Source organism: Anolis carolinensis, chromosome 3, assembly GCF_035594765.1.
Source record: "Anolis carolinensis isolate JA03-04 chromosome 3, rAnoCar3.1.pri, whole genome shotgun sequence".
NCBI lineage: Eukaryota > Metazoa > Chordata > Lepidosauria > Squamata > Dactyloidae > Anolis > Anolis carolinensis.
In genome coordinates, this window is record NC_085843.1 from 207,343,907 (window position 1) to 207,559,289 (window position 215,383).

The following is a 215,383-nucleotide window of genomic DNA, read 5'->3' on the forward strand; positions in this document are numbered from 1 at the left end:
TTTTCCTTGTATCATGAAACACAGTTTCTGCAGCAGGGTAAAATTTCCAACAGAAAATGATTATAAAGAATTAGCAACCATTTAACCTTCCCCCCTCAGACTTCTCTGCTGACATTCTGTTTTTTGTTTTGTTTTTGTTTTTAGAAAAAAAGGGGAAATTGGACAAAACAGACACTTAACAGACTGCTTAACATGCAATCTGTTCAATTCATGGGTTCGCTTAGGTCAAGTTAACTTTGTATACCTTTGTGAATTAATCCTATACCTGCAATATAACGTTGCCCAGAATTAGTGGGCCTTTTTTCTTGTATAGCTTTCTTTTTCTTGCAAAAGTGGGCAAAATGAAAGCAGACAAAGGGGAAGGAATAAGAAGTGAGAAAGCAAGTAAGTAAAGTTATGAAGTTTAGGGACTACATAGGAATTCTAATACGCAATAATCATGATGCATACCTCTAGGTCAGTAGTTCTCAACCTTTTTTTGACCAGGGACCACTTTGACCAGGGACCACTCTAAAACTTTAGTACTAAAGGGTTACAAATCAGTTTTTGGTCAACTTTAGATTCAGTTTGGTTATTTGGGGTGCTGGTTCAGAAAAGTGCATTGAATAGACCACATCAGCTCTAGTTTCTGATGTAGAGCATATGCCATGCAGTAGTCGCCATCTGCTCATCCACGGAAAATCATATTTAATAATCTTGAGCTGATGTGGTCTATCCAATGCAATTTTCTGAATTAGCACCCCAAATAACCCCAGGAACAGACCTAAAAACAAAGACACCAAGAAAAAAAATTTTTTGGGTTAGGCTGCGTTATTATCCGTAGTAGTAACGGTGAAGTTGCAGACCATATTTTAGTTCTTGCAGACCACTGGCCGTCCGTGGACCACAGGTTGGAAACTACTGCTCTAGGTTATTCATTCGTAAATGTCATAGAGGATTCCACCCATTCTTCTCAATGAGAACACAGGAAGCCTCCCACGTTCTCCTTGCTCCCTCTTACAACACTTTCCCCTCATTTCAGGGATGGAACCCTACCGGAAGTAGATCTACATTGTCTGATGGGTTCTGGAGAGCTGCGTCGCTGAACTGAGGGGAAAACATCCTAGGACGGGTAATTTTGCCCATGTGGTGAGGTCGTCGAAGTGGGCTTCACTGGGTAATATTAAAACTACCATACCTACACTTTACAAGTTCAATACATTCCATCCCATACATGTGCCAGCTTGTGTTTATCAGAGAGAAAAAAATGATTTGGTCTGGTGGAAAAACACGTCTGTTCTGCCATATTAAAAGGTTTACCCATTTTCTGTGACATGAGAACTCTTTTACACAGCAAGTCTGTCTATAAAAGAGGTTGCTTATGAACCATGTGATAAGCTATTGCTAAACCATGAACCTTTTTGGAAATAAGACTCCCAGAAATCCTCAGGTAGCCCAGCCTGAATGAAAGATTCTGGAAGGAATAATCTGAAATAGTAACTTCCTCAAGTTGAGCTGCACAGAGCTCTTCATTCCCACCTGCATGTGCCCTGTCCATTGTGGTTGATACTTGCTGCATCTAAAGTAACCTCATGGACCTTTATTTTGTGTTTAAGTGGCACAAAACCCTTTGTTGTTTTTCACCTGATACCCTTGAACTGGAGATGGCACACATAGAATCCGGGGCTCTTCTGCATGTAAAGCATGTGGTTTACCACTGACCTATAGCTAGGTGACAAAGCTAACAACCTCAACCATCAGAAACACAACAAGAGGCCAAAAGAGCCCTTTGGTGCACTTCCTACATCAAAAACCACAGCATTCTTATCATCTACTGTAGAAAGGCTCTTTCTGCAGCAGGGTTAGTGATATTTTTTTTTAGCAAGACTTCAACAATGGATTTGTTTCTGTAGGCATCAAGTTGTGGTGCAAGAGGCACTTCATGATCAGCATGGGATGAGTACTTTTGCCCTGTTCCATATAGTATCTTTGGAGCAGGGTTGCTTTTACTATTGTAGAAACCAAGAAGCAGTTCCGAGTTATGTCAAGACAAGCCATCATCATAAGCTATCCCTCATGGCTGAGTATGATTGCCGTCTAAGTGTAAACACCCTTACAAGGTTGCTAATACTGCCAAGCGTTTTCAATGTTCATAATAAAAACACTAGGTGTATTTTTCTCCCATTTTTCATTACAGGAACATCTAGGAGTGAGCACAATACACCTATCCTAATGTCACTTCACTGGTTGCCAATTAGTTTCCAGGCAAAGGTGTTGGTTTTGATATCTAAAACCCTACATGGTTTGGGTCCAGGTTACCTTCTCCCATACCATCCGTCCCGAACACTTAGGTCCTCTGGGGAGCATCTGTTCCAGCCTTCCAGAACCCGACTGGTGACCACCAGCAAGAGGACCTTTTCATTGGCCACCCCAAGATTGTGGAATGACCTGCCGGAAAAGCTCCGACAGCTAAATGAGCGGTCAGAATTTAAAAATCGTCTAAAGACACATCTCTTCCGGCAGACCTACACAGACAGTTTTGAACTATGAATCTTAAACTCATTTCCGTTGTTTGATGTCTGCTTTGTGTATTTTAATATGTATTTTATAGAAATGCAATTCTAATGTGGATCATATATATATATATATATATATATATATATATATATATATTTGTATTGTAACCCACCTTGAGGCACAGGGAGAGGTGGGCAAGAAATAATACAACAACAGGAAATAATAAAACAACAGGAAAAACTCAGCTGCTATCAGGACCTCAAGATTGAACTTCAAAGACAGTGCAGAAACCAGTGCAGGTGGTCCCGGTGGTGATTGGCACATTGGGTGCCGTGCCAAAAGATCTCAGCCGGCATTTGGAAATAATAGACATTGACAAAATTACGATCTGCCAACTGCAAAAGGCCACCCTACTGGGATCTGCGCGCATCATCCGAAGATACATCACACAGTCCTAGACACTTGGGAAGTGTTCGACTTGTGATTTTGTGATACGAAATCCAGCATATCTATCTTGTTTGCTGTGTCATAAAATAATAATAATAATAATAATAATAATAATAATAATAATAATAGTGATGATGATGATGATGCATCTGTTGTCAATGGGGTATGTCGGTGCACCTCTCTCGCTACTACCTTTTCTGGGTGTTTTCATTCCTTAATATAGTGGAGGGACAGTTTTAGAAAAAGTTGGAATCTACTCTACAGATGGTAAGCACTTTCTGTCTCTGTGACAATTTTGAAAAATTTGGCTTGTTGTGGATGCAAGGTCTAACTAGCATTTCCATTTCATTTTCCTCCTGTTCTCCCTCCCATTGTGAAAACAACAGTCATGTCAATACGAATCATTGAGCACCTAGAGCTAAGTTTCCATATAACATCTTCCTCTATTATAAGTATGCATCCAGATGTAAAGTGCCTGGAGAAGAGCTCATATACTGGCTGCATTAGAAGACTAGCTGTATTTGCTTCTCCTCCTTCAATTGACATATGTATGCATCAGAAGGAGACCCCTTCCACACAACTGAATAAATCCCACATTATCTGCTTTGAACTGGAATATATGGCAGTGTGGACTCAGATAACCCAGTTCAAAGCAGATGTTGTGAGATTTTCTGGTTTGATATTCTGGGTTATATGACTGTGTGGAAGGGCCCAGAGAAATGATTTCCATTCAGTCTAATATGATGTCTAGCTCCATTTGACACTTAACTGTGTCCTTTCAAGTCAGTCATTGGAAGAACTTCCTAACTTGAAGAACTTATACCCTTTTTTCTCCTGTTTTGTGCCAGGTATCTTAGCATTGAACTAGGATTCTGGAGACCCGGGTTTGAACCCCTCGCTCAGTTATGAAAGCTTCTAGGTGACCTTTGACAAGTCGCACTTTCAGCATCAGAAGAAGGTCAATGAACAAATCTTGCAAAGAAAACTCCTTGATAGGGTTGCCTTAAGGCCATAGGTTGGAAATGACTTCAAGGATACAACATCAAGGTTGCAGGCTAAGGTTGGTTTTATTCATCTCAATTATGCTGGTCTGAAGAACATGGCAAAATCTCTTAAAGAAATGTTTTTCACCCTAGCTCTCAGGATGAACCTTATAACATGTCAGAGTAGAACAGCTCTAGCTTTGCCAAATCTTCAAATACGTGGTCTCGGGTTTTTGCAATCACCACGTGAAAAAGAAAAGGTCACTTATTAAGAGCAAAATGAGTTCCCTTTTAGTTCTGTTGCAATTTCTGTCTTGCTTTTCTTTTTTTTTCTCCTCTCCCCCCCAGTCCATGGAAAGTGTTATCTCAGGCAGTTTTGTGCAGGAAGTTCTCTTTATCACTTCCTCTCAGTTGCAGTTTGCCTAGGACTTCAATATGAGATCAGATTACATCAAAATGTGGGCCTTTGTGTGCTTCGATCATCAAAGGAGTGGACCCTCCTGGCTTTGTATCACTTCACTGCATACGCAGCTCATGTAGCAAAACAAATTATATCTAAACAGGACAGGACTATTTCTGTGGGTCAGGCACCAATACTAACCGTAGACAGTGGGGTAGTTAATTGGTAAGGCTGTAAGTATCTGTGCTGTTTCACTTCTTGTTTTTACATTTATCACCCCTCTTTTTTTAAAAAAAGAAAAAGGAACGCGGTTTGCCTGTTTTAACTATGCAAACCAAATACTTAAACGATATGGCTTAATATGAAATTGGGTTTCACTTTGAATGGGCTTGCTCCTACTATTCGTTCTTTTAAAACAAAAAAAATTATTATTCATTTCGATTATTCATTTAGTTGCAAACCCCCAGAAACGTAGATTTATTAATAACTCAGATAGTCTAAGCAATCTGCATATTCCAAGGTCAAGCAAAACATGGTCGCCAATATAGGAAGGTTTAGAAAATTGCTCTTCTGTGTTTGTGGTTATTTCTATTTTCTTTCCTTCTATCAGAGAAGTTCTCTCTTCCTATCGTAGGCTTGCATTGCCAGATGGTAGCTTATATTGCCAGCCACAGGAAACCCATTCAGTTGTGTAGTGGAGCAATACTTCTGCTTCAAGTGAGAGGCCCATCTCCTGCTCTGCTGATTTTGTTATTTTGATGTTGTTGCTGTCTCTGCAGACCTACTCTTAGCTCTGCATTTCAAAACAACAGTCCGGTTACTCAAGACAGCTGCTTACCAATGATAAGTGCAGTCATAATCCTCATGGTATATATGTGATTGGCCATTGTAAGAGAACGATTTATGACCGGGCACTTCTTCAACTCAATGTATTCATGCTTTTTTCATCTGATGACCTTGTGGATTTCACTGTGTTTTCTTAGCCAAGGGAAAATCAGAAGTAGTTTTGCTAGTTCCTTCCTCTGAAATATAGCCTACAACATTTGATACTGGTTGGTAGTCACCTATCCAAATATTAAGCAGGGCTAACCTGGCCTAGCTTCCAAAGATATGTAGGTTCCCAAATGTTCTCATCAGTTTACATGATATTGTATTACAATTAAATATATGCTGCTATCTAGTCCATATATAACTTTAATCAAATATAACTTTAATCAAATATAACTTTGATCAAATGGCCTAATTGAAACATGTGGAATGGTAGCAACATTTCCATGGCACTCTCCTATTTCAGAATAGGCAAAGAGATCCCCGTTCTTAGCTTCTTATGGATTTAAGAAGAACCATGAAGAATAAGTCTAAGAGGATATCACCAACTGCCATAAAAAACTTTTATCACATGGAGATGGCAAAGTGATATAGAATCAGGACTATCATCTTTGATCCCTATCACATAAATGTGTGATATTAATTTCCGGTTTGCCTCCTTCCCTTGATGACGTTCTGAAGCTATTGACGGGAAAAAACCCACCAATAGCCCCTGATTGTGCCACATTGCCATAACCTACCTGATGCAATAATCCCAGGCACTTTGGTGGTGGCATGTTGGTGATGTCGGAAGAGCGGTATTATGCTCCTTTCCTACAGAAAGAGAAATATTTCTTCTATTTATTTATTTATTTTTCATGTAATTGCAAAGTTTCTTTTAAAAAATTAGAAGTGGGGGAAGCAGGACAGAGTTACACTGCTCATCCAGAATTGTGACCACAGGACCTCACACTGCCAAGGCGTTGCAGTTGCACAAGGGTCATTATGCTGGTAAGTTGCCACTATCCCTGGTTGCAGGAATGCTGGGAGAGAGCAGCTTCATGAAGTAATCTCCCAATTGTCAAGCAAGACATGAATATGGCAACACCTTTGTATTCATGTTCCTAGCAATGGTATTGAGAATCCAGAGTCATATTGATAGTGAAGGTAACATGTAGCAACAATTGCTGCTAATGATAGTCTTCGAACTGCTGGTGTGAAAACTAAAGAGGGCTCCTGTACTTTTAAAAATTGTGTAGAAGAGGAAATGTCAATAGATGTTGCATGCTACCTGGATGTGTGACAATCAACACCTGCTGAAATTCAGTCTTTACACAACCATTAAAGGTATAGAAATCTTTCCCAGTACTGACTCTGGAAGCCCTACATATACTCCAAGAATTTGTCCACTGTCTATTTAAAGTTGCCATTGACACATGTTATGGTAGTGAATCTTATGTGCTGATTAATAATAATAATAATAATAATAATAATAATAATAATAATAATACTTTATTTATACCCCGCCACCATCTCCCCAATGGGGACTCGGGGCGGCTTACATGCCCAAAACAATACAATATAAACAGCATATAAAAGGACAACACATCACAACACAATAAGCAATACAATAAATAATAATATCCATTACAAAATAAATCAAGTAAACAATGAAAAACAAGGCGGACCACATGAACATTAAGTTAAAACTCAGGGTGAGAGAGACATAAGAATAAAAAACCACAGTGATTGAGAAACACCGACTTTTATCTGAATTTCCCAGCATTCATCTTCAGTGTGTAGCCTGGATTCTAATATTGCATGTGTGTGTGTTTGTGTGTGTGTGTTGTGGGGGGGGGGGGGGGGCTGTCTTGCAGGTTTTGAATTTTTCTCACTCGTATGTTTGGTGAAAGGAAAAATCTCCCCCAAATACCCATGTAGCTGTTCAAAGCAGACAATGTTTGATTTTATTCAGCTGTCTGGAGGGGGTCTAAGACTGCAGGGTAGATCATCACTTTGTCTTTGATTACTAAAGAAATTAACATGAAAGAAAGCCATGGAAAAAAACTACTTTATTTCTAAAGGTGAGGATGGTGCTTTGGAGGTGCTGTTGGGGCCAATAAAGAATGGTGAAAAGGGTGAAGTGTGCTTTTCTGCCACATGATGCTCGTGTTGCTGCCATCTTCAGGCAAGATAATGCTGGGATGTGCTCCGGCACATGAGGGTTGAAAAGAGGATAGCCCTAAATTATAGAGTTGCCTCTCTTGTTCAGCGGATGGACAGTTCCAGTTGTGTGCTCCTTTGCCTGCAGCCCTTTTGGCACTACTGATCTGGGAATGTCCCGTTCAAGGTAGAAGCAGTTGTACATCCAGTAGTAAAAGGACAAGGGGCAGGATGTGAAGGCAGAAAAGGGAGGCATGGTCAGCCAAGGGAAGGCAACAGGAGAGGCTGAAAACTCATGATGAGATGCCAGTGTTGAAGAATGGCCTACTCCCATCCACTAAAGCCATCAAGTGTCAAGACTCCTGGCAAGAAAAGTCCCTAATAGTAAGTGTAAAGTGGGTTGGGTCTATTGCAGTGGTTCCCAACCTTTGGGCCTCCAGGTGTTTTGGACTTCAACTCCCATAAATCCCAGCCAGCTTACCAGCTGTTAGGAAGTTTGGGATCTGAAGTCCAAAACACCTAGAGGCCCAAAGGTTGGGAACCACTGGTCTACTGGGAGAGGGGAGAGGCTTTAGTTTTACCATCTCCAGCAACCCTGAATCAGCCAGTATAGCTATGTTGGTGCTATCTAAGGAGTAGTGGTAGTCTTGACCCTTGCCTTGAAGCAGTCTTCCAGCACACCAACAATGGTCAAGGTCAAAGTCCTGCTTCCATGAATTTGAATCTTCTTTCACCCACACATGTCTGTGTGCATGAAAGCGCTTCCTGACAACCCCAAGGGCTGAACATTTGCAGATTTTTCTTGTAATACTCATGGATTGTGGAAAACCACAATTGAGCTAAACAAGAAATGCTGAGGAACATTTCTATGTAGCCAGATAAATCAGAGAAGAAGAGGAAGAAGAAGAAGAAGAGGAAGAAGAAAAGGAAGAGGATGATGATGATAATAATAATAATAATAATAATAATAATAATAATAATAATAATTTATTTCTAGACTTCCCTCTCTCCCCAGAGGGACTCAGGGCGGTTAACATGCATATAAACAGCAAACATTCAATGCCACAACTACTTCATTTAATATCAAAAGTATAAAATGACAATAACGTACTTATTATAATAAAAAATTCAAATTAGAAAAAACAATAAATTTAAACATGACACTCAGTAAAAACATTATTTCACAGAGCGAGCGTATATCTGGACCGAATTAAATAACCAAGTTGCAGAAAATGTTCAGTATTTGTAGTAGTTTCACTTAGACCATAGCTGCTATGGGGTGACAATTATGTTAATTCTCCTCCTCTCTGTATGCTAAGGTGCACAGATGTGTCTTTAACTGTTTCTTAAAGGAGAGGGGGGTGGGGGCCATTTTTATTTCTTTAGGAAGGGAGTTCCAGAGGTGGGAGATGATCATGGAGATGGCCGCACTTGTGACGGGGTGGGACCGAGAGCAGGGCCTCCTCCGCTGATCGAAGTGCCTGAGATGGTCTATACAGGGAGATGCAATTTGACAAATAGCCTGGACCTGAGCCGTTTAGGTCTGTCTTTCTTTAATGATACTTTTGAGAAATGATTGTTTAGGTGGGATGGTTCTTACCTTGTTTCCCCCAAAATAAGACTTACCCTGAAAATAAGACCTATCATGATTTTTTAGCATTTCTGAGGATACTCGAAATATAAGCCCTATTTCAAAAATAAGCCCTAGACATAGTTCATTTAAAAAGTCAATTTGGAAAAATAAGACTGCCCCTGAAAAACAAGCTCTAAAGCATCTTTTGGAGCAAAAATTAACATAAGACCCTGTTTTATTTTAGGGGAAACAGGGTTTTCTATATCTCAATACAGTAGAGTCTCACTTATCCAAGCCTCTGGATAATCCAAGCCATTTTTGTAGTCAATGTAGTCAATATATCGTGATATTTTGGTGCTAAATTAGTAAATACAGTAATTACAATATAACATTACTGTGTATTGAATTACCCTTTCTGTCAAATTTGTTGTATAACATGATGTTTTGGTGCTTAATTTGTAACATCATAACCTAATTTGATGTTTAATAGGCTTTTCCTTAATCCCTCCTTATTATCCAAGATATTCGCTTATCCAAGGTTCTGCCGGCCCATTTAGCTTGGATAAGTGAGATTCTACTGTATATTGCGTTGTGGAATTTTTATGTTTTCAACTGGTTTTAATTTCTTTTTATAGCCCAATTTCTCCACTTTTGTGTTTTGTGAAGTTTAACTATCCAAGTTGTCACGAAGTCCTGAACTGAGGAAAATGCAGGAAATAATAGCAGCAGCAGCAACCACAACTTACATGTACATTTTCTTATGCAAATAAATGTTGACACTGAGGCCCCTTCCACACTGCCATATAATCCATATTAGCAAAGTTGATTATCCATATTATCTGCTTTGAACTGGATTATGTGAGTCTACACAATCCAGTTCAAAGCGGATAATCTGGATTTGATATGAAAGTGTAGAAGGGGCCTACGATTAATTTCAAAGACATCTCCTTCTACAGGCATTCTGCGATGGAAAGGTTAATGCCAGGATATGAATGTAAAAGGCATAGAAATTGAAATGGCAGGTTACACTAGCTTCCTGCTGAAGACCTCAGAGAGAAGTTATGTAGAGATTATGGTTTGCTGCTGAACACCAAGTGTGATAGAAACCACACGGTTCGAAGGTCTATCCACAAAGTGTTTCCTTTCGCAGTTTGGTAAATGTGGCCTTCCTATCTACAAAAGCTGTGATGCTCCTCTTGTGTGGCTGTCTCCTAGGTAATTGAACTCTTTTGTTGTTACTGTTGTTGTGCCACAAGTGTTGACAAGCCATAGTATCACTTCTGTGTTGTGGGTTTTGAGAAAGACATCCCAGTAACTATTGTGTTAGCGGTTTCTTTATCTCCTCACCCCTAGTATCATCTCGCTTCTCAAAAGAACAACTGGAATGGACAGACAGATAAATGGATAGACAGACATCTAGGTAGTTACTTTCTTTTTTTAGTCTGACCTACAAGATTTGTTGGGATGATGAAAGTAGGGAAGAGGAAAATCATATACACTAACTTGAGTTAATTAGGGGATTAAAAATATTGCAGAATTATTTTAATCATTTAGTGGCATTTATAGATATTTTGATTCCATCCTATGGATAATATTTTTAAAATGTAAGTACTGTAAATGTCCATTAAAATTAATGTTTATTTAATGGGTCTAAAATACTCATTAAAAAGTAACTTTTAAAAGTAAGCTACATCGTTCTCTTTACGTCAGTAATGGAAATTAGATCCCACTTTCTTTTGTCACGTTTGAAATGTAACCTTTTAACAATAATAACAACAACACTTTATTTATATTCTGCCCTTCTCCCCGAGGGGACTCAGATTGGATTACAGCATATAAACAGACACAGGCAAACATTCAATGCCTTGTTAAAATGAAATACAATGAGACAAAGGCTTCTCCTTTCATTTCTGGCTCTGGAGGTGTGCTCATCTCTGGCTCTGGGTGTGTGTGTGTGTTCTTCTCCATTTCCAAGCCGAGGAGGCTGCATTATCCGTAGACACTTCCTGGTCGTGTGGCCGGTATGCCTGCTCGGAGTGTCTTTTTGCCTTTTCCCACAGAAGCGGTACCTATTGATCTACTCACATTCACATGATTTCAAACTGCTAGGTTGGCAGGAGCAAGGGCTAACAGCGGGAGCTCACTCTGTGCTGTGGAATCGAACTGCCAACTTTCAGGTCAGCAGTTCAGCAACACAAGGGTCATTATTAGAAAAAAGGACCATAATTGTGCCCACTGCTTGCAACTATTTCTTTCAAGTTGTCTGTTGACTTACGGTGAGCCCAAGAATTTCACTGGATTTTCATAAGCAAGAGATACTCAGAAATGGTTGGGCCATGGCCTTCCACTCAAATATATTCCACACCACTTGCTATTTGTTGGTGGTCTCTCACCAGAGTTGATCCTGCTTAGCTTCTAAGATTAGGTGGGATATAGTGCCATTAGGCCAGTTAAGCTTAGACTAATATTGTATTAGTCATTACCGTTTTCTGTCGTTTATCTGTCCTTCCCCTAAACCAGTGCCTGTCATCAGTGATGGACTGGATGAGGGCTAATATGTTGAAATTGAATCCAGACAATACAGAGGTACTCCTAGTCAGTCAGAAGGCGGATCAGGGTGTGGAATTACAGCCTGTGTTTGATGGAGTCACACTACCCCTGAAGATGCAGGTTTGCAATCTGGGGGTGCTCCTGGACTCACCAATGACCCTGGAACCCGAGGTGTTGGTGTCGACCAGGAGCACCTTTGCACAATTAAAACTTGTGTGACAGCTGCGCCCATACTTTGATATGCCAGATCTGGCTATGGCAGTCCATGCCTCAGTGACATCCCATTTAGACTACTGCAGTGCTATCCACATGGGGCTGCCTTTGAAGATAATTCAGAAGCTTCAACTGGTTCAGAGATCGGCTGCCAGATTTCTAATAGGAACTCCATAAACGGAGAGATCCACTCCCATGTTGCGGCTCCACTGGCTTAAGGTCTGCGTCCAGGTTAAATACAAAATGCTTTTTTTTTTTACCTTTAAAGCCCTGAGACCCCTTGGGGAGATAGAATGGAATACAAATAAAGTTTATTATTATTTATTATTATCCTGCCTTTGCACTGCAAAAGAGTGCTTAGTCCCGATGCTTTGATCTTCTGCTGAAATGAAGAGATCTTCCAGATGGAGGACTTTGAGTGCTACTCAGCTTTTCCGCAATTGACTTTCCACACTTCGGTGATGATGAGGAACCACAGTTTCCTTGTGTACACCTTGCTACGTTCCATGCACATCAGAGAGATGTAACATCAAGTGTTGTGGAGGGGGAAGGAGAAAATCCATGTCATAAGATCTTTTTAAAACTTTTGTCCTCCAAACTATCTTTAAAAAATTATTTGGTTCACTTGTAAAGCTATTTCCAGAAGGGCAGCTTAGGCCCCTTCCACACAGCTGTATAAAATCCACATTGAACTGGGTTATATGGCAGTGCGGACTCAGATAACCCAGTTCAAAAGAGATATTGTGGAATTTTCTGCCTTGATATTCTGGGTTATATGGCTGCGTGGAAGGGCCCTAAGTCAGTTCTGTTGTAGCAAAACCAACAAAGACAGATCTTCTGCAATATCAAACTCAATGGTCTTTAATGAATTACAAATCTCTGTATTGTTATCTATTTCTCTATGATTGTCCAATTACTATGATATCATATTATGTCAACAATTAAAGTGTTTTATATTTGTTTAAGACCAGAAATGTGGATCAGATGTGTTTCCTAGGAGGAAGACGCATAGCTAACATGCCAATGACCAGAAAGCCAAAGGATTATTAAAAGAATTACTGTTACCCTTCTTATCCTTAAGTAATCATTCATGTGATCATTTGATCTATTTAAATGGAGGAGGTACTTGAATGTGCAACTTTTATCATCCACAATAAGAATGAGAAATGGTTTGGGGAACTGTAGTTAAAAACATATTGGAGGGAGGGAAACTGAAATGTTGCTGCATTCCTGCGTGAGTAGTATCCTGCATTAAAACTAACCAAGAAGCAATAGGAAAGTGGTTGGGTTTGTCTTTCTGTTTTAATGGAAAGTGTAAAATGTTTCAGTGGGCATTGGCCAGGCATACCTTTTGTCTCTTAAAATTAAAGAGTCCCTTTTGGATTTGCCCCAACGGCTTTCAACAAAGGTCTGTCTCTCTCCCACTGCCTCCAACATAAACCACCAGGAACAAGACAAACTTGGCATCCAATCAAAAAGTGTGTTTAACTAGTGATTCATTAGTGTGTACAAAAATCGCTAACTTTCCTTGGAACCACTACCTGAACACAAAAGAGACGCCTTCCATTACCATAACTCATGTAAAGTGAAGATTAAACATTTTAACACAGACAGAGCCTTAATCCCGTGAACCTTATTTATGCCTAGATGTAGTGTGATTGGCAATAAACAGCCATTTGAGAAGTCGTATCCCAAGAAAATCATTGTCAAGTGGTTTTAGAGTTGCCTATAAAATTTTCCTTGATGGCCTGAAAGCTGTGTACAACAGCCCAGTTAAATATTTGTATTAGGGACTTCTGCCTTTAACAGACTAATTAAAAAGAAAGAATTCTTTGATTCTATCTCTGATCATTCCAGTTCTAATCTCTCTCAAGAAAAGTCTACTGTATAAATGGAAATAAAACCATCCCAACAAGAAACCAGGATTTTTACTACATTGCAATAAATCCAGGCACTAAAAACAGTAAATGGAAGTGAAGTGCCTTAATGATGCTGTATGGTTACAATCCCATTAAACAGGGTTGTACACAGAAAGCTACAAATTGTTGAAGAAGATAATATAACAAGGAATGATACCACTGAAAGAAAATGATCAGATTTAAAGAAAGACAGGTGTTTTGAAAAGGACTCAAAATATTTTTTAGGACAATGTTTTGTGACATGATAATGTTTCATCTGTGGTAAAAATAAGCAAAACAAACTGATGACAAAACAAAAAAATGACAGATTTGGGATTTTAGGGAGAAAATTTCTCTTTTTATTTTAATGAAAACTTACCTTTTCCTGTACTTTCTAATGAATGTATAAACCGAAACTCAGTTGTCTTGTTATGTGCATTTTTCGGTCTTCTCATATTTTTTTAAAAATACATACAATAATGCCAATATTACGAGAAAGTCACATACACTACCACATATTGATAAAATGATGTATAAAATGTTTAATCCTAAAAAACACCTGCAAAGCATTGCATTTAAAATGTGTATATTAGGATAAATCTGCACAAAAATGCACTCAAGTATACATATAATTTTTAAAAGATATAATAATAATAGTAAAAATAACAAAACTTTATTTATATATTCCCCCCTTATCTCTTTGAGGGGACTCTGGGCAGTTATTCAATTTTCCAATTAACAAAAAGCTCACAAATGAGAAGTTGAAGGAAAGTGATGTTGGATTTATTCTAGCTAGGTCTAAGAAATTATGGTTCCTCTTCTTTTACCAGCTTCTACTTTCATTATTTCCATTTTGGAAATATAGATCTATGCTTTGTGACATGCTCTTCTCTAATTTCCAGTTTTCTCTGTTTTGCTTTTCATACATGCCAAGGAAGGGATTCAGGAGGCAGCTGCTGCTTACCTCGCCTGTTGTAAGTAGGCACACATGACTATATTTGGATAGGCTACAGAAGAATCTAAGGACTTCATTCCATTATGAGCATAAAGCAAAGGGAATCATCTTCTTATTGTAGCATTTCATGCCCTTCTGGGTTTTTTTTTTAAAAAAATGATAATTCATATGTGATGTACTCTGTCCGTTTCTACAGAAATCCCCAGCTTTCAGAGCTATCACATGAGCACCCGATACCACTTTCTTTCTTTTTTTAATTAAAAAAGGGGAAACCTCAGAATTGTGGAAGTCCAAAATCTAGGTCTGAAAATATAACTACAGCAAATTGGTAATATATTAAAATTGTGCAATTCCTGAAGAATACAGTAAATTATTTTTAAAAATTACCGTAAAAACTTCATGCAAGAAGATTATTGGCAAGAAAAGGAGTATCAAGGCACATTTTGAGACCGCCCATAGGAACAACCACACCCTTACATCGCAACAAGGATCTACAGCAGGGGGATCTGACAGTTCTCATCCCAGGTTAAAATAAGCCCCCTTACCCATTTCTGTGTGAATTGGGAGCCCTGAAGACAATTGCTCCCTGACTCCAAAAACCTCAATTTAAACACGGGTTAAACACATTTTTAAGATGGGGTCCCAGGGGCAACTGATGGAAATATTTTTGCATCATATAATGGTTTTCGTGAGACTCCATTTTTAAAATGTTTTGAAAGTGTGTAGAAATGGAAGGAACCCCCGTGTCTGATGAGGTCCTGTGATGCCTCATGGGCCTTGTAGTCCTGCTCCTAGTGCCATCGTGGCAGATGAAGACGAAAACATGGGGTTTTCGCCGGTTCAACAAGAGCCGGAGTCCTTTCACCTGCCGGATGTTGATGTTTGTCCCCAAGAATTCAGTAAAACAGACCTTGGGCATTCCTCGCCTCCGTTCCCCAGAAGGGTATCTTACTCTAGAGATAGAGGAGTCAGAGAACAAAATCGCAGGAGTTTACGGACTGCTGCCAAACAACAGGCTGATTAGGCCTGCTTCCCTTGGGAAATTCTAAGGAGTCTTGCATCTGGATAGAGTTGGGTTTCGCTTCTCGTTCTCTAGGGAAAGAGATTGTTGGCGGGAAAACGAGACCCCAATATAGGTGCTTGACGCGGGAGAATCTTTGCGGAGTCAACAGAGCAGCTTCAGGAGTAAGATCGTGTGTGGACTTCGTAACCCCAGTTCCTTGTTTCCCGGATTAAATAATCAAGACTTGCCTCGCTTGCCTTTAACCACGGACCTTGTACCAAGAATCATTGTTTGCCTTGTATCCAGCCTTGTTTCCAGCCTTGTTGTCAAGCTACCTAGGACTCCAGAGACTCAGACATTTCCCCACACTATTGCTTGGCAATAGTGTGTGTTTCGGTATTGGATAAAGAACTTTGAACTCTAATATCATTTATTGGACAATACATTTTTGGACTATATTTGACCTCATTTGAAAGGTCTGCTTCTGAACTATATTCTTCACTTGTTTTTATTGCTTTTATATATTTCCTTAATAAAGATATTAGATAGAGATTGGCCTCCGTATATGGTTCTTGGTGCTCTGCTGCCAGAGGTCTGACAGGTCCCGACTATTTACCAGTTCAAGCCTTATCATATTGGTTACTGCAGACATGATGCTCCAACTCAATACCAAGCACCTGTGTTTCTTCAGCTCCCCTTCACTATTTCCCCAATGTCAAAACCACTAAAACCAGCTAGATGCAGGACAAAGGAGAAACAGGGGACTGGATAAGTGTGTAATAAGAAACATATTTGTCCCATGCTTTGTTAAATGTATGTTAGTAATTTATAGGGTTGCCAGATCAGGACAGTTTGAAATTGAATGGGCCAACACCTGAGTGGGCATGTCTTCAAGTTGTCTGTTAACATACATCAACTCTGTGAATTTCATAGGATTTTCTTAGGCAAGGAATATTCACATTTGTTTTTCTAGTTCCTTTCTCTGAATTCAATGGGATTTTTGGTACTGTTCCATTATCTTGGTGGACTCCAAAAGGGGACCTAAACAGAGAAGGATAGTCCATTTTATGGGGGGGGGAGTTTAAGGAGGAAAAACATTTCCCCCATTTTCGCTGGTTATTCCCCTCCCCACTTCCCATATCATAAACAATGGTTGTTTCAACAAGGGGGAGATAGGTTGGGGGGGGGGGGGGACAGGAAAACGGGGAATTTTTAAAAACTCCTTCAACCCCTTCTCTCCCATAAAATTGACTGTCCTTCTTTCTCTAGTGCCACCGCGTGGTCTCTGCCCAGATAATGGAACAGTACTGGATTTTTTCCCCTGAGGATAGATGCATATGAATTGGCTGCACAGCAACTGACTTCTGAGCTCTCCGGGTCCTTCTACATTGGGGCAAGGAACTTGTAGCTCTCCAAATGTTTTGGACTACAACTTTCATAATGGCTTACTCCTCCTAATTACCTTTCTCAATCACATGGAAGTCACCAGGAAATAAAATAAGTGCCAATTTTCTGTCTGGGGTGCTGGGAGTTAGAATCCATCCCATTCCCAGTCTTGTCAAACTGGCCTTGCCACAGCTGGGCTGTGGGGCCGCTGTCCCATTACAGAGATGGTTGACAGCACCCCTGTCTAGCCACAATATCGCCTTGAACTTGCATGTTTCATGCCAGTTGGGGTCACATTTTGTGCCTGCATAGGCCTTGGACCTCAGCTTCTAGAATTTATAGCCAGCTTGGCTAACAATCAGAAATCCTGGGAGCTGATGCTCACAACATCTGGAGGACCAAGCTGTTGACTGTTAGCCAAGCTGGCTATACATTCTAGGAGCTGAGGTCCAAGGCCTATGGGAAATACTGCTCCACATTGAGATACTCCATGATCCATGATCACTAATTCAGAAACACAGGAAAGCCTCTTGCTTAGGCCTTTTTGATGGAGATGCCAAAAGCAGAACCTGGGAAGCATGTCTTCTTCAGCTGAGCTATGGTTAATCACTATATGTTTTTTTTAAAAGTGGGAACAGTAAATTATAGAGTTGGTAACCTCAACTTCCTTACCGGCAGAAGACAGCCATTGCTTCAAAATATCTTGCAATGGATAATTCAAGAATTCCGGAGAACATTTGTTCCACAGCTGAAAAGTTTCTATGGCCAATGGAACTGGAATTCACTGGGCCTGTTGGTAACAGAATCAACTATTCCTACTGTGAGCTGAGATTTTGGGCTCAGAAGAACTTTTTAATTCATTCATTAAGGTAATGGTGCCAATGAAGTAGTTGCTGTGGCAGATGGTGTGGACAAATTACTCTTTTACCTAGTGCAAGTTTTATATTCACACTATAAACTGATTTTTAGGGTGAGTGGGGAGTTTGAAACCATACGTGTGAAAACCCCGTAAACTGTTCATTAAATCTGCAGCCCTTCATCATACTGACCTCTACCACTCAAACATCTTTCACAGCTCCATCAATCATAACATAAATGCAAGCCCTATATAAATCTTATCAGGCCTACTAAAATAATGAGATTCATGTTTACAAGGTGTCAAGGGGGTTTAGAAGCTTTGATAGTCAATCCCAGACAGTCAATAAATAGCGAGACTTTTACACTGCCAGTAGGAGCCTAGCTAAACTATCTAATCTTGGAAATGACAGACAACACAATGAACTCTGAACTTAATCTCCTCCAAACACAGCCAACTGTTTAAAGGGCTATTTAGCTCCAGTGTCTATTTTGGAAAGAAAAAAAACCCAGTGACCGGAATCCTGTTACTGCAGTGTGCTGGCCTAGGGCAGGTGCAGCTGCTGGGATGGGAGCCATGCAGGAACTGGAAAGGTAGGCTGCTCTGCGATGAACAGATCATTCCTGGTGTCTTGTGAAGAGATATCCATAGGCATCCCTTACTCTGTGGATGTCCTTCTTTGGATGCTATGCGGGTTGGTCCCCTTTTTCTCCCTTGATCCATTGCCCCCTTATTGAAAAAACCCCAAAGGCATCCCACACAATCATTCTGGCTTTGTAACAAGCAGGACAAACCATCTGGCTATGTCTCCATAACCAAAAGCAAAATGATGCCATCAGCACTGAGATCTCCTAGGGTCCTATAGATCTCCTAGCACTGCTGTAAATATAACTGTGTGGACTTATTTATAAGTTACTACTTCATATTTGCTGGCCTCCCACAAAAATGGAAAAACTGTGAATACCTTTTTACCTGAGAGAACACCTCCCTAGGAATCCCTAGGTCCTCCAGTAAGACTGTTTAGTCATAGGGATTTCTAGTGAGGTGTTAACTCTAGGAATCCTTCACATTGAGAACCTCTGTCAGATATTCCTAGAGGGACCACATTAATCAAATCCACAAATAAAGTAGAGTCTCACTTATCCAACATAAACGGGCCGGCAGAACGTTGGATAAGCGAATATGTTGGATAATAAGGAGGGATTAAGGAAAAGCCTATTACACATCAAATTAGGTTATGATTTTACAAATTAAGCACCAAAATGTCATGTTATACAACAATATGACAGAAAAAGTAGTTCAATATGCAGTAATTTTATGTAGTAATACTGTATTTACGAATTTAACACCAAAATATCATGATGTATTGAAAGCATTGACTACAAAAATGTGTTGGATAATCCAGAATGTTGGATAAGCGAGTGTTGGATAAGTGAGACTCTACTGTAATCAAATTTGCAAATCTCCCATCTGGAAAAAATATTCTTGGAGCTTTGGTGCATGAGGGTGTCCTATGGGGAACACAGAGAATAAAAAGCATTATTCCTCCTACTTCTGCAGCTTTTCATCCTGCTATAGAGGCTGTAATATTGAGAATCTGTAATTTAAAATTTCCCACAGGCTCCACTCAACATAGTCAATAGTAAGGAACTGTACATTTAAAAATGGAAAAAATAGTGACTGTGTGAGTGATGGTCCAAAGCATCTTGAGCTATTGGATTTCCCTAAACCCACTGAAAGCTGAAAGTGAGGAGGATCTGAGGAGCCTTATCACCAAGGTGAAAGAAGAAAGTGCAAAAGCTGGGTTACAGTTAAACATAAAAAAAACCAAGATTATGGCAACCAGACTAATTGATAACTGGCAAATAGAGGGAGAAAACGTGGAGGCCGTGACAGACTTTGTATTTCTAGGTGCGAAGATTACTGCAGATGCAGTCTGCAGCCAGGAAATCAGAAGACTTTTCCTTCTTGGGAGGAGAGCAATGACCAACCTCGATAAAATAGTGAAGAATAGAGACATCACACTGGCAACGAAGGTCCGCATAGTTAAAGCAATGGTATTCCCCGTAGTAACCTATGAATGCGAGAGCTGGACCATAAGGAAGGCTGAGCAAAGGAAGATAGACGCTTTTGAACTGTGGTGTTGGAGGAAAATTCTGAGAGTGCCTTGGACCACAAGAAGATCCAACCAGTCCATCCCCCAGGAAATAATGCCTGGCAGCTCATTCGAGGGAAGGATATTAGAGGCAAAGCTGAAGTACTTTGGCCACATAATGAGAAGACAGGAAAGCTTGGAGAAGAGAATGATGCTGGGGAAAAAGGAAGGAAAAAGGTAGAGGGGTCGACCAAGGGCAAGATGGATGGATGGTATCCTTGAAGGGACTGGTTTAACCTTGAAGGAGCTGGGGGTGGCCACGGCCGACAGGAAGCTCTGGCATGGGCTGGTCCATGGGGTCATGAAGAGTCAGAAGTGACTGAACGAATAAACAGCAAACAACAAACCCACTGTACAGGACTGAATCCTTTTTGAAGAAGAGGCATGATATTTCAGTGCTGAAAACTGTCATCTAGCACAGTGCATCCCAAGCTATCTGATAAAGGGGACCAGCAATTATTTTTTCTAGTATGCCAGGGATTTCTACAATATTTATATCCATTGGTTACAGTCAATGGTTTGAGGAAGGCACTAACTTTTGACCTCATTACATTACCTATGGGATTTGCCATGCATTGTGGCAAATCCAGCATGGGGAACCTTTCACCCCACGCCCTACATTGCCAGCTTTACCGCATTCCACAGCCCCCTGTCTGCTGGCTGGCTTCCCCTAGTTGTTGGCTATGAAACACAAGAAGCCTACCGTATTGCTGTGGTGGGGGCGTACAACATTCCTATTCTCCTTGAGTCATTGACGTCATGGGATTGGAGTTAACGTGCTCCTTGGGGCAAATAGAGTAGGATCATCGTATGGCAGGCAATTGAGCACATTTGATGAGATCCTAGACCTCTAGTGTGAGTAGCCCAGATCTAACCAATTGTCCAAATATAATACAATATGGCAAGGAAACTGTCCTTTTTCAATGAATAGTTATAGATATATTCAATAATGATCTATGTACCTTCCATAATTTATTTATTTATTTACAACATTTCTACCCCGCCTTTCTCAACCCAGGAGGGGACTCAAGGCGGCTTTACACATAGGCAACTATTCTATGCCTTAAAACAAGTACAAGTAAAATAAACATTTAAAATAAACATTTAGAATCTATATATATAAAAGGGTAATGAAATTTCGGCCTAGGACAAAACAACAAAACTACACATTCTAGAAACACTAAACTTGGCAGCACAACCCCTCATCCATGCCTCTACGTTTATACAACAAAAAGAAAAGAAAAATAAAGTCCTAATTAGGGGGAGAGGAATAATTGTTTTTATCAAATTGCTGCCAGTTATAAGGCTAAGCTCTGCCCACTTCCACACTGCCTATAAAATACAGATTATCTGATTTTAACTGGATTATATGGCAGTGTAGACTCCAGGCCCTTCCACACAGCTATATAACCCATTTATAATGGACTTAATGTCAGGGGAAAACCTTTACCCTTTACCTTAACTATCACCAATTCCTCAATACTTTATTTCCCATACCACCATACTTCGCCACAGCAACGCGTGGTCGGGCACAGCTAGTAGAATTATAAAATACATTAAACCAATTTAAAACATTTAAAACATTGCATTCACAATTAATCATGTAATCCACAAGTGCAATCCGGGCCACTTCTATGGTCATTGCACATTATTCCATATCTATCTTTTGCATCAGTTCCCCAAAGGCTTGGTCACAAAGCCACGTTTTCACTCTCTTATGGAAGGTCAGAAGGCAGGGGGCTGATCCAATATCCCTGGCGAGGGAACTCCACAGCTCCATAAGCTCCCTCTTGTTTTTATTTTGACAAATGTGTGTGACAATAGCTATCTCCATAGGGACAATGCTTTTAGAAAGTATTACACAAAACACTTCCTCTTGCAATAATTCATAAGATTCATTTTCACCTTGTCCAAGAGAATGAAAGCATGAGACTCTAAACTACAAGGATAGCGTATATTCCTTCAGTGCCCTCAGTAAACTCTTTTGACTTTTAAGTAATTAGGGATTAGTATTGCTCAATGTTTTGGCGTATATTTGAGGAGAATCGTTGACCATTTCTTTTCCACCACAACATTTATTTGGCAAGCAAATAATTCCATAGTTGTGTAACAGCCCTGAATCAACCAAGAAGGAAGGAAACTGTAGTTTATAATAAAGAGGAACTCAAAACTGCTCTGTAGATGGAGTTCTTCTGAAAAATTCTAGGAAGTTTGTAATGTAAACCTCATGTATTTTGTTGATGAATTTGACAGAAAGCTTGCGCTGTCAGGAAGTTCCTTTGAATGTTTGGTCTATAACTTTGTTTCTTGTTGCTTTAACTAAACACTAGAAAGAGTCTTCTGGTGAAACAAGCTGCTTCAACAGTGAAATATAGAAATGGAAGGTATTATTGCACTTTCCTTTGTCGGAGATTTTAAAGGAGCTGATGAATTGTCATATAGTGAAAGCACAACAATAGTTGTATACCTTTTTAAACAAGCAACTACTTTTTAACATAAAAATCCAGGAACAAAATGAAAGGGGTAGGGATACGTTCCTATACTTTACAAGAGTTGTTGGAATAACTACCAGGAATATTTGACATTACTAAATACACACTGGCCTGAAACTATTTTTCCCCCGATGAGACACTGCAAAAGGCCATTTCACACATTGCGATCAGAGGTATACACAAATGTGACAAATGGTAGGTTTGCAAACAGGGATATCATTCAGTTACTTACAGCTTGGAAGAGTTAAGGTTTTTGGCGAATACTCTCAGAATTCCCCAGATAGAATAGGGATTCAGAGAGCTGTAATCCTCAGAGTTTTCTCAAACTGGTCAAGTATCTGACTGAGATTGCAATTTAGTCTCTGTTGTACACTCTCAAGCTTTCCCCCACAACCTTCTGGCAAACAAACAAGTAAAATGTGGGCTAGACCAAACTATAGTTAGGTGGATCTGTAATTGGCTAAGCGAACAAACCCAAAGGGTACTCACCAGTGCTTCCTCTTCATCCTGGAAAGAAGTGACGAGTGGAGTGCCATAAGCAGGGTTCCGTCCTGGGCCCGGTTCTGTTCAATGTCTTTATTAACAACTTAGACGAAGGGTTAGAAGGCACGATCATCAAGTTTGCAGATGACACCAAACTGGGAGGGATAGCTAACACTCCAGAAGACAGGAGCAGAATTCAAGACGATCTTAAGACTAGAGAGATGGGCTGAAACTAACAAAATGAAGTTCAACAGGAACAAATGCAAGATACTCCACTTCGGCAGAAAAAATGAAATGCAAAAATACAGAATGGGGGACGATGCCTGGCTTGACAGCAGTACGTGTGAAAAAGATCTTGGAGTCCTCGTGGACAACAAGTTAGACATGAGCCAACAATGTGATGTGGCTGCTTAAAAAGCCAACGCGATTCTGGCCTGCATAAATAGGAGTATAGCGTTTAGATCCAGGGAAGTTATGCTACCTATCTATTCTGCCTTGGTCAGGCCACACCTGGAATCACACTATGTCCAATTCTGGGCACCACAATTGAAGGGAGATGTTGACAAGCTGGAATGTGTCCAGAGGAGGGGCCACTAAAATGATCAATGGTCAGGAGCAGCTGAAAGAGCTGGGCATGTTTAGCCTACAGAAGAGAAGGCTGAGAGGAGACATGATAGCCATGTACAAATATGTGAGGGGAAGTCATAGGGAGGAGGGAACAAGCTTGTTTTCTGCTGCCCTGGAGACTAGGACGCGGAACAATGGCTTCAAACTACAGGAAAGGAGATTCTACCTGAACATTAGGAAGAACTTCCTCACTGTGAGAGTTGTTCAGCAGTGGAACGTTGTGTGAAAACTAGACAATGCCAAGGCTAAATATTTTGTTCCAAACCAATGTTGACTCTTCTTCTTTGGGCAATCTGCTCTAACACTATGGCAAATGAACACTCACGAGCTGCTAATAAAGGAGGTTAATAGGCAATGAGTAATACAATTACTGCTGTTTCCCTCGTCTCCTTTGTCACCATCATCGCCTGTTTGAGTCCTGGATTACTCTGAGTAGATTAAATGCAGAGGTCTCTTTACATTGCTCCATAGGCTGGCTCCACATGGCAAGCGGCTGCCAAAAATGAAGAAAGCTTATTTGCTCATTCAGCCATTCCAATTCTAGATGTAGACACACACTATTGCTGGAAATGATGGTGTTCTCAGAAGAAAAGGGGGAAGGCAATGAAATTGGGCACCAGTTTTGATGATACTCTTTGCATAACTTGTGACTTGAAAAGAAACATATTTTAAAAAACAAACAAACTCAGAAACTGCAGTGTGGTTGCTAGACAATATTTTGTTCATGGTACACTTTTCTGTTGGTTTGTAGCTTGTGGACAAAGCAATATTTTTAATGATCCTCAAAACCGAGTGTTTGATGAAGCCTGACCCTGAGAGTCATAACTGACTTGAAGGATCATAGCAACCACAAATTTATGAAGCTACAATCGCTATGTCAGAGTTCACAAGAATGGGGTTTGGACTCCAAAACTTACTTCAAAACCAGCTGTGCCCTTCAAAAAAATTTTGGAATTTTTGGAAAGGCATGACCTTTTAGAGATCATAACCTTTTGGGAAATCAGAAATCTCCATAGTCTTTTGGAAATATGACCTTTCTGGAGATTGGCATTCACACTATTTGAAACAATCATAACCTTTTGTAAAGTATGATCTTCCTGAGAAGAGTTAAATAGTTGTTTGAGTGAATCTTCTCCTTAGTGGTAAATAATATCCACTAGTATTCATGCAAGACAATTTAGATTTCTCAGACTATTATATACCTGGTCATCTCTCTGAACTGGCAGATTGAAAGGTTGCAAGTTCGAATCCGGGGAGCGGAGTGAGCGCCCGCTGTTAGCTCCAGCTTCTGCCAACCTAGCAGTTTGAAAACATGCAAATGTGAGTAGATTAATAGGTACCGCTCCGGCGGGAAGGTAAGGGCACTTCATGCAGTCATGCTGGCCACATGACTTTGGAGGTGTCTACGGACAACGCCGGCTCTTCAGCTTAGAAATGGAGATGAGCACCAACCCCCAGAATTGGACATGACTGGAATTAATGTCAGGAGAAACCTTTACCTTTACTTAAAACATCTACTCTCCCATAAAATATATTATTTTTAAATCATGCTCTCAAAAGACCAGAAATAAGTAGTCTTAATTAAAGGTAACATAGTTGATTTACTTACACACGTCATGTATCAGCATACAGGCACATTTCTTATTGGTTGAGAGTTTAAACAATCTGTTCTCTAAAGCAGTCTGTTTTAGTCTCTTCTTTGTTGCATACAGACTAACACTCTCTTCAGACAAATACATTACTGAACATTGAGCCAATATAGACTGACCACACACTACAGCATACTAACACTACTGACTTCTAAATTGTACTGCTTCTGATGCAACCTGACTTCTAAAATGGAGTCTCAGTCTGAATAGTAACATGGTCTGTAGCCCCTCAAACAACATAGAGTTAAGGGAAAACTGCATATCAGAATATACATACAATATAGTAAGCAACCTGAATTATATACATAACAAATAACTAGTATAGGAAGCTCGTAGAAGGTTGCTATTTCCAACCGGAACAATCTAACTTTCATTCATAAAGTGGTGTCATATTGTATTAATTCTCCACTGTTACTGCACCTTTAGTCTGGGTGTTTAGTGGTGAATAACCGTGATAGGAAGCAATATTGTAAGTCAGGGAATGTTGGTCTGCCAAAAATTGCAATGTTTTTCAAAAAATTATTTTTCTTTTTACTCAAATTATTTACTTTATTTTTATTTAAAAGAACAATGAGCTGCTCTGAAATGCATTTTGTGATGTAATGAAATAGATACATATAAAATCACATGTGTCCATTTGAGGTCTCTTTTGCCCTTTTTTCTCCTCCCTTTTAGCATGTAACTTAGAAAAAATGTGCAGTTTGAAAAATTGTGGAGTTGGAAAAAAATAGAAAATTAGAAAATTTGGAAAAATAAGATCATGCTGTGTGTAAAAAGGTAAAGGTAAAGGTTTTCCCCTGACATTAAGTCCAGTCGTGTCTGACTCTGGGGATTGGTGCTCATCACGATTTCTAAGCTGAAGAGCCGGTATTGTCCGTAGACACTTCCTACATCATGTGGCTGGCACGACTGCATGGAGTGCTGTTACCTTCCCGTCAGAGCGGTACCTATTGATCTACTCACATTTGCATGTTTTCGAACTGCCAGGTTGGCAGAAGCTGGGGCTAACAGCGGGCGCTCACTCTGCTCCCCGGATTTGAACCTGAAACTTTTCGGTCAGCAAGTTCAGCAGCTCAGCGCTTTAACATGCTGTGTCACCGGGGGCTCCATGTTGTGTGTATGTATTCGTTAATATAGTTCACTTTTGGTATCCTCTGCCGTTTTATTCCTGGAACCTCCATGGATACTAAAGTCCATTGATGTTCAGGTCCCATGATATAGTAAAATGTTGCCCCATAGCAAAATCAAGGTTTGCTTTTTGAATTTTTGGGGATGGATGGGAATACTTTCAAGCCGTGGATGAAGAGGGCCAACTGTACTTTAATGATAAGAAATCTCAAGAACAGCCGGCAACACAAATTATGCAATGCTCTATTTAAAATGACTAAAAAGTACATCATTTTTGCCAGTCGTTCCCAACCTTTGGGCTTCCAGGTTTTTTGGACTTCAGCTTCAGTTCCTAACAGCTAGTAAGATGGCTGGGATTTCTGAAAGTTGAAGTCCAAAACATTTGGAGGCCCAAAGGTTGGGAACCACTGCTTTTGGCCAATCATCCTCTCTTTCGTCTTCTGGCAGGCCATGCTTTGTAGCATCATTGTAAATATTCTGGCAGGCAAAAGGGTTGGACACTGCAGGAAGGCCATTGGGCATAGCGCCTTTTTCTAACATGGTCCATGGAAGTGGACAGGCAACTTGGATATGCACACCCATATTCACACCTCAAGCTCGTCTTGCACCCTATGCTTCTTCTTCAGCTTATGCAAAACAACTCGTCTAGGATCCCATCAATAAGTGGGTGTTGGTTGGGGAATAGCAGAAGTCTGAGGCAGAAGGAACCAATTCACGCTGGTGAATGAACAGCACAGATTTGTAAAGGAATTGATCCTGGACAGTAGATAAGATCTCCTGAACAGCAGGGTTGAGGTGGAAACACTATCCACAGAGATCATAAGCAATTAGCACTTTTTAAAGAAGTGTGGGATGTTTGGCGAGGCATTTCTGCTCCTTGAAAATTGCTTTTACAAAGCCCTAAGTAACTGCATCCTCTTTATGTAGGAACCATAATAATAATTAGCTGTGAAATGTATTGTGACAGAAGTGGAGATTTTGTTTTCACTTTTGCTAAATGGGACAGAAATCCAGCACAGATTTCGCACAGCAAGGCCCATGAAATAGCCTCCTGTGTTTTTAAAGAAACTTAGCAAAAGTGCTCTGTGCTTCATATAATTTTATTTTATTTAAGCCATTTATATATTCCCTGAAATGATGTATAACAGATATACAGTAGAGTCTCGCTTATCCAACCTCCATTTATCCAACGTTCTGTATTATCCAGTGCAGTTGGCCTTTTAGTAGTCAATGTTTTTGTAGTTAATGTTTTCAATATATTGTGATATTTTGGTGCTAAATTCGTAAATACAGTAATTACTACATTACGTTATCGTGTATTGAACTACTTTTTCTGTCAATTTGTTGTAAAACATGATGTTTTGGTGCTTAATTTGTAAAATCATAATGTGATTTAATGTTTAATAGGCTTTTCCTTAATCTCTCCTTATTATCCAATATTTTCACTTATCCAACATTCTGCCAGCCCGTTTATGTTGGATAAGTGAGACTCTACTGTAACACTTTAAATCAAAACATACACACATTTTAACCAAATGGCAGTGTGAAAGCTGCCATTGGTTAGTACAATAGAATCAATAGCTAATATCTATTTATTTATAACAACAACAACTTTAGAATGTTTATGACCAGGGATTCATATGACTGTATTTCATTACTCTGGTTATGTAACCATACTTTCTTCCAGATAGTCAAGTTAGTGTAATATTGTCTTTATTCTTCCAACAAACCTTTGAGATTGGTTGGGTCGTAAGAAAAGGACTGGCTCAAAGACACCTTCTGAATTTCATCCTTGCCCCATCTGGGTAGATGAGTGGATTACCGTAGCTTATCTATCACCACTGTTCTGCACCAATAGTTCTTTACAATTGCACAATTTCACCCACCACACATGGAGCCCCCAGTGGTGCAGTGGGTTAAACCCTTGTGCTGGCAGGACTGATGACTTGAAGGTTGGGTAGCTGACCTGAAGGTTGCTGGTTCAAATCCAACCCAGGGAGAGCGCAGATGAGCTCCCTCTATCAGCTCCAGCTCCACACAGGGTCATGAGAGAAGCCTCCCATAAGGATGGTAAAACATCAAAACATCTGGCCATCCCTGGGCAACATCTTTGCAGATGGCCAATTCTCTCACACCAGAAGTGACTTGAAGTTTCTCAAGTCACTCCTGACACAGAAAAAAAACCCCACTCAATACCAATAATGGAATATTACAATGGTGGCAGCTTTGATCACACGGATCGCATTGTGTAACATCCCAGAGCCATGAGCCTGATGGAAAATATATGGAAATCCTCATTAGTGACAGAGTGAGGGTACAAAGGAGGTGAAAGAGTGCCTCAGATAGTTCTCTTTCCACACATATGTAGTAGATAGTAATTACAACTTATTTCCTCAATTTTTAACCAATATTCTTCCTAGGAATTCAGCATATATAGTATGAATGTTATCTGATTTTGCTTTTTAAATTGCTCTGTAAAGTATATTAAATGGCTGGGAGTAGAACTTGGAAAACTCTCAGAATTGTTGATGCAGGATTCTGGGTGGGTTTAGTTCCAAAATGACTTTTCCAAATTCAGACTGGGAATATATCTCACTGTGTGACACTATGTTACACAATTTTCTTCCTGGGTTATAAATATCATTTCCTAATGTGTTCTATCATAACAACACGGAAAACATTTATTAAACTACAAAAACGTTGTTTTTGCCGGACATCCTACAGCACATTTTGTTTGTTTTTCAATGAATATCTCATATAGTCAACCGCTTCAACAAAGTTTGTGGCAGCCACAAAAACAATTTTTTGGGAGTAGAACAACTACAGTAGAGTCTCACTTATCCAAGCCTCTGGATAATCCAAGCCATTTTTGTAGTCAATGTTTTCAATATATTGTGATATTTTGGTGCTAAATTTGTAAATACAGTAATTACAACATAATATTACTGCGTATTAAACTGCTTTTTCTGTCAAATTTGTTGTTTAACATGATGTTTTGGTGCTTAATTTGTAAAACCATAACCTAATTTGATGTTTAATAGGCTTTTCCTTAATCCCTCCTTATTGTCCAAGATATTCGCTTATCCAAGCTTCTGCCGCCCGTTTAGCTTGGATAAGTGAGACTCTACTGTACTTTCAAAGTAAGTCTCGCATAATCAAACAGGAAATAACACTTTCAAGCCAGGAACAGAAAATTTTTCAAATTTTGTTACAAGGAATTTCATGACAAAGCTGAAATTGGAAGCCAGGTCTCCATCCACTGTTTATGTCTGACAGCTGAAACAATTGCTCCACAGGATTTTCCTCTTCATGGCTGAATCAATGGCTCTGCCAATACACATTTAGTTGTATTGTAAATTGCAGTGATGAAGTGCTAATCTCTTTTCAAAAGACTCCTAGCTGGAAGTGTGTGATGCATGCCAGTATGTTGTAACACTTACATTCTAGATTTTACAACAACCTGTGTGTAAATTCCTCTCAAAATAATATTGTCTTGTTGAAAAGCAATCAAAGCATATTGTGCTAACATACAGTGGGAAATAATTACTTGCTGATATTTTCCCCAATCCATCCATGGTCTATACATATTTTTTATCATGTCAGAAGCAACTTCAGGAAATACTGCAAGTCATTTCTGGTGTGTGAGAATTGGCAGTCTACAAAGATATTGCCCGGGGGATGCCTGGATGTGTTAGCTGGGAGGCTTCTCTCACATTCCGGCAAAGTAGAGCTGACAGAGAGGAGCTCACTCTGTCTCATGGATTCGAACTGGCAACCTTCAGGTCAGCAATCCAACTTACAGGTTAACAGTGTGGCTTTTCCAATGTTGATCTACAACCCCCATCATCCCATGCACTATGGATTATGCTGCCTTGTGCTGATGGGAATTGCTATCCAACAAGATGGGAAGGTCATGGCAGAGAGGTCAGACTAAATACGATTCCTGTGGGAGGTAATGGTAACCCACCCCAGTGTTTTTGCCATCCTCCAGGAAATAATGCCCGGCTGCTCACTGGAGGGAAGGATATTAGAGGCAAAGATGAAGTATGTTGGTCACATCATGAGAAGACAGGAAATCTTGGAAAAGATCATGATGCTGGGAAAAATGGAAGGAAAAAGGAAAAGGGACCAACCAAGGGCAAGATGGATAGATGGTATCCTTGGAGGGACTGGCTTGACCTTGAAGGAACTGGGGTCGACGACGGCCGACAGGAAGCTCTGGCGTGGACTGGTTCATGAGGTTACGAAAAGTCAGAAGCAACTGAACAAATAAACAACAAATCCAGCAACACATTCCCCACCCCTGCAGCAAGGGAGAACTAAATGGCTGGAACCTAGGGAAGATTTTGGTTTATTGACTCTAGCTGTGATATCTTCAGCCCCTTCTACACTGCCATATAAAATACAGATTATCTGCTTTGAACTGGATTATATGGCAGTGTAGACACATACAATCCAGTTCAAAGCAGAAAATATGGATTATCTACTTTGATAATCTGGATTATATGGCAGTGTGAAGCGGGCCTTAGTTTAACTGGGCTCCAAAACTATAAAGAAATCTCAGCAACTTTAGACATGTTGTACAAGCCTCTAGCTATACAGAAGTATTGCGTACCTAGATTGGTAGCACACCACCCTTCCAGGATCTGCTTAACTCTGGCCCCTTCTACACTACCATAAAATCCAGATTATCAAAACAGATAATCCACACTATCTGCTTGGAACTGGATTGTATGAGCTTCTGCCCTCCTCTATCCCCTGCTTTTTTATTTTCTGCAAATCAAGTTCCAATTTTAAAGTGGTTTCCATTCTAATAACTCAGCTAGACAGAAAGGATGGGATAGAAACTTGCCTTTCCAGCAGGCCCATTTATTTGTTTTTTTCCAGTTTCCTAAAAATAAATTGCTGGTTCTCCTGCTTAAAATAGCAGTTTTGTATCTTCTTCATTAATAACCTTTGTTCTTTTGTTTCCTGGTCACACCCTTTTGAACACACTCTAATGTCGTTCAACTACACATGTCCCTGTTTTTATCTGGGAAATGTTGGATGGTATGCAACACTGTTATGTTACAACCGCTATCATCCTCAGCCACTATGGCCGGTGGCAGCTTCTACGATCATATGGCCATTGGCTATGCACATAGGGAATTATGGAAGTTTTAGTCCAACATACTTGGTGGGGCCTCAGCCTGTGACACCATCGGCTTCTGTTGCCAATGGCCAGCTCTTACAATCAAAAGACCATAGGCTTTACAGACTGGGAATTATAGTCAATGTATCTGAGGTTGTATTGACTGCCTTGCAAGACTAAAGATCTGGGGATACTGCAGAGGGACATCTTATACACAGACAAATGTTTATTTATACAGATAAGAAAAGACTTTATTGGAGATAGTAAAGAGTAGTGCGGTGCTGAGATCCAGTATGGTAGATTAGATTCCAATTCTAGTAGTAGTAGTAGTAGTAGTAATAGTAATAGTAATAGTAATAGTAATAATAATAATAATAATAATGATGATGATGATGTGTTGTCGAAGACTTTCATGGCTGGAATCACTAGACTGCTGCAGGTTTTTCGGGCTGTATGGCCATGTTCCAGAAGCATTCTCTCCTGACATTTCACCCACATCTATGGCAGGCATCCTCAGAGGTTGTGAGGTCTGTCAGGAAAAAATACTTCTGGAACATGGCCATACAGCCTGGAAAACTCACAGTAACCCAATAACAACAACAACAACAACAACAACAACAACAACAACAAAGGTTTTTGTACAAGGTCTGGTGGATGAATGGCATAAGCACTTTGCACTATTTTAAATTTTTATATTATATATTATAATTGTTTTAACTGTTTTAATGTTTATTTTATTGTATTATGGTGTATTGGCATAAATTGCCAGTCTGTAAGCTGCCCTGAGTCCTTGTGGGTGAGAAGGGCGGGGTAGAAATGATAGAAATAAATAAATAAATAAATAACAACAACAACAACAACAATAATTTTCATACCTCCTCTCCTCATATATTGAAGCATGGAACAACTCATATTAAAATTATACCATTTAATTATATCAATTTAATTAAGAGCAGTTAAAACATGGCAATGGAAAGCAACAAACTGAATATGGAGAGATACTGCTTCTCAGTTCAGCAATGTACTGTATCCTTAAGCAGTCAGTCTGCAAAGGTGACCATGAATGAACTTCTGGGAATGCAAAAGTTGATCACAAAAAATCTATTTTCCCTTTACACACAATTTGCTTCTTCTTACTTTGTTTAAATCGGGAGTTGATTCATAGTTTCAAACAGATTCTCAAGGGGTCTGTGACTCAAGGAAAGTAGGAACCACCGGGTCAGTTAGATCGGCCATGAAATGTCCTTCTGTCCCACACATACAGGACAGAGAACCTAATCTCAGCCTGGTCATGGAAAACCCCTTCAGTGGGACATGTACCTACCCCATAATGTTTTATCCCCAGGGCAAGGACTGGCATTGGGCCAGAGCACAGCTACTTTTCTGTCTGTCAGACTTCCTATGCAATGGATGAATCATGCTTTAGTTATTATTTTGCCATAGTTAATTATTGTATAATCCTTGAACTTTTGTTAGGTGTTTCCAATAGACTGGAAGTTAATATCTAATCTTTTCTATACGCTTCTAATCCCAAGACAGTAATGATTGCTGTCAAGGTGTCGTTTCATCTGTGTTTGTGTGACATCCAGTGGCTAGATGGCTCAGTCACAAGCTTGCTGTCTTGGGTTAATTGATTAAGAGGATGTTCTGTATGCACAGCAATTATTTAAACTCACATTTTCTAATGTAATCTACACACATGGCCAAATCAAAAATTTACAGCAAAGCTAAGATTTTATTCATACACACAGACAGAGTAGAGTCTCACTTATCCAACATTCGCTTATCCAACATTCTGGATTATCCAACGCATTGTTGTAGTCAATGTTTTCAATGCATTGTGATATTTTGGTGCTAAATTTGTAAATACAGTAATTACTACATAGCATTACTGCCTATTGAACTACTTTTTCTGTCAAATTTGTTGTATAACATAATGTTTTGGTGCTTAATTTGTAAAATCATGACCTAATTTGATGTTTAATAGGCTTCTCCTTAATCTCCCCTTGTTATCCAACATATTCTCTTATCCAACGTTCTGCTGACCCATTTATGTTGGATAAGTGAGACTCTACTGTATATTCTAACTGGAGTTTGAAGCTCTATTCAGATTTCAGTTGCAATGAGGAAAATAACAGTTGCAATAGGGAAAATAAGAGAATGAGCAGCAGATAGGGGTGGGTGGGTTAGTTTGAACTATAGATTGAACTATAACATCTATTCAGATCAAGCTAGTTTATGAACCTCCACCTGGATTATTGCTGTCATTATATCCTCCATCATTATATAACTGTCACAGGGCTCCAGCATTTACAAACCTGTCAATCTGGAATCACTACTCATAGGGAGGTAACCTGGTACCCTCCAGTTGTATGGGACTGCAACTTCCATATTCATTCACTATTAACCATGGTAATTGGGATTAATGTGATCTATAGTCAAAAAGACTTGAAAGCTATTTATTTATTGTATCAGAAGCGAAACCGAGAGTACAGTTCTAATGTATTTAGGAACACAAACAAAGTTAAAAACTTGGCATTATACTAAATGTCCTTTGACCAGAAGCAGGCCACTTGGAGTGCCTCTGGTGTTGCTGTGAGAAGGCCTTCCATTGTGCATGTGGCAGGGCTCAGACCACATTGAAGTAAGTGGTCTTGTAGGTCAGAGCACGGTCTCAAGCATTTTGGTGTGCTGCAATGCTCCAGTGGGATTCCTTCCCTTGAAAGCTAACAAATTATGTAACAAAATTTGAAAAATGTTCAGTTCCTTGTTTGAAAGTGTTTTTTCCTGTTTAAAATTGTGCGGTACTTACTTTGAAAGCAGCTGTTACATTCCAAAACTGTGTTTTTGTGGCTGCCACAAACTATATTGAATTGGTTGAGACTGTGTGAGATATTCATTGAAAAACTATAACAAAATGTGCTGCAGGATGTCCCACAAAAGCAAAGTTTTAGCAGTTTAAGAAACTTTCCCCATGTTTTTAGGCTAGAACCAATTAGAAAATGACATTGATAACCCAGGAACAAAAATCATGTTATGTGTTATCTACTGCTAAAAGTTAAATTGCATAAAGCAATACCTCTATATAGTAAGGTAAAGGTAAAGGTTCCCCCCTGATATTAAGCCTAGTCGGGTCCACTCTGGGGATTGGTGCTCATCTCCATTTCTAAGCTGAAGAGCCAGCGTTGTTCGTAGTCACCTCCAAGGTCATGTGGCCTTCATGACTGCATGGAGCATTTTTACCTTCCTGCCGGAGTGGTACCTATTGATCTACTCACATTTGCATGTTTTCAAACTGCTAGGTTGGCAGAAGCTGGGGCTAACAGCAGGCACTCACCCCACTCCCTGGATTCAAACCGCCAACCTTTCGCTCAGCAAGTTCAACAGCTCAGTGATTTTACCCACTGTGCCACTGGGGGCTCCCACCTCTAATTTAAGCTTCAGTAATATCATTGATAGTTCTTATTCAAAATGCTCTCTCTGTAGTCCTGTCAGTGTCTTCCTCAAACCCTATTTAGCTGAAATTATAATTTGTTTCCAATTCTTTAGAGCCCAGCTTTTGCATTTCAAAAACATTACATTTCTAACAGCTTCTCTGAACTGTAATAGGCTGTACCACCTTCACATCGAATATCAAATACCCATATTTTCATTTTGAAATGAAGTTCAAGATGTAGGTTATAAATTCAGCATTTCCTACTAGAAGTTCTATAGCAGTTTGAGTATTTATTAGTGAATGTAATCGTTCAATCTCATTCTGATTTGTTGTTGTTTATTCAGTTGCTTCCGACTCTTCTTTGTTTTGTCAAATTCCGCATTTTTTGGCTTCATAGCATTAGTGCATGTCAAAAACATAAATTGCCCATCACTCCCTGGCAGTTTGGTCATATCCATTTTGATTTCAATAGTATTATGGGGGACATGGCCTTTTGATGGTAAGGTATATTACGTCACTTATACCATATTTGGCTGATGGCTGCATGGTCCCATATCTTTTATTTTAATATAATTCTTACAAAGATGTACATCTAAGATCATCATGATCATCTTAGCTGATCAACATATGTCATGTTGACCTTTATACATTTTGTAGCATTTCTCCCAACACAATCTATTTCCTTGGTTTGTGTGTGGAATTTTCTTAAGGCAACAGGAAAGACCTGAGCATGGAAAATGTGACTTTATTTTAACTGACAGTGGGAAATTCGAATTTGATATCAGAGTGAAGAAAAAATGCAATTTTTAAACCAGCCAAGACTTTTTAAAGCCCAGGAACCCATCTTTCTTTCATTTTTATGCAGACCATGAAAAAGTTATTTTTCTGTACCAGTGGAGAAAAAACTGTTGCGTTTCTGAGCAGAAGAAAATGATCAGCCACCAAAAGGCATATGGCGCCACTATAGACACTGTGAAGAAGGCATCTATATATATAAAAGGATAAAGTTGCGGGCGCAGTGACTATAACAACAAAACTAAACATCCCAGAAATACAAAATTTGGCAACACAATGCAAAAGGCTTGCCTCCAGGTTACAACAACACAACCACACCAAAAAACCACAATCCAGACCCACAACACTCACAACAACGCATCATGTGATAACAACACAACTAAACGCCCCAGAAATACAAAACTTGGCAACACAATGCAAAACCCTTGCCTCCCAGTTGTAACAACACAACCACACCACAAAACCACACAGGACCCACAAAACTCACAACAACGCATCGTGACTATAACAACACAACTAAACGCCCCAGAAATACAAAACTTGGCAACACAACACAAAAGCCTTCCCTCCAGGTTGTAACAACACAATCACACCACAAAACCACAATCCGGACCCATAAAACTCACAACAATGCATCGTGACTATAACAACACAACTAAACGTCCCAGAAATACGAAACTTGGCACACAACTAAACGCCCCAGAAATATAAAACTTGACAACACAACGCAAAAACCTTGCCTCCCGGTTGTAACAACACAACCACACCACAAAACCACAATCCGGACCCACAAAACTCACAACAACGCATCGTGACTATAACACAACAAAACGCCCCAGAAATACAAAATTTGACAACACAACGCAAAAGCCTTGCCTCCCAGTTGTAAGAACACAACCACAACACAAAACCACAATCCGGACCCACAAAACTCACAACAACGCATCATGACTATAACAACACAACTAAACGCCCCAGAAATACAAAACTTGGCAAAACAATGCAAAAGCCTTGCCTCCCGGTTATAACAACACAACCACACCACAAAACCACACCGGACCCACAAAACTCACAACAACGCATTGTGACTATAACAAATAAAAAATTTGACAACACAACTCATCCACCTCCCCAATCCCTATATTCACACTTGGCCTCCAAAAAAACAATTACAATAATAACAATGACAACAACTACAACAATAAGAATCAACACCATCACAGGCAAGAAACAGCCAGGCACTGAGGCTGAGAGGCCAGTCAGTGCTACACTGGGCCTCCAAAAAACAATACAGTAGCATCTAACTTATCCAGCCTTCATGACCACTACAACAACAACAATAATAAACACCTACACAGGCAAAACAAAAAAAACTATTGTACCACAATAAGATGTAAACCGCACTCAGCAGAATCAGACATCACGATTAACAACAAACCAAAGACAACAGGGATCTCAAGCAATTATCAATCAACACAAAAATTGAAGAAGGTAACAGACTTCAAATACTACTACTAATGTGAGTATAAAGAAGGGTGGAGGTCACAGCATAAATACAACCTAATGTAGATGGACCAACACCACCAGACTAAGCCACAGCAACGCGTGGCTGGGCACAGCTAGTTATATTCTATTTCTATTGCGGCTGCTAATGACAGGCCCAGCAAACTTTTCAGAGTGGTGATCGGGCTCTTGAACCTCAGAATGGAAGACCATCAGTTTCACTAATAGTGACTGCGAGGCTTTTGCGAGCTACTTTACATCCAAGATTGGTTGAATCAATGCGGTTTTGGATTCCATGATTAATGTAACTCCCGTGGATGTACCCATCACACTGTCTGTTCTTGTTTGCATGGATTTGTTTCAACTTGTCTCACCTGAGGATGCCGACAGAATCCTTGGAGAAGTGAAAGCCACCACCTGCATCCTAGAACCTTGCCCTTCGTGACTGGTCAAGCAAGCCAAGGGGAATGCGATCGGGATCAGGGAACTGATCAAGGCCTTGCTAGATCAAGGCCTAGTCCCCATTGCTTTGAAGAAAGCAATGGTTAGATCCCTTCCAAAAAAAAAAGTCCCTGGACCCTACAATCTTGGAGAATTATAGGCCAGTATCTAATTTACCATTTATTAATAAGATCCTGGAGATGGTGGTGGCTAAACAACTCCAGGGATTTCTAGATGAGGTTGATTATATGGATCCATTCCAATTTGGCTTCAGGCGTGGAACATAAATAGATTTGGTCACCTTGGTGGATGATCTACGTGGAGAGCTTGACAGGGTGAGTGTGACTCTGTTAACTCTTCTGGACCTCTCAGCGGCTTTTGATACCATCCATCATGTTATCCTTCTGGAATGGCTCAAGGGAATGGGGTTAGGAGGCATTGTTCTACAATGGTTCCAGTCCTTACTTGTGGACCAGTCCTAGAAGGTGGTATTGGGGGAGTCCTGCTCGACCTCTTGGCCTGTGGGATGTGGGGTCTCATAGGGCTCATTTTTATCCCCAATGTTATTCAACATCTACCTGAAACCGCTGAGAGAGATCATTCGGAGTTTTGGAGTTCATCTGTATGCGGATGATGCTCAACTCTAGCACTCCTTTTCATCTGACGCCAAGGAAGCGGTCCTGCCTGTCCTGTTTTGCTCCAGAAACAGCCTTAAAACACAAACAAAGGTATCCAAAAAAGTTTTACTTCAGCAAAATAATAATAATAATAATGCAAACAGCATTAAAGTAAACAGAAGGTAAAGTTCAAAAGCAATGCAAGGTTTTACAGCAGACATGAAACAAAAGTCTTTGGCACAAGTTTTCACAGCAAACAGAAGCAAGAGTCTTTGGCAAAAAAAGGCTTACAAAATACAGGAACAAGAGTCTGTGGCAAGAAGTCTTTTGCAAAGCCAATACTGCAGCTGTAGCATGGAGACCAGAATACAAACACAACAAGTAGGCCAGTTGCAGCCAGCACTGACTACTGGCTTTGCTGCTAATTTATAGCCCTGAGCTCCCAGCACATATATTCCTAGGGCGAGGTCTGATTGCTCAGCATTTTTGTTGTGACTCTAGCTGAACTTCTCCTTTCTTCTTTTGCCTTTCACCGCTCTAAAAATGTAGGGACTTGTAGTATGTCCTCCTCCTTTTCTCCTTCCTCAACACTTGGCCCCAAGTGCCACCTCCTCAGTCTCCTGTTCTACCTCCTCCTCAAAAGCAGAAGAGTAGTCCACAACACTGCCCTTGAACCATTGTCTAAGGGCAGTGATGGACTAGATAAGGGTGAAGAAGTTGAAGCTCAATCCAGACAAGACAGAGGTACTACTGGTGTCATGGAAGATGGACTTGGAACAGCATTTCAACCTGGGCTGGATGGGGTTACACTCCCTCTGAAAACCCATGTGTGCAGTCTGGGGGGGGGGGGGGTCATCCTAGACTCTGCTTTAAACGTGGAAGCCCAGGTGGCGCTAATGAGTAGGTCGCCCTTTGCACAGTTAAAGCTTGTGCGCCAACTGCACCCATTCCTGGACGCATTGGACCTGGCCTCAGTGGTGCATGCATTGGTTACATCCAGACTGGACTATTGCAATGTGCTCTAGGCCAGGCTTCTGATGGGTATGCCTATCCTGAAGCTGCTCATTGGTTGCCTTCCGGTTCTGGGCTCAATTCAAGGTGCTGGTCATCGCCTATAAAGCCCTATACAGCTTTGGTCTAGCTTTCCTGGAGTATTGTGTCCCCCAATGCACCCCAGGGCACGAACTTAGATCTAGCGGGGAAACACCAGTATGTGATTACGCTTAACATGAGAAGGCACCTTCTCGGGTGCTGTTCTAGTACTCTGAAACTTTCTCCCTAAAGAATTAAGAGCTGCTCCATCCCTTCTCAGCTTTAGGAAGGGGGTCAAGACCTTTCTATTTAATAAGGCCTTTAATTGAAGTATGGGAGGATATGTGAATATATATTATTGTTGTTTTAAACTGTTCATTTTAGGATGTTTTATACTTATTATCGATGTATTTGGATTGTTGTTTACATAATTTTAATATGTTGTTTATCATCATCATCATTGGGGATGCTAATGTTGGTACATAGGGGGGCATACACAGGGAGGAGGCTATTGCTTTTATCTTATCTTATGGATTTTATTGATTGATTTTTTATTATCGTTTTACCTTTTTATGTATTTCTGTTTGATGGGTTTTATATGCTGGTATGCTGTAAGCTGCATTGAGGAGAAAGGCAGGGTAGAAATATCCTAAATAAATAAATAAATAAATAAATAAATAAATATGGCAACTCCCAAAATGCCAATCTAACATGATTGATGGCTCTGCCAGCTGGGGGTGGGTGGGAGTTGCTGTATAACTTCCCAACATTTCCAGGCTTTATGGCTATATAGAATAAATATCCAGCATTTTGATTGATTGCTTCTTGGCTACATTAAAATAGGTAGGCATGAAACAGATCTGGCGTCATAATAAGTCTGGGGTCATAAGGAGAAGGCTACTTATAGCAGGCAGGATGACAACAGCTGTGTCACATTTGTGGGCAGAATGTCTTCAGGACGCCCGATGTCAAATCAGGATTTGCTTTCTCCTTTTGCTGGCGAGAGAGCCTTTCATTCCGGTGATATTAAAAGAAGACAGTCCTCCCTTTATGCCTAGAACAGTTTAGTGCTTTACCATGGCTGCCAATGCCAGTCCTAACGCAGATGGATTTTGCGTGGAAGAAAACAAAGATAATGTGTATGAAACAGTCCTTGGTGAGATTAAGTACTTGGAGCTGCCCCTGGGAATCACTTTAGGGTAAGTATCCCCTGCCAAGAATGTACTTTATGCTCCTTCAGTTGGGTTTGTTGTAAAATATTCAGAGCAATTATACTATTTTTTCTTATTTTAGTAAAAACAGACCTAGTTATAAACCAGGTTGACATCCCAAAGCTGAAAATACATTCTTTGTTTTCAATTAATCATATTATTGCCATGAAAAGTGCTTAGGTTCAGGATGTTAAGACTGTTCTTTAAAAAAATGCTTCTCTCATTCCACTCTCTGATCAAAATATGTGATGGAATTATTTGTTTTAGGACTATCTTTGTAGTGGTATGGCTAACAGTTTTTTGCTAACAGCCGAAGTGTTGATTTATGACTATATATTTATATCTCTTATATCTTCTGCTCTTATGTTTGAGAAACAAATAATGTTGTTTTTTGGGGGGATGGGGTTGGACGTCATATATAAATTGCCTATTAAACATATGCATGCTTCTAGAGAAGTCTACATAATTAAATACAGAAATATCTGACATTTGTAATAGATAATCAACTTACCCTGTGTTAATATACAGCAATTAGCAACCAAAAAGAAGGCAAAGCTCTTCATATTTTGTTTGTCATAATGTATATCGAATTACATGGTATCATATTCAAGTTTATTTATAGTAGCTCATGGGAGTATTTTAAAATAACATGGCTGTACTTGCGTGTATCGATTTACGAAGACATTACGCTGCAGAAATGATTAGTATAAGGCTATTAATTTGCCCTGTAATATCTGTGCATCATCATATAATGTAAATAAGGTGGTGAAGCACTTTTTATATCAGGTTTTCATAAAGTTGTCTTAGAAATAAGAAAGGGCTGCAGCAGTCATTGTTGCATTCCTTTTACCTTTGCCAGGGTGGGAGTTTTTTCACTTAACCAAGAAACTCACTATGTGTGGTAGCTCAGCAAGCGACTGAGGATTTCCACCCCTCTTAACAGATTAGAGAGATGAACCAAAACTAACAAAATGAAGTTCAACAGGAACAAATGCAAGATACTCCACTTAGGCAGAAAAAATGAAATACTAAGATACAGAATGGGGGACGCCTGGCTTGACAGCAGTACGTGTGAAAAAGATCTTGGAGTCCTCATGAACAAGTTAAACATGAGCAAACATTGTGATGCGGCGGCAAAAAAAGCCAATGGGATTTTGGCCTGCATAAATAGGAGTATAGTGTCAAGATCCAAGGAAGTCATGCTACCTCTCTATTCTGCCTTTGTCAGACCACACCTGGAATACTGTGTTCAATTCTGGGCACTGCAATTTAAGGGAGATGTTGACAAGCTGGAATGTCTCTAGAGGAGGGCGACTAAAATGATCAAGGGCATGGAGAACAAGCCCTATGAAGAGCGGCTTAAAGAGCTGGGCATGTTTAGCCTGCAGAAGAGAAGGCTGAGAGGAGACATGATGGCCATGTATAAATATGTGAGGGGAAGTCACAGGGAGGAGGGAGCAAGCTTGTTTTCTGCTGCCATAGAGACTAGGATGCGGAACAACGGCTTTAAACTACAGGAAAGGAGATTCCACATGAACATTAGGAAGAACTTCCTGAGAGCTGTTCAGCAGTGGAACTCTCTGCCTCAGAGTGTGGTGGAGGCTCCTTCTTTGGAAACTTTTAAACAGAGGATAGATGGTTGTTGTATGTCTTTCGGGCTGTGTGGCCATGGTCCAGAAGTATTCTCTCCTGATGTTTCGCCCACATCTATGGCAGGCATCCTCAGAGGTTGTGAGGCATGGAGAAACTGGGCAAAGAAGGTAAATATATATCTGTGGAGAGTCCAGGGTGTGACAAGAGTCCTTTGTCAGTTGGAAGCCAGCGTAAATGTTGCAGTTAATCACCCTAATTACTAGCATTGGAAAGGTTTGTCTCTTGCCTGGGGGGCATCTTTGTTCAAAGTCATTAGCCATCCCTGGGGCTCCTCTGCCCTCAGAGTGTTGCTTTCCATCTACTGTTCTGATTTTTGAGTTTTTTAATACTGGTAGCCAGATTTTGTTCATTTTCATGGATGGCCATCTGTTGGGGGTGCTTTGAATGAGATTTTCCTGCTTCTTGGCAGGGTGTTGGACTTGATGGCCCATGAGGTCTCTTCCAACTCTTATTCTGATTTTATTCTATGATTCTATTATTCACTTTCAATGCATTTTTCTGTTTTCTCCATTCCTTTTTCCTGGGAAAAGATAGTTTGGTTAAATGCCAACACTTTGAGAGGGAAGATTATAGAGCTTGTAAAACTACAACTCCCATGATTCCATAGCACTGAGCCATGGATGTTAAAGTGATGTCATCTACAGCATTGATGCACTTTTGGACACAGTTGCATATAAATTACGTCATACAAACATGTTACATTCTGTAGGTTTGTTCTTAAGTTGAATTTGTATATAAATTGAAACAAGTACATTTTTAAAGTGTAACTCCAGCCACACCCAAACACACACATTTATATAAGCTTTTCATAGCATAGGGAAGGGTTAACACCCCTGCGGTGCTTGTTTTCCTGTCTCTGCCCCCTCTATCTGTGCTGGAAATTACAACCTCCTTCAAGACTCCTCTAGTAATTTATATAATCCTGTTGTTTACTTATTGTATGTTTGTTCTGATATGCAGCTTTCTTTCCTTGCTTTCCACCAGTATATTATACTATTAGCATTATATAATATATTGTATTATAGCAGGGGTCCTCAAACTTTTTAAGTGGTGGGCCGATTCACAGTCCCTCAGACTGCTGGGGGGCCGGATGAGGATGAAATAGTCCAAAATTAGGATTGTTGTTGTGTGCCTTCAAGTCATTTCAGACTTAGGTCAACCCTAAGTCTAAAGTTTAGGACAGGGGCCAGGTCAATGACCTTGGAGAGCCGCATCCGGCCCATGGGCCTTAGTTTGGGGACCCCTGATCTAGACGGTGTCATAAGACCATAGGTAAGCAAAGAGACCTCCAAAGGCCATCTAGATAGTCTCATAAGACCATCGGTAAGGAAAGGGACTCTCAAAGGCCATCTAGATGATCTCATCAGGCCATCAGAATACCATAGATAAGGAAAGGGACGCTCAAAGGCCATCCAGATGGTTTCATAAGACCATAGGTAAGAAAAGGGGCCCCCAAAGGCCATTTAGACAATCTCATAAAATCATAGATAAGGAAAGGGACTCTCAAAGACCATTTAGACAGACTCATAGGACCATAGGTAAGGAAAGTGAACTCCAAAAGCCATCTAGATGGTCTCATAAGGCTGTAGCTAAGCAAAGAGACCTTCAAAGACCATCCAGATGATCTCATAAGGCTGTAGCTAAGCAAAGAGACCTCCAAAGACCAGGTAGACTGAGGCTAACCTGAAGTCTGAAGTTTAGGACAGGGGCCAGGTAAATGACCTTGGAGGGCCGCATCCGGCCCACGGGCCTTAGTTTGGGGACCCCTGTATTATAGCATAAGTTATAGTATATATAATCTATACACATAACAAAAGTGAAAATATGTATATGTGTGGCTGGGATGTCCATTTACACAGACAAGCTCCTACCTCCACAAACAGCTATAGCTCCCACTACTCAGGAGCTACCAATGGCCCTCCCTCTAATGACATTGCAAGTTATGGAGAGTGTCGTAAACATGTCCAAAAGCCCTGCCAATGTCCTCCACAAACCCCATACTGCCCACCACTCAAGTGAAGGCTTTCATACGGGGACAATTTCATCCTAGATTTTCTGTTTTTCCTCCACCACAGACATCCCAGTGTTTTGTACTCTCTCCATTTGTGGAATTTGCATGACCCTGGCAACTGCTGCTCGCATAACCCTTTCCTATTTGTTTCTGTGGTACACAGCAAACAGAGGAATTGATCAGCAACTGAACATACTAGAGAGGTTTGGGGAGAATTCACCATGATTTTGAGTTGTAGGTACTGGGATGTATAGTTCACCTGCAATCTAAGAGCACTCTGAACTCCTCCAATGATGGACCTGGAACTAACTTGGCACACAGAACCCCCATGACCAAGAAAAAATACTGGAAGTCTTTGGAGGATTTATAGTTGTAGTGGAGGTTCTGTGCATGCCTGGATAAGAGGAAGCAGTTCCTGACTCTCTGGAGATACAAATGGAAATAAAGTCCAGAGCCTGATATAAGTACTAATTTAGCAGTCAGTTTATAGATAAATCTACATAGGAGGCCCCCACAGCCGACAAACTTTCTCTCTAGAGTAGAAAAACTGGGGGAAAGAGACTTTATCAAGTAAGATAAGCAAGAATAAAACCAGGAAGACAGCCAAAAATGGCGTCCAAACGGGAGCTGCAAAACTTTCAACAAATGATTACAGAGCTATCAGAGTCCTTGAATCCAAAGGTTGACATGCTATTGAAACAAATGAAGACAATACAACAAGATAATAAAATAATTTTAAAAACTCAAACAGACTGAGAAAAGATCGCAGGAAAATCAGGATGCAATTGCAGCTTTAAGACTTAAAGTGGCTGAGTTATCAGACAGACAAAGGAGAAAGAACTTAAGACTGTCAGGTTTCCCAGAACAAATATCTACAGAGAATTTACAAGTGGAATTAATATCATAGTTTCAAGATTTAAACATGGTTTTGAAGTGAATTGGCCTGGACATTTTGGAGTTGTAAGTGCTGGGATGTATAGTTCACCTGCAATCAATGAGAACTCTGAACTCCACCAAAGATGGAATTGGACCAAACTTGGCACACAGAGCCCCCATGATCAGCAAAAAATATAGGAGGTCTTTGGGGGAAATTCACCTTGATTTGGGGGAGTTGTAGTTCACCTACATCCACAGAGCAACATCCCCACCCTCCCTTTACATATTATATGGGGTAGATTGCCTATAGCAGGGGTCCTCAAACTTTTACAGCAGAGGGCCGGTCCACAATCCTTCGGACTGTTGAGGGGCCGAATTATCATTTGGGGGAAAAAACCGAACAAATTCCTATGCACACTGCACATATCTTATTTGTAGTGCAAAACAACAACAATAACAATGAAAGAACAATACAATATTTAAAAATGAAAATAATTTTAACCAACATAAACCTATCAGGGTTTCAATAGGAAGTGTGGGCCTGCTTCTGGCCAATGAGATAGTCAGGTTAATTAGGATTGTTGTTATTGTTGTGTGTCTTCAAGTCATTTCAGACTTTGGGCAAGCTTAAGTCCAGAATTATTTATTTAAGTCCAAAATCATTTACTACATTTATTTACTACATTTATATCCCACCCTTCTCACCCCGAAGGGAACTCAGAACAGCTGTATGTACATACAATATATTATATTATTAGCATAGCACAATATTAGCATTGTACTATATTGAACTATACCACTATACTGTAATATTATATGTAATATATAACATATAATTATTATTATTATATGATATTATTATTAGTTTTGTATTGTATAAAATGATAATATTATTATCAATATTATATGTATATACAATATATTATATTATTAAAACTGATATAAACATATATTATAAATGAGGGCGGGGGCCAGGTAAATTACCTTGGAGGGCCGCATCCGGCCCCCGGGCCTTAGTTTGGGGACCCTTGGCCTATAACTTCAGCCTTGATGGATCTGGATCTAACTTGGCACACATACCTGATATGCCGAAATTTGATTACTGGAGAGGTTTGGAGGGAACTGACCTTCCTTTCTGGGACTTGCAGTTCACACCCACAACCAGAGAAATTGTGACAGCCTCTGATGATGGTCCTGGACCAAACTTGGCACTCAGAACCCCCATGACTAACTCAACCTACTGGAGGCATTTGAGGGGACCAACTCATCATGGTGGGAGTTGTAGTTTACCCTGCAGCAAGAGAGCACACTGAACCCCACCAATGATGCATCTAGAGCAAACTTGCCCAACATAATAAATTTTAAGTACTGATGGAGTTTCTGGGGGGTTACTTGGCATGATGTGAGCTGTAGTTCACCCACAACCTTATGCATTTTGTAAAATTAAAAAATCAACTTTTTCAAACACCGGATACCCAAGTTAGTATTATATATAATATATAATATAATAACAATATTATTATTATATTGTACTATATTATTATACCATAACACGTATACCACCAGTATGTTCTACTATTAGTATTATACAATATATTGTATTATAACATAAGTTGTAGTATATATAATATATAATATATAATATATTACAACATTATTAATATTATATAAAATATATTAGTATTATTATATTACAGTGCTATTATTTCTATATATATATATATTTTTAATTATCATGTTGTAAATGTTTGTGATGTGTTATGTTTACTTGAGTTAAATTTGTGATTATTTTTTTCGGTCAGTTTTTATAATTTTATATTGAGATTGTTTTATCCACTGTTTAGATTTGTTATTTGTTTGTTTTCGGCACTGAACGGTACCTATTGATCCATTCACATTTGCATGTTTTTGAACTGCTAGGTTGGCAGAAGCTGGGGCTAACAGCGGGAGCTCACTCCGCTCCCCGGATTCAAACCGCTGACCTTTCGGTCTGCAAGTTCAGCAGCTCAATGATTTAACCCACTGTGCCACTGAGGAGATAGGGCGGGTTATAAATAAAGTATAATTATTATATTGTATATTATTTTTTATTAGTGTTTTTTCCAAGAAAATGATTCAAGAAAAAAAAGTAGAAATGACATATAAAAACAATAACATAACATAAACCTTGTGCTCCCCAATAGAAATAGTCAATAGAAAAAAAACCCCCAAAAAACAAAGAAAAACAAATAGACAAAAAAAATTAAAAAGGGGGAAAGAAACAAGAAATGACAGGTAACATGGAACCACATATATAGAGCGATGTGTGAATATATATATTATGTGAATGTATATATATATATATGTCAAACCTTTCACCTCTGCCCCCCCCATTACATCCAGCCTCCACATTTATGTATATACTTTAGATTTGTGTTTTAAATATTATTTATTAGGAGTATTAGATATCAAAGAAAACAAAAACAAAGAAAGTTTATTTAAGTATCTGGTTACAGCTGCAAGGATGGTGTATGCTAAGTTATGGAAAGATAAAGACACCCTGAAAATTAGCAGGTGGTACACCAAATTACTCGAAATTATGAATATGGATAGGTTAACATATCTATTATCAAACAATTATGGCAAACCAAAAAAAACAAACAAACTGGGACTCTATCAAGGACAACTTAAAGAGTATGAATGTTAAAATTCTGATATTGTATATTATTAATAATAATATATAATATAATATTATTACAATATATATATATATATATATATATATATATATATATATATATATATAAAACTGTATTGTATAATAATAATAACATATTGTTATTGTATTGTATATACAGAGGGGCTCCAGGCTGATGCTGCAGGAGACACAATGGAGCTGTGTCTTCCTGGCTGCCCCCTGTTCATTCTGTAGCCTCAGCGCTAATTGAATAGTTATTGTATTCTAGTTGGAATTCCGAATAAACTAAGGATGCTGCTGCTCAGTTGTTTAGTCGTTTCCGACTCTTCATGACCTCATGGACCAGTCCACGCCAGAGCTCCCTGTCGGCTATCGCCGCCCCCAGTTCCTTCAAGGTCAAGCCAGTCACTTCAAGGATACCGTCCATCCATCTCGCCCTTGGTCGGCCTCTCTTCCTTTTTCCTTCCATTTTCCCCAACATCATGATCTTTTCCAAGCTTTCCTGTCTTCTCACGATGTGGTCAAAATACTTCAATTTTGCCTCCAATATCCTTCCCTCCAGTGAGCAGCCGGGCATTATTTCCTGGAGGATGGACAGGTTGGATCTTCTTGCGGTCCAAGGCACTCTCAGGATTTTCCTCCAGCACCAGAGTTCAAAAGCATCTATCTTCCTTCGCTCAGCCTTCCTTATGGTTCAGCCCTCACATCCATAGGTTACTATGGGAAATACCATTGCTTTGACTATGCGGACCTTCATGGCTAGTGTGATGTCTCTGCTCTTCACTATTTTGTCAAGGTTGGCCATTGCTCTCCTCCCAAGAAGTAAACGTCTTCTGATTTCCTGGCTGCAGTCTGCATCTGCAGTGATCTTCGCACCTAGAAATATAAAGTCTGTCACTGCCTCCACGTTTTCTCCTTCTATTTGCCAGTTGTCAATAGGTGTGGTTGCCATAATGTTGGTTTTCTTGATGTTTAACTGCAACCCAGCTTTTGCACTTTCTTTTTCCACCTTGGTGATAAGGCTCCTCAGCTCTTCCTCACTTTCAGCCATCGGAGTGGTATCATCTGCATACAGGGCCGTAGCCAGAAAAAAATTTTTGGGAGGGGTTTTGAAAATTTGGGGGGGGGGTGAACCCCTGACCCACCCACCCACCGGGTTCAGACCTGTTAATATCTGCTTGAGATAGTGCCTGGAGTGACTCTTAATGTTTTACGTCTTATAGACTTAGCATGGGGATTTGGTTAACCAGTTAAAATTCATGAGTAAACCAGGTTTTTTTTTAACCTGAAAAATTTCGGGGGGGGGGGGGGTTGAACCCCTACCCCCCCCCCCCCCCCCGCTACAGGCCTGTCTGCATACCTAAGGTTGTTAATGTTTCTTAGAATCATAGAATCATAGAATCGTAGAGAAGCAGGAAAATCTGATTCAAAGCACCCCCGACAGATGGCCATCCAGCCTCTGCTTAAAAGCCTCCAAAGAAGGAGACTCCACCACAGTCTGGGGCAGAGAGTTCCACTGTTATTTCCACCTGATATCTCATGTGACCAGTGTTGGGATGCTCTGCTCAGTTCGCATCTCATTCCCCCAGGTGATCAGGTCTGGATCCTGGATTGCCTGGGAAGGGAATGCCCATCCGGCCTTCCACCTGCAGCAGGGGAGACACACTCCAGGGAGGCTTCCCCGCTCTCTGATTGGCCCTGCTCCTCCAGGCCCCGCCCCCGCCCGCCTTTTTTTACACCTGCAGGAGGGGAGACACGCCCGGGAGGCTTCCCGCTCTCTGATTGGCCGCGTCCCTCCAGGCCCCGCCCCCTCCCCTCCTTGCTCCGCTCCCTCCCCTCCCTCCGCGGCAAAGATGGCGGAGAGCCTGCCAGAGCACGAGCGGATCCTGCAGGAGATTGAGAGCACCGAGACGGCCTGCGTGGGGCCCACCTTGAGGTGAGGCATTGGCCGCGGGGAGGGGAAGCGAGGGAGGGGCCGAGCCGGGCCAGGAAGCGGCCTGGCAGCGGGGAAGGCGCTCCGGCAGAGCCCTTGCCTAGTTTCCCCCCTTCGCCCTCTCTTTGCAAACAGCAATTGCAGTGACAGTTCCTCCCAAGGCAGGCGCGCCTTCACCGCTGCTCCCAAGACCAGGGAAGGAAGGGGCTCTTCTCTTCCCAGACTCCTAGGTTGTGTTTACCTAGACTTTGCCCCTTTCACCTCTGCCCTTTTGCAGGGTTTCCTCTCCAAAGGGCGTGACTGTAGAATGAATACTGTTTTGACACCACTTCCATGCTATGGGGTCCTGGGAGCTGCAGTTTTACAAGGTCCTGACCAAAAAAAGAGGTGATCTTGACTACCTAAAACTCCCAGGATTCCATAGCATAGAGCCACAGCAGGGAAAGTTTTATTTTTTTGAAAAGCCATTTTCATTACGTACATAAGACATAATAGCACGGTCTGTAATAGCAGGGTTTTTACCCTGCATGATCTCCAACCAAAAGGGGACTCAGACCACCTTCCAGTTTCGCAATACTGTTCAATTAGGATTATTCAATAACTCAGTAGGTTTGTTGTATGTCTTTCGGGTTGTGTGGCCATGTTCCAGAAGTATTCTCTCCTGACGTTTCGCCCACATCTATGGCAGGCATCCTCAGAGGTTGTGAGGCATGGATAAACCTCTGAGGATGCCTGCCATAGATGTGGGTGAAACGTCAGGAGAGAATACTTCTGGAACATGGCCACACAGCCCGAAAGACATACAACAACCCTGTGATCCGGGCCATGAAAGCATTCGACAACACAATTCAATAGGGTTTTTTTTCGTGTCAGGAGCGACTTGAGAAACTGCAAGTTGCTTCTGGAGTGAGAAAATTGGCTTTCTGCAAGGACGTTGCCCAGGGGACACCTGGATGTTTTGATGTTTTTACCATCCTTGCTGGAGGCTTCTCTCATGGAGCCTTCCCGCATGGAGCTGGAGCTGATAGAGGGAGCTCATCCGCACTCTCCCCGGGTGGGATTTGAACCTGGCAGCCTTCAGGTCAGCAACCCAACTTTCAAGTCAGAGGCTTCAATAGGTGGCCCAATGGGTTAAACCTTTGTGCCAGCTGGACTGCTGATCTGAAAGTTGCCAGTTCGAATCCACGAGATGGGGTGAGCTCCTGTTTGGCAGCTCTAGCTTGCAGGACATGAGAGAAGCCTCCCAGCAGGATAGTAACACATCCGGGCATTCCCTGGGCAACGTCGCTGTAGACGGCCGAGTCTTTCACACCAGAATGGACTTACAGCATGTTCTCAAGTCGCTTCTGACACAATAAAAAAGTGCAGTGCCACATTGTAGCACAGAAGCATATAAAATACATACGTAACACATTAAGCATTGAAATCCTAAAACAGAGGTCTTCAAACTTTTTAAGCAGAGGGCTGGTCCACGGTCCCTTAGAGTGTTGGGGGCCTGGACTATAGTTTTAAAAAAAATACAAAGAAATTCCTATGTACACTGCACATGTCTTATTTGTAGTGCAAAAAACAAAACAAAAAATGAAAGAACAAAACAATATTTAAATATAAGACCAATTTTAACCGACATAAACCTACCAGGATTTAAATGCAAAGTGTGGACCTGTTTCCTACTGATGAGATAGTCAAGTTAATTAGGATTGCTGTTGTTGTGTGCCTTCAAGTCATTTTAGACTTAGGGCGAGCCTAAGTCTAAAACTGTGGGCGGGGGGCAGATAAATGGACGGCCACACGGGTCACGGGTCTTAGTTTGGGGACCTCTGTCCTAAAACAATCATATAAATACATTTAAATAAACTGTTAAAACATAGCACTTAATCCCATAGTCGTAGTCCAAGTCAAATTTGTTTATATTAACTCCATGGTGGCATATTGCACTGTGATTGAACTACCACCCAAATGCTTGGTTTTACAGCCAAGTTTTAGCTTTCTGAAAACCAGGAAGGAGGAAGCTAATGTAATGTTGTTGGGGAGGTAGTGCCATAGCCGAGGGGCCACCACTGAGAAGGCCCTATCCCTCGTCCGCACCAGTTGCGCCTGTGAAAGGGGAGGGACCAAGACTGAGATCCCCAGAAGCTCTTAATGTCCAAACCATTTCATAGAGGGAGATACGTTCGGACAGGTAAGCTGGGCCAGAACCATTTAGGGCTTTATAGACTAAATCCAACATTTTGAATTGTTCTTGGTAGCAGACTGGCCATAGGTGGGGCTGGAAACAGCAATTTGAATGGCATCCTGCTTCTCATCAAATGTGAGGAACACAACCTTGTCATCAGCAACATGCTCTAGAAAAACAAGCACTGCCATAGAAGCACCCCCAGTTAAAGCATTAGCATTTCTTAGACTATGTAATTACACATGCCAGAGACTGCCACGATGTGCTTTTCACAAGAGCCATGACAGGCTCTGATAACAGCTGGACAGACCACAGGTTAATCTGATCCATGATGGCCATCAAGATCGCCCCCACATGAAAATTCCAAGGAAGAAAGACAAGGTGAAAAATGAACATCCATGCCCTTCAAGAGCCCTCCAGATGAACCCTTCTTCAGACAACACTAAAGGATCTTCTATTTCTAGAGCACCCTGAAAATATTGAGGAACCTTGGAACAAACTGAAGACTTCCATCATCACAGCCTGCGAAGAAACCATTGGATACTAAACTAAGAAACATCAAGACTGGTTTGACGAAAATGACAAAGAGAGAGTTTGGCAGCCAGTGGAGCTGAGGTAGCAGGGGGATTGTATGTTTCCTGTACATCACTCCGGTGAGCAATCTGACTGCCACCTGTTGTTTTATTTGAAGCTTCTGAACAGTCTTCAAAGGCAACCCCACGTAGAGTGTGTTGCAGTAGTCTATTTGAGATGTAAAAAGAGTGTAGACAACTATGGCCTAGTCTGGATTATCTGTATGCTGAACACATCATGTGACATGTGGGGCTTGATGAATCCAAAAACTTAAAAGGTTCGCCTCTGCTTATCAATGTTGCCAATTTGAAAAAAAAGGCAAAATAAATTATAAATAAATAAAGTTGACCCTTTCCCGTTAGAAACCTTGGAAAGTAAGGACAAGACCATCAGGAACCTAATAAGGGCCCTGAAAAAAGCGGTATTAAAAAGGTAGTGGATCTAGTGGAACCCAACTGAGAAATAACAAACTGTGACAAGATAAAAGACAAAGGTAGACAAGGGAACTGGATATTGTGGTTAGACCTGTCCAGTAGAATATATTTCTATAAAAGATACATATTAAAACTTATTTCTGTAAAATACATATTACAAGATATAAAACAGGGATGAAACAAAGGACACGTGTTTAAAATTCATGCTTAAAACACATTTTATATCATAGAAAATTTCTATATTATCTGTTCATCTCTTTAGGATGTTACTCTTTTTGCTTTTTTCCTCTTTTTTTCTACCCCTCACCCCATACCCATACCACATTTCCTCTATATCTTTAACCATGAATACATTTTTCTTAGTCTTTGTACATTATTTGCATTGGCTTCACCGCTTTGTATCCATTCCATGTAGGTCAACCATTTCTCTTTCATTTCTTCTGTCTTGTCCTCCTGGACATCATCTCGAAATATAAGTGCTATCATGTCTGATTGGACTTGATCAAACAAATAATTATTCCAATATTCAATTGTTTTATATCTTTCCTCCATGGTAGTGAAAGTGGTGTCAAACTGTATTAATTCCACAGTGTAGATGCCGAGGGAGGAACAGGCAAAGCAGTCTGTGGTTATGTTGTCCAAACGTGCATCCACGCACGTTGGAGACAACATTGTCTGTCATTTATAATGTGATTGGGGATGGCATTTAATTTTGTTGTACAATGTACAATGACAGTAAAGTCATTCTATTCATGGCTCCTTTGCAACTGAATCCTGGGATTGTAGTTTGGTGAAGCCTTGGCACACTTTGGTAGAGAAAATTTGTAAAAATATGGGTGAGTCTGCACCATAGAATGAATGTAGTTTGGCACCACTTTAACTGCCACTGCTCGATGCTATTGGTGGATTTTACAAGGTCTATCATGTTCTCTATCAAAGAATACTGATGCTTCATCAGACTACAACTCCCAGGATCCCATAGCATTGGGCCATATAAGTGGTGTCAGACCGCATTCATTCTATAGTGCAGATTCACCCCAAGTCACCTGGCCTTCGAAGATATGTAGAAAGTGTCTCAGAAAGTATCTCCTGAGAATTAGAAAACAGAAATAGCTCCAAAACAAGCTTTCCCAGACTCTTTGCTTACACCAGTTGCCTGTGGTTAGAGGCTGTCAAATGACAACTGAAACACCTCTTGCTTTAGAGAAAATGCTGTTCTAAGGCCAAGGGAAATGCCAGAATGGAACAGAACATTTTTATTTGGAAATCTGAAACCACCCAAAATTGTCCACATGTGTATCTGAGATAGTGTCCTTTGCTTTCCGGTTGTTCAGTGTAAACAAACCTTACGTCATACACAAAATTATTAAAAATATGTATAAAATTTCCTTTGGGTTTCATTTATGTTTCATATATACTGATACGGATCGCCTGAAAGTAATTGTATACAAAATATTTTAATTCATTTTGACATGAAACAAAGCTTATGTACATTGAATCACCAGAAAACAAAACTGTCACTACAGGCTGAGCGTCCCTTATCTAATAATGCAAAATCCAAAATACTCAAAAAAATAATAATCTAAAATTGCTTAGCCGGATGGCTGAGCTAGCAACTGCTTTTTGGTGATTTAGTGTAAACAAACTTTATTTCATGCATAAAATAATAATAAAAATAGTAGTATAAAATGACCTTTAGATAGAAGGTGTACAACATAAATGAATTTTGTGTTTAGACTTTAGTCCCATCTGTACAATATCTCATTATGTGCATACAGTATAGGAAAATACAGGTATTCCAAAATCTGAAAAAAAAATGCAGAACACTTCTAGTTGCAAGCATTTTGGATAAGGGATAGCCTCATAGAGACATGATTTCTGGCTTTCCTATTGAATTGTTTTTTGCAGTTGCTACTGGTCAGATCTTTGGGGTAGGATCTATATTATAGGGATATTGTAACAAGTAGAGGGCTTTTGAAGGGAGCCCCATATCTCATTTTCCTTTTCTTTGATGCTGATAGAGCTTCAGCTTAATGATCTCCAATTATCTTCTCCCTCTGGGTGAAGCAATTGTGCAGCGTTATGAAAGACGCATGGAGTACTTTTTATGTAACCTGCATGATGAGGTTGTTTGCATTTGGGTATCTGTCAAAGCTGGTGGGTGTGCCTGGCTATTTGCTAGTCACCAGACTTGTAAATCAGCTTCCTTTGTAAGTGGTTAGTTGATCAAGTTTACATGATTGGCCTGCCTCTTTTTTTAAAAAAACGACTGTGTTCTGATATGAAAGATATCCTTTGTAATGGAACAGGTCTGATATTCTCACTGGTGATTACTTCTTGCCACATTAGTAGTTGGACCTGTCTTTGGAGATATAAGGCGAGCTCTTGGATGGCTGGAATGGTTTTTGCATATATATTGCGTGGTGAATATCTAGCTTGGCGCACGCCTTCTTCTTGGTATCGTATAACAATTTTCCATGAGGATATAATGACAGTTCCTTGTAGATCTGATTCAATACAGTGACATAACATTATCATATGTCATCGGTATGTTTGCTCCAATATTAGTCATGTTAATCTGGAATATTAGTATACAAAGGAATCCTGTAGCACTTTAGAGACTGAGAGAAATAAGTTTATAGCATAAGATTTCATGGACTAAAGGTGCATCTACACTATAGAATGAATGCAGTTTGATGCCACATTAATTGCCAAGGTTTAATGCTGTGGAATCATGGGAGTTGCAGTTTTATAAGGTTTGTAGCCTTCTCTGCCAATGAGTGCTGGTACCTCACCAAATTACAATTCCTGGGATTCCATAGCAATGAGCAATGGCAGTTAAAGCAGTACCAAGCTGCAGTGTAGATGCATCCGGATGCATCTGAAAATTGTTGCATCCCATCTTTAATAATTACTTGTTGACAGGGCTGGTGCTACAATTCAATACTGGCTGACGTCGTTGTCACTGATAGCAGATTTAGGGTGTCATATTTACTTTACTATTGTGTTTTTACAGTTGGAGATCAGGAGAGATTCTTCTGGGAGTTTCTGCCTCATGGGTCAACAACATCAGGCCATGTATCTTAGGTGACAAGACTTTGTGTGTGGGTCGTGATGACATTTTCTGCTCTCTTGCAACTAAGCTAAATGTCTTGGGCCAGCTTTGATTTGGGCTGGTGTAACTTTCTAATATAGGGTATTAAACTTTAATTAGACAAAAGGTATGTTACAGTTTGCCAATGACTGAGAGGGGAAAATCCATTTTTAAAGTGGTCAAAATGGTTGTCCATGAATTAGTACCAGTTTGTGAGCTATTAGTTGCTGGTCTGTGGCAGATACCTAGAAAGGATGAAAAACATCCTGGGTTAATGGACCCAGACATGGTTTGGGTCCTGGGCAAATAGAAGAAGAACCCTTCTGGTCTCCCAAATCAGATAGTTCAAACATAGTACTTCTTAAACTACACTACATAACAACATTTGAAAAATGTTCTGTTCCTGGTTTGAAAGTGTTATTTCCTGTTTAATTGTGCAGTACAGTACTTGCTTTGAAAGTAGTTGTTATACTCCAGAAATCTTGTTTTTGTGGTGGCCACAAACTATGTTGAATTGGTTGTGACTCGGTGAGATATTCCTTGAAAAACTATAGCAAAATGTGCTGCAGGATGTCTTGCAAAAACAAAATTTTTCCATGTTTTTATGATAGAGCCCATTAGGAAATGACATTTATAACCCAGGAACAAAAATAGTGTTACATAGTGCTATTTCTCAAGTCCACCAGTGACAGAGATGATGAAATTATAAAGCATTTTTAACTGTAAATATTTGAAGAGATGCCATGTAATACATGGAATAAGCTTGTTTTCCGCTGTTCCAGAGAGTAGAATGTGGACCAGTGGATTCAAATTACGAGAAAAACAATTCCACCTAAACATTAGAAATAATTTCTTTACTGTAAGAGCTGTTTAAAGTGGAATTGAATGCACTGCAAGAAAGTGGAAACTCCTTCTTTAGAGGGCTTAAAGCCAATGTTGGATAATGATTTCTTGGAAGCAGTTTAATTGTGTATTCCTGCAGGAGATGTTAGACTAGATGGCCCTTGTAGTTCTTTCCAACCCTGTGATTCTTTGACATGCATTATGAAAGAGTACAAAATTGAGGACCGACAGCTAGAAAACTAATTTATTCTTGCCTTAAGGGTCATGATGAAAAGAGTTCAAAGGTAGTAACACAGGTTTACTATAATAAAATAGTAGCTGGGAGCTCAGTTCTCCTGCATGAAATTCTCTAGCGTCAGCCTGAAAAAGTATTATAGTGTAGGAGCTGTGCTGTGAAATCTATTCTTTCTTGCTTATTTTATATTTTACCTTTGTCTCAATATGGGACTCAATACAGCTTAGAAGTGTAAGACAAGATAGAGCTGAAGGATGAGAAATGTAAAATACATTTATATATCGTAAGTAATCATTTTAAAACACACAGAGTATAAAATCATTTAAAAGCATAACAGTGCAGATAAAAATATTGCACTTGCCACAAAAAAAACTTTCCCACAACCAATGAATTGTCAAATGTCTGTTTCAATTAAATGTTTTAGCTGCGAGAGCAGAGAAATCTCTGTCCCCTGTGTAGGTATAATAGCATAATGGCTTACTTGCAGATACCATCGTAGTAATGTATTTTGAAGTAATGTATTTTGACCTTGCTAAAATCAAATGTATTAATAACATCGAATATATTGTATAGCTAGTAGGCTTGATCGATCCACGAAAAATTTGATTCTAAACTCGTTGCAAAAGTAGAGGGGGGCAGCGTTTCGTTTTTGAAGGTATTTCCGAATTTTGCCCCCAAAAAATTTCGAAATTAACGAAAATTCGTTATTTTCTAAATTAATTCGTTAATGGCGGACGCGCATGCGCAATTCCCAAAAACAGCACAGAGGGAGAGGACTTTACAGGACTCTCCCACCCTCAATTTTTGAGTGATCTTCTTCAAACTTGGTACAGTGGTAGAACACATTTAACACTGATAGCTCACCAAAATTTGGAATGTTTCCCTTATCCTCTGATTATATAGCTTTTATAATAAACCATTTTTTAATAATTGCAGAAATCTGTTCCTGGTTTGAAAGTCTTATTTCCTGTTAAATTGGGTTGTCTTTACTGTGAAAGTCATTGTTCTACTTCAGAAACTTTGTTTTTGTGGCTGTAACTTTGTTAAATTGGTGTGTGTGTGATATATACTGTGTATATATATATAGTCCCTGCATATGTGTGTGTGTGTTTGTGTGTGTGTGTGTATAGGTAAAGGTAAAGGTATCCCTTGACGTTAAGTTCAGTCATGTCTGACTCTGGGGGTTGGTGCTCATCTCCATTTCTAAGCCCAAGAGCCAGTGTTGTCCATAGACACCTCCAAGGTCATGTGGCCGGCATGACTACATGGAGTGCCATTACCTTCCCGCCAGAGAGGTACCTATTGATCTACTCACATTGGCATGTTTTCAAGCTGCTAGGTTGGCAGAAGCTGGAGCTAACAGCGGGCACTCACTCTGCTCCCGGGATTTGAACCTGGGACCTTTCGGTCTGCAAGTTCAGCAGCTCAGTGCTTTAACACACTTCGCCATCGGGGCTCATGTATATATATATAATATACATACACATCCACACAATGTGGAGAATATGTGGAAAGGTAGATAGATAGATAAGTTGGGAGCCACAGCGAAGGCACCTTCCTGGGAGCAAGGTCTAATAATAATAATAATAATAATAATAATAATAATAATAATAAAAAATCCCTTACAATATCCAAGATGGGTACCATTATTGGCAGAGAAAGCCAAGCTGTAGGAGTTGAAATCCAATCATTTATCCTCCCTATAGAATCAATTTTATATACATTTTTAGCTACAGAAAAGCTAAAATCAGGACAGTAAAAGAACAACACCCAGAAAATGGGAATTCCAGACAGGAAACAATCAGGGCCAGCTAATACCTCCCAACAAAGGATTCCCCCAGGTAGGAAGCAGCCAGGCTTTGAAGCTGCAAGGCTATTCAATGCTAATCAAGGTGACCAATTGCAACATTCACACTTGCCTCCCACAGACAAGAGTTCTTTCTCCCACCCTGGACCTTCCACAGATATATAAACCCCACTTGCCTAGCTTCGCACAGACGTCAAAACCTCACCGCCGGGCCCCTCTCTGTCTCTCTCGGTCTCTCCATTCCCGGCTCCATCCGCCGCCTTCCCGCCTCAGAGAGACACCAGGCCTGAGCTGAGGCGAGGCGGCGGCGGCGGCCATTTCCCCCCTCCGTCTTCCTCCTCCTCCTCCTCGGCCTCCTTCCCCCTCACCCCCTCCCATTGGCTGAGCCCGTGACGCCCCTTTTGCTGAGGGGCAAAAGGAAAGGGCCTGAATGGTTTGGGTGATTTGCAAAAGCTTTTTTTTCCTAACGAAGAAAACGACGACATAACGAAAAACGGCCTCTCGCGATTCGAAATTGCGATATCCAGACGTGTGGACAACCAATGCTTCAAAATTGCTTCAAAACAAACGAAAATAACGAATTAATAACGGTTAACGGGGAAAACGAATTATTTGAGCAAGCCTAATAGCTAGCATAGGTAAAGGTTTCCCCTGACATTAAGTCCAGTCGTGACTGACTCTGGGCGTTGGTGCTCATCTCCATTTCTAAGCCAAAGAGCCAGTGTTTTCCATAGACATCTCCAAGGTCATGTGGCCGGCATGACTGCATGGAGTGCCGTTACCTTCCCGCTGGAGCGGTACCTATTAATCTACTCACATTTGCATGTTTTCGAACTGCTAGGTTGGCAGGAGCTGGGGCTAACAGCGGGTGCTCATTCTGCTCCCGTGATTTGAACCTGGGACCTTTTGGTCCGCAAGTTCAGCAGCTCAGTGCTTTAACACACTGTGCCACCAGGGCCCCCCATAGCTAGCATACCTAAACATATAAAGTTATCGCTCTTTTTAGATTTTGAATTTTAATTTATACAGCCCTGAATACTACAGTCCCAACAAGAATAAGTCAGCACATATAGAAACCTCTTAATGCATCAAATCTGGTTGGGGCTAAAAAAAGGAATTAGGCCACATTTAATTCATATCAACATTATGGCTGTTCTGATTAATTTTAGCCTTCTTTATAAACCTATTTAAGTCCTTTAAAATAGGTATGACCTTTTCCTTCTGTTGTTTCCCTAATGCTTAATAACATATGTATTTGGTATTGCAGTATGAATAAAAAGTCTTTTAAATTTTTTAAAATATTTTCTGTGCCAGGATAAAGAATGTGTTGGTAATGTGGGCTCAATGTTTCGTACATTCATGCTAGTCTGAGTAGCATTTAGCAAGTTGAGAAAGGTTACTTATTAATGAAAATCCAGCTAATACTGGGTGTAGGCATGTATACATGTTTCCCTAGGAACAACTCCCAATTGAACTCTATGGGACTTATTAGTGAAAAGACTTATATAGGAAGAATATAAGACTTGCATTGGATAGAATGAAATTGTATTGTATGTTCTGTAATAAGATGTTTGTTTCAGTAGTTGAAACACTACCTTCACGAATAATATTAACTTTGCAAAAGGAATACTGATATACACGTTGACTTGCTTCTTTGCAAGAGATCAGATCCCAGAATTTGCATGGATACTTAAAGCCACAGATAATAGCAAATCCTATTGAAATGAAGGGCTTCTCCCCAAAGAATACCATAGAGTGTGCTGGAGGAAAAAGAAAATGTCTAGGGAAACATATATTTTGTCAGACATGAATAAATAAAACTGTAGATACTGCTTCCATGAATAAGGGAATCCTACTACAGTAAAGTCTCGCTTATCCAACATTCTGTATTATAAAACACAGTCTGCCTTTCAGTAGTCAATATTTTTGTAGTCAATGTTTTCAATACATTGCGATGTTTTGGTGCTAAATTCGTAAACACAGCAATTACTACATAACAGTACCATGTGTTGAACTGCTTTTTCTGTCAATTTGTAGTAAAATGCTTTGCGTGCTTAATTTGTAAAATCATAACATAATTTGATGTTTAATAGGCTTTTCCTTAATTCCTCCTTATTATCCAACATTTTTGCTTATCTAACATTCTGCCCGCCCATTTATGTTGGATAAGCGAGACTCTGCTGTATATTGTAAATGGTTGCAATAGGAAGATAGGGAACAAGAGATAGCTACCTTCATTTCATACAGTTCAGTGTTTACTGTGCATCCTCAGAACAATGTTTACTACTTTGCTAGAGAAATAATGTAGGTATCTGATAAAAGTCAACTATGAGAAGCCTAATGTTAGCATGCAAAGCTGTGTGATGACTCATGGGCCATGTAGTCCCGTTCCTAGTGCTGTTGTGACAGATGAAGAGGAAAACTTGGGTTTCCCACCATTTCAGCCAGAAAAGGAACTTTCCCAGCCAGAAATGGAGCCCTTGCACCTGGAGGAGGTTTGTCTTCCAGAAATCTGCCAAACAAGCCCTGAGTCAAAATCTCCCCCTTTTTCTCGCCGTAATTATTATCTCCAGCAAAAAGGAGTGCAGCAGGCTAATCGCAGGAGCTTGAGAATTGCAGCAAAGCATTCAGATGATTAAGCCTGCTCCCATGAGAAATTTTAGGGAGTCATACATCTGGACACAGAGATTGACTTTCGTTTCTGATTCCCCAGAGAAGTGTTCTCTGGTGGGAAAACGAGGCCTATTTAGGTTCCTTGCTCTTGAAGGAATCTTGCGGAGTCAATTCGTCAGCTACCGGAGCAGCGTGTGTGGACAGCTACTCCTGCTCTCAAGCCTTTGTTCCTGTTCCAAGCCTTCGTTCCCAGCCTTGTTTTTCTCCCCGGATCTTGCCTTGTTTCCCGGACCTCGCCAAGTAATTACCACGGATCTTGTTCTTGCTCCTCGTTTCCTTGTTGCCTTGAATCAAGCTTTGTGTTCCAAGAATCAAGTTACCTTCTAGCCTTGCTCAAGTTCATGGACTAAAGGACCTTGTCATCTCCCCTCACTTTGCTTGGCAAAGTGAGTGTTTCGGTTATTGGATTACAACTTTGGACCTTAATATTTCATATTGGACATTGTTTCTTGGGACTAATTTTGACCTTTCCTGAAAGGACTAATTCTGGACTATTTCATACACTTGCTTTTATTAACTTTATATATTCCTTCAATAAAGATATTAGATAGATTCTGGCCTCTGTGTATGGTTATTGGTGCTCTGCAGCCTGGGTTGTGACAAGCTGGGATAATTGTTAGTTCTTTGGAGGGTACTTTCTGTGTTTTCGGGTTTTTGTCTTGTTTATTTCTAGTTAGGTCCTGTAGTTTTCTGTGAGACTAGTTGTGAAAGTTTTGTACATAACACAACCTTGTAACTAAATTCAAAAATATTCCTAGCCTGCTGGAACCAGAGATTTATATACAGGCAGTCCCTGAGTTGCAAACATCTGACTTACAAAAGACTCGGTTAAAAACAGGGGTGAGACAACAGGAGGTGAGAGAAATCTGCCCTCAGAAGGAGAATTTACTCCTGGAAGAGTTATCATGGGGAAGAGATGTCTCAGCTGAAGCCTGTTGATAGACTCTATAAGCTAGCTGGCATTGCCGCCCCCATGTGCGACTGGAAGTTGCTGCCAATTGTGAGAGAAATGGTTGTACACTGTGAAAGCCACCTACTGTATGGCTACCAGCCTCTTCCCAGTAGACTTAAATCGAGAAAAAGTTTTATGAGAACCACCACTCCTTTAAATGTTCCTCCAGCAGCCGCAGGAATATCCCTTTGGGCAGCAAAATCAGACAATTCCAACTGGATGGCCCCCCCACAAGGGTCTTCCTCCAGGGACAAACCAATTTGTGGAAGTCCATGAACAGAAAGAAGTGGAGTTGGCAAAATGGCACTACCTATAAGAATCCTCCACCTTGTGTGACTGTGGAGCAGAACAAACAACTCCGCATTTATGTGCTTGCCCACAATGCCCAGACTCATGCGCAGAGGAAGAACTGTTTAAAGCTACAAACAATGCAGTTGCTTTTGGCTGTTTTAGTCTAAATCTATTTAGCAGCTTTTGATCCCTTAATTTTATCAGTTTGAAACTTATTTATTATGCAATGTTTTTGACATGAAATAAATAAAGCTGAAGCTTTATCTCCAATCCTTGTTTCCACACCAAGCCATTTTTTTTTCAAAATCCCATCACAAGGACAGAATGTAAAGTGAAATCTTCTGAACAGGGACACAGACAGAAAAACAAATACCACAGGGGTGTTCATCTTTCCCTATGCTATCCAAAGCTCTCTCTCTCACTATATATATAGCTAGAGTTGCACTTAAAAATGTAGCTGTTGCAAGTTACATACATATTCAATTTAAGAACAAAGCTGTAGAACCTATCTTGTTTGTAAACTGAACTCCCTGTACTAGGCAAAAAAGTAAAGGACTTCTTTTCTCTAAGAACTATTTGGTTTGGGTGTTAGTGAGAGCCAGCATGTTGCTGTGGTTTGACTGTTGGGCTGTCACTTTAGAGGCCAGGGTTTGACTTCCTACTGGCTCACCTTGGGCAAGTCACACTCTCAGCCTCAGAGGAAGAGCAAATCCTGCTGAAAAAACCTCATGATAGGTTCACCTTAGGGTCAGCATAAGTAGGAAGTGACAGGCAGCAGTCGCAACAGCAACAGCAGAAGCAGGAGAATTGAGTGCTCAGCAGTTTGATCAACCACTTGCAGCGATTGTTGAGATCCTTTCACAGTCTACAATTCTAGCATTACACTATGTAATAAAATTTGGAAAAAAATAATGTTCCTGGTTTAAAATTTTTATTTCCTGTTTAATTGTGCAGTGCTTACTTTGAAAGTAGTTGTTATACTCCAGAAACTTTGTTTTTGTGACTGCCACCAATTATGTTGAATTGTTTGAGACTCTAGTCTAGGAGATATTCAAATGGGTGGAGATATTCACTTTTTCCATGTTTTTAGGATAGAACCAACTATGACATTTATAACTCAGGAACAAAAATTGTGTTACATAGTGTTATGATTGCACTTCAGTTTCCATGGCTGCATCACATGGAACACAGTTTGTAGTTTGGTGAGGCATTAGAACTAATTACAGGATTTCTTCAATTTTAAGACATGCTTTCCCCCCGTTTAAGACATCTCTTAAAATTGAGTTCAGGTGCTTTTTATATACTCCTTTCCCCCCTCTATATATTCTGTATGTGTATACTGTATATTCTTATATGTATATGTATTCGTATATAAACAAAGCTTTTTTCTGTTGGTGGTACTGAAATTAGTGTGTGTCTTACAAACATTGGCATCTTAGAATCAAATAAACTAAACTGAACTAAATCCTAAAGTTCCATAAAGATGAAACTGTGGCAATTGAAGGGGCATCATAGTGCTATACAGGCAGTCCCTGAGTTATAAACAACTCATAGTTAAGAACAGGAGTAAGACAACAGAAAGAGAAATCTACTCCTTGGAAGGGAAATTCACTCTTGAAAGAGTTATTGGAGGAAAAAGGTGTCTCCACTGAAGGTTTATCACCAATCCTTATTTCTACAAGTCAATATTTTCAAAATCCAAGTCTCACGGGGACAGAAAATGAGATGAGATCTTCTGAACTTAGGCACAGATGACAAAACAAACACCATGGGGGTATTAACCTTTCCCTATGTTATTCAAAGCTAATATACAGTATATATGTATATAATTGACTGGAGTTACACTTCAAAAATGTACTTGTTCCAACTTACATATTCAACTTAAGAACAAACCTACAGAACCTATCTTGTCCATAACTTGGGGACTGCCTGTAATTATTAGTGTGAAATAGCCCCTGGTTATTAATGGCTATCAGAATAGAGACTTATTTAAATCTCCATAAAGAATATAAAATCATTTAAGACTATATGTTTGCTGCTGACATATTAATTAACTTTAGTTTACAATACTTTACAATACTTTTCATGCTAAAGTTAAAAAAAAACTGTGTGAACATCCAGCTATGTTGAATCTGGGGCCCCATGTACACTGCTGTATAATGAAGTTTGAAATTGTATTATATTAGTCTGCATTGACCATATAATGCAGTTTCAAACAGCATTATCTCATTGTAGATGGGGCCTAGGTTATCAGAGCATAAAATTATGCCTGTTCTTCTCCTTTGAAGTTATATTGTGAAATGGAATATTACAACTATACAAAATCCCAGAATACTTGTAAAGTATCTACACAAACACAAGATGGTCTATGTACAAAGAAAATATGTCCAAATAGCATATATTGTTATTAAAGTTCCCTGTACAAAGCTCAATTTGGCAGTACCAGACAAAATGAAAAGGAGCAACAGCTCTAACACAAAAGTATCCAAGTCTGATATTTGGTTCCAATGTATATAGGCTTCAGGGATACATAGTCAATGAAAATATCTTCCAAACAAAGCAAACAAATGGTTTGGAACCAAATATCAGACTTGGATACTTCTGTGTTAGAGCTGTTGCTCCTTTTCATTTTGTCTGGTACTGCCAAATTGAGCTTTGTACGGGAAACTTTAATAACAATATATGCTATTTGGACATATTTTCTTTGTACATAGAATATTACAACACATAATTTCTACACACATATTTTGTGATAAGAAAAATCATCAACCCTTACTAGTATCCGTACATTTATGATTCATTTAAAAATGTATTGGGTTCTTCTGATGAAGTTGAATGGTTAGAAAAAAATTGTGCAGTCACCGTTTTTGTCTGTAGTAAAGAAATAGTTGTGCTAAAGGTTGTGCTTGGATTACTTAAATACAGTACTAGATTGGTGTTTCAAGTAGGGCAAACGGTTAGAATAGGCTCCTGGGATGTTACTACTATTCTCTCTTTCTCCATGATTTCATCATTTATGCAGTATACTGTTCCCAATCACTTTGTTGATTGTGTCATCTGAGGTCTGCATTACAAATGGAGTAAACTTCATGGGTGTTCTATGCCTGTGTTGTTCAGAACTGGCTTAATACCACAGAGAACCAACTGTGCGCTCATATTTTTCTTTGAAGCTTATTTGGGTGGACTTAAGCTATGCTAAGCTCTGGAATCTCTTCAAAACTCAGCAGTGTAGCATTGCTTTCTTTAATAAAACTGAGCATTTCATCAGACATGGTGATAGATTCAGAACCTATCAGAAATTCTTTAAAATCTAGAAATGAGAAGACAGAAAGGGCATAATTTATATTCCCTGTCTTCAAGTGACACTAGAATAATATAAAATAATATAAAAATCTTAGATATGCTAGAACTGTATTATAAATGGAAGGGGATTATTTTATTTGACAGTCAGTATTCGGGTGAGACACCATTTTTTCTTTCTCCTTCTAACTGGAACTGAGATTGCAGATATATATATGCTTATATGAGAATACATTCCTTTCCATGACATAAAATTAACATTAATTAAACTTGCACGGCATTGTGCTGCCTGCAAGAAATATCGATACACAGCAGAAACCATCTCTTCTGTTTGTGTTCTTCAACTAATTGGCAGAATGGAAACCTTGGTTACCGATATCCATTTTTGTCTTTATTTGACCCAGTGATGTAATACTCTACATCTGAGCAGATTGCTGTAGCTACTTGAGAACCCAGAATTTTAATATGGAAGAGCAAGGAGTGAACCATCTAGGCTATATGCTATTTCTTTTTATAAAAATTAACAGTAATGTTAGACCTCTGTATCCAGGGATTCTGTACCATGGATTCACCCACCCACAGCTTGAAAACATACAGTAGAGTCTCGCTTATCCAACCTTCACTTATCCAACGTTCTGGATTATCCAACACAGTCTGCCTCCTGCCTAGATCCACAGCTGTTTCTCTAGGCAGCAAAGACTGAACTTTTTATGGATTTAACTTCTAACTGTGCTCTTACTGTATGTTCATTTTATGCAATTCTATCTTTATTTGTAGTCAATTTTTAGTAGTCAATGTTTTTGAAGTCAATGTTTTCAATACATTGCGATGTTTTGGTGATAAATTCGTAAATACAGTAATTACTACCTAATGTTACCATGTATTGAACTGCTTTTTCTGTCTATTTTTTATGTTTTGGTGCATAATTTGTAAAATCATAATGTAATTTGACATTTAATAAGTTTTTCCTTAATCCCTCCTTATTATCCAACATTTTCACTTATCCATCATTCTGCCAGCCCGATTATGTTGGATAAGCGAGACTCTACTGTATACTTCAAAATTCAGAAAGCAAATCTTGATATTGCCATTGTATGTAAGGGACACTATTTTACTATGCCATTATATAGCATGGAATGTGAGCATTCAAACCTAACCCCAAGGGTCCACTTTTATTGTTTCAGATATTTGAAGTAATAATAATAATATATTCTTGTATCCCACCACCATCTCCCCGAAGAGACTCAGGGCAGCTTACACACGACATGAAAGTGCCTAAAAACATAGCATAAAATAAAACATTATAAAATTCAATTAAATAAAACAAATAGGCATCAAAACAACAACTAAAGCTAAATTAAAATGGCGCTGATCTGGTGAGAAGCTACTGTAAACATGGCCAGGCCGTAAACAATGGGCAAGGGAATGGGATAAGTGCAAAGGTGCAGCCATGTGATGAGGGCAAGGGATGTAGTGCAAGACTGCATAACAATTGCGAGGAACAACTAGGGACTAGGCGATCTGAAAAACTTGCTTCAACGTCCAGGTCTTCAGGTCCTTACGAAAGGCAGGCAGTGTGAGGGCTTGCCTAATCTCCCTGGGGAAGTTGTTCCAAAGCCGGGGTACATCACTGAGAAGGCCCTCTCACTCATCCCCACTGACCGCGCTTGTGACGGTAATGGGACCGAAAAGAAGGCCTCCTCTCAGATCTTAGAGCCCGTGCTGGTTCAAAGGGGGGGGGGAGCTGTATCGAAGATAGGCAGGACCTGAACTTTTTAAGGCTTTGTAAGCAATAGCCTGCACTTTAAATTAGGACCAGAAACTTATCAGCAGTCAATGGAACCACTTTAGTAGGGGCGTCGTGAGCTCCCTGTAGTTTGCTTCAGTTCGTAGCCTGGCTGCCGATCTCTGTACCAGTTGCAGTTTCTGAGCCATCTTCAAAAGCAGCACCATGTAGAGTGCATTGCAGTAATCCAGTCTAGATGTAACTAAGGCATAGACCACTGTAGCCAAGTCAGGCTTTAGTATCTTTTATTTGCCCTCATAATCACTGTTATATCTTAAGATATCTTAGAGATGGCATTCATGGCTTGCAAGTTCCAACACAAAAATCTATCTACATTTGATTATGAGACTTCTGGATATGATAGAAATACTTTATTTTATGTAAGAGGCTTCCACTCCAGTTAGAATATGGAAACCAGTGGAAGCTGTAGCCTTTCCTTTGCAAGTGAGAAGTAGGTCTGGTTGTACCCGTTGTTGATGTATGCTTTCAAGTCGCTTCCAGCTCATGGGGACTTCCAGCTCAAAGTGATCCTATCATGGTGTTTTCTGAGGCTGTGAGTGCGTGACTTACTACATGGCTGAGTGAAGAAATTAAACTCTGGTCCTCAGAGCCGTGGTCCAGCATTCAAGCCATTGTCCGTCTTTAAATACCTCTATGGCTTCCTTGACCCAAGTTGCCTGTGCAGACTGAGTCTGTGTTGGCACTCAGAGATTGGGATTTCACCCACACACATAAGATGCTGTGCTAAGATGTCCAGCTTATCAGGTTTCTTCCTCTCTTCTTCTGCCTTATGTAGGGTCTTTCCCCATCCGAATGGAGGCAAATTAATTTATATGACGTGTTGCCGAGAAATGATTCATATGATTCCTATGATTCAGGTTCCTTACTGGAGCAGCATACAGGGAGCACACAACCCCCCTGTTGCATCAGCTCCACTGGCTGCCAGTCTGCTACTGAGCACAATTCAAAGTGCTGGCTTTATCCTATATTTATTTATTTATTTACTACATTTATATTTCGCCCGTCTCACCCCGAAGGGGACTCAGAGGGGCTTACAAATTATATGTACAGTACATACAATATATTATATTATCAGCATAGCACAATATTAGCATTATATATTACTATATTGTACTATACCACTAGACTATAATATCATTAGTAATATTGCATGTAATATATAATATATAATTAATATTATATTATATAATTATTCGTATTATATTCTTTTTATCAATATTATATGTATATACAATACATTATATTATTACATTTTATTGTACTTTATATTGCATATTATATACAATATACTATATACATAAATAATACATATTATATTTAACATAGCATGTTACTGGGGGGAGGGCCCCCCTATGGATGGCACAGTAGACAAGATGGAACTGTCTTCCTGGCTCCCCCTCTTTGCTCTGGCCTCAAGAGCGTCAGTTGGTGATGGAGGAGGGGCCGTCAACTGATTTATAGCTAAATGGTTCAGGTCCAGCTTACCTGTCCAAATGCATCTCCCTTTATGAGCCAGTTAGAGCCCTAAGGTTGGCTGGAGAGCTCCTGCTTTCAGTCCTGCCGCCTTCGCAGCTGCGATTGTTGGGGACGAGATGGGGCCTTCTCAGCGGTGGCCCCTCAGCTGTGGAACTCCCTTCTGTCATTCAGAAAACAGCTTGAAACTTGACTATGCAAGCAGGCATTAGACGAATGATGACAATACTCAAGCAGCTAAAGGAAAACCACGGGACTATTGCAATGTCTAATTATTTTAAATGTTTTAATGTCTAATGTTTTTACGGTTATGTCTGATGGTTTGCATTTTTAATTGATCTTAATTTAATAGTTATATGTTTTGTTGTTTATATATGCAATGTACTGTTTTTTATATGGATGTGAGACATTGAATTTTTGCCATTATTATGAAGTACTTTGCTTTGAGTCCTCCCAGGGGTGAGAAAAGTGATATAGAAATACAATAAATAAACAAACAAATGAACAAATAAATAAATAGTGACTCATAAAGTATCAGAAAATATGTTCTTTTGGACTGCTAGAAGATATGCACCTGAATGCATCCTTAACTGCTATAGTGGGGGATAACACTATGTAACACAATTTTTGTTCCTGGATTATAAATATCATTTCCTAATTGGTTCTATCATAAATACTTGGAAAACGTTGATTAAACTGCAAAAACTTTGTTTTTGAGGGATATCCTGCAGCACATTTTGCTCTAGATTTTCAATGAATTTCTCATAGTGTTGCATCCAATTCAACTTAGTTTGTGGCAGTCACAAAAATGAAGTTTCTGGAGTATAACAACTAGGTAGGAAGTGCACAATTAAATGGGAAATAATACTTTCAAACGAGGAACAGATTTTTTCCAAATTTTGTTGCATAGTGTAGTATATAGGAGACTTTTCTGCCCTTTGCCAAATAGAAAGCTAATGGGTGTGATCAGGAGGACATAAATTTATTTCCTTCTCTAGTATGCTGAATTCATCAGAATACTAACCAGCATATTTAAGGAATTTTCTAAAACTGCCATATAAGAAAGGGTGTTCTCTCATGTTCAGTTATTTTGGTGATTAAGGTTAGGTAACAATTTTGCGGAGTAAACTTTCTAAAAATGTATGAAAGCTGTCTTAGAATGATTGTCAGGGATATAATTTTGCATAGGACTGCAGTTTGAAGGTGAATTGAAATACATTGGTCATAACATACTATTTCATGATCTTATTAAATTGTCTTTTTAATTGCTTGATTCAAAATACATGTTTGCACAAAGCTATAAACCTTTGGGCACATCCAGCTTGAAAAGACCTTGATTTTGTACCTATGCTTTCCAGTTTGTACTGGGTTAAAATAACTGAGCTGAGGAGCTGGTATAGAATCATAGAGTTGGAAGAGACTGGGAGGAGCATCCATTCCAACCTCCTGCTGCACAATCAAACAACTCCTAACAGATAACCACATATTCTCTGTTTTAAAAGCTATATCCTCTATCTGTGCATTTCTTTTTTTCCCCTACATAAGTGTAGTACCTTACATTTCTCTCTCTCTTTTTCTCTTGACTTTAATTTGGTTAGTTTTAGCCCAGCTCTCTAATTTAATAAGGTAATTTTGGATCCAGGTCCTGGCTCCTGTGGTATTAACTATCCTTCCTAATTTGCAAATCTACAAATTTGATAAATAGGGCCACTAATCTGTATCTATTATATTATATCTCTGTTATACTGTTTCAAGCTGCTTAGGGTGAGGCAACGGAGAAATAAATTATTATTATTTTACTATCATTATCATCATCATCATTGTCATCACCGTATAGTCATTTCTAGAGATGTTGAAAGCACTGGGCCTACAAAAAGTCTTTGATTGTACTAACAGCTGACAGAAAATATTTTAGGATAAAAATGCATGTGGATCTCTTAAATAACATCTGAAAGAACAGGAACAAATGTATGACTTTCTGGTCTTTTTAATCAATTTGGATGCACCCTATATTTATGCTGCCAAAGTGTTTGTCTGATAGCATACTGTGACATTTGCAGTTCTTGATGATGTTATATATCTAGCTCCAAATCTTCCCACCTGTTTTAAAACTGGAACAGCTCTGACGATCAAGTATAGCAAGTTCAAGTGAGTGGCTGATAATACTACCCACAAAGTGTTTGAGAATGTGTACTTTACTTAACAAGCTTATTATGTTGCTGTTGTTCCACCAGTTCTGACCAAATCTTCATGGGAGCTGTTATCAGTTAATTCCTATAATTATGCAAGTTATTTTTGATGTCAAAATATAACCTGGTGGAGTTCAGTCCAACTCTTGTTTGACAAATCCTTGTTTGACAAATTAACAACATGGATAGTAGCATCGTGGCCCTCCTAATGTTGGCTCTTCTGTCTCTTCTGTATGAAACCTAAGGCGCGCTTTAGTCTTGTCAGTTATTTACAAAATTGCCCAATGCAATATTTTTGCCTATCTGTATCTGTCTGTCTGTCTTTCTCTCTCCTTTTTTCTCTTTAATATTCCATTTTTCTGACCTAAATCACTGTCCCTTGTTTCTGCTAATAGTTCTGTAATGAAAAACATTCAGGTACAGAGCTAAGAAATTACTTTGTACTTAGACACCTGCATCACGTTTCTGGGACACTAACCATATTCAGTTTTTAGCAGGCCATGCTGATGAAGATTTTGTCTTCCCATGAAATTAAAATACAGCCTTAAGTACACTTACTTTTGATGTCTTGGTATCAGGATTAGTATATTGATGATATCCAAGGAGATGTGCTTCTTATATGAGAAAGTCATATTTATCCCTTTTATTGAATACTAGCTTGGGTACCCAGCATTGCCCGGATTGTTTGAAAAATCAAATTTTAATTGTACAAAATACCTAAGGTTGTGGATTAACTACAACTGTCATAGAATCATAGAATCACAGAATAGTAGAGTTGGAAGAGACCTCATGGGCCATCCAGTCCAACCCCCCGCTAAGGAGCAGGAAATCGCATTCAGAGCACTTCCGACAGATGGCCATCCAGCCTCTGCTTAAAAGCCTCCAAAGAAGGAGCCTCCACCACAGTCCAGGGCAGAGAGTTCCACTGTCGAACAGCTCTCACATTGAGGAAGTTCTTCCTGATGTTCAGGTGGAATCTCCTTTCCTGTAGTTTGAAGCCATTGTTCCGTGTCCTAGTCTGCAGGGCAGCAGAAAACAAGCTTGCTCCCTCTTCCCGATGACTTCTCCTCACATATTTGTACATGGCTATCATGTCTCCTCTCAACCTTCTCTTTTGCAGGCTAAACATGCCCAGCTCTTTAAGCCGCTCCTCATAGGGCTTGTTCTCCAGACCCTTAATCATTTTAGTCGCCCTCCTCTGGACGCTTTCCAGCTTGTCAACATCTCCCTTCAACTGCGGTGCCCAAAATTGGACACAGTATTCCAGATGTGGTCTGACCAAGGCAGAATAGAGGGGGAGCATTACTTCCCTGGATCTAGACGCTATACCCCTATTTATGCAGGCCAGAATCCCGTTGGCTTTTTTAGCTGCCACATCACATTGTTGGCTCATGTTTAACTTGTTGTCCACGAGGACTCCAAGGTCTTTTTCGCACACACTGCTGTCAAGCCAGGCGTCCCCCATTCTGTATCTGTCATCATGTTAGGTTAACCCTGAAAAACTCCATCAGTACCTAAAGTTTGGTCCAAGTTTGTTATGTTGGGCAGGTTTGCTCTAGATGCATTATTGGTGGGGTTCAATGTGCCTTCTGGCTATAGGGTAAACTGCACTATAGTGAGTCAGTCCCCTCAAATCCCTCCAGTAGGTTGAGTTAGTCATGGGGATTCTGTGTGCCAAGTTTGGTCCAGGTCCATCATCATGGAGGTCACAATTTCTCTGGTTATGAGTGTAAACTGCAAGTCCCAGAAAGGAAGTTCAGTTCCCTCCAAACCTCTCCAGTAATCAAATTTTGACACATCAGTATGTGTGCCAAGTTTGGTCCAGATCCATTGGTTTTTGGGTTCACAGTGCTCTCTGGATGTAGGAGAACAATAACTCTCCCAAATCAAGGTGATTTCCACCAAAAAAACCTCCAGTATTTTTTTTTTGCTGATCATGAGGGCTCTGTGTGCCAAGTTTGGTCCAATTCCATCTTTGGTGGAGTTCAGAGTGCTCATTAATTGCAGGTGAACTATAAATCCCAGCTATAGAACCTACAACTCCAAAATGTCAAGGCCAATTCCTCTTAAAACCTACCAGTATTCATATCAGGTATGCATGTTAAGTTTGTTCCAGATCATCATTGTTTGGATACAACTCTTATAAATCCCCCCAAAGACCTCCAATACTTATTTTGGTCATGGGGGTTCTGTGGGTTCTGTGTCCCAAGTTAGTTCCAAATCCATCATTGGTGGAGTTTAGAGTGCTCTTAGATTGCAGGTGAACTATACATCCCAGTCTCTGCAACTCCTATAAATCATGATAAATTCTCTCCAAGCCTCTCTAGTATGTTCAGTTACTGATCAATTCCTGCTGTGTGCCATTAAGAATGGGAAAGGGTTACAGGAGAGGTAGTGGGTCATGTAAATTCCACACCAATGGAGAGAGTACAAAACACTGGGATGTCTGTGGTGGAGAAAAAACCCAGAAAATCTAGGATGAAATTGTCCCCGTATGAAAGTCTTCAGTTGGGTGGTGACCAGTGTGGTGTTTGTGGAGGAAATTAGCAGGGCTCTTGGACATGTTTAAGGCACTCTCTATGACCTGCAATGTCATTAGAGGGAGGGCCATTGGTGGCTCCTGAGTAGTGGGAGCTATAGCTGTTTGTGGAGACAGGAAGTTGTCTGTGTAAGTAGACACCCCAGCCACACACACATGCATACATAATTTCACTTTTATTATATGTATAGATTGATTACAGCAAGATTGGGGAACTTTGGCCTTCCATATGTCACTGCATTCGTGCTTCCATCAACCCAGCCAGCATGGTTATCAATCTGCCTAAAGTCCTTTTGATTCTTTTATAAGTTTACCCTTGAGTATTGAGAATCTATGTTGCAGATAAATTTTAAAGGTGATTTTTTTTTGCTTTGGTATGTCTCTTATAGAACATGATAAATCGAAGGAGGTATACCTGTATATGATTTATATACCACAGTAAGGTCTGCTTTATAGCTGGCAGTGTTGCTTATGATATGTGGGAAAAAATTCATACGTAGAACCCAGTGGAGGAAACATGTCCATAAGCTCAAATTTTCTTCAGTGTTTGTGAGATAGTTGAAAAGCTCCTCAGTTTGTCAAGAACCTAAGATAATACTAAGAGACCTGGAGTGCCTACTAGCTGTATGTTCTAACCCACTTTCTAGGCAGGTTTTAAGTGTTTCTTGAAATGCTCTTTTAAGTGTTTAGTGAAATATCTCTTGCTGTTTTTTTCTTTGTTGGTTCTTTATCATTGCAAGGTAAAAATTTCAGCTGTGTCCGCTTTCTTGATGGAATTGTCACGTAAAGGGGGGGGGGGGAGATGACTTCTAAGGTAGAAGCTGACATACCGTGCATACTTGTGTATTGATTGAAATTCTTTTGAAAAATTCTTTTGACAAAACTTGCTCTCCAAAACCTGAGTTGACTTATACATGGATCAGTGCTGGAAGCAGGACCCAGTGTGAGCACAGTGACAAGAGGCAGAGACAAGAATTGCCCCATTACCCCTCCCTTGCCCAAACTGGAAAAAGAAAAACAACCCTCCCTCCTCTCCACTTTCTTTAACAGCACAAGTTGTGTTCACCACCGATGTCGGTGAACCAGAAGAACCCAACACATTTTCCATGTTGAACACTTGAGCTTCAACGGAGTAGCAGCTGCCATTTTTAATAAGGGCTTCCTGTATACATTTCTCTGCAGAGATGGCAATGACCATTTTTAATAGGGGCTTATTGCGAGAGATACGACCTCTACCGTTGAAACTCATCAGATAAACAGATCATCTCCTGTTCTTGATCTCTTCCTAAATATGTTCCCTTTATGCATTGTGAAAGGAAGGAAAAAGCTTTGTTTGTTACATGCCCCAAATTTCACCCTTGACCATAGATCAAAGCAAAATCCATAATTTTCACCACCTAACATGCCCTTGCCTTACATGAGATCAACACAAGTATATAAGGTGCTTTGAAAAGAAACTTAACGTTAAGTCACCAGAAGTCTCTAACAGGCAATGGAGTGGGCACAAGGCTAAATAACCTGCTATTATTTGATTGTAGCTCCCATCAGCCCTATCCAGCATGTCTAATGATTGAAGATTTTATGCTTAATTGCCCTACAGTCCTTTCAGGTTGGTCATAGATTTTTTGTAGTTGGTTATACAGGTTATTATTTTCCTGAAACAAAAGCATCTTTCTGTCTTCTTACTATGGCCTTCTTCCTAGCTAGCTTATCTCTCCCTGATGCCTACAAGGAGCTGACAATATGGTTTCAGTTCCATTTGGTTCATCTTGCTTGGCTAATGCTAACAGAAGATACCATTGTGCTGAACTATTACTACTATGGCACAATGATGTTCTTGGATACTTGTAATGTTGGCTTTTCCATCTATGGACTACAGCTATCATAAGAAGTGATGTCTAAAGTGGGCAGACTTGTTTTGGATTTATGGTGCTGTATTGGAAAGCAATTTTTTAATTTGTCTCAGGCTCATTCAAAGATTAAATCCTGACAGCATTTGCAATAATTTTTTCATGTAATCACTTTTATATTAGTTATCTACAGTGTTTGCATTGCTGTTCGCAAGGAAGAGAATGAGATATAAGTTTGTACTTACTGAATTGTTATGATTTCTCTGGCCTATCTTTTTTCAACGTTGCCGTTCATTGAATGGCTGAAATGAGAAAACTAGAAGGTTAAAACCAATTTCTAGCAAATCAAGACATGTTAGAGAGTACCGTCTTTCTTTGTGGATTTTGTGGACTGAAGACATTGTTTCGTACTGATGTTGCCAAACTATCCCTTAGGCCTTCTTAAAAGTTGTGGTACAGTTAAAACTATCTCTCTTTAGTCCTACAATTGATTCCTTCCACCCACCTCCCCCTTTGTGCAGAATGAGGCTGGTTTGGCCAGGATTAAAAAATGAACTGACAGAGTTCAGGAGTATATCTTGCAATTTTCATAACATACCGTAGGAGTGATATCAGAAACTAAATGTCTTCTGAACATTTACAGGTTACATGTCTTGCTCAGTCATTTGGCCTAGGGCGCGTGCAGGTGATAGAAATAAAAAATAATAGTAAAATATTAATTATTTATGTGATTTGATATTTGTGTGGAGAGTCTATCCCATGATATGCTGAGATTCCTCCCAGCAATATTCATGTGGCCCACGGGTGGGAGGAACATTGAGAAATGACTAATTGAAGAAGAGTGGGTACTCTGTGTGCATTTGGAGGGATAGTGTGCCATTGTAAATTGGAATGTTTACACCTGAAGCTTTTATTATGAAATCGCATCCCCCCAGTTTTATGAGCAGTCCTGATTACAACATCTTCCACTTACAACACTTACAACTGTCTGTGGGACAGTTTTGGACTTGGAGAAGACATTTAACCTCAAGCCCAATCCATCTTTGTACCGATGTTTGTGCTTCATCCACAACAACCTTTAAAGACTCTGATGCAACACTCTTCAACTAGGACCTAGATGTGCCACATATCTCCATCCTACATTTCATATATAGCTGAAAGAGATGAGTGAAAGAATGGCAAAAGTAGAGATTGATAGGCACCAGCAATCTAGTCCATCCCATAGCTGAACCTCAATGATACTTATACAAGTAGTGTACATGTTGACTTAAGGGAAACCGTACCCCAATGGAATTGGGTTCCATGGATATATCAAGCATGTACTGTTTCATGCTTGAAAAAAGGGCTGTTTTCTGATATTTCAGGAACCCCAGAAAAGATGTGGCTCCTGTGGAGCTCCTGAGCACCTCTCATGGAGCCCTAAGTGTTTCTTGGATCACAGTTTGAGAGCCACTGTCTTATGTGATCCTTAATCAAGGCCTGTACTCAATTTCATAGAAGCTGAATTGTACTTATTTATTGAGATGGAGCCTTCTATTCTTGTGTCCCATCCAAATCTGTTTCAGAGACTTTCCCAAACCTCTCAAATAGATATGGGATTTCCCATACATGTTCTTCCAGTGATGGGTACTAGTTAAAAGGCAGCACTGGGATATAAACCAGATATAAGTTTGAAGGTAAAAGATAATTAAGATTTGAAATATAAATAAAGAATACTTCCTTCTTAATGCAGCAGATTTTTTAATTCCTGTGAAGTTGCAACTGAAACACAACTTTTAAGCCTCACACATAGAATGTGGCTTTTAGTTCAACTGAAAAGAGAAGTAATACCGTAATAAAGATAAAGTGTGTGTGTGTGTAAGAAGCACAAAAGCTTAGCAGGAAGAGACATCTCCTTGCTCAGCCCTGTAAAAACAGGAAGGAGGAAGTCCCTTGCAAATCTGGGTTTACTGATTATCAGTTGAGGTTGCACTACAAAGGATGTCCATTAACAACCATCAGGGTGATGCATTGCTTATCCAGACTGAACAATAATTACTGTAGTGTCACTACTACAGAATATTGACCCTGGTTATAGGAAGCAATGTTAACTAACAAACTGTACTGGGCCCTTTCCTGCTTGTAGAAACAGGATACTATTAGTGAGAACAATTCACAGAAACGGCACATACAGGAAATCATGACGAATCGAGTATAAAAGCAAAGCAAAGACTAATAAATGATCTCCTCCTGTTTGCAGAATTTAGGCAAATGCCATTCTTTTGACATGCTGTAATCTCCTAAATTGAACAGCGGCATATTTTTGAGCAGGGATGGAAGAGTTGATATCACAGATAACGCTTGTGGCATAGAAAGTCAGTTGAGGGTTTAAGTATACGTTCATATTCAATTTGTTGTTGCACTTCAGGAAGCACCTGGTTTTTTGAAGGGAGTGGATTAAAAAACGCCAGGGAATACAGGAAAAGTTGGCATTGGGAACTGATGATTAGCATTAAATATATATCGGTAGACAGAGAGGAAACTGTTAGGAACCTTCCTGAGAAAGTGCTGCAGTAATTTAATGTCTCTTTAGGAATATGTTAATTATCGTTTGGGTAGCATCCCAATGCAAATGCTGCATTCAATTTCAGATTTCTGTTTGGAGATTCAGTGACTTTTCTCTTGACGTTTGTGGAAGGGAAAAACATGCCCTCACTTGCATAATTCACAGTCAGGGTGTGCTGGTGTTGTTATAGAATATTCTCCACACTTTGCTAAGTATTTATTTTTCGTTTTTTGTTCTTGGAGAAGCAGCTGGTTATGCACAAATGAGGCTAATGTGTTAATTTTGGAATGGCTGTGATACCTAGACATTTCTAATTCTGTAATGGTAGGATCTATTTTTCCATTAATCTGAAAAAAAGTTTATTTTATCCTAATCGTTTTAAGGGCATATCATAACACTAGTACTTGAAACTGCAGAGGGGGAATTATTTCATCATAATTAGTCAAATACCAGAAAGTAACTTCCTTTCCCTGTCACTTTTTTCAATCTCTGGTCTTGCTAAATCATTTTTTTCTTCAAGTTTCATCTGTGATCACTATTTTGCTTTGATCTATGCTTTTTAAAACAAATGAGGGCTCAGGTTGTTTTAATAGCTGCCTGTAGCCTTGCTACTCTTAAGTGGGTGCCCTTGAAGAGTTTCCAAGAAAGAAGGAAAATAATTGTAGTCGGGGGACACAAGTATGATACTAGTCCATGCCAAATTTTGGAGAAATTTTGGCGTTGTCACTGTCATAACTTGAGCAACTGTCTTACAATTGCTTTTCAACAAATTGCCTATATAAGTATGTATGCATAAGTATATGTGTATATGCATACATGCAGGGCCATAGTCAGAAAAAAAATTCCGAGAGGTGGTTGAATCTTTTTTTTTTTTTAGCAAGTCATGAAGAGTAGTTCCATAATGCAAAATAATTTAAAATCAGGTTCCATCGATAAACCAGTGGATATTCAAGACAGATCAATTTCAATGGATACTCATGGGGATTTGGTTAATCAGTAATTCATGAGTAAACCAGTTTGTTTTTTTAACCTGAAAATTTTCGGTTTAAAAATTACACACACACACCCCACTACAGCCCTGCATACATGTATATGTACTTTTTATACTCATATATAAATCTAGACATTTTAGTAAAAAAGATCAAGCAAAAAAAAAAAAAGCCTGGGCTTACTTCTTATACCATTGTCACTCAGTGTCCCAAAATAGAAACACTTACATTTTCAATGGCAGCTTCATTGACTGAACAGCAGTTGTGTCCAACCTTGGCCTTCCAAGCATTTTGGACTTCAGTTCCCAGAATTCCTGATCATTGGACAAGCTGGACAGGGCTTTTGAAGGTCTGAGTCCCAAACAATGGAGGATGTGATTTTAATAATTGATGTAATTGTTTTTATATGTTGTAATTTTCTGATTTTAATTTAAATGTTTACCAATTGTATGTTATTTTAATACATTGAATGGTTGCTGTTGTGTGAGGCCACTCTGAGTCCCCTTCGGGGTTGAGAAGGGTGGGGTAAAAATATGGTAAATAATAAATATATGCATCATAATAATCTTGGAAGTTCACAAGCTTCTCTCTCAGACAAAAATTACAAAACAGCATGCAAGTGATGTTATTAATGGCCTGCATAAAACACAGCAAGTTGTATTTTTTCCATTTATATGATATGGGATGGTGCGGGGTGGTGGTGGTGTTATAATATTTCCCTCTCTGAAAAAGCAACTGAATGGTTGGTTGTGGGATACTATATGGACCAGCTAATGTTAACAAGTTAGGCTCCTCTTTTCAAAAATGATCCATGGAAACAGATATGAGTGTCCCTGCAGAATTTGGAATAGAATAAATATAAAATAAATTCTCCAAAGAATTTTAATGACTTTTTCCTTTTTAAAGTATTGGAAGAAAACAAGCCTGGTCCATGAAAACAGACATTATCTGAAAACAACTCTCATTTTTGATGTTGAGACCCTTAACTATTATAATTTCCATATTTCATCCCATAATAGTAGTCATTGCATAATAGTCGCATCCCCACTTTCAGGGTGACAGTATTGAAATTTCCAGTATTCCTTGAATAATAGTCATATTTTTAGTTCACTCAAGTGTCACTATTATGCAAATGGGTCAGATGCACGGGTAGATGAGGCTTCACCGTCTTGCAGTTCTCTTCCCTCTGAGCTATGGAGCTTGCTTTGTAGAGGCAAGCACCTGTAGCTGCGGAGGGAAGAAGCAGGTGGGTGAGCTGTCAGCTGAGAAAAGCCCCATAGTGGCATGTTTCACCACCTAATAGTAGCCACCGCATAATAGTTGCACCCCCACTTTCAGGGTGACAATATTGGTATTTCCAGTATTCGTTGCATAATGGTCATATTTTTAGTTCACTCAAGTGTCAGGCTGAGGAAAGCCCCATAGTGGCATGTTTCACCACCTAATGGTCACCTCCGCATAATAGTTGCACCCCTTTTTAAAACAAAAAAAGGGAAAGTACTATTATGAAGTGAAATATGATATTTGTTGAAATTTGGCTTGGAGTTGGAAAATGTCAGAAAGATGACTTGTATAATTTTTAATTGTCATGAAGGTAAATTGTATCTTGCGCTATACATTGCACAAAGCAATTCTCAACAAGCTAGTAGACTGCGTTATAAACATTTCAGTACATTTTAGTTCTTGTTGTATACATTTATATGCTTTTTCTTTTGTGCACGTTTGTTTTCTAAATTTTTCACCTTTCTGAAATCATAGAATCATAGAATAGTAGAGTTGGAAGAGACCTCATGGGCCATCTAGTCCAACCCCCGCTAAGAAGCAGGAAATCGCATTCAGTTCAGCCATCACTTTGTGAGCCATCACTTTGTCCTTCCCTCCATACATTAAACTGCCTACAGATTTGATGGAGGCTAATGCTGTAAATCTTCAATGATTTTGTCCTTGCATTCAAGGGTGAATGATCAAAAATGAATATTTCTGTGCTATATTCTTACCCTAGTCACCGAGACCAAAATGTTTTAGCAGATTGCTTAAAGAATATATGAAGGCATGAACACTTTTAGCAAAAACACATTGCCTATGCAGAACCCAGATTTTTGCATAGAAAAAAAAAACCATTTGTGTTTCTGCGAGCTTAATTTCCCAGAACAGTTCAGGATGCCATACTCGAAGAAAAATGTGCAAAAGTCTTGATGCTGCATTGTTCTTTCTGATGGGGCTTTCTGATGGGATTTTCCTGGCTTTTTTTTAACCAGGAAATGATTTTTGAAAATCTGTGATGGATGATCTTATCTCTTTGACAATGCAGAAGGAAGCTTCAATTGCCTTTCCAGTTGGCTCTTATACTTGGACTATCCAGTTTGATAGGAATGTGTTATGTTGATATTTTTTTGCTTCAAACATATTGTTTAAAGAAAGGTAATACACAAAGTGATTAATTCCATGCACATGCTTATCCATTCCTCCATGTGTCCATTGAATAGCTCTCTTTTTCTCAGACAAAAATAAGTTTAATTTGTTTGCCCCCAAACAACCTAATCTTCTTAGTAGTATCCTGCTTAGATGACATTGTCTGCTGTTCATAATTGTGGGGTGGTGTATTAATCAGTTATTCCTATGCAATGTGTATTTTGCTACAGAAGGAGTCAGTGTGGTGTAGTTGTTTGAGTGCTGGCCTAAGATTTCAAGAGACATCTTTTCAAATCTCTGGGCCATTCACATTCTCTTGAGCCTTAGAGAAAAGCAATGGAACCCCATTTAATCAATCTTGCTAAGAAAACCCCGTAGTAGGTTCACCTTACAGTCCTATAAGTCATGAATAACTTGAAGGCACAAAACAGCAATTTGTGGTAACACAAATACTGTTATTGTTCGCACTAAACTATTCTTAGTGCTCTAACTTTCCCACTTCGGTCTATTGCAAGGCACAATTGGTTGTTTGCATTTGCTACACTGCTACAAAGATCCCAATAGTTTGCTGTGTTATGCATAAGCTTCTTGTAAGTATGGGTTTATGTTAGAGCTTTAAAATGTTACTTTAAAAACAACCTGTTTCTAATTTTTCATAATTTTCTGATGTTAATATGCTACAGTGGGCCCTTGTGGTTTAGTTCTAGGACACCCCGCATGGATACCAAAACCTTAGGATCCTCAAGTCCCATTGTATGCAATCACATAAAATACTGTCCCTTATATAAAATGCTAAAAACAAGCTTTGCATTTGGGGTTTTTGAATGTTTTTGAAACAGCCCGGACTCCTCGTTCTTTGTCCTTGTCCATTTTGAAAATAGTGAAATAGGTCTAGAGACCGGGTCAGGGCTGAGTCTTCTTGTGGAGAGAAAATGCAGAGTATAAATAAACAACAACAACAACAACAATAATAATGGTGTTTTTGCAGTAAATGATCCAATAAAGTAGGACTGGGAAAGAATGGGATTCTTCGCTAAGTAATCATACTTCAACCATGTGTGTCTACGTACAACTGGCACAGTAAAAAGCAGCTTCCTCCATAATCCCTTAATTTACCACATGTGAATAGCAAAACATATAAAAGGGAAAAAGAGACAAGCCTGCCTCAGCAGCTATTTCCAGCACATTAGATCTATATGTTTGATAATCAAAATAGAAATCAGAAGAAAAGTGAAAGCTGGTGAAATAAAATTAAATCTGGGTGTATTTGGGGGGGGGGGAGCTTTCTTATATATAGTCTTTAGAAGGTTAAAATGTCTTTGTTTACTTTTATGAGGTTAACCTGACTTGATTCTTTAATTTCACTTGTGAAACATGTTGAATTGCTCTTCTTTTTCATGGTGTAGGGATGTATCCCTATACTTTCCATGCATCTATCTTTGTAGCATATGATGAAGGACTTGCCACATAATGTCTTTTTTGTGTCTCTTTCATTTCATCTAGTGAGCAATAATTTTCAAGACAGGATTTTTTTTTAAAAAAAAGAAGGACTATGGGGGGGGGGGAGAATATAGCAACACTTTTAAGAACAACTTAAGAACAGCCGAGCTTTAGCATAGCAGGTTAATCACCAAGCTTCAATAAATCTTGCCAACCAAAAGGTTGATAGTTTGAAGTCCGGGTCAGAGTGAGCTCCTGACCTTTAGCCCAGCTTCTGCCTACCTAGCAGTTTGAAAACAAATGTGAGTAGATAAATAGGAACTGCATTAAAGCGGGGAGTATTTAAGCGTTTAGATCAGAAATAGGAGGAAGTTTACGAACAAAGAAAGCTCTTTGGCAGGGAGATAGAGCGAGAGCACCCCCCAGTGGCTGGAACCGAGCACAGCCTCCAAAGATGCCGAAAGAGGGGGAAATCTATATATACCTCTATCTGTTGTCTGTCTTGTTTAGTCTCTATGATGCTGCTGGATTCTTCTCCACCTCTTTTCTTTGCCCCCTATTTATATTGAAAGAGATTAATATGACTGTATTTGAACATTACAAACAAGAATGGCACCCTTTATTATTGTTTATGTAGTATGTTTGAAAATGAGTAAAACATTAAAAATAGCATAACAGAAATATAGTCAAGCAAGAGATCCCGTTACACACAAAGGACAATATCCAGTATAGGACTATTATCACTAGAGCTGTGGATTTTGGCAAAACTGAACATTGCAATATGTACTAAAAGTGTATCTGAAAGACTGGGAAATCACCCCAAAACATATTTTTGAGGTGATTCCGAAGGCCACAGGGCAAAGGACATGTGAACAAAGTTCCTTGACAGCTGCTAGCAAAAAGCTAGATATAGCCTAAATATTCTGCTGCTTTCTGATATGTGAAATTCTACACATGGTGTACAAAATACAACAAATTGCATAAGCAGGAGTTGTGGTGCTATAAATAACCATGAGCTTTTGCATTCTGAGAATAGAGTATTGTTTACATGGGTGCATCTGCTGTTCTCTCTTTGACTCAAAGACACAGACATCTTAGTCTGGACTATCAGTATGTATCTTTGACTCAATTTCGTACATTGGTAGTGGTTAGAGTTTATTGTGGCCCATCGCTCTGGTGTTGATATATGATGTTGCTTAAACATTTATTTTTTTCTGCTCAGGGTTTCGACCTCAAGAAGCGGAAATTTATATGGATTTTATAATTGTGTGGTTTACTTCTCTGTTGGAAAGGGTTGCTTTAGGCCCCTTCTGCACTGCTAAATAATCCAGTACAAAGAAGATAATCTGGATTTTATAAGGGGCCTTAGAGCAGCCAAGTTTTTCAACCATTTCATGTTTGTAACACACTTTGAGACATGCATAATTTCGCAACACAGTCATTCAGTTTTATTAGCAAACCAGAGGTTAAACCAACCCCTCATAAGAGATAGGGACACATACATAAACTGTAATAATGAAATGTATGAGAACACAATGTATCTCGTGAAAACCTTTCATTTAGATTTTTTTTTTAAAAAAAATCTATGATTTGTAAGATAATAACATACATGGCTAAGATTTCTGTCATTTCTGGTTACGTTCCTGCTACACAACTACGCAATGCAGCCAACCCATTAGTGTTGTGTGACACACAATTTGGAAATCTCAGCTTTAGAGGGACATAGAAAGCTCCAGAATGGGAGGAAGTAGAGAAGCCAAGAATAAGAATGGGAGAAACTTAACCCAGTGTATAAAATACAGTTCCCATATTTCTTTACTAATGGGTCCTATTTTTGGAGCAGCAGTAGAAGTAGTTAATAGCTTGGCTTCTCTTCCAATAAAGAAAACCATTTCTATGACTGTCCTTCCTCGGTATTTCATGTATCTCTAAGATTCTCATAGGTGACAGAAAGGATGTAAATGTGTTTTATCCCACATAGTGGCAGGGACAAGTTTGACTTAATAAAAAATTTAATAATAATTTGCCTTTAGAAAATAATAGTAATTTGCCTTTAGAAAATAATGTATTGCAATTCCCACAAGGTGGTGCTATTTCCATATGTAGACAGAAAAATATAGCTTTGTTTTACATTTCTTGCAGAGTACATGAAGTAGCTTATGAAATGGTATGGGCTCTTTTCCCCTGTATATTGAACATTGCTTAGATCTTTTCAGAGGAACAGAACAATTTGCAGGATGTGCATGCTTCACTTCTATTAAAAATACGGATGATTTTGTTATTATTATTATTATTATTATTATTATTATTATTATTATTATTATTATTTGTACTCCATTTTTCTCTCAGGGCCAAGGCTTGCAGCAGCCTATACCCTTAAAAACAATTCAAGTTAAAAACCTATGAAACATAATTATTAAAATAGAACTAGATATTGCAATTATTCAAACAATTCATTTAAAATCCAATTAAAATGAATAGGTGAATATTAGGCAGCACCCTTGCCCATTCTTAAAAACCTTCTGTTTTAAAAGCCTATGATGCCCCAAATACATATTTTGTGCAAGTGGTTGTGTAGAGTCTTTAAAAAAACACACACACAAACTCACACTATATAAACCTTTTGATAATTCCATGCTTTGATGATATACCGTAGTTCTGCTCCTTTCACTGCCACTACATAAGCATAGTGCAGCTATTCTAGTTTCACTTCCATGGGTCCATCCTATGCAATACAATCCTGGGATTTGCAGTTTACGGAGTGAATAGTACTGTCCTAGAATATTTCAGTGCTTTTATAATCCCACAGGATGGAACTATGGTAGTTAAAGTGGAATAATAGCACTATAATTGTGTGATGTGAATGGTTTCCAGCCTTTGTTACTGAGTGTGTGGCAAAGTAAGAATAAATTGTTTTGGAGAGCAACATGATTTGGCAACTTGCAGCCGACTTCACCAGTGTGTTTAATGGAAAAGAGTGCTGGGAGTTGCAGTTCATCAACACTCATGTTTTAAAGCAGTGTTTGGTCTTTTGTCAAGAAGGAAGAACTTGGATGTTTAATTTATTGAGCAATCTGGGCTACTCTGAGACATACAGTGGGCCTTTGGTATCCACTGAGACGTTGCTCCAGAACTCACATGGATACCAAAATTACTGGATGCTCAAGTGCCATGATATAAATGACCTTGTAAAATTATCCTTTTTAATACAAAATGGCAAAATCAGGGTTTGCATTTTGGATTTTGAGATATTTTAAAGCAGAGCTTTCCATATATTTCATGTTGGTGACACAATGGATCATTATGCGACACAGTAATTCAGTTACTAGCAAACTGCAAGTTAAGCCACCCCCTTATAAGAGATATGGACACCCACATAAATTGTGATAACAAAATATATGGGCACACAGCATATATCATGAAAACCTTTCATTTATATATTTTAAAATATATGATGTATTGCTTATTTCACATGGAATCAGAGGTTTCTCACTATATGCATGCGACACTCCTGCACACTGCAGTTGACACACTAATGTGTCACGATACACAGTTTGGAAAGCTCTGTTCTAAAGCATTGATACAAAATCCATGGATACAGAGGGCTAGCTGTATATTCGTTGAGCAAGGGAATAAACATTACCACGTATATATATTGTTTTGATGCAGTTGTTTTATGGACTGTAACTTTGTGGTCTTCTTGTTTATTTTTTCTTAGTCCAGGAGTCAAGAGTTTATAAAATTTCAAACAGATGCAGCTAAAATTTGTGCTAAATTTAAGAAAGGAATGCTAGCTCTTCCGTGGGTTTGGATTTTAATGTAGTGTTTGTGTCTATGCTAAGACTGGTACTGATGGTTTCCCTTACTACATTTCCCTTGGAAGATATTAGTTTATGAAGTGGAGCTGAAATATTACATTGCTTTGAAAATGAAAACATTTGAACACTGGGCAGTCATTTGCCACTAGGGGGGTTTTGGGGCTATCTATCAGCTGTATTTATTTGCCTAGTTCCTAGAAGGATTTAAAATGCAATGTTATGGTGCTCTATATATGCATTCATCATAGTATTTTGGTATTTATAAATGATTATTTAGGGAATCTGACATGGTAAGAGAAGTGGACTCAAATGTTATACTAATATTTGAGTATTATGGTTCAGATGAAGCATAGAATTGAAATATCTCTGGTTCAATATATAGATCAAGAAAATAGCCAACTCAATTCCTATATAATATTTTTCTTGTCCAAAGGTAGTTTTTCATATGAGTAACTATAGTTAAAATTATTTTCTTCAAATGTAATTTGAGATTTTAAGATCTGTTTACCTTTTGTTTACTTAAGATTCTGAATATTAATTGCTGTTCAAATTTTATATACTTGGCAGGTCTGTCTATGACGATCAACCAAATGCACACCAGAAGTTTATTGAAAAACTAGATGCGTGCATACGCAATCATGACAGGGAGATTGAAAAGATGTGCAATTTTCACCATCAAGGTTTTGTGGATGCTATTACAGAACTGCTTAAAGTGAGGGCTGATGCCGAAAAATTAAAGGTAATTCACTTGTTTTGTTTTTAATGTCAGTTTAAAAACAATGAATGGTTTTGTTTGTGCTGTACAGGACAGGTTCATAATTGTGCATGCCCCTTTAAAGTATTGGCATGTATTTCCTTGTTTATAAGATACACTTTTCCCCCATATAAATGTATCTCAAAATGGGGTGTATATATATATTTTCTATTGGTGATATTGAAATCAGTTGTATGTTTTAGAATTGATGAAATACAGCATTTGAGTGTTTTCCGACTGATACAAAAAATTATTGCAGTGATGCTGACAGGACTATTATTAAATTGTAATTAATTGTAGTTAATAGTGCAGTCATTATATGACAGACTACATAACCCTTTTTTATCAAGTTTGTATTCACCTCCCCCCCCCCAAAGAACTCAAATCTTGATATGACATTTTCCTCTTCAAGCAGACATTTCCCCTGTTTCCTCAAAAACATGGTGGAATTGTTGGGATTCTTTAGAAACTTATTGTGAGAGTTCCTCAGAAGTAAAATATGGAACTAGTCTCCTTAGCTCTCTTTACACATTTGCAAGAAAAAATATGCACACCAGACAGAATGAGCATAGTTCACCAGAGGTTATGATTAGAACAGCATTATATAAAGGATATTCAGATAACAAGAGACCAAATACAGCATCAATGAGGTCATTGAGCATCTTTGTTCAGAAATTAATGAGTTTTTTAATAAACTAGAATGTGCTCCCTTATTATGATGACCTAATGAGTCACTTAATATGTGGGAAAGTCTGAGGTCGAGCTTTGCCTGCACCTGCGGCATTAAAATGTTGCTGTGGCTTGGAGATTTCCACGTTTGATGTTAATCAACCACCCAGTGTTTGCATTCAGCAAAGTATGAATGTTTAATTACCATAAAATGCAATCACCATTTCTTGCAGACAATGAATGGCACATAGAGCTCATTGAGGTTATCAAAAAGGGACCAGTGGTCAATTGGGTCAATGATTTGAATTGTTTGACAGACCTACAGAAACAAATAAAGTTCAAAAATCCCAAGTAAATTTGAGAAGTTTGCCACAGAATCTGTTAGAAAGAACTGTCATAACTAATTGAAGTTAACAAAAAAACCCTTGGTGATCAAAAGTTCAAGTTCAAGCTGTAGAGTTAATTTGGATTTGCATTTCTTTGTTCTGAGTTTCTCACGAAGCATGATCTGATTACAAGGGTGAACAGTTGCATCAGGGCAATATATGCATATTTGTCTAACAAAGGTGAAATTATTTTTAAGGTCCAAGTTACTGATACCAACCGAAGGCTTCAGGATGCTGGGAAAGAGGTGAGAAAAATGGTGCTTCCTCTTTGTTGAATGAGATTTTTTTTTTGAAATAGCTGGCTTCCATAATTTAATTGCAACTTGATTTATTTTTTATTTCTTTAAAAATATTCAAGGTGATAGCTCAAACGGAAGATATCATCCAGTCTAGAATTCAGCAACGAAATATTACAACTGTGGTTGAGAAGCTTCAGTTGTGTCTCCCAGGTGAGTTAGTAGTACCTAAAAAGCATCATTGACATATGAAGGCTGTAAATTTCAGCTAGGTGATGTCAAGATGGTCTGTGGTGTATTTTAAAAAACAATCACCATTGTAGGCCTAATTGGTATTTTTTAGCTGAGAGTCACGGTGGCTAATTCTGACGATGACTGATTTAATGCACGGGGAGATAAATGTCATTACGTGTTTACTACATACTCAAGATTCTTTAGAATTACATTTAGAATTAAAGAATTCTGAACCTAGGAATACAAGACGGCACTCATTCCTTCCATTAAAAAAATATCAATTTTATTGTTAATATCGTTGGAACAGTTGTCATCCAGAAATACAAGCCAATTTACCATGAATCATCCAAAGCTCTACCATTGGATTCCTAGCTAACATGCTCACCCTTTGCCTAAATGATACATAATGTTTTCATGCTGTTAAATGTCAGACTTCATTTGCTTATTGTTGAAACTGACAGTTTCACGGGGAAATTGAATGTTCTCCACTTTACCTTTTCCCCTTCCCAGTATCACAATTTCCACACATTTATTTTGAGTAGCTATTGAGTACCTCTTCCAAAATGTATTTTAATTATTGTTAACTTGCATTGTTTTGCTCTTTGTGGGAGCATGATTATGGTTTCTGTTTGGTATCTTTGGTGCCTGTTGCTCCGTGGGTACTATTTTACGCATGTGGTGCTTTTTTGTCATGGTCTTGGGCTCGTACAATAAACTATTTTGATGATGAAAGCTATTGAAATATCATGCATAGCTCTTTTGAATATGCCAGTGGTTTTCCCACATAGTGTACATTTTATAAGAATTGACCCTGCGTGAACACCGGCAACCACCCTTTGTTGTTGTTTGTTGTAAGTTGCAGGCATTACAGTAGGTGGTACTGTTGGTATATGATGCACCATCCCTAGGAATTAATTATATACAGGAAGCCCTGGAATTTTTAGGGCTGCTCTCAGTAAGGAAATGTTGGCAGGTTTGCATTGAGGTAGGCTTCAACTTGCTGTTTTGATCTCAGCGTTTTTCTTAATGGACCATTGCCCCTTGCTGCCCTCTGCACACATTACATTGCCTTGAAATGACACCACGTGCTTTTATCCTTGTATTGTAAAATCTTTCTCAAAGGGCATATAAGTATGTAAAACTGTACATAAAGGCAAAAGTATATATTTTGTAATCTTTACACAATTTGTGTTAGGATTTATAATTTTTAATATCTTCATTTATGCAGTACTGGAGATGTACAGCAAATTAAAAGAGCAGATGAATGTAAAAAGGTGAGTAGAATTCTTTTCAACCAGACTATAACTTTTTTTTAATGAATGGGTTCATCCACTTGTCTTCTACAATTACTGATGGAATGGTAAAGACTACTCTGGTCAAGACATATAATGAATCTTGGTCCGGTCATTGTAGTCTTTTCATGTCTTTGTTTCATGTCTGTCATTACAAGTGAACAGATGTTATGAGAAAAATGAAGCATTTTCAAGGGCTTAATGATCGTCTTGAGAAAATAAGCTCAATTTTAAGTAGCATGCAATGCAGTGAAATCTTTGAGCTAAATTCATAATGGTATTTATAACCTGGTTTTAGACATTTTAAAACAGGCTGTGTACAAGTGGCAAATCATAACAACGGCAAAACAGACTCTTTGCGTTGTTATTGTTTGCCTTCAGCTGCAATTCAGCATATCTATGTAGTTTTAAATCCTACAAATCGCAGAGGAACTAGTTTTTGGAAAAGCTTGCATGATTGCTCTGTTAAGCTTTCAGAAAAGCCAGTTTTAAACAAATCTATATTCCTTTGGGGAAAAAGTGATTTCTTGCTTGTTATATATATATATTTACTGTCGGTTGTTATATACTGTAGTTTAGTATTTAATGTTGATATTGTAATTGTAAACCTTGTGCAAATAACTTGCAATAAAACCCATTTTACATCTTTATCTCTATAGTTAAATTATTGCCTTTTAAATCTACTCCCAAGAAATTTTAGTAGGTGTTTCAATTCCAAGGGAACTTACCTAATTATGAAGCCTCTTTTGCTTTTTAAAGATGTTCATTTTCTTTGTTTTCATATTTTTTTATAAATATGGCTAACCTAGTGCTGTTCATATTTTTTCCCTTCTGTATTATTCGATTAAAATCTGGAGAACTAATAGAAGCTTCACTAATTCTTAATCTGCAATGCTTTATTGCATTGCTGTAATTCCAATAAACTACACTTAGCTTGAACATCGACCTCATCAACTCCAACATTTCTTGGATTAAAAGGGACACTCTTATGCTTGTGTGGATGGTGTTAGGAGATAGCTTGCCAGACAGTAATGAAATCAATGCTGTCCAAACTCTGATGTTGCAAAAGCATGAAGTAAAAATGCCTTCAAATAAATAATAGCTCTAAATATTGAGAGTAGGTGAGGCAAGTTGTGCATGCCACAAAACAGATATACAGAAGGTAGTGTACACATAGTTATGACCTTGTCCTAGCTTAATTTCCTTCTCTGATTGCGTCCCAAGTTTACTTTGGGAAGATTGTGACCCTAGTCTGGATATATTGTTGGACGTCTCCATTCACCCCGCACTATCTACATACACAACAAAGATTATCAAAATTGAAAAGCATCACCAGCAAATAAAGAATACAATGTTATAGGGAAAGTGACAAATATATCCCCATGTTCACAGAGAAAGTCACAGAAATATTTCCAAGTTGAAAACTTCCCTTTTCCTCTATAAGGTTTTCAGGTCTGTCAGAGTGGGTTTATCGAAGGTCTCATTTGTTGTGTTAATATGCAAAGAAAATAGAAAATAAGTTACTTTTTTAAAAATCTTGATTTTTGCCAATATACTGACCTAACAGACTTCCAAAAGCAATTCCTTATACAAGTGGGAATGTTATGATACATGACCCAGCTAATAGGAAAGGCGGAACATGAACTCAGCTTATAGGGCAGCACAGATAGATCATTGTTTTAGTAAATCAGCAGACACATCAAATACAAACAAACAAATACAATCAGATTGCCAACTACATAAAAAACCTGATTCAATTTCAAAGAAAATGTTTGCATTTTTCATCAGATGTTTTCCCTTTTCTCTAAACTGGCTGCTTTAACTTCAAAAAGGGCAACAATGTATTTCTCTAGTTGATTATAGTCTTGCAGAAGAAAGTTCAGTTTGCCCTCAATCACTCTCACCCCATAGGAATTCTCCCTGATAACATTTTTTATCATCAGTTTTCTAATTTCTAGTATTGTTGTGACTTAAAACCATCCATAAGTGGTCAGAAATGCAGTTTAGGCATCCAGAGAAAAACAGGTAGGTAAAGTTACCAAGGGAATGTGAACACAGCAAATATAAGAGCATTAATTGAATGTTTTTCACTATCTCATTATCCTATTTGGTAGAAATTTGGAGACCGAAGGAAAATTTCAAGGGGGAGGGCAAAGTCTTATGTGAGGGCCTCTCATTGCCCTCATTTTGCAGCTCCTCCCCAGCACATTCCTGCCCATATACCTAAGAAAAAGATATAAATAATGTTCTCTAGACTTTCGATACAACCAGTGTTCTAGTAAATAGGGAAGGCAGATCTTCCACTTCAGCACAGATTATAACATCCCTTCCTGCTTGTGCAGGGTTACTATTTTCAGAGCATATGGTTCCCAAAGAAGAGCCAGCACTGTGACTGTATACTGCATATTTATGGGAATTCAAGATCCGTGGATTCTGTCTTCCTTTCTAAAATTAAGAGCCTCTTAATTTCATAAACTGCAATTATAGCACTATGATTAGACTTTAATATTCATGATTGCATTCAGTGGAATCCTGGGGCTGCTAGTTTCAAAGGGATATTAGACCTCTCTGGCTGAAAATGCTAAATATCCTGTCTTAGCTCCAAATCACAAGTTTCCTTAGGATGGAGATGTTGCCCTTATAGTGGAGTCATAGTGCTATAACACTATATAACACGACTTTTGTTCCTGGATTATAAGTGTCATTTCCTAATTGGTTCTATTATAAAACATGGACAAATTTTATTAAACTGCAAAAACTTTGTTTTTGCGGTCTGCATTTAAAGTTAAAAATGGCACATTGAAAGGTTTCTAGACTATAACAACTACTTTCGATGTAAGTACAGTAGAGTTTCACTTATCCAAGCCTCACTTATCCAAAACTCTGGATAATCCAAGCCATTTTTGTAGTCAATGTTTTCAATAAATCGTGATATTTTGGTGCTAAATTCATAAATACAGTAATTACAACATAACATTACTGTGTATTGAAATACCTTTTCTGTCAAATTTGTTGTATTACATGAAGTTTTGGTGCTTAATTTGTAAAATCATAACCTAATTTGATGTTTAATAGGCTTTTCCTTAATCCCTCCTTATTATCCAAGATATTCGCTTATCCAAGCTTCTTCCGGCCAGTTTAGCTTGGATAAGTGAGTCTCTACTGTACCATGCAATTAAACAGGAAATAACACTTTCAGACCAGGAACAGATTTTTTTTTTCAAATTTTGTTACATAGTGTAACTGTACAGTATGAAGAGGGCCCCAGTATAGTTGATCTAATAATGAAATATATACAGAAGGGTATTAAACTGGACAAAGGGAGATAAATGGAAGGGTATAGATATGCAGCAGAACTCTAGATGGAGCTGTTGATCTACATCAGAATAGCTTTCGACACATCAGAATAAAGTTCTACAAGTTATGTGCAATACCGGACCCATAGCTGAGAAGCAAAGTGACTAACCCAACATTAGCTAATATAATTGTAAGCAGAACAATTAAGCAGAGATCATAGTTAACTCATAATAAAAATACATTTCAGCATCACGTGGTGCTTCTGCTTCACTACATCAGTTCGTTACTTATCATTTTTCAATCCAGCAGGTCTGTGCAAAAGCATTATTTTACCTCCAACTTTCTAGTTTCTAGATTGTCAACTCTGCACTTCTCAATGTATTTTATGCAAAGGCCTATCAGAACAGCTTAGGAGTCTATTTTGGTATTGGGTAATGGCCTGGTATACAAGAAGAGAAGTATCACCAAGAATGTGCAAAAAGTATTGATCTTACTACTGAACAACTTTAGTCTTCTACTTTTTTGGCCATGCTTCACAGCAACTGTGGAGAGGCCAGGAATATAGCTCTGAGATGGGGCAAAATGAGAGTATTGTTATTCCTATTCTATTCCTCCTAATAAAACTTTCATTCTGTCCCCAAATCTGCAGCATGTCAGTAATTTAAAACTTCATTTATGTATTTAGAAATGCACTTCAGGCACCCAAAGAAAAGGAGCAGGCAATGTTCCCAAGGGAATGCAAATACAGCAAATGTAGAAGTTCCAGATATGAACTATTTTCTGCAATGCTAAAAATTTAGAGTCTGAAAGGAATTTAAATTGAAGGGGAAGAATACTTATTCAGTAGATCAAAGCTTCATTTCTCTACTCTGACGTTGAAGGCTCTGATGTTGAGAGAAACAGCTATCATGCATGTGTGTGTTTGTATCAAGATGTCAGTGTTTCTAGTTGGATTCTTGGCTGCCTTTCTAAACATTTTGAGTTTAGGACTGGACTGGTACTGGTGTGTGTATATTATATATATGTAATCATTTGAAGCACAATTAGATAACAAAAAATGTTGTTCTGTTCACTTTTAAAAATTTTAAAAAATCATCATTCTTTCCCCCCCTTTTTTGTCCTAGATATTATTCCGCTTTAAAAACTATGGAACAGCTAGAAAATATATACTTCCCTAGGGTTAGTCAGTACCGGTTTTGTCAGTTAATGATTGAAAACCTTCCAAAACTTCGTGAGGAAATTAAAGAAATTTCCATGTCGGATCTTAAGGACTTTTTGGAAAGTATTCGGAAGCATTCAGATAAAATTGGTGAAACAGCAATGAAACAGGTAAATTTACTGACATCTTAAAAATAACTTAATGTATTATTTCTGAATTGTGTTTTTGGTGATACCAGTCATAACTAAGCCTCAGGCCTTGAATGATGGAGGCATAGCACAGATCCTTTCTCCCCTCATGTGTGTGCATTGTGCAACATTCCAAATTATATAAACTCCCATGTGGATGTGATTGTAATCCCATTCACTTTGTTCTGATCATAGGAATCAAATAGATCACACCTTTGCAGTGTCTTTGTGTTATACTTGTTTTTAGATTTAAAGAGAACCTCTCAACCAATCAAAAACCTGTTGAATGGATGAAATAATTCTGGAAAGCTATAGTGTGTGATTTAGGTATATTTGAAAATAATAACATGATAAACAGAATAAAGAATTGATTTCCCTTTCTCTTTCCTTCCTTCCTTAAGATGAAATTAGGCCTGACTTGAGCAAATCCTAATTTCAAAAAGGTTGTTTGTGCTGAGTGGCTTGAAGAGTGGTTTGTGTGTGTGGGTGTGCATCACATTTACTTGGACAAGAAGTGGGTAGGAGGGCTGCTGACCTTTTCACTTGCCCACTAGTTTTTTGTCCTCCGTTACTTTTCTCTCTGTTGGATTCCAAGATGATAAAGATGCTGACTGGGATGTAGAGGCTCAAGAAGAGCAAAGTAGTGGATGAAAGAAGAGTTCAGCTGCCATCTCTGCAAGTCCTGAAATTGTCCAGCTCACAAATATATATATAGATCTACTTTTGTTTGACGAGTTTGAAGAGAGAAGTCTACCAACATTATACCTAGCTCTTATCTAAGTCTCCTTCTACTCTGCCATATAAGATCCAGATTACCTGCTTTGAACTGGATTATATGGCAGTGTAGATTCATATAATCCAATTCAAATCAGATAATCTGGATTATCTACTTAGATCATCTCAATTATATGCAGTGTAGAAGGGGCCTAAGATACCTCCTTAGTCATTGTTTGGTTCTTAGCACCTTGTGTGGTATTGCTACATCCAGTGTGGTTTTGTTTTTTTGTTTTTTTTGTCATTCAGGCACAGCAGCAAAAAGCTTTTAATACTGTTCTCCAGAAGCAAAACAATGTCCGTTATGGGAAGAATAAGTATATAAATGATGGAATTCCAGAACCAAGGAATGAAATTGTTTCAAAGCAAAACCTTGCTGTGGAGGATGAGGAAGAGGAGGAAGGACATGAAGATGAGGTGTTTTGGTCTCAAATTACTATGCATTTTAATTATTTATTCACTTCCTCCAAATAATTTCAGGACGCAGAAGGTAAAATGCTGGGACTGTAATTGTTGGAAAGCAGATCCCAGATATTACTGGACTGCAACTCTTAGAAATTATTTCACAGGTCCCATTATTCCTTACCACTGACGATGCTACCTTGAGTAACTGAGAATTATACTCTGGTTATATCTGCAATGTCATATGTTAACCCTCAGTGTTTTGGGATAGAATCTGGAATTAGAAATTGCCCAGTAGCTTTTGGAAATAAGCTGGGACTTTAAACAGGTTCATACAGTTTTCTTAGAACCTCTTTCTCCTCACAGAAACTGGTTTTGGAAATCCAGAACCAGATTCAGGAAGCTGCCAAATCATTGAGTGGCCACTGCTGGTAGCACAGAGCTGCCGTTGCTTGTGTCTCCTATTCCTTTGTATGGGCTGGTTGTGGCAGAAACTACCTTCTGGTCAAAGGAAATCTAGTATAATGCCAAGTTTTTAACTTTGTGTTTTTAAATACATTATAACCATATCCTCAATTCGCTTCTGACACGATAAATACATACTCCAAAAAATGTCAATAAGGCAGGTATATGCCCTTCACTCTCATGTCCCTTATAAATAATTACATCCTCATTTATTCCAAATAGCACCAGGTCCTGGAAGAGAGGAACACAATACCCTTACAGACATTTTTTTTAAAATCACCCTTTTAGGTACCTCATTAAAGATTGACCTTGCTTCTTTCCCTGACATATGTATAAGAACCACAACCACCAAATTGCTACTCAGCAATTCACCAGTAGCTGCTGCAATGGTAACCATTTCAAGCTGGTTGGAATGTGCTTTGAGGTTGTATTTGCAGCCCCACAGGGTTAGCTTTGTGTCTAATCCGCAGTACAAATAAATAAAGCAAATATTTTGATCTGATACTAATGCTGCAAATGCTGCCCTGTGGGTGATTGTTACCCCTGAAAAGAGGTCAGAAATATTTTCCTCCTCACAATGGAATTTTAAAAACCTTTCATTCTTTTGAACCCAAATATGACATGTTGTTATAAGTATTCAAAAACAGAATGAAACAAAAATGCCCCCATGTGCATAACCCAGAATCAATAGGAATAGATATAACTGTTCCTAGCATAGAGGTAAACATCTTGCTTTTGCATGTCATGTAAGATTTAAAGATTTTAGAGCCCCTCAAAGAAAGACTGGGGAAAAAAAGATGACATGTCTAAGTCAGCATCTACACCGTTGAATGCATAGGAACTGAAAATCACTTTTTAAAGCCCCAAATGGAGTAATCTCACAGTTCTTCCCACACACTTGTTTTAATCTGAAGTTCTTTCTATCTTAAATATGGTGATATTTCTTAGTTTGTAAGCTTTTACAAATGAACTGAACTGAAATTCTCACTCATTTCTGCTATGAAACTAGTTTATGATTTTGTAGTTCAGTTTACCTTTCTCTGGATTCACAAAGACTTGGAAGTAAATATGAGGAAATATTCAGTTTCCATAACTTTCAAATTCATGATTTCAGATAACGGTGGCCTTATTTTGTTCTTTCAAATGTTTACATGTGCATTTGGACCTTTCTATTGTGTACATTTACCAGTGCTAAATGTGATAGATCCTGTTTAAATCAGTTCATGACATTTCCATGTTTTTCTGATCTTCTGCATAGTCAAAAGGCTTTTATCTGGTATAAGGGCACAGAGAAAATTGTTGCATCAGTTAGCTCATTGATCCTTGCCTTAGACTGAGAATATCTCCCTTCTATCTATTTTGATGAACTAAGTTCATTACACTTGGTTTACTTTGTAATATTATGTCATTGCTTACCAGATTTTGTGTGTCCTGTTTTTTCCCTTCCTACAGGTTTTGACAGCTCATGACCTCGTAGATTTCTCTCCTGTTTATAGGTGCTTGCACATTTATTCAGTACTGGTATGTATATAATTCTCTTTTTCTTTTTGTGCTTCCATCAAACTTGTCTAATCGTGTTTGTGGAGCAACTTGCTGTGAGTTATCTAAAGCTCACCTGTGTATCTACATTTTTAAAATAAATATAAGTGTGCTGTTTTTTTTAAAAGATAAAAATTCTGTAGTTCGCATTATCAATATCTGTCCAACCCCACTAGCCTCATAAGACTGAATCCAAAGATGCTTTCTCTTCCATTTAAGAGATTCTTTCATTGGCACAAGGGCATTGATATGTTGGTAGCTCCCTCAAGGTGGAAGACCATTTTCATTAAACCATACTCTCTAACAAAGTTTAAAAGGGATGCTCCCAGTACTCCACATCAAATCAATTTTTAGTGAAACTCTGGACATGGCTGGTCCAACCATGTTGGCTAGGAAAGATTTACGTCTACATCCGAAGGACACAAAATTGGTGAAGGATGCTAATGGTATTTTACAAATTAAGATTGGTATAATCATATACCAAATGCAGAATTTGTTCTTGCACTGCTGAAAATCAGTGGCGTGGAGTGAGAAACCAAAGAACTACATTTTTTAGTTTGAAACAAGATGTCTAGGGAGTTACTTCTTGGGAGGAGAGCAATGACCAATCTCGATAAAATAGTGAAGAGTAGAGACATCACACTGGCAACGAAGGTCCACATAGTTAAAGCAATGATATTCCCCATAGTAACCTATGGATGTGAGAGCTGGACCATCAGGTAGGCTGAGCAAAGGAAGATAGACGCTTTTGAACTGTGGTGTTAGAGGAAAATTCTGAGAGTCTGGGTCTGAATGGAACCTGGAGTCTCTACTACCTTGTAATTATTATTCTTTTTTCTTGGGTGTCATCCAGGACTCCACTCAATAGATTCCCAGCATTGTTTGTAATAACATTAATTACAGCTTCAAATTAGTTAAAATGTAAGAATATCAGCAGATGTTTTCTGTAGGGTCTGAGAAACCTTTTCTCCTGACTTGTAAGATGTGTGGTATATGTATTTAAAAAAACCTTTTTATTTACATGACGTGTGTATTTTTCCCTTTAGGGTGATGCAGAGACATTTGAAAACTACTATAGAAAACAGAGAAGGAAACAAGCAAGACTAGTGTTACAACCACAGTCAAACATGGTAAATGGCTCAAACAAAAAAAGGGATGGGACAGTTTTATGTATTTATGCGACATTAGAGCTGATTCATTGTTAAATATTTGTGTTCTTTTTTTAAGCATGAAACAGTGGAAGGATACAGGAGATACTTCAGTCAAATTGTAGGGTGAGTTCCAAAATTAGTGATGGTATTGTCCTAAGTTGCATAGCTCTAAGTGTTGTCTCTCATAAAAATGTTTGAGTTGTTCAACATGTATAATGCTAGTTTCAGCAGAGATATCTGTGCACTCTGATGTTATAAGGTGATAGGGAGAAGGAAGTAGGAGGAAAAGCAAATAATGCTCCCCCATCACTTAACAACTTCAGTTTTTTAAAAGTAAATCCTGTGTTTACCAAAGAGCAAAAAAAAGGCTTTTTCATGTGGGATTTTTTCCTAACCCCACTGAGAATTGTCCCTGTTGTCTTGCCTGCTATTATATAGCAGAATGTCCACATTGCAGCTATGTATATCTAGCTGTGCAAAGACTTTTTGAAATTTGGGAAACACATAGAAACTGAAAACCTAGTGGAAGGTCTAAAATTGTACCAAAATACAAACAATTTCCATCAGTCCCTCCAATTTGGAAAAGAACAAGGAGCTTACCACCATAGGGACATATAACAGAGGCTGGAGCTACACTGCCAGGTAATCCAGAATGTCAAAACAAATCATCCACATTGTCTGCTTCGAATTGGATTATATGAGTCTACAATACCATATATTATGACAGTGCAGAAGTGGCCTGAGAAACAAATATTCAGATAATTTGATTTGAATAAAACAACTATGATAGCCATGTTCAGTTCTAAAATTAAAATAGAAATACTTGCTCTTTTCTCCCAGAGCTACAGTTTGAACCAAGCATGTACCATTTCCAATAGCTTCCAAATATATTCAGTTGACTGTTGCTGTGTTACTGTCTTTGTAGTGTCCTGCAATAAACTGGGGTATATAGGCAAGCCTATATTTCTTTTCCATTATACATTAAAAAAAAATTTAAAACATATGCCATACACTGTTTCTGTTTGACCATTCTCTTCTGTGTATATGCTTCGTTTTGCAGCTGAGATACCCTGCTTTCCATTCAATTGATGAATTTTTGCTAGTTTTTTTAAAAAAAACAAAGTAGTGGTAAAAACATTTTACCATTACTTTAAAACTGGAAGTCACTTCTGGTGTGAGAGAATTGGCCGTCTGCAAGAACGTTGCCCAGGGGACGCCCAGATGTTTGATGTTTCACCATCCTGTGGGAGGCTTCTCTCATGTCCCTGCATGGGAAGCTGGAGCTGACAGATGGGATCTCACCCCGCTCCCTGGATTCAAATGACTGATCTTTCGGTCAGCAGTCCTGCCAGCACCAGGGGTTCCTTCAATCCCATTAAAGTCACTCTAGAGAAAATTCTTTTTTGAAAATAGTGAGCATTTTCTGCCTCTCTTTTAGTGTGTTTACAAACAATATTAGCTTAAGACAGTATATGTGTGTGCATTGGGCGGGAGAGAACACATAGAATGTATTGTTAATTACACTTTAAGAGAAACATAAGAAGGCAGTGATTATTTCAGTACTAATTAGTGTCCGTTTGTATTCAGTTTTTTTGTAGTAGAAGATCACATTTTACATGTAACTCAAGGACTGATAACCAGAGCGTACACTGACGAACTTTGGAACATGGCACTTTCAAAGATTATTGCTGTCCTCAGAACTCATTCGGTAAGTGAACAAGTGCTGTGAAAATATCCTTAAAGTTAATTTACTAAACAAACTTTGGAGTGTGTTGAAAAGAAGGATCATGTCAGAGAAGGAAAAAAATTACAGGTCTATCATTGTGAGGTTTTTGTAATTAAACATTTCTCAGATTTGAGGGAGACCCTGCCAAGTTTTTGTTTGTCCCAGCAGTATCAGGCTGTGAGCCACAGCCGTGGGCTATCTGCATAATCCTTCCCTGATTTACAACTCCCTGGGCCCTCCAAACTGTGCCTTTAGTCCGGCAGTTTAGAATATGCAGAGCTAATCTGCTGTTATTATTGCAATCGGTCCTAATTAGTTTCAACCGACCTCTTCATTAGATCAGATCGAATTAGTTTAGAACTGAAAACAGTACCAGGAAATAGTTCCTAATTATCATTCCAAAAACTCTGTTTCCAAAATAAACTTAACCAGCAAAACCCTTAGAGCTGCCCTTTGGTCTTTCCAAGGCATTACGTCTTTGTTGCAATAGATTTGTTTCCAGCTACTTGAAATTGGAACAGTGCTATTCATTTAATCATAGCTATATTTGGGTGAAGGATTACACTATGTAACATGATTTTTTGTTCCTGGGTTATAAATGTCATTTCCTAATTGGTTCTATCATAAAAACATGGGGAAAGTTTATTAAACTGTACAAACTTTGTTTTTGCGAGACATCCTGCAGCACATTTGGCTATAGTTTTTCAATGAATATCTCATCGAGTCTCAACCAATTCAACATAGTTTGTGGTAGCCACAAAAACAAAGTTTCTGAAGTATAACAACTACTTTCAAAGTAAGTACCACACAATTAAACAGGAAATAATACTTTCAAACCAGGAACAGAAAATGTTTCAAAAGTTGTTACATAGTGTTATCAGTTACTATAGTATGTATCTTTTAATAATGTACACTTTTTCTTTGTTTAGTTTGCCCATCTGACTACCCAAGGAACTAGCTAGAGTTGTTTTTATATGATGAAATTTTATTGTGACAATATCATTTCAAACACAAAACGGTAACATGTTGTTCAATCTGTGTGTGTGTGTGTGTGTGTGCAGGGGGGGTACTCTTGTTAGAATTCACTCTCTTGTATGATCAATTGTCAGTGAGATACAAAGTTCACTGGACATGATTGCTGTTTTTTTTTACACTTTGTTAGATTTTTAGGGTTTTTTAAACTTATTATTTTCACTTTCAGTCATATTGCACTGATCCTGATCTTGTTCTTGAACTGAAGAATCTGATAGTTGTGTTTGCTGATACTTTACAGGTTGGTGTTGTGTTAACCAATTAATTTCAATGTTCTTTTCTGAATATACCCTTGCATTTTCCTATGGAATCTTTCTCCTGGCTTATTTCAGTGGGCCCAAATTCCCTGGTTTTATTCTTGAAAGGAGACTGTATGCTTTAAAGGCAGGTATATTCATATATTAGTTTGATTTATGTCCACCTTTTCCTGAAACTGAGATTCCGAGCTGTTTTGCAACAATATGAAAAAGCAGATACAAATAGAAAACACACGAGTTATCATATTAAAATACCATGGTACTAATAAAACAAAATTCATAATTACAAAGTGCAGAATTCACAAGTGAAAATCCTCATCCTCAGTAGTCGGTCAGCTTGCCAAAATCCCACTCCAACACAATGTCTTTTTGGTGATAGGTAAGAGGCCAGCAACAAATTATGCTATTTGCGGAAGGAAGGCAATGCAAAGACAACTCATATATTCGAACACTTGTATCCTAGGATAGGGAAAGAGGAGATAAGGAGAACAGTAAGCTCTAGTTAAAAAGCACACAAGATATGTGTTCTTACTGCATTTTCATCTCAGTGTCTGCTCATATGGAGACAGTCCCCTCTTCTTATGATTTCTTTCTCCATGTAAAGGAAGCAAAGGTAAGCAACCAGGGCCATATGTTCTCTGAAGTGAATGGTGAAGGAAACTAGTGTCCATACTGTCCTTCTGTATGATAATGCCATGGTGCCAGCCTATGAACCAATCCAGAAAAAGGAAGGAAAGAAGTTCCTATGATTCTTTCTTGGGGTGTGTGTGGGGGGGGGGGGGAGGGTAGTTGTAAGTTGGAATGTTTTGGTTGTATGGGCGAAGACTTTAAACTATTACATTTCTATAATAATAATAATTATTATTATTATTATTATTATCATTATTTCCACTCTTCTCCTCGAGTGAACTCAGAGCTGATTACAGTATATAAACAGACACTGGCAAACATTCAGTGCCTTGTTACAATGAAACACAAATATACAGACAAAGGCAAAGGCTTCTCCTTTCATTTCTGGCTTCTGGAGGCAGTGCTCATTTCCGGCATTTGGGGAGGCGCTCATCTCCGTTTCCAAGCCAAGGAGCCTGTGTTGTCCATCAACACCTCCTGGTCGTGTGACCGGTATGACTGCATGAAGGGTCTTTTTGCCTTCCTGCTGAGGGAGTGCCTATTGATCTACTCACATGTTTTCGAACTGCTAGGTTGGCAGGAGCTAGGGCTAACAGCAGGAGCTCGCCCCATTCCGCAGATTCGAACTGCCAACCTTCAGATCAGCAGTTCAGCAGCACAAGGTTTTAACCTATTGCGCCACTGCAGCCCCTATATACTTATTTATAGAGTTTGTGTCGTTTAGCTATGCCCTCTTTCTATGTTTTCTAGGGTTATGGCTTCCCTGTGAACCGACTATTTGATCTTTTATTTGAAATAAGAGACCAATACAATGAGACACTGCTTAAAAAGTGGGCTGTGTTGTTCAGGTTAGTATCACAAAATAATAAGAATCTGTTCCAAAGTTGTTTTACCATGTTCTATTACACTTTTGGTGGCAATATGTTTGAATATTTAATCTCTCAATTTTTGAAATAATATCTAGACCTTTTTGACAATTGTAGTATTAAAAGAATCATATTTTAAAACATCTTATGTCCATCTCTTTGCTTTGACTGAAATACCCTTTATATTCTGGCTCTTAGTAATATGCCAGATAAAATTGAAATTATATGTGGAATGTTTGGTGAAGTCTTATAAATTATTGCAAGAGAAGATTGCAATGAGATATCGTCTTGAGGCTTTTATGACCAACAATTATATAGAATAAATAAAGATTGAAGAGATATATGCATTTATTGAAGGAGGGGAGTTGTACCAATTTAATTTATGCCACTTTTGAAAATTTAGGCCCCATCTGCACCGACTATTGAATGCAGCTTCGGGCTATCTTCAAAATGCAGTGGCTAGCCCATGCATGCCACAAAAGTACGCTGCAGTGTATTTTAAGATCTGTAACCCAACACAAATAAAGTTATGTGAGAGTCTGAAATTAAGCCCTTAATGTGTACCAATGTGCTTTAGTATATACCACATTGCATAGTGAAATTACAGAATCGCTGTGTGGACACCCAAGGCATTCCAGGAGGGTATTTGGGGGAAAAAGAAGCATTCTCCATGGCTATCAAGCTGCAGATAAAGGAACTAGTTTGAGGCCACCCTCTGTGTGTGTAATCACTACCCAGTTCTCAATCTGGTTCCAGGTTTTATTTATTTATTTATTTATTTCCTTCCAACATTTATATTTTGCCCTTCTCACCCGAAGGGACTCAGGGCGGCTTACAGCAATGGCAACAATTCAATGCCAACACATAGTTAAAATCACAACAGTACATAAAATCAATTAAGAACTATTAAACACAGTATAAAAATTTAAAACATATAATTAAGTTTTACAGTCTAATCTCCACCCAGCAGAAACACATTCTTAAATATCTATTTCAAACTGACCTAAGTGTAGATGTCTTAACACTTGATCATTGTTATGATAATGCTACCTCTTTGTTTCCCTTTTCAATAGCGATTTGTGATTGTTTCTACCCTCAGGCCTCTGATAGTGGTTAGGACACCATTTGCTTACTTGGTGTCCTTTGGGTATTTTGTACTATAACTCACATAATTCACGATAATTGTGGCTGGGAATGGTGAGAGTTGAAGACCAAAATATTTGGAGGACACCAGGTTGGAAAAAGTATGAGCATTCAGCATAGGTTTGGCTCTCTCGCTAAAAGATGTAGGACAGAAAAGTGCTTACATTTTGGCTGGATTGAACTTAAATATGTATTTTAGTCAGTGATGGGAGCTGAATATTTGAAATCAATTAAATTAGGACAAAGGTAGACCTTTTCCAGTGAAAAGAGGGAACTTCATTACATTTATTTTTTTAATTTAATTGTGTTGGAATTTCAGCATTAACTACTAGGCTTGAGCAACTCGACTGGAGGATTATCCATTTTTGGTATCCAAATTTCTTGGGTACCCAGATCCATTTTTTGGAGCCTCCCGGAAATCGGGTAATAGAAAAATCTGTTTTTGGCTAGGCAGCTGAAAGAGCCGGGAAGATCCAGCGGCAATGGGGAATTTATGAAGTTCTCCTTTCAGTTCCTGGGATGGGATCCTTTCCTTTCTTCCTTTCAAGGGGGCCTGAGTTTGAGCAACGGGGTTAAGGAAGCACCCTTCCTGGGACCCTTTCCTTTTTTCCTTTTGAGGGAGCCTGAGTTTGAGGAATGGGGTTAAGGAAGCATGCACTGCATGCTCCTGAATAGAAGGGAAGAAATTGCTCCCAGAAGTCACGTGGGCTGTTTCGGGTGAGAAAACATTGCAGCTGAGCCCTTGCCATTATGGCTGTCTGGAGAAGCCAAATAATCCAAAGGAAAACTGCTAAAACGGATCAGTGCACAAGTCTATTAACCATATTCCAGAATTAAAGACTTGATTAAATGAGGGACTGTGCTAAAAACCATCATAGTGTATTTTTTTCAACTTGTTCTTTATGCAAAACCTAGTTCTTTTAGAATTATTGGTGGAAATATTTCTTGCTGATTCTAGTGATCGAAACATTGTAAGAGCAGAAATACATGGTTTAGTTAAAATATCAAACCAATTTCTCAGGATTAGTTCCAGGGGGATAAATTGTGTCAAGGATCTTTGAGCTTCATAATCTCAGTAACTAATTTTCTCTGTGTTAGTGAAACCAGACATTTCTTTTTCTAGATGTATAGCATCTGAAAGATTTTAGAAGGTTGTAGGAACACTTAAAACCCAGCGGAAATCCCAAAAGCAAAAGGGGAAAGTCGATGGAAGTAAAGTCACAGATGCAGTTTTCCAGTTTTATTTTGATACAGCTTTTAGTACAGACTTTGAACTTAAACAGCAATTTAGCATAGCAGTTTACATAATCATTTTCTAACATACATGTAGTTGAACTAGATTTTTTAAGGAGTATTAACCAGTAAATAAATGCATTAATGCACTTATTAAATTTCATATATCTGGTGCGTGTGTATGTTCTTAATGTATTTTTTAATTATACAGGGATATTTTTGAAGCAGATAATTACAGTCCAATTCCTGTAACAAATGAAGAAGAATACAAAAATGTAATAAGCAAATTTCCCTATCAAGATCCAGAACTCGATAAGGTAAGAGAATGTATAGACCATCTAGAAGACATTTCAGCTGCATTCAGACGATTCTCCAAACTGCAGTCTGTGTGTTTAAACTATTTCCCACTATCTGCTTAAGCTGAATCGCTTTAAAATCAGGTATCTGTGTTTTGTTCCCACAGCAGTGTTTTCCAAAGAAACTTCCAATGTCTCAGTCAGTGCCTCAGATCTATATCCAGGTTAAGGAATTCATTTATGCAAGCCTTAAATTTTCAGAGTCACTTCATCGCAGGTAAGCATTTATAATATCTGCCCTGTGTGTTTAAGCTTTTATGCCTGTACAGTATTTCAAGGCGAATAGATATTGAAGAGGTGTTGCCATCTTAGAACACATATTTTGCTAAGATCCCAAGTGCAGCGCTTGACATTAACAAGTAGTAGTGCTAGGATAGACTTATACCTGACTTTCTGGAGCATTGCTGCCAATCATGAGAGCAATACAAAACTAGATGGTCTAATTTGGTATAAGATACTTTTATTTTTTCCTAGGAAACCATACTTGAGGGCAGGAGATGTAGTTCAGCAGTGTGAATTGTGAAACCCCATATTCAGTCCTTGCCATCTCTAAGTAGGGCTGAAACCCTTAGAGATACTGCTATCAGGGCTAACCAGCTTTGGGAAAGTGTTACCTTCCAGTGTTATATGCAATGATTTCCTCCTTTCTGTTGAAATTGTCCAAATGCTTGTGGATTTCAACCAGAGAAGTCAGCCATAGCAGAGCACTTGATGAACCAACCTGGACACACCACATTGTTTGAGAACACAGAAATGCTGGACTACTCTAACAACCACCATGTCAGACTACACAGAGAAGCTATTGAAATCCACAAGCATGTGGACAGTTTCATCAGAAAGGAAGAAACCATGAAAACAAACACAATCTGGCTACCAGTATTTAAAAACTCTAAAATCAAAACCGTAAATAAAGAACAACCTCTGAAAACGGGAATTCCAGACATGAAACAATCATGGCCAGCTAACACCTGCCAACAAAGGATTCCCCCAGGCAGGAATCAGCCAGGCCTTGAAGCTGCAAGGCTTTTCAATGCTAATCAAGGTGATTAATTGCAACATGGTGATTAATTTGCATCCAACAGACAAGAATTCTTTCTCCCAACCTGGACCTTCCACATATATATAAACTTCCCTTACCTAGTTTTCAATATACCTCAAAACCTCTGGGGATGCCTGCCATAGATGTGGGTGAAATGTCAGGAGAGAATGCTTCTGGGACATGGCCATGCAGGCTGGAAAACTCACAGCAACCCAGTGATTCTGGCCATGAAAGCCTTCTCCCAATATGGAAACACATATTTTCCTATCAAGGTTCCCCACTTCTGTTTGAGACTAACAGTATGCTTATTGAGAGCTTTAGAAGTTCCCTGCTTTTTAAAAATGTTTTTCAAAAAGTAGTTTATGTTGAAACACATGGTATACATTTGTAGAGATATCAAATTAATCTTGAATACATTGATTGTCTGTATTTTTGGTCACCACCATGATTGTTTCTCATCTCCATTTAGCATGGGCCTTTTGTTTTTAAAGCGATCTAAAATAGTGAGAAACAGCTTTTTAGCAGGTGGGGCAAAATTCAGTACAATTTTCTTGCTACGATTGTCTTCAAAGTCCTCCATTCTTAGCTGGTTTCAAAAGTATTGGTTGGTTTTAATTGAGTGAAACATATAGGTCCACTTTGCTTGTTGAAATCTGGAAGTGATTTTCATCAAGCTGAGTGCAATGTTGACAAGCGCAAATTACTCTCTTCACACATACCGAACTAATAAGACTTCTTAATCTCCTTCTTTAAACAGTAGCTAATTAATTATGCATATTACCCCTTTTCAGATTATACTCTTTAACAAATAAAAATAAAATTACATCAACACATGTATTTGTCTCAAATGAGTCACAAAATATTTGCTTGGTTGAATTATGTCAGTGAAGGGACAGTTTTTTTGCATCATTATTCAAAAGAGGCAGACATGCGAAATAAATAGAAGTAAATATTATTGTGTAAAGCTATTGTAAAGCTATTGAGAGATTTGCCCAGAGTTACCCATTGGGTTGCCATGCATGAGCGAGAGCTTGAACCCTGGTCTCCAGAGTCACCATTCAGTGAGTGGTCAAACCTCTATAACCACGTTGGCTCTCCACAACATCAGTGAATGTCAAATTATAGTTAAAAGAAAGTAATGTTATTACTGACATTATCAGACTTGATTATGATTTGGCTCTATCAAAGAGGAACATCTCCAAGGGATTCCCATCAACTGCAGACTTGTGGTACATCTTAAATACCCTCCAGTGTAATCCCATTCTTGACTTGTATGGCTAGGCAGGGATAGGATCTTTACCAAATGCAGTTATCATGAAGTTGGTGGAGTAAGTACTGTGCTGGGTAACTCAAGTAGTTTAATGGAAATAAACAGGTAGATGGGAATGGGGAGATTTGGTGGCATGTCCGATTTAGCTTGAATATTATAAATGTGTGAAGGCTGGGTTCAGCCTCTTCTCTTGAGGCAAATTACCAGGCACTCTTTGTTTTGTTTATAGCCTTGTTAGGACAAGGAGTTTGCATTGAGGACTCTACTTTAGTGTCCCCCCCCCCCCCCCCAGCAACTAATCTTCTCACACTTCTGAGAACAACTAGTACATTGTGTCTTCTAGATCCACAGGATATTGATTCACAATTTCCAGCAATTATGGATTGTCATGACCCATATAATGGTGATATGAACACTGACATGCTAAAGCATGTACGTTCATGTCATCACCATCTAATAATATGGGGTGTGATTGTCTGTGTTTTTATATTCTTGGAATCAAATCTCTGCGGATACAGTGGGTCCACTGTAATGAGTTCTGCTAAGTTATTTGGAATCAAAATAGAAACACGTGAACTACCACTATAGTTTTTGCCAAAGTCTAAGACAGATGAGAATCATATGGGTTTTGTATGATTCTGTGTCCTTTTCCACACCTTGCTCTCCCCAAACCCCATAATTCTCTCTCTAAGGGGCCTTCTTTAGGAGAGGTTTCTGTCATTCTAAGGGGCCTTGCTCCTATGTAGGAGCAGTATGCATCATTTTCTACCCAAAAGCTGAAGTTTGAGTCCATTATGGTTTGAATAAGTGCACGAAAGAGGGTGTGCCTGATAGAGAGTTGAATGAACAGAAGAAAGTTGGCTCCAGGACTTTTGGGATCACTGTGATTGTCATCTTCTGGAGCTGGAAATGGAAACGAAAATTGTTCAGTTGGCATTATAATACATTTCACCCAATTCACATTTCATGAACTAATATGGGGTCTACCACAAAATTTTCTTATTCAATTTTCACTTCTCTGAATTTTGTGGCATAGTTCTATTTTTTTTTTAAAAAACCCAAATTCCATCTAATATTTATTTTAATTATAAAATGTATTTAGGGACCTTGCATATAAAAATATGCATGTTATTGAAAACAGCATACAAAGACTCATGTTAATAGGAAATGTTTTAAAATATGTATGATAGGGACAGAACAGCAATAAAATGCATGAAAGCTTTTGTGTGAACTTCTTTTAAACATGGCAAAACAATGCAGAAATGGGATGGAACAAACTTATAATTGCAAGAATACATACTTTTGGAAAGTAAGACAAGGCTTATCCCTCCCTCCCTAGAGTCATCTTTCAGGAATTATGTGCATACTAAAAACCCATATTCAAGAAAAAATCTAAACTTGTGAATATTTATAATAGTAACTTTATTTTTGTATGCCACCACCATCTCCCTAAAGGGACTTGGGGAGGCTTACATGGGGACAAGCTTGGGGTCAGATATAGTTAAAATATAGCACAGTAAAATTTATAAAAGCAACATAAAACAACCATTCACAAACAACCAATAGCATGACATAGTAATCAATACCAAACTCAGGCAGACAGGGGCTGGTGCAATACAGTTGCAAGGACGGGGCTGATGGAGCTAGATGATAAATTAGGGATAGAAAGGCAATGTCAATTAAAACACTATAACTATAGGACAGGGAACAGTGGAAAAGTGCAAGAGCAATACATTGAGTTATGGTTGAGGGGGCCAAGTTATCTTGCGAACTGTTTAATCAAAGGCATAGTGGAATGACCATGTTTTTAGATCTTTATGAAAAGTGGACAGGGTCTAATCACCCTGGGGAGAGAGTTCCAGAGCTGGGGGGACCACCACAGAGAATGCCCTCTCCCTCGTCCCCACCAGCCGTATTTGTGATGGAGGCGGGAGCGAAAGGAGGCCCTCCCCGGAAGATCTTAGAGCTAATGCAGGTTTGTATGGGAAAATGCGATCACATAGAGAGGCAGGTCACGAACCGTTTAGGGCTTTGTAGGTAATAACCTGCACCTTGAATTGAGACCAGAAACTTATGGGCAACCAGTGAAGCTGTTTAAACAGGGAGTTTGACCGCTCCCTGTATTTTGCTCCAGTTAACAACCTGGCCACTGACTTTTGCACCACAATTTCAAGGCCGTCTTCAAAGGCATCCCCACGTAGAGCACATTACAGTAATCTAATCTTGAGGTAACTAAGGGGTGGATCACCATGGTCAAATCAGACTTCTCAGCCGCAGCTGGCGCACAAGCTTTAATTGTGCAAAGGCCCTCCTGGCCACCACCAACACCAGAGCATCAAGTGTCAGCACTGAGTCCAGGAGAATCCCCAGACTGCAGACCTGTATCCTCGGGGGAATGTAACCCCATTGAACACAGGTTGCCACCCTTTACCCTGATTGGCCACATGACTGACTAGGGGGACCTCTGTCTTGTCAGGATTAAGCTTCAGCTTGTTAGTCCTCATCCAGTCCATCACAGTGGCTAGGAACTGACCCAGGATCCGAGGGGCTTCCTTGGAATTTGGTGGAAAAGTGTAGTACAGTTGAGTGTCATCTGCGTAGAGATGGCACCAAGCTCCAGCGGTTTCATGTAGATGTTGAAAAGCATGGGGTATAGAATAGAGCCTCATGGGACCCCACAGGTCAAAAGCCAGGGGTCCAAGCAGGAGTCCCCCAGCTTCATCAATTGGGTGCTGCCTTCCAGGAAGGCGTGGAGTCACTGCAGAGCAGTGCCCCGAAGACACATTCCGTAGAACCTCCCCAGAAGGATACCATGATTGGGGTTGTTGTTTGTCTTTCGGGCTGTGTGGCCATGTTCCAGAAGTATTCTCTACTGACGTTTCGCCAGGAGACAACGTCAGGAGAGAATACTTCTGGAACATGGCCACACAGCCCGAAAGACATACAACAACCCTGTGATCCCAGCCATGAAAGCCTTCGACAACATATTGATACCATTGATTGTTGGTATTGAGATGTCCAAGAGAACCAACAAGGACATACTTCCCCCGTCTAGCTGTCTGCTGAGGTCATCCACCAAGGCGACCAAAGCCATCTCCGTACCATGACCAGGCCTAAAACCAGACTGCGATGGATCCAGATAATCTGTGTCATCCAAGAATCTTTGGAACTGTGAGGCCACCAGAATAAATTAATTCTGTAGCTGTAGGCCTTTAGCAGATGCTTGCTGGGAAATGTTTTTATCCCAGATAGTGATCCTGCATCAACAGTCAACAAGAGACTTGTAGCAAGTTGTAGATTCCTCCAGATTAGTCAGATCACAGATAAGACTCTGAAAGATCAATTACCTTCCTGCTGAGAGGGAAAAAAATCATTCCAGGGAGAATTGTTCAGATTTTACTCCTGCTATTTCCTTATATTGTGTGTGCCATTTTTTGAATTCCCATCTTCTCCTAAGTGTAGTGTTGAACTACAATTCTGAAGGCCATGGAAGCCTACTAGGTGACCTTAGAAGAGTCGCACACTTTAAGTCCCAGAAAACCCCATGATAGGTTCATCTTAGGGTCACCGTACATCAGAAACAACATGAAGGCACTATCATCACCACCACTGCAACAAATTATTTTTGCTCTGTTAGGCTGAATCAATAATTTTGAATACGATGTTACATTGAAATAGATGTTTGGGGGTTTTTTTGTTGCTTTATTTATTTATATCCCATCTTTCCCCTAAGATAAGGGAGGACCTTGTTACAAATCTGATTGGGTGTCTTAAATTTTACCAATAGGTAAACAATAATCTGTTGGCAATGAAAAACAGACAGCCTGCTAGAGACTGTGCTAGAAAACAGATTATATTATCTCTGAGCTGCCTGGACTGCATTGTACACTTCTAAAACGGAAGAGAAATAATCACCAAGTTAAATGCATTAATAAAAAAGATCCCATTCACAGAGTGGATGATCAAGACCACCTTTCCATGCTGAATGTTCCAGGTTGAATCCTTGATATCTGGCAACGATTTCCTCTTAAAGGATCATTAGAACAATGTTGGGGAATGTATGGGTAGTTGCCCTAATGAGGACTTTCCGGGATCCTCTACTCACCTAAATATTTATTTATTTATTTTTTTATTTACAACATTTATACCCCGCCCTTCTCACCCGAGGGGACTCAGGGCGGCTTACAAAAATTGGCAAAATTTAATGCCCAAATTGCAATCATAAAAACAAAACAATATAAACAGATCTGTTAATAACATTGTTAAAACATATTATAAAAACCTTAAAAACGTATATATAATTAATTCCATTCATCCGAGATTCTCATGCTTCATCCTTAAATCAGACCATGTCAACTTTGTCATTTACTCATCAAAAGCTTGGGCACATAACCATATTTTCACGGCCCTTCTGAATTCCAGCAGGGTAGGAGCCTGTCGGATATCTCCAGGGAGGGCGTTCCACAGTTGGGGAGCCACCACCGAGAAGGCCCTGTCCCTCGTTCCCACCAGCCGCACCTGTGAGGCAGGTGGGACCGAGAGCAGGGCCTCTCCAGATGATCTTAGTGATCTTACTGGTTCATAGGAGGAGATACGTTCGGACAAGTAGATTGGGCCAGAACCATTTAGGGCTAAATATGTATATTACATTTTTTTTCCAGCTACATGACTAGTTAAAGCACTGAGCTGGAGACCGAAAGGTCCCAGGTTTAAACCCTGGGAGCGGCGTGAGCGGCCGCTGTTAGCTCCAGCTCCTGCCAACCTAGCAGTTCGAAAACATGTCAATGTGAGTAGATCAATATGTACCGCTCCGGCAGGAAGGCAATGGCTCTCCATGCAGTCATGCTGGCCACATGACCTTGGAGGTGTCTACGGACAATGCCTGCTCTTTGGCTTAGAAATGGAGATGAGCACCAACCCCCAGAGTCAGACATGACTGGACTTAACGTCAGGGGAAACCTTTACCTTTTTTTCACGACTAGTAACATCTTTGAAAGCTATTTTTTTTCTCACTTCTTAAAAGCCCACCAGGTCACTTCTGGAACAGGTGAAGTGGGTATAGAAATGCTCTCATATGCTAAAAGAATCTCCAGATTGTACATAATAGAACTTTTCCTACATTCTTTTAAGACTCCTGTCTTTGAACTAGTGTCTTCAAAAGTGTCGTATATGTTGGGTCAGAGATGCTCTCCTGTCACAGTGAGGATATGCAGCAAGGTGGTAGGGTTCTGGTTTTTTCTGGTGTTTCCCTCCCAATGTTTTGGACTATAATTTATCAGTATAAACTTGCTTGACAAGTGGTGAGGGATAATGAGAGGTTTAATCCTAAAATCTGAAAGTAAGTGTTCAACAAAGGTTGTAAAGTACAATCCTACCTCCTTTATGCCACTCTGTAAACAAAGCAAAGGTTAATTAATTTTTATTGAGAAGGATGTGAGAAAAAAGTCAAAAATTAAACAGTTATTTTTAGGTCTGTTCGAAGATTTGGTTGTTTATTATAGCATCTTTAAATTTTTGTTTTTAGTTCAACAGAAATAGATGACATGCTTCGAAAATCTACAAATTTGCTGCTGACTAGAACTTTAAGCAGTTGTTTACAAAACCTCATCAAAAAGCCACACATAGGTTTGACAGAGGTAAGTGTGGAGATATGGCTTTTAATTTTGTGTTCTGAAGGACAAACTTGTCCAGTTTGGTGTTCAAGTTGTTGAAGGCTTTCATGGCCGGGATCACAGGGTTGTTGTATGTTTTCCGGACTGTATGGCCATGTTCCAGAAGTATTCTCTCCTGATGTTTCGCCCACATCTCTGAAGATGCCTGCCATAGATGTGGGTGAAACGTCAGGAGAGAATACTTCTGGAACATGGCCATACAGCCCGGGAAACATACAACAACCCAATAGCCTTTCCCTTTGGCTCCTGGGAGCTGTTCAGCTCTTATGGAAGCTTCTCAAGGAGAAGATCAGTTATGATGGACAAGCTTCTCTTCAAAGCAACTTGTCCAACATTTTGTAAGTATTATAGATGTGCACGGTATTTTTTTACTTTTGTTTCATTTGTGTTTCCATTTTGTACCATTCATTTGGATGGCACAAAACGGACCCCCCCCCCCCCCAGAACAAAAACCAACATGAAACAAAAGGCAGGCAGAAGCCGATATTGGTTCCAAGCCTGCTTTTGGGCTCGATCGGCTGCAGGCCCTGTGAGGCGCGGGTCCATAGGCCCAAAGCCTGCACTCGTAGGCCCAAAGCTCCCGGGCCTAAGGATGCAGGCTTTGGGCCTACGTCTCGCAAGGCCTGCAGCCGATTGCCGAGTAAGTAGCACTCCTTATTTGGCAATCGGCTGGGCAAGAAACGGGACAAGGTAAGTCCTGAATGCACACCACAAGTAAGTATTACCTCATTGCAAATTATAGTCAAGGTTTGGAAAAGTTCCTTCTTTGAACTGCCGTTCCCCAGGCAGTGTGACTTCTGTGTGCGTTCTTGAATGAACAGTTGTCACTCCACATTTGTGGTTTTGTATTTTGTAGGTTTGATTTTTCACAGATTCATTTTATGATGCCTCCAAACCATTGTTACCTTCCCGCCGGAGCGGGTACCTATTAATCTACTCACATTGGCATGTTTTCGAACTGCTAGGTTGGCAGGAGCTGGAGCTAACAGTGGCCGCTCACGCCGCTCCCGGGGTTTGAACCTGGGACCTTTCAGTCTCCAGCTCAGTACTTTAACGCACTTCGCCACCGGGGCTAACGGCGCTCCATGCAGTCATGCCGGCCACATGACCTTGGAGATGTCTATGGACAACGCCGGCTCTTCGGCTTAGAAATGGAGATGAGCACCAACCCCCAGAGTCAGAAATGACTGGACTTAACGTCAGGGGAAACCTTTACCTTTTACTAAACCATTGTTGCCTGAGCAACTGCCTTCTCTGTCTAATAAAGGGACTGCCATTACAAGGTTTTTTTCCCATATGGACTGAGCAAAACAATATATCGTGCCATGTCCTGTATGACATGTAGATTAGTAGAGAACTTTAGTAGAGAAGCCAATGTGGGCAAAGTTACTTAGTGTGATTATTTGTCACCGTCTGCAGTTTATTTGTATGTTGATATGGCAGAGGAGCATATTATGAATAACTGCGTCTGAAATAGATTTTGGAGTTTTTTTTAAATAAAAAGTATCAGATCTAACAAATTTTACAGAAATCCAAAAGAATGTACTAAGGATATGCATTTTTCGAAGCCTTGTACCGAAGTGATTGAAGACATTTTGATAGTTTTGATTTGTATATAATTTTCTATTCCTAGCCAACAATGTGCAGGTACCTATAACTCATTTTTATTTCTTTTATTTCTTTTTTTGGATTTGGTTTTAGACACTAATGTCACAATTGTCTAGTCCAGTGATTGTCAAATTTTGGTTTTCTCTGTATTCTGAATTTCAGCTCCCAAAAAACCAAAGACTCCTTGGGATTCTGGAGGCTGAACTCCAAAATACATGGAAAACGAGACTGAATACTAGTGATCTATTATCTTACGGTCAAATCAAATTAAATTATATGATGCAAATGTGGTGGGGTGTTGTGTCCTTGGAGAAAATGCTGCTCGAAAACAGCCATACAACACTCCAGTAATTCTGGCTGGGAAAGCCTTCGACAATACAATGTACATGTGTTTTACAAGATTTGCTTTCTTTTTTGTATTAAAGCTGGTGCAAATAATCATAAACACAACACATTTGGAACAGGCATGTAAATACCTTGAAGACTTCATAACTAATATTACAAATATTTCCCAAGAGACTCTTCATACTGCAAGACTATATGGTCTTTCAACATTTAAGGTATGCAAGTTGTTGATTTTTGTACTATAAATTTAATTAAAGATTTATTCTTCTTCTCTAGTTGTATCTTGCTTATTCTTATGCTTGGGGGTGTATGTTATGACTATATTAAAATTATACTATTTAACAAAATTTGGGGGGGGGGGGGGGAATCAGTTCCTGATTTGAAATTGTTATTTCCTGTTTAATTATGTGGTACTTATGGTGGCACAGTGGGTTGAACCCTTGTACTGGCTGAACTGCTGACCTGAAGGTTGGGTTACTGACCTGAATATTGGTGGTTCGAATCTGTGAGACAGGGTGAGCTCCTGTCTGTCAGCTCTAGCTTTTGAGGACATGAGAGAGGCCTCCCAGCAAGATGGTATCACATCCGGGCATCCCCTGGGCAATGTCTCTGAGAACATACTGCAAGTTACTTCTGGTGTTAGAGAATTGGCCGTCTACAGAGATGGGCGTCCATTATTATTACGGGATACATGTAATCACTTCCAGAACATTGCCATAATTTAAAACAGTATAATCCCATTAAAATTAATCCATGGTGAGTGCAGTGCCATGTATGTACTGATGAGATCATGTTTTAAAAGTGTCAAAACTAGAATATGTTTGTGAGTAGTATATTCAGAGACGCACCTACATATTTCTGAAACTTAATCATACATGTTGATGATAATCTAAGAGGTGGGGTATTTAAATGGCAAATGCTTTAATCAGATCCAACATGAATTGTTTTGAGAAATTTCCAAATGAAACACATTTAAGGAATGTTAGGGCTTTTTTAAGTTCTTAATTATGATGTTGGACTCATGGATGAGCAATGAGCTGTATATGGCCCCGAGGGGATTGTTTTGCACCCTGTAGGTGATTTATACTCCTGTTCCTCTCTCTGTACCTCTCTTATACTTTTGCTTTGGTTTATGGCATAAAATGATTTTTTTGCTACTGTAGACAGATACTTGAGTTACCTCTCAGAAATGCCATTCAGAAAAATAACACAGAGAACGAAGGTTCTGAATATCTTCTATCACTCTTGCCCATTGTCATCTCTCAGTACTAATTTTCTTGAGAAATCACAGAAAACAGTTTGAGAAACCATGGAATATAAATAGAAGTCATTGCAATTCTGTAATTTCTCTTTCAAGCATCCAGTTGGGGAAGAAACAACAACACATGATGAGCTAGCAGGGGAAAGAAAGACTTCCATTTAGGAAGGGACATTTGGGATCATGATGAAAAGAAGATGTGCATGATGATGATGATGATGATAATGATAATGATAATAATAATAATAATACACTTTATTTATATTCCGCCCTTCTCCCCTAAGGGACTCAGTGCGGATTATAGTATATATAAAGTAGACAAAGGCAAACATTCAATGCCTTATTTACAATCACATACAATGAAACACACAACATAGACAAAGGCAAAGATTTCTCCTTTCATTTCTGGCTTTAGGGGCAGTGCTCATCTCTGGCTCTGGGGAAGTGCTCTTCTCCATTTTCAAGTCGAGGAGCCTGCGTTGTTACCTCCTGGTCATGTGGCCAGCTTGATCATAGCTAAAATGGATAAATCTCATTGAGGGGAATATTGGAGGTGCAAGATGCATAAAGGCACCTTTATTCATGTTTGGTGGACTTATAGAATGGTCCAAGATTTTTGGGAAAATGTGATTAAAGAAACAAACAAAATGATTACTAATAAGGTTAAGAAAACTCAGAAATGCATCTTTTAGGACTATTTAGGGAGAGAATTAGTAAAGAGGATGAAGACATTTGTCAATATAGCTTGTTGCAGCCAGGTTGACAATAGTGAAATCTTGAAAAGGTGAAAAAAAAACTATCTAAAAAGGATTGGAGAGAAAAGTTATTAGACCATATTCAAATGGCCAAGCTATCTAATGGTATTCGGGTAGGAAATAATGAAGTTTGCCAAAAAAAAAAAAAATGAAGACTGGCATTTGAATAGTTGGAAAGAAAGACAATGTAGACTTTGAAATTGCCGCAAGTGGATTCTACTAAAGTAGTTATACAGGTAGGTTTTATTAGGTGTAAGATTAACAGGGAGTAGTGATGGAAGTCATATGTTGATCTGGCTTTGCCCCATGTGAACCACCCCGAGTCCCCGTGGGGAGATGGTGGCGGGGTATAAATAAAGTTTTATTAGTATTTTATTATTATTATATGTGGTGGATTCATGGGTGAGAGGAAGGAGGGAAAATGTTGTAATGTATCGGTTTTGCTAGGTATTGTATTACAGTAGAGTTTCACTTATCCAAGCTAAATGGGCCGGCAGAAGCGAGTATCTTGGACAATAAGGAGGGATTAAGGAAAAAGCCTATTAAACATCAAATTAGGTTATGATTTTACAAATTAAGCACCAAAACATCATGTTATACAACGAATTTGACAGAAAAAGTAGTTCAGTACGCAGTAATGTTATGTCGTAATTACTGTATTTACGAATTTAGCACCAAAATATCATGATATATTGAAAACATTGACTACAAAAATGGCTTGGATAATCCAGAAGCTTGGATAAGTGAGACTCTACTGTATTTGTTTTTGCTTGCCACTTGTATACAATAAAACTAAAAAATTGTACACACACAAAATTAGTTTAATAATTGTACAGCCAGAACTTGGATTAAAATGCAGTTTCTGGTTCTTTGTCATCTCCTAACATCAGCTACATTTGCAACTCCTTTTTTCTCATCAAGCATTGCTTGATAGATGGATATGTGTGTCTCCAAACATTTATATTTTCCTTTTTTGTGTCAAGAACACATTTGTGAGGTGCCAGAGAAAACATTACACTGAGATAAAATTCTTCACATTTTACACCTATGGAAAACAGTATGACTCACTCTTAAAATAAATTGTCTGGAACATCCGATGTACATCTTAGAGAATATGAGACAGGTTTTTAGAGCTGTAGGCTGTGCAGTTCTGTGCATGCTTACTCAGAAATAAGATTTATTTAGCAGAGTTCTTCACAAATAAGTTTGCATAGGCTTGTGCATCTACAGTGCAGAATCAATGCAGTTTGATACAACTCTGACTGCCACGGCTCAGTGCTATGAAAGGACTTTAGCATGTTCTGCCAAATAATGGTGATGCTTCTCAAACTACAACTCCCGTAACATTGAGCTATGACAGCTAAAGTGGTGTCAGACTGTAGTAATTGTACAGTGTAGAAGCACCTTAAGTATCAGCAAAACACTTAACTGTCACAAAAGAAAGTGTGTGTGTGTATTTCTATATATGGTATATACTAGCATATGTACCTAGGGTTGCATTTTGTGATGGAATGTATTAGTAAAAGTAATTGTTACGTTTTATATTATAGAGACAGTATTAGTCTCCTGGGAAGACCACATATCCCATCAAATTGTTTGCCTATAAATATCTTCTTGGGAACACAAAGGACATTTTAATCATGTCTAGGGGCATTTTAGAACTGAAAATTATTTTCTGTCCCATTTTCACAAAGACTTCTTCAGGATTAAAACTACTAAAGAGTGTCAAAAACATGACAGGATTCCCCAAACATTTCGAAGGTATTTTGGGGAAATGAATGGGATCCCTGGGAGTCCTGAAGGAATGCTTTACAGTCTGTGGGCCACACTTTGTCAGTGCCTCTATATCTTGTCTGTCACATGCTTTTTTCAGTTTTAAAGGCAGCTTACCATTTAGTGTGGCAATGTATTTTGAAGGGAAAATTGGGAGAAGTATTTTTCTGTTTCTTTGGATCCTAACTGTAGTATTTCTAAGAGGCCAGTAGATCTTTACTATTTTAAAGTAATTTTTGGTTGAATGACAATTTAAAATGTGACCCATGTTCCTCATTTTTTAAATTATTTCTGCTGTTTTGCAATGATTGTAATGGAAGTAAAAAAAACTTGGGAAAGAAGTGCTAGTCACTTTAATAATTCTTACATCTTGAATTTGAAGTAATTACTTGATTGTGTATACACCCAAACAAGGCAAGATTTCACATGCTAACAAACTATGGTAAATAGGATTATTCTTACTGCAAGGAGTTCTGTCTTCCATACCTTTATTTTGTAACTAAATCTAAAGGTTAAACTGATCCAACTCCAGCAATAATCTCTATCATCAAGTTTAAAGGAGGACACAGAAAGGATAAAGAGATACTCAAAGGATTTGACACTGTACTCCTGTATTTTTCTCCTGGGAACACTTAATGTTACTGTATGTTTTTAAAAATACTGTACTATTTTTTTAAGGCTAAGACCGTGCTTCTCCGAAAATAAGACAGTGTTTTACATTATTTTTTGCTCCCAAAGATTCACTAGGGCTGAATCATAAGCTATTTCATAGAGTTCACTCTAGATGAGTCCAGCTATTGGATTTAGGCATGGTGTGTACAGTTTACATGTGTAAATAATGTTGTGTGGGCAAAATTATTCATACTCCAGTGGGTTTCATGCCAGGGTTTGGATAGGACTGAGAACAGCTTCCCAATTTTTGTACGAGTAAATTTTTGTTACAAGTAAATTTACTTCAGAGTTAAGTTGAGGCATTTTTAAGATGGACCAACTTCCAAATTTAGCATCTTAGTTTTTGTTTTCTTTGTTATTTTAAAAATTAATTAGGAAGAAGCCATAAAGCATGAAAGACGTCCTCTTTGGACTACTACATGCCTATGGAAATATTTCATGTTTTTGATAAATAATTCTTTGACAGAAAATTGTAGCAATCTAACCAACTTTCTTCCACTTCTAAATGGAAAGGTTACTCATGCAAACGTCAATGGGGAATATATCCACAGACTGAGGCTGAATCTACACTGCTTTGTATCCTAGGATCAGATTCCAGGTTATTTGCTTTGAACTGGATTATATGAGTTTACATTGCCAGATAATCTGGGATAATCAAATAATCTGGGATCAAATCCTGGGATAAAGGGGAGATCCATCTGTAACAGATCTTGCTTACTTTACAGGGTTGGTAAGTGGCCCACCTTGCAGGACTGGTTTGCGGCCATTTTGTGGGTAGGGCTGATTTTTGCAGCCATTTTGGAATTCAGGCAGTTAGGAGTTAGGGTTTGGAATCCAGTCAGCTAGCAATTGGTTTTTGAAATTCAGTCAGTTGGGAACTGTGTTTGAGAAGAAAGCCTCTTTGAGGAATATAGTTAAAGTCTTCAGGAAAGGAAGGGCTGAAAACTATATTGTGAACTCGATAGTCTAGTGTTGCTGTTTAAATCCAAGGAGAAGTGGATTTAAAAGTAAATTTTCCTGTTTGTGTTTCCTGGGTGAAGGAACATGTTTACACAGTTATAAGACCATCCTTCGAAGAGAAAAGCATATACCTTTAATGAAACCACTAAGCATCTTTACGGTTCAATGTTAATGAAACCATCACATATATTTACTGTTCAAACTACAAATAAACAACGATTTCTTGTTTCTCCCCACATAAAGTGTGTTGTGTGTCTCGTTCAATATCCTAACCTAGAAGAGGCTCCTGAATAAAGCTTTGGTGGCAGCATTGGTAGGGGTAGTGAGTTCGAGTCCTCTACATTTTGGTGGCAGAAATAAAAACCTCTGCAATTCTAGTAAATTTGAAAAACGCTTTCCGTTCTATATTGTTGAAATCCCCCAGTCCTCCATACCATCCTGTAAAACAGAGGTTAGCTCTAGGCTTGGATGGGGGAACGGTAGACCTTTGTCAGCTAAGAGGAAGCCAAATACAGTGCAATTTTATTTCTCTGCCAGCACAAAGAGTTGTATCAGCAAAACAGGCCTTTCAGATAAAAAAAAAACTGTTCCCTGTTTTTATCTACATCCATTTTAAAAGTTTCATTCAGGGACACAAGTCTGCTGAGAGCCCCACAGAAATGTTCTAAGGGTCATTTTACCCTTCCACACATGTGTAATTTATTTTTAAAATGTTTGTGTAGAACCATTTTGGAGAGAAAAATCAAAGTGGGCAGAAAGCAGTAAGAATTCCTTTGGTCTGTCTCCTGTTCCATCGTTCTGATCTTTGTAGACTTTATTTCATATTCTGAAACAAATTCTTCAAATTCTTTTCATAGCATGATACAGAGCATACTAAGCAATTTTTTGTACATTGGCTTAACTTTTCTTTAATTCTGGGTTTAAACAGACTTATTAAGAGGTCCTCTATATGCAGTTATATATGCATTATCTAACTGTCTATGATCTCATGCTGTGACTGTCATTTGTGGCATCTAAGCTCCTTGAGATGGGGAATCCAAAATTAATTGCAAACAAAGCCAACCAGGTAGTTTCTTCCCTCCTCCTGCTCTCTATATTACTTAAGCATATTATTTTTGCCACTGAGAACTGTAGCAGTGAATAACGCTCACTTGTGATGAACAATCCTTTTTTTATTAATCCTTATGCACTTTTTATGGAAAGCTGGAGACATATCTTTAATCTAGCGACCCTGCAGTATGTTTGTCTATTGTTAACTGCAGTCTTAAGCTGTAGCCCTGTATACACTTTACCAAGCATTAATCCTACTGGAGCCAATAGGTTTCATGTCCAAATACAGGACTGCTGTTTTAAGACTTGTTCTTTTCCAGTTTCCATTTTTGAAGCTCAAATCTTTCACATTATTTGGATGACTGACGGTGCAATCCATGATCATTGGGATATTCTCTCAAACCAGAAAGAGATCAAAATTGCAAACCACTAATTTATCTAAATCTAGAATTAACTTCTAGAGTGCTTTAATTTTGGACACTTTCCATATATGAACAAAACACCATCTGTAATAATCAATTCCTCTAGAAATGCAAGAGTTCTAGTAGGAATAATATAACTCTGAATACAAGTTCATAAAAATTATCCTCTTTTATGTAATAGGCTGCAGATGAAATCTTGATCAGCCACAACCTATTGTTGGTTTTCCATTAAAGGGAGGATTTAAATTAATGAAGTTACAGCAGATAAGAGTAATGACTTGCTAATATAAGAAGAAAATAGTGCTTTCTATGTGATGAACAAATCAGTGGTAATAAACGGGATATATATTGCAAATAATGGCTTAATTAATTTGATGTTTTCCTGAAATTATCCAGTTAAAGGCTGAATAGCATTTTATTAAACGGTTTGGGACCCACCTACCTTAGAGACCGCATCTCCCCCTATGAACCTGCACGATCTCTTCGCTCTTCGGGGGAGGCCCTCCTCTCGCTCCCACCACCTTCGCAGTTGCGGCTGGTGGGGACGAGAGAGAGGGCCTTCTCCGCTGTGGCCCCCCGCCTCTGGAACTCACTCCCGAGGGAGATTAGACAGGCCCCCACCCTCCTTGCCTTTCGAAAAAGCCTTAAAACCTGGCTTTTCCAGAGGGCCTTCGACTACTAATTTTTGGGGGTTGATTTGTCTGCCCATTTAATTTAATTAGAGAGTGTTCTGCCATGATTATTGATACCTTGCTGAGTACTTATGCCACGAAGCTACAGAAGCCCTCTATTTCGGCTTAGAACTGTTTTATCTCCTTGTTTTTAACATGTGATGTATGTATTGATTGTATGACTGCTTTTCATGTTTGATTTTACAATGTGTAATTTGTCACTGTTTTTATTATTGTTGTGAGCCGCCCCGAGTCCCCTCGGGGAGATGGGGCGGGATATAAGAATAAATTTATTTTTATTATTATTATTATTATTATTATTATTATTATTATTATTATTATTATTACATTATTTTTATGGTAATAGTTGTCTTACCAAAGTCAGAATGGTGTACTGGCTTGATTGTGTTGCACAGTTTAGATTGCAACTCTGAGAGACCAAGTTTCAAATTCTCATTCAGCTTTGGAAATCCCCGTTTTTTTTAATTGTGTCAGAAGTGACTTGAGAACATATTGCAAGTCACTTCTGGTTTGAGAGAATTGGCTGTCTATAGAGATGTTGCCCAGGGAATACCTGGATGTGTTACCATCCTTCGGGGAGGTTACTCTCATGTCCCCGTAAGCTAGAGCTGACAGACAGGAGCTCACTCCATGTCACAAATTCAAACTGGCAACCTTCAGGTCAGCAATTCAACCTTCAGGTCAGCAGTCAAGCCGGCACAAGGGTTTAACCCATTGCGCCACCACGGCTCTTGGTACCTTTGAGTAACTTATTTAAACCTCCTTTTAATAAATCTTGCCCAAAAATAGCCTTGATGATAGGTCTCCATATGTCTGAATTAACATGAAAGCACAAATAACACCATTTACTTTACACCATCTAACTTGCATTACGAAAACAGAGTTGCATAAAAGCCCTTTTGTGATGAAATTGTTTACATTGCTAGTGGTAGCTAATTTGTTTCTAAGCCATGTATTACAGTATGAATTAAAACAGCAATTTGTGTTCTTCCTTCTTGTCCCATCTCTGCTGTGTCACATTTTAAAGAATTAGCTCTACACTAAAATTATGTAACAAAATTTGAAAACTTTTCGGTTCCTAGTTTGAAAGTATTATTTCCTGTTTAATTGTGCAATACTTACTTTGAAAGTAATTGTTATATTGCAATAACTTTGTTTTTGTGGCTGCCACAAACTATGTTGAATTGGTTGAGACTCGGTGAGATGTTTATTGAAAAACCATAGCAAAATGTGCTGCAGGATATCCCTACAAAACAAAGTGTTTGCATTTTAATAAACTTTTTATTTACCATATTTATTTACCATATTTTTACTCTGCCCATCTCACCCCAAAGGGGATTCTGAGCAGCCTTATAAGTAGGCAACAATTTGATGATTTTATGATAGAACCAATTAGGAAATGGCATTTATAACCCAGGAACAAAAGTTGTGTTATATAGTGTAATATAACATCTGCATAATCATAGCATATATCTTTCAGGATGCAAGGCATGCTGCGGAAGGAGAGATTTATACCAAACTTAACCAAAAGATTGATGAATTCATCCAGCTTGCTGATTATGACTGGACCATGGTTGAGCCAGATGGGAGAGCCAGCGGCTATTTAATGGATCTCATTAATTTCTTAAGAAGCACCTTTCAGGTTTTTACTCACTTGCCTGTAAGTATAAAAAGAACAGGCAATCTCTGTCTTGTGTATGTAATTTAAAGATGCTTTGACACCTGTGATGGAAAAAAACAGCAACCCTTGATCTGTATGAGATGCTCCAGTGGTCTTGTGTGAAGAAGATGCTGCATTCAAACCATGGTTAAATATTATAGTTTGAAATTGACGTTTTTCAGTAAATCACGCCTTTCCCTTCTTCTCCTTCACGCCGCACACACCTTCCTCGGCGCCCGAGGAGGGAGCCACCACCGCCGAGGTAGGCGTGTGTGGTGTGAAGAAGGAGGGAAAGGTACTCGCCTTTCCCTCCTCCTCCTTTGCGCCGCACGCACCTTCCTCGACAGTGGCAGCAGCTCCCTCCTCCTAGGTTTTACTTTCTGGGGATGTCTTATATTTGACAATTCACCAAAACCTCTACTAAGTCTTATTTTCAAGGGATGTCTTATTTTTGGGGAAACACTGTAGGATTGACACATCTTGCCTAATTTGTACAATATAGGAACCTACAATTCAAGTGGAATTAAATACTTTCCAGTGTCTCGTGGTTGCACAAAAGGGGAAGAAAGTTGTACGCCTGGGCTTACTGGAGCTTGCTTTCCTAATGTTAAACCGTGGTGTATCATTTCATCTGGTTAGGGGTAAAGTGTGAACACACTCTTCTGTCTACTTAATATCTTTATTTTGTCAATATTGATAACAATTTAATTGTACATTTCTTCGTTCTGGTGATAGACAAGATTTTCTTGAATCCGAGATTTAAAGAACAGATGTTATTCCCTTTTTTAAAATGAACCTTGGTTAAATGTGCCTTGTTACAAGAAAGTATGTTAATTCCATTTTTGGGAAACATGGTATAAAACAATAATCAGGATCATCTTTTGGGAGATCATTTTTCACTTTGCATTAGAATATACTCAAACTATGATTTGTCCTTGATATTTTTTTAAGCTACCAAATCAAATATTTCCTTGTTTTGGTTATATTGTAATTGATATTCTTTACGTTTTATTTATTAATTGGTGCCAGTCTTGTTAAGTTATTTATTTACATAAATATAATTGCCCAATTTGCTGGGTGTTCAGTTACATGTCATTTCTGTCTATAGCAGTGTTTCAAGACAAGAAGTATGTCTTGGTCTGTTATCTATTCCCTCAGGAGCAGCTTGTTTCCATGTCTTATGTGAGAGTGTTTAGACAGTACTATGTTGAAAGACTGAAAGGAGGGAAATATTTGTGATTTATTCTAGTTACATAAGTCTATGCTATTGTGCTCTGGCACAAGGCATATTTGACAGATTTATGCTTTTTCTCATCTGGTAACAACTGTAGGCTCCAAACACTAGATTTGATATAACATCCAATTGTGTTGTCTAAGACCATGTCTATACTAAGAGTCTGTACCTTGTTTGAAATGTACACTGATATGTATTTACGATGTATGTCTAAGGAATCACTTTTGTGTATCACTCTATATTCACAATAAAAGAGTAGTCAATATTTGTGCATTTAAGTAAATTTGCCAAAGATCTAATTTGCCAAATAGTCACTGTTGAATGTTTTTATGTTGAATGTTTTTATATTGTGGAATGATATTTTAAATTGTAAGTTGCTCGGAGCACTCTGGTGGAGAGCGACTAATTAAGAAATAAATTAAATTAAATAAGAAATAAATTAAATAAATTAAGAAATAAAGTGAAGTGAAAGTGAAGAAGTGAATATGCGTTATGCCAAGTGTTAACTGAATACATTGTCCAAGAGAGTGAGTCCCCCTTCTACACTGCCATATAAAATCTAGATTATTTGATTTGAACTGGATTATATGGCAGTGTAAATAATCTGGATTATATGGTTGTCTAGAACGAGCCTGAGTGACAAAGGCGCCAGAGTTGGAATAGAGCTGAAATTGAGGTTGGGCTCAATGTACCTAATTATTTAAGGGAGTATGTTATCTAAGTTGTTGTTACTTCATGATTTAAAGTATTTCATCTCTACTTTTGGTAAATTTAGGAAATACTTTGAAAAATAAAATTATTGAATATACTCAGTCGGTAAAATGGATAAATTTCTTGGGTTTGAGATGTCATGTATAGTTCGTGGAAAAGATTGTTTGAATTCTCTCCTTAAATGTATCTCTAGTCTTTTTGTTTTGTTATCTGGGGGAAAAGTTTGGTCCTTGTGGCTGGTTTTCCACCTAGAGTTTTACCTATGGGAAGGAGAAGATTTGTATTGGATGGTAGATTTCTACAAATCCATTGGTAGATTTTGTCTGGCTCTTCAAGTACAGCCACTTTGAGTTTCCTTGTGGAGTGAAAAAGCGGCTATAAATAATGATAATACAGTAGAATGAAGTGACAGAATGGCCTGTGTGTCACTTCTGTTCTGGAGTGGGCAGTCTTTGCCATTTCTTTTGTGTCTTTCACTAGAATCCCACAATTCACTAGATGGAGGAAGATGGATACAGAATTGTGGAACATGGTCTCTCGAAGGAAAGGCCCAGGAATTTGTTTTCAGGATCAGAATATGGTGATCCCTTCAAATTTAAATCTACACTAGGTTCCCTTAGTGTAGATAATGAGGCAATTACTAGAGGGCATTGTGTAGCTAGAAAGTCTGACTCGGGATGACAAATGGAAGAGGACTAGAACGTCAACAGTGAGACGCTAGGGTCCCTTCCACACTGTTTCTATATTCCAGGATCCAATCCCAGATTATCTTCTTATCCCAGATAATCTGGCAGTGGAGATTCATATAATCCAATTTAAAGCAGATAATCTGGGATCAAATCCTGGGATATAGGACAGTGTAGAAGGGGTCTAGGAGTCCCTCTCAGAGGACCAGAGCTTTGCCATGGAGATGTTCTAAGCCAGGTCTCCAGAATCTGTGGCTCTTCAGGTGTTTGGGACTCCAGTTACCATAAACCTCAATCAGCTTGTCCAGTAGTCAGGAATTCTGGGATCTGAAGTTCAGAACACTTGGGGCGCCACAGATTGTATAAACCTGTTCTAAGGGAAGCCCTCTCAGAGGGACAGGGAAAGATAGAGGCAAGCTGGAAAAGGGAGAAGAGAGTCCTTAAGATGACAAACCTTGAGTAATTCTAATTAGAATCTGGTATTCAGAACAATGTATTTTTTTTTTTGCATGGAGACAAGAATTAATCTCTGAGTTAATATCTGCTGAGAAGTAGAGTACAGAAACCTTTATATGTATATAGGTGCAAATACAGTAGAGTCTCGCTTATCCAACCTTCGCACATCCAACGTTCTGTATTATCCAACGCAGCCTGCCTTTTAGTAGTCAATGTTTTTGTATTTATTTATTTATTATTTATTTACAGCATTTATATTCCGCCCTTCTCACCCCGAAGGGGACTCAGGGCGGATCACATTACACATATTCAATGCCTTTTAACATAAGACAAAGACAACAACATAGTAGTCAATATTTTCAATACATTGTGATGTTTTGGCACTAAATTTGTAAATACGATAATTACTACATAACGTTACCATGTACTAAACTGCTTTTTCTGTCGATTTGATGTAAAACATGATGTTTTGGTGCTTAATTTGTAAAATCATAATGTAATTTGACATTTAATCCCTCATTATCCAACATTTTCGCTTATCCAACATTCTGCCGGCCCGTTTATGTTGGATCAGTGAGACTCTACTATACAGGTATTCTCCTGATGCTAGGTATTTCAAATAAGGGATACTCGTCCTGATGGAAATCCACTTACCAAGTACAGATGAGTGGGGAAAAGTTCTTTTACTGCTAAATATATGTAGAAATGTGAATCTTGTCTTACATTGAACCACACCATTGATCCATCTAGCTTTGTATTGCCTTCTGTGACTGCCAGTGACTCTCCAGAGTCTCAGAGGCCTGTTTGGGATTAACTCTGGCATCTTAATAATAATAATAATAATAATAATAATAATAATAATAATAATAATTTATTTTTCTATCCCGCTTCCATCTCCCCGAAGGGACTCAAGGCGGCTAACATGGTGCCAAGCCCAAAACAGAAACAGAATGTGACAAATTAAAACTAGTATAAATAACTAAAAAAACAGTATCAACACAACAATCAAGTAAAATAAACAAATTAAAACAGAATACAGTATAACACCATAGTAACCAGATAAAAGATAAGGTAATAAAATAGACATCACCATTAATGGATAAGATGTGGGCGGTCAAATCAGAAAGTGCATAGTTTCAAGACCATTTCATAAAGTGCCTCGACAAGTGTTGAAGAGTTGCCTGAGATAGTTTGGAGTAGGATGGCTAGGAAGGAAAATAAAGTGCAAGGAAGCAGTATGTCAATAAGAGGGGTCTGTCATGTCATTGGTTGTTTGAATGCACACTGGAAAAAACATGTTTTTAGCTATTTAATAAAGGCAGACAGGGTTGGGGCCAGTCTAATCTACCTAGGGAGGGAATTCCAAAGCCAAGGGGCCACCACAGAGAAGGCCCTCTCCCTTGTTCCAACAAGCCGGGCCTGTGATAGCGGTGGGAGCGAGAGGAGAGCCTCCCCAGGAGATCGAAGAGATTGTGCAGGCTCATAGGGGGAAAGGCGGTCGCAAAGGTGGACAGGTCCCAAACCGTTCAGGGCTTTGTAGGTGATTACCAGCACCAATTGAGCTCCTTAAACAGGGAGGTTGACCGCTCCCTGTAAGTTGCTCTGGTTAGCAGTCTGGCTGCTGATCTTTGGACTAGTTGTTGTTTCCAGGCCGTCTTCAAGGGCAGTTCCATGTAGAGTGCATTGCAATAATCCATCCTAGAGGTAACTAAGGCATGGACCACCATAGCCAAGTCTGACTTCACGAGATAGGGTCGCAGTTGGTGCACAAGTTTTAATTGTGCAAAGGCTCTCCTGGCCACCGCCAAGACCTGAGCATCAATATGTAAGTCTTTAAGTTAAAGTTCTTTCTTAAGCAAGGCCTGGTGTGTGCAGGAAATTTAATGGGTTCATTTAAGATCTCTGCAATAAGACTTACAGATTTGGTGGTGATGGGCAACCTTTAGCTCATCTCTAGATAGCCTGAAGTGAGCTAACTAGATATAAAATGGGATTTCTCATTCGTTTTGCAATGCAATTTCTACAACAGGGTTGGGAAAAGTGTGGTTCCTCAGATTTTTTACATTGCAAATTTCCAGTATTCTTCACCACTCTGTATGTGTTTGAGGCGAATTGCAGTCGGAACATCTGGAAAGCCACACTTGTCACATCCCAGTCTTAGAGGCTTCTACTCTGATGCAGAAATAGAAGCTGAGATTATACATCATGAGACATATATCTGAAATATGAGCTTTGTCATTGTAGCTACCTCTGCCAATGATCTCCTTTATAAATCTACTTCTTCATCCAGGCAGCATCTCTACTGAAAGGTTTGTGTAGATTGAGGTGTTGGGAAATGATAACTGTAGGCCCCATTGAGACTAGCAGTTCTCATTTCCCAATGTTGTTGATCTGCAGTCATGACTGGATCCATTTCCCAAACCCATGATGATTTGTATTTAATGTCTAATATTAGAATCTTCCATAAAGCAACTCCACTACCACTACATAGTACTTGATGTCCAGCATATGTTTAATACAGTCAAACAAGTCACTTTGAAAATACTGTACAGCTGTGATCTATGAAATGTTGGGTTGTTGTGAGTTTTCTGGGCTGTATGGCCACGTTCCAGAAGCATTCTCTCCTGATGTTTCGCCCACATCTATGGCAGACATCCTCAGAAGTGTGGGATCTGTTGGAAACTAGGAAAGTTGGTTTTATATATCTGTGGAAAGCCCAGGTTGGGGAAGAGAGCTCTTGTCTGTTTAAGGCAACTGTGAATGTTGCAATCAATCACCTTTATTAACATTTAGTGACATTGCAGATTCAAAGCCTGTCTGCTTCCTACCCAAAGGAATCCTTTGCTGGGAGGTGTTAGCTGGCCCTGATTGTTTCATGTCTAGAATTCCTCAGTTTTTAGAGTGTTGTTCTTTATTTACTGTCCTGATTTTAGAGTTTTAAAAAATGTTTAGTGATTAACTGTAAATCCCTACACTGTAAAGAACGTCTTCAGAAATGTGTGCCATTCATGGCAAGTGAAGGAGCTAATTTAGTAGTTTTCTCAGCTACATTCTTCAAACAGCACAGCATGTATAGCTATATTTTCATTTTTTTCTTGTATGTGGCTTCATATATAAGTACAGAATGTGACCATCATAGTCAAGGCACAACGTAAAGTGTTCTTTTTGCACGCCATATTTGAATGGAGAAGTCTTTCCATACCATTATCTATCATTTAAAAATGAGGAGGGAAAGGTAATTTTTAGACTTTTGACTTCAGAGAAATATGTCTGAAATAGAGATGAATATAGAGAAAGAAATGTAAGGTAAATGTCTTTGTTTGGGTTTTTTCCTTCACTGGGATTACATCTGTGCAACTGATTTGGATCGTTTGGTGTTTGTGAGGGTCATACGTACTTAATTTGGGGACATTTTTGCTGTTTAGCTATTTTCAGTATGAATTTAATGTGTCCAACTATAACGCATAGTAACGCTATGTTTTGTGGACATTTTATGGGAAAGACAACTGTCCTTTTGTCTTAAAGCTTTGATGTATAGTTAATGTGTGATGTCACCAGTTCCTTGAATGTGTTTCTGCTTTGTTTTCTTTAAAAAGTCTATTGTACATTCTTTGCCCATGCCATCACTTGATAACAATGGTATTGGTCCTTTTTAGAAATAAATGTAAGAATTACATTTATTTCTAAAAAGAATTACATTTATTGTAAGAAAATGTAAGAAATGCAGTATTTTGCATTTCTACTACAAAGTAAATCATTTTCATATTTTTCTGGTCAGTTTAATGAATGGATATATTCTTTTTTATGTGCTGTTTCTTCCTGTCATTGAACGGTCACAAATTATCCCTTAAGCCATTTCCTTTAGCAATGTGGCTGAGGAACAGATTGATGAGGATGTGTGAGTGGGGAGCGCTTCTGTGTGCGCACATAGCCACGGGGAGAGGCCTCCTTCTGGCAGTCGCTTCCCTCGCTGCCCCATGGGGGGCTGCTCTGGAGGGCACCGAGGTCTGCTGCTAGAAGCAGGGAGCTTGAAAGCCCCCATGCATGAGCAGAAGGCCATCTGCAGGGACCAGGGCCCATCCAAAGAGCACAGAAATTGTCATGCTAATTGAATGTGATCCAAAATCTTTTCAAATCACATTTCCAGATAAATGTTTCCAGATGATCTGCTGGAATATAACAGTTTATGCAGAGTGTGTTCTGATCTTAACTCTTAATTAGCTCTGTGCTTTGGATTAATTTCTCCATATATCAGAATGTCAGTTTAAGGGTCATGTGTCTTTTTGGATGTACAGAGGAACCTCTACTTCAGAGCATCCCAACTTAAGAATGTTTTGAGTTAAGAGCTCGTGTTCGGCCCAGTTTTGCCTTGATATAAGAGCAGCATTTTGAGTTAAGAGCTAGCGCCAGAGTGAGTGCTTAGCACAAATGTAAAAGGCTTTAGGGCTTCAAGGGAGCAGCCTCCATGCCTCAATCTCTTCTCCGCTTTGGGAGATTGCTGTCTGCTTTGCTCCACTTTGAGGAACTTTGGTTTAGTTCATTTTGTGTGGTTTTTATTCCTGATATGTTTGATTTCATGAAGAGGGAGAGGGAGAGAGGACAGGAGGCTAGAATGAGTACAGTATGAAGAATATGATACTCATGCCTCTTCACTTTGTGCTTCTACCATTTTAAAGTTGATCTTTGTCTCTCTTTTTTTTCTTGTTCCGTGTGAATGTGCATTTTATACATTATTTGATATTGATATTTATGAAGTACATTTTCTTATTTTAAAGCACATAACAAAAAATAGGGGGGAGGTTGAGGACCAGAATGGAGGAATTGCATCTCAGTACATTTCAATTGTAAATTAGCTTTGAGATAAGAGCATTTTGAGTTCAGAGCTCGGTCATGGAACAAATTAAACTTTTAAGTCAAGGTATCACTACATCTTAAGCAAAAGGATTCGATGACTTTCTAATCTTCCAGTGTGACCAAGACAGATCATAGAAACTTCAATCTCAGATCTTATTTTTGAACCTCCAGGGAGTAAGACTTATTTGCAGAGCCTTGCTTATTTTCTTAAGAATCTGCTCCCCCTGACTGCTACCAAAGTGCAATTTGATGTTGACCGTGCATTTTAATTTTTGTTTTGTTTTGATTGGCTTACTGGTTTCCTTCTCAGAATAACAACAATGACCATGCTGCCATGTCGGTAAGTAAATGCAAGCTAAAGGGAAAAAAAGCATGCACATGGAAAACATAGAACTATGAACTGCCTGCAGGCTTATTGCTTCAATTCAGAGTGACTTATTAAAAACCCTCTATTTGGTCTAATCTGACTTGCTATTAAGTTGCGTGGCTGCATATGGAATCCAGGTTGAAGACTACCATGGGTCCTTTAGATGTCAAGGCAGAAGGAGCCTTTTAAAGATTCCCAGAAACAGGATAGGGCATGCACTGCATCTCAAATGAGATCATTCAAAGGGAGACCATAAGACTTCTTGGATTTGAGGTCAGGTGTCAAAATGCAGCTATTGGGTGTGCATATGAAATAAGGCCAAAATGGCCAGCTAGTGGTTGAGAATAAAGATGTGGCAAAGGTTTTAGACTCTTTCAAAAACATACTTTTTGAACTAAGTAGAATGTCTGCACCTCAATGTATTCCTTAAAGATGATGGATTGCTTTAACAGACGAATGCCCCAATTGTTTTCAGGTCAGCGCCTTGTTTTAAATCATTTCCTTGTCCCAATACAAATATTTGCATTATAATGAATAATTGCTCCTTTTAAACAGATTTACTTGTTTTGAAAAATGTCCCTTCTTTTTAAAAAAATAATTTTTGTATTTATACGGAATTGTGTCCTACCTAATTCTTTTTATCTGTTTCATGTTTTCCTGTTTGATAGCAATGTTTCTGTATAATATTTTCCAATATTGACAAACAAAAGAAGTCAGTATAATAAATAAAATATTAGGGGCTTGGATTACTACCTTTTATATGACAAAAAGGTATCTATTCACTATTCAATTTTCTCTTTCCATTTTGGCTTTAAGTATACTCGTGACTGTAAATAGGGGAAAACTCTGAAGTATGTTATTGCAAATATACAAGGGACACAAAGCACAAAAAGGAATAGGCTACTGGCCATTACAACAGAAATAAAACAAATTAGGCTTCATGAGAGTAAGGCCATCAAAAATGAGCAATGTATAGACACAATCTTTGTCATTTTTAACAACATTATTTCATCTGATGATGTGGCTTGATTCATTCATTACAGTTATAACATGAGCACATTGAAGGTCTGTGGCATACATACATCTCATACCAACCACTTGGTTAAAAATAGAGACACTATAATTGATTGTTTTTCTTTAAAAGTAATAAATAACCTTACTTTGAAGTCATATGCTTGGATGCTTGAAAGGATACCATTTTGTAATTACATAATGCAGTTCAATCCCTGTGGGATAGAAGAAAACAAATGAAACAACTTGATGTATTAATCTTGCAAAACACAGAGGCTTCAAAATTGCCAAATCCTTTAGTAGTTTACACAAGGTAATTCTAATTTTTTCAGTTACTTGCACAAATATTTTTTCTAACTTCTCAGTTTCAGACTTCATCAGTTTGTAGAACAAGCATGTATATTCTACATTTCTTTCAAAAATTATTCTTGCCCTATAGTATTTGCTTGGTCATCCAGGTTGAAATATGAAGATAGAGCCAGTTGGGTGGAGTTGAAGAAGGATGTCCAGATGTTAGTCACATCTAGTTTTTATCTACATTGCACAGAGTAACCCAGTTAACTTAGATGATATGGAGTTTTACTGAGGAATAAAGAGGAATGAAGTCTCTGGGTTGCTGTGAGTTTTCCGAGCTGTATGGCCATATTCCAGAAGCATTCTTTCCTGATGTTTCGCCCACATCTGTGACAGACATCCTCAGAGGTTGTGAGGTCTGTTGGAAACTAGGCAAGTGGGGTTTATATATCTGTGGAAAGAACTCTTATCTGCTTGAGGCAACTGTGAATGTTGCAATTGGCCAGCTTGATTAGCATTGAATGGCCTTGCAACTTCAAAACCTGGCTGCTCCCTGCCTCAAATGTGAGTAGATCAATAGGTACCACTCTGGCGGGAAGGTAACAGCGTTCCATGCAGTCATGCCAGCCACGTGACCTTGGAGGTGTCTACGGACAACTCCGGTTCTTAGAAATGGAGATGAGCACCAACCCCCAGAGTCTGACACGACTGGACTTAACGTCAGGGGAAACCTTTACCTTACTTATGGATGTGTGGAAGGGCCCTTGGTTAGTGATCTTTACATCCTTTTTAAAAGGCTTGGAAATTTCTAACAAATTCATATAAAATTTGTTTGCACAATATGAAAAGCTGTAGGTTAGGAAAATTAGATTTTGTTAAATGAAAAGAAATAAAAGGGGATCAAAGGCACGTTTTCATTAATCAGAATCTTTTTTCCTATCTACAGCTTTTCCTATTGTGTATGAAGAACGAAATTGAGCCTTTTCAAATTTTTTAAAACCATTCGTAATGTGAATTCATAAGCTATTGTCACTTAATTCAAAAATTTGTTCTTGTAATCACAACCCTGCATCCTGATTGTGAAAGTTGGTTTATAACATTCTTATAGAAGCTAACCTAGTAATTTTATTAACTGGCAATGAAGTTCTTGAAAGTGGGATGATATTAATTGTTTTTAGAGAAGAGAACATCAGCAAAGGTTTCCAGCATGCTTTATGAACTAGCCTCCAACAAATGCAGTTATAAATATGGTCGATCATTATTAAAAACCCCTTTCCTGAGACATGGGATTTAGTTACATTGAACAAATTAAGTTTTAATTCCTCCTTTCACAAAAGTACCCATTTGAGAAAGTTGATAGATAGATGGATAGATGATAGATAGATAGACTTAAATATGTGCATTTGAATGTCCAGTTTGATATATGGGAAGAAAAATTCTACTTTATACATGATTTAATATTGTTAAATTAATTACAAAGCTAGCCTTTCAGAGCTACCAGACACATCTTGTTGTCCCCTGTTTGCTTGGGGGATTGTGGATTGTGTCTTATTGTTTGTATGATTGGCAGCAAAAGCCTTATTTCACAGCTTGCGGCAAAGAACTATTGGATAACGGGTGGTAGTACCCTGCGAGCTATGTTCAGAAACTGTCAATCAGAAGCCCACGTAGGCTACTTAGAGAAAGGGGTCTCTTTCGGATTCTTCCCAATGGCGTCTCATGCTGTCCTTGATTGGCACAGCCTGGCAGGGAGGATGGATGAATCTGTCACCGGCTGGTTAATTGTGTTGCCGGTCTCAGTCTGACATCGGGTCTTTGACTCCTAAGTGGCTCAATACAAAACAAATTAGGAGATTGTAGTCATATTTCTCATTCTGTATGCTTTGACTTTGTTGAATGCAGTCCATAAATCATATTGACTGACACCCTACTGAATGATGAAAGCTGCTTTTGAGACAGCTAGCATGGGTCGAGAAAGCAGCACCGTGAAGGTGCCATGGAAGGATGCATATGGTTGACCCTTGGGGAATTTCTTAGGGGCCGAATACCTCTTTGCGGCCATTGTTCCTAAGAGAAAAGCTTTTGGATAGGACAAAAAGGATATAAAATGTCAGCAGATTCTCTGTTACTGCCTCCTTTGAAATACAAGAAGTTTGTCTAAGAGTTTTCTCTTTTTGCAAACTTGTATTTCAGCAGATGTGTAGGGTGAGTAAAATGTAGGCGCCTAATCTCTTAGCAGGTGTGATTTTTATGTAAGAGAATCCTTATTTTCTTGCTTTCCAGTGGCAAAAAAGAAAAACATGAATGGATGCAGCTGATGCATAAAGGTGAACCTACTATGGTGTAACAGTGCGGTTGTAATAGTTAACACCAAGAAAAAGAAATAAAAACTTTTTTTTCTTTTGTCGAAATGTGTAAGTGAAATAGTAACCTCAAATAATGACCCGGTGCAAACTTATTTCAGATGATTTTGGAAGCAACTGAGCAACTAATTCAAAATAAAGCGTAGGAGTTCATATAAAACTTCCAGTACTTAAAAGTAGCCGAATTCAGTGGTGATCAAAGATCCTCCATATTGAATTATGATATAGCCAGATCTTATCTGCTTAACATGAATTTGAGGAAATACACTACTTTAAAGGAGCATTTTTTTTTCTATAGCCATTTCTGTACATGCCATTTCTGTTCAGCTTGGGACACCTGTATTTTTAAAAATGCACACATATACAAGGGTGGGTCAAAATGTTTTGCCTCTTGTGTCATAAAAACATTACAAATGAACATATAACAGCAGAAGTTGCTACAGATCATAGCCTGAATAATCCTCTTTCAGAGGTCCAAAAAGATAACCTACGTGGTTTCAGATTCAATTACTTGAATGACATTAAAACAGCTTTAAAATCATGGATTACGAATTAAGACCCTGAATTTTTCCAAATTAAGTTTGATGCCTGGGTTAAACGATGTCGCAAATGTGTACAAATTGATGGTGACTATGTTGAACTGTAGTTTTGTGTAGAGAATAGTCCAGGCTATGATCTGTAGCAACTTCAGCTATTATATGTTTGTTTATAACGTTTTATGATGCAGGAGGCAAAACCTTTTGACCCACCTGTGTATAATGTTTCTAGTAAACTGAGCAGTTCAAGCAACATTCAGGATACCTAGTTAAAGCTCAAACCTCAGGACTTTTTGCATTTTCTTGCATCGAAATAAAAACTGAGTGATCTCAAATAGTTTTAACATGTTCCTTTTCCTCCTTCTACTTTTCTTGTACTCTGAACAATAAGCCTGTAGTCCAAGTGCATAGTTGAAAGCAATTTTAGGGTGTTAGCATTGTCTATCACTGTAACAAGCATTTAACGTATGTTTTATACAACCTAAATCTCAAAATGTTGCAGAAATTATCACTCATATCCATGCATTGTAACCATTACTTTCTGCTCCAGTGCTATTAATACTCCCGTTTAAAACAACTGAATTCATTATGTTTGATGAAAATGTGAAATGGTATATTGTATAACAATATAATTCCTAATATTTTTGCAATTATAATTTAATAAGGTATTACTCCTTGTTTTAAATTCACAACATTAAGATGCTTACTGTTATTGCATTATGGTGGCTGCAAATTATATGTAAAACGGAGCTGATTTGATGGAGCACTACATTCAACCAAAATGCAGTTGTTCTGTTAAATCAAAAGAACATTTCCATTGTGTGTCTTTAAATCTGCTGCGTCATAATTAAATTAAACCCATTGATTCTTGGTTTCCTTTCCCCTTCCCTCATTTTCCTCGTTCATATTGATGTTGTTCCATTTAGGAGTAGAACTGCATGTCTCCCAGTGTAATTACTACTAAGTTTGGCAGACATGCAAGCATGCTGTGTGTGTGTGATCATTTGTTTATATAGTTGGTGTTTTTCCCTATGAATATGTGTATAGTCATTTTTCAATTTCCGCCAAATAGGGCATTCATAGAACAGGTCTGCAGAAGGCATTTAAAATACTAGAAATATTAACAACATATACTGTAGCAACTGTATATCAATGCATACAACTCTAAAATAGGCAAATTTTCACACAGGTATCTCTCATATTGTGAGTTTTGGCTCTATCAGTGACTGCATGAATGCTGCCCAGAGCGACTATAGACGTGTTTGCATATATAACAAATTGCTTCATCGATACAGTGTTGGCATAGGATGTAATTTTTTGCTAAGCATGAGTACTTGTCTCCTTTTAAAGCCTGGCAGCTGATATGTCACAAAATATATGGTGTTTCAAAATGTTGGACCCAATTTCAAAGCAGTATATGCTTCAAATTGAGTCCATATTTTGGAAACACCTTCTATAATTGATTCCACTTGCCTAAATAAAACACGCTTAGATTACAATAATGTACATGCTTACTCTGATGTAAATCCTGTTTATTCAATCAGGCGTACATCAAGTCAGTGGATGACAGTCTTTAAGCCAGTATATAGTTATGTATGAGTAAGCCTCATTGAACACTGAGTACTTCTGAGTTAACATGTGCTTGATCCCCTCTGTTAAACTCCAGTATTTAACTTCATAAATTGACTTTGTTTGAAAGAAAAGTGTTTTCTCAAACATGTCAGTTGAGGAATGAGAAACAGCCCAAGCATGTTAGCAATAGATAAAGCTTTCTACAATTTGGAATGCTTGGCAAAACAAAAAAATCATGTTATATTTGATGAGATAGTTGCATAAAGGCTATGATCTGGTCTTTAATCAGAAATAAGTCCTAGTAATTAAACGTAAAGATGCTGTGTTGGAGTTAGCCCCAACCTGATTTCATTAAACAATAGCAGTGGCATTTATGCTATGTGTATAGGAATGAAAATGTGTCTCTTTGAATATATGTTGGGGGGGGGGGCGGTTTCAACAGCAGAGTGCTGCATGTGACTTGGCAAATAATTGATTTTTTGAGTTATTTCCACCTATTTTGTGTGTATATGTTGTAGAAGCTGTATAGATAGAAAGCATCTTAGTGTTCAAGTGGGAAACTTCTAGCATTCCAAGATATCCTTGATGATGATCATAAGCCATGAAAAATAGGGGATTTTCTTTAAAGCATTGGTTCCCAACCTTTGGGCCTCCAGGCATTTTGAAATCCCAGCCATCTTACCAGCTTTTAGGAATTGTGGGAGCTGAAGTCCAAAACACCCAGAGGCCCAAAGGTTGAGAAACACTGCTGCAAAGCCTTTTCCTCAATGTGCAAGACTGAATATGTTCATTTCAGTTGTCTATATTGTAGCTGTAGTATCTGTGTGGTTATATGTGTGAATTGATAATATTAGGGAATTGGTCCTTGTGTAGAAAAGTGCTTTCTCAGAATAGGCATAACTTTTCAAATGGATAATGTGAGCATTAAGCGTTCATTGTCTCCCTTAAGTTGAATAAATGCGGGAAAAGCTACACATTCTCATTAAGGTATCAGCATGTTCTTACAACTTATCTTTTTTTTAAATAGGGGAAAGTAGCCCAGACTGCTTGTATGTCAGCCTGCCAGCACTTGTCAACTACCCTGATGCAGATGCTATTGGATAATGAATTAAAACAAATAAGCATGGGAGCCATCCAGCAGTTTAATCTAGATGTGATACAGTGTGAATGTAAGTATACTGAGTAATATACTAAATATTGCTACTTAGGGGGATTCATTTATGGAAATAAACAAACGTATAAACCTGTTTATCTTGTATATTCAAAGTTTCATGCAGTTATATATCTCACAGGATACTAACAATTTACATTTTGGAGTATGAGAAACTTACTGGAAGAGTTGTAACTATCACCCTGGTGTATATGCACTTGTTTTTCCACTGCCCTGCTGGCTAAACTTTGCAGGCTCTGACAATTTGTAGCTGTTGGCAATGTCTTCTCTAAGCAATTAATTACTAGCTGGGAGCCTGTTGATTACTCCAAGGAATTAAGCAATTGAAGCGTTGCTGTTTATTTGCTACTTATTTCTGATACATTAGCACTTGTCTATCAAAACCTTGTAGGAAGTCTCTCCACTGTCACCACTGTGAAAGAACCAATGGAAAAGTCTTCACTTTTGAAAAGAATATAAATATTCAGAAGATAAATGCCTTTCATGTTGAGCTCAATAAAGTACAGGTTGAGTCATTCTTGTCTAGAAATCCAAAATATTCTAAAAAGAGAAATATTTTGTCACACCCTTCTGCCTCTGGATAAAGGGGGCTATCACACGTCCAATGCATTCTGAGTTTTTCCTGAAGGATCTGCAACGGGAAAGAGAAGATGGGGAAGTGGGAGAAGACTACTTGCACAAGGCCCCATAAAAACAAGAGGTCTCAAACACTTCCACATTCACTTTCCACCCAACCAATAGCAGTGCATGATGTTGCAGGCACCTTTAGGGAAAAAATCAGCAGGTGCTGGACATGTTACTAGCCCCCTTTCCCCCCAATCCCTCATTCACTATGTACATATATGCAAAAACAAGTGTTCCCAAAATCAGCGGGAAATCCCAAATTCCAAAAACTTCTGATCCCAAGAATTTTGGTTAAGGCAAATTCAGCTGGACTTAATTTTCATTGAACTAGCTTTGTGCTGAATTTCTTTTGTCTCCTTCTCTTGATAGTTTAAATAATTGTTATTCTATGAGAACATTGTGACACTTTTGAGAACTCTCAGATTCACAAATGTTTAAAGAAATGAAATAGTCTGATCTGGGAGGTGTTGTTCTGTTGTTCTCATATGATTTAATTTATGAAGAGGGGCTTGCAGAAGTTTTCCATACGTTATGTATTATTGAAAATGACTTATATCTAATGGGGGCATTTGAATCTGACATTCAGTGGAGATAAAATCAAAATCAGTGGGATTTTGTAGTGCTCTTTGAGCTGTGATATATATCAGTGTTTCACCTTGCCCTTCCCTAACAGCATGAGTTAACACTGGTGGCTGCCAAAGATTTGTGACCTACAGTCCTTATCAACCCTAATTAAGATAACAAATGATGAGGGCTAATGGGAGTTGCAGTTCAACAGTGTCTGGAGAGGCACAGATTCCTGCCTTTGCTCCAAGGCATTTTTCCTTAACTGTCCTATAACTTGAATTTTGATGTCTTAGCTACGGTGGACCATTGATGTTTAATTCTGTTTTAATGTTTATATATTTGTAGATTTCCAATTCTATTGAAATGCTTTTAATGTAAGCTGCTTTGAGTCTCCTTGTGGGGAGAAAAAGCAGGGTATATAAAAAGATCATCTTCATCATACTTTACATTTAAGAATGCTAAATATTTATGGAGCCAAGATAAATATTCTGCCATTTAACTGCCTCAAGGGATTTGTGTGTGTGTGTGTGTGTGTGTGTTTTATTTTGCAAGTACAGTGTTTCCTCACTATTTCAGGGTTCACTTTTTGCGGATTTGCTGTTTTGCAGTTTTTCAATAAACTCTAAAAAAATATTATAAATCATAAAAAATTACAATTTACAGCCTAAGGAAGGGAGGAAGGAGAAGCCGAAGGGAGAGAAAAGGAGCCCAAGCAGCAACGAGAGGAGAAGGAGACGATTTATCAACATACGATTGGTTGATAAAGCCTTAAATAGTACAGTAGAGTCTTACTTATCCAACGTAAATGGGCCGGCAGAACGTTGGATAGGCGAATATGTTGGATAATAAGGAGAGATTAAGGAAAAGCCTATTAAACATCAAATTAGGTTATGATTTTACAAATTAAACACCAAAACATCATGTTATGCAACACATTTGACAGAAAAAGTAGTTCACTATACAGTAATGCTATGTAGTAATTACTATATTTACGAATTTAGCACCAAAATATCACGATGTACTGAAAACATTGACTACAAAAATGCATTGGATAATCCAGAACGTTGGATAAGCGAGTGTTGGATAAGTGAGACTCTACTGTATATAACTACTAAAATAATGTATAAATATATAGCGTCCCTACTTCACGGATTTTCACTTATTGCAGGTGGTCCTGGAACCTAACCCCTGTGATAAGTGAGGGAACACTGTAGTATTCTTGAAAATATTGTTGCTTAAGGGTTAACATTGCTTTAGTAAATACGTGTTTTTATCTTGTTTCAGTTCTTACATTGTAACAAATTGTTCAAAGATTTGAATTCTGCAACCCAAATCAAACTAGAATTAATCTGAAATTTATGTAGAATCGAACAGGGGCAAAAGTCTTTGAAAGAAAATAATGTGCACATTACACTTTGTGGTGGGAATTGTGTATTGCTCCAGATATTGTTGAAATACAACATCTCAACTTTGACAGTATTGCCAAAGTATGCTGTGAGTTCTGAAATATTTGGAATAGTACATTATTGCCATCCCTGTTCCAAATCATCATTCTTAAAATGGCAGAATAATTGTACTTAATTAGAACTCACATTCTCTAATTGTTTTCTTACTCTGCAGTATTTGCTGGTTCTGAACCTGTACCTGGATTCCATGGAGAAACCCTACAGTTAGCATTCATTGACCTCAGACAAGTAAGATGTTGTTTATATGCCTATTAATTGTCATGTTTTAATGATGCCATGCCTTTGATTTGTGGTGCAGTCTACAGTATTAGGGGAGGGAAACAAGGTGCAGCAGCAAAAATGAGGGTTGGAAAATACCCAGTGGTAGATCTTATTACGGATTGATGATAAGAAATGGAAGCTCTTACATGTGCCCATGATCCAGAGTCTCCCTCAGAACAATAACATAACAATAACAATAACATTTGCAGAACAAAAATATAAGAACTTTACTAATTCCAAGAGATCAAGAAAAAACAGTAGTATTTACAATGATCCCCCTGATTGTTTACAGAAGTTCGCAGTCAGAAACAGTCCTTTCTCAATCCACAGATCTGCTTCAGAGAAGAATACAGTCCTGGTTCTTCATCCTCTTTTCTCAGCAGCCAACAGGCCTCAAAATAGCAAGGCCTTTCTGAGTACTCTGCTCTCTTTACCAGCAGTACTCAGTCAGCACTGAAAAACTTGTCTAAACTGGTTCTGCAGCAGCAGAGCAGAGACAGTATCAAATCAATCCCCAGGTCTTTGCAGGCTCAGCCAATGGGCTTCATGCACTTTATTTTCCAAATAACACACACAGCACAGTGCCTTTGTAAACCATGACAGATCTGAGCTAACATCTCGTTTACCTGCTGTTAGGATTTCTTGGAGTCGAAGGCCAAAGCATCTGGGGACTCCCAGATTGAGAACCACTGTCCTAAGGCCTATTTTGGAAATACGGGATAACTGATGTCCCGGCCTGGGATGTAATGGGACACGGGACATTTTATATAAATACGGGACTGTCCCTTAAAATCCAGGACGCCTGGCAATCTTGGTCAACATTAAGTTAAAAACAAATGATTCAGCAAGACAATTTAGGTTTGGGCCTTCAGTTTGAACTTCTTCAAAACCTATTCTAGTAATTAGTTAATATTTTTGTAAAATATACTTTGGGCTTTCAAGTTGACTATGATTTTTTTTTTGCTTGTAGCATATTGGCTACATTATACTCAACAAATTCCATTTGACACCATTATTTCTTTCTTGGTACTCTAGTCTTCATTGAATGTAGTTTGTCTGTAATGACTACAACAATCAGAGTTCTCCAGTCCTATCTAGAAATATCATAGTCTGAACCTTGGATATTCTGAATATAAAACATGTGTCACACATAGGCAAACAGAAAATTTGTCTAGCTGTAAAGTTCCGCATTTTTTGCTGGTTGGAGAGGGGATCCCCAATTGTTTTCTCTCTTTATTTCATTTCCTGCTGTTCCTTGAAACTGGTATAGGTTGTAGGTGAACTAGCGCAATGCCCATCAGTAGGGCAATAAAATCAGTCTCCACATGTGGTCTTAGACTCACCAGGTATGCAGAAACATACATATTCAGTTGGAAAAAAAATCCTAAAATAGTACAATAAAGACTGAGTATGACTATTCCTTAACTCATCAGAAGAAACATTGCTCATCCAGCACCAAATTTTTGTTATAAACTATCTAGCATAATTATACTGTTGCACTACATTGTTGAGGTTCGGGACTACACAATCTGAAATGTCAGCCAACTCTGAAGGTCAACTATCTGAACATTGTATTTCTGTTTTAAAAATAGTAAACTATGCAAACACGCTTTTATCCTACTCATAGAACTCATAGAATCTTACGTTCTTGTGATTTCATTATTGTTGTGATATTGTGAGCTTGTGAAAATCTTGGGCTCTTTTCAACCAAGTGAATTATTTTGCTATTGAGTAACATGCACTGGTGCAGCAGGTTAAACAGCTGCAGCGCTTGCTGACCGGAAGAAGGTTGGCGGTTTGAATCCGCTGGATGGGGTGAGCTCCCATTGTTATCCCCAACCTCTGCCAACCTAGCAGTTCAAAAACATGCAAATGTGAATAGATCAATAGGTACTGCTTTGGTGGGAAGGTAGCAGCGCTTCCGGTCACATGACCTTGGAGGCATCTACAGACAACACTGGCTCTTCGGCTTAGAAATGGACATGAGCACCACCACCCAGACTAGACTTAATGTCAAGGGGAAACCTTTACCTTTTTAGCACATATTTCACATTGGTTTCTTCCTAGTAATTTGGTTGTTACAGCACCTTGCAAGCTAACGTCCCATCATATCAAAGATGGGAGTTCTGATGGGCTTGCTTATTTGCTTATTAATGACATAATCGTTCAGTGATTAAAATTCAGATATACCGTATTTATGTGGCTGTAAAGTATAATGAAAATCCTAGTATAATATGCACTGGGGCAGTTGTGAGTAAAATATCAATTCATTTTTCTGTGTGGTATAATGGGAATAAGGTATGTACAAAGAAGGGGAAATGATACATTTGATTTGAGTTTTAAAAATTCTCTAAAGTTGGAGTTAAAGCTGTAGAAAGAAGCCAGTTAAAACCAAACTTTAGTGAAAATCTCCCTAAAGTTTTTAATAATGAATATTATGTGCAAGAATAGTTGTACAAAGATCCAAGAAGGGTTAAGCACCTGGAGCACACCAAGAAATGCTGATATCTGTGGTTGCAAAACAGTTTGTGCTCTAGAATTTTGAAAATTAATCGCATCTACCTATCTAATGCATTAGTTATTTTAAATGTTTGCCTGGATCATTGCCTGGAGTTTTTGGAACAGATTATATCTTTACTGAGTATGATAATATATTCAATATTTTATGTATCTCCTATTCAGGGAGATGGGTAGCAAACATGTAGATAATAATTATTTGCACAGATTTAATTTCATATATTGGGATTTTGCTTCTCCCTGAAAATTTGAATATAAAAGCTATCTCCTTTTATTTTTTTCCCTGTCTACTGAGCACTTTGTTGTGTTGACATAAATCCTTATAGGGAGCGACATTTAGCTCTTAGTAAAGATTTAGCACTCTTTCCCCCTCACTTCTTTATTTATGATTGCGCTTAATAGGGCAGATGACAATTCTTTTCAAGAATACTTAGAAAGGCAACAGAGCCTTTTTCAGAAAGTTCCTATAAGGGGTCATGCTTCTGTTTTTCAGTTTGAATTCGATACTGTTTCATGAATTGCAGGATATGAAAGATAAGGAAGTGGGTCCAGTGGTCAGGTTTTACCTGCCCACCCGGACTGTGCCCTGAGGTCAAACTCCTGATATTTGCTGTTCAGAGCAGAGGAGCTGATGACAGGTAGGGGCAAATACAAGGGGGAAAGCTTGAACCATATCAAAGCTAAAAGGCAAGAGAATTGGGACTCAGTGAGAGACTGTAGCTAAAAGATGGATCAGCAGGATTGCCCTTTTTTTTAAAAAGGAGCTGACCTGTGAGGGAAAAGACTTTATCGCCCTGCCAATCACATGCTTACTAATGGAAGCCAGTTATCTCAACAACAGCTTGCTGCTTCTGTGTGATTCCATGACAGTGTGCAAGATTAGAGAAGGAGGACAGTACATGAATAATTTCTGCAACAGATCATAAATGTGACCCACACATTGTTGGCTGTAAAACTTTATAGTCCTTTGGAGAAGTATTCAGGGCTGCTTCAGAGTGGTGGAAAGTAGGTTGTGCAAGAAATGGCTTGTAACTGAGATGTGCATCAATGTGCACATGACCATCTACATCAGACATGGGCAAACTTTGGCCCTGCGGGTGTTTTGGGCTTCACCTCCCACAATTCCTAATAGCTTGTAAGCTGGCTGGGATTTCTGGGAGTTGAAATCCAAAACACTTGGACTGCCAAAGTTTGCCCATGCCTGGTCTACATGCTGCTGTGAGTTTTATCTTTGTGTAGGAGTTTTGTCAGTTTGCCATAGCCGGGGGTATGTTTGCAAGCAATATAAATTACTCAGGGAAAATTTTCTTTGATTTTTCTTATTTGGGGTGGTAGAGAGGGAACCATTCCAATAGGATATCACCAAGCTGCTGAATGATCAATAAATTAGTCAGTGTGTGTCAGTGTAAAGGAAAAGTCATGCACCCTAAAGCAGAAAGAACTTGTCATCCAAACAGAGAGATCTTGCAAAACTGCACAGTACCACTTGCTGCATCTCAGAAAGGATATTGTGGAGCTGAAAAGATCAAAGAAACTTGCAGCCAAAATTATCAGGACACTTATGAAGAAAGGTCATGATGTCTGGAAATGTTTTAATTCAGAATAATGGTGGAAGGGTATATGATAAGAGCAGTTTATGAAATTATCCATGCCGCGCAATAAGTAAATAGAAAATAATATTTTTCAGTCTCATTGTAGAACCTTGGGTCATAAATTGAGCAAATAGTGCTCAAGGAAGGCAAAAGGAAATATTCCAGTACTGGTTAAATGTAAATATGCTTTGCAGTTTTCATTAATTTATTTGCTGGAAAATGTAGGGTTTTCCCTATTCCAAGAGGATTTCTTCCTCCACTTTTTGTACTTGTTTGCTATGGGCTTCCCTAGTTATGGCCAGCTTCTTCCTTTCCTTTCCTCTCTTATCTTAGAATACTGCTATTTGATATATTTGTTGTTCTGCTTGAGTAGTAATTTCCCATGTGATATCATATGCAATATTTTTTCATCAAAATACAAATAGATAAGATCAACTCCCATTTCTTGTGGCTGTTCTAAAGTTTAGTGAATCTGTTCCAGAATTCTTGCTGGCTTGCGTTTCAGTATTCTTTCCTTCTGAAAACTTCTGGAGGGGGCCTAAATCATACTCCCTACTTTGAAGGGCATTCTAAGTTTAGAATTCATGGGAAATGTTCAATGTAGTTTGACCCACTATCAAGGGAAAGCAATATGTCAGATTAGAAAGACGCAGTTGAAAGAAGTTGAAAGTTCCAATGACATAAGAATTTATTCCTGTTAAGCTTAATTTGACTAAACCAATAATGCACCTTAAACTTCTTTTGAGCTCAAATTTCTTTAATGAAGGTGTTAATTACTAAGGGATTAACACAGCTTCCAAGTGATAATGGATGTAGTCCATCAATAGAGGGTTAGGATAATATGGTGTTAAGGAACACAAGGATTTACGGAAGGATTACTTGCCAGGAATTGCTGTTAAAATAAATGTGGGGTATAAAGTATCTATGTGTTTCTCCTGCAAATCACAGCAGGCTTGAATTACTGTGTTCTCTGTGCCATGAGAACAAAATATTTCTATTTTTGGCAAACTGACAAATTCAACAAGGCCAGACCAAATGAATCCAACAAATCCTATAGCTTAAGTGCCAAGATACTATTGAGAATCTTACACACCAATACACCTCTGAAGATGTGGCTAAAATTAAAATGAACAGTCACCTGTATGCATTTGAACACTATTTCACATTTTCGTAGTGTCCAATATGCAGAAGATATATTAAGATTATAATGGTGGTGCTAATGATATTTATTTATGTCCCATGCTTTCCCTGGTCCAGGACTAAGACAGTTTACAGAAGTAAGCCATTAAAAAGAACAAGAAAAGTAAACAACCTTTGCTATGTTAAGGTTCAAATTATAGTCATTTCATATTTTATATTAGAGTGGTGGGAACTGAGTAAAATTAGTGTCTGTTAGGATTATACACAAGCGAGATTTGGGGGTCTTCACTAGAACACATGGGAGATATGATTTGTAGTTTTTATCTTCATTTTTTCTGCTTGTTCCCAAAAATGGTGGGGAACAACTCCTATGTGAAAGAGATACATCCTGTCACATCTTATATTGGAAATATTCTATGAATCTGTATGAGGATATATGCTAGTAGCACAGTTTTTTCATCCTGTGGTCCTGAGTCCGCAGATATTATACTTTTTATAGGTATAATCTTGGAAAGAAAGAAGTCATGATTCTGGCTAGAGAGAGAGAGGGGGCTAGGATTATTATTATTTTTTATTATTATTATTATTATTATTATTATTATTATTATTATTATTATTATTATTATTGTGTTTATACTCTGCTTCTTTTCTCCACAAAGGAGACTCAATTCAAGTCCCTATTATTATTCTTATATTGGTAATTATTAGTGGGTTTTGTTTTTCTTCTGTATTACTAAACTGGTCCTAGACTAAATAAATGTGAATATTTTAAAAAGGGAATTCCATTGTTCATTTTTTAAAGTCTTGTTAATCTGAAATAAAGTAGACTCTTTGAACTAATGAAAATTTGGTGAATTAATAGTTTTTCAAGTGCTGTTAATTCAACCAGTTTCATCTAGTTAGCACAGGAACTGCGGTGGCGCAATGGGTTAAACCCTTGTGCTGGCTGAACTGCTGATCTGAACATTGGGTTGCTGACCTGAAGATTGCCAGTTCGAATACACAAGACGGGGTGAGCTCCTGTCTGTCAGCTCTAGCTTGCGGGGACATGAGAGAAGCCTCCAGCTAACACATCTGGCCATCCCCTGGGCAATGACTCTGTAGATGGCCAATTTTCTAATACCAGAAGTGATTTGTAGTATGTTCTCAAGTTACTTCTGACACAATAAAAATCTAATTGGCACTAACAATTGCATTGGAATTGGGTGTGATTATCTTACTATGGTGAGGTATGTGTTTCCAGTCCTTTCTTTAAATTCTTAAATCTTAAATTCTTAAATCCAGTTAAAAATATTGAAATAATATAGTAAAAAAAATCTATTCTAACAATACAATCCTACATATACCTACTTGGAAGCAAGTCCCTCTGCATATATGTCCCATATAAATATCTAACTCAGACAAGTTTTAATGGAGAGGTTAGAGGTTTGTATTTTTTATAAGTTTTTGTTTCATTTTCACAGTTTTATAACATAAAAGGAAAGGGAGGGGGGAAAGAGAAGGGGAGATGAAGAAAAATATGGTATATAGGTTATGGAGTTTTGTTTGTACAGGAGTCTATTGTATCACTGGGTATGTGGAAGGTGAGGATATTGTTATACATATACACTAACATATAAAGAAATCCCATTTACAATATCTTCTATTCTAAGAACAAGTAGATTCTTGTCATTTGGTGTTTACATTAATATTCTGTCTTCTTATATTATCCCGTCTTTTTCTTATCTTCTCCTCCAAGCCTGCATAGTTTACTTATACATACTCTTATTTTCCCCTAGTTTTAATAATATCAATCTATTTACATATCCCAGAGTTAATTTCTTTTGTTAATAGGTTGGTAATACATATGTATATGCGCTCCATGCAGTCATGCCGGCCACATGACCTTGGAGGTGTCTACGGACAATGCCGGCTCTTCTCTTCGGCTTAGAAATGGAGATGAGCACCAACCCCCAGAGTCAGACAGACTGGACTTAACGTCAGAGGAAACCTTTACCTTTACCTTTAATACATATGTGGATACTTGTTATATTAGTCAAATTCTCTCTCTGTGTGTGTGTGTATAATATCCACATCATTGAAATTATATACATTTCTATTGTGATTTAAAAGTCTATCCATCCACCCACAGTTATCTTCAATCTTTTGAGTTTTAGAATACAGAATATATTCATACATTATCATGTTATTTTTATTTCACAAATCCTTGTTTGTATTTGTTGATATTTAAGACTTTCTGTACTGCTTGGGAATAAGTCCTAATGAACCACTGGGATTACTTCTAAGGAGATGTGTAAAATATTACACTGTATAAAGCTTTAGGAAAGTAATAGAACGAACTTAAGACCCTTTGGATACACTGGACAGAAACGTTTCTCTGATAACAGCAGAAATCCCATTGTGTTGTTTAATGCAAATTAAGTCATTGAGATGATTTGCTAAATATTTGCAGTAGAGTTTGTCTCCATCTGCCAAGCAATTGTCATGGTTTATTTATTGGAATGCACCTTCTGCATAGAGAAAGAAATGTGCTTGTCCATAGGCTCTGCGAACACTGTGCCTCACGTTTTGGAACATAGCAAATGACCTAAAAACTGCACGATGCACTACGTCTGTTCCACCAGCGTTTACCTCTAACATGGTTTGTCACTTTGTCTCAAAGGACTTTGTGTACGGCTAACGGGCTACACAGGAACAACTTGGCCAGAACCCTTGCCCTTTGCAGAACATTTCTGCCAGACGGTTCCCTTTCAAGCTGAAAACTCAAAAAGACAGTTCTTTCTAAACTGCTTCGGCTTATTCTTTCATGATGGCAAGAAAGGGGACATTACAATTAAACATTTCTTTGGTGTCTACATTCACGATTGCTATAGCATAAGAAGCATCTGTCTTCCTTGATCTTACAAGCATCTTTCTGTTTTAGGGGCTGTCTTTAAAAAGAAATTCAAATCCTTATTAATTCCCTCAGTAGCTAAAAATTAATTGCATTTTGAAAACAGGGTTCGCCAAAGTTGTAACATCCAATTACTTTCTGGTGATTCCATCAGAGCACAGTTGGAGCATGTCTTCCCCTACCTTCCAGTACACACACATTGTAGTCAGTTCATTTTGAAGTCTTAAGAAATTAGCATTATTTTGGGTTTAATCCATGAACATAACAAGACCAGACACTTCTCAGAATATACCACAAGGCCTGGATTTAAAGAAAGCATTCTGCCCTTTGGGGCAATTTAGGTTGAGAAGGATTAATAAGAACCTAAATAACTTTTGACTTCTTCTGCACGAAACAATTCCCTATGGTTCAGCTGTCATAACCTCTGAGTTTACATATTTATATACACTTACAAATGTGTGAGAGATTATATCCCCATTATAGAGACAGCTAATATCTTCACTTAGGGATGTCAATTTGAAACAGATGTAGGTATCTTAAGAGAAAAGTTGGCATCAGCGAATTGAATTCAGACTTAACGCTTGACTTCCCAACTTTTCTGGCTCCTATTGAACATGACATTTGTGCTAATATAATTGTCTTGGTTTTACATTTATAGATAAATGCCCTACACAAAGTTCAGTTTAAGACTTTGCTAATGAAGCTGTGAAATCTGCTGAAGTACATTTCTTATAATAAATGTTAGACTATTACTTCAACATTCGTGAATAACCACCAGTCATATTTTGCATTAGGTACCATTTGTCAGAATTATAAATTAACCTGTAGTTGAGGAGAAACTTTGGAACAGAGAAATTGAAAGAGAGGGGGAAAGAAAATTGGATTTATTTTTTGCATCTGAAAAATGGGCTGAAAGTACAATCCTATGCATGACATCTGAGAAACAAATCTCATTAGGCTCAGTGGGGCTTACTCCCAGGTAATGGGATAGGATTTCAACCTTAAATAGAAGCCATCATCTCTTTGTCTTCCTCACACTCCCCTGGGCTGTTCATCATTTTTAGAACAATAAGTAGTCGAGTTCATTTCAAATTTACTTTTGGCAGATTAATGGTGAGACATCACCATTCTTTCTGGGAGCAGGGACCTTTTTTCTGAAATTTAGATCACAGTAATGTATAATACACCCTTCATAATTAGTGTAACTAACTATTCACAATGGTGATTTTGTGTGTTTATATGTGGGTTATATTGGCAAGCACCTATGAGATGATATAACTATTTTACTCAGTCACTATGCCATTCTGTACATTTTTTTAAAGTTTCATTTTCTTGCGCGGTTAAGCATGTCTGAATGTTCCACTCCAACAAGGAAGCGCCCATATAATTTCTTAAAGAAACAGTGAAGAAAATGGACAGTGTGTCCTATACATCCCTTCCCACGACTGTACCACTAATTATTTAAGACCTGCTTTTGATAGTTCAGGTAAGCTTTAAAATATACATTCAGAAGAAGGATGTAAATTGTCATAAAATATATTTCATTCCAAATGATTTTTTTCTTCCTTCTTCAGGATGACACTCCATCCACCTACCACAAATACACTATAGTTGTCCCTTCCTTTGCAAACTTTATCTACTAAAACCAGAGGCTGCAAGATGCATTTCAAAACCACCCTGAGTATTCCTTGCCTAAGAAAGTCCTATATAATATGTGGGGTCACCATAAATTGTTAGGAAGCTTGAAAGCATATGCACAAGAAGAGGCTGCATGGGGATTGTTCCAATGAAACTAAAGCAAGTGTGCATTTACTGTATTTTAATATGGACATAGTATTCTCCTCAGATTATAAAATCCTTCATGCTCAGAAGACCAAATGATGCAGGAAATATCCTTAGTTTCAATCTTCTTTCAATTGGCTATGTTTCTAGGTTGTGCGGTATTTGTCTTGAGAGCCAGCATGATATAGTGGTTTCAGCATTGGGCTTATTTATTTATCGTGTCAGAAGCGAATTGAGAATACAGTTATAATGAATAGAAAAACCACAAACAAAGTTAAAAACTTTGCATTTTATTAAATTTCCTTTGACCAGAAACTGTCCACTTGGAGTGCCTCTGGTGTCACTGTAAGACGGTCCTCCATTGTGCATGTGGCAGGGTTCAGGTTGCATTGTAATAAGTGGTCTGTGGTGTGCTCTTCTCCACACTCCCATGTCATGGACTCCACTTTGTAGCCCCATTTCCTAAGGCTAGCTCTGCATCTGGTGGTGCCAGAGCGCAGTCTATCCAGTGCTTTCCAAGTCACTCAGTCTTCTGTGTGCCATGGGGGGAGTTTCTCATCTGGTATCAGCCACTGATTTAGGTTTTGAGTTTTAGCCTTTAGCATTGGGCTACAACTCTGGAGACCAGGGTTTGAATCCCATTTTGACCATGGAAGCCCATTGAATGCCCTTGAAGGAGTCACACACTCTCAGCCTCAGAGGAAGGCAAAACCAAACCTCTCTGAATGAATCTTGGCAAGAAACCCCCTGATAGTTTTGCCTTAGGATCACAATCAGTCAGAACTGACTTGAGGGCGCACAACAACTGTGTTTGAGATATAGCTAAATTCATGCTTGGTTCTCTGTTGCATTCTGTCAGCACCATCCTGAAATATTTTTTAAAAAAATGGAAATTAAGATTATCTTAGTCAAAATGGAGATTCTCTCAATAATCGCTGTGAAAAATGCAACTTCTTACACATAAAGACATCATGAACATTGTTGACAATGCCATACATTTAGCAGAGGTTACTTCAGTGGGAAACTGTTGCCCGGCCTTTTTGGTTTTTTAATTAAAAAGGTCACAATCCATTATATCTGAATTTCAAAGAAATTAGCAATTAGCTGTAATCTGCAGTTCCCAGCAGGAGGCTTTCATACTATTAAAAAGAGATTGTTTCCAACTCTGATCAAAGTCAAAATAAAACTAACAAGATTATAAAATAATTTGTGTGTAGTACACAACACGCTATGCATGCTGTGTAAGTGATAGGGATTAGGGCTTTTTTTGTTTTGTTTTTAAGCGTCTTTGGGATTTTATAAAATGTTTTATTTTTAGAGCAATGTTTCACGAGGATTTAGAACAGTGACAATTTATCTGTTCATTAAGTCAAGCCACTCTTGCTTTTTGTTTTTTAAAAAAGAAGGTTGAGGATGTGAATGGCTTTGAATATTTTAAAGTAAATAATAAAAATGCAGTCTACGGTAACCTAAAGTTTTTGACATAAGTATTCATGTCATTGAAGTTAGAGTAAGCCGAATTGATGGGTTCTTTCAGCTATCTAGGGTATGTGCCGAGTTTGGTACTAAAAAAAAGTTCTAATTTGCACTTTCCAATGAATTTAAACTTTCTAGATTTGTACCTACTTAAAAAGAATGTTTGTGACCTCTTGACCCTTTTGTTATCCCTAATTCAGAAAGGCCTTTATTCTAGAAAGCTTAGGTATTAAAAAGAGAGAGAGAGAGAGAAAGAGAGAGAGAGAGAGAGAGAGAAAGAAAGAAAGAAAGAAAGAAAGAAAGAAAGAAAGAAAAAGAAAGAAAGAAAGAAAGAAAGAAAGAAAGAAAGAAAGAAAGAAAAGGAAAGGGGGGCCCAAACTTTAATGGCATAACAGTCCTTTCTGATCACCCTGTGTAAGATGTTTATGCAAAATGTCAATAGAAGCAATTGGCCTAACAGTGTGACAACTTATTTTGCTTGGAAATGGGCTAATCTCCTGTTTGGGTTATCCAGAGGTCAGGTGGGGATTTCTTTTGGCACTCCCCATAGTGCCAGAGCTAAATTTTTCAGTCTTTGTTGGGCTGGGGCCAACATCTTCTCAGACCCAATGGATCCCACTTACCTACCAAAGGGAGAACAAAGCGTTTCTCTTCAAAATACCTTTATTGGAGGTAAAAGCCCTTTTGTTCAAGGGAGCTAGGATTTCCCCCCTAACAAACTAAATTAGAGTCAGTGTGAGTTAATAGTATCTGTGTATGAGACTGGATTGCCTTGCTCAGCAACCTAGATTATGAATATAAAATGTGGCTGTTATAACATGGACTGTCATATAATTTCATGGTTGTGAACTATTTGAATCCACCTTTTTAAAAAGGATAGCTGGAATTTCCCCCTAAGAAACTAAGGAGGAGTCCGTATGAGTTAATAGTATCTGTGTACAGGACTGGATTTTGTTGTTCAGTGACCTAGATTATGAATATAAAAATGTGGCTGTAATTAATACAATTGATTGTCATGTTGTTTCATTGCATGGTTGTGAATTATATATATATTTAAAGGTAACTAAGACCCCCCCTAACAAACTTAAGGTTGAGTCAGTGTGAGTCATAATATCTGGGGACTGGAGTGGTAGTGGATTGTATACCCCTTGCTTTGTTTCTACAGCAGGATTGCTTTGCTTCTACAGCAGTTCTGCTAATATTCTCATGCACAGTCCGTTATGATTATACGCCTGGCCCCATTCCTTTCTGAAGTTCATGTGGAAACCCAGATTCAAATGTTGTCCTTCAGCGCTTGCCATGGTTGCCCTGTCACAGCGGGCTGGAGCTCAATAAGTGCTCAGGGAAGCATAGCCGGCCACAAAATAGGCCTTGGCAGGTTGCATGCTGTGAACTCCTGCCTCAGTGAATCAGCTTCTGTGTGTTTTTATAACAGCCTTCTTCCCGCTGTCGCAGCCCCCCCCCCTTTCATTATGCCCCCAGGTTGTGGAAAGGCAGCAGTTACCTGTGGAAACACACTAAGCAGCAAGTGTCCTGACATGTTGATCCGGCAAATTGTATTTGATAAAAAGGTAATTATACACACCGAGTCAGATCTACAAATCTCTGGTTGATTACAGGTTCATAACAGAACAATTCCACACGTGGTACAGTCTTCAGTTTATGTAAAGAATCGTAATAATTATTGTTCCCCCCTCTGCTAAATTGAATATCTTTTTCTGGTTGTGGGCTTTAATTCATAAAAATGTGAAGCAGCTTGTAGGTTTTGTACGTGTTTCAGTCTGGTTAGCTACAATTAGTGAGCGGATATCATTTGACTACATCCAACGTTTTCATACTCTCTTAATTGTTTTAGAATTGAATTGTTGGCAAGCCCAAAACATGTGGTTTTCTACCTTGGCTTTTCTTTCCCCGCTGATTTGTCTTTCCTAGAGAACATCCACATAGGCTTCTACTTTTTTATTTATTTCATGTCAAAAGCATTGCATAAATAAACAAGTATAAAACGGAGAAAATAGAGGGAACACAAGCAGCTAAATAATTTTTCACCAAAAACAGGTAACAGCGACTGCATTATCTTTAGCTTTAAACAGTTCTTTCTCTGTACATAAGGCAGGGTATTGTGGGCAAGGATACAGATGCTGAGTTGTTTGTTCTGCTCCACAGTCGCACAAAGTGGAGGATTCTTCTACGAGTAGGTAGTGCCATTTTGCCAGGTTGTCTTTTGATCTGCTCACTCTACTTCTGAGTCTGTTCAGAAACTTCCAAGTTGTCCATTCTTGGTTTGCCCCTGTAGGAAGATCTTCGTGGGGGGGGGCATCCAGTTGGAATTGCCTGATTTTTCTGCTCAGAGGGATACTCTTGGTGTTGCTGAGGGAACATTAAGAGGAGTGGTGGTTTTCATGAAACTTTCCTTGATTTGAGTCCACTGGGAGGAGGCAGATAGCCATGCAGTGGATGGCTTTCACCGTGTTCAACCTTATTTCTCTCACAGTTGGCAGAAACTTCTCGTCTCACATGGGTGGGGGGGGGCAAGGCCAGCTAGCTTATAGAGTCTATCAACAGGTGTAGGTTTGAGACATCCTGTAATTATTCTACATGTTTCTTTCAGTGCTATATTCACCTGCTTCTCATGCTTAGAATCTTAGATTTTATTTATACAGTCAGTCTTTCACATTCATTGAGGTTAGGGGCATTTAACATCCTCCCACAAAAGTGAAAAACTTGATTTTTTTAAAATGCTAGGATTTTTATGCCTAAGAGAACATTTCTCTAGGAATGTCTAGGTTCTCCAACAAGACTCCATAATAAACTTTTGCTGGATGTTGACCATAAAATTGCACCAGGGGACCTAGGACCCCTCTACACTGCCATATAAAATCAAGATTATCTGCTTTGAACTGGATTATATGGCCATATAGATACATATAATCCAGTTCAAAGCAAACATTGTGGATTATCTGCTTTGATAATCTAGATTATATGGTAATATAGAAGGGGCCATAGAGATTCCTAGGTGTGGAAAGATGGAAAAAATGGACGATGGAAAATCGGAATAATTATTTTATTAGGTTAAATTTCAAGTTATAATAAGTGTAACGGGGGAGGATGCACAAGAGGATAAAATAGAAGAAATAAAGAATAAATGGATGACATATATGGAATGAGTTAAAAAGGATGAAGCCAATACAATCATCATATAGAAATTAAGAAAACTATGGTTAAAGATAAGTCAGAGAGATGGGCGATGGATGGGAAATCTGAGGTCAGAGAGATGGGTGATGGGTGGGAAACACAGATTTTTTTTAATTATGAAAAATTAGTTGAAAGTTCATTTTTTAAAAAGATGTATATAAGAAGATGTATGTAAATAGTTCGTTGAATGAATGTGGAGCGTACCACACAGCACATGTACAACCATAAAGTTTAGAATCCATTGTTATTTTGCAGAATTGTACAAAATAAATTTTGGGGGAAAAATAGAATCCTAGAGAGGTATATTTTAATCAAATACATGAATTATCAAGTCCACCAAAGTCAAACTCGCCAATGTAGAGTCAACTCTGTATACAATATGACAGTATATATACAGATATTTTCACACATACATACAAATGTACATGAAATAAAAGAATATTTTTTTATTATGCTTGGCTTTTCTATACATAGATATTTTGAAGTTCCTAAAAGAACAAAGCCAGCAAGACTCTATTGTATCTTCTAGTATATACACATCGCTGTGTTGGTATGAAATGCACAATAACATTTTTTAACTTTTTGTGTTACAATTAACATTAAATACAACAACAACAACTACTACTACTACTACAATAATAACACTTTATTTTTCTATCCCTCCTCCATCTCCCCAAAGGGACTCGGGGCGGCTAAAATGGGGCCAGGCACAAAAACAAACTATGAACAAAGTTAAAACATATATAAATAACTAAATAAACACTATCAACACAACAGATCAAATAAAATAAAACAGATTAAAACACAGATCACATATGTATGAATAACAGTTAATTATTGATTCCATCTCAACAACAATGGTATCTAATAAACTGTCTAAACCAGATGTCAAACTCACAACTTCTCTTCTCATATTGAGCCTAAAGGAATCGAATGTCAGGGAGGAAAAATCCTAGACCACAAAGGTTATTCAAAACAGGCAACAAATGTCTTTTTCATCTGGTGGCCAATTTGCTGAGTGTTGTATTTGGAGATGTGAATAAGGTTCAGATACTGAGGCGTCACTTGGGGTCAGCTACAGGAATTCCCCACACAAATGTCTTCCCACATATTCTTTTGTTCTTTTGATTCTCTGGTGGCTGAAGGGCTCAGACCTAGCTCTTTGAGGCTTCAAATAAATAGCAAGGAGTTAATTCAATACTGGGCGATGATACAACAGATGGATTCCAAAGCATTCACATGTTAGAAATGTGCTAAGTTTTTTCTTTAATTATTCACAATCTTTGTTGGGATCTGTCACACCATCTCTAGGTCTTGCACCGAACTCTTCTTAAAGTTCAGGTCAAAATTACTATATTTTTTGCTATGGTACCTAGCTGTTGATTTGGGGTACTTTTTTAAAAATAGAAGCACGTAATCAAAATATCAGTTCTAGGTAGGAAAGTAAGTACTAGTCATTGCAGCTAGTTTAGGTAAGAAGTCATTAGCATATTTTATTATTTATTGTATTACTAGTTATTCATTTTTAAAATCAATTACATTCTATAAATGCAGAAAACACAGATTAAGAAGACGAGTGTTTCTTTTGTTCCCAACGAAACAGTGTGTAACGAATTTTCATTCAAAATTTTTTGAATTTTTTTGACAAAGTGGGAAAATTAGATTATCAGATAGGATTTCATCTATAGTAGAATGACAGCAATAAACTTTTAAAAAATCAATGCATTCAATAAAACATTGAGAATTGTATTTAGGCGTCAAGTCTGTGTTAGAAAAGCATAATATTTAATTTTTTAATGTGAAACTACACTCTTCTTTCTGTCTTATCGGTGTACAGTATATACCATCTTTGGATTACAGTGTTAATTTAGAGTATTATTATTTTGTCTCAAAAGCATTGCATATAAAGTAATGCTTTTGGATTGGAAAGATTAGCCATTTACAAGAAACGTTGCCCATCTGTATTTACTCAGTCTTCAAGGAGGCTCTTTCTGTGTCCCATTAATTTAGATAACCAATGGCATGAATACTATGGTATGACAGAAACTTCACAAATACAAGATTGCAGAAGGAGAAAGTGAAAAACAGTTTTTTCCATGAAAATAACTTAATAATATAATATCCTCATCTTGTTTAATGTGAGAATGATCTCTGTATGAAAAACACAACTGCTCTTAGGGAAGCTGACTTACTTTAAGACAATTCAGCCAAGTGAATCTGTACTTGATGGATTAATTCCAAAATGAACATTGCTTAAATATGCATGGTTGTGACATGATAATAAATTCATTCCTCAAAATTCTTTGCCTCTGTTTATGCTGCTTATGAATAATCCAAGGACTTCTAAATTATTCTGATCCAAGAACATCTGAAGCTCAATCCATTTAGTTGTCTCTATATCTGAAGCTCTAAAACAAAAAAAATTGAGAGGGGTTATCAAAGAGATGCTGAAATTGAAAAAGCTTTTTCTTTCATTAATTTATGATTATGAACACTGCCTTAACAAAGGAAAGAGTGTGATCAAAAAATGCTTCTAAGTGGTGCAGTGGTCCAGCCCATTATTTTGCATCAGGCAGCCAGAAGAGGGACTACTGGTCTACATGACAAATTTGCCCTGTGATAGATACGAAACTAGCCTCCCAGAGGCTTTACACTCCGGTGGTGCTTGGAGAGCTGTCTGAACCTCAGTCAGGATTTGGCTAGCACCCGGAAGCACAACCAGCATTGCTTTCCCAATTTCCCAACATTTCAATTCCACAACATTTCAATTCTGTTTCTCCCACTTTTATTTTGCCACTTTCCAAATCTTATAGTTAATGAACTTCATGCTTTCCATTGCCTGATCAGATCTTGGAAGCTAAGCAGAATCAACCTTCAACCCTGGTTAATATTGCATAGAAGACCACCAATGCATACCAGGTTCCGTAGGCTAGATTTGAGAGGAAGGAACTGTCAAAACCATCTCTTGACTCATCCTTCCTAAGAAAACTCTATGAAATTCATAGGAATGCCATAAATGCATAGCTAGCTTAAGGCATCTACATAAATATTCTTGAGCAAAGTACTGTTTGAGAAGAATGGATGCCCTTCAATTAGAGCTGGGACAAAGTATGCATGGCATGGACTTTCAGAGGGAGGAAAGTAAAAGCAAAAACATACCTTAAAATGTTGCATTGATCTCCAATATGAGCAGATTCTATGCATTTTGGGAACAGAGAAAAGAACTCTTAGGATCTGTCTTCTTACAATGAAAAGGAGGGGAAAGCTTTGCCTCCTGAAAAATCAGGTTGGTTTTCCACAGTAACAGAACCATGTTTTGTGATCAGAATGTTCATGGATAGTTCCTGATGTTTTGTGGTTTGAAGGGACTCATTCTGTGTGTGTGTGTGTGTGTGTGAGAGAGAGAGAGAGAGAGAGAGCACGCGAAAGAGAGAGAGAAGGGTCATAGAAAGAAATCCGACTGCCCTGCTTAGCATGCATGACTGAAGATGCCTTTTCTTTTTAGCATCTTTTTGAAGCATAAGTAGTTATATCTATATTTGTCTAAATTGTTTTCAAAAATTGTAGTTAGCTGTTTTGAGAACTATCTAATGGAAAGGCGAAATAAAAGTGTAGTACATCAACAATATCTGTATATTCCATCAACATAGATCAAAATATGATACCTATTCTCAGAATAATTGACATTTAATTAATTGTACATTAACTAAGAAGTGATTTAATAGAATCAGCCTCAGTACAAGATGACTCTACAAAATTGTTGGCGCATGACTTTTCTCTTAAACCCAACAAAAGAAAGTATTGGCTTAATTTGAGTTGGGCTACCTTATTAAAATACTATTAATAATATGATTTGATAGGTGTAATGCAAATTGTTAGTGTTTTTGACTTCTGTGTGTAGCTGTTCAATGGGATTAAAATATTACTAAATTTGTTTGTTTATTTATTTTCTATATTTATATACCATCTTTCTCACCCTTGGGGGGACTCAAGGCAGTTTACAACATATTAATGGCAGAAATTCAGTGCCAACATACATATAATAGAAAAAAAATCATAATAACTAAACACTAACATATAGCTATAAATTAAAATAATTAAAACCATTAAACATATGCTTATGCAACATTTAAACATTATGACAAAGTATTAAAACATCCTGATATAAATATTAAAATCACATGATCCAAAATTGTATACCTTTGTATACCAACTGTATACCAACTCAATTAGTGTAGCATATATGTTGTGTACAGTGTTTTAGCATAAATCATATTTTACTAGCAAGTCTTTTCTTTATTGGAAAATTAAGCACTTTAAGTGTCCATATTATTTACAAGACAACAAGGACACTTGCTCATATGAGGGGGGGAAAGCAAGAACAGAAAAACAAGAACATAAGAAATAGTCTCAGATGTTCTAATCTTCAAAAAAAAGTCATCCAATATACTTAGTTAGACTAAACTAAAGAAATTTAGTGAGGTTTTTTTGTCTTTTTCATTGCTTTTGAAAAGGAAATCTATTTATGTTTTAAAAATCATATTTTTAAAACTAAAAATTTATTGACTTAACATGCAAAAATAATTGAATCAATATGCAAAAGGAACCTCACACAGCCTGAAGGAAGGCTGTGAAATTTTTCACATGTGAGAACAAAATAAGCCAGAGTTTCCATCCTTGCAGAGAAATACAGTTTCTATGATTTCATGCTTTGTTTTAGTGCCAACTAGCCTTGTGTGTCCTGCACTTTGGGAAACAATTAGAGAAAAGCCATCCATATAAACAATTGTAAGTTGATATATTTATTTTTAGCAGAAGTCATTCCTTTATGATTGGACTTGCCCTCAAATTCTTTTCCTGTTCCGCCTACATATTTAATTACAGGATTTTCGTCTCCTAGGATTATGTTCCACTTCTGTTTCAGTAGCAACAAAGATGTATACTTCGTTACTTCTGTTTAATTATGAGTCAGAATAGTATCTTGAGCCAAATCAGAAAAGATTAAATCCATTACATCATGTCTTTTTTTAGTACATGATTATATGTATATTGTAGTATTTGATCTATCCAGTAAACACATGCTTCTCCATATTTAGATTCCCTCACACATCTCTACTTCTCTCTCTCTCTCTCTCTCTCTCTCTCTCTCTCTCTCTCTCTCTCTCTCTCTCTCTCTCTCTCTCTATATATATATATATATATATATATATATATATATATATATATATATAAAAATGAATTACCAAGAAAATGCCGTAAGTAAATAAGTATGCAGTTTTCTAGTATCTTGACATCTTCAGTTAGATATATCTAAATCAAATCCTTGTTTAGGGTCTTTTTTTTTAGTAGTGATTGTTTTTGTTTTTGTTTGAGGATTTCTGTATCTTCCAAAAGATCAGCAGTTTTTACTAGCATGGGTAGGAAATTCTGCACCATCTAATTAATTTAATCTTAAATTAAAAATCAAATACATAATTATTTGACTCCCTTTTTTCTATATAAAGTAAGGCATAATTCATTCAGCCGTATTAGTCAGCTGTATGTATCTGTATAATATTGTGTTTTCACACCCAATTTTTAATTAAACAAATTATAACCTGTTTTATATAGATTCCTCCAGTACTTTTATTGGCATAGTTCAGGGATTTTGTTGCCATAGTTTGTATTTTGAAAGCAGTGGATTTTGTTCTGCTGAACAATAAATTGAATGAGAAATAATTGTCTAAGGAAAGAAATTAATTGAATAGATATCTATCGGTTCTTGCTAGACATCTATCACTATACAAAATTAACTTACACTTGGAAATTATTATTATTATTATTATTATTATTATTATTATTATTATTCACCCAATATTTTGCCTTTGACAATCTTTCACTGAAATTAGTATTAACAATGAATTTGATCTGTTGGATAACAAATAATGATAATAATTCACTTTCATCTTCTAAACAGCCACAGCAAAAAAGTCTGATTATAATAATTGCAAGTCTAAGTGTTTCTCTGTTGCAGTTCTCAGAGCTGATCATTAATGACACATTTTGATATTTAATGTGCCTAAGGTTAAAATAGTATATTAGTTAGGAGCAGAGCCGGCCCTAGGTATTTTTCAAGTGTAGGCGAACAGAATTTTGGCGCCCCCCCAAACCAATCACTGAAAAATAAAAGCGTTGGATAAGCGAAAATGTTGGATAATAAGGAGGGATTAAGGAAAAGCCTATTAAACATAAAATTACATTAATATTTTACAAATTAAGCACCAAAACATCATGTTTTACAAAAAATCAACAGAAAAAGCAGTCTTGACTGCGCCCCCACATGTTTTGCGCCCCAAGCGACCGCTTAATTTGCCTCATTATTGGGCCAGCTCTGGTTAGGAGATATATCTAAAGAACAGGCATATTCAAACCCAGATATTAAAATCTGTTGTAATTAAATCTGAAGCCTACATTAAAACTAGATAAGCTGTTTTGCCAATACTCATCTTCATTCCAATGGATGTAACAACATTCTATATTGTATACATATAATACAATGCAAATTAGATTCTTTTTTTTCTTCATGGTATTTTAACTCAGTGCAGATTAACTGATAGATTTAACCAGTGGGGTTTAATGGTGAATTAATGGTTAATGCTTTTTTATTGTACTTTGTCCCTGTTTCTCTTTTTGTCCCTCTATTTTGTACTGAAACTGCCAGCACAGGGAGAAGGCATGAAAATAGTCATGTTAGGGATGACAAATTGAACTATATCTCCCTCTCTTTGGGAGAACCTATAAAGGTCATTATGTCTGTTGCCTCTTGTAATGTATTTTTTTGTCAAATGAGTTCCTGGAGAAGGGTTTTATATTGAATCGCGGAAAACATATATGTTTCCTGACTTCAGGTACTCCTAGAAATGGCTGCCATTCCTCCCTTGCTCTCTCTCTCTCTTGCCCAGCAAATTACTTGTTGCGGCCATACATTTGCACAGTGCCAAATGATGTATAGGTGATATGACTGACCAGAAACACAGTACCAAAGGCTTGCCCACCAGGCAACTCCTGCCCACCCACTGCATACAGTGTATTTGCTGTCAGAGTCCATTATACATCGTCGTCACAGTGTGCCAGGCTCATAACCGCAGCTACAAGAGTGAGACGGAGAAGCGTATGTACAATGGCACCGCGCAGCAGTTGGGCTGCCCCTGCCGCTCGCCTGTTCTATCGGCTCCATCTTCATCAGAGAGTTGTCCCAACATAACCCCTGAACCTGCCCTCAGGAGGGGAGAGGGGAGGCTTATAATTGGGCGGCTTATGTAATTTGCTTGTATGCCTTCGTTTTCTCGGTCACATGTAAAGCTGGCTTCTGCGGCTCTCGGCAAAAGAAACTTTCTAGAATTAATGAGACTCCTGTGTAATCATTCAGCCTGGGGAACTGGGAGAAGGCTTGTAGTGATAATACTTTGCCTTTTGCCTCTTCTGGTGCTCTCTGCACTCCTCGTGTAGGCTAGAGCTGACCTCGCATGGACCGAAGAGCTCAAAAAAAGGTCCTTTCTCAACTAGAACTCTGAAAATCTCAAGCTAGCTGGGGAGATACTGGGAATGCTAACCCCAAAAGACTTCCCCAAGCTTCTTTTTTCACACGATATATATAATACTTGGAACACATGGGTGTATCTGTATTGGGGTTGGACTGGATGGCCTTTGTGGTGCCTTCCAACTCTATAATTCTATGAACCCATCTCTGGGGTTGTCTTTGTTTCTCTTCCTGTATGCTCTCTGTAGCCAAGGCTGTACTGTTCTGTTTTGTACAAGTTAGGAATTCAATTTTAGTTGCAGTTTGCCTTCCTGATGTTTTTTCTTAAAGCAAGTTTTTAATCCTACAGGTTTATTATGGTCTGAAGTTGGTGTTCCATTGGTTGGAAGCAAAACGTCTGTTGCTATGACTTGTGCGGAGAGAATAAATGATGCAAATTAAGCCGAGAAATTCAAGTTTGCATAATGTACACAGGCGGCTTTGTTAAACTTTGTGTCTGAGTAAAAACGCATGGGATGGCATTGTCAATCATCTTTGAATGCGAAAGTCAGTCCTATTGGAAATGCTCAAACTGCCAGGAATCTGTCAGGTAGTGCATGTTTTCGTGGGTTGTGAAAAACCTGAAGATCAGTACCAACATGATTCTTCAATAAATGACTAGATTGAACTGCTGTCATTAATGTGATTGATATAGAACCAGGTCATGAAGTACTTTAAAGGATATAAGTTGAATATTGTTTGAAGCACAAGAATAAGTGATATTCCTTGTCAGGTGGTACATCTCTGCGGCATATTTTATTTTTTAATTTAGGGGTTGTGCAAAAATGTATTTTAAAACCTTTTTCTTGAATTTTCTCAAGAGTTTAGCCAATGCCACTGTTTTGTTTTGATCCCGGGATCTAATGGCTACAACATCTAAATTAGGTCAGAAAAAACACAAGCGGCAAGGCAGAACATCAGTTGCAATTATTTGGTCTGTCTGAAGGATGACAAAGGTAGAAACCCCCTCAGCCACAGAGTTAGAAAATTGTGCATTTTATTTTGTTCGGCCCTGATGCACACAATAAAATGCATTGTTGAAAATTGTAATGCCTAAAAAGATTTAAAAATCAGAAATGTTGCTTCCGTAGGAGGGTTGTTGGGGAGGTTAATTTTTTAATGTCAATCTTACTTATTTTTCAATGGAGCGCAATTCTAATAAGGGTTGTAGGAATGCAGCAATAGTGATGCACACTTTAAGCTTCCTGACATAGATTTATACATTTTATCTGTGCTGGGAGCTCAATTAATTGTCATTTAGCAAACTATGCATAATTTAAGCAGCATCCATCATTTGAGGTTCATGGATATAATATTTTTGTAATATCTCTTACAAAGTTGCGGGCTCCAGTTGTTTTCTAAAGTTAACTTAAATAAATAGTCGAAATGGGATTGAATTTTGTATTAGGGAGCTTAGCAACTGGATGCCACAAAATTACTTTAAATCAACACTACTGAAATCGGTCAACTGATCTGCATCATGAAATAGACATTTCTCTAAGATGTTGTGGGATCACTTTAAAGCTCTTTATACTGAAATGGCATTGATTCTTGTATTACAAGGTAGCAGAATGCCACAGATCAAATATTTGTGTCTTTCTCCTTTCATTAAATTGATATTAAAACAAGTCTGAATCTTCCTAGGCCACAAAATTATATAGTAAGCAAAGAAATAAAATAATAATTGTTCTTATTGTTGAGAATTTTCATTGGCATTTGTATAGGCTAAACATTGACTGGTGAGTGAAATAAAGATGTTACCATTTACCATATCAGAGAAACCCAGCTAGGTTAATCTGGCCTTTATTTTCCTTTCCTTCCTCCCTTCTGATAAAATCATGGGTCAAATTGTGCATTTGAACCAAAATATATTATTCTGATCGCGCTTACGTATTGTTTAAGATTACATTTCCCTTGCTGGCCTATTATTGACAGGGTTACTGAGCATTAGAGTCAGGAATAACCCATATCCCTGTTTTCTGTTCATTTTTGTGGATTTTCCCCCCCTGTCCTTTTCAGTTTAAATAAAAATACATTTCCGTTTTGAAAATTACCTGGATGTTAAGTGCATTATTCATCCCCAAACAAATTACTTCCAAGTAAGTGTGTCATATCCTCCCCTCAAAGCCATAGCAAATAGAGATGAAGTCTGTCATGACTACTCCTTTGCTATGAAACATCGTCCTGCTCCTATTTTTGTACTTCTCCTATATTCTGTTCCATGTGTGAAAACAGCACATACAGGGGGCTTAAGAAAGAAGTAACATATTTAAAGGACAGAATAAGAATGTCACAATTAATTAGAAAGGTCATCTCTTGTGAATCCCAACATTTCCATCCGGAGTCGACAGCTTGGCCTCACATCTGATTTGTTCTTATGGGGTTGACCAGCTCAATGATTCACGCAGAAAATATACAAGGTTGGAGCCAGGTTTAGTCACCTATGGAATAGCTGCATGAACATTGCATGGATGCAGAATCAGAATCGGAGGACCTTGTGGATGTAACAAGTAAGCCCAACCAAAGAGTTTATTTGGGGTGGAATAGTATTCTAGAGTATGCAATATCACTTTGCCTTCCCCATCAGCCCAAGCTAGTAAAAAACTTGCTTGTATAATTAATTCAGTGGGTTAACATACTTCTTCTGTCCATCCTACTGAAGTGCTTGTCTACCTATATCTGACAGGAATCTTTTCTTCCTCCTTGGAACCTCTTCAGCTATAGGAATATATTTTGATGTTTGCAAAGCATTGTAGATGTGGAAGTGTGCTGCTAAGCAATCCAACTCTCAGGGGATTCTGGATTTTCTCGGTGTACAGTCCGCATTTGAACGAGAGGAGCCAGAAATATGTTGTGATGGATTTAAAATACGAATTTTTAGCACTGTTTGTGTTTAATTCTGTTTAATGTTTACATATTTGTATATATTAAATTGTATACTAATGCTTTTATATCAAGCCGCTTTGAGTCCCCTTTGGGAGATAAAGCAGGGATATAAATATAATAATAATAATAATAATAATAATAATAATAATAATAATAATAATATAATATAATAATATAATAATAATATAATAATAATAATAATAATAATAATAATAATAAATATAGGTAGACTCCCAAAATTATGCTTATTAGAATAGATAAAAGCCAAACTACAGACCTCTTGGATGATGCAACTGACAAATTATGTAAGAAGTTGCGGTCTTCCTGTCTCCTGCACTTAAAGAGACCCATGTTTTTTTTTTTTAAAAGTGCTATACAAAGAATTTTGGACATAGAAGCCAATATAACCATCATCAGTAATGCTGCCAACCTAAAATGGCTGAGTCAATATAAACATACTTTTCAAATCACCAACAATTTAAAAATGCAAATGTCAAAACATTTCAGGAAGGTATCCACTTGAGCTAGATTTGATCAGCTTGAGACAATGAGATTTAACAGCATCCCTTATAACAGTGGTTCTCAACCCGTGGGTCTCCAGGTGTTTTGGCCGACAGCTCCCAGCCAGTTTACCAGCTGTTAGGATTTCTGGAAGTTGAAGACCAAAACATCTGGGAACCCATAGGTTGAGAACCACTGCCTTATAATGAACAGATTTGTATCTGCGGAGCATCTGAAATTGAGGATATAGCACACATGTTATTTCATTGTAAGTTGTATCAGAAGGTGAGAGACTTGTACATTGGTCCATATATCAAACTGAGAATGTATTGGGAATCTTACATCAGAACAACATATTTTATGTGTGGCCACATAACATATAAAACAGCTCTGTATTTAAGGAAAAAAATACATTTGAGAACCACATATGTGGGGCTGATTGGGGTAAATTGTAATGATTACAAGGAAATATGATTTATATATTCAGTTTTATCATATTTATTGTTATAAGTGTCTTACTTTAATTTACTACATAGAGTGTAATCAAGTCTTATCAAGCCTTGTTGTTTGGTTTGATATTATGATATGGCCTAAGGGCTAATCAATAAAATGTATTATTAATAATAACAACAACAATAAATATAATAATAAATATAGGTGCTGAAGATATTTCCTTTTATCTGTTGCATTGAATCCTTCCTTAAATTAGACTGTGATGCAGATTTTTTTTTTCTAAAAACAGATCCTGGGAAGGTGTTTGCCAGCTGATCTATGGCAAATATGACTTTCTGAGGCTCAGAAGTGGTTTTTCCCTAGAATATAACACTATATTCTATATAACACTATATTCTAGGGGGGGGGGGGGGATCTGTTCCTGGTTTGAAAGTGTTATTTCCTGTTTAATTGTGTGATACGCACTTTGAAAGTAGTTGTAATACTCCAGAAACTTCGTTTTTGTGCCTGCCACAAACTAAGTTGAATCCTGGGTTGCTGTGAGTTTTCTGGGCTGTATGGCGGGTTTTCCTGACGTTTCGCCCACATCTATGGTAAGCATCCTCAAAGGTTGTGAGGTCTATTGGAAAAATAATATGCTGTGTCCAGGTTGGTTCATCAAGTGCTCTGCTATGGCTGACTTCTCTGGTTGAGTTAGTCTGCAGTGCCTTTCATGTTCCTTGATTCATGTCTGGGCAATGCTGCGTTTGGTGGTCCCTATGTATACTTGTCCACAGCTGCATGGTATACGGTAGACTCCTGTAGAGGTGTGAGGATATCTCCTATCCTTTGCTGAATGTAACATTGTTGGGTTTTTGTAGTGGGTCTGTAGATAGTTTGTAGGTTGTGTTTCTTCATCTGCTTTCCTGGTCAGTGGTTCCCTTGATGTATGGTAAGAACACTTTTCCTCTGGGTGGATCTTTGTCTTTACTCTCATGGCTTGTTCTTTGCCTTGCAGCTCTTCTGATGTTTTTGGTGGGATATCCATTTACTTAATAATAATAATAATAATAATAATAATAATAATAATAATAATAATAATAATAATAATAAAGGTGCTAAGGATATTTTCTTATATCTGTTACATGGAATCCTTCCTTAAATTGGACTGTGATGCAGATTAAAAAACAGATGCTGGGAAGATCCAGTGGATTTATGGCAACTATGAATTTCTGAGGCGCAGAAGTGGTTTTGCTGTAGAATATAATACCATGTTAACAAAAATTGAAAAAAAAACCAGTAAGTACCTGGTTTGAAAGTGTTATTTCCTCTGATACTTAATGAACCAACCTGGGCACAGAATATTATTTGAGAACACAGAAATGCTGAACCACTCTAACAATCACCATGCCAGACTACACAGAGAAGCCATTGGCATCCACAGGCATGTGGATAATTTCAACAGAAAGGAAGAAACCATGAAAATGAACAAAATCTGCCTACCAGTATTTAAAAAATCAGCACAGTTAAATAAAGAACAACACTCGGAAAACAGGGAAATTCCAGGCATGAAACAATCAGGGCCAGCTAACACCTTCGAACAAAGGATTCCCCCAGGCAGGAAGCAGCCAGGCTTTGAAGCTGCAAGGCTTGATTTCAATGCCAATCAAGGTAATTAATGACAACATTCACACTCCCACTCTGGGCCTTCCACAGATATATACACCCCACTTGTCCAGTTTCCAATAGATCTCACAACCTCTGAGAACGCCTGCCATAGATGTGGGCGCAACGTCAGGAGAGAATGCTTCTGGAACTTGACCATACAGCCCGGAAAACTCACAGCAACCGACTGATTCCGGCCATGAAAAAGCCTTAGACATGGCGCTTTCTCTGCTTTTTTTTCCTCCCGCCTTGTCAAAACTCCTTTGGGGCAAAAAAGGAAATGGCAAATTGGGACTGGATATAAACACAGGGCAAGTCCCCCCTTCCTCGGCTTTGCACGGAGTCCAAACACACACACCTCTCTCTCTGCAGCCCAAAAACAATGCGGATCGGAAGTCGGGTTTAACTGGCTTAGCGGGGATTAAGGCTTCACACGGGAGAGACGCCTTCCTCCCGGAGTCGTACTTGGGCTTTTAAAAGATTACGGGGCGATTTGACAGCAGCCAGGAGGCCAGAAAGAGGGGATTTCCCTGCGCTTTGAAACCTGTTTTGATTTCCTTGGGTGTCTTTCATTTGCTCCCTTTTTTTCGGCGTGCAACCCGCCCTTCTAACGCTCTTTTTTTTAATGCGATCCAGCAGTCGCCCGCCTTCCCTCCCTCTTAAGGAGAAGGGAGTGCTTTAAATTCAAACGTGAGGCATGAATTGCCAGAAAACGAGGAAAATGTGGGATGAAAAAAATAAAATAAACAAGCCCAGTTGGGTCTCGTTCGCGCCAACGGGTTCCAAGATTCCCTGTGAGGGAAATCAATGAGGGAAGTCAAGGCAACTGAATGAAATAGTCAATCTAGATGTGGCACTAGCTAGGGCTGCATTGGGGTCCTGGCATTCTCCCTGTTTATTTTATATATATTCCCCTGGTGAAGAGAAAGGATGAAGCCAAATCGCTAAGAGAGGCTTAAGGTCGCCAGGTCTCTCTCTTTGGGGTGCCCGGCCTCCTTCATTCACCTTTTCCCGCCTTTTTTGTCTCTCTCCCCGTTCCTCAGCTCCTGGATCTCTTCATGGTGTGGGACTGGTCGACTTACCTGGCCGACTATGGGCAACCGGGCTCCAAGTATCTGCGGGTCAACCCCAGTATCGCCTTGGCCCTCCTCGAGAAGTGAGTCCGAATGGAAATTGGAGGGGGGGGGGGTTGCATGACTGCGTGCTGGTGGTGGTGATGTCCTCCCTTAAATCTCCAAGCCCGGTGACATCAATCCCCTTCTCTAAAAGAAACCCACAGAAAAGGTTTGACCAGGGTGCCATTGATTGCTCCTATTTCTTTCACTCTTGAGACTCACTTTCCCTCCACAAACATCTAAGGTGCTTTATATATCTCTGCAGATAGTCCCCACCTTAGGAACAAGAGAGATTCTGTAGGTTTGTTCTGAAGTGTGTGTGTGTTTGTGTGTATATATATGTGCCTTGATCCTGCTAAAATTGAATTTGTAAGTGGAAACAGGTACATTTTTAAGTGTAACCCCAGCCATCCATATACAGTAGAATCTCACTTATCCAAGCCTCGCTTATCCAAGTTTCTGGATTATCCAAGCCATTTTTGTAGTCAATGTTTTCAATATATCATGATATTTTGGTGCTAAATTCGTAAATACAATACATTACTACTCACTGAACTGCGTTTTCTGTCAATTTTGTTGTACATTAGAGTCTCACTTATCCAAGCTAAACGGGCCGCAGAAGCTTGGATAAGCGAATATCTTGGATAATAAGGAGGGATTAAAGAAAAGCCTATTAAACATCAAATTAGGTTATGATTTTACAAATTAAGCACCAAAACTTCATATTATACAACAAATTTGACAGAAAAAGCAGTTCAATACTTATACGTAGTAATTACTGTATTTACGAATTTAGCACCGAATTTAGCACCAAAATATCCCGATATATTGAAAACATTGACTACAAAAATGGCTTGGATTATCCAGAGGCTTGGATAAGCAAGGCTTGGATAAGTGAGACTCTACTGTATAACATGATGTTTTGGTGCTTAATTTGTAAAATCATAACCTAATTTGATGTTTAATAGGCTTTTCCTTAATCCCTCCTTATTATCCAAGATATTTGCTTATCCAAGCTTCTCACTTGGATAAGTGAGACTCTACTGTATATGTGTGTTCCTGTATGGGTATGTGGATGTATATGTATGTATACATACACATACATACATACACACACACACAAATACAGATACACACAAGCATATATATACAGAAAGAGAGAGATTCATATATACCCATGCATGCGCGCGCACGCACACACACACACACACACACACACACACACACACACACATATATATATATATATATATATATATATATATATATATATAGGAGTTACATATATAGGAGTTATATATAGGAGTTACAAACCTAGAAATCTCCCCCTAGGAAGGGAAATTCACTCCTGAAAGGGTTATCATGGGGAAAAGGTGTTTCCATTGAAGCTTTGCTCTATCTATCTGTGCATGCATGCATGTTTTGGTCCTGCTCTGGTTGAATATGTATATAAGTAGAAACAGGTACATTTTAAGTGTAACTCCAGCCATCCCTAGGTCTATCTGTCTGTCTGTGTGTCTTAGACTTGTCCTCTTATATTTATTAGATAATGAGTAAGTTTGAAACATGAATCATATATATATGTGTGTATATATATATATATATATATATAGAGAGAGAGAGAGAGAGAGAGAGACATTTAAAATATACCTCTTTTGACTTACATACAAATTCAGCTTAAGCAGAACCAAAGCATGCATAGATGCATAGAAATAAATACATATAGATAGATAAATAGATAGATAGATAGACAGATAGATAGATAGATAAAAGCTTCATGATAACCCTTTCAGGAGTGGATTTCCCTTTCTAATGGTAAATTTCTAGGTTTGTAACTCCTACCCTATTTCCTTGAAAAGAAGCCCCTGCATGATTTTGAGGATGCTCAAAATATAAGACCTATTTCAAATAACAAGCCCTAGTTACAGTTCTTTAAAAAGTCAATTTAAATAGTGTCTAGGCAGCTGTACATAGACCCTAATTAATCTTTTGCAACAAAAAATAATAAAAGACCCTGTCTTATTTTCAAGGAAACAGGTTTTATATATATATACCCTGTTTTCCCGAAAATAAGACATCTCCTGAAAATAAGACCTAGTAGAGGTTTTGCTGAATTGCTAAATATAAGGCCTCCCCCAAAAGTAAGACCTAGCAAGGTTTTTGTTTGGAACCATGCCTGCCAAACAACACCAGAGCATGCAGGATTGGTAAATGTACATACCAGTTGTAGTAGTAACAAGAAAGTAACAAGAAATTCTTGATAGGATTCACAGTTTGGTTATGCTGGTTGTGATGACAACTACTGTACAATATATAATAAATGCTCTTTTTTTTGTTCAACAATAAATGTGAATTATTCTTAGTGGAAAAATAGAACATCCCCTGAAAATAAGACCTAGTGCATCTTTGGGAGCAAAAATTAATATAAGACACTGACTTATTTTTTGGGGAAACGGGTATGCATGGGTATGTCTGTATCTGTATGCGCCTGTACGCATATGCATGTATGTATCTGTATGTGTGTATATCTATATCTATGTGTGTGTGTGTGTGTCTGTATAGATATATGTAAACACATATAATACACACACACACACACATATATATTCTGTACAATTTGAATATTGTACAGAAATTAAGGAAATTGTGTTCCTGGATAAAGATACAGAAGTAGTATGTGGTCTGGGTGATGGGTGGATGGGATGGGAAGTTTTTTAATAATTAAAAATGAATAAAATGATTATATATATACATATACATATGCACAAACATACATACATACATACAAAACATGCACACATACAGCCTCGCTTATCCAACAGCGAAAATGTTGGATAATAGGGAGGAATTAAGGAAAAGCCTATTAAACTGTCAAATTACAAATCGACAGAAAAAGCAGTTCAGTACAGGGTAACATTATGTAGTAATTACTATATTTACGGAATTTCGCACCCAAACATCACCCAATGTATTGAAAACATTGACTACAGAACATTGACTTCTTAAAGGCAGGGATGAGCTAAGGTTGGATAAGTAAGAGACTACTGTTTATATACTCGTATTTCTTTCTGAGATGCCATTGATTGTAAAGGCACACGAATTCGTTTTTCAAACCATGAAGCCTTTGGTTTGAAGAAATGCAGCTACCAATGCCTTATTCTCAGCCCCTTTGGGTTCAAAACCCACCCGTGGAAGTGCTCGCATCTCCTTCGAAGAGCCGTAACAAAACCTGGCGGTTCAGTGGGAGGCAGAGCAAAGGGCGACTTTGAGCATATTTGCGGGGATCGCACCGGAAAGGTGTCCAGTTTCAGAGGCGAAAAGGTTGGCGTATTGGGTTTCTAGATCCATTGGATCAAGCAGGACCGTCCCCGAATCAGGTCTGGATTGGTGAAATTTCCCTTTTAGGAAGAGATGCCTCTTGAGCCCAGCTCCGTCTGGAGGCTAAAACGGGGTCATTATATGATCCTCTCTTATTTATTGTAGGTTGTGATTGTACGCTATTTTTTGTGGGAAGACCAAACCCAACGAATTTGGGGGGGGGGGGGTGAATTCGGATATCGGTTTACTCTAAACACGCCCTGATCAACCTACCGAGCTCGATGCGGTTTAGGAGAACAGCGGCCTTTTCCCCGAGCTTCCAGAAAACAGCATTAAGATTTGCAGGTGCTCAGATGTATAAACGCAGGTTGAAGTATTGAGCTCTGCTTTGGCGGGAATGTCCTCTAACTGTCAATTCCTTTTGTTGTTGTTTCCTTTTGCTTCCTCCTGAAAATTCCGGGCGGGATGTCCTTTCTGCAGAGTCCACCGAGGGTATGTATATCTTCCTGATATTTTGCATTCTGGAAGTCCGGACATGGAAGCCTCAAGCCAGAAGAAGGGCTCACTTGATAGCTGTGTAAAAATTAAAGGGTTATATTTTGACCACTGGCCAACACAGGTTTTGGTGCCTCAAATGTTAGTCCTGTTTCCAAGTGTATTTGACTTCCTGATTCCAAAAATGGCACCAGTTTCCTCCTATGAGCTCTAGTTTTTGAGATACAGAACATATGCCATATCCCAGTATTTATCTGCTCACCCATAGAATATCATGATAACCATATTTTAAAAACTATAGCTGATGCGGCTATCCAATGCAATTTTCTGAATCCTTGTTTGGTGTGTTGATATGTACGGATATGAATGTGTATATATTTTTGTGTGTGTCCCATGCCTCTCTCTGTGTGTGTATATATATACACACATACATATATACATATACATATATACACACCCAACAACAACTGACTTGTTCACCTCTGTGATTTGCAGAAGAGAGGGAGGGAAGGTGGATGTCATAAGGCACATTTTTAGATTGCCAGATTGCCTTTTGTTTCGATCCTGCATATACTATGATAGCTCAACCATTAAAATTGTGTTAAAAACACAATTTAAAGACACCCAGGATTGATGCAATGGCTTAAATGTTTTATGTTGTGTCTGTGATTGCTATCACAGTTGTATAGTTTTTATTCTATTATATATTTTATAGTTGTAATTGTTTTATTCTATTGTGTTCTGTTGTTATATATTTTATAATTTTAATAGTTTTATTCTATTGTTATATATTGTACTTTGATATTTGATGTTTACATATGTGAGGCATTGAATTTTGCCATTGATTATTCTGTGAACCGCTTTGAGTCCCCCCCCCACCCCCACCCCCAGGGGGTGAGAAAAGCATATATAAATGCAATAATAAATAAATTCAGAAATTAAAAAGAAAACACACACACAGAAACACATAGGCATACATATTGACTGGAAAAGAAATCCTTCCTGATGTGGGTGCCAAACCTGGGTTTCAATCATAAGTATTTGGGACCTAGCCTTTGACCAGTAATGAGAGCAATGCAATAAACACCAGGAATTAATGTGACTGACAAATGGAACTGCCCTGGATTATGATTTGGATTTCATGATTTTCATTGATGTTTTAATAATTGGTGTTTAACTTCTGGAATTTAATTGTATTTGTTTGTTTAATATGTATTAATTTTTTAAAAATTAATTGATTTTAAATCATTGTTTGTATGTTTTTAAGGCATCTAATTGTTGCTATATATAAGCTGCCTTGAGTCCCCTTGGGGTGGAGAAAGGCAGGGTAGAAATAAAGTTAATAATAAATATTTTATGGATGTATGGCACCCAATTTTATGGCACCCAATTTTTGCCTATTGTAAGGCCACCCTTAGGAGTATCAGTTGCCCCTAAAGCATAAAGCATGAAGTATGGAAAGAATCTATATTGCCAAGTCATGCAATCTGAATACTGTGAAATCCTTGGAAAGTGGCCTTAACACCATGTAACATGATTTTCCTTCCTGGTTTATAAATGTCATTTCCTAATTGGTTCTATCATTGGAGAACGTTTATTAAACTCCAAAATGTGGGATATCCGCAGCACATTTTGCTACAGTTTTTCAATTAATCATCTCATCTAATTGCAACCAATTCAACATTATTTATTTAATATATTTATATACCTTCTCTCTCACCCCTGGACCGGACTCAAGGTAGTTTGCAACAGAGTAATGGCAAAATGCAATGCCTAACATACATGTAAATCCAAGTCCTATACCTAAAACAGTAAACATATACATTAAAATCAACAAGACCATTAAAATGGGATATAAACAACATTTAGACAATGTGTTGTCGAAGGCTTTCATGGCCGGAATCACAGAATTGTGTGTTTTTCGGGCTGTATGGCCATGTTCTAGTAGCATTCTCTCCTGACGTTTCACCCAGCTCAGAGGCTGTTAGGTTACAATACACTCACAACCTCTGAGGATGCCTGCCATAGATGTGGGTGTGCATTCCAGAGAATGCTTCTGGAAAATGGCCATACAGCCTGGAAAACACACAACAACCCAACATTTAGACATTAAGACCAGATTAAAACACCTAATATAAACATTAAAATCACATGATCCAAAATCATAGATTAATTGCCCGTATTCCCTATTTATTTCTTGCACTGCATTACTTTTCTGGCCAAAAGCTTGGTCCAACAACCATGTCTTTGTGGTATATATAGTTTGTGGCAGCTCCAAAAACTAAATTTCTGGAGTATAACAACTACTTTAAATATACGCACCGCACAATGAAACAGGAAAGAACACTTTCAAACCAGGAATAGAAAAAAGCCAATTTTTCTGTAATGTAATAAGGAGAAGGAAAGCGGAGAACTGGCAACATAATAACAAGCAGGAAGAGGAGAAGGGGGCGGGGGGAGAAATTATTATTGGAAAGCATCATGGAAAGCGTTCTTTCCCAACTTGAGATGATGTGAAGGCCTCAACCAAAGGTCTAGTTTTTCATTGTTGCCCTTCTTTCCCCAGCATGAAGGACCTGAGCAAGAAGAACAACCTCTTCGCCCAGTTCCGCAAAAACGACCGGGACAAGCAGAGGCTCATCGAGACCGTGGTGCGGCAGCTCCGGGGCCTGGTTAACGGCATGTCCCAGCACTCCTGAGACCCGACAGTGAATTCCTTCCCACTTTCCGACCACTCTTAGAGAAAAAAGATCCCCTTCCCCGCTGTATATGATTTGTATATTGTTAGCCTTCCTGCAGGTGAGGCTTGTTTTGGTCGTGGCCGTCGCCCCTCTCCTTCCCTTGCTCACACTCACCTGTGAGTTGGACCCCTTCGCTTTCCGAGGAGAGGCCAGGCCAAGTGAGAAGGCGGAAAGCAAAGCAAAACAAGCCCTCTTTCCCTGCACTGGAGCCCCCTTCTTCGAATGTAAACAAGGAACCCGAACTGAGGGATGTGCGTCAAGAATTTACCTCATGTACCCCGGAATACAGTGATGTCAAACCTTACCCGTTTCTTTTGTCGTCTCTCTCTCTCTCTATTTTGGGGTCCCCCTTTTTCGTCATCAAGGGCTCACAGTCCCCCAGAGGGTCTGCCGCGACTAAGCTTTAGGGTTTGAGCTTCCAAAGTCCGGCCACTTCGGCCCATTTTGCTCCCTTTCCTGCCCGGTCTCCCCCCTCCCCTTTCTTTTCTCATTAGAAGGGACCCGATTAAAAGCTGCCTTCCGCTCGGTATAGGCCTGGGGGCCGAGCCGTCGGGGGGATCAATGGGAAGCCAAGACACAGAGCTGTCGCTTTGGGTTTGCAAGCCGGCGGGCGATGGCTCCCAAAGGGCAAAGTCGGGCCTTTGGAGGGTTTGATCTCCGGCGGGGAGGCCTCTCTGCCCACTTGCCTTCGGTTAGAGGGGGGGGGGGGAGCCGTGGATACTGGGGGAGGGGGTTCTTCCTTGGGTCCGCTGCCTCCAGAGCTGGGGAAAGAAAGAAAGAAAAGTCGGGTCTCCACTGCGAAATTGGGCATTCTAAACTCAGCATAGACTTGTCATGCAACAGCGCACTTCTCTGACACTATAAGGCAGTTTAGGCTACATAATAACATTATGTAACAATTTCTGTTCCTGGTTTGAAAGTATTATTTCCTGGGTTGCTGTGAGTTTTCCCAAGCTGTGAGGCCACCTTCCAGAAGCATTCTTTCCTGACGTTTCGCCTGTATCTATGGCAGGCATCCTCAGAGGTTGTGAGGTCTGTTGGAAACTAGTCAAGTGGGGTTTATATATCTGTGGAAAGTCCAGGGTGGGAGAAAGAACTCTTGTCTGTTTGAGGCACTATTGCAATTGGCCAGCTTGATTAGCATTGAATAGCCTTTCAGCTTCAAAGTCTGGCTGCTCAACTCACAGCAACCCAGTGATTCCAGCCATGAAAGCCTTCAACAACATATTAGTAAAGGTAAAGGTCCTTCTACTCCAGAAACTTCGTTTTTGTGGCTGCCACAAATTATGTTGAATTGGCTGAGACTCCATGAGATATTGCAAAGCTAAAGCAAAATTTTGCTGCAACAGAGTTTTGATGGTTTAATAATAATAATAATAATTTGTTCCCCTTTATTTGTACTTAATAAACCCTTTCCATGTTTTTATGATAGAACCAATTATAAAACGACATATAATAATAATAATAATAATAATAATAATAATAATAATAATAATAATTTTATTGGTTAGCCCTTAGGCCATATGACAATACCAAACCAAACAACAACGTTTGATAAGAATTTATTACACTCTATATAGCAAGTAAAATAAAACATTTGTAACAATATAGTAAATAAATATGTGTATATATTATATCTCCTTATCAACCCTACAATTTACCCTGATCAGCCCCACATATGTGGTTTTCAAAGGTATTGTTATTAGGCTAGTGTGTGGGTCCAGCCAAAGAAGTTTGGGAAGATCCAAATAAAAATAATAAAAATAAAAGGGGATTCTCTTTGACCCTTTCTATACAGATGGTCAAAGCAAATAATCCACATTATCTGTTTTGAACTGAATTATATGAGTCTAGGTAAAGTAAATGTTTCCCTTGACATTAAGACTGGTAGTTGGTGCTCATCTCCATTTCTAAGCCGAAGAGGCGTTGCCCGTAGACAGCTCCAACGTCCTGTGGCCCATGGAACGCTTTATGAGTTTACACTGCGTATAATCCGGTTCAAAACTAATCTGGATTTTATATGGCAGTATAGAAGTGGCCTTTCCAAGCACCCAAACGAGACCATTTGCTCACAAAAGAGGAGGTTTGGCCAAGTTTGAGACCGAGACAAAGCCTGCTTAGGAAGGAGGGAGTAGAATAATAATAATAATAATAATAATAATAATAATAATAATAATAATAATAATAATAATAATAATAATGTATTTATAGGCGTCCCTATCTCCCCAGGGGACTCCGGCAAAAAGATAACATTCAATGCCTTGGTGATAAACAACACATAAATCAAAAACAGTGCAAGGTATCCCGATGCTAAGTATCCCAATAAACAGCGTAAAGTATTCCAATTAAAAACCCCAAGAAGACTGAGCTTGTTTCATGGTTCAGGGAGGGCGTGAGTAATGAAAGGGAGGGTCTCCTTTGGATCCATTTGGACCGACTCAAGCACCGGAATGACTCGATCCAGAGGACGGGATGGCCCCTGGGAAGCCTGAGTTTGAAGAAGAAAGTCTGGAAGAGGTTACACATACACCTCTTCATACCCAGACATTGTTATTGTATACAGCCTCAACAAGACCAGACCAGACCAGAATCCCGCTCTCCCTCCAAAGACTGCTGTCCTTTGGAGCCTCGGTGCCAGCTGTGAGCCTCTCTCCCTTGGCAGCCTCCTTCTTCTCAAGCCCAGCTGCCCTTGGCGGCTCTGGGACCGGGCAGCCTTGCCAACTGGGGGCCCTCACAGGCCTAGGTCTGCCTTTCTCTCCGTTCCTCCAAGCCAAGGGGGCAGCCAGAGAGACAGGAGAGAGACAGCTCTTTCCCGCTGACCGGGCAAGCCCTTGGCATTAAGGGCAGGGAGGCACGGAGCCCGGCTGGCCTCTCTGCCCGACCTTTGGCTCCGAGGGGCCCCGCCGAGGAGAGGCGCCGACCTGCCTGGCAGCTTGGCTGGCCTCATCCACACCGAGGCACTTCCAAACCGCGATGGGCAGGTTGATTCCCTAGGAAATCTCCAAGGCCCGGGTGGTGGTGATGACACTAAGGGCTATCTTTCGTGGGGGTTTGTCGCAGTTTGAACGGCATCAGATGGCTACAAAGGAAAGCTCTCCTTTGGTGAGGTCAAGGCAGCACTGGGGACCCTTCCACACAGCCCTATATCCCAGAATATCAATCGGAAAATCCCACATATTCTGCTTTAAACTGGGATATAGGGCTATGTGAAAGGGCCCTCCATCTCCTGTTTGAACTGGGTTCTCTAAGGGACCTTCTATACAGCCATACAACCCAGAGTATCCAGGCAGAAAATCCCACATTTTCTGCTTTGAACTGGGATATAGGCCTGTGTGAAAGGGTCCTCCATCTCCTGTTTGCGGGATGAGACGTTTTCCCTCAAGCAAGACTCGGGTGCTAAACTGTGGGCCCTTCTGTACAGCCATATAACCCAGAATATCAAGGCAGAACATCCCACAATATCTGCTTTAAACTGGGTTCTCTAAGGGCCCTTTCACACAGCCATATAACCCAGACTATCCAGGCAGAAAATCCCACAATACCTGCTTTGAACGGGGGTTATCTGAGTCCATATATTCCAGTTCAAAGCAGATAATGTGGGATTTTATTCAGCTGCGTGGAAGGGTGTGCTTGCATCCATCTATTTGTACTACCACTTCTCATTTTATATTCTTAGGGCCTTTCCAGACATCTCTATAACCCAGAATATCAAGGAAGAAAATCCCACAGTATCTACTTTGCACTGGGTTATCTGAGTCCACATTGCCATATATTCCAATTCAAAGCAGACAATTTGGGATTTTATTCAGCTGTGTGGAAGGGGGCTTAGATTTTATGCTCCTATTTTTAAACAGAACTTAACTATTCAATGCATTCGCATAGTCCATTTGCTTGTCAATGATTGTTTTTATCTGTGTTTAATTTTATTTAAATATTAATTTTAGGGCTCTTCCACACAGCCATATAACCCAGAACATCAAGGCAGAAAATCCCACAGTATCTGCTTTGAACTGGGTTATCTGAGTCCACACTGCCATATATTTATTTCAGTTCAAAGCAGAAAATGTGGGATTTTATTCAGCAGTGTGGAAGGGGCCTTAGATGTTATTTTATATTGTATGGGTCATTGAATGCCTTGTTTTAGAAGCCACCCTGACTCCCCTTGGGGAGAGTGGGTTAGAAATAAAATCATCATCATTATCATAATCATCATTATGTAAAATAATAATGTAATAATTTCCTTGAAAATATCATTATTAATTTATTAGTAGTAATAATAACAATTTAATAATAATAATAATAATAATAATAATAATAATAATAATAATAATAATTTCATTCAAGGAAATGAAATGCTTTCCCCAGCACACATCACAAAAACAACACACCTATTCCTCCACACTCCAACCATCACCTCACAGCCCCCAATGCCACATCCATGCCAATCCATGGAGTTGATTTTAGTTGCAATTCTAGTATAAAAGCTGTCTCTCAATCTGTTGGTTCTGCCTTTGTCACCCTTCCAAGATCCAATCTCCAAATAAAAGGGCGCCTTCTCTTTCCTACACTGCCATAGCAAATCCAGATTCTCTGCTTTGAACTGGATTCTAGGGCAATGTAGACTCATATAATCCAATTCTAAGCAGATCCTGTGGGTTATCTGCTTTGATAATCTGGATTATATAGTAGTGTAGAAGGGGTCCCAGCTGTCCTCTTTTATGTCCCCAAATATTGGGGGGGGGGGGGAAGCAAAAGGATATAATAATAATAATACCTCACAACCTCTGAGCATTTCAGTGAAACGTCGTGAGAGAATGCTTCTGGAACATGGCCACACAGCCTGGAAAAGGCACAACAACCCAATTATTATTATTATTATTATTATTATTATTATTATTATTATTATTTATTTATTTATTTGTAGACTGGTTTCCAGCATATATGGCTTCTGGAAAATGGCCATACAGCCTGGAAAATGCACAACAACCCAATAATAATAATAATAATAATAATAATAATAATAATAATAATAATAATAATAATAATAATAAATTTGTAGACTGGTTTCCAGCATATATGGCTCTGGAACATGGCCATACAGCCTGGAAAAGGCACAACAACCTTATTATTATTATTATTATTATTTATTATTATTATACTTCATTTGTAGACCGGTTTCCAGCATATATGGCTTCTGGAACATGGCCATACAGCCTGGAAAAGGCACAACAACCCAATAATAATAATAATAATAATAATAATAATAATAATAATAATAATAATAATAATAATAATAATAAATTTGTAGACTGGTTTCCAGCATATATGGCTCTGGAACATGGCCATACAGCCTGGAAAAGGCACAACAACCTTATTATTATTATTATTATTATTATTATTATTATTATTATTATACTTTATTTGTAGACCGGTTTCCAGCATATATGGCTTCTGGAACATGGCCATACAGCCTGGAAAAGGCACAACAACCCAATAATAATAATAACAACAACAACAACAACAACAATAATGCTTTATTTGTAGACCGGGTTCCAGCATATATGGCTTCTGGAAGATGGCCATATAGCCTGGAAAAGGCACAACAATAATAATAATAATAATAATAATAATAATCATCATCATCATAATCATAATAATACTTTATTTGTAGACCGGTTTCCAGCATATATGGTTTCTGGAATATGGCCATACAGCCTGGAAAAGGCACAACAACCCAATAATAATAATAATAATAATCATCATCATCATCCTTTATTTGTAGACCGGTTTCCAGCATATATGGCCTCTGGAACATGGCCATACAGCCTGGGAAAGGCACAACAATCCAATTATTATTATTATTATTATTATTATTATTATTATTATTATTATTATTATTATTATTTATTTGTAGACCGGTTTCCAGCATATATGGCTTCTCGAACATGCCATACAGCCTGGAAAAGACACAACAACCCAATAATAATAATAATAATAATAATAATAATAATAATAATAATAATAATACTTTATTTGTAGACCGGGTTCCAGCATATATGGCTTCTGGAACATGGCCATACAGCCTAGAAAAGGCACAACAACCCAATAATAATAATAATAATAATAATAATAATAATAATAATAATAATAATAATAATAATATATTTGTAGACCGGTTTCCAGCATATATGGCTTCTGGAACATGGCCATACAGCCTGGAAAAGGCACAACAACCCTATTATTATTATTATTATTATTATTATTATTATTATACTTTATTTGTAGACCGGTTTCCAGCATATATGGCTTCTGGAACATGGCCATACAGCCTGGAAAAGACACAACAACCCAATAATAATAATAATAATAATAATAATAATAATAATAATAATAATAATAATAACAACAACAACAACAACAACAAATAAATACATAATAATAATAATAATAATAATAATAATAATAATAATAATTTATTTGTAGACCGTTTTCCAGCATATATGGCAAACACTTAATGCTACTGAATGTTGGCTATGGGAAAAGACCAAATACACTTAGGAAGGGGAGTGTATTCAAGTCCTTAGCTCATCTCAAGAAAAACCCAAAGAGGCCTTGCTTTGTGTAACTGTACAAAATACATCTTCTGGCTGTGCAGTGTTTTCCTCTGAAAGGAGGAGAGACAAAACAGCAGGCAAAAAAGGCGACCAGTTGGAGCTTCAAGGTGAGGCTTTTCTCCGAAAACAAGGCTCTCCTATTCCGGATGCATTTGATAATTGTTTGTTTTCTTGAAGGATGGAGAAGAGATACACTTCTGGGAGTCCAGGGCCCCCTTCCTTGGGTATAAAAGTAACTTTTCGACGACTCCAGGTGTTCCCCGGAGTCATTGCCTTTGCTTTAAAGGGAAGGGGGGAGTAGAAGAAGGAGGCACCTCTCCTGATTGGCTACCTGGGTGAGGATAGCTTCCCTGCTCTCTCTCTCTCTCTCTCTCTCTCTCTCTCATCGCTCTTGTCACTCCCCCGCCTGCCCACCCCCCCCCGCCTCCTCCTCCCCGGCGCGCGACTTTGCACGCGGACCCTTTCGGGCGCCAATGACAGGCATGCCTGCCGCCCGGGGCTTGCAAGATGCAGCGCAGACGTCACCGCCCGGCCCCCCACCCCAAAGGTGGTGTCTCGCCCCAATATCTATATAAGAGCGGCCCCAAGAAGGAGAAGAGTTTAACCGGGGGTCGGCGGAGGGAGGGGAGAGAGGGAAAGGGAGGGGGGAGATAGCAGAGGAGATAGGAGAAGGCGCACGGCGGCGGATCCAGGCTCCCCAAATGGGTAGGGAAGGGAAGGAAGGCTTCCTTTGACAGCTGGATCAAGAGGAAAGGAATCAAGGGAAGGAGAAGAAGGGGGGGGGGGGGACGGAGGGAAAGAAGAAAGAAGAAGATGGGAGGAAGGAAAGAAAGACGGGAGAGAAAAGAATTTATTTATTTATGTACTATATTTATTTCTTTTTTATTCGTGGACTAAATGTATTCATTTATGTATTTATGTATGCAGTGTTGGCAATTATTCAATGCCGCATTATAACATAAAACATACAAATACACATGCAAAGAATGGAGAGAAGAAAAGAAGGAAGGGAGGAAGGAAGGAAGGAAAAAGGGAACTCTCTGCCTCGGAGTGTGGTGCAGGCTCCTTCTTTGGAGGCTTTTAAGCAGAGGCTGGATGGCCATCTGTCGGGAGTGCTTTGAATGAGATTTTCCTGCTTCTTGCAGGGGGTTGGACTGGATAGCCCGTCAGGTCTCTTCCAACTCTATGATTCTATGATTCTAGGATACTAGGGAGTGAAGAAGAGAAGAAAAGAGGGAAGAAGAAGAGGAAAGGAAGAAGGAACGAGAGAAGGAAGAAGAAAAAAAAAGGAAGGAAGGAAGGACGGAAGGAAGGAAGGAAAGAGGTAGGGAAGGAGAGAAGGAAGGAAGGATAGAAAGAAGAAGATGAGGGAAGGAAGCAAGAAGAAGGAGGGAAGGAGATACCAAAATAAGGAAGAAGAAGAGGAAAGGAAGAAGGAAAGAGGGAAGGAAGAAGAGAAGGAAGGAAGCACGGAAGGGGAGACGGGAAGAGGGGAGGAAGAAAGGAGGGAGAGAAGAAAGGAGAGAAGGAAAGAGGGAGGGAAGGAGAGAAGGAAGGAAGGAGAGAAGGAAAGAAGGAAAAAGAAGAGGGAAGGAAGCAAAAAGGAATGAGGGAGGGAAGGAGAGAAGCAAAGAAAGGAAAGAGAAAAGGAAAAGAAGGAAGGAGAGAAGAAAAGAAGGAAGAAAGGAAGGAGAGAAGGAAAGAAGGAAGAAAGGAAGGGGAGAAGGAAAGAAGGCAGAAAGGAAGGAGAGAAGGAAGGATAGAAGGAAAGAGGGAGGGAAGGAAGGGGAGACGGACAGAGGAAAGGAAGAACGAAAGAAGGAAGGAAGGAAGGAAGGAAGGAAGGAAGGAAGGAAGGAAGGAAGGAAGGAAGGAAGGAAGGAAGGAAGGAAGGAAGGAGAGAATGAAAGGTGGAAGGAGGGAGAGAAAGAAAGGAAGAAAGAAAAGAAGGAAGGAGAGAAGGAAAGACGAAAGGAAGTAAGATGGTCGGAAGGAAGAGAGAAGGAAAGAGAGGATAGGAAGGAAAGAAGGAAGGAAAGAAGAAAGGAGGAAAGGGAGACGGAAAGAGGGAAGGAGAGAAGGAAGGAAGGATGAAGAGAAAGAAGGGAAGAAGGAAAGGGAGGAAAGAAGAAGGGAGAGACAGAGGGAAGGAAGAAGAGGAGGGAAAGAAGGAAGAAAGGAGGGAAAGAAAGAGAAAGAGGGATGGAGGAAAGAAGGCAGGAAGGTAGAAGAGGGACGGGTGAAAGGAGAGCAAGGGCATCCTCTCCAGGCTCCTTTTGCAGGCAGAACTGGGTTCCAGGGTGTTGCCAGGGAGGGACGGGGCCACCACAGGCTGCTCTTTGACTGTCTTTCCCCCTTCCTTCCTTCCTTCCTTCCTTCCTTCCTTCCTTCCTTCCTTCCTTCCTTCCTTCCTTCCTTCCTTCCTTCCTTCCTTCCTTCCTTCCTTCCTTCCTTCCTTCCTTCCTTCCTTCCTCCCTCCCTCCCTCCCTCCCTCCCTCCCTCCCTCCCTCCCTCCCTTCCCTGCTTTCCCTGCACAGCTGGACGCTGACTCCATCTCCCCGCGGCCCGAGGAAGACGCCGAGGGAGAAGATGCTGCCTGCTCCTCCTCCGTTGCCGCCCGAGGCGCCGGGCGCGCTGTCTTGCCTGGAGGCCGGGCTGGGCGCTGCGCTGGCCCTGGCCCTGCTGCTGGCCCTGGCCCGTCCCCTGTGGGCCCTGCGATGGAGCCTCAGCCGGGACCGCGCCTGCGCCCTGCCCCTGCCCCAAGGCTCCATGGGCTGGCCCTTCTTCGGCGAGACCCTCCACTGGCTGGTCCAGGTGAGTCAAGTGGAAGGAGCGTCTGCGCATGCTCAGAGCCCGCCCTGGCAGCCAGGTTGACACAGTTGAAAGGACATCCCATTGAGGAGGGGGATTTAGACAATGAAGTCAAACTGCAGAGATTCCAAGGAAACGTTAGGAAGAACCTCCTGACAGACAGTGGGGCCCCTTCCACACAGCTGAATAAAATCCCACATTATCTGCTTTGAACTGGAATATATGGCAGTGTGGACTCAGAGAACCCAGTTCAAAGCAGATATTGTGGGATTTTCTGCCTTGATATTCTGGGTTATATGGCTGTGTGGAAGGGCCCTGGGATAAGGTGCCCAGTACTGGATCTACACTGCTCTTTGTCCCAGGATCTGATCCCAGATTATCTTCTTTGAACTGGATTTTTGAATCTAATGGCCAGATAATCTGGGATTGGATCCTGGGATGTAGGACAGTGTAGATCCAGCCTGAGGTCCCTTCCACACATCTGAATACAATCCCACATTTTCTGCTTTGAACTGGAATATATGGCAGTGTAAACTCAGATAACACAGTTCAAAGCAGATATTGTGGACTTTTCTGCCTTGATATTCTGGTTTATATGGCAGTGTGGAAGGGGCCTGAGAGTGTGTAATCTCCTTCTCTGGATGGCCATCTGTTTGGAATGCTTTGATTGTGAGTTCCTGCATGGCTGAATGGTGTTTGGCTGGATGGCTCTCCTGTTCTCTTACAACTCTAAGGCCCCATTGAAAGGGGCCTAAGGTTAGGTCTACACTGTGATATCAAATCCAGATTATATGGCAGTGTACACTTAGATAATCCAGTTCAAAGCAGATAATGTGGATGATCTGCCTTGATATTGTGGATTATATGGCAGTATAGAAGGGGCCTAAGGCTGGATCTACATTGCAACATAAAATCCGGATTATCTGCTTTGAGGTGGATTATATGGCAGTATAGAAGGGGCCTAAGGCTGGATCTACATTGCAACATAAAATCCGAATTATCTGCTTTGAGGTGGATTATATGGCAATATAGACTCTCATAATCCAGTTCAAAGCAGATATTGTGGATTATCTGCTTTGATAATTTGGATTATATGGCAATGTAGAAGGGGCCTAAGGTTAGAGCTACACTGTGATATCAAATCCAGATTATATGGCATTGTAGACTCATATAACCCAATTCAAAGCCAATAATCTGGGATCAGATCCAGGGATATGGGGTAGTGGAGAATGAGCCCTAGTGGTATCAAACTGCATTATCTCCACAGTAGAGATACACCCAAGGTCCACCTGAGAGTCCTTCTTAGAATGCACCTCAACTGTTGAGTTAATGCAGTTTGGCACCACTTTAATTGCCATCCCTCAGGGCTATGGAGTCATAGGAGTTATAGTTTGATAAGGGCTTTAGCCTTCTCGATCAAAGACTGTTGGTGCCTCCCCAAACTACAACTTCCAGAGTCACAAAGCATTGAGCCCTGGTAATTAAAGTGGCATCAAACTACATTGATTTTACAGAGTTCTCCTATTGAAAAAGGCATGAAACTAAAGTATTTGTTCATTTCATTTCTAACCCAGCCTCTCTCTAATAAACTCAAGACAGTGCCCATCCACTTAGTCCTTCCCATTTTAGTCTCACAAGCACCTTGTGAGGTAGGTCAAGCTGAGGGTACATCTTCGCTGTAGGATGAATGTAGCATGACACCACTTTCACTGCCAGGGCTCATTGCTGCAGAATACTTGGCCTCTGTCAAAGAGTGCCAAATAACACTCCCATGATTTCATAGCATTGAACCATGGCAGTTAAAGTGGCACCACAATGTATTAATTCTACATTAATGTGCCCCTAGATTTCCTGTTGGAAAAGGCACTCTGGACTTGCTCAGAGGCACCCTTGCTGTAGGTTGTATGCAAGCCCTAGGCTGGTAATTGGTGATGGCTGCCATATAATCCAGTTTCAGAAAGCAGATGAACTGTATTGAAGTGGATTACAGGCAGTCCCCAGGTTATGAACAAGATAGGTTGGGTTGTTGTGAGTTTTCCAGGCTGTATGGCCATGATCCAGAAACATTCTCTCCTGACGTTTCGCCCGCATCTATGGCAGGAATCCTGAGAGGTTGTGAGGGCTGTTGGAAACCAGGCAAGTGCAGTTTATATATCTGTGGAATGTCCAGGGTGGGAGAAAGAACTCTTGTCTGTTTGACGGAAGTGTGAATGTTTCAGTCATCTATCTTGATTGTCATTGAATAGCCTTGCAACTTCAAGGTCTGGCTGCTTACTGCCTGGGGGATCCTTTTATGGGAAGTGTTAGCTGCTAGCTAACACCTCCCAGCAAAGGATTCCCCCAGGCAGTAAGTAGCCTGACATTGAAGCTGAAAAGCTATTTAATGCTAATCAACGTGGCCAACTGCACGTTTTTTAAAAAACAAAACAAAAAACACACACATTGCCATATCATCTAGTTTCAGATTTTCTGTTCCTGGTTTGAAAGTGCCGTTTTCTGTTTAATTGTGTTGTGCTTACTTTGAAAATAGTTGTTCTACTCCAGAAACTTTGTGTTTGTGGCTGCTACAAAATTGAAAACCTATAGCAAAATGTGCTGCAAGATATCCCACAAAAACATTTTTTTGCTGTTAAATAAACTTTCCCCATGTTTTTATGATAGAACCAATTAGGTAATGACATTTATAACCCAGGAACAAAAATAATGTTATGTAGTGTTCCATGAGCCAGCACTGTACCATATAATCCAGTTCAAAGCAGATAATCTTGATTTTATATGGCGTGTCAATGAGGCCTAAGGCTGGATCTACACTCCCATGTCTCAGAATGAAGATGAACTGCATTGAAGTGGATTATATGAATCCACTTCTATATAGTTCAGTTCAAAGCAGACAATATGGATTTTATATGGCAGTGTTGATGGGGTGCAGGGCTAGATCTACACTACCATGTCACCCAGTTTCAGAATGCAGATTGACTGCACCAAAATCAATAATAATAATAATAATAATAATAATAATAATAATAATAATAATACACTTTATTTATATTCCACCCTTCTCCCAGAAGGGACTCAGAGCGGATTACAGTATATAAACAGTTACAGGCAAACATCCAATCCTTGTTACAATACAGTGTTCCCTCACTACTTCGCGGTTCACATTTCGCGGATTCGCTGTTTTGCGGTTTTTCAATAAACTCTAAAATCATTAAAAAATTACAATTTACAGCTTAAGGAAGGGAGGAAGGAGAAGCCAAAGGGAGAGAAAAGGAGCCCAAGTGGCAACAGGAGGAGAAGGGCGATTTATCAACACACGATTGGCTGATAAAGACTTAAAATAGTGTATAATTACTAACATAATGGATAAATATTGAAATAAATATAACGTCCCTTCTTTGCGGATTTTCACTTATTGTGGGTGGTCCTGGAACCTAACCCCAGCGATAAGTGAGGGAACACTGTACAGGGTGTTTGAAAAAGAACTCCCTATTAAATTAAATGGTGAATAGGGAGTTCTTTTTCAAACACCCTGTACAATGAGACACACATATACAGACAAAGGCAAAGGCCTCTCCTTTCATTTCCAGCTCTGGAGCCAGTGCTCATCTCTGGCTCTTGTGGGGGGTGCTCTTCTCCATTTCCAAGCCAAGGAGCCTGAGTTGTCACCTCCTAGTCGTGTGGCCTGCATGACTTCTTGGGTTATCTTTATACTTTTCCCGCTGAAGCGGTACCTTTTTATCTACTCACATTTGCATGTTTTCGAACTGTTAGGCTGGCAGGAGCTAGGGCTGACAGCAGGAGCTCACCCCGTCCTGCGGATTCAAACTGCCGACCTTCAGATCAGCAGTTCAGCAGCACAAGGGTTTAACCCATTGCACCATCCCGGCTCCAATTATATGAATCGGCACTACCATAGGATCCAGTTCAAAGCAGATAATCTCGATTTTATATGTCTCTCACTTGCAGGGCTCGGCCTTCCACAGCTCCCGACGGCAGAGGTATGGCTCAGTGTTCAAGACACACCTGCTGGGGAAGCCAGTCATCCGGGTCAGTGGTGCGGAGAATGTGCGCAAGATCCTGCTAGGAGAACACAACCTGGTCAGCGCTCAGTGGCCACTCAGCACCCGCATCCTGCTGGGCTCCCACACCCTCCTCAGTGCCCGTGCAGAGGCCCACCGGCAACGCAGGAAGGTCAGGGCGCTGGGCCTCTGTCTCTGTGTGTCTTTTGTGTCTGAATATCTAGCTGCCTAAGAGAAGAGAGGCCTCCAGACTCCCTGCCCAGGGAGACCATACTGGCCCACCTACCTGCTCTCTTTCTGCAGGCTATTCAAGAAGAAATTTCTTAAGGGTCAGCTTGCTGCAGGGCACTGCTTTTTTCACTGTGGCTTCCGACCCAAATGGATCCCTTTTAGTTGGCGTCCTGAAAAATTAGTGTTGGCGTCCTGAAAAATTTGGTTTCTGATTCCCCACCCATTTACAGGAATCTGTAAATGCCGTATTTACAGTGTACTCTGCAAAACATGCTTCAGCCGTGCTCCACAAAGGAAAACCAGCACCTTTAGCAAGCCTTGCAAATGTTGATTTGTTATCAGGCCATGGTTGGGTTTTATATCTATTTTATATACCTAAATATATCTGGGTTTACACTCAGGCAGCAATTAAGAGGACTTACTGTAGGGTATTTGATTAATTTGACAGTTTTAAAGAGTTTTAAGGGATTTTCATTGACGGGTTGCTTAATTCTATTTTATTAGGTTTTAATTACAACTGTACTGTTTTTCATGTTGCGTTGCATACCAATTGAGAGGTAAAAGTAGGATACAAATAAATATAGTAATAAGGGATTTAGACTGGTTTGTTTAATTAAATTTTATTATTTGTATGTTGTGGGTTTTTAATTGCACTGTGTTTTGAATGTTTAGAGTCAGTTTGCATCTCAATCAAAAGAAGGTGATGATGATGATAAAAGACCCCCCCCCCACACACACACACACACAATTTTTCTTGGTATCTTCTCTTTTAGGCCTGTTTCTGGGGTTATTTGGGGGCACTGATTCAGAAAATAGCATAGATCACATCAGCTTTAGTTTCTTAAATATGGTTGTCATGGTTCTCTATGGGTGAGCAGATGAAGATTGGTATATAGAATATGTTCTGTATCTCAAAAACTAGAGCTGATAGGGGAAAACTGATGTTGTTTTTGGAACCAGCAAGTCAAATATACCCGGAAACTGGTCAAACTTTTGAGGCACCAAAATGTGTATTGGGATTTTAATGGACTGATTTAATTCTGTTTGAATGTTTGTATGTCCTGGATTTTAAATTGCCTTGTTTTAAAATATTGTGCATCACTGCATCTCAACCAAGAGGTAGTAAAATAATATTAATATGATATTATTAATGATATCAATAATAATAATAATAATAATAATAGCAGTTCCCCTCAAATGAAGCCCACAGGATGTGCAAGAGAAAAGCTGGTTGGACCCTCCCTTGGCGAAATGACCTCTCCAAAGGCTTGTTTGCTGCAGATGTTGGCTCTACTGAGCTTGAACAAGTTACTTGGGGGGGGGGGGGATAGCTCTGGGAGCTGCAGCGTTCAACAAACCATTCCTCACTCTGACTTTCCCTCCCCTTAAAAAGGAATGTGCTTCATTGAAAGCAGGAGCTATGCCTCACAAGAATCTGTCTGGAGATGTAACAATCTCTGGAATTCTTAGCTTCGAGTGCCAACTATCCTTCCTGGAATAGCCAATCCAAGGATGCCATAGGATATTGTCACTGACAACCTTGGGGCATCTACACTGTGGAAGAAATGCAGTTTAACCCCGCTCAGAGCTGTGGAATCACGCATGTTGTAGTTTTACAAGGTCTTCAGTCTTCTGTACCAAAGGGTGCTAGTGTCTCACCAAGCTACAACTCACAGGATTCCATAGCACTGTGCCATGTTCTACAGCCTAGATGCTCCAAGAGGGTCAAGGGAAGTTTCCCCAACTTAACCTCCACTTTGGAAAAGCTTCCTTTGGATTCTGGCTATGATTTTGCCCTTTGCTGCTCCATCAGAAAGGGGAGGCTGAGCTATGACCTATATTCCAGGACTTGATTCCAGATTTGAACTGAATTATATAAGTCTACACCAGCAGATAATATGGCATAAAAAGATAATCTCAGCTCAGATTCTGAGATATAGAACAGTGTAGACCCAGCCTGAGGAAGGGCTTCTGCTCAAACCCTGGAGAAAGGGTGACCCTCTGTCCTGACTCTCTCCTTCTTCTTCCATCCCAGATCCTGTCCAGGGTCTTCAGCCGTGCTGCCTTGGAGACCTACCTGCCGGCCATCCAGAAGGTGGTGAGCCAGGAGCTACGTGGCTGGTGCCGGGAAAGGGGTCCGGTGGTGGTCTACTCCTCAGCCAAGGCAATGACCTTCCGGATTGCAGCCCGGATCTTGATGGGCCTCCGTCTGGATGAGAAGCAGTTCAAGGAGCTCTCCAGCACCTTTGAGCAGCTGGTGGAGAACCTCTTCTCTTTGCCCCTCAATGTCCCCTTCAGCGGTCTACGTAAGGTAGGGCTACTGCCAGGTGTGTAACCTTGGTCCCATCTACTCTGGCCATTGAATGCAGGCTGGCACTACACTGCTCTATATACCAGGATCTGATCTGCCTTGGACTGGATTATATAAATCTACGTTGCCAGATAATCTGGGATAAGAAGATAATCTGAGATCAATATATTGTTGAAGGCTTTCACAGTCGGAATCACTGGGGCATTGTGTGGTTTTTGGGTTGTATAGCCATGTTCATGTAGCATTTTCTCCTGATATTTCACTTGCATTTGTAGCTGGCATCCTCAGAGGATCCTCTAAATATACCAGCCACAGATGCAGGCAAAACACCAGGAGAAAATGGTGCTAGAACACGGTCATACAGCCCAAAAACCACACAACACCCCATTCCGGCTGTGAAAGCCTTCAACAATACATTGATCTTAGATTATCTTCTTATCCCAGATTATCTGGCCATGAGCAGGAATAGATAGGCTTCAAGAAGTGGGACAAGCAAAGGTAAAGCCTTTCTTCCATTTTGGTACATTCCTACCTCTGGAGAAATAAGGTAATGGGCCAACACTACAGAAAGAGCAAGTTCATCAAGGCAGCTCCCAAGGTGTGAGTCCTATACATTCTCTCTCTCTCGCCATATCTACACTGCCCTATATCACAGGATCTGATAGCAGATCATCTGACAGTTTAAAGTGGTTAATCTGGGATCAGATCCAGGAGTATAGGACAGTGTAGAAGAGGCCACTCTTTCTCTGTTTTCCCTTAATGACCTGGTCCATCTTCCCCACAGGGAATAAAGGCCCGGGACCTTTTGCATAACTACATGGAGAAAGCCATTCTGGAGAAACTGCAGCGAAAAGATCCTGAGGCCCACAGCGATGCCCTTGATTTCATCATCCACGGAGCCAAGGAGAATGGGAAGGAATGTACTATGCAGGAGCTGAAGGTAAGAGAGTCTAGAAGGGGGGAAACAGGTCTTCTACCCTACAATACTGTAACTTTTGGGCAAGGAAAGCTCTTTTCATTTTTGATAAGGTAAGAAATAGCCTCCATGTAAAATCCCAGTGCCTTCTAGGTATTTTGAATTTTGACTCCCAACATAGCCAATAGGCATTATAGGAATTTTGGTCAAACATCTGAAGGAAAAGTTGTAAAATACTCTATTAGGTTGATGAATTGCATTATCCATAATTTGAGGTACTGCTGGATTTATGATGCCACTTTCTCGTGCATGAAAAGTTAATGTATCCCATCTACACCATATTGTTCACAAAAGGCAAATCCAGAACAGCATGTCTTTCTCACCAAAACTGTACCAGCCTATGTAGTTGAGCCTTCTCAGGAATTATGAATCATAAGTACTTAATAATCAAGCACTAAAAAAGATAGAGTGTTGTCATTGAGGCCTCTTCTACACTACCATATAAAATCCAGATTATCTGCTTTGAACTGGATTATATGGCAGTGTCGACTCATATAATCCAGTTCAAAGCAGATAATGTGGATTATCTGATTTGATAATCTGGATTTTATGGCAGTGTAGAAGGGCCCTGAGCCTTTTCAGGAATAACACTGGGTTATGACTACATTGCAGAATTAATGCAGCTTGACACCACTTGAACTGCCTTGGCTCAGTGCTATGGAATCATGACAATTGAAGTTTTATAAGGTTTTTAGCCTTTTCTGCCAAAAAGTGCTGGTGCCTCAGCAAAACTACAAATCTAGGAATTCAATAGTAATGAGTCATGGCACTTCAATTGGTGCCACACTGCATTAATTCTATGGTGTCAATGCACCCAAGATGTCCATAATCTATATTGTGTATATCTTCTTGGGAGTAAACTGCCTTGAACACACAGAGGGACATTCACATTGCAACATTTACACTTGCCTCAAACAGACAAGAGTTCTTTCACCCACCCTGGACATTCTATAGATATATAAACCCCACTTGCCTGCACAACCTGCAACTCTCTTGGTGTTCTGGACTTCAGTTCCCAGAATCCCTGACCATTGGACAAGCTGGCTACGACTTCTGGGAGCTGGAGTCGGAAACACCTGCAAAGCCACAGGTTGTGCAGGCCTGATCTAAAGGGTCCCAGGTTGAGGAAGGGTGATATAAAGATATGCAACACACTGTTTTGTGTATGAACTTTACTATTTAAGTTTACTATAGAAAAGTAATTTTCCTTTCGTACTAAAACTGGAATTTTAAGGGAACTGTCCATGGTGCTGAAACCCACCAGAAAACAGATTCACTGCCATGAAAATCTCCTTTAAAGCTGTGAATATATGCTGGAATAGCCACCAACCTCAATCACTATTAGCCAAAGGCTACACTTCCTTTTTGTTACCCCTTTCTCTGTATTTACTTAACACTTATTGGGCTAGATAGAATATATTTCTATCATTACTGACATGATCAAAAGTCTGCCTGAAGGTGTATGCTTGAGCTTATTATATTTCCTTATATGTTGTTAGATATTTTTTCTTTGAAGAGTTCTCTTTCCTTTGTTTGAGGATATCTTCATATGATGCTTAGCATAATTAACACTTACTTAGGACTAAAATGCTGTTCATGCCTTCATGTTTTTTATATGGTTGTTTTGTGCCTTCATGTTTTGTGGGAGTATGGTAACCCTCAGGCAAATCTTTCTTGGGTTTTCTTGGTAAGATTTTGCCTTTGCCCTCTTCTGAGTCTGAGAGAGTGTGACTTCCCCAAGGTCACCCAATGGCTTTCTATGGCTAGGTAGGGATTGAACCCTGGTCTCCAGAGTCGTAGTCCAAAATTAAACCACACCAGCTTTCTGTAAGGCAAATGCAAAACCTAAGCAGATTACAACATTCATCTCTCACCACTAGTCCAGCTACACACATACACACACACATTTTAATGTATTGTCAGTATTAGGAACAATGGCGGGGAATAAATAACACTTCAGAGGATCAGATGCAGTTTGTACAATTCAGTTATATGCATACTCAATGTGGAAAGAAATGTGATTCCAATCTCTGCTTTAAAGGTGTCTTTTTAAAAAATGTCAATCATCTTTGGGATAATTTGTGGCTGGTTTGTCTGTTGCCACTATTTGAGTATTCTGATTTGCTGCTGCTATTTTTATCAGATGGTTTTTACTTAGAGTGTGAAATGATTATATTTTAACACCTTAATGTTGTTTTCGTTTTATTATGTTGTTTTATTGAGTGTTGTAAACTGCCTTGGAAGGATAATTATAACAATTTAAAAGTGAATGAATGAATGTGTCTTAGCACCCAAATTGCTCATGGCTATTGAAACATTCTGGGTTCTGGGTGTGCTTTGGAAAATATGCTCCTTTAAAATAAACCAGATGATGAGATAAGGAAGCCAATTTAATTACGTATGGAGTACATAGACTTTATGGCACCCCTTAATATCAAAGTAGGGCCTTTGTGTTTTGTTGTTTTAGCCTGCTTGCCAAAGAAGACCATTTTTTTACAGCGAGATAACATTGAATGTTTAGGTTTTGACCTAAGACAATTGCATGGGGCATAACCTCCATGTTTTTCATCCATTAACTTGCTTGGAGAGAAATGTGTGCTATAGCACAGGCAGCTCTCCTGAATTAAACACTAATCTTCTTCTTCTTCTATACATATAATAAAAGTGAAAATGTGTATGTGTGTTTGTGGAGGAGGTGTCCACTTACACAGACAGCCTCCCACCTCCACAAACAGCTATAATTCCCACTGAGCAGGAGACACCCATGGCCCTCCTTTCACTGACATGCAGGTTACAGTGAGCGCCATGAACATGTAGTCCAAACCCTGCCCATGTCCTCCACAAACACTATTCTGCCCACGCCCACCCAAGTGAAGCCTTTTATGCGGGGACCATTTCACCCTAGATGTTCTGTTTTTCCTGCAGAATGCACATCCCAGGGCTCCTTAATTTGCATGACCCGCCCACTGCCTCTCCCTTAACCCTTTCCTACCCTTTCCCATGGCACACAGTTAACAGAGGAATTGATCAGCAACTGAACAAGAGGTTTGGGGAGAATTCATCATGATTTACAGGAGTTGTAGTTGACCTACATCCAGAGAGCACTGTTAAACCAACCAACGAAGTATCTGGACCAAACTTGCCATGGATAATGAGACTTTTGCAGTACCTTCACTGGTATTGTGACCCCCATTGACAATGGACTGGGACCGAACTTGGCACAGAGAAGCCCAATGACGAACTGAAGATACTGCAGGGGTTAGTGGGAATGGACCTTGATTTTGGGAGTTATAGTTCACCTGCATTCAAAAGCACTGAACCCAGCTGACGTTAGATCTGGACCAAACTTGGCACACAGATCCAACATAGCCAACTGTGTATACCAGCATGGTTTGGGAGTGATTGACCTTGGATCTGGGAGTTGTAGTCCACCCTTATCCAGAGAGTCCTGAACCCAGCTGACAATGGATCTGTCCTAAACTTGGGACACAGATCCAACATGGCCAGCTGCGAATACTGACAGGGTTTGGGGGTGATTGCCATGGGAATTTGGAAGTTGTAGTTTAGCCTTATGCAGACAGTGCTGAACAATGGATCTAGATGAAACTTCAGTGATATTACCTAATATTCCAAAACAAACAATGCTTTCTTCTAATAACCTGGGCACCGCCGGGTTCCCAAGCTAGTACAAAATGAAAATAAGTCATTCTATGGTGAAGTTTGGTTGGAAAAATGCCTTGATTAAGCTCATTTTGGTTCTGGCAGGGATGACAACTGCTGATCCCAAGAGGAATAATTAATATTATACTGGTTATCAGCTATAAGTAACTACCTAGCCTACCCATAAGAGAGCAGAAACCTTATATGAGCCTTAGTGCTCTGGTCAGCTCTGGTCATTATCCCCTTTAGATTACACTAAAGCTCCTTCCACACAGCTGAATAAAATCTGACATAATCTGCTTTGAATTGGAATATATGGCAGTATGGACTCAGATAACCCAGTACAAAGCAGATATTGTGGGATTTTTTTTGGTGGGATATCCTACAGCACATTTTACTATAGCTTTTCAATGGATATATCATCCAGTCTTAACCAATTCAACATAGTTTGTGGCAACCACAAAAATGAAGTTTCTGGAGTATAACAACTACAGTAGAGTCTCACTTATCCAACACTCACTTATCCAACATTCTGGATTATCCAACACATTTTTGTAGTCAATGTTTTCAATACATCGTGATATTTTGGTGCTAAATTTGTAAATACAGTAATTACTACATAGCATTACTGCGTATTTAACTACTTTTTCTGTCAAATTTGTTGTTAAACATGATGTTTTGGTGTTTAATTTGTAAAATCATAACCTAATTTGATTGTAATAGGCTTTTCCTTAATCTCTCCTTGTTATCCAACATATTCGCTTATCCAACGTTCTGCTGGCCCGTTTATGTTGGATAAGTGAGATTCTACTGTACTTTCAAAGTAAGTACCACACAATGAAACAGGAAATAACACTTTCAAACCAGGAACAGATTCTTTTCAAATTTTGTTAATGTTGTTGCTATGAAATAATGTTATTTATGTCCCCCTTTTGGTGAACACTCTCCTACTGTTCTATATGAACTTAAATCCCAATGAGAGTACACCCCTCACCTGAAATAGCCTTCATGAAAACCTCTATTCTGACCCATACTTCTTTGTTGTTGGTTTATCTTGCAGGAATCTGCAATTGAACTGATATTTGCTGCGTTTTTCACCACTGCCAGTGCAAGCACTTCCATGATTCTTCTCCTGCTGCAACACCCTTTGGTTGTGGAAAAGATCCAGCAGGAGCTGGTGTTCCATGACCTCACCAAGCAATGTCATTGCTTCACAGCCGAGGAGTCTCTGGCAAAGTCCCAGTCTGGCCAAGAGAGCCTCCGTGACCATGGGAAAGAAAACAAAGACTGGGACTCCAAGCTTCCCCTTCCTCTCAGACTGGAAGGAGAAGAAGGCAAAAAGACAGAAGGGGAAGATCACTCCTATTCTGCTGCTACAGTACCTCAGGAAACCATGCATGGGACTACAAATTGTCTTCATTCAAGGTCCAGGCAAGAAGAAGCCAGTCAGCGCTTTGACAACCTGGAAGGGCCTGAGTGCTATTGCCAACCCTCCTTAACCTTGGAGAAGTTGAGTCGCCTGCGCTACCTGGACTGTGTCATCAAGGAAGTTCTGCGCTTGCTGCCCCCAGTGTCTGGAGGCTATAGAACAGCCTTAAAAACCTTTGAGCTGGATGTGAGTTAATCCGCTTGGGTCATGTGGTGGATAAGGGTCGAATCTATGCAGTTGGGCTGAGACAGATTTCCCAAGCTTAGTCTGATCAATTTTTATGGGACCCATGGATAATATGTGTGTAGGTGAAGTGATCTAGGGGTGTGCCTGGTTTAGGGGAGAGCAAAACCTAAGGAAGGAGCACAGAGGTCATGCAAGATCCATTCTTTTTTTAAAAAAAAAAATTCAAATATTTATCAACTGCTTTGACTGGATAATTTGAAATCTCTGTCCATATTACAATACTCTATATAAACATGATAATTAAAATCCAACATTGATTTGTCCACAAAATAGGTGACTAGTTGGATTATTTATAAGGGAGGCTTGTAAAACCTAACACAATTTCAACAAATATCAGAAATAAAAATGTCTCTTTTGGTCTAGCCCTTTAACTTGCTTGGGGAGGAATGTGTGCCAAATTAAGTGTAACACTGCTGAAATGCACATAAGAAATGAAAAGAAAAGTGATTCCATAGTACTGTCTGGGTAGGAAAAGTGCCTTGTAAAACTAGAACTCCCATGATTCCATAATATTGAGCCATGGTAGTTGAAGTTGTGGAAAATTGCGTTAATTCTGCAGCATTGATGCACTTAATTAAGTTCAGTTGACTATTATTCGCAGGTACATGTGCAATAAATTGTAGCCTAATTGAACTGAAACTCAGATGAGATGGGTAAGATGTGAAATTTAACAGAAATGAAGCAGTGTTTCCATGTTTATGGTTTTATTACTTATTATCACATTCTGTTCCATTTTAAAACTCCCACCTCTTGGTTTTGTGCATCTTAGGAGATCTTTTGCCTAGTAGGAGTTTCAATATAATGTTGCAGGAGGAGGAGGAGATTTTGTTGCTGTGGTTGGGAGCCAGAAATCCTCTCTGAGTACAGATCACACAGAGATCTACCAGTTGATCTACATCTAATGTTTGTTTGCCCCTGCTTGAAAGTACTTTTTGTGTAGTTATGGCTATCGGAATGACAGAATAGTAAATCGTTGACTTCATTATATGTTCCTTGAAACTGTCATTCTCCCATAACTGAAGCTCTGACATTTCTATTATCTATTATTGTTAATTTAAAATGTCTTTCAGGAAAACCAGTTCAGGTTCCCCCTTTGTAAAGAGATTGCATCTGTTATAGACAATCCAGAAGCTTTTTGTTTCCCCCTTGCTTTCATTTAACAGGCTGCCCTCTGCAGGCTGCTGTCTCTGGTGCTGATTCTGTATTGTTTCCCCACCCTCTATTTCTTTTAGGGCTATCAGATCCCCAAGGGTTGGAGCGTGATGTACAGTATCCGAGATACACATGAGACTGCCAACATTTACCAGAGTCCCCCAGATGCCTTTGATCCAGAAAGATTTGGGGTGTCGCAAGAGGAGCGTGAGGAGCATAAAGGAGCCAGTGCCCTCCGCTTTCACTACATTCCCTTTGGTGGCGGAGTCCGACACTGCATTGGCAAAGAATTGGCCCAGGCTATCCTCAAAATGCTTGCTATTGAACTGGTCAGCACCACTCGCTGGGAATTGGCCACAGCTCATTACCCTAAGATGCAAACGGTGCCGATCGTACACCCTGTGGATGGCCTGCAGCTATATTTTCATTCTGTGAAACCGGGAAGAGAAAGCAAGACAAACACTTGAGAAGCACCAATATCTCCATCACAACTTCTAGCTTAGGATCATAATAGATCTGGGGCAAAATCCCAATTCCTTTCCAGCTGTAGCTTTTCCGCCTGCACAAAACCCTTTCTTCCTAATAATTGGTTCAGGAAATATGCAAGTGGAGAAAGGGAGTGACATCTCTATCCTTGATCCTTAATCCTCTGTCAGTCTGTTAGCATCCATTTTTGTTCAGAAATATACATCCACAGTAATAACATCCTCTCTGGTTCGTAGTTGCACTTTCTTGTGGATGTATGTGGCTGTGTACGTGATGTTACTGGTTAGGAGAAGAGATGTTACAAAGGTGGATGTCTCAGAAGGAACAATGGCAAGAGGAAGAAACTCAGTATCTATAGGTCAAATGCAGGTAGAGCAGGAATTTTGCCAATATGCAGTTTTTTGAGAGTGTTCTGTGAGTTGAAGATATAACTGATGAAAATCCTCAGAGGTTCTCACAGCTACGAACAAGACTATTCCTGCATCAGAAGGTGAAAGTCATTGGAAGGAGCATTGATAGACCAGTTGCTGACTGAATGGATGATCTAAAAGTACAAGAAAGGCATAGGAGCTGCAAGAGAAGAGAATTATGCCCATTTTTGGGTGAGGAAAACCGAAGAGGAGCATGGCTTGCAGATCAGAAATGGATATGGACTCAAGAGTTTACTTTGGCTTAAAGATAGTCGGACATCTAAGCCTAGACATGTCTGTAAACACTGAACTCACCAAGAAGACAGGTTCTCTCATATTCAATAACTACCTAATTTTTCTGTGTGTTCGAAGTCACCTTTGAAAATTATCATCTACACAACATTGTGTAAAGAGATTCAAGTCTTCTGGGTTGAGTTAGAATGTGGGAGGCTGGCTTCAGAAAAGTCGGGCAATTTGTTTATCATATTCAGTGCTGTAACCAGCAAGAGCTCTCTTGAGTTCAGACTCAAAACTGTCCCAACTCAGTTTGGAGATACTGAAGACTCAGACTGCAGCTTTCGACATGCAAAGCAAGAGCTCTGCAACTTAACTGGCTTTAGTTGTACACATCAGACCATTTAAACAAGCTACGAACGTGGGATTCTGACTGTTAAGAAGAAGTGTTTTCCACCTCAGCTGAACATTAAAATACCTCACTTACCTTCTGTTTCTACTCTTCAAAATGGTCACAAGATGTGACAACTTCCTATCATTTTGGAGACAAACTTGAGGCAAATGTAGGTATTCACAGGGCACAGTTTTGGGTGAAAAAGGCTGATTAAAAACAATTGGGGGAAGTTGTGGGGTCTGGCAACTTTCCTCTCTCCTGCACTTGAAGATATGAAGTGGGGGCTTTATTTTGGCTATTTTAAAATGTATTTTTTTTCAGTGGTGGAAAACATTGGGGAGATGAAAAACTCCCAGGTCTAGTAGATCTCTACTAGTTGCGCACCCCTGCTCCACATATCTACTCAAGATTCTCTTCAAAAGCTCACACCAAATTGCCCATTGAGTAAGACACCAACCCGGTGGCCTTATATGTTTTGAACGTCAATTCCCAGTGTCAGCAAGGGTGAATGGAAGTTGAATGGAGGGCATCCAATTGGTAAAGCTATATTAAGTCCACCATACTGATGAAGTTCCATCTATATAATATCTGAAAGATCAGCACATGGATTGAAGATCCTTGCCAGTAATTAGGACTACAGTAAATTCATAAATATTAATGAAACCAATTTTCAGTGCTGGTATTCTATAAAAGTATCTTATTTAAAGACTGGATGATCTTCTCCTATATTGTCACAATTCCCTCGCCATAGGCTATGTTGAGTGTGGCTGATGGGACTTGTAGGACAAAACATCTAGAGCAGTGTTTCTCAAACTCTATTCCTCTGGGCATTTTGGACTTCAGTTCCTAGAAATCCCAGCCAGATTACCAGCTGTTAGGAATTGCTTGGAGTTGAAGTCCTAAACACCTAGAGGAGCAGAGTTTGAGAAACACTGATCTAGGGGGTCCAAGGTTTCTGAATGTTCCTGTAGTAACTGCTGGAGCATGAACGTTGTTGCAGGCTGGTGCTGAGGCTTGGGTTTTAATGAAGGAAGGATCAAGTTATTGCAAAAGTGGAGCAGTGAATGTAGATAATCTCTCTTTAATCTAGATCATATGGACTACTCCCTTAGAAACACCCAAGTATGCTTTAGTGGCCAAAACTAAACAGCTTTCCTTTCTGGCATGACTTACAACTTTGTAGTAGGAAACAATGGCTCTGACAGCAAGCTGCAAATTAAAGCTGCTAGTAGTTTTTGCCTTCTCTGGATGTCCAATGAATGGGCATATAGGATTATCTGAGGGCAAGAAAATCTGGTTATGTGTTTAGCAACTCAGGAAAGTGGTATTTTTAAGAAGAGCAATGCAAGGGGTAATGCTACTGTTGTCTGCTCGGTTAGTGTGGATGGGCATCATCTCAGAGATAGTTTTGACTTTTGTGTAAATCTTTCTGAGATGGTGAATCCATTCCTGGGCTGTATCATTTAGCCTTTCCTAGTCGGATACCCTCAAAATGTTTTGGTCAGTTCCTATTATCCTCAAGCAAGAGAGCCAGTAACTACTCTGGCTACACATTGTAGGGTTGTAGGCCAATGTATACAGAGGGCATAAGTTTGAGGAAAGTTTCCTTAGACTGCAGTACTTTAAAGGTATCCTTGAAATTGTGGTCCTTTTTTAGGATTATCCACTTAATCCCATCATCGCTAGCCTAGATCCATCTGATATTGTGTAGTGGTGTTGTATGTTTTAAATGTATTGTGATGACCACCATGCTGCTATGGTCAATGATGTAGTAATATATGTTCAACAAAATGCTGCTGTAGAGACCTAAGCTCTGAATGATATTCTGTACAAGATTTCAGTGAGTACAAGAACTTCCAGGAATAAATGTTGACAGATAGCAGCCCTGTCTTGTCTTTATATTTGATTAATGTCTGCCAGATGTATTAAATCAGTGGTTCTCAACCTTCCTGATGTCGTGACCCCTTAATACAGTTCCTCATGTTGTGGTGACCCCCAACCATAAAATTATTTTTGATGCTACTTCATAACTGTAATTTTGCTACGGTTATGAATCGTAACGTAAATATCTGATATGCAGGATGTATTTTCATTCACTGGACCAAATTTGGCACAAATACTCGATACGCCAACACTTGAATACTGGTGGGGTTGGAGGAAGGGGTAATCATTTTGTCATTTGGGAGTTGTAGTTGCTGGAATTTATAGTTAACCTACAATCAAAGAGCACTCTGAACCCAGCCAACAATAGATCTGCACCAAACTTGGCACACTACCTACATGATCAACATTTGATTACTGGTGGGGTTGAGGGGGGAGGACTTGTTGCACCCAAAAAGTCCCAAAAATAGCAAAGCAGTTCCGAAGAAACAAGGTAACATGAGCTTCAAAAGTACAATCCAAACACTGATTCTAAGCATGAAACGAGACAAGATATATTTCCATGAGCCGAGACAAGGCAAGAGTTGAATCTCCAAAAGCAATGTTGCTCTGTCTAAAATATTCCCCAATTACATCCCCTTTTAACCATTCTTGCAAACTAGAAACACATTCCTCTGAGCTCTGGCTCCCCCGCGCTTGCCTGCAATTCTCACAGAATGTCTGAGGCCCAATCTCAACTTTAACCTAGAATCTCAGTCTAAACAGAATTCTTCTCCCTTGCTGCCAGCTGGACTTTGTTGATGTTGACAATCCTCAGTCTCCTGTGAAAGGTCACCCTTATCACTAACTTCAGTGTCTCTGCTAAACTCAGAGCTTTCCACATTCCCCTGTTCAGCCTGCTTTTCTAAGCCATCAACATTCCCTGAATCAAGCTGCATTTCTGAATCTTCAACATTTCCTGGGACAAACTGCTGTTCCACATTCCCTAGAACAAACTGCTGAAACCCAACACCCCCCTTCATCATCAGACAGAACCACAACAGAACTGTTTTTTAATTCTGGAAGTTGTAGTTCACCAACACTCAACGAGCACTCTGTACCCAACTGACAGATGGGGGTGTTGATGCAACATGATGGTAATTATAGTTCTTCCTGCATTCAGAGGAACATGTGAACGTCACTGATGATGGATCTGAAACAGACTTGGCACACAGAACCAACATAGCCAACTTTGAATACTGGTGGGATTTGGGGAGGACTGACCCATTATTTTGGGAGTTGTAGTTCACCCACATCCTTATGCATTTTCTAATGGGAGCATTAATAAAAATCAAAGGGAAAGACTGAATTTTTTCTTATAAATAGCATTACAAATTACTTAAGATACTTTTTTTGCTGCTCCTCCTTATGCTGCTGGGCCACTCTCAGTCCCATGTAACTACCTGCATTGAGGGGACTTGCTGGCATTAACCTCCCTCCAGCCTTGCACACTTTACCTTGCTCACGCATGTGCATCACGCTGCCATGCCATGAGCATGACTGCTCTCCCCCCCCCCCCCCACTTGGAGTCTCAGAAACAGCCCTCCCCTTGGCTGAGAGGCCAGCTGAGAGGCCGGCCAATCACAGCAGGATGAGGGCTTTTGGTGGGAGGATTCGCCATCTGTTCCAAAAAGGAAGAGAAGGACAGATGGAGAGATCTTCAGCCTTCTCTGCCAAAGGGGTTTCTAAGACCATCAGAAGTACTGTTTTCTGCTGATCTTTGGTGAGTCCTCTGATACCCCCTCACAACCCTCCTAGGGGTCCCGACCCCCAGGTTGAGAAATGTTGCATAAAATGAAGGATGGGGAACTTTGTCCTCTCTCCAGTGTGGATACAGTTGATGGTGGCTGGAATCAGAGCCAAAAATAGTTTGTGGCATTGGAGTGACACATTTCTCCTCAATACAGACACATATACAACAAGTTTTCCACTCCAGAACTACTGGTAAAGCACTTAGGGCCCTTCCACACAGTCATATAACCCAGAATATCAAGGGAGGAAATCCCACAATATCTACTTTGAACTGGAATTTATGGCAATGTGGACTCAGATTACCCAGTACAAAGCAGTTATTGTGGGATTTTCTGCCATAATATTCTGGGTTATATGGCTGTGTTTAAGGGCCCTTAGAAAATAACTCCTTTGTCCCATTTAGAATCATGGTATCACGACAGTAACATTTGGAAGGTCCATTTAAGCGAACATAATGATGCTATATAAAGTCATAAAACCTCATATAGTGATGGTAGACACTCAGAAGAAATTATCCTCAATGAATAATTGAAAAAGCTGCGGCAACTCTCATATATTCAGGACAGAAGGAGTACTCCAAAGGAAATAACATTAATCACCTAAGCATATTAATTCCAAGTAAAGCATATTAATCATTACAGCTAGAAATGAATCATGTTCTGTCTTCACATTAATGACTAAACCTGGAGGGATCACTCCGTCATTTAGAAACACTTAGTGTAATTTATTCTCAGTGGAAAATCAATACTAAGATGACATTTGTAACTACTGAAATTTAACTCTGAAAGTAGAAACAAAGGCCAACATCAAATAGTTCTAAGTATGAGTCACGGTTCGGGCAATTGAGTCATGTTTTGACTTCCCACATGGCTATTGGTTCAGTGGATCTGTTCTGATTGAGATTAAATACTGGAATTAAGGTTAAACTCATTTTATTTATAAGGGGAACAGGAAGAGAAAATGGCTCCTAGGACCCTTCCACACAGCCATATAACCCAGAATATCAAGGCAGATAATCCATAATATCTGCTTTAAACTGGATTATCTGAGTCCATGCTGCCATATAATCCAGTTCAATGTGGATTTTATACAGCTGTGTGGAAGAGGTCCTAGATCCAGTAAGCACACTGGTGGAGCACAAATTTCCAGCAGAATATGGATATTCCTCATTTATTGAAGTAGACATCTTCCAGGGCATTACCATTAACAGAAAATTTGGTGTTGAGTCAGAAATAATGTGGAAAGAATACAAGTGGGTTCCTAAGCCACTAAAAAGAATAGTTCAACGTGCTTCAGCAAATCTTTTATTAAAACTAACAATATGAACATGTGAAATAAAAAACTAAACCATATATATGTGTGTGTGTGTGTACCCCCCAGTGGCACAGTGGGTTAAACTGCTGAGCTGCTGAACTTATGGACCAAAAGGTCAGTGATTCGAATCCGGGGAGCAGGGTGAGCTCCCACTGTTAGCCCCAGCTTCTGCCAGCCTAGCTGTCTGAAAATATGCAAATGTGAGTCGATCAATAGGTACCGCTCTGGCAGGACAGTAACAGCACTCCATGTAGTCATGCCAGTCACATGACCTTGGACAACATCGGCTCTTCGGCTTAGAAATGGAGATAAGCAGATTCAGTTTCAAACTAGTTTGGGATTATTTGGGACTGGGGTATTATAATCCTACATGTTTAGTCCAAAGCCCCTTCCACACTGCCCCTATATTCCAGGATCTGATCCCAGATTATCTGGCATTGAAGACTCATATAATCCAGTTTAAATCAGATAATCTGGGATCAGATCCTGGGATATAGGGCAGTGTAGAAGGGGCCCAAGTTAGTGAAGTTTGGTCTGGATCCATGATTTGTTTGATAGACACCCTTGGTGAAGATGTTACTCTGATATCATCAGTGTTTCAGAAATCATAGGCAATATTTTTCTCCTATTTTTGACTTTGAAAAAACAAATGTCTGTGTTATGTTTTTGACCTGGAGCTTTTCAATGACATTAATATTTTACACACTAACAGGTGTCTAAATTGGTTTCTGTACTTTCATCTGTGCTTATAGATGCTGCCCTTTTCACAATGAGATCTCATAAACTATTTAGATTTGTGACAACGTCTAGGAGTCTCTCTATTGTAAGAGGAGAATAACAACACTGCTAAACTGTATATAGAATAAGAAAACATTCACAGGTAATGCTTAGCTGTATATATACTATCTGGAGAAACTGAACAGCTGGTATGAATGCCCCAGGCTCACCTTCTTATCTTCACTACCACTGCTAAAAAATTAAAATGCAGCAGTTTTCTCCACCTGGTGGTAATTGAAGAAACAACTGCAGAATGCACTTATGGTGTGCAGTTAATGACTATAAATGTGAACAAAACTGTCTGCAGGTTTTATTAAAGTCCATGGTTGTAATGAGGAGCCAAAATCAGATGTAGCTCATGCTCTTGCCAGTGCTCCAATGTTCTGGTGACATGCTCACCTTGCTTGGACCGCATGCTGGTTTTCGCCAAAACAAATTTTCTTATCCAGAAGTTTCTTAACAAGGTTTTAAATAGAGGGTTTGCTGAGAGCATGACTCCTTCAAGGTGGATTTCCATGGATGAGCAGGGATTAAAACCCTGATTTACAGTATTTGACTACATCACTGTTGTCATCCTCTTGAAACTATGGCATTGATGTCTGCAGTATATCTATATATATAAATGAGTGATGGCATCATGGCGACCCACAAAACAACAAAACTACAGGCCCCCCAACCTCGAAATTTGACAACACAACCCATCATCCATGCCTCTAGGTTGATACAACAAAAAGAAAAGAAAAATAAAGTCCTACTTAGAGGGAGAGCAATAATTGTTTTTATTCAATTGCTGCCACTTAGAAGGCTAAGCTCCGCCCACTTGGTCTCCTAGCAACCCACTCAGCCCAGTGTTAATAAAAGAATAAAAAATAAAATAAATACAAATAATACAATAAAAATAATTTAAAAAACTAAAAAATTAATACAATAAAATACTATAACATAATAACTAAATATAATACAACAAAATAATAAAATATCTCTATATATAAATGAGTGATGGCATCACGGCGACCCACAAAACAACAAAACTACAGGCCCCCCAACCTCAAAATTTGACAACACAACCCATCATCCATGCCTCTAGGTTGATACAACAAAAAGAAAAGAAAAATAAAGTCCTACTTAGAGGGAGAGCAATAATTGTTTTTATCCAATTGCTGCCACTTAGAAGGCTAAGCTCCGCCGACTTGGTCTCCTAGCAACCCACTCAGCCCAGAGTTAATAAAAGAATAAAAAATAAAATAAATACAAATAATACAATAAAAATAATTAAAAACACTAAAAATTAATACAATAAAATACTATAACAAAATAACTAAAAATAATACAACAAAATAAAATATAATAAATAAAAAGATAAGTTACAATAAATTAATTAAAAAAATACAAATAATGTCAAATAAAAATTCCACAACAACTTTTAACCAATACCACCACCACTTTGCCACAGCAACGCGTGGCTGGGCACAGCTAGTCCATAATAAAAGTGAAAATATGTATGTGTGTGTGGCTGGGGTCCCCACTTTCAGAGACAGGCTCCCACTTCCACAAACAGCTATGATCCCCACCTATGTGGATCCACCAAAGGCTCTTCTTCCAATGACATTGCAGCTTATAGCGAGCTCCGTGAACATGTACAATTCCTGTCAGTGTCCTCCACAAACACCATACTGCCCACCATACAAGTGAAGGCTTTCATACAGAGACAATTTCATCCTTGATTTTATGTGTTTCCTCCACCACAGACATCTCAGTGTTTCTGACTCTCTCCATTGGTGGGGAATCTGCATGATCCCACCCACTGCCTCTCCCATAACCCTTTCCTATTCTTTTCTATGGCACACATTAAACAGAGGACTTGACCAGCAACTGAACATACTAGAGAGGTTTGGAGAGAATTCACCATGATTTATTGGAGTTGTAGGTACTGGGATGTATAGTTCACCTGCAATCTAAGAGCACTCTGAACCGCACCAACAATGGACCTGGAACTAACTTGGCACACAGAACTCCCATGACCAACAAAAAATACTGGAGTCTTTGGAGGGATTTATAAGACTTGTAGTTCACTTACATCCAGAGTGCACTATGAACTGAAACCATGATGGTTCTGGACCAAACTTGGCATGCATACCTGATATGTCCAAATTTGAATACTGGTGGGTTTTGTGGGGAATTGGTCTGGACATTTTGGAGTTGTAGGTACTGGGATTTATAGTTCCCCTGCAATCAATGAGCACTCTGAACTTCAGCAAAGATAGAATTGGACCACACTTGGTACACATAGCCCCTGTGACAGCAAAAGATACTGGAGGTCTTTGGGGGAAATTCACCTTGATTTGGGGGAGTAGTAGTTCACCTACATCCAGAGAGCACTGTGAACCCAAACACAGATGGATCTGTACCAGACTTGGCACACATACCCGATATGCTGAAATTTGATTACTGGAGGTGTTTGTAGGGAACTAATCTTCCTTTCTGGGAGTTGTAGTTCACCCACAACCAGGGAAACTGTGACCTCCACCGATGATGGACCTGGACCGAACTTGGCACACAGAACTTCCATGACTAACTCAACCTGTTGGAGGGGTTTGAGGGGGCTGACTCACCATAGTGGGAATTGTAGCTTACCCTACAGCCAGAGAGCACACTGAACCCCACCAATGATGCATCTACGGCAGACTTACTCAAAATAATAAAACTTTAACTACTGATGGAATTTCTCAGGGTTAACCTGGCATGATGTCACTTGTAGTTAATCCACAACCATATGCATTTTGTACAATTAAAAATTGTAAAAATCCCAAGCTAGTAGTTAATAAATTGAGCCATTTTCTGTGCCTAAAGACAGTATAGACTGATAGCCTTCTAGATATTACTGGGATGATTTTAGCCATGCTGCTTGGGGTTGATGGAAGCTGGAAACCATCATCAACTTGAGAGTAGCACAAATTGTCCATTCATGGCTTGAAGTAATTCATCAATATCCTTCCCCTGATGAGCGTTAAATAAGCTTTATTGTACGTATTCCATGTATGTTTTCAGACTGTTGTTGCCATTTGGATGCAGTGGTCAACTCAGGCAACTGATATTTGGATCCATGAAAGGGCAGCAAATAGATAATGTAAATGAGAAAGGCTTGTTGGATTTCCTTCTTCATGTTGGAAATAACAATCTTCTTCAAGCCTCCACTAATTATTTGTTACGTATATAATTCAGATTGCTTTCTGTATTGTATATGTGTGTATTGGTATGCAGTTTTCCTTAACTCTATGTTGTGGGAAGGGCTGCAGACCATGTGATCAGATCTGGGATTGTTCAGGACTCAGACTCCAATTTTAGAAACTGTATGCTTTCAGACGTCAGTAGAAGCAGAAACTGTTAGACTTTCAATGTAGAAAAAGTACAGTTTAGAATTCATTAGAAACAGAATGCTTTAGAGAACTGACTCTATGAGACTCTATTAGATTCTTAGACCAGAGAGATGCTTTAGACCAGGGGTCCCCAAACTTTTTAAGCAGAGGGCCGGTCCACAATCTTTCAGACTGTGGAGGGGCCGAATTATCATTTGAAAAAAAATACAAACAAATTCCTATGCATACTGCACATGTCTTATTTGTAGTGCAACAACAACAACAACAACAAAAGAACAATACAATATTTAAAAATGAAAACAATTTTAACCAACATAAACCTATTAGGATTTCAATGGAAAGTGTGGGTCTGCTACTGGTCAATGAGATAGTCAAGTTAATTAGGATTGTTGTTGTGTGCCTTCAAGTCATATCAGACTTTGGCCGAGCTTAAGTCTAAAATTAATTATTTATTTACTGCATTTATTTACTACATTTATATCCCACCCTTCTCACCCAGAAGGGGACTCAGAGCAGCTGTATGTACATACAATACATTATATCACTAGCATAGCACAATATTAGCATTATATATTACTACTAGCTGTGCCCAGCCACGCGTCGCTGTGGCATTTTCTGGTGGTGTTGGTGAGAAATTGTTGAGGTACTGGTGGTATTGAATGTCTGTTGTATGGTAGTCTTTATGTTTAGTATGCACACTGAAGTGGATTATATGGCAGTGTGGAGTCAAGATAATCCAGTTCAAAGCAGATAATATAAGATTCTAAATGGGTTATATAGCTGTGGGGAAGGGCCTTGAGTCTGCACTGCCATATAATCCAGTTAAAATCAGATAATCTGTGGAAGAGGCCTAAGTGAGGCCTAACTGTGCCTGTCCCCTGGGCTGAGTAGATTGCTAGGAGACCAAGTGGGCGGAGCATAGCCTTCTAACTGGCAGCAATTGGATAAAAACTATTATTCCTCTCCCTGTAATTAGGACTTTATTTTTCTTTTCTTTTTGTTGTATCAACCTAGAGCCGTGAATGATGGGTTGTGTTGTCAAATTTTGAGGTTGGGGGGCCAGTAGTTTTGTTGTTTTGTCCGCTGCCCTGACGCCATCACTCTTTTATATATATAGATATTGAACTATACCATTATACTGTAATATTATATGTAATATATTAATAATCAATACTATTATATGGTATTATTAGTACTATATTGTATAACATTATCAATATTATATGTATATACAATATATTATATTATTAAAACTGATATAAAAATATTATATTATAAAACTGAGGGCGGGGGCCAGGTAAATGACCTTGGAGGGCCGCATCCGGCCCCCGGGCCTTAGTTTGGGGACCCCTGCTTTAGACTATGGACTGTTGACTATGAGAAAAATGCTCCATGTTATCTACACAGAGAAACTACTTCAAATTCTATATGTAACTGGACTGATATGCAAAGTACCTGTATGCTGAATACATGAAGTTTGTGAATAAACCAACTATGTTATTTTTAAAGAAGTCTATTTATTTTGGCCTCTTGAAAGCATGATTTAAACCAATATGTTTTAAGGGAGGGTAAATGTTTTTTGGGCATCTGTATGTGTATGTGTCTTTGTGCATTGGCATATCTTGGTCCCTAACAGTTCAAAGAGATATCTAGATATATCAGTTTAACAGCTGAGAAACTTATTTGCCTTGCATGAATATTAGTGGGTATTTACCACTAAGGAGAAGGCTGATTCAAGCAAGTTTTTAACTCTTCTCAGGGAGATTTCTGATATTCCCAAAATGGTTGTGAATGCCATTTTCCTAT

The 215,383-nt window shown here is 38.9% G+C and overlaps 2 protein-coding genes and 1 long non-coding RNA gene across 9 annotated transcripts; 2 read left to right on the forward strand and 1 right to left on the reverse strand.

Moving 5' to 3' along the window:
- Window positions 1-40,167: 40,167 nt before the first annotated feature.
- exoc6 (exocyst complex component 6) lies at window positions 40,168-179,768 on the forward strand. Of its 6 annotated transcripts, none has more exons than XM_016995337.2 (24): window positions 40,168-40,418; window positions 87,588-87,759; window positions 89,027-89,074; window positions 89,188-89,278; window positions 90,528-90,573; window positions 95,013-95,217; window positions 96,259-96,426; window positions 98,329-98,397; window positions 99,462-99,545; window positions 99,643-99,689; window positions 101,154-101,274; window positions 102,494-102,565; window positions 103,962-104,059; window positions 106,665-106,770; window positions 106,920-107,026; window positions 114,643-114,754; window positions 116,824-116,958; window positions 125,806-125,985; window positions 134,237-134,266; window positions 141,097-141,238; window positions 144,052-144,125; window positions 172,839-172,951; window positions 176,709-176,720; window positions 179,290-179,768. In XM_016995337.2, the coding sequence occupies exons 1-24, from the start codon at window positions 40,297-40,299 to the stop codon at window positions 179,420-179,422; spliced, it is 2,487 nt and encodes an 828-aa protein (XP_016850826.2). In that variant the 5' UTR covers window positions 40,168-40,296; the 3' UTR covers window positions 179,423-179,768. The 6 variants fall into 6 exon arrangements, with proteins under 6 accessions (XP_016850826.2, XP_008113544.2, XP_003223824.2 ...); XM_008115337.3 differs by having other exon boundaries at window positions 40,169-40,418; window positions 106,917-107,026; XM_062976153.1 differs by lacking the exon at window positions 40,168-40,418 and adding an exon at window positions 49,441-49,583 and having other exon boundaries at window positions 106,917-107,026.
- LOC103279547 (uncharacterized) lies at window positions 158,609-162,166 on the reverse strand. Its single transcript, XR_506869.2, has 2 exons — window positions 160,946-162,166; window positions 158,609-159,921 (listed from the first exon to the last, which is right to left on the reverse strand). It is a non-coding gene; the product is annotated as an uncharacterized LOC103279547 (long non-coding RNA).
- A 6,927-nt stretch (window positions 179,769-186,695) lies between the features above and the next one.
- LOC100564860 (cytochrome P450 26C1) lies at window positions 186,696-206,381 on the forward strand. Of its 2 annotated transcripts, none has more exons than XM_062976156.1 (7): window positions 186,696-186,783; window positions 188,616-188,892; window positions 192,856-193,080; window positions 195,175-195,450; window positions 196,235-196,390; window positions 201,147-201,701; window positions 202,994-206,381. In XM_062976156.1, exons 2-7 carry the CDS (start codon window positions 188,668-188,670, stop codon window positions 203,378-203,380), a joined length of 1,824 nt encoding a protein of 607 aa, XP_062832226.1. In that variant the 5' UTR covers window positions 186,696-186,783; window positions 188,616-188,667; the 3' UTR covers window positions 203,381-206,381. The 2 variants fall into 2 exon arrangements, with proteins under 2 accessions (XP_062832226.1, XP_062832227.1); XM_062976157.1 differs by lacking the exon at window positions 186,696-186,783 and adding an exon at window positions 187,319-187,402.
- The last annotated feature ends 9,002 nt before the right edge of the window (window positions 206,382-215,383 follow it).

Bases quoted from the DNA above. Each gene is read 5' to 3' on its own strand.
- exoc6 (XM_008115337.3), top strand. From the start codon at position 40,297: ATGGCTGCCAATGCCAGTCCTAACGCAGATGGATTTTGCGTGGAAGAA. The intron at 89,279-90,527 runs GTGAGTTAGTAG...TCATTTATGCAG, and splicing joins GCTTCAGTTGTGTCTCCCAG to TACTGGAGATGTACAGCAAA. The intron at 90,574-95,012 runs GTGAGTAGAATT...TTTTTGTCCTAG, and splicing joins GAGCAGATGAATGTAAAAAG to ATATTATTCCGCTTTAAAAA.
- LOC100564860 (XM_062976156.1), top strand. From the start codon at position 188,668: ATGCTGCCTGCTCCTCCTCCGTTGCCGCCCGAGGCGCCGGGCGCGCTG. The intron at 193,081-195,174 runs GTCAGGGCGCTG...CTTCCATCCCAG, and splicing joins CCCACCGGCAACGCAGGAAG to ATCCTGTCCAGGGTCTTCAG. The intron at 195,451-196,234 runs GTAGGGCTACTG...TCTTCCCCACAG, and splicing joins CCTTCAGCGGTCTACGTAAG to GGAATAAAGGCCCGGGACCT.